We start from the raw sequence: 228,559 nt of genomic DNA on the forward strand, positions 1-228,559 counted from the left end.
CACCCTCTGTCTCTCTGTCTATCTATCTATTACCATCATATCCCATCTCTCTGTCTGTCTATTCCCGTTTGCGCCCTCTGCCTGCCTGTCTGTTGGTCTATTCCCATTCTCACCCTCTGCCTGTCTGTCTGTCTATTGTGTTCGCTCCCTCTGCCTCTCTTGTCTGTGTTTCTATCCCATTCGCACCCTCTGCCTGTCTGTCTGTCTATTCCCACACGCACTCTCTGTCTGTCTATTCCCGTTCGCACCCTCTGCCTGTCTCTGTCTGTCTATTCCCGTTCATATCCTGTCTCTCTGCCTATTTCCACACGCACTCTCTGTCTGTCTATTCCCGTTCACACGCTCTGTCTGTCTGTCTCTGTCTATCTATCTATTCCCGTTCATATCCCGTCTCTCTGCCTGTCTCTCTGTCTATTCCCACACGCACTCTCTGTCTGTCCATTCCCGTTCGCACCCTCTGCCTGTCTGTCTGTCCGTCTATTCCCGTTCGCACCCTCTGCCTATCTTGTCTGTCTGTCTATTCCTGTTTGCACCCACTGCCTGTCTGTCTGTCTCTATCTGTCTATTCCCATTCATATCCCGTCTCTCTGTCAGTTCATTCCCGTTTGCACCCTCTGTCTGTCTGTTTCTGTCTATCTATTCCCGTTCATATCCCGTCTCTCTGCCGTCTCTCTGTCTATTCCCACACGCACTCCCTGTCTGTCTATTCCCATTCGCACCCTCTGCCTGCTTGTCTGTCTGTCTGTCTATTCCCGTTCGCACCCTCTGTCTGTCTCCCTATCTATTCCCATTGCACCATCTCTCTATCACTCTATTTCCATACGCTCCCCCCTTTCTCTCAGCGAGGGGGGAATATTCACTGGGGGGTTCATATTGCTAGTCTGGGGGGCACCTGGGGCTGGATCACTGCTGGTGACCCCAAGAGAGGAAAGTTCCCATATCCCGTTCCCCACCCCCCTGAGCCAGCTAGTCCCAACCCTGGAGCAGGATGGGAGCTGGCTCCCCCAGAGGGGACAGGCCCCCTGCTCCATTCCCTGCCACCCACCCCCCGCTCTGCCTTTCTCAGTGCATTTTTGCCTGGTGTCTCTCTCCCCCCAAGTCCCTGTCACTGCTTCACCCTGCCAAGGGCCCTGGATGTGAGGGGGGTGGGGGGGCTGCCTCTGTTCCCAGCTGATCTAAGCCAGCCCAAGCTGCAGCCGAAATCCAGGCGTTTGCCACCCCCCTCCCCCAGCACCAGAGGGCTGCATGTGGAATGGGGGGGGGCTCTGAAGCCTCATTAGATCCATCGTGCAGGGGACAGACTCTGCCCTGGGGGGAGCGGTGGGGGGGCCGCGCCGCCTGCTGTCAGATCGTTCACATAACGGCCTCACACAACATGGCTAGTGGCAGAAGTAGCTGCAGAAGCTGCAGTAGGGGTGGGGGCCCGTGGATGGGCAGCTCGTGGGGGTAGGGTGGAGGGTTTCCCTCAAGGGGGTGCTGGTTAGGATCGGGCCCCAGGTCGGGGATGGGGGGGGGAGTGACTTGCACCAGAACCCAGGTATCCTGGCTCCCGCCCCAAACCACCAGTCCCCACTCCCCTCCCAGAGCTGGGGAGAGAACCCAGGTGTCCTGGCTCCCAGCCCCCCCACTCTAACCCACCAGCCCCCACTCCCCTCCCAGAGCCGGGGCGAGAACCCAGGAGTCCTGGCACTTAGCTCTCCCTGTTCTAAACCACACGTTTCCCACCCGGGGGCGCTGAGCGGGGGGTGGGGTGCAGCTAACGAGGGATGGGACGGGCTATTAGCTCAGTGAGCACCAGATCTGCACTGCCAGCCGGGGGTCGCCTGGGGTCAGTCCCCAATTAGGTCATGTTTTTCTCCTGCCGAGGAAAGCGGCCTGTAGGCACCGTCCCCGTCCCCCCCCACATCGCCCTGCCAGAGAGCCAGAACTCCTGGGTTCTCTCCCTGGCCTCGGAAGGGAGTGGGGTCTAGTGGTTGCATGCAGGGGCAAGTCCCATCTCTTTGTGCCTCAGTTTCCCATCTAATTGTCTATCCGGCCTGTGAGTGCATGGTGGGCAAGGATGGTCTCTCTCAGGGGCCTCTGGGGCAGGCCCCGCCTGAGGAGGCCCCTGGACATGGGGAGGGGCCTGGGTGGAAGTTCAGATGGCCACATCCGCTCCTGTCTCTTTAAATCTCTCCCCTCCCCTCCCCCAGGCCTGGTGGGGCTGGGAAAGGACTTGGGGGTCAGAGAGCAGCCAGCCACTCAGCCAGGGCTCAGAGCTGGGGGGGGGTGCTCAGGACACCTGGATTCCAGCCCCAGCTTTGGGAGGGCTGCCCTGGGCCAGGAGAGAGGACCCATGTGCGGGGTGAGAAGTAGCCAGCCCCATAGACACCGATCTAAGGGGGTGCACCCCATCTAGCTATCGATCCTCCGCATCCACCCTTGTGTGTGTATAGCAGTCGCCCCTCCGTCTAGCCCCATCCACCCCCTTCTGTCCCCAGACACCCCATATCTATCTATCCCTCCCTGTACTCCCCCCATCTACCCCCAGACTCCCCCATCTACCCCCAGACACCCCGTATCTATCTATCTATCTATCTATCTATCTCTCTAGGCTTTCCTCCCATCCCCCCACTCTGTTCCCCTCCCCCCCACTGCAGGGCCCCCCTGACTGACGGGGTCTCTTCACTGTGACGGGAGGCAGCTGCTGTGGGGCCGAGTGGGCTCAAAGGCCCCCCATCAATCACAGCCCCCTTCCCCTCCCCCCCCACTCTCAGCAGCTGGTCTGGGCCAGGCCGGCTATTCTTCCGGGGGAGCAGAGCCTGGCTCCCCCCCCCCCGCCCCCCGAGCCCGGGAGAGTCTGGGGCAGGCGCACCCTGCATGTCCCCCCCCCCACCACAGCCCCCCAGCAGGGCCCGGCCCAGCCTCACCCACGGCCCCTTTGCACAAGTGTGTGGGGAGGGCCGGAGTCCTAGGGAAACGCTGCCCCCTAGTGGGACACCTGGAAGCTGCATGTGAAGCCACTGCCCAGCTGTAGGGGTCACAGTGACCTGCCCTGATGGGGGGCTGGGAGCCAGGACTCCTGGGTTCTCTCGCTGGCTCTGGGAGGGGAGTCGGGGTTGGTGGTCAGAGCAGGGGGGCTGGGAGCCAGGACTCCTGGGTTCCTGTCCCACCCCAGGGAGCATGGCAGGGGAAGTGGGGTGTAGCTGTGGGGTACAGAGCGAGTGGCAGGGTGGGGGCTCGGGCAATGTGGGAAGCAGAGCACGGGAGGGGTGTTTGGGGGCAGGGTCCAGACAGACCCAGGCCAGGGAGTGACTGGGCCATGGGGAGCCCAGACTGTCCTCAGCCTAGGGCAGCCCCGGACCCCCCACCCCAGAGGGGCTGGTGATGAGGCCGGCTGACTTGGCTACAGTAACCGTGGCAACCCGGCGACGGGCAACACACGAAAATGCTGAGGAAGGTGCCCTGGGCCCTGGGGTTGGGGGGCAGCAACTTCCCTTCCCCATGGCCCCATGGGAGCCAGGACTCCTGGGTTTTCTCCCCGGCTCTGGGAGGGCAGTGGGGGCTGGTGGGTTAGAGCAGTGGGGGCTGGGAGCCAGGACTCCTGGGTTCTCTCCCCGGCTCTGGGAGGGCAGTGGGGGCTGGTGGGTTAGAGCAGGACTCTCCCCACCTCAGGGAAGGGTGTGGGGGGCAGGTCTGGGGCTTCCCTGGGGCTGCCGGGGGACAGCGCCCCCCACTGGAGCTCCCTAGTGATTGGCTGGACGCTGGGCAAGGGTCTGGGCCTGCTGTGGGGCTGGGGACGGTTATGCCTCAGGGCTCAGGGGGCTGCAGCGGGGGCGGGAGCGAGCTGTGATCTCCCACGGGCCCTGGGGGGGCACCCAGGTGGGAGCAGCAGCCGATCTCCTCGGTGTGGCCTGGGGGACTTGAACTCACGAAGTCGGCGGTGGGGCCTTGGCTGCTCCAGGCCGGGCTGGGGGACGAGGGACTCACACTGGGGATGGGGGGAAGCAGGGGGTCCAGGCCGGGATCAGGGGTTCGGGGTATGGTTGGGGTTTGGGGAGGGGCAGGGATCAGGGTTAGAGGTGATGGGTTAGGGGGCAGGGGACAGGCTTAGCGGTTACAGGTTAGGGGTTGTGGGTCAGAGGTTATGGTCAGGGTCAGGGTTAGAGACTGGGGTCAGGTTATGGCCGAGGTTAAAGATTAGAGATCGGGATCAGATGTTAGGGTTGGAGGTTGGGGTTAGAGGTTGGGGTCACAGGTTATGGCTGGGGTCAGAGGTTCGGGGTTAGAGATTGGGGGTTGGGTTATGGCTGGGGTTAAAGATTCGGGGTTAGGGTCAGAGGTTATGGTCAGAGGTTAAGAGTTGGGGTTAGGGATAGGGGTCAGAGGTTAGGGGTCGGAGTCAGAGGTTATGGTTAAAGGTTAGGGGTCAGAGGTTAGGGTTCGGGGTCCGAGGTTAAGGACCGGGGTCAGAGGTTAGGGATCAGGTTCTGAGGTTAGGGTTAGACATTGGGGTTGGGGGTTAGGGGTCGGGGTCAGAGGTTAAAGTTCGGGGTTGGGGATCGGGGTCAGAGGTTAGGGGTTGGAGTCAGAAATTATGGTTAGAGGTTAGGGGTCAGGGTCAGAGATTAAAGTTTGGCGTTAGGGGTCGGGTCAGAGGTTAGGGATCGGGGTCAGAGGTTATGGTTAGAGGTTAGGGGTCGGAGTCCTAAGTTAGGGACCGGGGGTCAGGGGTTAGGGGTTGGGTCAGAGGTTAAAGTTTGGGGTTAGGGATCGGGGTCAGAGGTTATGGTTAGAGGTTAGGGGTCGGAGTCAGAGGTTAGGGACCGGGGGTCAGAGGTTAGGGGCTGGGTTCTGAGGTTAGGGTTAGGGGTCGGAGTCAGAGGTTAGGGGTCGGACTCAGGGGTTGTGGTTAGCAGTTAAAGTTTGGGGCTAGGGGTCGGGCCCAGAGGTTAGGGGTCGGGTTATGGGCCGGGCAGCGTTGCGGGAGGGAGGCCGGAGGCCTTGGCAGAGGCTCTGGGGCCGGTTAGCGCTAAGAGGTGCAGGGAGACTCAGGGGTCTCAGGGTTTGGGGGGCTGGCGCAACGCCAGGGTTGGGGTGGGGGGCTGGGCTCTCGGCGGGGAAGGGGGTCGGGTCCCGGCTCGCGGCTGCCCCATCCCTCGGAGGCAGGTGCGTCTCTGGGCGTTGGTGCCTCTCGCTCCCACCCGGCATCAGGACCCGGGGGGGCACCTCCCTGCGCCCGGCCCCCCCCCGCAGCCATGAGCGCCCCACACCCCTCCCACACCCCTGCAGCGAGCTCCCCCTCTGCCCCCCACAACCTACTGCCCCCCAACCCTGGCGATCTCCTACCCCCAATGCCCCCCAAACCCTGCCAGCAGCTCACTTTTGGGGATAGGACCCGGCGCCCCCTAGAGGGGACAGGGACCTGCCCCATTCCCCCCCCAGCAGCCAGTCCTGGGGCCGGGTGGGAGCCGGCGCCCCCTAGAGGGGATGGGCCCTATGTAGTCTCTGTCAGTCCCAGCTGCAGCCGGCCCGAGTGTGCAGGGAGGCGGCTCCCCCCGGCTGAGAGCTGGGTGGGGGGGCACTAGCCCCAGCTGTGTGCTCAGCAAACAGGGGGAGAGAAGCCAGGCCCGGCACTGTCAGGCTGGGAGAGGGGGGGAGTGCGGGGCGGCAGGGGCGGGTGGGATTCCCTAGAAACAGACATTTAATAGAGGAGAGAAAATATCGAGTTTTAATTTAAAATCCCCATCAATCACACGCCGGGGGGGGCTGTCTGCAAATGTCCCCGGCTTCCCACACTCCTGGGCCAGCCCGGCTCCAGGGCGGGGGGCTGGGAGAGACGGGGATGAGGATAGGAGGGGCCTGCGGGTCAGGAGTGAGGGGCAGCGCTGAGGGGGGGCTGGGCTGGGCTGGCAGGGGGCTGCGGGTCAGGAGTGAGGTGCACCGGCAGAGCTGGGGGGGCAGGGCTGGGGTGAAAGGGGCTGCGGGGCAGGAGTGAGGGGCACCGGCAGAGCTGGGGGGCCCAGGGCTGGGCTGGCAGGGGCTGCGGGGTGCGAGTGAGGGGCACCGGCAGGCTGGGGGGATCCCAGAGCGTAATGGGGAGGTGACTGCGCGGGGAGGGGGACAGTGGGAAGGCTGCTGAAAAGGCAAGGCGTGGGGGGCATGGGGGGAGCAGGGGGTGGGGGGAGGGAGCAGGTGGAGGTGGGGGACCGGGGTGGGGGTGTCTCTGAAGGTGTCAGGAGAGGTGTCACAAAGCGATGCAGAACCCAGCGAGTGTGAACAAGACGCAGCCGGAGGGGCCTGGGGGGCTGGCGGAGGAGGGGGAGGTTGGAGGGGGTTGTGGGGGAAGGGGGGGTGTCTCTCCTTGACAGGCCCCCCCCCCATCGTGGTGAGATCCCAGGCGACAGCCGCGTGCGGTTGGAATCCGGCTTCATTAAAATGGGGATAAATCAAATGGAAACCAGAGACCGGCCCAACCCGCCCCCGCCACTGGGCCTGCCTGCGCTGGCAGCCAGGACTCCTGGGTTCCCTCCCTGCCACTGGGAAGGGAGTGGGACCAGCGACCCCCGCAAACCGCCCTGCAGACAGGCCCCCTCCTGTGAGCCAGCCGGTTCCAGCCACCCCCACAGGTCCCGGCCGATCCTGAGCTGAACGGTGGGGGACAGACAGAGCCATTCGGGGAGCCCAGGGGTCGGCTAGCAGGGGCTGCGGGGCGGGAGGGAGGGGCACCGGTAGAGCTGGGGGGCAGGTCTGGGCCAGCAGGGGCTGCGGATCGGGAGGGAGGGGCACCGGTAGAGCTGGGGGGCAGGTCTGGGCTAGCAGGGGCTGGGGGGCGGGAGTGAGGGGCACCGGCAGGGCTGGGAGGCAGGTCTGGGCTAGCAGGGGCTGCGGATCGGGAGTGAGGGGCACCGGTAGAGCTGGGGGGCAGGTCTGGGCTAGCAGGGGCTGGGGGGCGGGAGTGAGGGGCACCGGCAGGGCTGGGGGACAGGTCTGGGCTAGCAGGGGCTGCGGATCGGGAGTGAGGGGCACCGGTAGAGCTGGGGGGCAGGTCTGGGCTAGCAGGGGCTGCGGGGCGGGAGTGAGGGGCACCAGCAGGGCTGGGGGGCAGGGCTGGGCTAGCAGGGGCTCGGGGGGCGGGAGGGAGGGGCACCGGCAGACATTGGCACTGACCCCAGTGTTCAGTCTAACAAAAGATGGGGGGGATTCATGTCTTTGCCCGAGCCCCCCGTGGCCTGGCACATCCCGCCCCCCCAGCACCCCGAGGAGGCGGGGGGCTGGGGAGGGCCCGGCGTAGTAGTTAAACATTGATGGCTGGCAGAGGCCAGGTCCCTGCGGGCGCGGCTCCCAGGGCCGCCCCATGGCGCGGAGCTGGGGGGGCGGAGGGGGGCGGCTCGTAGCTGGGCAGGGCGGCCCTGGCATCTGCCCCCCCAGAAACCTGACCTTTCCCAGGCGCCAATGTTTAACTTCTGCGCTGGGCCCTTCCCAGCTCCCCCGCTCGGTGAGATCCATTCTCACCCCCCCCCACGGCAGCCCCCCACCGGTCCGGGTTGTCATAGTTACGGTGCCGCAGTAGAGGGGGGTGTGGGGCTGGGGAAGGGGAAACCCCAAAGATTTCTGGCAGGCTTTGCGTGGGAAGGAGGGGGGCATGGGGGAGAGAGGGAGGGGATGGGTGGGGGATGGGGGCGTGTGGGGAGAGGTGGGGGACGGGCTGGTCTGGGCGGGGGGGCAGCAAATGGGATCTGGAGCCTTTCCCACTTCCAGTCTAAATACCAGGCGCCCCCATGGGGCCAGCCCTGCCTGCCAGGGGAGAGCGCCCCCTGCTGAACCCCCCCACCCCGTTCCCTGCCCCACCGTGCCCCCTAGTGCCACCTTGGGGCCAGCCCTGCGGAGGCCAGGAGAGATTCATGGGGGCTCGGGGCTCCATCTGGATCCCCGCCCCCGCATACACACCTTCCCCAAGACAGGGGTGTCACCTGCCCCCCACACTTAGCTGCCCCACGCGCTGGCAGCCGGCTCGGGGCTGGGGGGCGGGGCTGGGCCTAGGTACAGGGAAGGGAAGTGTCATTAGCGCTGTTTTAAATGGAAATGCAATCAAGGGCACTTCTGCCTGGGCTTAATTACAGCCCCTGGAGATTCTGCTCAGCCTCCCCCCGCCCGCCCCCGCCCCCTCAACACCCCAGGGGTAATTGCAGGTCAAGGGGAAGTGCCCCCTCCCAATCTGGATAGAACGTGGGGTGGGCTGGGAGCCAGGACTCCTGGGTTCTCTCCCTGGCTCGGGGAGGGGAGTGGGGGCTAGTGGTTAGAGCAGGGGGGTGCTGTGAGCCAGGACTCCTGGGTTCTCTCCCTGGCTCGGGGAGGGGAGTAGGGGCCAGTGGTTAGAGATGTGGGGGCTGGGAGCCAGGACTCCTGGGTTATATACCTGGCCCTGTCTAGTACCCTTGCTATGCCTCAGTTTCCCCATCTCTAACATGGAGCTGATTCTGCCCTATGTGCAGGGGTGGGGCGGACCAGCCGTGCTGGCAGATGCGACGGGGGAGGGGGCTGGCTCGCTAGCTTGGGAGTCGCCGGCCACCGCTTTGGATGGTGAAGCTCGGGCCCAGGCCACTGGGCCTGCGGGGGATGCCCGCGGGGGGATCCTGGCCCAGTGGCATGGCCGGGGTTGGTGGCATCCTGCGCTGCCGGCAGGCGATTGGAGCAGGGCCAGCCCGGCTGGTGGGGGCTGCGGGGAGGCCGAGTGGAGTCACTGGGTCTGGAAATTGGAGTGAGAACCAGGTCCCTCACTGTCAGTGCAGGGACCTGGTTCTCACTCCAATTTCCAGACCCAGTGAGGGAGGGAGCCCCCTACACCCAATGCAGCACTCGGGGGCGCTGTGCTCAGGGGTGCTCTCCCCTGGCAGGCAGGGCTGGCCCCAGGGCTGGCCCTAGGGGGCGCTGTGGGGCAGGGAGCAGGGCGGGGGACTCAGGAGGGGGCGCTCTCCCCTGGCAGGTAGGGCTGGCCCCAGGGCGGGGCATTGGGGCTCTGCAGACCGCCTGCCTCACAAATAATGGGGTTCGGGGCCCCAGGTTCCAGACAGTGCTTTGGTCAGGCTTGTCTGGGCAGCGCCTGGTGCAACAGGGCCCCCGGTTGGTGGGGTCTGGACAGCGCCTGGTGCAACGGGGGCCCCGATCTTGGTCAGGGGGGTCTGGGCAGCACCCAGCACAACGGGGCCCCCGGTCGGTGGGGTCTGGGCAGCGCCTGGTGCAACGGGGCCCCGATCTTGGTCAGGGGAGTCTGGGCAGCACCCAGCACAACGGGGCCCCCGGTTGGTGGGGTCTGGGCAGCGCCCAGCGCGACAGGGCCCCGATCTCGGTCAGGGGGGTCTGGGCAGCGCCCAGCGTGACGCGGGTGCAAAAACTGACGACGGAGTCTGTGTAACGGGGTGAGAAGCTGTTTATTGGGGTGCCAACAGGCGGATCGGGGCAGGGGCTGGAGGGCCGGCGGGGACCCGTTTCCATGTGGCCGCGGGGCAGCGGCCTGTCCCTCGACAGCGGCTCACTCCAGGGCGTCGGGTTCCAGGTCCCAGTTGGGGTTCTCCGCCCGGACCTTGGGCCCCCCGCTCTTCTTGGCTACCAGGATGTGGCTGACGCCCAGCAGGGTGGTGGCTGTGTGGACGGCCAGGCGGATGGCCCTCTCCTTGACCAGCAAGGAGTCCAGCACCCCCTCCCGGGCCGCGTCCATGGTGGGAGCCCCCCCCTCGCCCAGCCGGACGCCGGCCGTGGCCGTGCCCAGCTGGTGCAGGGCCTCCAGTGCCGCCATGGTCTTGTTGACTGGCAGCCCAGCGTTCTCGGCCAGTGCCGCTGGCAGGGTCTTCAAGGCCTGGGCGAACTCCAGGATAGCGTACTGCTCCGGGCTGGGGATGTAGGTGCCCAGCGTGGCCAGCCGCACGGCCAGGGCCATCTCCACGGCCCCCGCCCCGGGCAGCAGCCGGCGGTCGCCCACCAGGGCCTTGTAGGTGTTCAGCCCGTCCGTCACCGCCTCCTCCAGGCTGCAGAGCAGCTCGGTGGTGGCGCCCCGCAGCAGGACAGTGGCCACGGGGCAGGATCCGCCGTCCTGGCGGAAAACCACCACGGCCGTGCTCCCGATCTCGGTCAGGTAGACGTGCCGGCAGTGCCCCAGGGCGCCGGGCGGCGGGGGCGCCAGGCTGGCCAGCGGGACGGCGCCCACGGCCCGGCAGAGGCGTTGCAGCTCCAGCCGGGAGTTGAGCCGCACCACCATCAGCCCCAGCTGGTCGGCGTACTGCAGGGCCAGCGGGTCCACCCGCCCGCCCACCACCACCACGCCGGCCCCCTCCTCGGCAATGGCCCGGACGCGCCGCCCGAGCAGCTCCTCCTCGCTGTACGCCCGCATCTCTGCCGGCCCCTGGAACAGCACCGTGCCCTTGGTCTCGGTGTGGGCCAGGCCGAAGGGGCAGCAGTAGACGGCGATCCGGGCCTGGTGTGCCTGGTGCGCCCGGCTCTCGGCCTCGGTGCAGAAGACCATGCCCTCCAGCAGGCAGGAGTCGGTGACGCCACCCCCCGGCACCTGGCAGAGGCGCACGTTATCGGGCTCGAAGGTGCCTTCCGGGCTCAGCGCGGCCACGCAGCACCGGGCCACCAGTCCGGCGAGGAAATCCTGGTAGCCGAAGAGCTTGCTGCCCACGGCGGTGCGCAGGGCCCAGGCCACCCTGTCCGGGTCCCGGAGATCCGCCAGCGTGTGGCAGGCCAGGCCGGGCAGCAGCCGCACGGCCTCCTTGCAGGCCACCTCGTAGCCGTCCCGCACGGCGGCCACGGGCAGCCCGGCACGCACCAGCTTCTCGGCGTTGTCCAGCAGCGCCCCGGCCAGCAGCACCACGGCATTGGCTCCGTCGCCCGTCTCCTCCTCCTGGGCCTGGCTGGCCGCGCCCAGCATCCGGGCCACTGGGTTCTCCAGCTCCAGCTCCCGCAGGATGGTGCCGGCGTGGGCCGTGAACAGGGGCTTGCCCAGGTGGGTGATCACCAGTTTGCTGCGCCCCAGCGGCCCGTAGGAGGTGCGGAGGCACAGGGCCAGGGCCCGGCAGGCCGTGATGTGGCTGAAGAGCGACTCCTGCAGGCCGGAGAAGTACCTGGTGCCGGCTTTGAGCAGCTGGGGCAGGCCAGGGGGCAGGGGCACGTGGGCAGCCATGGCCTGAGGGGAGAGAGACAACCAATGGCCACGTTACGACTGGCTGGGGCGGGGAATGGGGCACGGGGCCGGTCCCCTCTAGGGGGCGCCGGCTCCCCTCCGGCCCCAGGGCGGGGACTGGCTGGCTCAGGGGGGGCGGGGAATGGGGCACGGGGCCGGTCCCCTCTAGGGGGCGCCGGCTCCCCTCCGGCCCCAGGGCAGGGACTGGCTGGCTCAGGGGGGGCGGGGAATGGGGCACGGGGCCTGTCCCCTCTAGGGGGCGCTGGATCTGGGGTGGTTTCCCCGCCTGACAGCCCCTATCGCCAGGGTTACCCACCGCCAGGGGCGACCCCGTCCCCGGACACGCCGCCCGGCTCTGCTCACGGTGCGAGCGGGAGGCAGGGACTCGGACACCGGGGTCCTCTCGCCGGCACCGGGGGGGCCGGTAACCAACTGCTGCAAACCGTAAGTAAACGGTCGATGTCACCGTGGCGCCTTCCACGCGGGAGCTGTCCTGCCACTCCATTGGCTGGAATGGCAGTGAGGTCAGCACTGGGTGGGGCAGCGGGGGGGGACAAGGGTGGGAGCAGAATCACAGGAGTTGGGAGGGGGAAGGAGCCAGGAGAGTCCAGGATCCCCCCCTCTCCCGCACCTCAGGGCTGCCTCCTCCAGCAACCTGAAACCCGCCTGTCCATCATCTCAGGACTCCGCCTCCCTTGGGGTGCTAGTTCCACCCCAGAGCTGGCTGCATTTCCACAGCACTGGGCAGAGCTACCCTGCACCTGTCCATCCATCCACCCCCAGACCTGAGACTCTGCCTCCCCTCTGGTGCTGGGTGCCAGTTAGCTTCTGCCCATACCCTGGATAGCTAGATAGAGGGGGTGGATGGGGATAGATAGATAGATAGATAGATAGATAGATAGATAGATAGATAGATAGCGGGGGTGGATGGGGATAGGTAGATAGATGGAGGGAGTGGATGGAGATAGATAGAGAGATAGATAGCATAGAATCATAGAATATCAGGGTTGGAAGGGACCTCAGGAGGTCATCTAGTCCAACCCCCTGCTCAAAGCAGGACCAATCCCCAATTAAATCATCCCAGCCAGGGCTTTGTCAAGCCTGACCTTGAAAACTTCTAAGGAAGGAGATTCTACCACCTCCCTAGGTAACGCATTCCAGTGTTTCACCACCCTCTTAGTGAAAAAGTTTTTCCTAATATCCAACCTAAACCTCCCCCACTGCAACTTGAGACCATTACTCCTTGTCCTGTCCTCTTCTACCACTGAGAATAGTCTAGAACCATCCTCTCTGGAACCACCTCTCAGGTAGTTGAAAGCAGCTATCAAATCCCCCCTCATTCTTCTCTTCTGCAGACTAAACAATCCCAGGTCCCTCAGCCTCTCCTCATAAGTCATGTGTTCCAGTCCCCTAATCATTTTTGTTGCCCTTCGCTGGACTCTCTCCAATTTTTCCACATCCTTCTTGTAGTGTGGGGCCCAAAACTGGACACAGTACTCCAGATGAGGCCTCACCAATGTCGAATAGAGGGGAACGATCACATCCCTCGATCTGCTCGCTATGCCCCTACTTATACATCCCAAAGTGCCATTGGCCTTCTTGGCAACAAGGGCACACTGCTGACTCATATCCAGCTTCTCTTCCACTGTCACCCCTAGGTCCTTTTCCGCAGAACTGCTGCCGAGCCATTCGGTCCCTAGTCTGTAGCGGTGCATTGGGTTCTTCCGTCCTAAGTGCAGGACCCTGCACTTATCCTTATTGAACGTCATCCGATTTCTTTTGGCCCAATCCTTCAATTTGTCTAGGTCCCTCTGTATCCTATCCCTGCCCTCCAGCTTATCTACCACTCCTCCTAGTTTAGTATCATCCGCAAATTTGCTGAGAGTGCAATCCACACCATCCTCCAGATCATTTATGATGATCATTTATCATTTATTATGTTGGCAACAAGAAGAAAGCCAAGGAAAGCGTGGGCCCCTTAATGAATGAGGGAGGCAACCTAGTGACAGAGGATGTGGAAAAAGCTAATGTACTCAATACTTTTTTTGCCTCTGTCTTCACGAACAAGGACAGCTCCCAGACTGCTGCGCTGGGCATCACAACAGGGGTGTTGCCGGCACCCAGTGCCGAGAGGCTCAACAACAGCTTGAGTTGGTTCGTTACCCGGTGTGCTACACCCAATAATCACAACGGGGTGGAGAAGCAGAAAAGTTTATTTGCAGCTTCAAATAGGTACAGGGAGATTTGAATCTCAAATCTTGTACCCAGAGCAGGAAGTTACACAGGCTTTTTAGACATCCTTTTTCCCAGCATACTTATCCAATAGCAAGCTGCCCCAAGTATCCATATAGCTAGCCAATCCAGTTCCCAGCTAGTTCCCTGGTTCTCTGTATCATTTGTTAAACTATACATAAAGCTGCTTTATTCAGCATTGTTCTTCCATATCTCCCCTGTTTGGCCTTGCTTAGTTTCAGGCAGTCTGACTCTGCAACATATTGTTGCAGATTCTCAGTATAACTGCTGTGTGTGCCTCCAGGCGGCGGGGAGGGGGGGGAGGCAAGGACACTTGGGCCTAGTACGCAGAGCTGCTGTGAGTGCCTCCAGGCGGGAGGGGGGCCAAGGACACCGGGGCCTAGTGCGAGGGGGCTTCATCGACACTCGTGGTCTTCCATCCCCTCGAGTTACCTAGTGGCCATGCCCAGTGTCCCCAACAGGGGGAATAGATGGCCAGCCCTCTGTGGAGAAAGAAGTGGTTCGGGACTATTTAGAAAAGCTGGACGTGCACAAGTCCATGGGGCCGGATGAGTTGCATCCGAGAGTGCTAAAGGAATTGGCAGCTGTGATTGCAGAGCCATTGGCCATTATCTTTGAAAACTCGTGGAGAACGGGGGAAGTCCCGGATGACTGGAAAAAGACTAATGTAGTGCCAATCTTTAAAAAAGGGAAGAAGGAGGATCCTGGGAACTACAGGCCAGTCAGCCTCACCTCAGTCCCCGGAAAAATCATGGAGCATGTATAAGGATGGATGGATAGATAGCTGTGTATGGGGATGGAGGGGTGGATAGATGGCGTGTGTGGGGATGGCTGGACGGATGGATGAATGGATGGATGGATGGATAGATGGTGTGTACGGGGATGGATGGATAGCTGTGTATGGGGATGGATGGATGGTTGGTTGGATGGCTGTGTATGGGGATGGATGAATGGCTAGATGGCGTGTACGGGGTTGGATGGGTGGATAGATGGCGTATATGGGGATGGATGGATGGATGGCTAGATGGCGTGTACAGGGATGGATGGTGTGTATGGGGATGGATGGATGGATGGATGGATGGATGGCTAAATGGCGTGTACAGGGATGGATAGCTGGATGGATGGCATGTATGGGAATGGATGGATAGATGGCATGTACGGGGATGGATGGGTGGATAGATGGCATGTGTGGGGATGGATGGGTGGATAGATGGCATGTGTGGGGATGGATTTATGGCTGGGTGGCGTATACGGGGATGGATGGATGGATAGATGGCATGTATGGGAATGGATGGGGGGATGGAAGGGAGGATAGATGGCGTGTATGGGGATGGATGGGGGGATAGAAGGGGGGATAGATGGCGTGTATGGGGATGGATGGGGGGATGGAAGGGGGGGATAGATGGTGGGTATGGGGATGGATGGATGGATATCCATGTGTAGAGCAGCTGGCAATGGATGGAATAGATCCTCACGGGCAGCATGGTGTTGGGGAAGACGGAGCAATCACTCACGTGCTGCATTCCCAATCCCTAGCTGTGTCTGGTCCCTAATCGTCAGAGTAAGACGCTCTTTGTGCCAGGAGCTAGCTGGGTGACTGGGGTGGCTGCTGCCTTCCATGGGGCAGCGGGACAGCCGGCTTGGTTTGCTCTCCCCACCCTCCTCCCGAACGGATGGCGAACCATCCTAAGGGGATGGTGCTTGGTGAAGGCTGATGGGCTCCCCTAAGTAACAATAGCCAGCACCGGCTTGGCCTATGAGAGGTCACCTTCTTCAGCCTTGGAGCAGCGGCCGATGGCACCTTTCCCCGCACGCTGATCGTCTGCTGCTCTCTGGTCAGCCTGGGGAGCCCTCGGCGGTCCCAGATGATCGGCCTGTTCCCGACAAGCCTTGGTATGAAACCCCAGCCTCTCCCCTGGCTGCTGACGGCACCTGCTCATGCTGTGGGTGCCTGATTGATGGGAGTGGGCGAGGAAAAGTCCCACGATAGCAAAGAGCCAGGAGGATGGGGGAATAAAGGGCCTTTGCCCCCTGTGAGGGGGCTAGGTCCAATCAGGGGAAATGGCTGGCTCCAGGTTCTCGACAAAGAGTACATAAAGCATTCCCCTTCCTTGGGCCTGCGGCTCGTAGTGTGTGTAGCAATGCATTCTGGGACCTCCGCCCCGGGCCTGCGGCTCATCGTGTGTGTAGCAATGCATTCTGGGACCTCCGCCCCGGGCCTGTGGCTCATCGTGTGTGTAGCAATGCATTCTGGGACCTCCGCCCCGGGCCTGCGGCTCATTGTGCGTGTAGCAATGCATTCTGGGACCTCCGCCCCGGGCCTGCGGCTCATTGTGTGTGTAGCAATGCATTCTGGGACCTCCGCCCCGGGCCTGCGGCTCGTAGTGTGTGTAGCAATGCATTCTGGGACCTCCGCCCCGGGCCTGCGGCTCATCGTGTGTGTAGCAATGCATTCTGGGAGCTCTGCTCCAGGCCTGCAGCTCGTAGTGTGTGTAGCAATGCATTCTGGGACCTCCGCCCCGGGCCTGCGGCTCATTGTGTGTGTAGCAATGCATTCTGGGAGCTCTGCTCCAGGCCTGCGGCTCATTGTGTGTGTAGCAATGCATTCTGGGACCTCCGCCCCGGGCCTGCGGCTCATCGTGTGTGTAGCAATGCATTCTGGGACCTCCGCCCCGGGCCTGCGGCTCATCGTGTGTGTAGCAATGCATTCTGGGAGCCCTGCTCCAGGCCTGTGGCTCATCGTGTGTGTAGCAATGCATTCTGGGACCTCCGCCCCGGGCCTGCGGCTCGTAGTGTGTGTAGCAATGCATTCTGGGAGCCCTGCTCCAGGCCTGTGGCTCATCGTGTGTGTGTAGCAATGCATTCTGGGACCTCCGCCCCGGGCCTGCGGCTCATCGTGTGTGTAGCAATGCATTCTGGGAGCTCTGCTCCAGGCCTGCAGCTCGTAGTGTGTGTAGCAATGCATTCTGGGACCTCCACCCCGGGCCTGCGGCTCATTGTGTGTGTAGCAATGCATTCTGGGACCTCCGCCCCGGGCCTGCGGCTCATTGTGTGTGTAGCAATGCATTCTGGGACCTCCGCCCTGGGCCTGCAGCTCGTAGTGTGTGTAGCAATGCATTCTGGGACCTCCGCCCCGCGCCTGCGGCTCGTAGTGTGTGTAGCAATGCATTCTGGGACCTCCGCCCCGGGCCTGCGGCTCATCGTGTGTGTAGCAATGCATTCTGGGACCACCGCCCCGGGCCTGCAGCTCGTAGTGTGTGTAGCAATGCATTCTGGGACCTCCGCCCCGGGCCTGCGGCTCGTAGTGTGTGTAGCAATGCATTCTGGGAGCTCTGCTCCAGGCCTGCGGCTCGTAGTGTGTGTAGCAATGCATTCTGGGACCTCCGCCCCGGGCCTGTGGCTCGTAGTGTGTGTAGCAATGCATTCTGGGACCTCCGCCCCGGGCCTGCGGCTCATCGTGTGTGTAGCAATGCATTCTGGGACCACCGCCCCGGGCCTGCGGCTCGTCGTGTGTGTAGCAATGCATTCTGGGACCACCGCCCCGGGCCTGCGGCTCATCGTGTGTGTAGCAATGCATTCTGGGACCACCGCCCCGCGCCTGCGGCTCATTGTGTGTGTAGCAATGCATTCTGGGACCTCCGCCCCGCGCCTGCGGCTCGTAGTGTGTGTAGCAATGCATTCTGGGACCTCCGCCCCGCGCCTGCGGCTCATTGTGTGTGTAGCAATGCATTCTGGGACCTCCGCCCCGGGCCTGCGGCTCATCGTGTGTGTAGCAATGCATTCTGGGAGCTCTGCTCCAGGCCTGCGGCTCGTAGTGTGTGTAGCAATGCATTCTGGGAGCTCTGCTCCAGGCCTGCGGCTCATTGTGTGTGTAGCAATGCATTCTGGGACCTCCGCCCCGCGCCTGCGGCTCATTGTGTGTGTAGCAATGCATTCTGGGACCACCGCCCCGGGCCTGCGGCTCATTGTGTGTGTAGCAATGCATTCTGGGACCTCCGCCCCGGGCCTGCGGCTCGTAGTGTGTGTAGCAATGCATTCTGGGACCACCGCCCCGGGCCTGCGGCTCGTCGTGTGTGTAGCAATGCATTCTGGGACCTCCGCCCCGCGCCTGCGGCTCATTGTGTGTGTAGCAATGCATTCTGGGACCACCGCCCCGGGCCTGCGGCTCATTGTGTGTGTAGCAATGCATTCTGGGACCTCCGCCCCGGGCCTGCGGCTCATTGTGTGTGTAGCAATGCATTCTGGGACCGCCGCCCCGGGCCTGCGGCTCATTGTGTGTGTAGCAATGCATTCTGGGACCTCCGCCCCGCGCCTGCGGCTCATTGTGTGTGTAGCAATGCATTCTGGGACCACCGCCCCGGGCCTGCGGCTCATTGTGTGTGTAGCAATGCATTCTGGGACCTCCGCCCCGGGCCTGCGGCTCATCGTGTGTGTAGCAATGCATTCTGGGACCTCCGCCCTGGGCCTGCGGCTCATCGTGTGTGTAGCAATGCATTCTGGGACCTCCGCCCCGGGCCTGCGGCTCATTGTGTGTGTAGCAATGCATTCTGGGACCTCCGCTCACACTGGGGTACAGCAATGCACTGGGGGAGCTCTATTCTTGTTCTGTTGGTGCAATGCATTCTGGGACTGATGCTAAGCTCTGATAAGCAACCCCTTCTGCTGCATGATGGGAGTTGTCAACCAGACCTTTCGGGGCGGGGCGGGGGGGGGGTCCCTCAGGGAATTTGAGGAGACCCTCTCCTTCTTCCTACCCTTTTCCCCCCAGCTCTCCAATCAGCTGCCTCTCTGGCCAAGATTGACAGTTTTTCCTAGGCCCACCCATCCCTTCTGCTCCCGCCGCTCTCCTCCTGATTCTCCAATCAGGCCCCTCTCTTGGTAGGATTGACAGGGCTGCTTCCCATCCCAGTCGCTCCTCCTCACCAACTGTCACTCAAGCGGCGCGCGCTCCCCGCCCCTCCCACCAACCGCCACTCAAGCGGCGCGCGCTCCTTCGCTCGGCCCTCTCGTGATTGGTTCCCTCCCAGGCTCGCGCTCCTCCCCGCAGCTTCCGTTGCCCGGTTGCCCGGGGAGACGCTGGGGGTGGGCGGGGCTCGAGGGGCGAGTTGGAGCGGAGCGTGCAGGACAGGGGTGAGGTGGGGTAGGAGTGAGGTGTGGGGGAGGGGCACATATGAAGGGGAGGGGGCAAGTGGGAAGTGGGAGGGGCAGGTTGAAGGAGGGGGTAGCTGTGGGGGGAGGGGGCAGGTGGGAGGGGTAGCTGTGGGGGAGGGGGCAGGTGAGAAGGGGAGGGGCAGGTTGAAGGAGGGGGCATGGGGGGAGGGGCACATATGAAGGGGAGGGGGCAGGTGGGAAGTGGGAGGGGCAGGTTGAAGGAGGGGGAAGCAGTGGGAGAGGGGCAGCTGTGGGGGAAGGGGCAGGGGCACATTGAAGGAGGGGGTAGCTGTGTGGGGAGGGGGCAGGTGCGGGGAAGGGCAGGTGGGAGGGGTAGCTGTGGGAGCAGGGGTAGGTGAGGAGTGAGGCAGGTGGGAGGGGTAGCTGGGGGGAGGGGGCAGGTGGGAAGTGGGAGGGGCAGGTTGAAGGAGGGGGAAGCAGTGGGAGAGGGGCAGCTGTGGGGGAAGGGGCAGGTGGGAAGGGGGAGGGGCATGTTGAAGGAGGGGGTAGCTGTGTGGGGAGGGGGCAGGTGGGAGGGGTAGCTGTGGGAGCAGGGGTAGGTGAGGAGTGGGGCAGGTGGGAGGGGTAGCTGGGGGGAGGGGGCAGGTGGGAAGTGGGAGGGGTAGGTATGGGGGAGAGGGGAGGGAAGGAGCAGGTTGAAGGAGGGGGTAGCTGGAGGGAGTGGGCAGGTGAGGGGAGGGGCAGATGTGAAGGGGAGGGGGCAGGTTGAAGGAGGGGGTAGCTGGAGGGGAGGGGGCAGGTGGGAGGGGTAGCTGTGGGAGCAGGGGCAGGTGGGAAGTGGGAGGGATGGGTGTGGAGGTGAGGTGAGGTGAGGGGCATGTTGCAGAGGGAGGGGTAGGTGTGGGGGAGGGGGCAAGTGAGGGCAGGGGGTAGGTTGCAGAGGGAGGGAGTAGATGAGGGAAGGGGCAGGTGGAAAGGGTAGCTGTGGGGGAGGTGGGCAGGTGAGGGGAGGGGCCAGATATGAAGGGGAGGGGGAAGTGTCTGAGGGGAGGGGCAGGTTGAAGGAGGGGGCAGGTGGGAAGGGTAGCTGTGGGGGGGCAGTTGTGAAGTGGAGGAGAAGGGATGGGAGGGGAGCTGTGGGAGCAGGGGCAAATGGGAAGAGGGAAGGGGTGTGTGGGGAATGGGGACAGTTGTGAGTGGAAGGGGATGGGTGTGAGGGGAGGGGAGAGGGTGAGTGGGGGAGAGGAAGGAGGGAGGGGAGGGGAGGGGGTGTCAGGTGCAGGAGAGAGGGGGAGGCAGGAGTTAGGTGGCAAGTAAACGAGTGTAGGACCCACATGTGGTAGGGGAGGGGGCAGGTAGGAGTTGGAGGACGGGTCGGAAAGGGGGCAAGTGAGCCGCTGGGGTGGGGAGGAAGGGGACAAGTGTGAGGTGGGGAAGGTGGGTGCGGGGGCAGGTGGATTGGGGAGGGGGCAGGTGAAAACAGGTAACAGCCATTAAGGGGAGGGAACATTTTACCGGGAAGAGGCCAATGGCTTGGAGGAGGAGGAGGAAGAGGGACCGAATGTAGGCGCAGATGGGTGGCCCAGAGACAGGAAGTGACGTTCCCAAAGGCCCGGCTCCTTCGTGGAGGGGCAGGAACAGAACTCCTGTTCTCCATGGCTCTGGGCCGGGTGCCATCATTTACCCCAGAGCAAGGGGTGTAAAAGCCACCCGAAGAGCATGGTAGCAGGGGAACAGAGTCTCCTGCTCTAATCCCCTAGACCCCACTCCCCTCCTAGAATCAGGGATAGAACCCAGGAGTCCTGACTCCCAGCCCCCCCCCCCCCCCCCCGCCCCGCTCTAACCCCCTCAATCCCACTCCCCTCCCAGAGCTGGGAATAGGACCCTGACCCTCTGTCCCACCTGCTCTGTTCGACTGTTTTTCCTTCCAGTGATGCCGTCGGTTTCCTAAATACAGGTTTGTTTTTTTCACAGAGCCTTTGGTGAACAATGAGTGCTCGCCGCCGCGGCACGCCTGGCGACAAAAAGCAGCGCAAAAGTGCTGTGCGGAGACCCACCTTGGTATCGGATAGTGAATTGGGTCTGCCGGCCCCCACCCCGGAGGAGACTGGTATTTCCCCAAACCCTTTACTAGCGCTGCCTGCTGCGCAGATGATCCAACTCTCTGAGTGCCCCCTAGCTCCCTGGGCTTCCTGGGAGTCACAAGTGCTCAGCACCTCTGCAAATCCTGCCACTAGCTCTGTATACCCTAATTTGTACCAAACCTGGCTGCAAAGGTCATATCAAATAACTAGTGATTTCATCAGACTGCAGCCCCTTGGGCCTTGTCTACGCTACTCTCTTAGGGCCTGGTTTTCAAGTGCTGAGCTGAAGTCAGTGAGAGCTGCAGGCCCTTAAATTCCCCGCCATTGTTTTGACGGGTGCAGCTCCACCACTGGACGTAGGAGTGACAAGGTCCTCCTGGGTCATGGAGTCTGGTCCCCTGCTGTCCCAGGTCAACCTGTCATATCCCGTTTAAACTTATCACGCTCCAGCTTCAAACTAGTTAGGTTGTTTGCCCCCATGATTCCTACTGGGGGGCTGTTCCAGAACCTCTCTCTAAACCTTCTGGTACCGTGAGAACCTCAGACGTGGGTTGTGCTAAGCCCAGGCACCAAGACCCCACTAGGAGATAGATCTTTCAAAATCCGGCCCACTCCAGATGAGTAAACCACAGGAGGAAGGCCGGAAGGTTGGGTTAGAGTTAGAAACCTTCTAATTTCCAGCCTAGATTTATTCCTGGCCAGTTTATCCCCTTTTATTCTTGTGTCAACATTGTCCTGGACAGGATTTGGACATTTTAGTCACCATAAAATTCACCTGACCCGGTGGTTTTCAACGTGTGGTCCGCAGACCATGTCTAAGGGGTCTGCGAAAGGTTGTCGTTCCCATAGAATAACGGTTTTCAACCTGTGGTCCATGGGGGGTCTGCAGACGGTCTATCATTTCCGAAGGGGGCTGCACCTCCATTCCAAAATTTTCATTGGCCCGCAAATGAGAAAAGGTTGCAGACCGCTGATCTAACTTGCTCTCAGCAAGTCTGTTATGATGACCGTAGCACTGGAGTGCTGCATCGTACAAACACCCACTGAGGGATAGTCCCTGTCGCAGAGCTAACAATCTCGCTAGACAAAGGGTGAGAATGAAACAGAGGCCCGGGAACTTGCTCACGGCTATACAGCAGATCTTGGGCAGAGCCAGGAATAGAAGCCAGGTCTGTTGGGTCCTAGTGCAGTGGTGTAACTACAGGTCCACATGAGATGCTGGTTAAAATCCAGGCAGCAGCTGGTTAAAATCTGGGTCCTTTCTGCACACTGCTGGAGCTGTGAGGGTGGGAAGTTACACCAGACATAAAAATGTCCAGTGTCGGCCTCACCTTGTGAAATCAAACCCAGTGTTACCTTCATGGCCTCCTGGTATAGGGAGTGAAGTGCAGCCCGAGCCTTCACCCTATTAAAGATACAGGCAAGTTGAAGACATCTGCTAGTCTTTGTGGCACCTAAGAGGCTAACAAATTTATTAGAGCATAAGCTTTCGTGGGCTACAGCTCACTTCTTCGGATGCATAGAATGGAACATATAGATAGATAGATACACACAGATACAGATAAGTTGGAAGTTACCATACAAACTGTGAGAGGCTAATTAGTTAAGATGAGCTATTATCAGCAGGAGAAAAAAACTTTTGTAGTGATAATCAAGATGGCCCATTTAGACAGTTGGCAAGAAGGTGTGAGGATACTTAACTTAAGGAAATAGATTCAGTATGTGTAATGACCCAGCCACTCCCAGTCTACTCTGAAATCTGCTAGTCTTGTTCATTATAGGCACCCTTGAGCCCCAGCTGCTGTTACAATAGTTTTAATATATGGGGGGGTTTTTTTGTAAAAAAGCCATCCACCTGGAGCTGGATTAGAACTGCCATTGTAGCTGAGGCTCTCCATCCCACTCCCTAAACTAACCAGTCATCTCTGACATGGTGCCAGATGCAGCCACTGCTCTAGAGGTGAAAGGTCCTGTGTCCCATTCCCTGCCTCCCAACAGCCAGCCAGTGCTCCCCATGTGGGGTGAGTCAAAACCAGTGTCCTCGAGGTGAAAGGCCCTATATCCTATCCCTTGCCCCCCATAAGCCAACTTGTCCCCCATGTGAGAGACAATACTGGAAAGCTTATGCTCAAATAAATTGGTTAGTCTCTAAGGTGCCACAGGTCCTCCTTTTCTTTTTGCGAATACTGGAACTGATGCTCTAGAAGGGAAAAGCTCTGTCTCGGACCCCCGATCTATGCTGTCTTTTCAATCATTCCTTTCTTCAGACTTATCACTTAAAACTCCTAGCTGTAGATGTTTATCTTAATCAGGTCTGTGAGCCCCCCTCCCCCTCAAATTGTTTCCCTTCAGCGTGTTACCACAGTAACCCACCCTGATTTCCAGCAGCAGCTCTTCAGAGCTACACTAGCTCTTCCGTTCCAGTGATCATCGCTGCCTAATGTAATGTGCACGAAGCCAGCTCCGCTCAGAGCTTCTGCTCCAATCCAGAACGCTGCGACAGTCAGTGAAATGACATCCCCTGTCAGGCAGCTGAACGCTGGCTGAATTGGGAAGCACTTCTACGGGCGTGCTCCCTGGGAGATGAAGCCACAGGAGGGTTTTATTCAGCAAGTGCAGAGGGTTTGATTCGGGACAAGGGAGCATGAAACAAGACAAAATGAAAGGGAGCAAAGATTAGGTCTGTAATATCAGCACCCAGGCCTGGCCTGACCGCCTGCTGGTCCCCCTTGACATACGCTGAGTCATCAGGGCCAGATGTAGACCTCCCCTGTTGGCAGCTGTCTCCCCTGGCCCGTCTGTCTCTCTGGCCGTTGTTGTGTGCAGAGTTGTTATAGCCGTGTCTGTCCCAGGTCGCTCCCACCATCAGAAGTTGGTCAAATATTGCCTCACCCACCTTGTCTGGCTAGCCATTCACGGTAACAAATCCCTTTAGAGCCGGCCACTCTGTTTTTTGGGTTCTTATATTGGGACACCCTGGGCCTGATTTTCTGAGCTTCAGAGAACCCACGACTCCCACGGGCGCCATTAGGAGCTGGGGCTGCTCGGCACCTCTGAAGATCGGGGTCCGAATTTCTAAAATGGGGCCACAAGTATTAGAGGTGCCTTCGTTTGAACATGTGATGGCTAGTGCCCGCCAGGAGGTCCTGCGCTGTGCACAGTGGTGGCTCAGAGCCGCCCAGCAGAGGCAGAGCTAGAACTTGGGATGTGTGCGCACAGCAGTCAGGAGGGGCGATGGCGGCATGTGTCGGCATATCCAAGCTGGCTTCAGTTGAGTTGGCTTGCTAAGACTAGCAGTGTAGTTGCAGCAGCGTGGGCTAGCTGGCTGAGGACAGTCCCGCCCTGGCCCCTAGGCGCAGATGCAGGCAGCTAGCCCCATGCTGCTGGCCATGCTGCAGCAGTTACACTGCTATTTGTAGCAATCTAGTTCCATCCAAGCTAGCTTGGGTATGCCTATGTGTGTTGTCCCAATTGCAGGGAAGACGTACCCAGAGTTTCTCCTGCTGCAGAAGCTCAGGCCCTAGCACTTGGGCGAAAGGAGACTCTCCCTCGGCTCCTAGCAGCGCAGGGGCTAAGAAGCATGTGTGAATCGTTCCAGTCCATCCAGTGGCACACTCAGCAGTTCATTATAGAATCCAGGGCGGCCTGTCCTCCTGCAAGCCCCGCCCCATTGCATGTGCTGGCTCCGTCCCTTCATTATCCACTAATAAGCTGTGCTGTTTCTAAAGCAGCAGCAGCAGGAGAAGAGGTGAGGGGGAGAGAAGTGGGGAGCTGCTGGTCAGGTGGCATTGCCACCACTCAGCAATGAGCTGGCCATTGGGTGGCAGCGGAGCAGGCGGAAGAGAGATGCTGGGCAGAGGGTAGATCACCAAACTGTGCTTTTTTCAATTCAGTAGGGCTTTATTGGCATGACAAGCTATATACAGAGTATTGCCAAAGTGTAAAAGGGAACGAATGGCTGTCAAGTCTGTCTCCGAGGCAGATACCAGCTACCCAGGAGGGGGCATCACACCGGGTTAGGGCTTTTATCCTGTGTCCGTTTGCCACTGCAGTTCAGTCCTGGGCTAGTGGAAAGCTGCTCCAGCTTTGGGATGAAAAGTCTTGTGTGATTCCTGATAGTTTGAGGAAATTTCTCTGGTACAGACACCGCAGTAGGAAGTCTTTCTCTCTCAGTCTCTCCTTCTGTGTCACGTTGGCTGCACTGTCACTTCTCTCTAGCTTTGAAGCGTGTCTCCCGGTTTCCATATCTGGTTTATGGTTACTGATTCTGAATTTGTTGAAATCAGATTCAGCTTTGCACATGTTGCTCTAGTGAAGTATCTGCTAGTGTGATAGTCCTGTAGCAGCCTAACTCATTGTTTTGGATCTCTCCAGTGGTGTTCAAATTGAGAGAAATTCCAAAGCAACTTTTAAACATGATCGCAAAATGCAAAAGCATGGGGACTGGCTGGCTCATGGTGGGGGCGGGATGGAGATTGGACTCTTCCACCTCTGGGTCATGGGTGTAGAACTGGCGTGGGTCAATGGTTGGAATTCATACCTACCTGATGCCATTCGATTGCCCACTTGTGAAATGAATTCAGGCCAGTTCCACATTACGATTATCACCACCATCTGCTCTGGTGCTGGCAGCCTTGGCAGAGGCCAAATGGGCTATAGGCACTGACTTTAAATCAATGTGAGTTAGGCGCCCAAATACCTTTAAAATCTAGCCCATGTAGACTAAACTCTTGTCAACCCCTACAAGGAATTCCCCTAACTGAGGCACACTGATGTGGACAGTGTACGAACTGGGGGGGAAAGTTTACTCCGCTGCTGCCCAGTGATAAGTGAAGGACTCCATGTCTGGGGAACGCCAAGCTGGCACCTTTCACCAACCCATAAATTCGCTTGTTAACAGTTTCACATTAAAGAAAAGTATTCATGGCCAATCAGAAGGTGACAGTTCTTCATTCCCTCGCTATGAGCAGAGGGTGCCTCATTCTGGATGCTGGTGTAATTGAAATACAAATGATGACTCGCTATGGGCAGTGGCATGTCCCACTGTGTTTGATTTGAGGAGGTGGGGGTGGGGGACAGTTAATTTAAAGAGTTGATATTGGAGAGTTTCTGTTTCAGCTGGATGGTTAATTTGTCATGCTTCATGACAACATTGTAAGTGTCCCCAAGGTTCCTCTCTGCTGGGTGTCGCATTCGTAGTGCCGACGTTCAGGAACAGAAACATTTAGCTGTATGTCACGCTTCCGTAATCGAATATGTTAGAAAGTCCCTTGTCACTCGGATCGCGGGAGGCTCACGGTGCTTTAGGAACCCTCGTTACAAAGTGCTCCAAAATCCATGAGCCTTCATCTCTTCTTACAGCCCGGTTTCCTTTTCCTCATCTCCCTTTCCATGTGCAGCGACAATGGAATAGTCTGTACTAATGAAGCTGTTTTGTTGTGCTCAGGGTTTACTGTTAGCTCAAAGGTTTGGGGAATGGGATAACGGGGACTTTCATATCTAGGGCACCAGTGCCAGTTTGCCTTCAGGTCGGTGGGGACTGGCTGGCTGGCTCAGGGAATGGGACACTGGGCCTTTTGTATCTAGAGCACTGGTTCCAATTTGGCCTCAGGTCAGGGTGGATGGGTTGCTTCACAAGGTCGGGGAATAGGATACAGAGGCTTTCAGCTCGAAGGCACCACTTCCAAGGTGGCTCAGTAGCGACGGATTGCTCCCATCTGGCAGCCCTTCTGGGGCCCCTGTGTGAAATTATGTAGGAGTCTGAGTCCAGTTCCTAGTGCCGGCCACACGGGTAAAACCTCATCACAAATAGCACTAATAGACATCCTCATTGGCACCTTAACAGGGAGGGCAGGGTAAAGCTCTTTGGAGAGGGGACATAAGCTTTCTTTGCCTCCAGCTCTGGGGATACACAGAGAGAATATCCTTCTTGGACTGGGTAAAAAGCCTTGTGGATGGGAGTGGCGGGAGCAGTAGATGTGATACATCTTGGCTTTCGTAAGATTTTTGATTCTCATGACTTTGTCATAAGCAAACTAGGGAAATATAGCCTAGCTGAACCTACTGCAAGGTGGGAAAACCGTACTCAGAGAGTAGTTATCAATGGTTCACAGTCAAGCTGGCCGGGGAAATCAAGTGGGATGGATCTGTCCTCTGTCTTCTGTTCAATATCTTTATAAGTGATTTGGGAATGGCACAGAGTACACTTATAAGGTTTGTAGATGATACCCAGCTGGGAGGGGTTGCAAACACTTTGGAGGACAGAATTAGAATTCAAAATGATCTTGACAAGCTAGAGAAATGGTCTGAAATAAATAGGAAGAAATTCAGTAAGGACAAATGCAAGTACTGTACTTAGGAAGGAATAATCAATTGCACAAATACAAAATGGGAAATGACTGCCTAGGAAGGAGTACTGCGGAAAAGGATCTACGGTTATAGGGGATCACAAGCTAAATATGAGTTAGCAAGGTAGCACTGTTGCAAAAAAAAAAAAAAAAGCAAACCTCACTCTGGGGTGTATTAGCAGGAGTATTGTAAGCAAGGTGTGAGAAGTAATTCTTCCACTATAGTCAGCACTGATAAGGCCTCAGCTGCAGTTCTGGGCACCAAACTTTGGGAAAGATGTGGACAAACTGGAGAGCGTTCAGAGGAGAGCAACAAAAATGATGAAAGGTCTAGAAAACATGACCTCTGAGGGGAAATGAAAAAAAAACAGGTTTGTTTAGTCTGGAGCAGAGAAGACTGAGAGGGGGCTTCATCTACATCAAGGGTGGTTATAAAGAGGAGGGTGATAAATGGTTCTCCTTATCCACTGAGGACAGGAGAAGAAGCAATGGGCTTAAACTGTAGCAAGGGAAATTACCCTTCCAGTTAGGAAATTTTTCCTAGTTAAGCACTGAAGCAAATTACCGAGGGAATTTGTGGAATCTCTGTCATTGGAGGTTTTTAAGAACAGATTAGACAACCGCCTGGAATAGGTGGTCTGGAATAATACTTAGTCCTGCCTCAATGCAGAGGACTGGACTTAGATGACCTGATGAGGTCTCTTCCAGTCCTACATTTCTATGATTCATTCTCCAGGGGCTGTCTAGCTGACCCCTTCCACTCGTGCTAAACTCACTAGTCATTAAAGGAGGGGGAAAGTGTTAAGGCTCAGAGAAGAGCCCCTTATTTTTTGTGTCTTTACATTTTGTCTTCTCCAAGGAGTCAGTGCTCTCGGATCTTGTGATGGTGGGGGAGAAGGTGAGGCAGACGTGGGTGCAGTCATCATCCCAGAGGAAAAAGAGGTGGATCTGGTAGGTCAAAGGTCCCCAATGTCCTTTGTGGGCCATTGTGTCACCCATGCTGTGCTTGGGTAGCTGTGCAAGTTTGACATTCCCTTTCCGTAATATCACAAAGGATGATGCAGCCTCCATGATGGGGCTGGGGTGAGAAAGGAAGGCCGTCAAATACAAGACTTTCCTATACATGGAACTACTAATATGTTATCTTGATGTCCTGGCCAGCTTCCAGCTCAGGTGATCCCATTTTACCTCTCAAAATTCCCTGCTGCCATTGCAGTTGGATGTGGAATCCACCTTAATTTTCTGTTTTAAACTCCCTGTGGAACGGTGAAATGGCTGCCTCGTCCCCCTTCTGAGTGTTGCATTTCACGCTGCAAAGCTCTTACAGATTCGATGGCACCATAAGTGATTCTGATGATGATTACTGGCAAGGAACATTAATCCATCCTCCCCTCTCAGAACAGTCACACAGAGGGGAGGGGATGCCTTTTCTGAACTGTGTTCCAGTTTTTACCTGCCATCCGGCACCTCCCAGCCCTGATGGCTCTTCACTCAGAGCCCAGAAACAGAAAGGACAGAAGGGAGGAGGGTGCTTGCATGGCACTGAGTAGCGTTTTGTCACATTAATGCAGGTAACATCTGGCTCTAAACTTTCATGCCAGATGTTACCTTAATTTGATCCTAATTTCCAAGTTTTCTTTAGATGCTCCTGGGAATGAGAAATGGAGACAAGGCTTAATGCTTGTTCTAAAAAAACCCTTCCAAACCCAAACAGCTGCTCTGCCCAGCTCCAAATTTGCTTCTTTCATTCCTTACATTTCGGCTCTTTATTGTTTCTTACCTTCTCCTCCTCAACAGGGATCAGGTTGCCTAACAGCCTAGCCCAGAAAGCTATGGAAGCTTTGTTTGTCTTTCAACTACATTGACAAATTAGCCTCTCCTATACATTCCTGAGGGGCCTCAGGGGACAGCGATTGGCTAACGAGGATTTGTAATGAGATCAGGAGGCTTTCACTTTCTGGTATCCAATCCCAGTTCAGTGCAGGTTGGTGCAGAGGAGAATCCACTCCCATCTGATGGCCATTCTCAGGCCCCCTGTGTGAAATGGGTTGGGAAGGCAGTGTCTGTATGTTTCAGTCCCGTTCTGAGAGGAGCAGGTGTTCACCTCACAGAAACCACTGTCCCATCTCTCCTCGGCTTTGCTAAAGCTGTTGCTGTCCTGTCCTCTTTCCCCAGAAACCCTGCATCCGCAGCCGGGTGGTCCTGAGTGGCCTAAGGGATGACATGTGGACAGAGGAGCATGCTGCAACCCTGGATCTCTTTCTGAAGGATGTCAGTAAGCAATTGCTCGTCGTCTACATAGATGAGTTTGCTGGACTGAAGGTTGAGCAGACCATGCCATATCAGGTTTGTTTGACACTGTGCTGCCTAGATCCTACAAGAGTTCCCGTGGAGGGGCTGCAGTCATACCAGTTTGTGCTGTCATCCTATTGGCCTCATGAGCTAACCAGGTTTGGGACTAGTTGGTGCTTGGGGACATTCTCCCCTATGAGTTATTGCTGATCCTAATGCCCCAGCACTAGGGGGCGCTGTGCTGCAGGGGATGTTGAGGGGGAAGGGACCCTGGTGGTTCAGCATGGTGCCTTCAATGGCATGCTCATCACATTCGTAAAATTAAGCGTACACATAAATGTTTGCAGGCTTCGGGCTTTAGTTTCCTTAAAAGCCTTTTGGGAAGGATTTTGCCTGAAGCTTTTTGAAATACTAAATAAATGATGTCAGCCAATTCTCCTTTATTCACTCTTTGGCTGAAATGCTCAGGGAATTCTAACAGGTAAGAGAGGTGCACTTTTCCTTTACAGAAGCCAGGCCAGCTTATCCCTGTCATATCTTGTTCATGACTGTAATTTCCTTGCTTTGATTATGCTTCAAACCTACGGCCCATTGCTTTAACTCCACGTGTTGGGTGTGGGAACAACACACATTGCCCATAGATACAGTGAGGGGGCAAAGCCTGCTGCTAATTAACCTCACCCTGTCATTGGCTGCCCCTTGCAGGAGCAGAAACAACTTACCTATTTCATCCGCCATGAGAATGCAGAGATCACCGCAGAGAATTTCCAGAAGACAGTGCAATTTGGCACCGTCCGGAGACCCTACATTGATTCCCTCATGCGAATTCTCAATAGTGTCTTCCTCCCCCGCCTCTTCCGCAACACCAATTGGCCCGAGAGCATCAAGAACGAATTCTTCTCGGAAATATACCACTTCATGACCTCTCTCACAGGTAGAGTGAATAACACCTCTCCCCCTGAGCTGCCTCGCAGTGCTGCCCTCTGGTTCTTTCCACCAGGACGTCGGTACCTGGCCAGTTTCTTGTTACACAAGTTCTTGTTGGGTTGCTCTGTGCTCTCCTTTCCGGAGACTCCGTGACGTCCACAGTACAAAATGGGGTGCTCGGGTGGATTTTGCACAGCGCTATTAATGATTTCCGGCCTTCAGAGGAGAATGACTTTGGCACCACTGTTGTTTGCAGTGTTGTAGCTGTGTTGGTCCCGGCATATGAGAGACACAAGGTGGGTGAAGTAATGTCTTTTGTTGGACCAAACAACAGGTCTTTCTGATGGGGAAAGAGACAAGCTTTTGAGCTCCCCAGAGCCAAAGGTACTACCTCACCCGCTTTATCTTTGTCACCACTGACCGAGGGGCAGGGTGGAATTGGTCCTTAGTGGTGAAAGGCTTCGTATCCCATTCACTGACCCTCCTTGAGCCAGCCAGTGTTCCCTGACCTGGGCCCTGACTGGAGCTGGTCCCGAGAGGTGAAAGGCCCCATGTGCCATTCTCCGACTCCTCTGCGAAAATAAAATCAGAGAAAAAAGACTTCTCTTTCCCAACCCCTCCAGCCCCAAACCCAGTGCAGGAGAGAGGATTTGACTGTGTACTAGCAGCTCCATCTGTCTCTCCCTTCTCCAGATACACGTTCAAAAATGAAGGGCCGCACGGTTCTCTACATCCCTATTGAAGCCCTGACCATGAAGCCTGAAGTGGTCGTGAAGGACAAAGCACTGGTTCAGAGACTGGAAAGTGAGTAACTCCCCAGCCTGGCTCTTTGGGGGCCATAATGCCACATGGCCTGGGAGAGTGGAGCAATAACCAGATCAGTGTAATGGGAAAGTGGCTGGTCGGGGGGATAAACTTGACAGAGGAGCTGGGGAGAATCGCAGTGCGCAGAGTCTAAGTGAATTAACCTCCAGCAGCATATGAGCTGCATCCATCATTCCCAATCTCTGAGAGGCTTGTTGGGGCCTGAGGAGCACGGAGAATCCTTTTGCAGGGTTATTGCTTTCAGTTCAGATATTCTTCAAGGAGCTGGCAACCACCAGGCAGTAAAAACTTTAAGCAGAGGTAAGACCAGCCGGGGCGGCTCAGTGGCGGGACTCTGCATTCCCCAGAAACTGGGGTCGCACTCGCTGCACTGTCCTCAGGTACCTCTCTGGGGAATCAGGGCATAAAGAGGGCCTTGATTTCATGACCTTGGAGGATGTGAGGCTGATCGGGGTCAGTCCAGGCCCTGCCATGTGGGCGAGACTGGGAGGGGAAAGTGCTGTGTTTATTCATGACCTGTGCTGTTAAAATATCTTTTCTGGGTTTGACTTGTGGCAAAGGGATGCCTGACTGGTCCCCAGCCAGAACGGTGTGGGGGGAAGGGTTGGTAAAGCTAGAAAAATTGGGGAGCACTCGAAAAAGATCACCCAAAGAGAGCAGGAGATCAAATGCCTTTAATCTCCATCAGCGGTCCACCTTCCGGGCCCCCATAGGCCTCGCTCTCTCCACACAGGTTAGCCATAGGCGCACGCCAACTGTCCGGTCCTCCGAGCATCCCTCTGGAGTGCCCAGCACCCGTTCACTGAACGCTCACAGAGCTCTCAGGTTTGCTACTCCTAAAGGAATCGCTCACACCAGCCTGGAATAGTCAACGCGGGACCTCCAGTCTGCTTCACACACACCACTTAGATATGTTTATCGTGAAAGCTGGCTAGATTGTCGGGCTCAACGGGTAGTGATCAATGGCTCCATGTCTAGTTGGCAGCCGGTGTCAAGTGGAGTGCCCCAGGGGTCGGTCCTGGGGCCGGTTTTGTTCAATATCTTCATAAATGATCTGGAGGATGGTGTGGATTGCACTCTCAGCAAATTTGCGGACGATACTAAACTGGGAGGAGTGGTAGATACGCTGGAGGGGAGGGATAGGATACAGAAGGACCTAGACAAATTGGAGGATTGGGCCAAAAGAAATCTGATGAGGTTCAATAAGGATAAGTGCAGGGTCCTGCACTTAGGACGGAAGAATCCAATGCACCGCTACAGACTAGGGACCGAATGGCTAGGCAGCAGTTCTGCGGAAAAGGACCTAGGGGTGACAGTGGACGAGAAGCTGGATATGAGTCAGCAGTGTGCCCTTGTTGCCAAGAAGGCCAATGGCATTTTGGGATGTATACGTAGGGGCATAGCGAGCAGATCGAGGGACGTGATCGTCCCCCTCTATTCGACATTGGTGAGGCCTCATCTGGAGTACTGTGTCCAGTTTTGGGCCCCACACTACAAGAAGGATGTGGATAAATTGGAGAGAGTCCAGCGAAGGGCAACAAAAATGATTAGGGGTCTAGAACACATGACTTATGAGGAGAGGCTGAGGGAGCTGGGATTGTTTAGCCTGCAGAAGAGAAGAATGAGGGGGGATTTGATAGCTGCTTTCAACTACCTGAAAGGGGGTTCCAAAGAGGATGGCTCTAGACTGTTCTCAATGGTAGCAAATGACAGAACGAGGAGTAATGGCTTCAAGTTGCAGTGGGGGAGGTTTAGATTGGATATTAGGAAAAACTTTTTCACTAAGAGGGTGGTGAAACACTGGAATGCGTTGCCTAGGGAGGTGGTGGAATCTCCTTCCTTGGAAGTTTTTAAGGTCAGGCTTGACAAAGCCCTGGCTGGGATGATTTAACTGGGAATTGGTCCTGCTTCGAGCAGGGGGTTGGACTAGATGACCTTCGGGGGTCCCTTCCAACCCTGATATTCTATGATTCTATGATTCTATGAAATCAAGAATAAGTTTATGATCGAAGAACAGAGATGGAAATGAGAGAAAGTAGGAATACTGGAAATTAATGGTTACATATAAAACCATAACACAGCTTTCAGTGCACACATTTAACTTCTGAGATATTCCCCTGTTTCCTGGAGGGTAGCTTACCCCAAGCCCTCTTCCTAGAATTTTTAGCCAAGCCTCCAACCCACTGTTAGTTTACTTCTTCAGTTGTACTAAACCAGACTTTTTGATCTTCACTTGAAGAACAGGGTGTCTCCCCCACACTGTTTACATCTGCCTGTTACTTTCCTTCTCAAGTCTCCACTGGCTCTTCATTAGCATTTGACCCAGTATGCTAATCGACTTCACTTGTTGGTTTCATACACAATGCTCCCTGCCCCACTAGGAGATAAGTGTCTCCTACCTGCTGGGGGAAATGTGTCTCCAGGCAGGCTACCTTTGGGTGACCTGCCTTTAACTCACAAGACCTAGAGAACATAATTTTCAAGCATATGTACATAACTCCTCACAGATTTGCCATGCATACCTCTCCCAGTGGTCATGCCAGCCAGTGCAACACAGGCTTTCATTAGAGACCTTCCCTGACATTCTGTGGGGAAGCCAGGGGATCTCTGTACCCCTATGGACCCCTCTGCCAGTTGGCATCAAGAGATCCTTGGGTCATGATGGTTATTTATTAAGCACCAGAACTGCACTTGCAATTGGATCAGGTTACCATTATGCCTAGGGTGACCAGATGTCCCGTTTTTAAAGGGACAGTCCCGTTTCTGGGGACTTTTTCTTATATAGGCTCCTATTACCCCCCTGTCCCGTTTTTTCACAGTTGCTATTTGTCACCCTAATTATGCCCATGTGGCATCCCAGTAAAATGAATGGGGCTCCACCCGAGCGCAGAGGTCTCTCTGCACGGATCAGATTGCTGGCTCAGGGCCCTAGAGGAAAGCCAGGAAACGACAATCTAAGCCCCCAGTCCATGTGTGTTCAGTTTTACACGCGTCACTTCATTCACACGAGTAGTCCATTTATTTCGTTCGGATATTTACTCACATGTGAAGATTTGCTGGCTCAAGTGCTACCCCCGACACACAGAAAAATACAGCAGCTAGAACAATGGCACTGAGATTCCCCAGTGGGGGCCTGTAGGCACTACTCTGATTGAAATAATTAATAATAATTAATAACGTCCAGTTAATTATAAGGGTGCAGCTGCTATATAAAGAGAGCACGTACACCCTCTGTCCCCCACAAAAACCGTTCTCTTCCAGCACTGGCTGTTAGACTGCGTATCCCCCCAGTCTAAACTGTAAAAAGCAAGAAAAAAGCAGTTAAGTGATTCCGCTCCGCCTCTGCATGGCTCTCGTCAGCTCCCCTTCTCACCCTGATCTTCCTCCCTCCCACAGCCCGTGTACCTCCACCCTTATCCCGAGCAACCCGCAGGCGGCCGTAACGCCAGCCAGGCTCATTTATTATATATCTCCGTGGGTTTTGATGATCAATCTAGGATGGGCGTAGCTTTCCTCACGTACATTGTATGTAGTGCTTTACCTGGCTCTGTATCAGGGCCTGTCTACAGTATCTGTCGTGTCACGGCAACGGCACAGCAGTTGCGCTGTTGTAGTGTAGACGCTGCCTATGCTGAGGGAAAAGACATCCAGTGAAAATGAGCAGTAACCTATTGGGCACTGTACGTACACAACGTGTAATTCAACTGTGGAACTCACTGCCACAGTAGCTCATTGGGTCCATTATGTTTTGCTGAATTTAAAAAGGATTTGACATTTCTATGGCTAACGAGAACCTCTACAGTTACATTAAAAAGCATAAAAAATATACAAGAGCTACACAATCTCAGGTTTCAGGACACAGAAACTTCCTCTATGGGGAGATTTTTGCATCTTAGAATCATAGAATCATAGAATATCAGGGTTGGAAGGGACCCCTGAAGGTCATCTAGTCCAACCCCCTGCTCGAAGCAGGGTCATCTAGTCCAACCCCCTGCTCGAAGCAGGGTCATCTAGTCCAACCCCCTGCTCTTCCTCTGTAGCATCCGATATTGGCCTGTCAGAGACAGGATAATGAGCTTGAGGGGCTTGGTTTGATTCTTCTGTTAGTGTATACGCAAATTCAATGGAATGGATCACTCAGGATGAGTAAAAAGCTGTAGATTGAATTATTGAGGTCCCTTCCAACCCTGATATTCTATGATTCTATGATTTATGCAATAGTTCTTGATTACAAGTAATAAAGCGAAAACTATGCTAGGACTTGGCTCGTCCGTGGCTAAATTCTGCTATTGTTCCTAATGCAAGTGGTGCCAGGGAAGTGAACAGGACTTCTTGTCTGGTCAAGGTGGGCCCCATTTGCAGATATGTGCGTCCCGAGATACCCTGCATCTTTCTTTTAGTCAAAAGAATTGAGTTCGGGTAGAGGGGGCTGATTTCTCATTGATTCCATCTCAATGCTAATGTTATAAAAATCAAGAAAACGTTTAATCTGAGGTTTCACAGAACCTTTTTTCCTTTTACAAAAGTTAAATATGTCCCTGAAAAGTGTCCCCTTCCCAGGTTTCTTTTGAACCATGAACAACCTCCCATTGCTCAGGAGTGGACATGAATGGCCCATAATGAACAGGCTGTGTGTTCCACAAAACCCAGCATTGTCCCCACTAAAATCCTAGCAGGACCAGCTATTATGCATGACAATATGTGTCTGGGTGAAACATCCAATCGGACACCTTGGGGTAGTCTCCATTAAGGCTACTTCTCAGCTGTTATCAAGTCCTTAGCTATTCTAATGGCTGGGCTGCATGATCATCTTACACCTATAATTTGGTGCCGAGATTGCTGCTCTCATGCTGTGCTCCTAACTCTTAGATTGTTGCATTGTGACTATTAGCATCTTCCATTCTGTGGAGCAGGGGGGAAGCCACAAGCTTAGTTAATTGAGTTCAGATAAACTTTTTCCTTCTGCTGCCATCCGGTCAGTTGCTTGGGTTACTTCCTAGTTCAGTGCACTAATGTATCTGGCAACTTTCGGATCTCTGCCTGGGGTGCAGAGAATCTCCTCTGGGATTCACCCATGTAGGTCCCCCCATCTTTGCGATATCCCAGAACACTCTTTGATGCGATGTACTCAGGAACTAACAGACACAGGTAACAACATTGTTAAAGGTTTCAGAGGGGTAGCCCTGTTAGTCTGTATCAGCAAAAAGAATGAGGAGGACTTGTGGCACCTAGAGACTAAGAAATTTATTTGGGCATAAGCTTTTGTGGGCTGGAAACAGCAGCCAAAGTCTCCTCTTAAAGAGCAGGGATGGCAAGTCATTCGGGAAGCCAACAGAGCAGCACCTTACAGAGGGGAACTTTGGGACCAACATGGGCCACAGGAATTCAAACCACTCTGCTCAGCTTTCCGCAGCTGCACCTGGGGTGTAGAGGAGCTGGTTAAGGCAGTTTCTATCTATTTTACAGTCTGGTTTTGATCACAACAGTGATACTAGAATATCACTCCCCCCCAGCTTTGCTCCCTGGGCATTTATGAATCATATTGGATCCACATTCTTGACACTAATGAAAAATTTAGCTTCACAACCTGCCTCTGAATTAGGGAAATATCATTGCCTGCAATTTGCAGAGAGGGAAACAGAAGGCCAGAGAGCTAACGTGGATTAGAACGCAGGAGTCTTGAATTTTAGTCCCTGTTTCTAATCACCGGGTTGCGTTCCCCTCCCAGAGCTGCAAACAGAAGCCCGGAGTCCAGACTCCCCATTCCTTTGCTCTAACCACATTCCACCGGGGCCGTTACTCAGCACCACATGCTCTGCGGTGGAATGTACCTATCATGCCGGTGCGGAGAAACTGAGAGAGGAAAATCCTCAACCAGTAACCTTGACTGCTCCTCGCACCCTGTCAGGCAGGACTGGACACTAAAGCCCAGAGCCTGAAAGCTATTTGGCACCCATTAAAATCAGCGATGTCTAAACCCCTAACTCCTTTGGCCTTGTCTGACTTTTTGTTCCAGCTTCCATGATCCACTGGACTCGCCAGATCAAGGAGGTGCTGAGAGCGCAGGAGGCGGTGGAGAGCAGGGAGAGCACGGGGCCACTGGAGGAGATTGAGTTCTGGAGGAACCGCTGCACTGACCTGTCCGAGATCAGCAAACAGCTCTGCAGGCAGGGAGTGACGCACATCGAGTCCATCCTGGTGCTCTCCAAGTCCTCCTATGTGGCACCCTTCCAAAGGCTTGCCAGACAGATACAGGTAGGGGTGGAGACAGGGCAAGGCTGAGCAGGGAGCCCTGGGAGAAGTGGGTCCCCCTTTGGCCACCCTGTTGTAAAAACTTGTGCCGAATGTTGGCTTGCAGGGCTCATGAAAGGGAGGGGATCCCTACAGTAACCCCAATCTGTACATGCAGTGCTACTGTTCCAGTCCGGGGCTCTGCCGATGCCCCTCGAGCATTCCCGGTAAGGGAATGCAGTTTTACTTTGGTGCAGGAACCGAAAAGGCCTTGAGAGTCTAACCTGGGCCTTGGAGCCCTGCAGGCCGAGCGTCCTGCTTTCAGAGGGAGCCTAATAGACTCTGAGTCACCTTGTTCCTCAGGATTAGACTGCCTGCTAGAAACCCGGATGAGATGAGCCCTTGGATTTTCACTTTGGGGTCTGAGTTTCTTCTCTCCCCCTGGTGATTGCTTTGCAGGATGGGTCTGAGCAAGCGCAATCGAACCTCCGATTCCTTTCCATCCTGAAAGAGCCGTTCCAGGAGCTGTCCACACTGCAGCCCAAAGACATCCCTGACAAGCTTCCCCACCTCATCAGCCTGGTCCGCATCATATGGGTCAACTCCCCATACTACAATACCAGAGAGAGAATCACAGCCCTCTTCCGAAAGGTGGGGGGCTAGTGGGTTAGAGCAAGGGGGGCCTTAAGCCAGGACTCCTGGGTTCTCTCCCCGGCTCTGGGAGGGGAGTTGGGTTTAGTGGTTAGATCAGTGGACTGGGAGTCAGGACTCCTGGGTTCTATTTCCAGCTCTGGGAGGAGAGTGGGGTCTACTTGGTTAGAGCTGGGATGCGATAAAGCCCACTGAGGGACTATTCTGGCCTTGAACTTTACCAAGCTCTCTGCCTCAGTTATGTCTGGTGGCGGCAAGTTCCTCAGGTTAATTATCCTCTGCCCAAAATAATTTCTTCCTATCACTCTGATGTGTGTTGCCATTGAACTTCATGGAGAGCTAGACTCTATTGCTAAGAATTGTTGCCCAGGAACAGTCTTTGTTTACTTTAAGAGGCCAAGGCAGAGCTGTGCTGACCCTTGAGTCTTTTCTCCTTAGATGAGCAGTAAAATTATCCAAATGTGTTGCCAAGACATTTCCCTGGACCGGATTTTTGAGGGTTACGTGGTATCCAGCAGACAGGCTCTCCACGACTGTATCTCGTGTATGAACGCATGGAAGGATTGTTACCTGTACGCAGCTCAGATGCACAACAGGTGGGCAGTGGGGCAGCTCAGCGTCCGTGCCCTGCAGAACCAGCGGGAGCATGTAAAGGGAATGCAGCAGCTGGTGAAAGAGCCCAGATTAGCCACTCCTCTGTATAGCCCCAAAATGGGGACGACCTGGCTATTGGCAGGATGGTCTTCCCCCTCCCTGCTTCAGCCCTGCTGTCAGACCTCTCTGGGGAGGAGGAAGGAGTTCGGTCTGTGTGCCCTGTTCAGTTCTTGGTACCTTTGCCCAGACTGCCAAACGGTGGGCCAGAGACATCCAGCCCACTAGGGACAAACTGGAACATGCTCGGTGGCTGGGAGATGGGAATGAGTGGAACCAGTGAGCCGAATGGGAAAGGCCCTGTGTCCCAGTCCCCTAAACCAGCCAGTCCCTTCTGCCTGGCTCCAGCCTGATTCCCTTCCCTGATTCTCCTGAGCTGTAAAAACCATAATCTATCATTATGATTAGGGATGTCAGGTTTAAGTGGGTGCCTGGTCCTTGACAATTAAGTCTAAGTGTTACTTGTCTGCTTCAGATTCAGATTTGTAGAGCTGGATCAATATTTTATAAGACAAAGACATTAATGGGCTAGCCAGGCAAATACAGCTGAGTGGGGATTATGTACTTGAGCTTTGCTCTCAGGGTCTGTGATCTCCCCAGAGCTCCTGGATAGGATAATCCCCCCCCCCCCCCCGCCCCGTGTCTTCCTACAGCCCTGTCTCCCTGTCAGTGGGAAGAGATTCTGGGGCATCTCAAAGGCTGTGAGCTCTTCCAGCCTTTCCTGGGGCTCTCTTGGGAGAGGGAGCAGAGAGAGGGTCTGCAGGCTTGATGTGCCCTTTGGGGGCTGATCCTCAATTCAAATAACGTGCATTTGTGAAATCCTGTCCTGGGATTCATGTCCGAGACCCCAGAACCTGAGGTCTGTGAGCAAGGAATCTCTGGGTGACGTTCCTATCCCTTGTGCCAGCAGGGCACTCCCTTCTGTCCCCAGAGCGGTGCTCTACCTTTTCTGCAAGGCCTGGACGATAAACATGCGGCTGACTCTGCGAAGCAACGGAGCTAACATGCCCACCTAGGAGAGTCTACTCGCCCTCTCAGTGCCTGCCTCTGAGGCGGCCGTTGGGCACGACAAACATTTTCTCCTTCCGCACTTCTAACAGGCTCTCCGGGAAAGGCTGGGTCCTGGACCAGACTAGCATCTTTGCCCAAGTGGATGCCTTTGTTCAGCGCTGCAAAGACCTCCTGGAGGTACGTGGAAGTGGCACGTGATTCCCCCTTCGCAGTGACAGGACTAGGACATGGCCTGGCATTGCCCTGCGGGATGATACTCTCACTGCAGCATTGGCACCCTGGCATCGTTGTGAGAGGAGGCTGCATCTCAGCCTCACAATTATTGGTGTTCATTTACTTCGAGCCAACGGCTGCTCTCAGGTGCACCAGGACAAATCCATCTGTTTCCACGACAGAGCAGTTTGGTGCTCAGCGTTTTGTACCGTGCCTGAGACAAGTAGCAGGTGCTGTGTAGTGATCGTTAACAGCTCAGTGCCTGGCATCAGACACTCCCCACACCGAAAGCACAGTAGCGTTCAGCCCAGTGTGCTGTGGGGAGCTGCGCGGGCGGTACATAGCCCTATGTGACAGTGGGGAGCCCCACCAAGGAGGTAGACAGCCCTGGGTGGAGGTGGGAACGCAGCCTTCTTCATCAGCTGGAGTTTTCAGAGTGTCTGATCGTCCCTGCCGCTCCAGGTAGATTTCGTTACAGTGCCCCATTCTGGCGGCGATGTGTGGAGAACTGGCAGATGCTCCTTCCCCGCAATGCGTGCAACGTTGTCACATCATGCCATGCTGCCCTGTGTGCAGTCAGGGCTCCGGCACTGTTCTGCAGACCCAGGCTGCTGGGGTGCAGGCAGCCCCAGGTCAGCTGTGCGCTTGTCTACACGTCAAACTCAGCAGGTGTGCTACCTACGCTGATGGGAGGGCTTCTCCAGTGGGTGCAGGCACGCCCCCTCACGGAGAGCTGGTAGCTAGGTGGAAGGGAGAATTCTGTCTACACTGGGCTCAGGTCGGTTTAATTCTGGTGCTCAGAGGTGTGGTTTTTCACACCTCTGAGTGACCTATTCACCTAATTTCCTAGTGAAGACCAGGCCTGTGACTCTCCACTGTAAGATCTTTGGGACAGGGACTGTCTTTTTTTTGTTCTGTGGCTGCACAGCACCTAAGCACAATGGGGTCCTAGGACGTGCCCGGGGCTCCTAGGTGCTAGGGCAGGACCAGTAAATGAGTAGCTAAAAGCCCGTGCTGTCACCTGGGTGTGGCAGTTGGGCCAAGTAATCCACCATGTGTCTCAATACAGCCAATTAAATTGTTGCATGCAAATCAGCTGTAAAGTAAGGATGGTGGTTGAATCGTAGAATTGTAGGACTGGAAGGGACTTGGAGAGGTCCTCTAGGCCGGTCCCCTGCACTCAAGGCGGGAGTATGTAATAACTAGACCTTCCCTGACAGATGTTTGGTTGAGTTACCTCTGATACCATGGACTCTTGGCATGGCGTAGATACATGCCTTGCTTTGTGTGGGTGTAATTCGTAAAGTCAGAATAGCTGGGACCTTAAAAATTGGGCGGTAACAGATGGCAAAACCCAGTGATGACTGAACCTGGTGATATTCTGACCAGAAAGAGCCCCCAAGCATGCTTGTAGGTGTTTGCATCCCTCCTCACTGACTCAACACACAGACGGGTGACAGCCCTGGGGTCTTATTATACAGATAACAATAACAACCTCAGGGTGGGTGGCTGCCCTGCCAAGATGGGGCGGGGTTGAACTACATCTCCCAGCGGCCACTAAGTGCTCCCACAGCCTAGAAATGTGTCCGCTGAGGCAGCCAGTCAATGGGGTTGAGGGTGGAATTCACGCAGAGCAATGGGAAGACAAACCCAATAACGTTGCGGTGCACCGGCCAATAGGTTTGCGACTGCCAGCAGCACTTTGCCCGTTGGGAGGATGGGAAGCAGACCCCACTGCCCTGTTTCTTTGGGCACCGGGGTCCCCAGATGACCCGGAACCTGCTGGAGATAGAGGAGACCTTTCAGAAGCACCTGCACACCCTGCGGAACATGAAGGGTGGGATCCTGGACGTGAAGAACACATTCTGGCATGAGGATTTTAACCGGTGAGAAGGGCCCTCTGCTTGCAGGGCCTGGTGGCAGAGTCTTCCCCCGCTGACAGCTGGGCATAGGTGTCAGCCCAGTGTGCTCCCTTCCTCTGCTGAGACTGCTAAGGATGGTGCCAGCTGCATGGGTCAGGCCTGGACTATGAGCATTGGCAGGGACCTGAGCTGGCAGTGATGGATTGGCCCCCATTTCCTACCCCCGGTGCCAGCAGTGGAAGAAAGGGGCTGTGCAATCAGCTCTGTGTCACAGAGGTACTCCCTCCGTATTGTCACGTAGAGAGGGCAGGAGGTTACAGATGGATCTGCTGTCACAGAGCAAGGGATGGTGAATGAGAGTGGAGAGAGTCAACTCCTGGGTGGGGGTGGTATGTTGCAGGGGGTGACTGTCCCTCTTGTTCCCTGCTGTCAGCTTCCAGGAAGAGGGGAGACTGTGTGAGTGGTAGGCATGGTTGGAAACGTGGAGACGTGGCCTGTTGAGGGGTGTGTGGGGGGGATACAAGAGCTGTCACTAAGTCCTGGCCAATTGGGGCTCCCTGCTCCTAGCCAGTAGTGTTGTCCCAGCAAGGTGGTGGCGAGTTTGTGCCTCTGTTTGCTGTCCCACAACACCTCTTCCCTTCTCGCTGCAAACCCCCACCACCCTGTGACACAGTTTCCGCTCTGGTGTCAAAGACCTGGAGGTGATGACCCAAAACCTGATCACCTCAGCCTTCGAGACTGTAAGGGATGTGGAGCGTGGCGTGGAGATCCAGGACATCTTCCATCACCTGTCCACACGAGAGGTACGGGGCTGGTGCCAGGGCAGCGGGGCAGGACCCTGTCAGAGCAGCGTGTCCCGAAGACCATTAACCTTTCCAGACATAGATGCCAAACTCCTAGCCAGCTATTGTCTGGATAGCTGGGAAATTTGGAAGCTCCTGGAATGGGGGAGCAAGGGGCAGCTCCAAGATTGGGGTGTCAGCGGGGAACAGCCTCTGGACCAGGTGGTTCTGAGTGGGGGCAGTTCTCAGACATGGCAGTCAGGGGGTACACGCTCCTAGACTGGCTTGTTGTGAGCTGTGGGAGGGCTGCTCCCAGACTGGTTAGCTGGGCAGTACGGGGGTGTTGACAGCCCCCAGGTTATGCCAACGAGTGCATCCCCCAGATGAAGTGGGGAGACCAGCCCCTGGATGGGCAGTGGGTTGCTGGTGCAGCTGCCGCATTGCATGGGCTCAGCTGGCCTCTTTCCTCCCCTAGGCCATCAAGCGCACCTTTGACAAGAAAGCCGTGGATGTCTACATGCTGTTCAACAGAGAGCTCGCCCTGGTCAACAAAGAGCTGAGCAAGAAGCTGCCATTCCTGCCGGCACACATGTGCCATTATGCGGGCCTGGCGCACTGGCTGCGGGCTCTGCACCGGCGCATCGACAGACCCCTAAAGGTGAGTATCCCACATCCATGGCAAGACACTGTTCCAGCACCCATCTCTCCCTGTCTCATGCCGCCATGTCAGGGGCCCTTTCTATCTCTGTCGAATGGGACAGAGCTCTCCTTGGGGGCCTGTTAGCACTGCCCCACAGTCAGCTGCAGAGTGGCTCTTGGAGAGACATAAGAAAGCTCCTTCACCCCAAAGTCTGCCTGTCAGAGAGAGAGGGCAGGACTGACAACCCAGCCGACTCCTGGGCACTAGTTAGACCAATGTACCCATCTCGCCCAGTAGCCCTGCCTTCCTGATGCATCGGGTCAGATCACTGGTCCGTGTAGTGTGCTATCCCTGCCTTCACACAGCACCGACCCAGACAAATGGTTCATCTCGTCGGATATCCCTGCCTCCGACAGGGGCCAACACCTACTGCTTCCAGGAGTAACATGCCACCCTGTTTCAGGCCAGCACTATCCTGTGTTGCTTGGGGGAGTGCGTGCGTGGGCGCGGACACATGTATGTTTGAAGCCATCCTGACGCTCCGCCGGGGACCCCCTTCCTCCCGGTATCTTGAAGACTTGGAACTTCTGCCCAAGCAATTGTCGTGGCAGATGTTGTTTTTATTCATCTAACTACCTCATCTGTTTTTGACTCTTTGCCTCAATAACATTCTCTGTCAGTGAGTTCCTTTGACAGGTTTAATTCTACGTTGTGTAACAACAAAACAGCATTTCCAGCATCAATCACAAAACTTCCAGTATGTGCAGGCTTGCAACTGCCAAATCTAGGTCTGAAAATCACCTTTGCCTTTCCTACCTGCCCAGCCCAGGGCTCGGCATTCTGGGGCTCACCTCTCTTCTGTCTGGCAAACACCTCATGGCTCATGTCTCTCTGCCCTGCATTAGGGGTTAGTCATACAATCACGGGCTGCACCAGCCCCAGCACGTCGCTCTGGTGGGTACACAGGAACTGATTGTAGAAATACCTCCTGTTCCTATTTCTCATTTTGAAGGATCTCAAAGCACTTTACAAGCTATAGACTTGCAATGATCGCTTAACACACCATGGAAAGGCAGTTTCCCTTGGGGTGGAGCATTGCAGGAGTTTGCCAGCCACACACCAGTGTTGCACAGGGGTAGCTAACCCAGCACTGACATGCAGCTGCCCCTGGCGTGGGACACAACCGCTGTTCAACAGTATTGCTGCTCAGCAGTTTAAAACAGGACGCAAAGGAGAGAAGCCCTGATGTGACGCAGCAGGGAGGGGGGAGTGTTGACCTGGGAATGTGCCCTGGGGATGGGAGACCTGAGAGCCTGTAACCTGAGCCAGGAGGGGGAGGAGGAGGTAACACCTCTGCCCAGGAATGTGAAGACAGGCTGCAGGTGAGAGCCTGCTTGAGGTGCGGGGGGGGGGTTAGTTTCAGTTTGGGGCTGGGTGGAGGAACACAGGGAACCCCAGGGCTGGGGTCTAAGCTCCCTGCTCCCCCAGAAGGACTTGACTGAGGGGTCCTGGGTGTACCCACAAGCTCTGTTTTGGACTGTGTTCCTGTTGTCCAATAAACCTTCTGTTTTACTGGCTGGCTGAGAGTCTCAGTGAATCACTGGAAGAGGGGTGCAGGGCCTGGACTCCCCCACACTCCGTGACACCTTGGCCGGCTGAAATTACAGTAGGAGTCACCGAGGATGGCATTTGGCCAGGACATCACTTTTCTACCCAGTGCCCTCTACATATTCCCGCTTCTGTGCTGGGCTCTGCACAGCGTTGGAACTCCCTAGCGAGTAGAGACGGCTAGGGCCTCAAGAACACTTCCTTGGGGCATCCCAATTGGGGCTGTAGTTATATAGAGGTCATGCAGCCTCCACCTTCCTCAGTTTCTTCTGTTACCCCTTGAGAGTCCAGTGAGGAAGAGGGGAACAAGCAGGGCGAGACGGGGTGGGCGGGGAGCTTGAGTAGGGAGATCTCCAGGGTCACAACTCTCATTTTGCATCTCCTCTGAAAGAGGGCACCTCCAAGCACAGCTCTGACTCAGCCCTGCCGCTCACTCGTCAATTGCTTTTGGTTGCCCTAACGCTGTTTGTTTTATTGGATGAATGAACGGCTCCATGTGTGCGTGCGTTGGTTTCTTTATCGTGCTGGTCTGAAAGAGCTGAATGTCCAGTGAGAATTTTATCTTCGGATTTCACTTGTTCACCAAGCAGTCAGCTAATGACCTAGCCGTGTTTGGGGAGTGCAGGGCTGGGACAGCAAGGGGCTGTGAGTGGGGACTGAGGGGCATCAGCAGAGGTAGGTGTTTGTGTCTGTGTGTGTTGTCCAGAGTTGCAGTAGCAGGGGGGTGGGGGCAGTGAGTGTCAGGAATGAGGGACATCAGCGGAGCTGAGTGGATTTCAGGACTGGAATAGCAGTGGGAAGGAGTAAGGCTGCTAGTCAGGATTGCGGTGCAGTATCTGCCCCCATTAACCCTCTTCCTAGCTAATGTCCTCTGTCCCTCCTATGCAAAATGTGCTCCCCCCAGTTCCTCCCCAGTGCAAGTAAAAACACTGGCTGGAGTTCTCCGTCTGCCTTGCAGTGTCTTTCCAATGCCCACTTCATGCCCCACATTGGGACCGGGGAAGAGAGCTTTCAGGCCTATCAGCTGCTTGTCCAGGCCATGGACGAGATTGAGAGGAAGACCTTCCAGGAGTGGACGCAAACCCTGGACAAAGACAGCCTGAAACGCCTGGACACCCCCCTCCTGATTCTCAGCACTGAGAAGAGTGGCATGCTGGACATTAATTTTGACAAGTAAGCGGGACTGGCCTGCCACTCTCTTCTGCGCAGGGCAGCCTCCGCGGCTGCTGCAGGCTGGTGCTGGGTGAGACAGACCTTTCACAACAGCTGGCTTTCCTGTGCTTCCTTTTGCAGGGACTTGCTGAAATTATTTGTGGAAATCCATTACTGGGAGAGGCTGCTCTTTGAGATACCCCACTACGTCGTGGAAGTTTATGACAGGAAGGAGGATCTGCGAAACCTCCGTGAGAATCTGCTCCTGGTTGCCCGGGACTATAACAGGTTTGCCATCCCTGCCCCTCCATTGCTGGTTCTCAGCAGGCTCCAGGTCAGATCCTTCTCAGCTTTCCTAGACAGGGCCTAAGCTCTGTATGGCATCATGTATGTATCCGCAGACGATTGGGAGTGGGACACAGAGCCTGTCACCTACCTGTTGTTCTAGGCATCGGTGAGCAGGACCCCATTGATTTGGGGGAAAATCAGATTTCACTCAAATCCCCATTTCGTTACTCAGGATACAAGGGTGAGGCAGTGACCTCACAGAGGCCTGGGGAGGGGAGCAGAGTCATTCTGGAAACAGGAATGAGGCAGGGACCTCAGGGTGAGGGTTAGTGGGCTGTTCACCCCACTCCGGCTAGCCCTTCCTCAGCCGGGCCCCTCGCCCCTCCGTGCTGGCCAGCCTTCTCATCCCCACAGCTCCAGCCAGGCCCCAACTCTGTTCAGAATTTCGCTGGTTTTGGTGAGAATTGGAAAACCAGAGAAGCCTGATTTCCTCTAATATCTGTTCAAAGGGCCCAGCCACAGTGGGGACCAGGGCCCAGCTAGGTGGGTAGCTCGGCCCACTTAAGCAGTCAAGTGTATAACCCTTTCAGTCACTGCTGAAATATAGAGACTAAAGTCATTTCCATGTGTGGCCCATTTGGGGCTTCCCGTGTAAATGAATTGAAGGGGGATGGGATCTGAATCCAGTTCTTAGCAGAACAGATGTCCCCATCACAAAACCCACTCGGATAATTGACGCTGATTGGCCCCCGTGTTGGCAGCCGGAACTCCCTCTCCCTGCGAGAGCAGGTCCCTCCAGAGAAGAGCCGAGGCCCATCGGTTGGGGGAGTGTGTGTGTTTTGGGGGGAGGTTGCGTGGGGGACGCACAGTGAGTCAGTCTTCACTACTACCGGTCTGGTACCACCATCAGTTGAAGAAATGCTAGGGAACGAGTGAGCTGTCTCATGACTAAACTGGTGGGGGTGGGGGAGGGTTTCTCTTTGCTTTGCTCCGGTATTTTTAAAAGTGTGACGTGGGGGTGTTTTTCTGCAGAGAAAGTGTTGCTTGAAACAGGGGTTCGTTTTGGCAAGTGTATTTTTAACATGACCGAAGAGGGAGAGTGTTTGTGTCATGCTGGCTTGTGGCACTCAGGACTCAGCTGGGTTGGAACAGATGTAACTGGGTGATCCGCATCTTCCCGGGCTGGGACAGGGGCAGAATTCCACCCCCGCAAAACCGTCCTGGTCCGACTGGGGTCTGGTCTCAGCCTGGCCCAGTCTGTCTTTCCAAGCACTTCCCAGACCGTGCCAGCTGCATCTTTGAGCTTGTAACTTCTTGGCCTGTCCCTAGTGACTGAGGAGAGTGGCGGCCTCCTTTGGAACATCCTTTCAGCTGATCTGTAATAATATTAATCCCTAGCTCTTTTCATCAGTACCTCTCAAAGTGCTTTACAAAGGAGGTCAGTCCCATTTTACAGATGGGAAAATAGAGGCCCGGGGAGGGGAAGTGACTTGCTCAAGGTCACCCAGCAGTAGAGCTGGAAATAAAACCCAGGTCTCCTGAATCCAAGTCCAGTGGTCGGTCCCTGAGGATGCACTGCTGCACGTACCTATCAAGGGCCCGATCTATGGAGCCAGACTGATCGCACCAGCATGTGCCACAGCCATCCCTTTTACAGACCGAGCATGGCCACGCCTCTGCGCTTGCTTTGTCGACCTGTTTTCCCAGCCTTGTATCCTTTTTGGGTACTCACCGTTGACCTGTCTGGAGACAGGCCCATTCTGTGGGTTGGTGGGAGGAATGCACTGCATAGATCTGAATTGCTGACGAGGCTGGAAGCCTTACTCGTCTCGCCCTCCGTGCCCCCTTAGGATCATTTCTATGCTGTCGCCAGAGGAGAGGGCCTTGTTCAAGGAGCGGATCCGATACCTGGACAGGAAGATCCAGCCCGGCTTGAAGAAGCTGCACTGGTCTCTGAAAGGGGCCAGTGCTGCCTTCATCAGTGAGTGCCGACTGCACGCGAGCAAGGTGAGCTTTCCTCTGACCTCCGTGGCCCCCACGCCCGACTAGCCGGCCCCAAGGCTCCATCCTTCCTCCACAGAGATCTCAATTAGCAGATGGTTAAGGGGTCTCCAGCTGCCGGCATCCCATTGATCTGTACTCTGCTCAGTCTGCTTAGGCTTAGGTGTAGTGGGAGAAAGTCCGAACATGGGTGTTCTCTGCTTAATACGCATCTCTGGAGGTAGGGAGCAGAGAATCCAGCCTGGCAGACAACACCCCCCGGTTAGGGAGTGAGGAAGAGATATAGACAGGGAACCCTCTCTGCCCCCAGGATCCAGGTGGGGAGCAAAGGGAGAGCCTCCCACCCCTCAGCCTCATGCCTGCCTCGCCCAGGTGGAGCCGTAGCTGGTCAGTTTCATCTCGGTCAAACCCTGGGGCCCTAAGGTGCCTGATCAGAGTGCTCCCTGCCCTGAGCCTGCCTTGCGGCCACTGGCCCTCAGGTGCAGACCATTGTGAACGAATACAAGGCAGCCACCCTGGCCATCGCTCGCAGTGCCCAGCAGATCAGCGAGGCACTGCTGGTGCGGATCACCGGCAAGCGGGTCTACAACGACTTGGAGTTTGAGGAGGACCAGAAGGAGCACCGTGCCTGGGTGCAGCAGAAGCTGATGGATATCCACGAGGAGGTCACCAGCATCATGCGGCAAACCCATGAAGTCTTCAAACACGATAGCGCCGAGGTAAGGCCAGGGCCGGGCCAGGCAGCTCCCAGCAGGCCGTGCTCTGTCCGCCTCCTGGAGCAGGTCCCAGCATGCAGTGCTTGGTTTTGATTCTGTCAGGAGACCTGTGTGTAAGGACCTGTGTTCTCAGAGACCTTCTTCTGCCACCTGCAACTTCTCCTTCTTCTCCAACAGCTGACCCTGCCCACCCACCTATCTACCTGACTCCATTCACTTGCCTCCCTCCCTCACCACCGCCTCCCCAGCAGCACTGAAGGGTCAGGGCCCAGGTCATAGAGGTATTCTGGGTTCTTTTTCTGCCTTTGAAGCGTCAGAGCTCGGCCACAGCCAGAGATGGGACACAGGGCCGGTGCTCTCTGGTGGTCCAGAGAATCCTCTCTCTAGCTGCCTGGCCAGTGGGTCTAACTCACCTGCTCAGTGCCCCACCAATCACCAGATTTGGGGTCAGGAAGGAATTCCCCCCCCCCACGTCAGATTGGCAAGGACCTTGGCGTTTTTAGCATCCTCTGTAGGTTGGGGCATGGATTGCCTGCTGAGATCATCTGGACATGCCTCACCTAGTCAGTTCCTAGTCGTCGCAGGGGCTTTGGACATGGCTGGCTCGTCGGTCTTGCCCGTTTTCTCCCTGTAAGGCCCAACAATTTAGTCTTACGAAGACCGAGGTACTTTAGTCTAACTCGGTATAAGGGCACTGGGTGAAATGTAGTGATCTGTGATATACAGCAGGCCCTTAGGGCTTAAGTTCTGTGGCCCTCAGTTTCTTTCTGCAGCAAGTTGTGGGCATACGGCCCCTCTAGGCATGGCATGAGGTGACATTAGATTAGGGAGGAGGAGGTTGAGTTGCCCCCAGCAAATCATGCCAGCATCTATCTGCTCTATTTTACCCTGGCCCAGTGCCCCAGCATCTGGCACTACTTCCGACAACAGAGTAGGACATTCCCTGGTTGCTTCTACCCAAATGAGTGGCAGTGAAATAGTTAAATCTGGACAGACCGAGGAGCTACTTGGGTCACAAAGCGAAGGTCACCTTTGCAGCCAGAAGGGCCAGTGGCCAGAGCCAGGAGCACAGTTCTGCAGCATTCACTGTCTTTTATCCTGGCTGCCCCTCGCTCTGGTGGCTCCTCCTTGTCTACGCTGCCTTTCTCAGCTGGCTTGTCTCTCCCCTCAGGTGCAGCAGTACTGGATGGCCTACACCATCAAGATGAACAGAATGATGGAAGAGGCCTTCAGGCTCAATGTCAAATGGTCCCTACTGGAACTTTCCAAGGCCATCAATGGAGATGGCAAGACTATGCCTAACCCCCTGTTCAGGGTCAAGGTGATCCTGCAGGACAACTACCCGGCGCCATCTGCACAGGTGAGCCCTTCCACTACAGCTTCCAGTCCACTGCAGCCCTCAGACACCCAGCTGAGCCCTGCCCCAAGGTCCCAGCCAGGAATTAGCAGCATGTCGGGGAGGGGTTAAGGCAGGAATTGAAAATGGTTCTAGGTCTGGGGCTTGCTGTGGTCAGTCCTGAATTCGTGTCCCCGCCAAAGCACAGCTCGACCCAGGACCGGGGAGAGAGTTCAGAGCCAATATTACGCATGCCATCAGGGTCAGAAATGAATGCTGGGAGGCTGGGATTCCCAGTTGCTCAGTCGTGCCAGGATAAATTATTCACTTCAAGCCTTGTCCAGGACAAGATATTTGACCTTAAAATCACGGCTGTCTGATTACCTTCTTGCTTTTCTTTCTCCCTCAACGGGCAGCTGCGTGGGCTAATCCCACCCCCCCAGGACCCTGGGTAAATCCACAGGTGACAGCTGCCTGCGCTGTCATAGCTTCCCTGCTGTTGTTACCCGAGCTAGCTGGAGCGATCAAAGTTAGCTCGGGTCTGTCTACACGTGCTGCAGTCAGACCTTTCCACTGCAGTGTAGACAGACCCTCAGAGCCGGGCAAGCTGACCTTAGTGCCAGAGCAGCACCAAGCAGCTGCAGAAGGGCTTGTGCTGCATGGGGGGTGGCCAGGGGAGAAGGGAGCATGGCTCGATCATCCCTGTGGCCTGTCCTAGCTCTTCCTGGCTGGCAGCACGGGCCTGTGGTGCCTTTGACCACTACTGTGGCTTTGTTGAGTCTTGTGTTGGAAATACGAGCCAGTGCAAATCAGCCCCAGGAACGAGAGGCCCGTAAAGGTGGCTTTAAGCCACCTTTGCCCTGGTCTTGCCCCAAGCAGAGCTGTTGGACTGGGGGATTTGGCCTGTAACCTCTAACTGCTGTGTGTGGGAGCGAGGTGAGGAAGGGGGTAGCAAGATGGAAATCGGAATGGTGGGATTTTCAGGTCCAGTATCTTGCAGCCTGCCACTGCAAGGGCTTTTGCAGATGTGGGAATGGAATAGATTTTCCAGCGCTCACCCCGTGGATCGGTTTGTGTTCACTGAGTAGTTGTTGCCTCTCTTCTGGGTTGGGTTCCTCTCTCTACTGGACCCGCTGTTTTGTGTTTCCAGGTGGAGTTTTCCCCAACTCTGGCCCAGCTCGCAAATATGGTCAATGACATCAGCAGCCACCTCATCACCAGCATCTCTGTCTTCCGCCACCTGCCGGAGATCCTGACCAAACGCAGATTCCTCCGCGATCCCATCTCGGTTCTCGTGGGTAAGGAGACCTCATCTGCACTCACATGCTCTCTGTGGGGGACCTGCAGCTCAGTCTAAAGGAGTCTGCAGCTGCCTTGCCGAGTTGTGCATCCACACTGTCTTGTTCCCTGCAGCCCCACGTTCAGGCACTTCCTGGGTAGACCCGGGCTCTGAGTCTCGCCGCTGTGGGATTGAAAACCCAGTGTAGTGATACCCTCTGTGTTCAGACCACAACGAACTGGCTGCGGTAACTTGGCTGGATCCTTTCTCCCACCCTATCCCTGGAGGAGACGATTCCCCAGCCTGGTATTCAGCTGTCATTCCCCCTTAGCTCAGTTTCCTTGCCACTAACACTGTGGCACTTGGTAGCTGGCTTAGCAGCTACTGTGAGTCACATGTTGAGTCTAGACAGACACTGCCTGAGTATAGCCTACATCTGTCATGGAACGAGTTCCTGCCTGTGTACACCCAACCCCTAGAAGTCATTTCCCCTTTCTGTGCCTCAGTTTCCTCCCCTTCTAACATAGGGACAATATTTCCCAGGGGACTGGTGAGGCTTTGCAAAACCAGCACGGAAGAGAAGCAAGGGGTTCTGATGGACTAGGACTGGCTGTTTGGGCATCGAAAAGCTGATCACCATTCTGTTTGTCCTCCCTCCACACTCAGAGCGTGATGAAGATATCAAGAAAATCCAGGCACTGATCAGTGGTGGCATGCAAGCAAACGCCATGCACCTCCAGGCATACCTGAAGACCTGGGATGTGTACCGTGAGATCTGGGAGGTCAACAAGGACTCCTTCATTAACCGCTACCGGCACCTCAACCCACTCGTGTCTTCCTTCGATGCGGACACTGCTCGGTAAGGGAGGACCTGTGTCCATGGATGCTTGAATCCTGAAATGCCCTTCATTGAACAGACGGGTCTCTTGTACCAGTAAGGATGAGGGCCAAGACCCTTCAGATTCAGGGAAGTCTGCCCTCTTACCCTTCTGAAATGGACAGAGTTCACAAGCTAAGTCGGGCCCGGCCTGTTTAATATTAAATGTGAGACCCCAAGGAAAATCAGAGTCCTGCTGAGCAGGGTGGGTGGGCTGGTAGGGGGCCCCTTGAGGTGCCAGGGAGCAGTGTGGGTGGGTGGGTAGGTAGGGGGCGCTCTCCCCATAGACAGCACTGATCCCTGTGAGGTGCCAGGGGTGCGGTGTTGCAGGGAGCAGTGTGGGCCTTTCCCCTACAAATCAGCACTGACCCCAATCCCCCGCAGCATAGTGCTAGGGACACGCCGTGCGGGAGGCGAGATTTCAGCTCCAATATAAAGCTAAAGCTCTGACGGCTTGTGGTCATTAAAGATTTCCTGGTACCTTTCCCAAGAGTTAGGGCATTAACCTCAGTGTGCTGGCCTGTTCCCAACTCCAGCGGTTCCATTCTGCCTCCCTAAATCTCCCCTGCTGTTTCAACCGCAGAGGTATTGCCTGCACTTCCTGTTGGAAAGTGTTATGGCACACCGCTGTGTGTGCTGGTAAACCGGTGCCGTGCCTCTCCCTGGAGGTGGCTAGCTTTCAGCTCTGTGTGAACGGGAGAGGAAGCAGCAGGAGCAGCTGAATTCTTAAGAAAGCAAAATTCTGTTTACATGCAAATGTCGCAAGCAATTTTATTTTTTTTTAAGAGTCAGAGAAACACAGACAATCAGATCCTTTTTATAGCTTCCCTGCAGGCATCGCGTTGAGAGCTCTGTAAGCTACAAGTGGCTGGCTTAGGGGATTTGGTAAATGGGCTCGGAAGCGTTTCTTCTGTGGTGCATGGGGCACCGGGATTGGGACTCACAAGACCTGGGTTCTTTTCCCAGCTCTGTTACTAGCCTTCTAGGTGCCCTCAGGCAAGTCAGGTCACCTCTCTGCCTCGGTTTCCCCATCTGGAAAATGGGGATAAAGATGCTGCCCTCCTTTGTAAAGCGCTTTGGGATGGAGGAAAAGCACTAAAGGCTTGAGGGTGGATAGAGGTTCCAGCCGTGAGATCGGGCACTCACGCAGTTAAGGCCTGTATGTGGGTTGACAGTTCTGGTTTGCTTTCCTCAGTCTCCGAAGGAAGATAACAAATGATTAGCAATGGAATCGTGCTGTAAGCAGGTCAGGAGAGAGCCGTGCTGTGAGCAGAGCCCTGGAGTCAGCTGTTATTACAGTATAACCGCTCCCTAAACCAATTGCATTTTTGCCTGTGGAATACTTTAGTTTACAAGGCTGCTTATGGGCTTTCTACTCTCCACTTCCTCAAATGTGTTTCAACAGTGCATAGAAAAATTTACCATTAAAGCCCCGAAAGCCTTTTGAGGGCTGTTTATAGCAGCACCAGAAAGAGAGATTCCACAGCGTGATCCATGCCCCCCACCTTGGCACGGCCCAGTTGTGAGCCAGAAGGTGGAACAAAGACCCAGAACGAGGCACACTTGAAAACCAGCTGCTCAAAGGAGTGATGCAGGATTAATTTCTTTAGCACAAGCTGCATTTTTCCGTCCCGTGTGCTATGCTGACTCAGCATTTGACACACAATTTTCAGGCTCAGTGCAGGACGGAGGTAAATTTGGATCCAAAACTAGAGAACGGTGGGAGGGACGCTGCCTCCCCATCCATCTCTGCCTGTTCTCTGGAGCCGGGTGCCCCTCTCTGCCTCTGCCCCTCATCTGGCTCTTCTGGGGCCATTTTTGGTTTCCTTGTTTAATAAAGTTTGGCTTCGTGTTTCCAGTGACCTGTAGACAGGGAATTAATTAATGGAACAATCAGGAAGATTTAGTAAGATCCCTCGGGGCTGGAACTGTCCTCCACCTGCTGGCCTCGCTTGGATGAGTCAGGAGCAAAGAAATAAAAACGTTTCAATTAACAAATCGTTTGGAGGGAGCGAATTTCTCCTTCCTAATAGCGGCTGCTCCTCTTGCATCGCAATGAAACATTCCCTGCTCCTTTATTAAATGCTTCTTTTGCCTGAGGCAACTTCAGTATCTCACACTGAGTCCCAGGGGGCCGCTCTTGGTTGCAATTAGGCTTTCTCTATCCAAGTGTTCTGTCTACTACATTGGATCGAATCCGGATGCTGGATGAGATTATATTCCACGAATCTCTGATCAAATCTAAAATCTAATCTCGTTGATAAAATGTACTAAATCTATTTCCTCTAGATTCAGTTGTGTCCCTTTTGGAATCTAGCCCTGGTTGATAGGTTAATCTAGAGCCTAACTCAACTCAATAGATTTACGCCACGTAGATTACACGACAGCACCTGTGAGTTAGGGAAGAAATTTAAGGAATGACACTAGTGATCAGTTCTGATCAGGGCATCAACTGGTCACTGCAGGGTTCAGGAAGGATTGGGATAGCATTGCACAATTGGTCAGATGCATTATGGGTCATCACCTTCCCCGGGAATCATCAGGTTGCTAGGACACCAGACTGGCACGAGGGTTAAAGCACAAAGGGCTAGGGATGGCTTGGAAGTAGTAAATGCTGCCATCTAGGCATATTGACCAACATTTTCAGAGTCATTTCAAGGAGATTTGAGATGGCAGCCAGGACAAATTTGAGTGAATGGTCTTGTGACCTGGCACAGGGCCGCAGCTCCACTCGAGTTTGGCCAGGCCATAAAGGGGTCGGGTGCCCATAGCTCTGCGGCCTATGCTGGTGCACATGTGTGGCTGATGCATGCAATCCTGGGTAATGTAGTTGAATTTTGAATTTGGCATCAATGGATGCTGTTTCATGCGGGAGATGACATTAATTCATGAGTCGGGAGGTTTTTGGTTGTAAACAGGAGGCCCCTTGGCATAGCAGGAGACTTGGACAGTTTGCAGCTAGGCATGGAGCTGTGCTGGTGAACCCGCACATGGCAGCCGTAAACCTCACTGTGGTCCCCCGGTCTCCAAACCTGTGGCCTGGCTCCACCCTGCTCACTCGGGAGCTACAAATGCTGTTGATTTCCCAATAAGCCCAGGTGGTCTTTAATGAGCATGAGGGTGCACGGCCTCTGTATCATGGCTCATACAACAAACGACATCTCCTAGCACCAGGCAGGAGTTTGGGGGGGCCGTACTGGGTGAAAACGGAGAACTCGGCTACTGGGTTAACTCCACTGCGCCCTGCAGCACAGTGCCCCCTAGTGCCATGTTGGGGCACTGGCGTCAGCCCTGACTGCAAGGAGAGCTTCCTGCAGCACAGCGCCCCCTGGTGCCATGCTGGGGCACTGGTGTCAGCCTTGCCTCTGAGGGAACAGCACCCCCTAGGGGCCCATTCAACCTGCTTCCTCCAGCACAGCGCCCCCTAGTGTTATGCTGGGGCACTGGCATCAGCACTGACTGCGAGGAGAGAGCGAGCTCCCTGCAGCACCGCGCCCCCTAGTGCCATACTGGTTTTCCACAAGGCACCTCCAGCTCAGGTGGGAAAGATCTGGCGAGCTCTCTCCTCTGATCCATTCTGTGTGAATTCAAGTGTCTCCAGTGAAGGAACTAATCCCAACTAGTCATCTCCATGCAGAGAGTCCCCCGGGGTTCTTCTCCGTTGCGCCGGAGAGCTCAGCCCTCCTGCTCTGCACTGAGCAGTTGTCTGTGTATGTGCATGGCAGGTACATGGAGGTGGCCAACAATGTGCAGAAGGAGGAGACGGTGCTGAGCATCCAGTTTGTGTTGCTCGACTGCTCCCACCTCAAGTTCTCCGTGGTCCAGCACTGCAACGAGTGGCAGAACAAGCTCACCAACCTGCTGAACGAGATGGCCAGTACCCGGCTGCAGGAGCTGTACACCTACCTCCAGGAGAATGCTGAGAAGTGAGGCCTTCCCTGGACAGGCAGAGATCATGTTGCCCCCTCCTTCCTGCCCCATTACCTGTACCCCACGCCCCAGCTGGTTGGGGCAGAGACAGCCCAGGGCCATGCCTTTCTCCCTGGGCAGGTTCTCCTCTGGCCTTCCCTTCTCCCCACTGATGCGAGTTCTCCTGTTACAGACTGGCCCAGTTACCCACTATACAGTCACCATCTCTGGGTCCCACGTGCTTCCATGCCAGCTGGGTCTGGGTAGAGTCTAGTCACTGTTTCTAGCTCTGGGATTCTCGGGCCCTGTCTGATGCTCTTTCTTGGGACATGGGATGCCGTTGTCCAGCCAAGCCCTCCCGTCCTGCAAAGCCCCATCTAGGGGGCATTCTGGGCTTCTAGTTTAACCCCTTCAGAGAGAAACGTGGCAGGAAAGCGAGGAACACGGGCTCAGCAGAGGAACTTCTTAACCACAGTGATTTTACTCTTAAAGCACTTGAGAGTAACAGAGCTGGGAAAATAGCAAAACCCCAGAGACATCCCCTCTCCGGGCCTGATCTCACCCCTTCTGTGGTTCCGAGGTTCGTCAGCTTACGTGTGGAGTGGTCAGCTGGCCCCTGCCCAGAGCAGAACCTTGCTGTTAAATAGGGCCCCCACCGTGGCTTGGACTGGACCCCTTGCTGGCGCCCATGGAGAGGACCAGTGTTCCACAGGGTTAGGCCCTGGCCTCAATGGCTCGCAGTGTCAGTCCTGCCACGGGGTGTCAAACATCTTTCCCCGAGCAGAGCAGCTGTGGAGAGCGTGGCATAACAGGCTGCCCTGGGTCTTCCAGCGCAGGCACAAGAGAGCCCTCGTCATTTGACCCAGTCCTGTCTCACTCGGTCTCTTCCCCGCTCTGGCCCACAGAGTCAGCCGGCCTCCGCAGACGCTGGAGGAACTGGGCCAAAGCCTGCAGCTCCTGGACACCCTGCAGCACGAGCTGCCGAAGCTAGAGGGGCAGATCCCGCCCATCCACGAGCAGTTTGCCATCCTGGAGAAATACGAAGTGGCCGTGGACGAGGGGGTAAGTATGGACGCGGACCCTGAGTGGCCCCTGCCATGCTGACCCAGACCCCAAAGGGTTTTAGGCACCTAACTTCTGTGGGAATTAGGAGCATATATCCCTTTGAGGATCTGAGCCCTTCTCTCCATCCAGGCAAAGGAGGTCATGTAGCCTCCATCCCTGCAGATCCCTGCTGTGAATTCCCAGATGTCCAGCTCTACTTTCTCCTCTCCCCCATCATCTCCCACCTGCTCCCTCCGGGATCTCATTCCCATTCCCTTCCTCTGCTCAGCCTCTTTGGCCCGTCTACCCCTGTGATCTCCCTCCCTCCAACCCCCTGCTCCATTTGCCCGCCCCTCCCTTTTCTCTGCCCATTCTGTGCCCCAGCTCATGCCACACCCCCAGCGTCACTGGCTCCCTACCCCTTCTCCAAAGACAGCTCCAGCCACCCCCTCTTCTTTGCTGCCTGTCCCCAGGGAGTTTGTGGCCAGTGTGCCACCGCTGTGCTGCACCGGCTGTGTGGTTAATAATCTTTAATCCCCTCCTGGTCAAATCTTCATAGAAAGTCCGCTTTATAATCTGGTTGGTGCGGGGTCTGCAGGCTCCCTACCTGGCTCTCCGCAAGTGACGACCTGTCCCGGCTGCTCCTAGGCGGAGGTGCGGCAGACGGCTCTGTACTGCTCCCATCCTGCCCTGAACGCTGGCTCCACAGCTCCCATTGGCCAGGAACTGCGGCCAAGAGGAGCTGCGGGCGCAGTGCCTTTGGGTGGAGACAGCACGCAGAGCCGCCTGCCGCGCCGCCGCCTAGGAGCAGCTGAGACAGGTCATTGCTTGCGGGAGCTGCCCGTGGTGAGCGCCCCCTGGATTTGCACCCCAAAACTCCTCCTGCACCCAACTCCCTGTCCCAAGCCCCCTCCTGACACAAACTCCTTCCCTAAGCCCCTCTCGCACTCAAAGTCCCTCCCAGAGCCTGTGCCCTGCACCCCATCCCACACCCAAACTCCCTCCCACTTAGTTCATCGGAATTTTTCACTTACCGGCACCCCTCGTTCCCCCAACATGCTGGATAAAAAAGCTTTTACCGTAACTGGCAGAGATTTCGATGAATGAGGACTTGTAGAAATTACCTGAGTCCTGCCCAGCTCCAGGGAAATTGATGAGATCCCTGTGCCGTAGGAGGGGAGGAGGTTCCTATTTATCCTAGCCACATTTCTGGACCTCACCATGCCCAGCCTTCTCCTTGAAGCCGTGATAATCTTGGAGGGATAACACAACTTTCATCTTTCTCCCTCTCCCTTGTCCCAGGTGCTGCAGACGCTGGGAGTTCTCAGCTCTGAGCAGCTGTCCTTCCAGCAGTGCATTCAGGAGAGCGATGTCATGCTAAAGAAACACAAGGAGAAATTCAAGACGGGCCTGATCCACTCTGCGGATGACTTCAAGAAAAAGGCCCAGGTCCTTCTGCAGGATTTTGGCACCAAAGGTGCGTGGTGGTGCCATGCACGGAACAGAGGCCTCAGTCAACTTGAAAATTGGTCGTGCTAGAAGCACCATATTTGACTTGTTTTCTAGATCTCAGTGAGACCTAGAGAACAAGCCAGGTTTTAAGAAACTGATGCAGTAGATTGAGCTATTTACAGTTAGTGAGTTTGAATCTAATGTCCCTCCCTTCTAGTAAGTCCCTTAATTTTTCTAGTCCTCTTGTAAATCATGGTCCTGTACCTCCTCACCCCACCTCACTGAACAACCCTTCAGGAACCTGAGCACTGCTGGACTTTCACCATGCTCTGTAGGGTTCCAGAAATTCTGACTCCCAGCCCCATCTGTTCAAACCCTCTAGACCCCACTTTTGTTCCAGACCGGGAAATAGAACCCAGGAGTCCTGCCCCCCTAGTCCTATCTGTTCTAACCACCGGACTTCCCTCCCCACCCACAGATGGGGATAGAACCCAGGACTCTTTACCCCCCCCCCCCCGCCCCTGGTGCAACCCACTAGATGCTGCTACCTTCCCAGAGCTGGGAATAGAACCCAGGCATTCTGCCTTCCAGCTCCATCTGCTCTGACCACTGGACCCCACTCCTCTCCCAGACCCAGGATCAGAATCCATCAGTCCTGACTCACAGCCCCCCCTGCTCTAACCCATCAGACCCCGGTCCGCTCCCAGAGCCACTGACAGAACCCAGGAGTCCTGGTTCCCAACCCTCCCCCACTCTAACCACTAGACCCCACTTCCCTCCCAGAGCCAGGCTCCCACTTCCATGCTCTAATCGCTTCATCGTTCAGCCGCCCTTGATGTCTCCCAAGCGCAGGAAAAGGGTCCCTGGCCGATGGCCCAGCCAGCCAGAAATGGCGCAGCATGGGCAGAAGCCGCTGAGCTCTTTGTTGCGCAGGTCCATTCACCAGCGCTGTGAACTGCGAGACAGCCCTGGAGCAGATCGCGGCGATGCGGCAGCTGCTGGCCGCCATGAAGGATGAGGAGAGCACCTTGCGCTCCAACCTGGGCATCTTCAAAATCGAACAGCCTGCTTCCAAAGACCTGCAGAAGCTCGAGAAGGTGGGAACCCCTCCACGGCATGGCAGCCTCCAAGGCCCGAGCTCCCCTCTCCTCCCTGGGGGGCAGTGATGAGGCTCAGTCCGGGGGTAGGTTGGAGGGATCATGCTTGCACTGCTGCTGCCTGAGAGCAAATCCACATCCAGCCCCCAGAGTCGGCGCACTACCCCGCGCTTGGGAAGTGGGGGGCGTAGCCAGCTGAAGGGGGTCCCCTGCTGGACTGGCAGGAAAGTGGGTCCGAGTGTCTTTCCAGCTGTGGCTAGGCTCTCTCTGTGCGGTGCCCTGCAGGAGCTGGACTACCTGCAGCAGGTGTGGGAGATCACCAAAGAGTGGGAAGACCACTGGAACGAGTGGAAGACAGGAAGCTTCAAGACCCTGCAAACGGAGGTGATGGAGACCACGGCTTATGGGCTCTTCCGGAAGCTCAACAAGCTGAGCCGGGAGCTCAAGGTAAGAGAGAGGCTCCCCAGGCCCGGCACTGCCTGCTGGTCCCCTTGTGGTGTATGGGAAGGGCTCTTTGGAGGGCGACAGTTGGGGAACCGGGGCACTTGGGGGACAGCAGAGAAGGGGGCCTTTCCTAGTGCTCTGCACCCTGCTCCTGCAGACCTTAGCTGGAGGTCATTGGAGGGGCACTGTGGGATTGTGCTGGGAGGACCAATAGGACCGGTGCGGCTGCAGGGCCCCCACTTCCTGTCCTCATTAGAAGTGGTGCAGAGGCTCACCCAGAGCAGCCCATTGGGGTTGTGATCACTTGTGCAAGAAGTTCTGGGGGGTGGGTGTGATGCACGGCAAAGGTGTGTCAAGGGGCCGTCGAAATGAGTATTCCCTCATCCCTGCTGAGCCCCCGCCCCAAACCTGGCGTTGCTTCCTTTCCAACCAAAGGATCGGGACTGGGAAATTATCGAGACTTCCAAGGTGAAGGTCGAGCAGTTTAAGAGGACGATGCCCCTCATCTCAGACCTCAGGAACCCGGCCTTGCGGGAGAGGTAGGTACGGCTCATCCTAGGGCATCTTCTGCACGCGCTTTGCTGGCCCAAGCTTCTGGGCCATTGGAGAAGCTCTGCTGCCCTCTGGAGAGTGGCTGAAAGCTGCTCCTCCATGGAGTAATATACGGGATACTGCGCCCCTGGATCTGTCTGTGATGCGGCAGGATCCCACTGCGGGAATCATAGAATCATAGAATATCAGGGTTGGAAGGGACCCCTGAAGGTCATCTAGTCCAACCCCCTGCTCGAAGCAGGACCAATTCCCAGTTAAATGATCCCAGCCAGGGCTTTGTCAAGCCTGACCTTAAAAACCTCTAAGGAAGGAGATTCTACCACCTCCCTAGGTAACGCATTCCAGTGTTTCACCACCCTCTTAGTGAAAAAGTTTTTCCTAATATCCAATCTAAACCTCCCCCACTGCAACTTGAATCATCCTCTGCCTTTCCTTAGCTCCTGTCATCTGAGGAGCTCGCACACCTTAGCACACATTTAAGAAAGGAGTTTCCCAACCCCTCTGTGACATGGGAAATTTGCTGTTCCCTTGAGGCACAGAGAAGAGAAAGGATGTACCCAAGATCACAGAGAGTGAGTGGTAGGGCTGGGAATTGAACCCCGGAGTCCTGAGAGCATCCTCCCCCCTCAAGACTACACTTCCCTTCACCATTAGGAAAGAGAACCCAGGAGTCCTAACGTCCTGCTTTAACCACCAGACCCCACTCGTCTCCCACAGCTGGGGAATAGAACCCTGGAGTCCTGGCTCCCAGCCCCCCCTGCTCTAACCCACCAGCCCCCACTCCCCTCCCAGAGCCAGGGAGAGAACCCAGATGTCCTGACTCCCAGCCCCCTGATCTAACCACCAGACCCCACTCCCCTCCCCGAGTGGGATTAGAACCCTGGAGCTCTAGCTGCTAGATTGCGATTGACTGTTCCTGGTGTCCTAGCCATGTGCTCAGCTCTGCGTGTTGTGTGGCTCACACATGAAGTCTGTTTCCTTGGAGGACTGAGCCAGCAAAGCTGGTTTGTTACCATGTGGTTATTGCACCTCCCTGGGGAGTTAAAGCAAAGGGGCTGGACTCTGACCTCGTTTGTCAGCCCCACACGAACATATGCTCATTAGCTAGCTGGCGAGGGAGAATTCCTCTCCTGCCTAACACAGGTGATTCACTGCACGACACCACGCCTGCACCCAGTGGGAGGTGTGTGTACGTGGGGCGGTGGGAAAGAGGCCGCAATTGGTTGGGAAGGAGGAAGAGCTTATTTCTCCAGTGTCCTGCCGTGCGGCCCCCTTCAAACAAGCCCACACATGAGCGCTGGTTAATAACCCATTGGCCGCTAAGGCTGCAGTATCGCCTTCATCCCAGCTCTCGGAGCTGTGCTCCAATCAGTCCTTAGGTGCCTGCAAGCAGTCCAGCCTGCTGCATTCTCTTTTGGTCCACAGAGATAGCCCCGTCCCTCCGAGCCTCGCTCCCCAGGACTGGTTCCGTTGTTCCGCTTTGAATTTCCTCTCGTTGTCTTTATCTTTGTGCTGCTGAAGTACCTAGAAATGTATGCAGCCTCCCTAGAGCCACTTAGTGAGGATCTGTCCCCTCTATCTCCTCACTTTGCTTGTGGGAGTGCACGGGCCAGAGCTGGGCCCTGGGTACCGGCCGGGGTGGGGGCTGTTCCCTGCATGCTCTGGGAACAGAGATCTCGGGGGTTGAAGGGCATAGAACTCTTCTCCTTCCTTCTTACCACTTCCCTGTTCAGGGTTGGCAACATTTATAGCCTTCTTCCAAAGTTGGTGATCCCATATCAGTGCAGATTGATCTTTTGAGGTCTGCTGATATCCGGGCCATGCACTGAGGCTTCGCTCTCCCCCTTAGTTTTCTTCCATCCACAGTCACTAAAGTCGTCCAAGTGATATAACTCCCCGGTCTCTGCTGAATATGCCCATATCAGCGTAGCCTCGACTCCCTCAACTTCTCTCCAGTTGGAGCAATCCACATTAGGCTCCTTCCAACTCGTCTCATTTCCGATCCCGGAGCGTCCAACCATTTGACCATGTCAACATCTCCATTTCCGTGGTGGAGAGCGATCTGATTTCCTTTCTTGGGGCTGGCCAAGTCTCTGTATTGAAGGGGATAGAACTGATCCTGGTGTATCAGCAGAGAGGGCTTGTCCATTCCCTGGTTTAATGCTGTTGGTGGCTTCCCTGCAGGCATTGGGATCAGGTGAAGGACTTGGTCCTCAGGACGTTTGACCAGGATGCTGAAGATTTCAGGCTGGAGAATATTGTGGAGCTCGGCTTGGATCAACACGTGGAGAAAATCAGTGAGATCTCTGCGTCGGCCTCCAAAGAGCTGTCTATCGAGCTGGTAGAGTCTGTCTGTCCATCCTTCTTTCCTCATTCATTTCCCCGGCTCTTTTTCAGCACCTGTTGAATGTCTCTGCCCAGATCTTAGCAGGACAGTCCACACCGCTATCCCACTATCATATTTGGTCCTGGTTGCCAACGATCATCTAGCCAGGAATCGTGACTCCCACTCACTATTCGATGTGTTCCTGCTCGGAGCTTGGAGTAGAACCCAGGGGTCTCAGCTCCCCTCCTCCTTTCTAGCCTCCCGTCTCAGATCTGGGAATGGAACCTGGGAATCATGACCCCCTCCCCGCCCGGAACCAGGAATAGATCCCAGGCCCCCTGACTCCCAGCTCAGTTCTGACACTAGACACATGGCTTCTGCTTTCTGGCCTTAGCCCCAGCCACTGTGTTAAGATTTCCCTGTGTATTTCATGCTGCCCATCCCTGTCTTTCGCCCAGGCCCTACAAGCCATCGCCAAGACCTGGGATGTCGTGCTGCTAGATATCGTGCCGTACAAGGACAAAGGACACCACCGACTCAGGTAGGGCTTCCAAAGGTCTGCCGTGCAGCACTGGCCGCAGAGATGTGGTGGGCAGAGATGTGGATAGACAAGCAGCTGAGCATGGCAGGGTGACTTCTGCTCGTTAACAAGGCGCCATGGTTAGCCAGGGGTTTATTTAATTGTTTCTCTTTCTGTCTGAGTACAGCTAGATAGACCCTCCCTTGAACACCTTCTTCCCTTCCCAAAGCTGAGACTAGGACCTCGGGGTCCTGACTTCCAGCTCCCATTCTAACCACCAGACCACGCTCCCCTGGTCCTCATAGAGCCCAAGTGTCCTCCTCCCACTCCTCTTGCTCTGACTGCTGGTCTCCACTCCCCTTCCGCAGCCAGGAATAGAACCCAGGAGTCCTGGCTCCCAGCCACCTTGCTCTGACTGCTAGATGTCAGTCCTCTTCCACAGCCAGAACCCAGCAGTCCTGAGTCACAGCATTATCCACTAAGCATGGTTTCCTTTCATTCCAGAAGATCAGAACAGCAGGGCAGGCCATGGCCTTTAGATTTCCCATCCGTCTTTCTCACTAACCCAGTTTTATTAGCAGGGAGCGAGTTTGCTGAGGACGTCCTGACCTCTGAAGTTGCTGGCTGCAGCAGGGGTGTCCCTCAGTGATTCAGTTCGTACCTGGGAGCTGCAGGGCTTGCACATGGCTGTCTGTAGTGCGGAAGCAAAGAGCTTGCTCAGCTCTGTGATGAAAATGTGTTTATGCCTGAAGGGAGAGAGAGAGAAACTGGTGTTAGTCTAGGGGGACTAGGAACAAGGGACAGCCAGGGAGTGATCTGGATTATTGGCAGACAGTGAGTGTTTTAACACAGTCAAATGTCAACTCGTACATCTAGGAGAAAAGAACGCAGGCCAGACTTCCAGGCTGGGGGACTCTCCTGGGAAGCAGGGACTCTGTAAAAGAGATGCGGGTCGTGGTGCGTAAGCTCCCAGTGTGACTGTGGGGCCAAAAGGGCTAACGTATAAACAGAGGAATCTCATGTAGGAGTCGGGAGGTTCTGGTCCATCTGGATGTGGCACTGGTGAGTCCACTGCTGGGATACTGAGTCCTCCAGCTCTGGTGTCCACAGCTCCGAAGGATGTTGATGAGTTGTAGAGGGGTCAGCGAAGAGTCAGGAGAAGGATTAAGGGATTGGAAAACATGCCCTAGTGAGAGACTCGAGGAGCGCGATCTGCTTAGCTTCACACAGAGAAGTGAAGGGGTGACTTGGTCCCAGCCCCTCAGTAATTACGTGGGGAAATAATACTTGCTAGAGGGGTCCTCAGTCTCCTCGATAAAGGTCTAACACGATCCAGTGGCTGGAAGCTGAAGCTAGACAAACTGGGACTGGAAATAAGGTGGACGTTCTGAACAGCCTGGGGAACTAACCATTGGTGTTGTGGATTCTACATCGCCTGGCAGTTTTTCCATGAGATGGGCAGGATCTGCTCTGGGTCACACAGGAGTTGTTTTGGGGAAGTCCTGTGGCCCGTGCAATACAGGAGGGCAGACGGGGTCACAATGGGCACTTCTGACCTAGGAATATCTGACTCTGAGTCTGTGTGGCTCGAGGGCATACTGATCCCTGACTTATTACCAGTTCGAGATGGCAGCTGGTCTCCCCGCCCAACAATCCATTCCCCGGCCTCAGCGTTGTACAGTGCCCCTCCCTTGGCATTCACACTCTTCTCAAGGCTTGTCTTCAGGAGGCTTCCTGGCAGCCAAGTGGAGGGGTGAAACCTAACCCCCACCTCCCCAAGGGGATGGATTTAGGTGACCCCAAAGTGGGTTCCATCCAGCTGTCATCAGCCAGGGATGTGGGGCAGGAGGTAGCTTAAGAGGTCAGGGAATGAGATATGGGGCCTTTCACATCTATGGGTCACCAATTCCAATCCAGTCTCAGGGGACTGGCTGGCTCAAGGAATGGGATATGGGGGCTTTCCTGTCTAGGGGCCCCAACTCTGGATCCAGCCCCAAGGTGGGGGCTCAGAGGGTCAGGAAATGAAATGCATGTTCTTTCCTCTCTGGAGGGCACTGGCTTCCATCCGGCTCCAGGGCAGGGACTGGCTGGCTCATGGGGGCAGGGAATGGGACACGGGGCCTGTCCCCTCTAGGGAACTAACTTCAATCCAGCCCCAGCTCATTGGTGAGTGAAAGGTTTTCCTCTCTGTGGTGTCTTTTGTGGCCCTGACATGAGATGAGTTTGGGGCGTCATATGAGGACAGGTGCCCACAGCACAGAACTGCCATCCTAATGGGCCCCATTGTGGGCAGCCTTTGCAGAGAGGCCTTGGGCAGAATGGGCCACGGGCGGTGTGCCCCCAAAGGCACATTGTAGCCGCTCTGCTTGTTGTATGCCCAGGCCTTTCAGCCTCCCACTGACCTCTGCCTGGCTCCTGCAGGGGGACGGACGAGGTGTTCCAGGCACTGGAGGATAACCAGGTCTCCCTCTCCACCATGAAGGCCTCGCGCTTCGTCAAACCCTTTGAGAAGGAGGTGGACCGCTGGGAGCGCTGCCTCTCGCTCATCCTGGAGGTTATCGAGATGGTGCTGACCGTGCAGAGGCAGTGGATGTACCTGGAGGTGAGGAGCCTCCCTGCTCAGTGTCCCTCTGCTTCGCTGACGGGCCCACATGCAGGGCCAGGCTTCCCCGCTGGTGATGGGCAGGGCCTGGGCGCAGCGTGGATGTGCTGCCTTCACTCCCCCTCTCTCCCTCCTGGCCATGGCCCAGCCCTGCCCACCAGTCAGCTTTGCAGAGTTTTCACAGGAGGGCCAGCGCCTGGTTCTTTGTCCCCTGGACCTGGCGGGGGTCAGATCAGAGCATTGGTCAGGGATCGGGCTCTTCTGGCGGTAGGTTGCTGGGCTGCAGTGGCCCGTGGCTCAGGGTTCAGCGGCCCGGCCCGTGGTGGTCTCTGGGCTGGGGAGCAGCCTGCCTGGCAGAATGCTCCTGAGCCATTCTCTCTCTCTCCGCTGCCAATCCCCCCCACAGAACATCTTCCTGGGAGAAGACATCCGGAAGCAGCTGCCCCGGGAGTCGGCCTCCTTTGATCAGATCAACGCCAGCTGGAAGACCATCATGGACAGACTGAACAAGGATAACAACGCGCTGCGTGGGACGCATTACCCAGGTAGCTGCTGCTTCCACTCCCTCCGGACCCCAGCCACAAGCCAGCTGCCTCTTCCCGCTCTACGCTCCGGACCCAGTCTAGGCCCTGTTTCCTGCCACTGGGCCTCCTCCGAGAGCTGTGATCTCCTCTCGTCTCTAGTTCCTGAGGGGAGTCTGCTCAATAGTAGTAGGACTAAAGGTGGATAGAAAGCCGGGTAGATCGTCGGGCTTAACAAGTAGTGATCAATGGCTCGATGCCTAGTTGGCAGCCGGTATCAAGTGGAGTGCCCCAGGGGTTGGTCCTTGGGCCGTTTTTGTTCATAATCTGCATTAATGAGCTGGATAATGGGATTAATTGCACCCTCAGCAAGTTCGCAAATGACACTAAGCTGTGGGGAAAGGTAGATTCGCTGGAGAGTAGGGATAGGGTCCAGAGTGACCTAGACAAATTAGAGGATTGGGCCAAAAGAAATCGGATGAGGTTCAGCAAGGACAAGTGCAGAGTCCTGCTCTTAGGATGGAAGAATCCACGGCACCGCTACAGGCTGGGGACCGACTGGCTAGGCAGCAGTTCTGCAGAAAAGGACCTAGGGGTGACAGTGGAGGAGAAGCTGGCTAGGAGTCAGCAGTGTGCCCTTGTTGCCAAGAAGGCCAACGGCATATTGGGCTGTATTAGTAGGAGCATGGCCAGCAGATGGAGGGAAGTGATTATTCCCCTCTACTCATCACTGGTTAGGCCACATCTGGAGTATTGCGTCCAGTTTTGGGCCCCCCACTACAGAAGGGACGTGGACACATTGGAGAGAGTCCAGCGGAGGGCAACGAAAATGATCAGGGGCTGGGGCACATGACTTACGCGGAGAGGCTGAGGGAACTGGGGTTGTTTAGTCTGCAGAAGAGAAGAGTGAGGGAGGATTTGATCACAGCCTTCAACTACCTGAAGGGGGGTTCCAAAGAGGAGGGAGCTCGGCTGGTCTCAGCGGTGGCAGATGACAGAACAAGGAGAAATGGTCTCACGTTGCAGTGGGGGAGGTCTAGGTTGGATATTAGGAAACACTATTTCACTAGGAGGGTGGTGAAGCACTGGAATGGGTTTCCCAGGGAGGTGGTGGAATCTCCTTCCTTAGAAGTTTTTAAGGTCAGGCTTGACAAAGCCCTGGCTGGGATGATTCATTTGAGGTTGGTCCTTCTTTGAGCAGGGAGTTGGACTAGAAACCTCCTGAGGTCCCTTCCAACCTAAATCTTCCATGAGTCTGTGAGTAACTGGCTCGGAGGCCCCCAAAGGAGATTCAGTGCTGCATGGTGGTGGCTCCGTAGGGGGCGCTCCCTTCTCAATCAGCGCTGACCTCAGCACAGTGCTAGGGCTCTAAGCCCTGGGGAGAGAGACTGGAGGTTCAGTCTGGGGCACTAGGGGCCTCTGCTGCAGGGAGCGGGGTGGGGGCTGAGGGGGGTCATTCTCCTCTGAGTCAGTGCTGAGCCCGGGTCCCTAGCATGTGCTGCAGGGAGCGGGGTGCGGGGCTCAAGAGGGGCCGTTGCTGGTTAAACAGAAGAGCATTTGGCACAAGCAGCGCCCTTTAAAAGGCTCGATCTTGCTCCTGGCCCCTTTCTCGTTAAAATGGAAAGCGAGGCCATTGTTTGCAAGATGAAAGATTGCAGCACCTTGAGGTCTGGGGCTGAGACTGATCAAACTCATTGCACCTAGGGCTGATGCCAGGAGACAACAGGGCTCCTACCCTGAAGATCTGCCAGGGTGACTCAGAGCCGCATGGGGGTGGGGAGTGGTGATCAGGAATGGAAGGGAGTGGGTTCAGGGGAGCGGGAGGCTGTTCCATGCTTGGGGTGGGAAGCAAACCAGGGCAGCATTCGGCAGGCTTGGAGAGGGAGGGCCAGGCCTTGACCTTGCTGCTGAGGGCCGGGGAGGGAAGACCATGTGACCTGGCTGGGGTGGGGCCAGCAGGAGTCAGAGGGACCGTGGCGCTTTCCCCCCAGGCCTCCTGGACAAGCTGGTGGAGATGAACGGTGCCCTGGAGGAGATCCAGAAATCCCTGGACATGTACCTGGAGACCAAGCGCCACATCTTCCCCCGCTTCTACTTCCTATCCAACGACGATCTGCTGGAGATCTTGGGCCAGTCGCGCAACCCCGAGGCCGTCCAGCCCCACCTCAAGAAGTGCTTTGACAACATCAAGTCCCTCAAAATCCAGAAGGTCCGGAGCCAGCCCCAGGCCCAGCCTCCTCCTGCTTTGTGCAGAGCCCCTGGTCCTTCTCCCCATTCAACCCCGCGGTCTTGGCTAAATCCCAACCTGGGTGGTGCCATTTGGCTCCCACAAAGCCCCCGGACCTTTCATCCAGAGGGGGGGATTCTCCTTCGCTTCTGTTTAACAATGCTGGGGATCCCTGTATAAACAGCTGATGCATCCCAGTCCAGAGGTGGCTGCATCTCAGTGCCGGATGAGGGAACCCATCTAAATAGATTCTGGATGGGGAGCGTGATCGTATGGTGCAGCAGAAGGGGACAGCTTCTGCCCTGGTACGGCCAGCTGTCAGCCCCTCTGAGTTTGAGCCCCCAAGCCCCTTCCCCCCCTTTGGCCCGCCCTCGGGCCCTGATCTTGATGCCCACCTCACCCGGAGCGTGGGAATCCGTGAGGCACCTGGAGATGGTCTGGGGATGGACGGAGCATCAGTATTCTCTTCATTCCTCAGGTGGGAATGGGCAACAAGTCTGAAGCCGTGGGCATGTACTCCTTGGACGGGGAGTACGTGGAGTTCGTCCACTCGGTGCTGCTGGAAGGGCCCGTGGAGGTGAGGGCTCTTTGGGCCAGCTCTGGACGGTGGGAGCTGGGGCTTTGGGTAGCCCGTCCTGGGCCCAATCCTGGTTCCTCTGAGTCAGCAGTGGGTGCACTACAGCCGTGGGGTGCTGTTTCAGGCTCATGGGGGCATGGTGAGAGGGGGGAGACGAGGGAGGGGAAATGGGGGCTGAGGTGCAGCGGGAAGCGTGGGTGGGGCGGGTGGGAAAGGCACCGTGGGGGAGCATCGGCCGGCTTCTACGGCGCCTCTCCCAGCGGAGTGTCTTCCCCTTATGCCCCGCATGCACCAGCCCATCCTCGGGCACCTCCGCTGGCTTCCAGCCCTGGTACGATCCAATTCAAAATCACTCCCGCTCCGGGGTCTGCGGCAGCCTTCCGGCTGCGGGTGCCAGCCCCTCTCCCCTTCCAGCCTTGCGCTGTGAAATCCCCTCTGCCCCCAGGCTCCAGGCCCTGGGTCAGCATCTTCCGCTTTGAGAGGGAGATGACGTTGGCACGAAGGAATCGGGTTGCCTTGTCCCGCAGAGGGTGCTGCCGGGAAAACCCCCTATTCCCCTTCCAGCTCCATCACTCCCCTCAGAGCAAAGAGCCTAGGATAGCTCCCAGCCCCGTCCCAAACCCTGTCTACACGGCAGTCAGAGGGGTGACTAGCTAGCCGGATTGACACCCAAGCAGCTAGCCTGTGCCAGAGCCCTGCTGGCAGGGCTACGCTGGTGCTGTTACTGAAGCTAGCCTGCAGTGTAGATGTCCCCTCAGCCCCTCGTCTGCCTGCCTCCCAGGAGTGGCTGTGTGACGTGGAGCGGGCCATGCGCTGGACCCTGAAGGAGCTGCTGAGAAACTGCCGCCTGGCCCTGAAGAAGATGCTGACGAAAAGGGACAAGTGGGTGAAGGAGTGGGCCGGACAGGTAACAGATGGGGCAGCGGCTCAGGGTGGCCTCTGGGCTGATCCAGCTCCACTGAAGTCAGCGGGAGTCTTTCTATTGACGTGGGTTGGATCAGGCCTTTGGTACGCTGCACGGGCGAAGGTCATCCGTGAAATGAATTTGGTGAGCCTCTGCCCAGCCACTCAGTTGAACACAGGGAGGAGGGTTCAGAATTTTAGAGCAGAGGCTTGAGTGTCAGGACTCCTGGGTTCTCATCCCGGCTCTGGGAGGGGAGTGGAGCTAGTGGTTAGAGGAGGGGGTGCTGGGAGCCAGGACTCCTGGGTTCTATCCCCAGCTCTGAGGAGGGGTTAGAGCAGGCACTAGGGAATTAGAACTGCTGGGCTCCATATCCTGGATTTCATTCTGCCAGAGCTGGGAAAATCACTTTCCCTGCGTGGGCCTCAGTGTTCCCCTGCGTAAAAGGGATCCAGTGACCCTGACCCCCCTGGGTAAAGTGCTCAGAGCCCCTAGGCTGGGGGGAAGGCACACTAAGTGCAGAAGTGATCAGGCTGAGCGGAGGAGGAGGGACGTGCGGCCCAGGATGAATGGTCATTCCTAGGTTTAGGGTGTTGGAGGTCTGTGGGCAGGCGGCTCCCCAGAACTGACAGCTTGGGGGGGCTGGGGAAGAGGGGATTTGCCAGTGCCCCTCCCTCCACCACCCCACCCCTTGTCTCTTGCAGATGGTGATCACTGCCAGCCAGATCCAGTGGACGACGGACGTCACCAAGTGCCTGGCCAACTGCAAGGAGCGAGGGGACAAGAAATTCCTCAAGGTCATGAAGAAGAAGCAGGTGAAGGGGAGAGCGTGGCACAGCCATGCACGCATTCGCACGCAGTCACTGGCCCTCCAGGGCACGCTCGCGTACTCGCATGTTGCTCACTACTACACGCCCTCACGTACATTGGCTCACGCTTGCAGAGGACCTTGTCATGTTCCTGTGCATATACACCTGTGTCACACCTGTTCACAGTCGTACCCAGTTCATACAGTCACTCAAACACTTTCTCCCTCTCCCCAGTCGGTGTGTTCAGATGGGGAATCTTCCCCTGCCCTGTCGCTGGCAGCAGGGCTTCCCCATGGCGCTCTTCTCACCCCCTTGGTGCGCACTGGGCGGGTACAGCGGGCTCCCCGACCACTGGCCGTTTCCTCACTAGGTGTCGCTGCTGAATAAATACTCGGAGGCCATCCGGGGCAACCTGACCAAGATCATGCGCCTGAAGATCGTTGCTCTGGTGACGGTGGAAATCCACGCGCGGGACGTCATAGAGAAGCTCTACAAGACCAGCTTGATGGACGTGACGTCCTTCGAATGGCTGAGCCAGCTCCGCCTGTACTGGGACAAGGTGAGGCCTACGCTGCGCCCTGCTGGCTAGATTTCCGCCTGCTGGGGAGAGTGTGTACATGGGGCTAGTTCTGCCGCCCCTGCGTCCGCATCGCTGCCCCCTGCTGTTCAGCCTCCGCAGCCGGGCTGAGCAGAGGAGACGTTGCCTCCAACGTACCTGTAATTCCCTGTGGTTTGCCGTCCTGCTTGAGCCATTAGCCTCCTCGTTCTCGCTAGCTGCCTCAGCCACCCGGCTCTGCGTCACCCCCTCCCTTCCCCTTTGGGCTGCCCCCCGGGGTCCATTGCCAGGGACAGCATCCAATATAGAATCACAGAAGATCAGGGTTGGAAGGGACCTCAGGAGGTGTCTAGTCCAACCCCCTGCTCAAAGCAGGACCAACGCCAACTAAATCATCCCAGCCAGGGCTTTGTCAAGTCGGGCCTTGAAAACCTCTAAGGAAGGAGATTCCACCACCTCCCTAGGGAACCCATTCCACTGCTTCACCACCCTCCTTGTGAAACAGTGTTTCCTAATATCCAACCTAGACCTCCCCACTGCAACATGAGATCATTACTCCTCGTTCTGTCATCTGCCACCACTGAGAGCAGCCGAGCTCCATCCTCTTTGGAACCCCCTTCAGGCAGCTGAAGGCTGCAACCAAATCCCCCCTCACTCTTCTCTTCTGCAGACTAAACAACCCCAGTTCCCTCAGTCTCTCCTCGTAAGTGATGTGCCCCAGTCCCCTAATCATTTTCTTTGCCCTCCGCTGGACTCTCTCCAATTTGTCCACATCCCTTCTGGCCAGATGTGGCCTCACCAGTGCCGAGTAGAGGGGAATAATCACTTCCCTCGATCTGCTGGCGATGCTCCTACTAATACAGCCCAATATGCCGTTGGCCTTGGCAACAAGGGCACACTGCTGACTCGTATCCAGCTTCTCATCCACTGTAACCCCTAGGTCCTTTTCTGCAGAACTGCTTCCGAGCCATTTGGTCCGTAGTCTGTAGCGGTACCTGGGATTCTTCCATCCTAAGTGCAGGACTCTGCACTTGTCTTTGTTGAACCTCATCACATTTCTTTTGGCCCAATCCTCCAATTTGTCTAGGTCACTCTGGACCCTATCCCTACCCTCCAGCGTATCTACCTCTCCTCCCAGATAAGTGTCATCTGCAAACTTGCTGAGGGTGCAATCCACACCATCCTCCAGATCATTAATGAAGATGTTGAACAAAAACGGCCCAAGGACCGACTGCGGGGGCACTCTGCTTGATACTGGCTGCCAACTAGACATGGAGCCGTTGATCACTACCCTTTGAGCCTGATGATCTAGCCAGCTTTCTATCCACCTTATAGTCCGTTCATCCAGCCCAGACTTCTTTAACTTGCTGGCAAGAATACTGTGGGAGACTGTATCAGAAGCTTTGCTAAAGTCAAGATATATCACATCCATCGCTTTCCCCATATCCACAGAGCCAGTTATCTCATCATAGAAGGCAATCCGGTTGGTCAGACATGACTTGCCCTTGGTGAATCCATGTTGACTGTTCCTGATCACTTTCCTCTCCTCCAACTGCTTCAAAATGGATTCCCTGAGGTCCTGCTCCATGATTTTTCCAGGGACTGAAGTGAGATTGACTGCTCTGTAGTTCCCCGGATTCTCTTTCTTCCCTTTTTTAAAGATTTAATTGGGTATGGGTCCTGCTTTTGAGCAGGGGGTTGGACTAGATGACCTCCTGAGGTCCCTTCCAACCCTGATATTCTATGATTCTATGGTCACTGTATTTGCCTTTTTCCAATCATCAGGTCCAGCACCTCCCCCAATTGCCATGAGTTTTCAAAGATAATGGCCAATGGCTTTGCAATCACATCAGCCAACTCCCTCAGCGCCCTCGGATGCAGCGCATCCGGCCCCATGGACTTGTGCACGTCCAGCTTTTCTAAATAGTCTTTAACCTGTTCTTTCGCCACTTGAGGGCTGCTCACCCCCTCCCCATACTGTGCTGCCCAGTGCAGCAGTCTGGGAGCTGACCTTGTCTGTGAAGACCAAGGCAAAAAAAGCATTGAGTACATTAGCTTTTTCCACATCCTCTGTCACTAGGTTGCCTCTCCCATTCAGTAAGGGTCCCACACTTTCCTGACCTTCTTCCTGTTGCTAACATACCTGTAGAAACCCTTCTTGTTACTCTTAACGTCCCTTGCTAGCTGCAACTCCAGTTGCGCTTTGGCCTTCCTGATCACACCTCTGCATGCTCGAGCAATATTTTTATACTGCTCCCAAGTCAGCTGTCCAAGTTTCCACTTCTTGTAAGCTTCCTTTTTGCGTTTAAGCTCACCAAAGATTTCTCTGTTAAGTCAAGCTGGTCGCCTGCCATATTTGCTATTTTTTCTGCACATCGGGATGGTTTGTTCCTGTGCCCTCAATAGGGCTTCTTTAAAATACAGCCAACTCTCCTGGACTCCTTTCCCCCTCATATTAGCCTCCCGGGGAGCCTGCCCATCAGTTCCTGGAGGGAGTCCAAGTCTGCTTTCTAAAGTTCAGGGTCCGTATTTTGCTACTGTCCTTCCTTCCTTTTGTGAGGATCCTGAACTCGACCATCTCATGGTCACTGTTCCCTAGGTTGCAGAGTAGCAGCCGTGTTAGTCTGTGTTTGCAAAAAGAAAAGGAGGACTTGTGGCACCTTAGAGACTAACAAATTTATTTGAGCATAAGCTTTCGTGAGCTACAGCTCACTTCATCGGATGCATTCCCTAGGTTGCCACCCACTTCTACTTCCCCCACCAATTCTTCCCTGTTTGTGAGCAGCCCATCAAGAGGAGCAGGGCCCCTAGTTGGTTCCTCCAGCACTTGCCCCAGGAAGTTGTCCCCAACACTCCCCAAAAACTTCCTGGATTGTCCGTGCACCGCTGTATTGCTCTCCCAGCAGATGTCAGGGGGATTGAAGTCCCCCATGAGAACCAGGGCCTGTGATCTGGAAACTTCTGTTAGTTGTCCAAAGAAAGCCTCGTCCACCTCATCCTCCTGGTCCGGTGGTCTATAGCAGTCGCCCACCACGACATCGCCCTGGTTGCTCTCGCCTCTAAACTTAACCCAAAGACTCTCAACGGGCTTTTCTCCAGTTTCATACTGGAGCTCTGAGCAATCCTACAGTGCAACTCCTCCACCTTTCCTCCCCTGCCTGTTCTTCCTGAACAGTTTCTACCCGTCCATGACGGTGCTCCAGTCATGTGAGCTACCCCACCAAGTCTGTTATTCCAAGAGTTCCTTGACTGTGCCAGGACTTCCAATTCTTCCCGCTTGTTTCCCAGGCTCCTTGCGTTTGTGTACAGGCACCTAAGATAACTATCTGATTGCCCTGCTTCCTCAGTATGAATCAGGAGGCCTCCCTTGTTGCACCCTCCTCCTTGTGTTTCCTCCCAGTATCCCACTTCCCCACTTACCTCCGGGCTTAGGTCACCATCCCCCAGTGAACCTAGTTTAGAGCCCTCCTCACTAGGTTAACAAGCCTGCCTGCGAAGATGCTCTTCCCTCTCTTTGTTAGGTGGATCCCATCTCTTCCTAGCAATCCTTCTTCCTGGAACAACATCCCATGGTCGAAGAATCCAAACCCTCTCTCCAACACCATCATGAATTTACCTCCACAATTCAGTGGTCCCTACCCGGGCCTTTTTCTTCACCAGGGAGTACCTGTTGGGAGCCCCATTGCTTGAGACAGCGCCCCCGGGACTAGATTGTAGGGGACAATACTGCCCTGGGGAGCTGGAGGAGCCAGGCCTGCTCTGGGTCTCAATGTTTGGGGTCCCTGCGGAGCTCTCCACCATGTCCCGTGCTCCCTGCTGGGAACTGTGCAGCTCCGCCCCTTTCCCATCTGTGCCTCCTTTTCTCCACAGCGATATGACCCACCTCCCCTGGTGGGGGTGGTGAGGGGGGCGGGTTTGTGTCTGCAGAGTGCCTGGGTACTGTGGGCAGTGCTCGGTAAATGGCAGGAGAGGGCATGAACCTGACCTCATGGGCTGCCAGATGGATTCCCCCGGGACCTGCACAGCCGTCCTCTCCGCAGTCTGAGGAGTCTCTCCCCTGGTGCCTACTTGCCTTCTGTCACGGGAGCCCCATGAGCAGGTGGGGGAGTCCAAAGGCCTGACTGTATTTCCCCCACATTTCCCTCGGCAGGATCTGGACGACTGTGTCATCAGGCAAACCAACACCCAGTTCCCCTACGGCTATGAGTACCTGGGGAACTCCGGACGCTTGGTCATCACACCGCTCACCGACAGGTACAGGCACGGTGTGCCCAGCCCCTGCTGCTCCAGGTGTAGTCGGCAGCCCCCCCGGGGCATGCTGGGAGTTCAGGGGGATCACGAGAGGCACTTCGAGCTCGTTGGCTCAGTTAAGGTGATCACTTGATCCCTGACAGTGAAACTGACGAGGCCGCATGCTTTGAGATCGCCTGAGGAAAGTGCCACAGGAGAGCTAGGGACTAACTGCTGAGCTACCGACAGTGCACGTAGATGGCTCCAGCTTAGGTCTGTTTCCAGAGGGGCTGGATGGGCAGGAGAAGAGCAGGGTGGACATCAGTGGGGTGGAGAGAGGAGATCCCAGTGGCGGCTGGCCTGGGGGCAGGGTGGGGATAGCAGGGAGATTGATGCGTGGTCTCCCCTCTCTCTTTCCAGGTGCTACATAACTCTGACCACAGCCCTCCACCTCCACCGGGGAGGATCTCCCAAAGGCCCTGCCGGCACAGGGAAAACGGAGACTGTGAAAGACCTGGGCAAGGCCCTGGGCATGTATGTGATTGTCGTGAACTGCTCCGAAGGCCTGGACTATAAATCCATGGGGCGCATGTACTCGGGCCTGGCCCAGGTAAGGGGTCAGAGATGCAGGACAGGCCACTGCACTGGCTCCAGAGCACATGGGCACTTCCCAGGGCTGGGACTCCCAGACCCACTCCCCTCCTAGAACTGGGGACAGAACCCAGGAGCCCTGGCTGCTGGCCCCCCTGCTCTAACCACTAGATCCCACTCCCTCTCCGGAGCAGGGTGAGATGGATGGGCATGGGGCAGTGTGTGAATGGGAGGAATCGGTCTGTTGCAGCCCTCGGCCCCCCCCCCCCCAACCTTTCTGCTCTCGTCCTGCAGACAGGAGCCTGGGGCTGCTTTGACGAGTTCAACCGCATCAACATCGAGGTGCTGTCTGTGGTGGCCCAGCAGATCCTCTCCATTCTCTCTGCCTTGGCCGCCAACATGACCTCCTTCATCTTTGAGGGCCATAAGATCAAGCTGGTGTGGTCCTGTGGCATCTTCATCACCATGAACCCAGGTGGGAGACACGGCCGTGCCCTCTGGCTGGCGGAGTCGCTGGCTCGGGTGTGGCAGGCCCCTCCCAGTTCAGAGTTCTGATGGGCACCACATGGCCTCTAGGGAAGAACCCAGGTCTGGCCCGTCCCTATGCAGGGGCCTCGGCTCAGCCTCCCGGGCCTGGGGTTGGGGTAAAGGGAGCGGGGCGGAGATGGCAGGTGGCCAGGGCTAATGTGCTGCTGGGTGCCACGGGGCAGGTTACGCCGGACGGACAGAGCTGCCCGACAACCTCAAGTCCATGTTCCGCCCCATCTCCATGGTGGTGCCAGACTCCACGCTCATCGCAGAGATCATCCTCTTCGGAGAAGGGTTCAGCAACTGTAAGGTACTCGCAGGCCTGGGGCCGCGGGGGCTCAGAGAGTCGCCCTTGCTGGGAACGCTGATGGCCTGGTCAGTGGGTCGGGCTCAGAGAATGGGACACAGGGCCTTTCCCGTCCAGGAGCGTGGGCTCCCTTCCGGCCCCAGACTGGGGGGACCGGCTGGCTCAGAGAATGGGACATGGGGCTTTTCCCGTCTGGGTGGCATTGGCTCCCATCCGGCCCCAGAATGGTGGGACTGGCCGGCTCAGAAAATGGGACACGGCACCTTTCCCGTCCAGGGGCACGGGCTCCCATCCGGCCCCAGACTGGGGGGACCAGCCGGCTCAGAGAATGGGACACGGGGCCTTTCCCGTCCAGGAGCATGGGCTCCCATCTGGCCCCAGACTGGGGGGACCAGCCGGCTCAGAGAATGGGACACGGGGTCTTTCCCATCTGGGTGGCATGGGCTCCCATCCGACCCCAAGATGGGGGGACCGGCTGGCTCAGGGGGTGGAGAATGGGACATGGAGCCTTTCCTGTCTGGGTGGCATGGGCTCCCATCCGGCCAGGGTGAGGGGGTTTCTGCTCTTGGGGGTGCTGGCTCTGGTATGGCCCCAGGTTGGAGCAATGGGGGTCAGGGGACAGGAGGCAGGGCCTTTCCCAGCTGGCGCACGGCAGCCTGGGGTGAGTTGGGGGTTCCCAGGGCTCGTAGCGAGATGCCCGCTCCGAAGCCTGGTTCCCTGGCTGCCTCGCCCCCCGCTGATGGGCTCCGCTCTGTCCCAGCTCCTGGCGAAGAAGGTCTACACCCTGTATTCGCTGGCAGTGCAGCAGCTGTCCAAGCAGGACCACTACGACTTTGGCCTGCGGGCGCTGACGTCGCTGCTCCGCTACGCCGGGAAGAAGCGCAGGGTGCACCCTGACCTCACCGACGAAGAGGTGAGGTGCCCCCGGCATCCTGCACTTGGGGAGGGCCAGGGGCTGTGCCAGGCAGTGTCGGGATGGCACGGGCAGCGCTGGAGGGGAGTTTCGCCAGCTGTTCGGCTGTGCAGTCAGTGTGCCAGCTGGATCCCCGGCACCCGAGGGTGCCTGGCTCACCTGGCTCTCCTGGTGGCTTTCAGATCCTCCTGATGGCCATGAAGGACATGAACATCGCCAAGCTCGCCTCAGTCGACGTGCCCCTCTTCAACGGCATCATCCAGGACCTCTTCCCGGGCATTGAGTCTCCTGTCATTGACTACGGGAAGGTCAGCTAGCCGGCCCGGGTCTCTCAGCTGGGCTCCTTCCCACAGGGCTGGAGCCAAGTGAGACGGAGTCCAGTGCCCTCTAGTGCCGAGAGGCTGTACTTTGAGGCAATTCCTTCCAGGGAGCAGGGGCCATGGAGCTGGGATTCCTTGGTTTTGCTCCCAGCTCATGGAGGGGAGTGAGGTGCAGTGGTTAGAGCAGGGGGGCTGGAGCCAGGACTCCTGGGTTCTCTCCTGGTTCTGGGAGGGGAGCGGAGTCTAGGGGTTAGAGCAGGGGGGCTGGGAGCCAGGACTTCTTGGTTCTTTCCTGGTTCTGGGAGGGGAGCAGGGTCTAGGGGTTAGAGCAGGATTGTGTTTTCTCTCTCTCTCTCTCTCACTTGCCATCTGACCTCTCTGAACCTCAGTTTCTCCCATGTGTGGAATGGGGATAGTTCTACTCGGCTGTGGGTGGTGGGGCCTCATTACTGAATGTGTGTAACGTGGCGGGAGGGCCAGGGAAGGCCGTGCTTTGTAGCCTGCCCCCTTGGGTGCATGAGCTCAGTCCAGGCGTGCCTGTTGCTGCTGGAGGGGGCCACTCCAGGCTCTGGCCCTTCCAGGGTTGCCTTGGGCCATGCGCCGTCCCTGGGCTCCCTGCTCTGTGGCTGGGACCAGTCACCCCAGGACAGGCCCTGTCTCTGCAGCTGAAGGAAGCCATCGAGCAGGAGCTGAAGGGGATGGGGCTGCAGGTGACGCCCTTCACCATCACCAAGGTTATCCAGCTCTACGAGACCAAGAACTCCCGCCACTCCACCATGATCGTGGGCAACACGGGCAGCGGCAAGTCAGTCACCTGGCGCACGCTGCAGGCCACCATGTCCGCCCTGTGCCGGAGCGGGGACACCTCCTACAACCTCGTCAGGGTCAGTGGGCGCTGCCCGTTCCCAGGGCTGGGGACTGGTCACGTGTGAACCCCGAGGCTGCACCGTCCGTGGGTGGGGGACTGGGGCCATCTCCAGTGGGCATAGACTTGGGGGGCCGTCCTGCCCTGGCACCGGGGTGGCGGCAGGGGGCTTTTCCTGTCTCCACTGTCTGGGATTCCTGGCTGGGGCTGGGCAGGGGTCTCTGGCTTCCCGCCCCCTTCTGACTGTGCCCTGCCCCTGTGGTGTCCATGTGCTTCTCTCCCCTCCGGCTGGCGTCTGGGAACGGCAGGACTTCCCCCTGAACCCAAAGGCCGTGTCCCTGGGCGAGCTGTATGGAGAGTATGACCTCAGCACCAATGAGTGGACAGACGGCATTCTGTCCAGCGTCATGCGGACGGCCTGCTCAGGTACCTGCAGCCGGCCAATGGGGGCCAGGGCCAGGCGTGAGCGGCAGCCAAGAGAGGAGGGCAGGGCACGGCCGATAGGAGTGGGCAGACAGGGGGGCCGGGCCCGGGGGCAGGGTACGGCTGATAGGAGTGGGCAGAGAGGGGGGCCGGGCCCAGGGGCAGGGCACGGCTGATAGGAGTGGGCAGAGAGGGGGGCCGGGCCCAGGGGCAGGGCACGGCTGATAGGAGTGGGCAGAGAGGGGGGCCGGGCCCAGGGGCAGGGCACGGCTGATAGGAGTGGGCAGAGAGGGGGGCCGGGCCCAGAGGCAGGGCACGGCTGATAGGAGTGGGCAGAGAGGGGGGCCGGGCCCGGGGACAGGGTACGCCAATAGGAGGGGGCAGAGAGGGGGGCCGGGCCCGGGGGCAGGGCACGGCCGATAGGAGGAGGCAGACAGGGGGGCCGTGCCCGGGGACAGGGTACGCCCAATAGGAGTGGGCAGAGAGGGGGGCCGGGCCCGGGGGCAGGGCATGGCCGATAGGAGCGGGCAGAGAGGGGGGCTGGGCCCGGGGGCAGGGTACGCCCGATAGGAGCGGGCAGAGAGGGGGGCCGGGCCCGGGTGCAGGGCAAAGCTGATAGGAGCGGGCAGAGAGGGGGGCCGGGCCCGGGGGCAGGGCCCGGCCGATAGGAGTGGGCAGAGGCGGGGGCCGGGCCCGGGGGCAGGGTACACCCGATAGGAGCGGGCAGAGAGGGGGGCCGGGCCCGGGTGCAGGGCAAAGCTGATAGGAGCGGGCAGAGAGGGGGGCCGGGCCCGGGGGCAGGGCCCGGCCGATAGGAGTGGGCAGAGGCGAGGGCCGGGCCCGGGGGCAGGGTACACCCGATAGGAGCGGGCAGAGAGGGGGGCCGGGCCCGGGTGCAGGGCAAAGCTGATAGGAGCGGGCAGAGAGGGGGGCCGGGCCCGGGTGCAGGGCAAAGCTGATAGGAGCGGGCAGAGAGGGGGGCCGGGCCCGGGGGCAGGGCACGGCCGATAGGAGCGGGCAGAGAGGGGGGCCGGGCCTGGGGGCAGGGCACACCCGATAGGAGCGGGCAGAGAGGGGGGCCGGGCCTGGGGGCAGGGCACGCCCCATAGGAGCGGGCAGAGAGGGGGGCCGGGCCCGGGGGCAGGGCACGCCCCATAGGAGCGGGCAGAGAGGAGTGGGTTGGTAGCTTTTCCAAATCCCTGTGTGCTGCTTTCTGCTCCTCACTCTGGCTGGTCTGTGCCACTCTCTCCGCTGGCCTGCCCCTCTCTGGGAGACTGGCATGTGTCCAGGCGCTAGGTGCTGGGCTGCCCCTGGAGCGTGCTGTCCGGTGCCCCCGGCCCGGCATGCCATGCTGCGTGGGCACTGGATGCCAGGCTGTACCCACCGGCGCCGCATGGGGGTGCCCCTGCCATGTGCGGCAGCTCGGCGACCCACGGTCTTGTGGCTGGCTCTCCCCGTGGGGGCTGGGAGATCTGGTTTGCACGCCGGGGGGGTCGGGGGTGGCATGTGCGTGCCAGGCTGCGGTGGCATGTGAGAGTTCTGCCGTTACTAGGAGACGGGGGAGGGAGCGGGCCTCGGCCTGACCCCAGTATCGCTGGTAATTAAGGATGACGGAGAGGTGACAGGCGGCTGGAGTGCAGCCAGGGCAACTGGCTGGCTCAGCGCAGGGGAAGGGGGATGGGGCTGGTGCCCACCAGGGCCCTGGTTCCAGTTCACACCTGATGCCCGGGCAAGGTGCCATTGAGTCTCGCTTCGTATGGTAGTGTTAGCGTGTGGGTGTGCGAGCTGCTGCCCCTCACTCCCGACCTGCAGCCCCTGCCAGCCCAGCCCTGGCCTGCCCCCAGCCCTGCCGGTGCCCCTCACCCCCGACCCGCAGCGCCGTTCCATCGCTGGATGGCACATGCCCATCTCCATTTCATCTCATGTCCCAGCACCACCAGCTCAGCTCTGATCCCAGCTTCTGTTTGTGGCGCTGCTGTCGGAGGCCCGAGGGCACCTTGAGGGCAGTGGGAGCGGATCGGGGGGAGCAGCGTGGGCTGGAAGGCAGAGCTTTGGGGCAAGGGTGAGGAGCTCCCCGGGCTGCTCCTCCCTGAGCGCTAAGGGGGCTTCCCCTGCTCTCCCGGCCCCGCTAGATGAGAAGCCCGATGAGAAGTGGATCCTGTTTGATGGGCCGGTGGACACCCTGTGGATCGAGAGCATGAACTCGGTCATGGACGACAACAAAGTCTTGACCCTGATCAACGGGGAGCGGATCTCCATGCCCGAGCAGGCAAGTCCCCCCGGGGCTGCTCTGACCACCTGGGCCGGGACCAGGAAGGCAGCGGGCCACCCAGACTGATCCTGTCCCTTCTCTAGGTCTCGCTGCTCTTCGAGGTGGAGAACCTAGCGGTGGCCTCGCCCGCCACCGTCTCCCGCTGCGGGATGGTTTACACGGACTACAGCGACCTGGGCTGGAAACCCTACGTCCACTCCTGGATCGAGAAGCGCCCCAAGGTGCTCAGGAGTGCGGGGAGAATGAGGCAGGGACTCAGCAGGGGGCGCTGTCTTGGTTGTCAGTGCCCAATGCAGCACTAGGGGGCGCTGTACTGCAGGGAGTGGGGCTGGGGGCTTTTCCAGGGCAGTCGGTGCTGCAAGGAGGAGGGGCGGTGGATTTGGGCTGAGGGGCACTGGCAGAGCCGGGTGTGTGAGCCCAGTGCTGGAGCTGCAGGTTGGGAGTGAGGGGCACTGGCAGAGCTGGGGGGGGCCCAGGGCTTGAACTGGGGTAGGGGCTGCAGGTCGGGAGTGAGGGGCACCAGCTGAGCTGTGGTGGGGAGCCCAGGAGTGAAATAGCCCAAACCAGCCTGCGAGCCTCCGTGGATGTGGTGGGAGCCCGTGCGGGAGCTTTGCTCTGAGTCCCTCCCTCCTCAGGGGGAGGCGGAAGCTCTGCAGCGAATGTTTGACAAGTTCATCAACAAGATGCTGACCTTCAAGAAGGAGAACTGCGAGGAGCTGGTCCCCATCCCCGAGTACAGTGGGATCGTGTCGCTCTGCAAGCTCTTCTCTGCTCTGGCCACCCCAGAGAACGGGGTAAGTAGCAGACTGGAACCCACCCTCACGCTCCCAGTGGCTGCCTTTCCGCCTGTCGCTACCATCGCTCGGAGCAGGGGGCTTTCGTACGCTGGCTGGGCTCCTTTGCACCCACGGTACCCATGTGTCTGGGCATGGTAATCAGCACGAGCGCTACTCCTTGACTGTGATCCCACTGTTGTAAACCAGGAGTGACTCCTCTTAAGTCAACAGAGGGACCCTGCTGTGGGGAACTGGGAAGCCAACCCTTCAGAATCCAGAGCAGGAGTTTCTGTAGCAGAGTTTGGTTTAAGAATCGTCCCTAGTAGCTAGCGCTCTGGCACCCCCTTGTTTCTCAGCCTCTCCGTGTTCTCGTCACCCCTTACAGCCACGGCACCATTGGCCAGCAAAGCCTCCTGACCTTGGAGGATACACAAGTACCAAGTAGGGAGAGAAGAAATAAAGACTGATTCACTGGGTCCTGGTCATTTGAACTCAGAGTTTAAAGGTTCTGGGTGTGTCAACCTACAACTCACCCATCATGGCTCCTGATGTACAGGGTATGCCAACCTAGAACTCTCCCATTTTGCAGCCTGATGTTCTGAGTATATCAACATGGAATACTTAGAAGATTAGGGTTGGAAGAGACCTCAGGAGGTCATCTAATCCAACCCCATGCTCAAAGCAGGACCAACCCCAAATTCTTGCCGTGTCACCCTATGTTCCGTGTGTGTCAGTGCGTTTATGGGGAATGCTCTGGTAGCCTGCGGTAAGGTTAGAAAGCCAGCTCAGTGCCGGGTTCCCGTCTCTTGCTGTCCAGGTGAACCCAGCAGATGGAGACAACTACACCACGGTGGTGGAAATGTACTTCGTCTTCAGCATGATCTGGTCCGTGTGCGCGGCGGTGGACGAGGAGGGCAGGAAGAAGATTGACAGCTACCTGCGAGAGATGGAAGGCTCCTTCCCTAACAAGGTCCCTGGGCATGAGGGAGCCCAGAGGAACGGTGGTGCTGTGACCAGAGCAGAGCCAAGAGAGTGATGGGGGGGGTGTGGAATGGCCAATAGGGGAAGGGAAGAGGGACAGCGCTTGCCGGGGTGAGCAGCTCCAGTCATTTCCTCCCTTTCCTGCCCCACTTCCATCTCTCTTACCGGCATTGACACCTCAAGCCCCCCCGTAGTCCCCAGCTCTAAGGCGCTGCTGAGCCCAGAGCCTGATCCCCTTGGTGGCTGCGAGTTGGGCACTCCCAGGGCCAGGCCCCTCACGTGCTCTCCCTGCTCTCCGCAGGACACCGTTTACGAGTATTTTGTCGACCCCAAGAGGAAGAACTGGGCCTCGTTTGAGGACAAGCTGCCCAAAATGTGGAGGTACCCAGCCAAGTGAGTAACTGGTTGCTGGCGGCCGAGACGGGAGGCAGGGCTGGGCTCTCATCTCATGTTCCGGGGCCTCAGCTGGAGTCTGAGCAGGAGAAGTGGGGGTCCTAACCTTGTGGGGAGAAGTGCACACTCTGGGGATCTCCTACAAAAGATCGATTTTAAGTGATTCTAAGGGGTAGCAAACAGATCAAGGCAGATTACCTACCAAATAAACAAAACCTGCAAACTAAGCTTAATATACTACATAGATCGGATCTGAATAGCAGATCCTCACCCTCAGTGATGATACAAGCAGATCCTTAAGGGACAAGCCACACTTGCTTCCTGCTTGGAATCCCCAGGTGTTCCATTCACAGGCTAAAAATCCCTTTAGCCTGGGTCCAGCACTCCCCTCCGGTCAGTCTTTGCTCCGCAGGTGTTTCCAGGAGTCTTGGGTGGCGTGCGAAGAACCCCGGTTGATGTCACTCCCTTACGTAGCTTTTGCCTAGGGCAGGAGCCCTTTGTTTCAAAGCTTGGTTCCCAGACTGGTCTGTGGAAAATTACTGACATCCCAAGATGGAGTCTAGAGACATGTGGTCACATCACATGTCTTTGTAGAGTCATACCAGCCATCATAGAATCGTAGGGCTGGAAGGGACCTCGAGAGGTCCTCTAGTCCAGTCCCCTGCCCTCATGGCAGGACTAAGTATTATCTAGACCATCCCTGACGGGTTTGTCCAACCTGCTTTTAAAAACCTCCAACGATGGAGATCCCACAACCTCCCTGGGCAATTTATTCCTGTGCTTAATCATCGTAACAGGACATTTTTCCCAATGTCCAACCTAAACCGCCCTGGCTGCAATTTAAGCCCATTGCTTCTTGTCCTAGCCTCAGAGGTTAACGAGAACAATTTTTCTCCCTCCTCCTTGTAACAACCTTTTATGTACTCGAAAACTGTTATAATGTCCCCTCTCAGTCTTCTCTTCTCCAGACTAAACAAATCCAAGTTTTTCTGTCTTCCCTCAGAGGTCGTGTTTTCTAGACCTTTCATAATTTTTGTTGCTTTTCTCTGGACTTTCCAATTTGTCCACCTCTGTCCTGGAATGTGGCACCCAGAATTGGACGCAATACTCCAGCTGAGGCCATATCAGTGCGGAAGAGAGCGGAAGAATTACTTCTCGTGTCTGGCTTATGACGCTCCTGCTAATACAGCCCAGAATGATGTTCATTTTTTTTGCAACAGGGTTACTGTGTTGACTCATATTTAGCTTGTGGTCCACTCTGACCCCTAGATCCCTTTCCATAGTTCTCCTTCCTAGGCAGTCATTTCGCATTCTGTGTGTGTGTACCTGATTGTTCCTTCCTAAGTGGAGTATTTCGCATTTATCCTTATTGAATTTCATCCAACTGACTTCAGTCCATTTCTCCAGGTTGTCGAAATCATTTTGAATTTTAATCCTACCCTACAAAGCACTTGCAACCCCTCTCATCTTGATATCGTCCGCAAACTTTATAAGAAGAAAAGGAGGACTTGTGGCACCTTAGAGACTAACCAATTTATTTGAGCATAAGCTTCCAACCAGTTATGCACCCATCTTGTAGTAGCTCCATCTAGGTTGCATTTCCCTAATTTGTTTATGAGATAGACTTTTGATACTGTCTCACATGACTTTCTAAAGTCAAGATATACCACGTCTACTGCTTCCCCCCTGTCCACAGGCTGTTTGGAGCGTTCATAGAATCATAGAAGATTAGGGTTGGAAGAGACCTCAGGAGGTTTCTAGTCCAACCCCCTGCTCAAAGCAGGACCAAACCCAACTAAATCATCCCAGCCAGGGCTATGTCTAAGGATGGAGATTCCACCACCTCGCTGGGGAACCCATTCCAGTGCTTCACCACCCTCTTAGTGAAATAGTTTTTCCTAATATCCAACCTAGACCTCCCCCACTGCAACGTGAGATCATTGCTCCTTGTTCTGTCGTCTGCAACCACTGAGAACAGCTGAGCTCCATCCTCTTTGGGACCCCCCCTTCAGGTAGTTGAAGGCTGCTATCAAATCCCCCCTCCCTCTTCTCTTACTGTAGACTAAACATCCCAGTTCCCTCAGCCGCTTCTCGTCTAAGTCATGTGCCCCAGCCCCCTGATCACTTTAATTGCCCTCCGCTGGACTCTCTCCAATTTATCCACATCCCTTCTGTAGTGGGGACCCCAAAACTGGACACAGTACTCCAGATGTGGCCTCACCAGTGCTGAATAGAGGGGAATAATCACGTCCCTCCATCTGCTGGCCATGCTCCTACTTATACAGCCCAAAATGCCATTGGCCTTCTTGGCAACAAGGGCACACTGCTGACTCACAGCCAGCTTCTTGTCCACTGTAATCCCCATGTCCTTTTCTGCAGAACTGCTGCCGAGCCAGTCGGTGCCCAGCCTGTAGCGGTGCCTGGGATTCTTCTGTCCTAAGTGCAGGACTCTGCACTTGTCCTCGCTGAACCTCATCCGATTTCTTTTGGCCCAATCATCTAATTTGTCTAGGTCACTCTGTATCCTATCCCTACCCTCCAGCATATCTACCTCTCCCCCCAGCTTAGTGTCATCTGTGAACTTGCTGAGGGTGCAATTAATCCCATCATCCAGATCATTAATGAAGATGTTGAACAAAATTGGCTCCAGGACCGACCCCTGGGGCACTCCACTTGATACCGGCTGCCAACTAGACATGGAGCTGTTGATCATTACCCCTTGAGCTTGATGATCTAGCCAGCTTTCTATCCACTTTATAGTGTTCACAGGAAGAGTGTTAAGCTTCTCCTAAGGCCTATTGTTTTCCTAATGGCCCTTTCCCCACCCACTGTCTAGAGTGAAAGCATCTTGGCTAGTGTGCATTCCCCAGGTGTACCTACCCTGGAAATGCAGAGACATTGTCAATATTCATAACTTCAGATACGAAAATGCTACATGCCAGCAAATAGGATAATCCTATTCAGCAAATCATCTCCTTTCCAGTGACACCTCACATGACTTATTTTGCATGAAATACATCATAACTATGTAATCATATCACAGTGAAGAATACGGGGTGCAGTGTCACCACGGTGGGATACAGGGCTGGATGGGCCCATTGGCCTGATCCAGGGGACGGGATATGGGGCTGGATGGGCCCGTTGCTCTGATCCAGCACCATGATCCTCTCGGGCTGACCCCCATCTGTCCCCATCTTCCCAGCGCCCCCTTCTGTAAGATCATCGTCCCCACGGTGGACACGGTGCGCTACAACTATCTGGTGAATGCTCTGGTATCCAATCAGAACCCGGTGCTGCTCGTGGGCCCGGTTGGCACCGGGAAGACCTCCATTGCCCAGAGCGTGCTGCAGTCTCTGGACAACACCAAGTGGGCCGTGCTGACCGTCAACATGTCGGCGCAGGTAACGGGCCCCGGAGATCCCCCGGTGCCCCGGGCCAGGGGAGCGGGGCCCCGGAGATCCCCCGGTGCCCCGGGCCAGGGGAGCGGGGCCCCGGGAGATCCCCCGGTGCCCCGGGCCAGGGGAGCGGGGCCCCGGAGATCCCCCGGTGCCCCGGGCCAGGGGAGCGGGGCCCCGGAGATCCCCCGGTGCCCCGGGCCAAGGTGATAGAGCCATGCAGTGGCAATGCCCCCTTGAGGGAGGGAAGTATCCTCATCCCTTTATACGCAGGGGAATCAGTGACAAATGTGCGGGGGAAGGGACTTAGCTCTGGTCAAAGGTGAGTTAGAGCAAAGCCAGGGAGAGAACCTGGGAGTCCGGGCTCCCAGCCATAACCCACCAGCCCCCACTCCCCTCCCAGAGCTGGGGAGAGAACCCAGGAGTCCTGGCTGCCAGCCCCCCTGCTCTAACCGTAAACCGCACTCCCCTACCAGAGCGGATGGGTGTCAGGCAGTTGTTGGTGGGTGGGTGGGTGCCGGGCAGTCACTGGCTGGCAGGGGGAGGCTGGGAGGGTGCGGGGCAGTCGTTGGCAGCTGGGTGGGTGCCGGGTAGTCACTGGCTGGCAGGGGGAGGCTGGGCGGGTGCGGGGCAGTCGTTGGCGGCTGGGCAGACACTGGACAGTCACTAGCTGGCAGGTACCTCCGAGCTCAGTCCAGCGACGCGCCCATGCCCATGGCAGAGGGCTGACTCTTCGGTGGAGCTGCAAGCTCCCTGCCATCCCTGGACTCAGGTCCCTGCCCAACCTCACCCCGCCCCCCAACATCCCCAGACCACGTCCAACAACGTGCAGAACATCATTGAGAGCCGGGTGGAGAAGAGGACCAAGGGCGTCTACGTGCCCATGGGTGGCAAGAGCATGATCACCTTCATGGATGACCTCAACATGCCGGCCAAGGACACCTTCGGCTCCCAGCCCCCGCTGGAGCTGCTGCGCCTCTGGATCGACTACGGCTTCTGGTACGACCGCGAGAAGCAAACCATCAAATACATCAAGGTGCGGAGCTGGCTTTCCTGGCCCCCCCACCCCGGTCTTCATCGCTCCCTGCCTGGCTCCCACCGGGGCTTGGGCTCGGAGCCCCATGGCTTGCACCTGCTGTGTCTCGGGGGCTCTGGCTCGGGGGTGGCCGGCGGGACGGGCGAGCGCTCCCAGGGGCCGTTCTCCTGCCGCCAGGAGGCGCCAAGCGCTGCCCAGCTCCCAGAGGCGGGTGGCTGGCTCAGCCCATGGAAACACTTCTCCGAGGGGTTTCTGCACAGTCTCATGGGGGGGCGCCCCCGCTGCCACCGGCACTGGAAAAGCCTTCTGGAAAAGGAGTCCCATGGGGCAGCTGAGCCGTGCCAACCTCAGCCCCTTCAGTGCCCCCTCTCTGCTGGGAGCTGCGTGGCTCGCTGCCCGGGGAGGGGCACAGCTACCCTGCCAGCAGTTCCAGGCTGTCAGGGGGAGCTCAGCGGAGGTGGTGTGCTGGCAGGACGGGGGGAGCTGGCAGAGCCGGGGCCCAGGGCAGCGCTTTGCTCTTGTCTGGTTACTAGATGGATGGATTCCAAAGCCAGCCGGGCATTTTACAGCCCTCCCATCTCGGCAGGAAAAGCTGGCAGGGATGGTGGCCACGCCGCGGCCCCGGGGAGGCCGTTCCGACAGTTCATGCGGACAGGGCACCTGCAGCATCACCAGCAGAGGCAGGTGTCTGTGCCTGAAATCTGGTTGGCACGTGCCACAGCAGACATTAGTACCTGGCGCTTCCACTGGGGCGCCATTAGTATGCGGCAGCAGCCACCCCTCCCGCGCCACGGGTCCCTCTGGATCCTTCAAGCGCTTTTGGTTGGGGGGGAGAAGATAGGTCTTGGTCGCCTTTGGTGTGAGCAGCATCTGTCTCCCTGCAGGACATGTTCCTGATGGCAGCCATGGGCCCCCCGGGAGGAGGCCGAACCGTGATATCCGCCGGCTTCAGAGCAGATTCAATCTCATCAAACATGACCTTCCCCACGGTAAGGGCGGCTTAGACATGCGCCACGCGGCTGCTTCCCCCGGCTGGGCCTGGCAGAATCAGAGCCGGCCACGCCAGCCGGCCCCTCCCCCCTGGGGTCGATCCCTCCGCGAGGTGTCCCGGGCGCCGTCGGCCACGTTCCAGACGGCACAGGGGGGCTCGTGCCACAGGTTAAACCCGGCTGTGTGGCTGCGTGATCTGCCCGGCCCGTCGAGAGCAGCTGTGCGTAACTGCTGGGACTCGGGACCCCCTGGTGCCTGCTGCCGCGGGACGCCGGATTCTAGAGCGCCCTTCGCCCCCGGGATGCCCACAGCCCAGTCAGCAGCCGCAGGAGAGGGGCCGTGGAGGCTGCGTCCCCTTCCTCCTGCACCGGGACCGGGGGTGCCCGCAGGTAGGTGGGGTGGGCCCGCGTGGGGAGAGCGGCTGGCGCTAGGCGCTGCTCCGGCCTCCCCGCAGGAGCCGCAGATCCGGCGCATCTTCGGCACCATGCTCAACCAGAAGCTGCAGAACTTCGAGGAGGCAGTCAAGCCGCTCGGGAACATTGCCACTGAGGCCACGGTTGAGCTGTACCACGGCGTGGTGCAGAAATTCCTGCCCACGCCCGCCAAGATCCACTACCTCTTCAACCTGCGCGACATCTCCAAGGTACCTGCTGGTGCCCCGCCCACCCCTGGGTCAGAGTCGAGCCCCGGCGCCCAGCGTGGAGCCGTGGGGCCCCGTACGCAGTATCTGCTGTGCCCACACGCGGGGGCTGGGGGCGCAGAAGGTCCCTGGCATGAGTGGGGCTGGCGCAGGGAGGAATCCAGCAGAGGCTTGGGGTTGGTGCCCAGTGCCCTGCACGTTGGGTCTCCTTCCCTGCCAGTCACAGTAGCAGCCGCACGCAGCCATGTATCGAGGGATGGGATCCGGGCCGGGGGTTTGCAGGACTGGCTGGCTCAGGGGGGTGGGGGAATGGGGCACGGGGCCTGTCTCTGTTTGGGACCCCTTGGCCCAGGCGAGCAGCTGGGGGAGGAGTCATCAGTTTCTCACCAAGACACACAAGCCCCGCCCCCCCGTCAGTCACTGTCCTGTGGGGGGGGGTCCTACAGCCCTGGGCTCAGGCTCTGCCCCTCGCACAGGTGTTCCAGGGCATGCTGCGGGCGCACAAGGACTTCCACGATACCAAGCCCAGCCTCACCCGCCTGTGGATTCACGAGTGCTTCAGGTACAGCTGCACGGCTAGCGCAGCCCCCTGGGCACTGCCAGCCCTGCTGCCACGGCCGTCTTCCCTCCCCCCACGGCCGACCACGCTGCTCCTGACCTCCACCCCCTGGGCGCTGCCAGCCTGGTGCCACGGCCGTCTTCCCTCCCCCCACGGCCGGCCACGCTGCTCCTGACCTCCACCCCCTGGGCACTTCCCGCCCGGTGCCATGGCAGTCTTCCCTCCCCCCACGGCCGGCCACGCTGAGCTCCTGACCTCCACCCCCTGGGCACTGCCCGCCCGGTGCCACGGCCGTCTTCTCTCCCCCCACGGCCGGCCATGCTGCTCCTGACCTCCACCCCCTGGGCACTGCCCGCCCGGTGCCATGGGCGTCTTCCCTCCCCCCATGGCCGGCCATGCTGCGCCCCACCTCCAGCCCCTGTCCACTCAAGACACGACGCACCCCCCCTTTCCTCCCATGTGGAGCCCGACCCCTCCCTGCTCCTGGGGGTGGGGGGTGACCCCCGACGTGTGAGTCCAGCCGCCTCCCTCGGCAGGGTCTTCTCCGACCGCCTGGTGGACTTGGCCGACAAGGACGCCTTCATTGCCATCCTGAGCGAGAAGCTGGGCTCCTTCTTTGACCTGACCTTCCACAACATCTGTCCCAGCAAGTCCCAACCCATCTTCGGTGAGTGCCACGGGGTGCTGGGCCTGATGGGCAGGGGCTGGGCGCCACATGCTCTGACTGTCACTGCCGAGCCCCCACTCCTGGGTGGGGAGTGGGGGCTAGTGGTTAGAGCAGGTGGCCTGGGTGCCAGGACTCCTGGGTTCTCTCCCTGGCTCGGGAGGTCAGTGGGTGTAGTCGTTAGAGTGGGACTCAGGCCTGGCAGCCAGGACTCCTGAGGGCTAGGCTGGCCAGTGACCCAGGGGACACCGAGCCTTCCTCTTGCCCGCTGGCCAGGGGACTTCATGCGGGAGCCGCGGGTGTACGAGGACTTGGTGGACCTGTCGGCCCTGAAGCTGGAGATGGAGCGGGTGCTGGATGAGTACAACCAGACGCCCGGCGTGGTGCAGATGCATCTCGTGCTCTTCAGAGACGCCATCGAACACAGTGAGTGACGCGGGCCAGGGCGGGCAGCACCTCCCATACCGTGCCCTTGCCAGGCGCCTCCATGGCTCCCCCCGAAGCCCTGCCAGTGCCCCTCACTCCCAACACGCAGCCCCCTGCCAGCCCAGCTCTGGCACCTGACTCCAGATCAGAACCGACCCTGAGCCCCACAATATCAAGCAGGCCGCCAACGCTTCCCCTCTCTGGGGGGAGTTGCATCTTTCCCACTTCCCAAACTGGGGAAACGGAGGCACGCTGCTCAGGGCAGTGGTGGAACGGCGGATGGGACCCAGGAGTCCTGGCCCCTTGATCTTGAGATCTCTCTGAGTTAAATCTTTATCCCCCCCTTGGGTGCCATTGAGGGAGCTGACGGCAGCCTCCATTTTTGGTGGAGGAAAAATCCAGCATGCAATGCAAGCCTTTTGGTCTCCATGGGACTACTGGGGTGGCCAGTCGGCTGCCCACTCCGGCCCCGGGGTGCCCCCTTCTGACCAGTGGCTCCCCCCGCAGTTACCCGGATCGTGCGGGTGTGATCGGCCAGCCGCGCGGGAACATGCTGCTGGTGGGCATAGGGGGCAGTGGGCGCCAGAGCCTGGCACGCCTGGCCTCCTTCATCTGCGAGGACCAGATCTTCCAAATCGAGGTGACCAAGCACTACCCGCAAGCAGGAGTTCAGAGATGGTGAGTGCCCCCTTCACTCAGCCCCCCACGTGGCCAGCCCCCGGGAGCTGACGCTCTCCTGGCCTCTCCCCCCAGACATCAAGAAGCTGTGTACCGGCAGGCGGGGGTGGACCTGAAACCCACCACCTTCCTCTTCGTGGACACGCAGATCATGGACGACTCCTTCCTGGAGGACATCAACAACATCCTGAGCTCCGGGGAGGTGCCCAACCTCTACAAGGCCGACGAGTTCGAGGAGGTGCATGCGCGCACCAGCTCCGGGCTGGGGGGCACCACGGGCAAGGGGCTGGCAGGGCCGAGGGGAGCAGCAGGGGTCTCCCTGCGACAGCTGTCCCTGAAGGACCGCTCTGCAGGTGCCCCTCACTTCCAACCCGCTGCCCCCTGCTAGCCCAGCCCTGGGCTTCCCCCCCTTTTTCCCCAGAGAACCTGTCCCAGTCCACCCCCGGCAGAGCGGAGCTGCGTGGCCGCACGTGGGTGCTGATCACGGTGGCTGGAGGGGGTGGGTGGGCCCGGGCCCATTGTAGGGGGCAGGGCCTAGGACTCTGTGCCCAGCTGGAGACACTTCCCTTGTGTCTCAGATCCAGTCCGTGATCCTGGACGCGGCCCGAGCCGAGGGCATCCCCGAGACAGCTGACAGTCTCTTTGGCTACCTGATCGAGAGGGTGCGGAACAACCTGCACGTGGTGCTGTGCCTTAGCCCCATCGGGGACCCCTTCAGGTGAGGGGCCGGGAGCCACAGCGCCCGCTGGTGGGCAGCTCCAGAGTTGCCGGCAGCCAGGACTGAAAGGACGGGAGCGGGGAGCACAGCGAGGAGCCCACAGCTGTTTGAGGGCAGGAGCTGGGGAGAGAGAAGGGGGCTGGGGTGACGGTGGGGTGGGAGCGAGGTAGAGATGGGAGAGGGAGTGGGGCAGAGATAAGGGGTGGGGTGGGAGCGGGGCAGGGATGGGGACCGGATGGGAGCAGGGAAGAGATGGGGGGCCCGATGGGAGGGGGCAGGGATGGGGGGCCTGATGGGAGGGGGAAGAGGTGAGGGACGTGCTTAGCTTGGCACCCCCGCTCCCCGTCCCCTCAGGAACTGGATCCGTCAGTACCCGGCGCTGGTGAACTGCACCACCATCGACTGGTTCTCGGAGTGGCCGCGCCAGGCGCTGCTGGAGGTGGCAGAGAAGTACCTCGAGGGCGTGGACCTGGGGGGCCTGCCGGAGGTGAGAGCCGCAGCCTGGCCCCCCGGCCCCTGCCGGCCCAGCCAGAGCTGCCTGGCTGCACGCTGGGTGTGCTGGGGGGCAGGCCGGGGCGGGAGATCTGTCGGGGACCGTGCTGGGGGAGCCGGTGCTCAGAGTCAGTGCTGGGCACTACCTGGGGGAGACCCCCTGAGCTGTCGGCCTGGTGTGGAGTCAGGGCCCCGGCCGCATCCCAGCCCCGGGGTTCCCATTCTGCTTCCCAAACTCCCCTGGGCTTGGAACCAGATCCAGGATTCTCCGGCTGTGCGCCGGTTGCCGTGCCCCTCCCCGGAGCCAGCCGGCCGCTGCGCCCCTCCCCAGAGCCAGCTGCCGTACCCCTCTCCGGAGCCACCATCACCGGCCACACCCCTCCGCAGAGTCAGCCAGCCACCCTCGCTGGAGCCAGATGGCTGGACGCACCCCTCCCAGGTGCTGGCCGTGCACCTCCCCGGAACTGCCTGTGCCACTCCCCAGAGCCAGCTGCCTACCTGCACCCCTCCCCGGAACTGGCCACGCCCATCCACGCCCCTCCGTGGAGCCAGGCGGCCGCCGCCCCTCCCCGGAGCTGGCTGCCTGTTTGCGCCCCTCCCCGGAGCCACCCATGCCTCTCCCCAGAGGTGGCAGCATCTCTGTGCCCCATGCAGACACATTGGTTACTGCAAAGCTGGTCCCATCCCATCTTCTCCCCTCAAGTGGGGGAGCAGGGCTCCTGTTGGCACCCCCTCCGCCAACCTGTCCCCATCTGGGCACCCCCTCCCCACTGCTGACCCGGCCCCGTCTGCTCCCCCAGATCCACAAGAAAGTGGCCAGGATCTTTGTGACCATGCACTGGTCCGTGGCCTCCTACTCGCAGAAGATGCTCCTGGAGCTCAGACGCCATAACTACGTCACCCCCACTAACTACCTGGAGCTGGTCTCGGGCTACAAGAAGTGAGTCCCTGCCGCACGGTCCTGCGGTCCGGCCACCGGCAGACGGGCTGGGGACCGAGGGGCCAATCCTACCCTGGGAGCCGAGGGGACCTGGCTGGACGCGGAGGGGTCTCCCCGGGGGGCAGGATGGGAGGAGCCGAGGAGATCTGCCCAGACGTGGAGGGGTCTGTCTGGGGGTGGGGCGGCGGGAGCCTAGGGGATCTGGCCAGATGTGGAGGGGTCTCCCGGGGGTGGGGCAGGAGGAGCTGAGGGGATTTGGCCAGACATGGAGGGGTTCCTCCATGCTGGGGCCCAGAACTGGTGGGAAAAGGGGGGGCGAGTTTCCCATGGCAAATGTCATTTCAGCCCCAGATGGAAATATTTCCTCTCTGGGCACTGCGGTGGCTCATGGGAGTTGTAGTTCGGGAGCCCTGTGCTCCCATCCTCCTCTCTAGGCCAGGCACCCCGGCCAGACCACATCTCCCATGAGGCATTGCTTTGTCCCCTCTTGGAGGGAGGAAGGGATGCATCAGAGGAGTCCCAGGTGCATCGTGGGGGCTGTAGTCCGTCAGAGAGCCCCGCCCGGTGCTGCAGGGGTGGCTCAGGCGGGAGGGCCTCGGGGCCGTCTCCCCGCAGGCTCCTGACGGAGAAGCGCAAGGAGCTCTCGGACCAGGCCAACAAGCTGCGCAGCGGGCTCTCCAAGATCGACGAGACGCGCCACAAGGTGGAGGTCATGTCGCTGGAGCTGGAGGACGCCAAGAAGAAGGTGGCGGAGTTCCAGAAGCAGTGCGAGGAGTACCTGGTCATCATCGTGCAGCAGAAGAGAGAGGCCGACGAGCAGCAGAAGGTGAGGGGGGGCTGGGCTCGGATCCGGGCGTGGGCTGAGGGGCGCGGGGGGCCTGGATCCTGACGGACGAGGGGGGGTGGGACCCAGATCCGGACTCAGACTGACGGGCGCGTGGCGCCCAGGGCCGGATCCGGATGCAGGGTGAGGGCGCGGGGCAGGAGGGGAAAATCGGCAAAGCCCCCATCCCACGTCTGCCCTGCCTGGCCCCTCTCCCCAGATGGTGGGCGCGAACAGCGAGAAGATCGCAGTGGAGGAGATCAAGTGCAAGACGCTGGCTGACAATGCCCAGAAGGACCTGGAGGAGGCGCTGCCTGCACTGGAGGAGGCCATGAAGGTAACAGGCAGAGGGGCTGGGACCCCACTGCTCCGGCTCCGTGGCATGTCCTGCGGGTGGTGCCCCAGAGCCCCTGGCGGGGGGCCCCTTCCCCTCGGGTGCCTCCCCCACCTGCCTCCCTCCCCCCAGGCGCTGGAGTCGCTCAACAAGAAGGACATGACAGAGATCAAGTCCTACGGGCGCCCGCCCACGCTGGTGGAGACGGTGATGCAGGCCGTCATGATCCTGCGCGGCAACGAGCCAACCTGGGCCGAAGCCAAGAGGCAGCTGGGTGAGGAGTGGGGAGGGGCCGGGGCAGACAGGGGTTTGCGGGGGAGGGGGCAGAACTAAGGGGTGGAGGCTGTGAGCAAGAGGGCAGTGGGTGGCGGGGAGGAAGTGGTGCAATGGGAGCTGCCAGCCGGGCGCTGGCTGGGGGCGGAGGCAGGGGCTGGTGAGGAGGTGGGCAGTGGCTGGGGGCGGAGGAGGCAGCACAGGGGGTGCTGCGGGGCCGAGGAGGTGGGCAGTGGATAGGGTGGGCACTGTGGGGCGCCCTCCCCTGCTTCTCTGTCTGCAATGGCATCCCAGCAGCAGCCCGAAGGATCAGGCAGGCCCCTGCCCTGGCACCCAGAGGGGCTGGCCCTCGCAGGTCAGTGCCAGGCAGGCTGGGCCCAGGGTGTGCCAGTCCCTGGGCCTCGCCCCCCTGATCCTGGTGCCCTCCCAGGCGAGGCCACCTTCATCAAACAGCTGATCAACTTCGACAAGGACAACATCTCGGACAAGGTGCTGAAGAAGATCAGCGGGTACTGCTCCCAGCCCGACTTTCAGCCCGACATCATCGGGCGCGTCTCGCTCGCTGCCAAGTCCCTCTGTATGTGGGTGCGAGCCATGGAGGTGAGGGGGTGAGCGCCAGCCACGGGCAGGGGGAGGGAGCCATGGAGGGGAGGGGAGAAGCTGGGTACCAGCCACAGGCAGGGGGAGGGGACGGGCTGGGCACCAGCCACAGGTGAGGGAGAGATCTGGGGAGGGGAGGGGAGGGGCCAGGCACCAGCCACCGGCAGCGGGAGGGATCCGGGGAGGGGAGGGGAGGAGCCGGGTACCAGCCATGGGCCGGGGAGGAATCGGGTACCATCCACGGGCATGGGGAGGAAGCTGGGGAGGGGAGAGGAGGGGAGGGGCCGGGTGCCGGCCGGGGGAGGGGAGGGGCCAGGCGCCCGCCAGGGGGAGGTGGAGAGAGCTGTGGAGGGGAGGGGCCGTCCAGGGGCAGAGGGAGGGGGCCGGTCAGGGGAGGGGCCGGGCCAGGCCTGGGGAGGGATCTCAGTATTCTTGCCAGCAAGTTAAAGAAGTCTGGGCTGGATGAATGGACTGTACGGTGGGTAGAAAGCTGGCAAGATCGTCGGGCTCAGCGGGGAGTGATCAACGGCTCCATGTCTCGTTGGCAGCCGGTATCAAGCGGAGAGCCGCAAGGGTCAGTCCTGGGGCCGGTTTTGTTCTATATCATAGAATCCTAGAAGATCAGGGTTGAAAGGGACCTCAGGAGGTGTCTAGTCCAACCCCCTGCTCAAAGCAGGACCAACACCAACTAAACCATCCCAGCCAGGGCGTTGTCAAGCCAGCCCTTAAAAACTTCTAAGGAAGGAGATTCCACCACCTCCCTGGGGAACCCATTCCAGTGCTTCCCCACCCTCCTAGTGAAATAGTGTTTCCTAATATCCAACCTAAACCTCCCCCACTGCAACTTGAGACCACTCAGTCCCTAGTCTGTAGCAGTGCTTATCTTCATTAGTGATCTGGAGGATGGTGTGGATTGCACCCTCAGTAAGTTCACAGATGATACTAAGCTGCGGGGAGAGGTAGATACGCCGGAGGGTAGGGATAGGATACAGAGTGACCGAGAAAATTGGAGGATTGGGCCAAAAGAAATGTGATGAGGTTCAACAAGGACAAGTGCAGAGTCCTGCACTTAGGATGGAAGAATCCTAAGCACCGCTGCAGACTAGGGACAGAATAGCTCTGCAGCAGTTCTGCACAAAAGGACCTGGAGATTACAGTGGAGGAGAAGCTGTCTAGGAGTCAGCAGTGTGCCCTTGTTGCCAAGAAGGCCAATGGCATATTGGGCTGTATTAGTAGGAGCATGGCCAGCAGATCGAGGGAAGTGATTATTCCCCTCTATTCGGCACTGATGAGGCTACACCTGGAGTATTGCGTCCAGTTTTGGTCCCCCCACTACAGAAGGGATGTGGCAAATTGGAGAGAGTCCAGCGGAGGGCAACGAAAATGATTAGGGGGCTGGGGCACATGACTTATGAGGAGAGGCTGAGGGAACTGGGCTTGTTTAGTCTGCGGAAGAGAAGAGGGAGGGGGGATTAGATCGCAGCCTTCAACTGCCTGAAGGGGGGTCCCAAAGGGGATGGAGCTCGGCTGGTCTCAGTGGTGGCAGATGACAGAACAAGGAGCAATGGTCTGAAGTTGCAGTGGGGGAGGTCTAGGTTGGATATTCGGAAACACTATTTCACGAGGAGGATGGGGAAGCACTGGAATGGGTTCCCTAGGGAGGTGGTGGAATCTCCATCCTTAGAGGCTTTTAAGGCCTGGCTTGACAAAGCCCTGGCTGGGATGATTTAGTTGGGGTTGGTCCTGCTTTGAGCAGGGGGTTGGACTAGATACCTCCTGAGGTCTCTTCCAACCCTGATCTTCGATGAGTCTATGATCTGGGGAAGGGAGGGACCAGGTACCAGTCACGGGCAGGGGTAGGGAGCCGTGGAAGGGAGGGGGCTGGGTGGGCAAGCACCAGCCATGGGCAGAGGGAGGGAGCTGGGGAGGTGGCAGGAGAGGAGTGCGAGGCTGAGGGCAGACCGGTGGGTGGTGCCATGCTCGGGGAGAGGAGTGCCAGGCTGAGGGCAGACCGGTGGGTGGTGCCATGCTCGGGGAGAGGAGTGCCAGGCTGAGGCCAGACCGGTGGGTGGTGCCATAGAATCATAGAATCATCGAAGATCAGGGTTGGAAGGGACCTCAGGAGGTGTCTAGTCCAACCCCCTGCTCAAAGCAGGACCGATCCCCAACTAAATCATCCCAGCCAGGGCTTTGTCAAGCCTGACCTTAAAAATATCTAAGGAAGGAGATTCCACCACCTCCCTAGGGAACCCATTCCAGTATTTCACCACCCTCCTCGTGAAATAGTGTTTCCTAATATCCAACCTAAACCTCCCCCACTGCAACTTGAGACCATTACTCCTTGTTCTGTCATCTGCTACCACTGAGAACAGTCTAGAACCATCCTCTTTGGAACCCCCTTTCAGGTAGTTGAAAGCAGCTATCAAATCCCCCCTCATTCTTCTCTTCCGCAGACTAAACAATCCCAGTTCCCTCAGCCTCTCCTCATAAGTCATGTGTTCCAGACCCCTAATCATTTTTGTTGCCCTTCGCTGGACTCTTTCTAATTTTTCCACATCCTTCTTATAGTGTGGGGCCCAAAACTGGACACAGTACTCCAGATGAGGCCTCACCAATGTCGAATAGAGGGGAACGATCACATCACTTGATCTGCTGGCAATGCCCCTACATCCCAAAATGCCATTGGCCTTCTTGGTCGGGGGAGAGGAGTGCCAGGCTGGCAAGGGGTTGGCAGGACGATGGGTGTGAGTGAAAACTGTGAAGACAAAAAGGAGAAAGAGAAACAAATGTCAGGTTCTATCCCAGCTCTGGGAGGGGAGTGGGGGGGTGGTGGTTAGAGCAGGGGGGGCTGGGAGCCAGGACTCCTGGTTCTCAGCTCTGGGAGGGGAGTGAGGGCTGGTGGTTAGAGCTGGGAGGGGTGTAACGATGCTGGTTCTGGCAGGACCCAAACTGAGAGTACCAGCTCAGGACAAATTGCTTAAAGCGGGGCAGTTACAGCCCAAGGCTGAGGTCTCTGTGCACACCAAGGCAAACCAAACCAGCCAAACAGAGAAGACTTTGGTTTCACCCCACTGGCTTAACCACAAGTCACACAAGCAATTCCCTTAGACACTCCAATTTCCCAGTATCTCCACCAGTGCCACTCGTTATGGGGACAGATGGTCATGAAAACCAAGACCCCAGTAAAAGAAAAAAGGTTCCCTCGATCCCAAAGGACCAAGCCCCAGACCCAGGTCAATATACAAATCGGATCTTACCCACAAATCACGCCGTTGCCAACCCTTTAGAATCTAAAATCTAAAGGTTTATTCATAAAAGGAAAAGAGAGAGATGAGAGCTAGAGCTGGTTACATGGAATCAGTTCCATAGAGCAATGGCCAAGTTCTTGGTTCCGGCTTGTAGCAGGGAGGGAAGAAGCTGCAGGTTCAAATCCCGGCTCTGGAGACCATCCCCAGCTGGGATGGGGCTTTCAGGCCTTGGCTCGGAGCTCCGGTTTGTAGCCAAGTCCCTCCAGAGGCAGGAAGCAGGATTGAAGACAAGATGGAGGAGCTGCAGCCGTTTTTTATACTCTCTTGCCGTGTGGTCTTTCTTTCTTTAGAATCATAGAATCATAGAATATCAGGGTTGGAAGGGACCCCAGAAGGTCATCTAGTCCAACCCCCTGCTCGAAGCAGGACCAATTCCCAGTTAAATCATCCCAGCCAGGGCTTTGTCAAGCCTGACCTTAAAAACCTCTAAGGAAGGAGATTCTACCACCTCCCTAGGTAACGCATTCCAGTGTTTCACCACCCTCATAGTGAAAAAGTTTTTCCTAATATCCAACCTAAACCTCCCCCACTGCAACTTGAGACCATTACTCCTTGTTCTGTCATCTGCTACCACTGAGAACAGTCTAGAGCCATCCTCTTTGGAACCCCCTTTCAGGTAGTTGAAAGCAGCTATCAAATCCCCCCTCATTCTTCTCTTCTGCAGACTAAACAATCCCAGCTCCCTCAGCCTCTCCTCATAAGTCATGTGTTCCAGACCCCTAATCATTTTTGTTGCCCTTCGCTGGACTCTCTCCAATTTATCCACATCCTTCTTGTAGTGTGGGGCCCAAAACTGGACACAGTACTCCAGATGAGGCCTCACCAATCTCCCAAGGACAAGCTGTCCAGCCCATGGCCTGCAAAACCCTCAGCGTTCGGTCCACAGGCAGGTCCCTGCACACCTGGCTGAGTCCCCAGGCGTGTCTGCCTTCTCTCAGTGGGTCAGTCGTGTCGCTGATGGTCCTTCGTGGACCATCCAGCAGGCTGGGCAGAGCTGACCCCAGCTTGTCGGGGGCGTCCCCCAGAAGCAGAGCACACGTTTGAAATACAGACAGTGCAGAGCCAACACTTCCATCTTTAAATACAAAACTGACACATGCAAACAGACAATAAATACCAGAGAGGGAGAGGAATTATTTAAACTCAGTACCAATGTGGACACAAGAACAAATGGATATAAACTGGCCACTAGGAAATTTAGATTAGAAATTAGACGAAGGTTTCTAACCATCAGAGGAGTGAAGTTTTGGAATAGCCTTCCGAGGGAAGTAGTGGGGGCAAAAGATCTATCTTGCTTTAAGATTAAACTCGATAAGTTTATGGAGGAGATGGTATGATGGGATAACATGGTTTTGGTAATTAAATATTCATGGTAAATAGGCCCAATGGCCTGTGATGGGTTTTAGATGGGGTAAGATCCAAGTTACCTGGGAAAGAATTTTCTGTAGTATCTGGCTGATGAATCTTGCCCATATGCTCAGGGTTTAGCTGATCGCCATATTTGGGGTCGGGAAGGAATTTTCCTCCAGGGCAGATTGGAAGAGGCCCTGGAGGTTTTTCGCCTTCCTCTGTAGCATGGGGCACGGGTCACTTGCTGGAGGATTCTCTGCTCCTTGAGGTCTTTAAACTACAATTTGAGGACTTCAATAGCACAGATATAGGTGTGAGGTTTTTTTTGTAGGAGTGGTGGGTGAAATTCTGTGGCCTGCGTTGTGCAGGAGGTCAGACTAGATGATCATAATGGTCCCTTCTGACCTAAATATCTATGAATCTATGAATCTATGAACATCGTCATACCCAGCAAACCATCACCTCGCCTTAGACGCCTTATTTGACCCCCTTTATACACGATACGGTCCCAGATTATGTCAATAACATCACGGGGGGCAGGACTGCTGGGTTCTCTCTCTGGGGAGGGGAGGGGGGTCTGGTGGTTAGAGCAGGGGGGGCAGGACTGCTGGGTTCTCTCTCTGGGGAGGGGAGTGGGGTCTGGAGGTTAGAGCAGGGCGGGGGGCAGGACTCCTGGGTTCTCTCTCCGGGGAGGGGAGTGGGGTCTGGAGGTTAGTGCGGGGGTGGGGGGCAGGACTCCTGGGTTCTCTCTCCAGGGAAGGGAGTGGGGTCTGGAGGCTAGAGAGGGGGGTAGAACTCTGGGGTTCTCCTCTCCCGGGGCAGTACTGTGCAGAGGGCTCAGCGTTCGCCGTCCCCCCCCAGATGTACGGCCGGATTTACCGGGTGGTGGAGCCCAAGCGCGCCCGCATGAACGCCGCCATGGCCCAGCTGGCCGAGAAGCAGGCGTCCCAGGCCGAGGCACAGGAGAAGCTGCGTGAGGTCTGTCTGCCCGGGGGGCGGTCGGGGGGAGATGCGGGGCTTGCCACGGCTCGGTCCTGCCCCGGCGCAGCGCTGGGGGGCTCACGGCTCTGCCCCCCCAGGTGGCGGAGAAGCTGGAGCGGCTGAAGCAGGAGTACGAGGAGAAGCTGGCGCAGAAGGAGGACCTGCGCAAGCGCTCCGAGGAGATGGAGATCAAGCTGGACCGCGCCGACAAGCTGGTGTCGGGGCTGGCGGGGGAGAAGGCGCGCTGGGAGGAGACGGTGCAGGTGGGAGAGCTGCAGGAGGCTGGGGGGTGGCCAGGGAACCCAGTGGGGGGGATCTGGGGATGGGGACGGCGATGCCATAGCCAAGCTGGGGTGGGGGGAGGGATCTGGAGGTAGGGGCTCGGGCAGGGAGCAGCCAGGCCAGGGGGTGGGGATCTGGGAGGCGGGGATCCCAGGGTGGTGGGGGGGGTTACAGGAATCTCACCAGGGGGGATCTGGAAGGTAGGGATCCCAGTGGGGGGGGCTGCAGGGATCCCAGCAGGTGGGATCTGGGAGGTGAGGATCCTGGGGTGGGAGTGGAGGCAGGGATCCCAGTGGACGGGATCTGGGAGGTGGGGATCCCATGGGGGCAGTGGGGACAGGGATCCCGGCGGCTCGGGGGTCTCAGCCTGGCTCTCTCTGCAGGGGCTGGAGGAGGACCTGGGCTACGTGGTGGGCGACTGCCTGCTGGCCGCTGCCTTCCTGTCCTACATGGGGCCCTTCCTGTCCGGCTACCGCGACGAGATCGTCTCGGACATCTGGATGAAGCAGGTATCTGGCACCCACGGGCCCTGGGCATGGCACCCCTGAGCGCTCGGCCCTCGGAGCCCTGGCTGCCACCAGCCCCACCCAGCGCTCTCCCTGCGGGCGGCCCCACACGGCCCGAGGCTCCAGGGGGCGGGCGGGGTCACTGGCTCCGTGCACTTGCCCTTGTTAACCCAGCGCCAGAGGGCAGCCGGGGGGCGGGCAGCCCTGGTGACCCTGTGCTCTGTGCCCGCAGATCCGGGAGCTGCAGGTGCCCTGCTCGCCCCGGTTCACCTTCGACAGCTTCCTCTGCAACCCCACCATCGTGCGCACCTGGAACCTGCAGGGGCTGCCCTCCGACGCCTTCTCCACCGAGAACGGGCTCATCGTCACCCGCGGCAACCGGTGGGGGGCCGGGCCGGAGAGCGCCCCGCGGGCATGGGCTGCCTGGCCTGCGCCCCTCCAACCCCCCCGGCCTGCCTCCTGCGCCCCACGGGCCTGCCCCCTGTGCCCCTCCAACCCGACCCGCCCACCCTGCCTCCTGCATCCCGTGGGCCGACCCGCCTCCTGCATCCTGCGGGCCTGCCCCCCGCCCACCCGACCCTGCCTCCTGCGGGCCTGCCCCCCTCCCACCCGACCCGCCTCCTGCATCCCGTGGGCCTGCCCCCCTCCAACCCGCCCACCCTGCCTCCTGCATCCCGTGGGCCTGCCCCCCTCCAACCCGCCCACCCTGCCTCCTGCATCCCGTGGGCCTGCCCCTCTCCAACCCGCCCACCCTGCCTCCTGCATCCCGTGGGCCTGCCCCTCTCCAACCCGCCCACCCTGCCTCCTGCATCCCGTGGGCCTGCCCCTCTCCAACCCGCCCACCCTGCCTCCTGCATCCCGTGGGCCTGCCCCTCTCCAACCCGCCCACCCTGCCTCCTGCATCCCGTGGGCCTGCCCCCCTCCAACCCGCCCACCCTGCCTCCTGCATCCCGTGGGCCTGCCCCCTGCCCCCCTCCAACCTGGCCTGCCTCCTGCCACCCTGCAGGCCTCCAGCCTGGCCCTGCCTGACGCACTGCCCCCGGCAGGCACCCCTCGCCTGGCGCAGAGATGCAGCCACCTCTGGAGGGGATGGCTGGTTACACAAGGACCCCTCACCCAGTGCTGAGATGCGGCCACCTCTGGGGTGGGGCGGCTGGTTACCCAGGGACCCCTCGCCCAGCGCTGAGATGTGGCCACCTCTGGGGCGGGGCAGCTGGTTACCCAGGGACCCCTCGCCCAGCGCTGAGATGCGGCCACCTCTGGGGCGGGGTGGCTGGTTACACAGGGACCCCTCGCCTCGGGTGGGGCATGGCATCCATTTCCCAGGCGCGCTGGCGGGCAGTGGGGCAGGTGAGGCCGGGAAAGGGGGCGAACACTGGGTGCTGGCTGGCGCTGAGATCCCGGCAGGAGGCGGGCCGGCTCCAAGCCCCATTGACCCGCCCCTGTCCTTGTTGCCAGGTGGCCGCTGATGATCGACCCACAGTGCCAGGCCTCCAAGTGGATCAAGAACATGGAGGCGGCCAAGGTGAGCTGTGGAGCCCGGGGGCTGGGGTCCCCTCACCCCAAGGGGTGGAGCTGATTGGAGCCATGCCCCCTACTAGGCCCCACCCATTTACAGCTGGTTCCCTGCTATGTATCCTCTGTGCTCTCCCCTGTGTCCGGCTGCCTTCCCGGCTCCTTCTCTCCATCCCGTGCCCCCGGGGGCTGGCAGCTGGTGAGGGTTGGGGGGAGAGGGTCTGGGACGGGGGGCTTGCTGCTCACCCCGGCCTTGGCGCCCCCTGCAGGGCCTGAAGATCATCGACCTGCAGATGGGCGACTACCTGCGGGTGCTGGAGCGTGCCGTGCAGTTCGGCTCGCCCGTGCTGCTGCAGAACGTGCAGGAGGAGCTGGACCCCTCGCTCGCCCCCATCCTCAACAAGTCCGTCACCAGAGTGGGTGAGCCAGGACTCCTGGGTTCTCTCCCCGGCTCTGGGAGGGGAGTGGGGGCTGGTGGTTAGAGCCGGGTGGGTTGGGAGCCAGGACTCCTGGGTTCTCTCCCCGGCTCCGGGAGGGGACTGGGGGCTGGTGGGTTAGAGCACGGGGGGCTGGGAGCCAGGACTCCTGGGTTCTCTCCCCGGCTCTGGGAGGGGTGTGGGGGCTCGTGGTTAGAGCAGGGGGGCTGGGAGCCAGGACTCCTGGGTTCTCTCCCCGGCTCTGGGAGGGGACTGGGGTCTGGTGGGTTAGAGCAGGGGGGCTGGGAGCCAGGACTCCTGGGTTCTCTCCCCGGCTCTGGGAGGGGAGTGGGGTCTGGTGGGTGTGGGGGCTGGCCCGGGACCCCTGCTCATATCCCCAGGCAGGGCCCGGCTGCATTGGGGGGGGGCCCTGACTGCCCTGTGTGCGTGGCAGGCGGGCGTCTGCTGCTGCGGCTGGCGGACAAGGAGGTGGAGTACAGCCCCGAGTTCCGCTTCTACCTCACCACCAAGCTGTCGAACCCCCACTACACCCCGGAGACCTCCTCCCAGACCACCATCGTCAACTTCGCCGTCAAGGAGCAGGTGGGGCTGGGCCGGTTCCTGGGGGCATGGGCGCTGATCCCTCCAGGGCTGGGGGGTCACTGGGGACTGGAGATGGGGGGCACGTGGGGGCTGGCTTGCTCCGGAGGGATGGGGGACGGGTCGGGGCGCCCAGTCTGCAGCAGCCCGGGCAGGCCCTGACGCCCCTCGTCTCGGCAGGGCTTGGAGGCCCAGCTGCTGGGCACCGTCGTGCGGAAGGAGCGGCCCGAGCTGGAGGAGCAGAAGGACTCGCTCGTGCTTAACATCGCGGCCGGCAAGCGCAAGCTGAAGGAGCTGGAGGACGAGATTCTGAGGTGGGGCTGGGACGGGGCGGCTGGTTACCCTGGGACCCTTCGCCCGGCGCCAAGATGTGGCCATCTCTGGGGCTGGGCAGCTGGTATCCAGGGACCCCTCGTCCGGCCTGGAGATGCGGCCACCTCTGGGGCGGGATGGCTGGTTATTCAGGGACCCCTCGCCCGGCGCTGAGATGTGGCCACCTCTGGGGCAGGGTGGCTGGTTATCTAGGGACCCCTCACCCACTGCTGAGATTCGGCCCCATGCCGCATTCCCTGGTGAACAGAAGGGCGGTGTGTCTTACGGGGCACAGGGCAGGATTGGGGGCGTGGCTGCCCTGGCAGGGGGGACACTCCCTCGGCGGGAGCCTGCCAACCCTAGGCCACCGCTCGTCCCCGCAGGCTGCTGAACGAAGCCACCGGCTCGCTGCTGGACGACGTGCAGCTGGTGAACACCCTGCAGACCTCCAAGGTGACGGCCAGCGAGGTGACAGAGCAGTTGGAGACCAGCGAGACCACGGAGATCAAGATCGACACCGCCCGCGAGGTGAGGGGGGCTGGGGCAGCCTGGATGCACCCCACGGGCTTCAGCCTGGCTCCCTGGCAACGCCAACCGTGCCCACGGAATGGGGGCCTGGTCCAGGCCCAGCCCGGAATGGGGGCTGGCTCGGCAGGAGGGTCCGTCCGCACTGCGGTTAGACGCCTGCGGCTGGCCCCTGCCGGTGGCGACGTGCTGAGCCCCGGCAGGGCGTGTGGGTACGGTGTGGGTGCCCCCTGGGAGGCCCGCCCGGGGCTGACGGGCGCCGTGCTGCCCCCCAGGCCTACAGGCCCTGCGCCCAGAGAGCCTCCATCCTCTTCTTCGTGCTCAACGACATGGGCCGCATCGACCCCATGTACCAGTTCTCCCTGGACGCCTACATCGACCTCTTCAACATGAGCATCCACAAGAGCCACCGCAGCTCCAAGCTGGAGGAGCGGATCCGCTATCTGAACGAGTACCACACCTACGCCGTGTACAGGTACGGGGGGCCCCCCGCGCCGGGAACGGGTACCACACCTACGCCGTGTATGGGTACGGGGGCCCCCCGCGCCGGGAACGGGTACCACACCTACGCCGTGTACGGGTACGGGGGCCCCCCGCGCCGGGAACGGGTACCGCACCTACGCCGTGTACGGGTACGGGGGCCCCCCCGCGCCGGGAACGGGTACCGCACCTACGCCGTGTACGGGTACGGGGGGCCCCCCGCGCCGGGAACGGGTACCGCACCTACGCCGTGTACGGGTACGGGGGCCCCCCCGCGCCGGGAACGGGTACCGCACCTACGCCGTGTACGGGTACGGGGGCCCCCCCGCGCCGGGAACGGGTACCGCACCTACGCCGTGTACGGGTACGGGGGCCCCCCGCGCCGGGAACGGGTACCGCACCTACGCCGTGTACGGGTACGGGGGCCCCCCCGCGCCGGGAACGGGTACCGCACCTACGCCCTGTACGGGTTCGGCGGCCCCCCCGTGCTGGGTACGGGTACCGCACCTACGCCCTGTACGGGTTCGGCGGCCCCCCCGTGCTGGGTACGGGTACCACACCTACGCCGTGTACAGGTACGGGGGGCCCCCCGTGCCGGAACGGGTACCACACCTACGCCGTGTGCGGGTTCGGGGGCCCCCCGCGCTGGGTACGGGTACGGACCCTCCCGCGCACCGGGTATGAGTACCCCCCACACCAGGTACAGGTACGGGACCCCCCCATGCCGGGTACAGAGATCTCCTCCTACGCCGTGTACAGGTATGGCCCCCCCCCTGCACCGGGGACAGGTACGGGAACCCCCCACGCCGAGTACGGCTACAGGGAACCCCCCACGCCGAGTACCGCTACAGGGAACCCCCACACGCTGTGTACAGTTACAGGACCCCACGCCGGGGACAGAGACCTCCCACACCGGGTACAGGTTCAGCTCCCCACGCCATGTACAGGTTCAGCTCCCCCCCACCGCACCGGGTACAGTTACGGGACCCCTCGTTGGGGTTGGGGACTTCCCACGCCACGTACAGGTACAGGGACCCTGTACACACCATGTACAGATACGGGACCCTCCCGCCCCTGGCCGGGTACAGCTATGGGGACGTCCTCCTACGCCAGGGATGGGGACCAGCCCACAACGGGTTCAGGTACGGGGACCCCCCCACGCCAGGGACAGGGATCCCGCCGCCCTACACGATGTAGAAGTACAGGAACCGCCCCCTATGCTGCGTACAGGTACCAGGGCATGGGGATCTGCATCTCCATGCCCCCCCCAGGCATGCAGGGGAGGGGAGAATGGACCCCGGCCTGGCAGGTTTGCGGGGGCCCTGCAGCGTGTGCCCGAGGGGCATGGGGGAGGAGAGAACAGCCCCCAACTCTGTGGCACGTGCCCCGCAGGACCCCCAGGGATCCTTTCCCACTCCGTGGCTAGCGCCACCTGCTGTCTCCGCAGGTTCACCTGCCGCGGCCTGTTTGAGCCCCACAAGCTGCTCTTCAGCTTCCAGATGTGCGCCAAGATCCTGGAGACCTCGGGCAACCTCAAGATGGACGAGTACAACTTCTTCCTGCGGGGGGGCGTGGTGAGTGCAGGCAGCGAGCTGCCTCCCCACCGGGGGGCACCCTTCTCCCTGAAATGCAGCTGTTAGAGCGCCCCCAGCACAGCTGCCACCGGCGAAGGGAGGGCTGACCCCAACGCCCCACGGCGGCGCTAGGGGGCGCTGTGGGGCAGGGAGCGAGGCGGGGAGCTCAGCAGGGGGCGCTCTCCCCGGCAGGCAGGGCTGGCCCCAGGGCGGCGCTTGGGGGCGCTGTGGGGCAGGGAGTGGGGCGGGGGGCTCAGCAGGGGGCGCTCTCCCCGGCAGGCAGGGCTGGCCCCAGGGCGGCGCTAGGGGGCGCTGTGGGGCAGGGAGTGGGGCGGGGGGGCTCAGCAGGGGGCGCTCTCCCCCAGCAGGCAGGGCTGGCCCCAGGGCGGCGCTAGGGGGCGCTGTGGGGCAGGGAGTGGGGCGGGGGCTCAGCAGGGGGCGCTCACCCCCGGCAGGCAGGGCTGGCCCCAGGGCAGCGCTAGGGGATGCTGGGGGGCAGGGAGCGGGGCAGGGGCTCAGCAGGGGGCGCTCTCCCCCGGCAGGCAGGGCTGGCCCTACGGCGGCGCTAGGGGGCGCTGTGGGGCAGGGAGCGGGGCGGGGGCTCAGCAGGGGGCGCTCTCCCCCGGCAGGCAGGGCTGGCCCCAGGGCGGCACTAGGGGGCGCTGTGGGGCAGGGAGCGGGGCGGGGGGCTCAGCAGGGGGCGCTCTCCCCCGGCAGGCAGGGCTGGCCCCACGGCGGCGCTAGGGGGCACTGTGGGGCAGGGAGCGGGGCAGGGGCTCAGCAGAGGGCGCTCTCCCCGACAGGCAGGGCTGGCCCCAGGGCGGCACTAGGGGGCGCTGTGCTGCTGGAGGTGCCATTTTACAGTGAGCTCTAGCCCAGTGGTGCTGCCCCCCTTGTTGTCAGTCCCTTCACCAGGTGGGGCAGCAACCCTGGCATCCTGGCCGTATTTGCCTCCTAACCCCCTGGGGGCTGGGGCGCGGCGCTGGCAGACGTTGCCTGGCCTCTGGCCCCCGGCACCCCTCTGGGCGCGTTGGACGGCCATGGGGGGGTCTCGCTCCGCCTGGTGCCCGACTCAGTTTCCCCCCACAGGTGCTGGACCGAGAGGGGCAGATGGACAACCCCTGCAGCGGCTGGCTGGCCGACACCTACTGGGACAACGTCACCGAACTGGACAAGCTCACCAACTTCCACGGCATCATGAACTCCTTCGAGCAGTACCCACGGGACTGGCATCTCTGGTACACCAGCGCCAAGCCTGAGAAGGCCCTGCTGCCAGGTCAGCCGCGGGCAAAGGCGCTGGGACTCCTGGGTTCTCTCCCCGGCGCTGGGAGGGGAGTGGGGGCTGGTGGTTAGAGCCGGGGGGCTGGGAGCCAGGACTCCTGGGTTCTGTCCCCGGCTCTGGCCAGGTAAGTCCAGAACAGCGATAAGGAAACCAGGTGGTTTCCTCTCTGCCTCCTGCTGGCGCTCTGCATGGTGCCGCGTGCCCAGTGATGATGCCAGGCGGGGGCAGTGGGGGGGCTATGGCTATCTCCCCACTGCCTCCTGGCTCCCTCAGACTCCTTGGCGACCCCCCAACAGCGCGATGCCCTGGGCAGACCCCTGAGCATGGGTCTGCCCCACCAGCAACCCGCAATCAGCCTCGCCTTCCCTCCCCGTGTCGCCCCCTGCAGGCGAGTGGGAGAACTCCTGCAACCAGATGCAGAGGATGCTGGTGGTGCGGTCCCTGCGGCCGGACCGCGTGGCCTTCTGCGTCACCTACTTCATCGTCTCCAACCTGGGCTCCCAGTTCATCGAGCCGCCCGTGCTCAACATGAAGTCGGTGAGTGGGTGGGGAGGGGCGCTCTGCTCCCCCTCCCTGGGTGAAGGGATCGGCCGGCGGCAGACAGATGTGGGAGCCTGCGGAACTCCCTGCCACTGGTTGCCTTTACACGGGACCCCAGGGTCCCCTTTCAGATGGGTGCCGGGATCAGGGCAGTGAAATCATTGTCCTGGGCCCAAGAGGACCCCTCCCCTACCCACACCATGGCACAACAGGCCCCAGCTGTTCCGCAGGGATATCTGGTGCAGGCAAAAACTGGAGGCAGGATCCCAGTCTGCATGGACCCAAGGTCTGATCCAGGGGGGCAGGGAGGAGGCGGGACGCCGGGGTAGATGGACCCAAGGGTCTGATCCAAGGGGGCAGGGAGGAGGCGGGACGCGGGGGTAGATGGGCCTCTGTGGCCACACAAACTGGCCTTCCACCATGCCACCCCCCCTCACTTTCCCTGCCTTCCCCTGCCCCAGCACACGGGGCAGCCAGGATCACTGCCCCCGCTACGGAGCATACAGCTTCCCTCCTCCGGCTGCAGGTGGTGGAGGACTCCACGCCCCGGACCCCCCTGATCTTCGTGCTGTCCCCCGGCGTGGACCCCACCTCCTCGCTGCTGCAGCTGGCCGAGCAGTCGGGCATGGCCCAGCGCTTCCATGCTCTGTCGCTGGGGCAGGGCCAGGCCCCCATCGCCACCCACATGATCCAGGAGGGGGTCCGGGATGGTGAGTGTGCCATAGCCCCTCTACTGCCAGCAGCTCCAGGGGATCCTGGTGTTACAGGACAGCAGCGCCTCTCTGGGTGAATGGGGTGCCAGGCCACAGGAGCCTCTGCTGCCATCTGACACACAGACCCACACACACACAGTGCCCACCCCAGGACTGACACAGTCCCGGCCTGACACACACACACGCCCCCCACTGCCTCACACGCACAAATCCCCCGTCGCACGTGCTCCCCGCCACCCCCAGAGCCTCCCATGGCAGAGCTGGGGCTGGGGGCCCGGCCCGATGCCAGGGGTCGCTGCCGAAGGTGACTGACCAGGGGACCCCCTGCCCGAGGCTCTGTCAGGGCCTGATGGTCTGTCGTGTTCGCTGGCCCCTAATGCCACGTGGAACCCTGTGCCCCCAGGGCTGGGGCCGAGGGGCAGCGGACACAGAGATGGGGGCCCAGCCAGTGCATCCAAGCCAGAGCCCAGAGCAAGATTAACCCGCGAGGGTCTGTTCCGGATCCAGGAGGACCCTGCTGGACAGGAGGCCGTGTCTCCAGTACAGCTGGGGGTGGGATCCGGGGAGGCTCTGGGCCCAGCCAGCCGGGGGACCCGTGGGTGGGATCCGGGGAGGCTCTGGGCCCGGCTGGCCGGGGGACCCAGAGGTGGGATCCGGGGAGGCTCTGGGCCCGGCTATCTGGGGTACCCGTCGGTGCGATCCAGGGAGGCTCTGGGCCTGGCTGGCTGGGGGACCCAGGGGAGGGATCCGGGGAGGCTCTGGGCCTGGCTGTCTGGGGTACCCGTGGGTGGGATCCGGGGAGGCTCTGGGCCCGGCTGGCTGGGGGACCCAGGGGTGGGATCCGGGGAGGCTCTGGGCCCGGCTGGCTGGGGGACCCAGGGGTGGGATCCGGGGAGGCTCTGGGCCCTGCTGGCCGGGGGACCCAGGGGAGGGATCCGGGGAGGCTCTGGGCCTGGCTGGCTGGGGGACCCAGGGGAGGGATCCAGGGAGGCTCTGGGCCCTGCCGGCTGGGGGACCCAGGGGTGGGATCCGGGGAGGCTCTGGGCCTGGCTGGCCGGGGGACCCGTGGGTGGGATCCGGGGAGGCTCTGGGCCCTGCTGACCGGGGGACCCGTGGGTGGGATCCGGGGAGGCTCTGGGCCCAACCAGCCAGGGGACTCGTGGGTGGGATCTGGAGGTGGGATCCGGGGAGGCTCTGGGCCTGGCTGGCTGGGGGACCCAGAGGTGGGATCCGGGGAGGCTCTGGGCCCTGCTGGCCGGGGGACCCATGGGTGGGATCTGGGGAGGCTCTGGGCCTGGCTGGCTGGGGGACTCGTGGGTGGGATCTGGAGGTGGGATCCGGGGAGGCTCTGGGCCTGGCTGGCTGGGGGACTCGTGGGTGGGATCTGGAGGTGGGATCCGGGGAGGCTCTGGGCCCTGCCGGCTGGGGGACCCAGGGGTGGGATCTGGGGAGGCACTGGGCCCTGCCGGCTGGGGGACCCAGGGGTGGGATCCGGGGAGGCTCTGGGCCCTGTTGGCCAGGGGACCCATGGGTGGGATCTGGGGAGGCTCTGGGCCCTGCTGGCCGAGGGACCCAGGGGAGGGATCCGGGGAGGCTCTGGGCCTGGCTGGCCGGGGGAACCGTGGGTGGGATCCGGGGAGGCTCTGGGCCCTGCTGGCCGGGGGACCTGTGGGTGGGATCCGGGGAGGCTCTGGGCCCAACCAGCCAGGGGACTCGTGGGTGGGATCTGGAGGTGGGATCCGGGGAGGCTCTGGGCCTGGCTGGCTGGGGGACCCAGGGGAGGAATCCGGGGAGGCTCTGGGCCTGGCTGGCTGGGGGACCCAGGGGAGGAATCCGGGGAGGCTCTGGGCCTGGCTGGCTGGGGGACCCAGGGGTGGGATCCGGGGAGGCTCTGGGCCTGGCTGGCTGGGGGACCCAGGGGTGGGATCCGGGGAGGCTCTGGGCCCTGCTGGCCGGGGGACCCGTGGGTGGGATGTGGGGAGGCACTGGGCCCTGCTGGCCGAGGAACCCAGGGGAGGGATCCGGGGAGGCTCTGGGCCTGGCTGGCTGGGGGACCCAGGGGTGGGATCCGGGGAGGCTCTGGGCCTGGCTGGCCGGGGGACCCGTGGGTGGGATCCGGGGAGGCTCTGGGCCCTGCTGGCCGGGGGACCCGTGGGTGGGATCCGGAGAGGCTCTGGGCCCAACCAGCCAGGGGACTCGTGGGTGGGATCTGGAGGTGGGATCCGGGGAGGCTCTGGGCCTGGCTGGCTGGGGGACTCGTGGGTGGGATCTGGAGGTGGGATCCGGGGAGGCTCTGGGCCCTGCCGGCTGGGGGACCCAGGGGTGGGATCTGGGGAGGCACTGGGCCCTGCCGGCTGGGGGACCCAGGGGTGGGATCCGGGGAGGCTCTAGGCCCTGCTGGCCAGGGGACCCATGGGTGGGATCTGGGGAGGCTCTGGGCCCTGCTGGCCGAGGGACCCAGGGGAGGGATCCGGGGAGGCTCTGGGCCCGGCTGGCTGGGGGACCCAGGGGAGGGATCCGGGGAGGCTCTGGGCCCTGCCGGCTGGGGGACCCAGGGGTGGGATCCGGGGAGGCTCTGGGCCCTGCCGGCCGGGGGACCCAGGGGTGGGATCCGGGGAGGCACTGGGCCCTGCCGGCCGGGGGACCCAGGGGTGGGATCCGGGGAGGCACTGGGCCCTGCCGGCCGGGGGACCCAGGGGTGGGATCCGGGGAGGCTCTGGGCCCTGCCGGCCGGGGGACCCAGGGGTGGGATCCGGGGAGGCTCTGGGCCCTGCCGGCCGGGGGACCCAGGGGTGGGATCCGGGGAGGCTCTGGGCCCTGCCGGCCGGGGGACCCAGGGGTGGGATCCGGGGAGGCTCTGGGCCCTGCCGGCCGGGGGACCCAGGGGAGGGATCCGGGAGGCTCTGGGCCCGGCCGGCCGGGGGACCCAGGGGTGGGATCCGGGGAGGCTCTGGGCCCGGCCGGCCGGGGGACCCAGGGGAGGGATCCGGAGAGGCTCTGGGCCCGGCTGGCTGGGGGACCCGTGGGTGGGATCCGGGAGGCTCTGGCCCGGCCGGCCGGGGGACCCGTGGGTGGGATCCGGGAGGCTCTGGCCCGGCCGCCCGGGGGACCCAGGGGAGGGATCCGGGGAGGCTCTGGGCCCGGCTGGCTGGGGGACCCAGGGGTGGGATCTGGGGAGGCTCTGGGCCCTGCTGGCCGGGGGGACCCAGGGGAGGGATCCGGGGAGGCTCTGGGCCCGGCTGGCTGGGGGACCCAGGGGTGGGATCCGGGAGGCTCTGGGCCCTGCCGGCTGGGGGACCCAGGGGAGGGATCCGGGGAGGCTCTGGCCCGGCTGGCCGGGGGACCCAGGGGTGGGATCCGGGGAGGCTCTGGGCCCGGCTGGCTGGGGGGACCCGTGGGTGGGATCCGGGAGGCTCTGGCCCGGCCGGCCGGGGGACCCAGGGGAGGGATCCGGGAGTCTCTGGCCCGGCTGGCCGGGGGACCCAGGGGAGGGATCCGGGGAGGCTCTGGGCCCGGCTGGCTGGGGGACCCAGGGGAGGGATCCGGGGAGGCTCTGGGCCCAGCCGGCTGGGGCACCCGTGGGTGGGATCCGGGGAGGCTCTGGCCCGGCCGGCCGGGGGACCCAGGGGTGGGATCCGGGGAGGCTCTGGGCCCGGCCGGCTGGGGGACCCAGGGGAGGGATCCGGGAGGCTCTGGGCCCGGCCGGTGGGAACCCGGCGTCCGGGAGGCCCATTCGTCTCCCCTGTGCTCGCTGACAGGGAACTGGGTGTTCCTGGCCAACTGCCACCTCTCGCTCTCCTGGATGCCGCAGCTGGACAAGCTGGTGGAGCAGCTGCAGGTGGAGGAGCCGCACCCGGCCTTCCGCCTTTGGCTCAGCTCCAGCCCCCACCCCGACTTCCCCATCTCCGTCCTGCAGGCCGGCATCAAGATGAGCACGGAGCCCCCCGCGGTGAGAGGGGCAGCCGCCCTGCCCTGTGCCAGCCGTGCCCGTGCTGAGCCGCGTGCTCCGGCAGGGCAGGGGCAGCCTGGTGCCCGCGCTGAGCCCCTCCCCCTCTCCCTGGCAGGGTCTCAAGGCCAACATGAGGCGCCTGTACCAGCTGGTCACGGAGCCGCAGTTCGGGCGCTGCACCAAGCCAGCCAAGTACAAGAAGCTGCTGTTCGCCCTCTGCTTCTTCCACAGCGTCCTGCTGGAGCGCAAGAAATTCCTGCAGCTCGGCTGGAACGTGGTGTACGGCTTCAACGACTCCGACTTCGAGGTGCGGGGGCCGTGGCCAGACCCTACGGTAACAACGCCCCGCCACCGCCAGAGCCAAAGATAACCACCCCCCGGCACCCCCCGAGCCAACGGTAACAACCCCCGTCACCACCCCCAGAGCCAACAATAACAACGCCCCGCCACCGCCAGAGCCAAAGATAACCACCCCCCGAGCCAACGGTAACAACCCCCCGTCACCACCGCCAGAGCCAACAATAACAACGCCCCGCCACCGCCAGAGCCAAAGATAACCACCCCCCCGGCACCCCCCGAGCCAACGGTAACAACCCCAGTCACCACCGCCAGAGCCAACAATAACAACGCCCCGCCACCGCCAGAGCCAAAGATAACCACCCCCCGAGCCAACGGTAACAACCCCCCGTCACCACCGCCAGAGCCAACAATAACAACGCCCCGCCACCGCCAGAGCCAAAGATAACCACCCCCCGGCACCCCCCGAGCCAACGGTAACAACCCCCGTCACCACCCCCAGAGCCAACAATAACAACGCCCCGCCACCGCCAGAGCCAAAGATAACCACCCCCCGAGCCAACGGTAACAACCCCCCGTCACCACCGCCAGAGCCAACAATAACAACGCCCCGCCACCGCCAGAGCCAAAGATAACCACCCCCCGGCACCCCCCGAGCCAACGGTAACAACCCCAGTCACCACCGCCAGAGCCAACAATAACAACGCCCCGCCACCGCCAGAGCCAAAGATAACCACCCCCCGGCACCCCCCGAGCCAACGGTAACAACCCCAGTCACCACCGCCAGAGCCAACAATAACAACGCCCCGCCACCGCCAGAGCCAAAGATAACCACCCCCCGGCACCCCCCGAGCCAACGGTAACAACCCCAGTCACCACCGCCAGAGCCAACAATAACAACGCCCCGCCACCGCCACCGCCAAAGATAACCACCCCCCGAGCCAACGGTAACAACCCCCCGTCACCACCCCCAGAGCCAACAATAACAACGCCCCGCCAACGCCAGAGCCAAAGATAACCACCCCCCGGCACCCCCCGAGCCAATGGTAACTACCCCCCGTCACCACCGCCAGAGCCAACAATAACAACGCCCCGCCACCGCCAGAGCCAAAGATAACCACCCCCCGGCACCCCCCGAGCCAACGGTAACAACCCCCCGTCACCACCGCCAGAGCCAACAATAACAACGCCCCGCCACCGCCAGAGCCAAAGATAACCACCCCCCGGCACCCCCCGAGCCAACAGTAACAACCCCCTGTCACCACCCCCAGAGCCAACAATAACAACGCCCCGCCACCGCCAGAGCCAAAGATAACCACCCCCCGGCACCCCCCGAGCCAACGGTAACAACCCTCAGTCACCACCCCCAGAGCCAACAATAACAACGCCCCGCCACCGCCAGAGCCAAAGATAACCACCCCCCGGCACCCCCCGAGCCAACGGTAACAACCCCCCGTCACCACCGCCAGAGCCAACAATAACAACGCCCCGCCACCGCCAGAGTCAAAGATAACCACCCCCCGGCACCCCCCGAGCCAACGGTAACAACCCCCCGTCACCACCGCCAGAGCCAACAATAACAACGCCCCGCCACCGCCAGAGCCAAAGATAACCACCCCCCGGCACCCCCCGAGCCAATGGTAACAACCCCCAGTCACCACCCCCAGAGCCAACAGTAACAACGCCCCGCCACCGCCAGAGCCAAAGATAACCACCCCCCGGCACCCGCCGAGCCAACGGTAACAACCCCCCGTCACCACCGCCAGAGCCAACAGTAACAACCCCCCGGCACCGCCTGAGTCAACAATAACAACCCCCCGTCACCACCGCCAGAGCCAACGATAACAAACCCCCAGCACCCCCAGAGCCTACGGTAACAACCCCCTGCCACCGCCAATGGTAACAACCCCCCAGCACCGCTAGAGCCAACAGTAACAACACCCCGCCACCACCAGACCCTACGGTAACAACCCCCCGTCACTGCCACCGCCAGAGCCCACAATAACCACCCCCCGGCACCGCCAGAGCCAATGATAACCACCCCCCATCACTCCCCCATGCCAGTGATAACCACCCCCCGTCACCCCCAGAGCCAACGATAACAATCCTCCGCCACTACCACCCATGGACCCTACAACAACAAACCCCTGAACCTGGTAATAGTGGCCCCTGAAGCCCACCCGAGTGGACACTGTGGGCCCTGTACCATTGGCATGGTGCTGGCTGTGCCCCCCAGGTATCAGAGAACCTGCTGAGCCTGTACCTGGACGAGTATGAGGAGACGCCTTGGGACGCCCTCAAGTACCTGATCGCAGGCGTCAACTACGGGGGCCACGTGACGGACAACTGGGACCGGCGCCTGCTCACCACCTACATCAACGACTACTTCTGCGAGCAGAGCCTGGTCACGCCCTTCTACAAGTATGGGGGCGGGGCCTTCTCAGCGTCTACCTCCACCCCTCCTCTTGCGCGTAGTGTTGGTTCCTGTTCAGCCCACCCGTGGGCCCCCGATCCACCCTTGGTTCCTTCTCAACCACCTTTGGCCTGGCATCCCCACTTCCATCTGCCCCGAGACTCATTTACATGGGTGGTTTGGTGTAGCTTCAGTTGATACTGGTTTTCCCCTTTGTTTGTTCTGTCCCCATCTGAGGGTTGTTCTGGGCTTTTCATGATCCGGATCCCCCTTCTCCTTCCCGACTACCTCTAGATCCTAGTTGTGATGGGTTCGGTCACAGAGACCCCCTTGGGACTGTCACCTGACGTACTGGAATTACCTCTGAGCCCGTTTTCCCTGCCAGACTGGGATTCCAGAACCCTGCCTTGTTGAGCCAGACACGCCAGCCTGCTGCAACCCAGACCCAGGTCTGGTCCATGTCCCCCAAAGCTGCAGACTTTACCTAAAAACAGCTCAGCAGGTCTCCTATCACCAGCACCCAGACCCCCAGCTCCCAATGGGATCCAAACCCCAAATAAATCCATTTTACGCTGTATGAGGCTTATACAGGGTAAACTCATCAATTGTCCGCCCTCTATAACACTGATAGAGAGAGGTGCACAGCTGTCCCCCCCCCCCCCCCGGTATTAATACTTGCTCTGGGTTTGTTAATAAACAAAAGTGATTGTATTAAGTATAAAAAGTAGGATTTCAGTGGTTTCAAGTACTAACAGACAGAGCAAAGTAAGTTACCAAGCAAAAACAGGTAAATCTAAGCCCACTACATTAAGAAACTGAATACAGGTAAAATCTCACCCTCAGAGATGGTCCAATAAGCTTCTTTCACAAACTAGACTCCTTCCTAGTCTGGGCCCAATCCTTCCCCCGGTACTGTCCTTGTTAGTTTCAGCAGACAGCTCGGGTGGAAACTAGTTGTTTCCCCTTTGTTCTGTTCCACCCCCTTTTATAGCTTTGGCACAAGGCAGGAATCTTTTGTCTTGCTGGGTCCCCACCCCTCCTTCTAAATGGAAAAGCACCAGGTTTCAGATGGATTCCAGTATTAGGTGACATGTTCACATGTCCTGTTAGACCCCAGCCTCCATTCTTCCTGGGCGGGCTCACTTGGACACAGGAAGGCTTGCAGGTAGATAAACCATTTACAACCAATTGTCCTAGTCAATGGGAGCCATCAAGATTCTAAACCACCATTAATGGTCCACACTTTGCATAATTCCGATAGGAGCTCAGAGTTAGACTTCATATTTGTAGCTTCAGATACAAGAATGATACATGCATACAAATAGGAGGAACATATTCAGTAGATTATAAGCTTTATAATGATACTTTACAAGAGACCTTTTGCACAAAGCATATTCCAGTTACATCATATTCACACTCATAAGCATATTTCCATAAAACATATGGAGTGTAACGTCACACTGGTCACCAGATGCGCCCCTCAGACATCAGCTGGTACCGACAAGAGGAGCAGGCACGTTAGCTCTCATAAGAGGTCTCCATCACCAACCCCAAAGGCAGCTCCCGAAGCGTCAAGTGTCCATAGTGCTGACATGCTCCAGACGGGTACCTACTTCGGTTCTGAAGCCCTCTGCCTATGCACCGTTGGTACCGTGGGCGTCTAGGTATTTGATAGAACTTGTTGTGGCAAAGGAGACAGAGTCTCCATTGCTCACTGGTCCCGGACAGCTCTCCGTGCCAAGATCTTCTGTGTCACCAACTCTGCATTTTCATGGAGATCTTCGTCAACCATTCAGGGGGAACAGTTATCAACCTCCTGATGAGCCTTCTGATTGGCAGATTTCAGTTCCGGGTTCTCCCGTCTGTTCATATCCTGCCTGTTCTGAGAATGGAGGCTAGATGACCTCATCTCCCCTCTACATGGTATGACTGATGGTGGATGCCTTCTCCTTTGCCATCTGCCCCCCCCCCCCCCCGTGGCCATACTGGGAGCTCTGAGCCGTGTACTGCCAGCGATGGCGAAGGGTTCCGGGTCGTTCTCACAAGGAGCGGGAGAAATACTATTTTCCGGTGAGGACGCAGAGTTTTGATTTTCACACCCGACACTGAACTCCTGGTTGTGGAGACACTTGAGCGCGGTTGACAACATGATACCCTACTGCAAGGAGCAGAAATACCTCAATCTCTTCGGTCTCAAGTTACTTCTCTGCAAGGTTGCAATTCAGAAGAGCAAACTGCCCGGCGCTTATGGCAAAATCCGACCATCTGAAGTCCAATAAATTCAACACCTTGATTGAGCACGTCCCAGAGGAGCACCGGGTACAATGTAAAGCCATTGGAAGGGTAACTCTTAGCGAGAACATCATTACAGACCGCCTTAGATGCAGCTGATACTGGGTCTACGGATGACTCTCTTCACACCGTTTGGGTCCCTCGTGATCTGTACCCCTGCAAACAAAAGAAAACGTAGCATGTCTCTACCAGCCCAGAGATCTCACCCAGTTCACCTCTCTAGTTTCCGGAGGCCCTGTGGACCGCCTGCCAAGAGACCTAGATACTCCAAGAGAGAAGTCGGCAATGACTGCAGCTACTTCATCCCAGCCAGCCAGCCACTTCCAAACTCCAGTTTTGATGACTTGTTCGACAGTCATAAGATTAGGGTTGGAAGAGACCTCAGGAAGTATCTAGTTCAACCCCCTGCTCAAAGCAGGACCAACTCCAACAAAATCCTCTAAGGATGGAGATTCCACACACCCCCCCCCCCAGGGAGCCGATTCCAGTCCAGATTGTCCACTCCACAAGAATCTACAGCTACACTGTCCCATCCTCCTTCCGCTCTATGGATATCGTCTTTCCCATTTCCGACCTGCGCAGGAGAGAGTAATGTCTGACAAGTGAGTTTTGGAGGTCAGAACAGCCGTTTCACCTTCCCTTCCCCGTCTCTTTTCTCTACAATCTGCTGGGCTTCTGCCATCACCGGGCAATGATCTATTGGTGATAGCACCTGTTGGCACTCACGACACTGGATCGCGCGCAGGCTGGAGATGCCTTCAGAGAACTCGGGCACGTGCCAAAGAAGAACAGCCATGTGATCTTCTCGGAGCTCCTTCCTGTCTCATGAGCGAAGGAAGCAAGATGGCAGAAGGTTCTGGGAATGATCTGCTGGCGAGCCAAAGTGCTGTCGGGTTCTGATTGTGTGGAACTTTGGTCCACAGGCTGTGAGGCCAGGGCTGTATGACAGAGGGGGGACGAGTCTCCTCGGGGACAGGCGGCAGGAGTGAGTGTGCAAGTGAGATGTGTAAGTGAGATGGTGAGAACAAAATGAATCAAGGAATCAAAGGAGATGAAGAGATTCCTGAATTGCCTGGAGCCTGGGTGACAGGAGGAATTGGAATTGCTCATTCATGAGCATCGATTTGAGCTAGTTGGTGTTACTGGAACCTGGCAGGATGATTCCTGTGCCTGGAATGTTAATGGCATCGCCCTATTTGGGAAGGCTCGAGGGGGCAAAAATGGCATTGCCTGTTGCCGAGTCACAGACAAGTCGGAAGAAAATGCTCTCGAATGCGTATGGATCAATGTCCTACCAGATGAAGCACAAGATGGGGAGAGTCATTAGCTGGTGTCTGCTCCAGCCCACCAAACCACACTAGGGAACAGGTTGGCCGCCTCCTTGTGCACCTATCTATAATGTGTAGGGAGAAAAATCCCTGGTGAAAGTCCAGAGCAGGAATATATATATTGGGTGCTTTAATAGGCCAATTTCACAAAGCTGAAAACAATTATGAGCCACATCAGCTGGGAGGAAGAATTTCATCTGAAGAATGTGAATGATAATTGGGAATCGTTGCAGAAGAGACCCCAAAAGCTGACCTTGTTTAGAGGGGCAGTGAAGGCAGCTATGTATGTAACAAATGGAAGAAAGGGGAAATTGATATTCATAAGTATAAATCAAAAGTTGGGAATTGTAGAAAATTGATAAGGGAAACCGAGGAACACAAGGAGAAATCTATGGCCAGCAGAGTTAAAGACAATAAAATGGAGTTTTTTAAATATAGTAGGAACGAAAAGAAGCCTGACAATGGTATTGGTCCATTACTAGATGGAAATGATAGACTTATAAAGAATAATGCAGAAAGGCCGAAACGTTCAAGAAATATTTCGGTTCTGTATTTGGAGAAAAAACGTGATATAGTCTCATCATATGGTGATAACACTCATTCTGTTCCACTAGTGTCTCTGGAGGATGTTAAACAGAAGCTACTAAAGTCAGACATTTTAAAATTGGCAGGTCCAGATAACGTGCACACAAGAGTTAAAAGAGCTGGCCAAGGAGCTCTCTGGACGGTTAATGTTGATATTCACTCAGTCTTGTAGCACTGAGGAAGTTCCGGAAGACTGGAAGAAAGCTAATGTGCCAATTTTAAGAAAGGGTAAACAGAATGACACAGGTAATTATAGGCCTGTCAGCCTGACATGGATGATGGAGCAACTGATAAGGGACTGGATTAAAAAAGAATTAAAGGAGAGTAATGCAAATCAAGATGGAAAATAGATCCTGTCAAACGAACTTGATATTTTTTGAGGAGACGACAGGTTTGGTCAATAGATGTAATAATGCTGACTAATCAAATGAACAGGGCACCCATTCAATGGGTTAAAAACTGGCTGGCAGGGCTCAAAATGGAATAGTAAACGGGGAATTGTCACCCAACGAGTGTTTCCCGTGGGGTCCCGCAGGGGTCACCTCTTGGCCATACACTGATGAACATCCTTATCAGTGATCTGGAAGGAAACAGCAACTCTTCCCTGCTCGAGTCTGCAGAGGAGACGCAAACTGAGGGAGTGGGACGGGACAAGGCCAGGGCCTCTGCCCTGGGAAGCAGGGACGCTGAAATCGCCGGGGAGGGGGTCGTGGTGCACCACTGCAGAGGGACACCCAAGGGACCCAGCTCAAAGGAGACGGAGGGCAGTAAACTGTAGCACTTTGAGCTGTGCCCCCTTCATGGGTGCTCCCCTGCCTGCCCCTCTCCCTCTCTCCTTGGGGTCTCCTGTGAATGGCTTGCCCCATGCAGGCAAAAATAGCTTCAGTGGGGGATGGCAAAGGGTGGGAGAGGAGTGAATGGAGACAGCTGGGGCAGAGGACGGGGTGCTGGGGGGCTGTAGTGGAGGGCACATAGAAGAGGGGGCTGGGGATTCTTGGGGGCTGAGCAGTTGCGAGCCCTGACTCTTCCCATGCTCCCAGGCTGTCAGTGCTCGACACTTACTACATCCCCAAGGATGGGATCCTGGCCTCCTACCGGGAGTACATCAGCATGCTGCCCAGCATGGACCTGCCTGAGGCCTTCGGCCAGCACCCCAACGCCGACGTGGCCTCCCAGATCACCGAGGCCAGGACCCTCTTTGAGACCCTGCTGTCCCTGCAGCCCCAGATCACGCCCAGCGGGGCCGCCGGGCAGAGCCGCGAGGACAAGGTACCTGGCGGCAGGGAGACCCGGACTCCAGTGCCACCTGCACTTCAGAGGGGAGGGTCCTGGGTGCTGCCAGCTGGGCCCAGGGGTCTGCTCCTTAGATCCAGGGCAGCTGGTGAGGAGGGGCACCGGGGCAATCAGGCACCGCCACCGACTCTCCAGGCTGCCTGCAGACTCAAGAGAGCCGCCCGCAGTTCTGGGGCAGGGGGGCTCCATCCTGTGGGGACCTCCCCCAGGCCCCGCCCACCAGTGGCTCACACGCCCCTCGCCCGGCAGGTCCTGGAGCTGTCAGCCGACGTGCTGAGCAAGATCCCGCAGGAGCTGGACTACAGGGGCACCCAGAAGGTGCTGGCTGACGACCCATCACCCCTCAACGTGGTGCTGCTGCAGGAGATCCAGCGCTACAATGCCCTGCTGCAGGTCATCAGGTCAGCGCCACGGCCTGGGGGGCACGAGCCCCGGTCCAGCTTAGCTGTTATCCCCACCCAAGGGACTGCCTTTCCATGGGGCTGTGCAGTGCGGCAGGATGGGGCCCCGGTCTCGGTCAGGGGGGTCTGGGCAGCACCCGGCGTGACGGGGCCCCAATCTCAGTTGGGGGTCTGGGCAGCACCCGGTGCAACGGGGCCCCAATCTCGGCCGGGGGGTCTGGGCAGCACCCAGACTTCAGCAAACCCCTGCCCAGCCCTCCTGCAGATCAGAGAGCCGGGATACTCCAGCCCAGGGGGCCTGGAGCCAAACGTGGGATCCCAGTGCAGAGTTCCTCTGGGCCCAGGAGAGACCAGGGGCAGCGCTGGGGGCCGGGTGTGGGGCCTGCCAAGGGGGACCCTGCATAACCTGTGTCCTCCCCCCTAGATCCTCGCTGGTGGAGCTGGAGAAGGGCATCCAGGGGCTGGTGGTCATGTCTACCACCTTGGAAGAGATCTTCAACTGCATCTTCGACGCCCGTGTGCCCCCCATGTGGGAGAGGGTAAGGGCACCCCCGGCTGGGGGGAGTGCTGGAGTCGCTGCCCCATGGGAGAGCCCCCTACCCTTCCTGGGGGCCCAGGGACTCCCCAGTGCTGCCCTCCCGTGCGCTCCCAATGGAGCAGGCTGGGGGTACCAGGGGTGTCTGGTTTTGGGGCTACCGGTGGGTCGATTGGGAAGGTTCCTTCCACACACACCCCCCCATCAAATCTTCAACTGCTGTGGGTGGGGCTTGCAGGAGAACCACCCCCTTTATCCTCCCCCATGCCCACCCTCCGCTCCTGGGGGGTGGGCATGGGGGAGGATAAAGAGCCCCTGTGGAGAGGGCGGGGCAACGGAGCAAGGAATGAGGGCTCCTGGGTGATCTGTGCCTCAGTTTCCCTGTGTGTGAAAGGCTCCAAGCGCTGGGGGGCAAGCGATGCTGAGCTGTGCCGTGTGCCTGCCCCCCCTCCAGGCTTACCCCTCGCAGAAGCCGCTGGCCGCCTGGACCCGGGACCTGGGCCAGCGGGTGGAGCAGTTTGCCCGCTGGGCCGAGACGGCGCATCCCCCCGTGCTCTTCTGGCTCTCGGGCTTCACCTTCCCCACCGGGTTCCTGACGGCCGTGCTGCAGGCAGCCGCCCGCCAGAACAACGTGGGTACTGCTGGGGGGCAGGGAGCCAGGACGCCTGGGTTCTCTCCCTGGCGCTGGGAGGGGAGTGGGGGCTGGTGGGTTAGAGCAGGGGGACTGGGAGCTAGGACTCCTGGGTTCTCTCCCTGGTGCTGGGAGGGCAGTGGGGGCTGGTGGGTTAGAGCAGGGGGGCTGGGAGCTAGGACTCCTGGGTTCTCTCCCTGGTGCTGGGAGGGCAGTGGGGGCTAGTGGTTAGAGTGTGGGGGGGCAAGAGCTAAAAGGGCCATGGAGCCGGAGCCCCCCTCTGCCCTGGGGGCACGTGCAGGCACCTGGGGCAGTTCCCAGCCCTGCTGGAAAGGGGAACTCCTAGGATGGAGGGGCCAGGTCCATCCCACCCCCTCTCCCTGCCCCCCCTCCAGATCTCGGTGGACACCCTGTCGTGGGAGTTCATCGTCTCCACGGTGGATGACAACAACCTGGTGTATCCGCCCAAGGTGCGTGTCTGGGGCCAGCGCCCATGGGGGTCGGTGGGGTCACCCCTAACCCTCCCTGCCCCCCGGGACAGCGTGTGTGGGGGGGGCTGTACCTGGGGCGATGCTCCCTGCTCCCCAGGACGGTGTCTGAGTGTGGGGGGTGTACCAGGGGTGACGCTCCCATCCCTCCAGGATGGTGTCTGAGTGTGTGGGGGGGTGCTGTACCCGGGGTGACGCTCCCTGCCCCCCGGGACGGCGTGGGGGGGGGGGCCGCGCCCGGGGTGATGCTCCCTGCCCCCCGGGACGGCGTGGGGGGGGGGCCGCGCCCGGGGTGACGCTCCCTGCCCCCCGGGACGGCGTGGGGGGGGCCGCGCCCGGGGTGACGCTCCCTGCCCCCCGGGACGGCGTGGGGGGGGGGCCGCGCCCGGGGTGACGCTCCCTGCCCCCCAGGACGGTGTGTGGGTCCGGGGGCTGTACCTGGAGGGCGCGGGCTGGGACAAGAAGAACTCGTGTCTGGTGGAAGCGGAGCCGATGCAGCTCGTCTGCCCCCTGCCCACGGTGCACTTCAGACCCGGCGAGAGCAAGAAGAAGAGCAGCAAAGGTCTGGGGGGTCGGGGCGCACCGCCCGTGGGGGGGAGGGGTTGGGGGGCATGGGGCTGACAGGGGAGGGGTCTCGGGGGGGGGTGCTGATAGGGGAAGGGTCTGGGGTTGTGCTGACCACATTGGGGGGTGCTGCCCCTTTGGAGGAGGGGTTGGGGGGGTACTGGTCTGACAGGGAGGGGTGTGGGGGGTGCTGAGGGGGTGGGGCACTGACGGGTGATAGGTCTGGGGGGGCATGGGGCTGATGGGGCAGTGGGTGGGGGTGCTGTTCTGATGGGGGAGGGTTCTGGGGGTTCACTGGGCTGATGGGAGAGTCTGGGGTGGGGGCGTTGATGGGCGAGAGGTGGGGGGGTGCTGTTCTGATGGGGGAGGGTCTGGATGTGGGGGTGCTGATAGGCGAGAGGTGGGGGGTGCTGGGCTGATGGGGCAGGGCCTGGGGGGGGGGGCGTTGTTCTGATGGAGGCAGGTCTGGGGTGGGGGGCGCTGATGTGGGTGGGTCTGGGGGGGCGCTGGGCTGATGGGGGAGGCTCTGGGGTGGGGGCGCTGACGGGTGAGAGGGGGAGGGTCTGGGGGGCACTGGGCTGACGGAGTCTCTGGGCTCAACCCAGAGGCTCATGGTCTCCCAGGTGTGGGGCAGGGGGGTCTCCGGATGCTCTGGGGGGCAGCCTGGGCCCCACCCGCTGACCCGCTCTCTCTCGCAGGGACCTATGCCTGCCCCTGCTATTACTACCCAAACCGGGCCGGCTCCGCCGGGCGCCCCTCCTTCGTCATCGGGGTGGAGCTGCGGACCGGCGCCGTCCCCCCCGACCACTGGATCAAACGGGGGACCGCCCTGCTCATGAGCCTGGACAGCTGAGCCCCCCCCCCCCCCCACCGCCAGGACCCCCCCACACCCCCGGGATCCCCCATCGCTGCAATAAACCCACCTTTTCGCAGAGCGCCGTGGGGCCTGTGTGTCACCCCCACATCGGGGGGCTGGTGCGGAGCTGCCCTTAGGGGGTGTGCATGGTGGGGGTGGGCACCAGGCAGTGGGGGCATTGGTTTGCTCTGGGGGGAGAGGTTTCAATTTGAGTCTGGTCCCTGTGCCTCAGTTTCCCAGCCCCATTTCCCTGCAGCCTCTCTTTCTCCCGGGTCCCCACGTCATGCTGTTGAGGCCAGACGCGAACCCAGCTCTGCCCCCGAGGCCCCGGTGTTCCCCACTAGCCAGAATGGCTGCTCGCCATGTGGGGAAACCGAGGCACGGAGCACTCCCATGACTTGCCACCAGGGGGTCTGGGGGAGAATCTGCCCCAGGGGGCTCTGGATCCATGGGCAGAGCCAGGCTGGAGTGGGGCAAGAGGGATGTAACCATGGGGGCCTCTGCTATGCTGGGGAGGGTGAGATCCCCCAGGCACTGAAACATCCCCCCACAACCCTGAACCCCCATCAGTGCCCTGCCCCCCTCCCCAGCTGCAGCCTGGGCCCTTCCCCACCAGGCGTCTGGCTGCGGGGTGCGGGGGGGTCCCAGCCCATGGTGTTTGGGGGGGAACAGGTGAGATGAGTCTCCCCAGCAGGAGGCGCTGTGGTCCACACACACACGGGGCGGCGGGGTGAGAGGTGCGATGACACACACACACACACACACACACGGGGCGGCGGGGTGAGAGGTGCGATGACACACACACACACACACACACACGGGGCGGCGGGGTGAGAGGTGCGATCACACACACACACACACACACACGGGGCGGCGGGGTGAGAGGTGCGATCACACACACACACACACACACACGGGGCGGCGGGGTGAGAGGTGCGATGACACACACACACACGGGGCGGCGGGGTGAGAGGTGCGATCACACACACACACACACAGACACACGGGGCGGCGGGGTGAGAGGTGCGATGACACACACACACAGACACACACACACGGGGCGGCGGGGTGAGAGGTGCGATCACACACACACACACACACACACACGGGGCGGCGGGGTGAGAGGTGCGATCACACACACACACACACACACACACGGGGCGGCGGGGTGAGAGGTGCGATGACACACACACACACACACACACACACGGGGCGGCGGGGTGAGAGGTGCGATCACACACACACACACACACACGGGGCGGCGGGGTGAGAGGTGCGATCACACACACACACACAGACACACGGGGCGGCGGGGTGAGAGGTGCGATCACACACACACACACGGGGCGGCGGGGTGAGAGGTGCGATGACACACACACACACACACACACGGGGCGGCGGGGTGAGAGGTGCGATGACACACACACACACAGACACACGGGGCGGCGGGGTGAGAGGTGCGATGACACACACACACACACACACACGGGGCGGCGGGGTGAGAGGTGCGATCACACACACACACACACACACGCACGGGGCGGCGGGGTGAGAGGTGCGATCACACACACACACACACACACGGGGCGGCGGGGTGAGAGGTGCGATCACACACACACACACACACACACACGGGGCGGCGGGGTGAGAGGTGCGATGACACACACACACACACACACGGGGCGGCGGGGTGAGAGGTGCGATCACACACACACACACACACACGGGGCGGCGGGGTGAGAGGTGCGATGACACACACACACACACACGGGGCGGCGGGGTGAGAGGTGCGATGACACACACACACACACACACACGGGGCGGCGGGGTGAGAGGTGCGATGACACACACACACACACACAGACACGGGGCGGCGGGGTGAGAGGTGCGATGACACACACACACAGACACACGGGGCGGCGGGGTGAGAGGTGCGATGACACACACACACACACACACGGGGCGGCGGGGTGAGAGGTGCGATGACACACACACACACACACAGACACACGGGGCGGCGGGGTGAGAGGTGCGATGACACACACACACACACACACACGGGGCGGCGGGGTGAGAGGTGCGATGACACACACACACACACACACACGGGGCGGCGGGGTGAGAGGTTCGATGACACACACACACACACACGGGGCGGTGGGGTGAGAGGTGCGATGACACACACACACACACACACACGGGGCGGCGGGGTGAGAGGTGCGATCACACACACACACACACACACGGGGCGGCGGGGTGAGAGGTGCGATGACACACACACACACACACACGGGGCGGCGGGGTGAGAGGTGCGATCACGCGCACACACACACACACACACACACGGGGCGGCGGGGTGAGAGGTGCGATCACGCACACACACACACACACGGCGGCGGGGTGAGAGGTGCGATCACACACACACACACGGGGCGGCGGGGTGAGAGGTGCGATGACACACACACACACACACACGGGGCGGCGGGGTGAGAGGTGCGATCACGCGCACACACACACAGACACACGGGGCGGCGGGGTGAGAGGTGCGATGACACACACACACACGGGGCGGCGGGGTGAGAGGTGCGATGACACACACACACACACACACACACGGGGCGGCGGGGTGAGAGGTGCGATGACACACACACACGGGGCGGCGGGGTGAGAGGTGCGATGACACACACACACACACACACACACACGGGGCGGCGGGGTGAGAGGTGCGATGACACACACACACACGGGGCGGCGGGGTGAGAGGTGCGATCACACACACACACACACACACGGGGCGGCGGGGTGAGAGGTGCGATGACACACACACACACACACACACGGGGCGGCGGGGTGAGAGGTGCGATGACACACACACACACACACACACACGGGGCGGCGGGGTGAGAGGTGCGATGACACACACACACACACACGGGGCGGCGGGGTGAGAGGTGCGATCACACACACACACACACGGGGCGGCGGGGTGAGAGGTGCGATCACACACACACACACACGCACACACGGGGCGGCGGGGTGAGAGGTGCGATGACACACACACACAGACGCACACACGGGGCGGCGGGGTGAGAGGTGCGATGACACACACACACACACACACACGCACGGGGCGGCGGGGTGAGAGGTGCGATGACACACACACACGCACACACGGGGCGGCGGGGTGAGAGGTGCGATGACACACACACACACACACACGGGGCGGTGGGGTGAGAGGTGCGATGACACACACACACACACACACACACGGGGCGGCGGGGTGAGAGGTGCGATGACACACACACACACACACACGCACGGGGCGGCGGGGTGAGAGGTGCGATCACACACACACAGACACGGGGCGGCGGGGTGAGAGGTGCGATGACACACACACACACACACACGGGGCGGCGGGGTGAGAGGTGCGATCACACACACACACACACACACACGCACGGGGCGGCGGGGTGAGAGGTGCGATCACACACACACAGACACACGGGGCGGCGGGGGTGAGAGGTGCGATGACACACACACACACACACGCACACACGGGGCGGCGGGGTGAGAGGTGCGATCACACACACACACACACACACACACGGGGCGGCGGGGTGAGAGGTGCGATGACACACACACACACACACACGGGGCGGCGGGGTGAGAGGTGCGATCACACACACACACACACACGGGGCGGCGGGGTGAGAGGTGCGATCACACACACACACACGCACGGGGCGGCGGGGTGAGAGGTGCGATCACACACACACACACACACACACGGGGCGGCGGGGTGAGAGGTGCGATCACACACACACACACACACACAGACACACGGGGCGGCGGGGTGAGAGGTGCGATGACACACACACACGCACGGGGCGGCGGGGTGAGAGGTGCGATGACACACACACACACACACACGGGGCGGCGGGGTGAGAGGTGCGATCACACACACACACACACACACACGGGGCGGCGGGGTGAGAGGTGCGATCACACACACACAGACACAGGGGGCGGCGGGGTGAGAGGTGCGATCACACACACACACACACAGACACACGGGGCGGCGGGGTGAGAGGTGCGATCACACACACACACACGGGGGGGTGTAGCGACGTTGTGACCCCCCCCCTCACAGATGGGGGGTAGAGGCACTATGACCCTCCACACACGCGGGGGATGGGGGGGTTAGAAACGTTGTCACACACCCCCACACGGGGGGAGTAGAGAAAATGTGACCCCCCCCCACTGGGATGGGGGTAGAGGCGCTGTGACCCCCCCCCCCCACACGGGGGGGGTAGAGATGCTGTGACACCCCCTCTACACACACGGATAGGGACGCTGTGACTCCCCATCCGGCGGGGGAGGGGGTGCAGGGGGCGGGGCGGTTTGACTCCGGTTTGGCTCCGGAGGAAGAACCAGCCTGAGCCGCAAGGCGAAGCCCGGAGCCGGGGCCTGAACTGCGCCACGGCCCGGCCCCGCCCCGCCACCCGGAGATGGGGGGGCGCGGGCTGCGGGGCGGCCCGGCTGTCAATCACGGGGCGCCGGAGGGAGATGGGGGGCGCCCCCCCCCCCGGGCCAGCTGCCGGTGGAGGGACCCGCGCGCAGGTAAAAGGGGGGGGGGGGGCGGATGCAACTTTCGATGCGTCACATCGGGAGGGTGGTGGGGCAGAGCGTGGGGGGCGGGCGCGGGGGTAACCGTGCGGGGGGTGAGGCAGAGCCGGGGGGGGGATGGGGTGCAGGGGGCCCAGCTCCCCCATTGGTCCAGCCCGGATCCCCCGCCTGGGTCTGGCCCAGATTCCCCCCACAGGCTTCTGCCCCCCGGGCTCCAGATCCCCCACACCTGGCACCCGCCCCCTCCCGCTGAGCCCCGCATCCCTCCCGACCCCCCCCTCCCCATCTGGTCCTTCCCACAGGAACACCTGGAAACCCCCCCCCCGGCGATACAGATGTGTGAGTTTTCCAGCAATTTCTGATTGGGCAGCAAGCTCTCAATCTCCCCAGCGCTCAGCCAACCGCGCGGCAGGGAGCTTTGGGGGGCGGGGGCCTCTGACTCTCCATCCTGATTGGTTAGAACTCCAGTGCTGCCTCAGCCACGACCATGGGGCTGGCGCCCCCTAGAAGGGACAGGCCCCGGACCCCATTCCCTACTCCCGCGAGCCAGCCAGGCCCCGCCCCCTGAGCCAACAGGCCCCGCCCCCTGAGCCAGCCAGGCCCCGCCCTGGGAGCTATTCCGACATTTGCCCACTGGGGGGCGACAGGCGACCACACGAGAAGTGCCCGGAGCTCTGACCCGGCCAGCCCCTGCCCTGACACATGGGGGTCAATCCCCCCTCCCCCCATCCTGACCCGGCCAGCCCCTGCCCTGACCCATGGGGGTCAATCCCCCCTCCCCCCATCCTGACCCGGCCAGCCCCTGCCCTGACACATGGGGGTCAATCCCCCCCTCCCCCCCATCCTGACCCGGCCAGCCCCTGCCCTGACCCATGGGGGTCAATCCCCCCTCCCCCCATCCTGACCCGGCCAGCCCCTGCCCTGACACATGGGGGTCAATCCCCCCCTCCCCCATTCCTGACCCGGCCAGTCCCTGCCCTGACACATGGGGGTCAATCCCCCCCTCCCCCCATCCTGACCCGGCCAGCCCCTGCCCTGACCCATGGGGGTCAATCCCCCCCTCCCCCCCCATCCTGACCCGGCCAGCCCCTGCCCTGACACATGGGGGTCAATCCCCCCCTCCCCCATTCCTGACCCGGCCAGCCCCTGCCCTGACACATGGGGGTCAATCCCCCCCTCCCCCCATCCTGACCCGGCCAGCCCCTGCCCTGACACATGGGGGTCAATCCCCCCCTCCCCCCATCCTGACCCGGGCAGCCCCTGCCCTGACACATGGGGGTCAATCCCCCCTCCCCCCATCCTGACCCGGCCAGCCCCTGCCCTGACACATGGGGGTCAATCCCCCCCTCCCCCCCGCCCTGACCCGGCCAGCCCCTGCCCTGACACATGGGGGTCAATCTCCCCCTCCCCCCATCCTGACCTGGCCAGTCCCTGCCCTGACACATGGGGGTCAATCCCCCCCTCCCCCCATCCTGACCCAGCCAGCCCCTGCCCTGACACATGGGGGTCAATCCCCCCTCCCCCCATCCTGACCCGGCCAGCCCCTGCCCTGACACATGGGGGTCAATCCCCCCCTCCCCCCATCCTGACCCGGCCAGCCCCTGCCCTGACACATGGGGGTCAATCCCCCCCTCCCCCCATCCTGACCCGGCCAGCCCCTGCCCTGACACATGGGGTCAATCCCCCCCTCCCCCATCCTGACCTGGGCAGTCCCTGCCCTGACACATGGGGGTCAATCTCCCCCTCCGCCATTCCTGACCCGGCCAGCCCCTGCCCTGACACATGGGGGTCAATCCCCCCCTCCCCCCATCCTGACCCGGCCAGCCCCTGCCCTGACACATGGGGGTCAATCCCCCCCTCCCCCATTCCTGACCCGGCCAGCCCCTGCCCTGACCCATGGGGGTCAATCCCCCCTCCCCCCATCCTGACCCGGCCAGCCCCTGCCCTGACACATGGGGGTCAATCCCCCCCTCCCCCCATCCTGACCCGGCCAGCCCCTGCCCTGACACATGGGGGTCAATCCCCCCCTCTCCCCATCCTGACCCGGCCAGCCCCTGCCCTGACACATGGGGTCAATCCCCCCCTCCCCCATCCTGACCCGGGCAGTCCCTGCCCTGACACATGGGGGTCAATCTCCCCCTCCGCCATTCCTGACCCGGCCAGTCCCTGCCCTGACACATGGGGGTCAATCCCCCCTCCCCCCCATCCTGACCCGGCCAGTCCCTGCCCTGAACCATGGGGGTCAATCCCCCCCTCCCCCCAAATCCTGACCCGGCCAGTCCCTGCCCTGACACATGGGGGTCAATCCCCCCTCCCCCCCATCCTGACCCGGCCAGTCCCTGCCCTGAACCATGGGGGTCAATCCCCCCCTCCCCCCAAATCCTGACCCGGCCAGTCCCTGCCCTGACACATGGGGTTCAATCTCCCCCCTCCCCCCAAATCCTGACCCGGCCAGTCCCTGCCCTGACCCATGGGGGTCAATCCCCCCCTCCCCCCCATCCTGACCCGGCCAGCCCCTGCCCTGACACATGGGGGTCAATCCCCCCCTCCCCCCATCCTGACCCGGCCAGCCCCTGCCCTGACACATGGGGGTCAATCCCCCCCTCCCCCCCGCCCTGACCCGGCCAGCCCCTGCCCTGACACATGGGGGTCAATCTCCCCCTCCCCCCATCCTGACCTGGCCAGTCCCTGCCCTGACACATGGAGGTCAATCTCCCCCTCCCCCCCATCCTGACCCGGCCAGCCCCTGCCCTGACACATGGGGGTCAATCTCCCCCTCCCCCCCATCCTGACCTGGCCAGTCCCTGCCCTGACACATGGGGGTCAATCCCCCCTCCCCCATTCCTGACCCGGCCAGTCCCTGCCCTGACCCATGGGGGTCAATCTCCCCCCTCATCCTGACCCAGCCAGTCCCTGCCCTGACACATGGGGGTCAATCCCCCCCTCCCCCCCAATGCTGACCCGGCCAGTCCCTGCCCTGACACATGGGGGTCAATCCCCCCCTCCCCCCCATCCTGACCCGGCCAGCCCCTGCCCTGACACATGGGGGTCAATCCCCCCCTCCCCCCCATCCTGACCCGGCCAGTCCCTGCCCTGACCCATGGGGGTCAATCCCCCCCTCCCCCCCATCCTGACCTGGCCAGTCCCTGCCCTGACACATGGGGGTCAATCCCCCCCTCCCCATCCTGACCCGGCCAGTCCCTGCCCTGACCCATGGGGGTCAATCCCCCCCCTCCCCCCCATCCTGACCCGGCCAGTCCCTGCCCTGACACATGGGGGTCAATCCCCCCTCCCCCATTCCTGACCCGGCCAGTCCCTGCCCTGACACATGGGGGTCAATCTCCCCCCTCATCCTGACCCAGCCAGTCCCTGCCCTGACACATGGGGGTCAATCCCCCCCTCCCCCCATCCTGACCTGGCCAGTCCCTGCCCTGAAACATGGGGTCAATCCCCCCCTCCCCCCCATCCTGACCTGGCCAGTCCCTGCCCTGACACATGGGGGTCAATCCCCCCTCCCCCCCATCCTGACCCGGCCAGCCCCTGCCCTGACACATGGGGGTCAATCCCCCCCTCCCCCCCCATCCTGACCTGGCCAGTCCCTGCCCTGAAACATGGGGGTCAATCCCCCCCTCCCCCCCATCCTGACCTGGCCAGTCCCTGCCCTGACACATGGGGGTCAATCCCCCCCTCCCCCCCATCCTGACCCGACCAGTCCCTGCCCTGACACATGGGGGTCAATCCCCGCCCCGCTCTGACCCGGCCAGTCCCTGTCCTGACACATAGGGGTCAATCCCCCCCTTCCTGTCAGTCTGGGTGATTTTCTCGGCACCCCAGCCTCAGCCTGCTAAACTGTGATATCCAGTGACAGGGAGTTCCCGGGGCTAATTGCCCAGCGCCTCCGTCAATATCTTTAATTCCCTTTCCTTTCATGGCTAGTGGGACACCTGGCTCTGCGAGGGGCGTGGGGGCTGGTGGGTTAGAGCGGTTGGGGGCGGGGGGGCTGGGAGCCAGGACTCCTGGGTTCTCTCCCCAGCTCTGGGAGCTAGTGGTTAGAGTTGAGAGAGGGCTGGGAGCCAGGACTCCTGGGTTCTCTCCCCAGCTCTGGGAGGGGAGTGGGGGCTGGTGGGTTAGAGCAGGGGCGGCTGGGAGCCAGGACTCCTGGGTTCTCTCCCCAGCTCTGGGAGGGGAGTGGGGGCTGGTGGGTTAGAGCAGGGGCGGCTGGGAGCCAGGACTCCTGGGTTCTCTCCCCAGCTCTGGGAGGGGAGTGGGGGCTGGTGGGTTAGAGCAGGGGCGGCTGGGAGCCAGGACTCCTGGGTTCTCTCCCCAGCTCTGGGAGGGGAGTGGGGGCTGGTGGGTTAGAGCAGGGGCGGCTGGGAGCCAGGACTCCTGGGTTCTCTCCCCACTTCTGGGAGGGGAGTGGGGGCTAGTGGTTAGAGCCCGGGAGGGGTGGGGGTCGGGGGAGCTGGGAGTCAACCTCCTGGCTTGCCCAGGCCAGAGAATCTCCCCCTGGATGGGGGCTGGTAACTTGGGTTTGGCTAAAGTGCCTTCGAGACAGGCTTCCCGACCGGATCCAAGCCCCCAGCGCCACCCCCCCCCCGGCTGCTTGTTCCAAGGGCCCCTCGCTTCCCGCCGGCGGGTTGGGCCCTACCTTTCTCCGCTGGGCTGGAGCCCTTTGGGGCCCGGGATTTCCTCCCTGCGCAACCGTGGCCCCTCTGAGCCCCCCTCTCCCGCACCCCGCTAGAGCCAGGGTGATGGGTGTGCCAAGGGACGGGGGGCAGGCGTTCGCCAGTGGCTGGGGGGCAGATTTTCCACCCCAGCCTTCCTGTGGCCTTGCCCCGTTTCCCCTCCGGCTAGGGGATCTCCCTGTGCCCAGGTCACGCAGAGCTCAGAAAAACGGACGAGGCTGGCCGATTACTGCCAGCTTCCTCTGCGTCATGCCACCTGTTCCCCATCCTGCCAGGCGCTGCCCAGGCCCCCCCCAGCCAGGATCAGGGCCCCCGTCGCGCCGGGTGCTGCCCCACACCCCTTCCAGTCCAATTCAGCAAAGGCAGGAGGGGAAACTGAGTCACAGAGCTGGGCCGTAACTCTCCCACGCTCCCAGCACTGGGAATGGAACCCAGACATCCTGCGTCCCCCGGTCCCCGTCTTGGGCCCTTCTGCAAGTTCTGTTCGGCCCCTGCATGTGATCCCGCGGATCCCCATCTGGGGGGGTGGGGGCGGTGCCTTGTAGCCACAGCCACTGTTGTGGCCCCACCCCCATCCAGATGGGTGGCACCAGGGGCTCCATGTCTCTCTTCCCCCCACCTTGGGGGCAGTCCCCTGGGGTGATCCAGAGCTCTGAGGCCTGGAGTTAACACCCCATTGAAAGGCACAGGGCAGCTCCCCGCTCCCACAGTGACGGGCTCAGGCTCTCTGCAGACTCAGGCAATGTTACTGCATGGGGCACAAGCGCCCATTCTCCCAGCCATGGGGCCTGGCAGGTGAGTCCAGGAGCCGGTGCCCTGGGGGCAGGCTGACGGTGCCAACGCCCTAGGCCGCCCCCCGATGGCGGCGCTGAAGTCTCAGGCCAACCAGTTTCCCTGCTGCAGAAGCCAGGCTGGCCGGGCCCACCGGGCCCGTTCTCCGAGCGCGGCTGCCCTCACACGCCGCGCGGTGGGGCGAGCCAACATCTGCTCCGTCTCGGCTGCCCCGGCTTCCTCCCTGGCGGGGCTGGGCGCCCACAGCTGGACCCATCTGATCGAGGCCTTGGTTTTATTGTGTTAAAAGCTTTAGGTGTAATGTGCCGGGCGCCTCCCAGACCCCCCCGGACCGAGGTCGGGGTCCCGTCATGCTGGCTGCCACCCAGACCCCCCCGGACCGAGATGGGGGCCCGGGCGCCGTAAAGATTCACACAGTACTTGTGCCAAAGAGCTTGAAATCTATATAAACAGAGGCTGGCGGGTGGGGGGAAACTGAGGCACAGAGAGAGGAAGGAACATAGCCAGTGGCAGAGCTGGGGAAGGACCCCAGGCATCTTGGCTCCCAGCCCCACACCCCTCTCTCCTGCTCTAACCCACCAGTCCCCCCCCCAACTCCCAGAGCCAGGGATAGAACCCAGGCATCCTGCTCCTCAACCTGGTTCCTGCAGCCCCGTCCATCCCCTTTGGGCCCTGGGTAGCCAGACACCGGAGCTGCTCCCCACCTGTCCGGCCCCACCCACCCTGCACCCCCCCGGGTGTGGCTGGAACCGGATCGCCCCGAGGGAGGGCCCACCTGCTGGTGGGCTGCGGGGACAGGTGCGGCCCAGCTGGGGTGGGGGTGGGGAGCGGTAACCTGATCCGGGTGGGGGGGAGTAGGCACATCCCTGCCCCCCCATGTCGGGGGCAGAAATGAGATGCTGCTTGAAAAGGCAGAACAGGCTGGTAGGGGTAGGTAGGGGGTCTTCCTGCTTTGGGCAGTTCTATGCTAGGGTAGCAAATACAGACCCCTCCAGCCAGGATCAGGGCCCCCGTTGTGCCCCACTGCCCTCCCAGAGCCGGCGAGAGAACCCAGGAGTCCTGGCTCCCAGCCCCCCAGCTCTAACCCACTAGACCCCACTCCTCTCCCAGAGCCGGCGAGAGAACCCAGGAGTCCTGGCTCCCAGCCCCCCCACTCTAACCCACTAGACCCCACTCCTCTCCCAGAGCTGGCGAGAGAACCCAGGAGTCCTAGCTCCCAGCCCCCCCACTCTAACCCACTAGACCCCACTCCTCTCCCAGAGCCGCCGAGAGAACCCAGGAGTCCTGCTCAGACCCCGCCTGCCTTGGCACAGAGGTGGGGGTGGGTACGAGACAGGGAGTGGAGTCTGGGGGTTAGATGACGGTGAGTCCCTGTGCCTTTGCCTCAGTTTCCCTTCTCTGGACCGTGGCCGGAAAGACGCTGATTGGCCGGCAGGGCGTGCGGTGAAGGGTTGTTATTGTAGGGTTGGTCGCAGGCCCCCGCCCCTCCCCCACAGCTCCCTGAGCCCTGGGCAGGAGTTAATCAGTAACCCGGACTCTGCCCCCACCCGCCCCCGCAGAGACAGACAGGAGCCAGCCTGCCATGGGCCTGGGGTCCCCCCCACACCCTCTGCTAGCCCAGCCCTGGGCCCCCCCAGCCCTGCCGGTGCCCCTCACTCCCACCCCACAGCCCCCTGCCAGCCCAGCCCTGCCCCCCCAAGCCCTGCCGGTGCCCCTCATTCCCGACCCGCAGCCCCTGCCAGCCCAGCCCTGCCCCCCCAAGCCCTGCCGGTGCCCCTCACTCCCGACCCGCAGCCCCTGCCAGCCCAGCCCTGGGCCCCCCCAGCCCTGCCGGTGCCCCTCACTCCCACCCCCCAGCCCCCTGCCAGCCCAGCCCTGCCCCCCCAAGCCCTGCCGGTGCCCCTCACTCCCGACCCGCAGCCCCTGCCAGCCCAGCCCTGGGCCCCCCCAGCCCTGCCGGTGCCCCTCACTCCCGACCCGCAGCCCCTGCCAGCCCAGCCCTGGGCCCCCCCAGCCCTGCCGGTGCCCCTCACTTCCGACCCGCAGCCCCTGCCAGCCCAGCCCTGGGCCCCCCCAGCCCTGCCGGTGCCCCTCACTCCCGACCCACAGCCCCTGCCAGCCCAGCCCTGGGCCCCCCCAGCCCTGCCGGTGCCCCTCACTCCCGACCCGCAGCCCCTGCCAGCCCAGCCCTGCCCCCCCAGCCCTGCCGGTGCCCCTCACTCCCGACCCGCAGCCCCTGCCAGCCCAGCCCTGGGCCCCCCCAAGCCCTGCCGGTGCCCCTCACTCCCGACCCGCAGCCCCTGCCAGCCCAGCCCTGCCCCCCCAGCCCTGCCGGTGCCCCTCACTCCGAACCTGCAGCCCCTGCCAGCCCAGCCCTGCCCCCCCCCAGCCCTGCTGGTGCCCCTCACTCCTGACCCGCAGCCCCTGCCAGCCCAGCCCTGCCCCCCCCCAGCCCTGCCGGTGCCCCTCACTCCCGACCCGCAGCCCCTGCCAGCCCAGCCCTGCCCCCCCAAGCCCTGCCGGTGCCCCTCACTTCCGACCCGCAGCCCCTGCCAGCCCAGCCCTGGGCCCCCCCAGCCCTGCCGGTGCCCCTCACTCCCGACTCGCAGCCCCTGCCAGCCCAGCCCTGCCCCCCCAGCCCTGCCGGTGCCCCTCACTCCCGACCCGCAGCCCCCTGCCAGCCCAGCCCTGCCCCCCCAAGCCCTGCCGGTGCCCCTCACTTCCGACCCGCAGCCCCTGCCAGCCCAGCCCTGGGCCCCCCCAGCCCTGCCGGTGCCCCTCACTCCCGACTCGCAGCCCCTGCCAGCCCAGCCCTGCCCCCCCAGCCCTGCCGGTGCCCCTCACTCCCGACCCGCAGCCCCCTGCCAGCCCAGCCCTGCCCCCCCAAGCCCTGCCGGTGCCCCTCACTCCCACCCCACAACCCCCTGCCAGCCCAGCCCTGCCCCCCCAGCCCTGCCGGTGCCCCTCACTCCTGACCCACAGCCCCTGCCAGCCCAGCCCTGCCCCCCCAAGCCCTGCCGGTGCCCCTCACTCCCACCCCACAGCCCCCTGCCAGCCCAGCTCTGCCCCCCCAGCCCTGCCGGTGCCCCTCACTCCCGACCCACAGCCCCTGCCAGCCCAGCCCTGCCCCCCCCCAGCCCTGCCGGTGCCCCTCACTCCTGACCCGCAGCCCCTGCCAGCCCAGCTCTGCCCCCCCAGCCCTGCCGGTGCCCCTCACTCCCGACCCGCAGCCCCTGCCAGCCCAGCCCTGCCCCCCCCCAGCCCTGCCGGTGCCCCTCACTCCTGACCCGCAGCCCCTGCCAGCCCAGCCCTGCCCCCCCAGCCCTGCCGGTGCCCCTCACTCCCGACCCGCAGCCCCCTGCCAGCCCAGCCCCCCCAGCCCTGCCGGTGCCCCTCACTCCCGACCCGCAGCCCCTGCCAGCCCAGCCCCCCCAGCCCTGCCGGTGCCCCTCACTCCCGACCCGCAGCCCCCTGCCAGCCCAGCCCTGCCCCCCCCCAGCCCTGCCGGTGCCCCTCACTCCCGACCCGCAGCCCCTGCCAGCCCAGCCCTGCCCCCCCAGCCCTGCCGGTGCCCCTCACTCCTGACCTGCAGCCCCTGCCAGCCCAGCTCTGCCCCCCCAGCCCTGCCGGTGCCCCTCACTCCCGACCCGCAGCCCCTGCCAGCCCAGCCCTGGGCCCCCCCAGAAATGGGTGGCTCGGGGGGGGGGCAAGAAAGGGGGGAGCCTGTGGTCGGGGGTGGGGGGGATGGAGCCCATCGCTTTCTCTGTTGCTATGGTAACAGAGGCAGGCACGCTGACCTGGCTCCCTCCGCCCTATTAACTCTGCCTGGCCTGCTGATGTCATCGCCCCATCGGCCAATGGGGGCCTGGCTCGGCCTTGTTGCCCAGCGATGGGAGGGGAGCTGGGAAACAGCTGCTTGGAGACACACGTGGGGGGTCAGGATGTGGGGGCGGGCACATACACAGTAAACACGCCTGGACACGCCACGACATACACCGGACACGCTAACACGGCACCGCCAGCCAGCCGCCTGGACACGACACGACATACACCGGACACGTTACCCGGCACGGACAGCCACCCACCTGGACACGCCACAACATACACCGGACACGGTAACACGGCACCGCCAGCCAGCCACCTGGACACGCCACGACATACACCGGACACTCTAACACGCCACCGCCAGCCAGCCACCTGGACACGCCACGACATACACCGGACACTCTAACACGCCACCACCAGCCAGCCGCCTGGACACGACACGACATACACCGGACACGTTACCCGGCACGGACAGCCACCCACCTGGACACGCCACAACATACACCGGACACGCTAACACGGCACCGCCAGCCAGCCGCCTGGACACGACACGACATACACCGGACACGCTACCCGGCACGGACAGCCACCCACCTGGACACGCCACGACATACACCGGACACGGTAACACGGCACCGCCAGCCAGCCGCCTGGACACGCCACGACATACACCGGACACTCTAACACGCCACCGCCAGCCAGCCGCCTGGACACGCCACGACATACACCGGACACGCTAACACGGCACCACCAGCCAGCCGCCTGGACACGCCACGACATACACCGGATACGCTAACACGGCACCGCCAGCCACCCACCTGGACACGCCACGACATACACCGGACATGGTAACACGGCACCGCCAGCCAGCCGCCTGGACACGACACGACATACACCGGACACTCTAACACGCCACTGCCAGCCAGCCGCCTGGACACGCCACGACATACACCGGACACGCTAACACGGCACCACCAGCCAGCCGCCTGGACACGCCACGACATACACCGGATACGCTAACACGGCACCGCCAGCCAGCCGCCTGGACACGCCACGACATACACCGGACACGCTAACATGCCACCGCCAGCCAGCCGCCTGGACATGCCACGACATACACCGGACACACTACCCGGCACGGACAGCCACCCGCCTGGACACGCCACGACATACACCGGATACGCTAACACGGCACCGCCAGCCACCCGCCTGGACACGCCACGACATACACTGGACACGCTAACATGCCACCGCCAGCCAGCCGCCTGGACACACCACGACATACACCGGACACGCTACCCGGCACGGACAGCCACCCGCCTGGACATGCAATGACATACACTGGACACGCTAAGACGCCACCGCCAGCCAGCCCCCTGGACACACCACGACATACACCGGACACGGTAACACGGCACCGCCAGCGAGCCACCTGGACACGCCACGACATACACCGGACACGCTAACACGCCACCGCCAGCCAGCCGCCTGGACACGCCACGACATACACCGGATACGCTAACATGGCACCGCCAGCCAGCCGCCTGGACACGCCACGACATACACCGGACACGCTAACATGCCACCGCCAGCCAGCCGCCTGGACATGCCACGACATACACCGGACACGCTACCCGGCACGGACAGCCACCCGCCTGGACATGCCACGACATACACTGGACACGCTAAGACGCCACCGCCAGCCAGCCCCCTGGACACACCACGACATACACCGGACACGGTAACACGGCACCGCCAGCCAGCCGCCTGGACATGCCACGACATACACCGGACACGCTAACACGCCACCGCCAGCCAGCCACCTGGACACGCCACGACATACACCGGACATGCTACCCGGCACGGACAGCCACCCACCTGGACATGCCATACACCGGACATGCTAACACGGCACCGCCAGCCAGCCGCCTGGACACGCCACGACATACACCGGACACGCTAACACGGCACCGCCAGCCAGCCGCCTGGACACGCCACGACATACACCAGACACGTTACCCGGCACTGCCAGCCACCCGCCTGGACACGCCACGACATACACCGGACACGCTAACATGCCACCGCCAGCCAGCCGCCTGGACACGCCACGACATACACTGGACACGCTACCCGGCACGGACAGCCAGCCGCCTGGACATGCCATACACCGGACACGTTACCCGGCATGGACAGCCACCCACCTGGACACGCCACAACATACACCGGACACGCTAACACGGCACCGCCAGCCAGCCGCCTGGACACGACACGACATACACCGGACACGCTACCCGGCACGGACAGCCACCCACCTGGACACGCCACGACATACACCGGACACGGTAACACGGCACCGCCAGCCAGCCGCCTGGACACGCCACGACATACACCGGACACTCTAACACACCACCGCCAGCCAGCCGCCTGGACACGCCACGACATACACCGGATACGCTAACACGGCACCGCCAGCCACCCACCTGGACACGCCACGACATACACCGGACATGGTAACACGGCACCTCCAGCCAGCCGCCTGGACACGACACGACATACACTGGACACTCTAACACGCCACTGCCAGCCAGCCGCCTGGACACGCCACGACATACACCGGACACGCTAACACGGCACCACCAGCCAGCCGCCTGGACACGCCACGACATACACCGGATACGCTAACACAGCACCGCCAGCCAGCCGCCTGGACACGCCACGACATACACCGGACACACTACCCGGCACGGACAGCCACCCGCCTGGACACGCCACGACATACACCGGACACGCTAACACGGCACCGCCAGCCACCCGCCTGGACACGCCACGACATACACCGGACACGCTAACACGCCACCGCCAGCCAGCCGCCTGGACACACCACGACATACACCGGACACGCTACCCGGCACGGACAGCCACCCGCCTGGACATGCAATGACATACACTGGACACGCTAAGACGCCACCGCCAGCCAGCCCCCTGGACACACCACGACATACACCGGACACTCTAACACGCCACCACCAGCCAGCCGCCTGGACACGACACGACATACACCGGACACGTTACCCGGCACGGACAGCCACCCACCTGGACACGCCACAACATACACCGGACACGCTAACACGGCACCGCCAGCCAGCCGCCTGGACACGACACGACATACACCGGACACGCTACCCGGCACGGACAGCCACCCACCTGGACACGCCACGACATACACCGGACACGGTAACACGGCACCGCCAGCCAGCCGCCTGGACACGCCACGACATACACCGGACACTCTAACACGCCACCGCCAGCCAGCCGCCTGGACACGCCACGACATACACCGGACACGCTAACACGGCACCACCAGCCAGCCGCCTGGAAACGCCACGACATACACCGGATACGCTAACACGGCACCGCCAGCCACCCACCTGGACACGCCACGACATACACCGGACATGGTAACACGGCACCGCCAGCCACCCACCTGGACATGCCATACACCGGACATGCTAACACGGCACCGCCAGCCAGCCGCCTGGACACGCCACGACATACACCGGACACGCTAACACGGCACCGCCAGCCAGCCGCCTGGACACGCCACGACATACACCGGACACGTTACCCGGCACTGCCAGCCACCCGCCTGGACACGCCACGACATACACCGGACACGCTAACATGCCACCGCCAGCCAGCCGCCTGGACACGCCACGACATACACTGGACACGCTACCCGGCACGGACAGCCAGCCGCCTGGACATGCCATACACCGGACATGCTAACACGGCACCACCAGCCAGCCGCCTGGACACGCCACGACATACACCGGACACGCTAACACGCCACCGCCAGCCAGCCACCTGGACACGCCACGACATACACCGGAGACGCTACCCGGCACGGACAGCCAGCCGCCTGGAAATGCCATACACCGGACATGCTAACACGGCACCGCCAGCCAGCCGCCTGGACACGCCATGACATACACCGGACACGCTAACAGGGCACCGCCAGCCAGCCGCCTGGACATGCCACAACATACACCGGACACGCTACCCGGCACTGCCAGCCAGCCGCCTGGACACGCCATGACATACACCGGACACGCTAACACGCCACCGCCAGCCAGCCGCCTGGACATGCCACGACATACACTGGACACGCTAACACGGCACCGACAGCCACCTGCCTGGACACGCCGTGACACGGCCCGGCCATGTCAACACACACACCGGACATGCTAACCCAGCACGTACAGACCCACCCAGATCACTGCATACGCCGGACACGCTAACACATACCTTACCATGCAGGACACGCTTGCATTGACCAAACATGCCTCGACATGCCAAGACACAATACCTATGCCAGCCATGCCTATGCAGACACGCTAAGACACATGCCGGCTACAGTGACACATACATGGGCCACGTCGGTATGCGAGGGCAGCCACACGGTAATATTCTCTCAGGCACGAATCTGGATCCCAAACACGCCTCAACACGCTACTCCATGCACCGGCCCCGCTCCCCCCGGGGGGGCATCCGCACGCCGGGGTCATGCCTCCAAAGACCTGCCCAGAGCCACAGAGCGGGCGGGGACACACACACACACGCCTGCACACGCTAACGTCCCAAACACGCACACACGTGTCTCCCCCACCCCCAGCTCTGCAGACGCGGGGGGCCCACCCGCGGCTGCCAGCGCGGGGGCACATGGGGACAGGATATAAATAGCCACCCGGGCTGGGCACCCGGCCAAGCGCTGGGCAGGAAGGAACCAGAACACGCCGGAGGCCCCCCCGCCCCTCCCCCTTATGCACCCCCGCCCCTCCCCCCACTGCCTTTGCACCCCTCCCCCTCTGCACCCCCATGCCCTCCCGCCACTCCACCCCTCCCCCACTTCCTTTGCACCTCTCCCCCCCCCGCATCCCTCCCCCACCCCTGGCACCTGCCTGGCAGTTGCAGCAGTCACAGCTGCATCCTGTGTGACAGGCCCCCCCGCCCGCCCCCCGCCCGCAGGGACCCCGGCCCAGAGCTGTCAGCGGGGGTGGCTCGGCGGGGGGGGGGGGGAGCAGGGTGCGCTGTGCTGAGGGCCGGGGATCTGGGCAGGGGGGTTCATTTGGAGGACTAAAGCCCCCCCCGGGCACGGCGGGTGCAGGTGGCAGCCACGGGCTGGGCGGTTGGTTCCCCAGGTGACAAACCCCAAACAGGGGCCCGGGGGGGGGGGGGGGGCAGCTACCGGGGAACATGATCCTGGCAGCAGCTGGGCCCCAGGAACTGAACCTGCCTCTGGGGAGGGCAAAGGGCTGCGGGTCGGGAGTGGGGGGCACGGGCAGGGCTGGGGGGGCAGGGCTGGACTGGCAGGGGGCTGCGGGTCGGGAGTGGGGGGCACCGGCAGGGCTTGGGGGGGCAGGGCTGGGCTGGCAGGGGCTGCGGGTCAGGAGTGGGGGGCACCGGCAGGGCTGGGGGGGCAGGGCTGGGCTGGCAGGGGCTGCGGGTCGGGAGTGAGGGGCACCGGCAGGGCTGGGGGGGCAGGGCTCGGCTACCAGGGGGCTGCGCGTCGGGAGTGGGGGGCACCGGCAGGGCTGGGGGGGCAGGGCTCGGCTACCAGGGGGCTGCGCGTCGGGAGTGGGGGGCACGGGCAGGGCTGGCAGGGGGCTGCGGGTCGGGAGTGAGGGGCACCGGCAGGGCTGGGGGGGCAGGGGGCTGCGGGTCAGGAGTGGGGGGCACCGGCAGGGCTGGGGGGGCAGGGCTCGGCTACCAGGGGGCTGCGCGTCGGGAGTGGGGGGCACCGGCAGGGCTGGGGGGGCAGGGCTCGGCTACCAGGGGGCTGCGTGTCGGGAGTGGGGGGCACGGGCAGGGCTGGCAGGGGGCTGCGGGTCGGGAGTGGGGGGTCGGGAGTGGGGGGTACGGGCAGGGCTGGGGGGGCAGGGCTGGGCTGGCAGGGGGCTGCGGGTCGGGAGTGGGGGGCACCGGCAGGGCTGGGGGGGGCAGGGGCCTGTGGGTCAGGAGTGAGGGGCACCGGCAGGGCTGGGGGGGGCAGGTCTGGGGTAGCAGGGGGCTGCGGGTCGGGAGTGAGGGGCACCCTGGAGTGGGTGAGCCCCCCTTGAGCCCCCCCTCCCCCCTGGCCTGCACGTGCAGGGAAGGGGAGGGGCGGCTCTGAGGGGGGCAGGGTCACTCTCAGGCCCTCCCAGCCCAGCTGCTGTTATTGCTCCCCCCTCATTGGCTGTCCGTGGCTGTGTGCGTTGCCATTGGCTGGCGAGGTGGGGGGAGGGACATCAGCCATTGCGGACGTGCCTGCAGCCAGGGGCTGATGGGGTTTGGAAGCCCCCCCCCCCCCCCCCCCCCCACACACACACAGGGCAGGCAGCCGTGGGGGAAGGGTTAATAGAACCCAGGAGTCCTGGCTCCCAGCCCCACACTCTAACCACTAGCCCCCACTCCCCTCCCAGAGCCAGGGAGAGAACCCAGGAGTCCTGGCTCCCAGCCCCCCTGCTCTAACCACCAGCCCCCACTCCCCTCCCAGAGCCAGGGAGAGAACCCAGGAGTCCTGGCTCCCAGCCCCTCCCGCTGTAACCCACCCGCCCCCACTCCCCGCCTTTCTGCCAAAAGGGCGAATTCTCCTTCTCTTCCCCCCTTTCCTTGGGCCTGGGCCCAGGGTTTGGGTGGGGCTGGAGTGATCCCAGCTGGGGATGGGGGTGGGGATCGTCCTTCTGAGTCTGGGGGGGAAAGGGAGCTGCCTCCCCCCTCTCTCTCACACACACACCCGCTGGGCTCACACACACATTAAGCTGTTTACAGAGACAGAATAACCAAGCCGGGTGCACACCCGGAGAACACACACACCCTGCTGCCCGGTGCACACCTGGAGAATAAACACCCTGCCATCCGGCGCACACCCGGAGAACAGGCAGACCCTGCCGCCGGGCACACACCCAGAGAACGCGCACACCCTGCTGCCCGGTGCACACCCGAAGAACACACACACCCTGCTGCCCGGTGCACACCCTGCCACTGGGTACACACCCAGAGAAGACACACCCTGCTGCCAGGTGTACACCGGGAGAACACGCACACCCACCCTGCCACTGGGTACACACCCAGAGAAGACACACCCTGCTGCCAGGTGTACACCGGGAGAACACACACACACACCCTGCCACTGGGCACACACCATGAGAAGACACACCCTGCTGCCAGGTGTACACCAGGAGAACACGCACACCCTGCCACTGGGTGCACACCTGGAAAACACTCACACACTGCTGCCAGGCACACACCTAGAAAACACACACACACCCGGAGAACATGAACACCCTGCTGCTGGGTGCACACTGGATAAGACACACACCCTGCTGCCAGGCGTACACCAGGAGAACACACACACACACACCCTGCCACTGGGCGCACACCCGGAGAAGACACACCCTGCCGTCGGGCACACACCTGGAGAACATGCACGCCCTGCCACCCAAGTCCCCTTTACACACGCACACATCTCTTGCTGCGTTCACACACACAGAATACACAACCTGCATACACACTCCTGCTCCACCCTTCCCATTCACCACAAACCCTGCTTCACACCCACCCACATTACACACAGAAGAGTCCCCCTTCTGCCCACACCCCTATCCACTGCACATCCCCTACAACACCTTCCACCCTCCCCACCTGCCCCCCAAATCACCCGCGCCCCAGCCAAACATGGGCTACACGATACATAACCTGAGCTTGGACCTCTGTCAAATGCACACGTCACCTTCTGCACAACCCAACGCACACACAACGTGAGATGCGGAGCTCACCACACACCTTAACGAATACCCCCCATGCTCACTCGCTGCTGCCGCACTCAGCTCATGACACGACCCTTGCACACGCACCCCCCAAAAAGATACACACAACCTGACACAGCCGCACGACGCACAAAGTGTTCATCACACAACTGTCCTGTTCTTTGCACCTCCATGTAACTCCCCTGCCTCGGTCAGCACAGTGCCCCCCACCCTGCTCCCTGCCCCACAGCGCCCCCTAGCGCCGCCCTGGGGCCAGCCCCGCCTGCCAAGGCAGAGCGCCCCCTGCTGAGCCCCCCGCCCTGCTCCCTGCCCCACAGCGCCCCCTAGCGCCGCCCTGGGGCCAGCCCCGCCTGCCAAGGCAGAGCGCCCCCTGCTGAGCCCCCACCCCACTCCCTGCCCTACAGCACCCGTCCCCTCCCGTCCAACCATCGACCCATTCACCAATCCCCTTCCCCACCCGTCCAACCACCCATCCCCCTTCCCCACCCGTCCAACCATCGCTCCCCCCACCCATCCTCCCTCCCCACCTCTCCAACCATCGATCGTAGACTCATCGAAGATCAGGGTTGGAAGGGACCTCGGGAGGTATCTAGTCCAACCCCCTGCTCAAAGCAGGACCAACCCCAACTAAATCATCCCAGCCAGTCAAGCCGGGCCTTGAAAACCTCTGATTCCACCACCTCCCGAGGGAACCCATTCCGGTGCTTCACCACCCTCCTCATGAAAATGTTTTTCCTAATATCCAACCTAAACGTCCCCACTGCAACGTGAGATCATTATTCCTTGTTCTATCATCTGCCACCACTGAGAACAGTCTAGATTCATCCTCTTTGGAACCCACTTCAGTTAGTTGAAAGCAGCTATCAAATCCCCCCTCATTCTTCTCTTCTGCAGACTAAACAACCCCAGTTCCCTCAGCCTCTCCTCATAAGTCATGTATTCCAGACCCCTAATCATTTTTGTTGCCCTTCGCTGGACTCTTTCCAATTTTTCCACATCCTTCTTGTAGTGTGGGGCCCAAAACTGGACACAGTACTCCAGATGAGGCCTCACCGGTGTTGAATAGAGGGGGACGATCACGTCCCTCGATCTGCTGGCAATGCCCCTACTTATACATCCCAAAATGCCGTTGGCCTTCTTGGCACAAGGGCACACTGCTGACTCATATCCAGCTTCTCGTCCACTGTCACCCCTAGGTCCTTTTCCGCAGAACTGCTGCCTAGCCATTCGGTCCCTAGTCTGTAGCGGTGCCTGGGATGCTTCCATCCTAAGTGCAGGACTCTGCACTTGTCCTTGTTGAATCTCATCAGATTTCTTTTGGCTCAATCCTCCAATTTGTCTAGGTCCCTCTGTATCCTATCCCTCCCCTCCGGCGTATCTACCTCTCCTCCCAGTTTAGTGTTGTCTGCAAACTTGCTGAGGGTGCAATCCACACCATCCTCCAGATCATTAACGAAGATATTGAACAAAACCAGCCTGAGGACCGACCCTTGGGGCACTCTGCTTGATACCGGCTGCCAACTAGACATGGAGCCATTGATCACTACCCGTTGAGCCCGACAATCTAGCCAACTTTCTACCCACCTTATAGTGCATTCATCCAGCCCATACTTCTTTAACTTGCTGGCAAGAATACTGTGGGAGACAGTGTCAAAAGCTTTGCTAAAGTCAAGGAACAACACGTCCACCGCTTTCCCCTCATCCACAGAACCAGTTATCTTATCATAGAAGGCAATTAGATTAGTCAGGCATGAGTTGCCCTTGGTGAATCCATGCTGACTGTTCCTGATCACTTTCCTCTCCTCTAAGTGCTTCAGAATTGATTCCTTGAGGACCTGCTCCATGATTTTTCCGGGGACTGAGGTGAGGCTGACTGGCCTGTAGTTCCCAGGATCCTCCTTCTTCCCTTTTTTAAAGATGGGCACTACATTAGCCTTTTTCCAGTCGTCCAGGACTTCCCCCGATCGCCATGAGTTTTCAAAGATAATGGCCAATGGCTCTGCAATCACATCCGCCAACTCCTTTAGCACTCTCGGATGCAGCACATCCAGCCCCGTGGACTTGTGCTCGTCCAGCTTTTCTAAATAGTCCCGAACCACTTCTTTCTTCACAGAGGGCTGGTCACCTCCTCCCCATGCTGTGCTGCCCAGTGCAGCAGTCTGGGAGCTGAGCTTGTTAGTGAAGACAGAGGCAAAAAAGCATTGAGTACATTAGCTTTTTCCACATCCTCTGTCACTAGGTTGCCTCCCTCATTCAGTAAGGGGCCCACACTTCCCTTGACTTTCTTCTTGTTGCTAACATACCTGAAGAAACCCTTCTTGTTACTCTTAACGTCTCTTGCTAGCTGCAGCTCCAGGTGTGATTTGGCCTTCCTGATTTCACTCCTGCATCCCCGAGCAATATTTTATACTCTTCCCTGGTCATTTGTCCAATCTTCCCCTTCTTGTAAGCTTCTTTTTTGTGTTCAAGATCAGCAAGGATTTCACTGTTAAGCCAAGCTGGTCGCCTGCCATATTTACTATTCTTTCTACACATCGGGATGGTTTGTCCCTGTAATCTCAATAAGGATTCTTTCAAATACAGCCAGCTCTCCTGGACTCCTTTTCCCCCTCATATTAGCCTCCCAGGGGATCCTACCCATCCGTTCCCTGAGGGAGTCAAAGTCTGCTTTTCTGAAGTCCACGGTCCGTATTCACCCACCTATCCCCCTTCCCCACCCGTCCAACCATCCATCCACCCACCGAGCCCCTTCCCCACCCGTCCAACCATCCATCCACCCACCTATCCACCCGCCCATCCCCTTCCAACCACCGATCCCCCCACCCAGCCCCTCCCCACCCGTCCAACCATCGTTCCACTTGCCCATCCCCTTCCAACCATCGATCCACCCACCCAGCCCCTTCCCCACCCGTCCAACCCTCGATCCACCCACCCATCCACTTCCGCACCTGTCCAACCATCGATCCCCCCACCCATCCCCTTCCGCACCTGTCCAACCATCGATCCCCCCACCCATCCCCTTCCCCACCCGTCCGAGCATTGATCCCCACACCCAGCCCCTTCCCCACCCGTACAAGCTTCGATCCCCCAACCCAGCCCCTTCCCCATCCGTACAAGCTTCGATCCCCCAACCCAGCCCCTTCCCCACCCGTCCAACCATCGTTCCACCTGCCCATCCCCTTCCAACCATCGATCCACCCACCCAGCCCCTTTCCCACCCGTCCAATCATCCATCCACCCACCCAGCCCCTTCCCCACCCATCCAACCCTCGATCCACCCACCCATCCACTTCCCCAGCCGTCCAACCCTCGATCCACCCACCCATCCGCATTCCCACCCGTCCAACCCTCGATCCACCCACCCATCCACTTCCCCAGCCGTCCAACCCTCGATCCACCCACCCATCCACTTCCCCAGCCGTCCAACCCTCGATCCACCCACCCATCCACTTCCCCAGCCGTCCAACCCTCGATCCACCCACCCATCCGCATTCCCACCCGTCCAACCCTCGATCCACCCACCCATCCACTTCCCCAGCCGTCCAACCCTCGATCCACCCACCCATCCGCATTCCCACCCGTCCAACCCTCGATCCACCCACCCAGCCCCTTCCCCAGCCGTCCAACCCTCGATCCACCCACCCATCCACTTCCCCAGCCGTCCAACCCTCGATCCACCCACCCATCCACTTCCCCAGCCGTCCAACCCTCGATCCACCCACCCATCCACTTCCGCACCCGTCCAACCATTGATCCCCCCACCCATCCACTTCCCCACCCATCCAAGCATCGATCCCCCTGCCCATCCCCCTTCCCCACCCGTCCAAGCATCGATCCCCCCGCCCATCCCCCTTCCGCACCCGTCCAACCATCGATCCCCCCGCCCATCCCCCTTCCGCACCCGTCCAACTATCGATCCCCCTTCCCCACCCGTCCAACCATCCATCCACCCACCCATCCGCGTCCCCACCCGTCCAACCATCGATCCCCTCACCCATCCTCCTTCCCCATGCGTCCAACCATCAATCCCGCCACTGATGCCCATCCAACCATCAATCTATACCCATGTCCATGCCCCCCATCCCTCCACCCATCCCCACATATCCACTCACATGCATCCGAACATCGTCCAGATTTCAGACACACCTGCCGACCATAGTCATGGATCTGTGTTTATGCCACCATCCATCCTTCCCTTTCTCCAGTCGTCCATCCCCCCAGGCCATGCCTCCCCCCATGCTTCCCCACACCACCCCTCTAGCCACCTGTCCATTAGCCGGTGTACCACTGTAAATCCACGCACATGCCTACCACTCTGCTCACCCCTTCCTCCACCCTCACTCTGTGCCCCTCCATGCACCCCCCTTCATGCACCCCTCCCTCCACACCCACACCTGTGTCCCTCCGTACACCCCTCTCCCTCCACCCCACGCCTGCGCCTCCATGCACCCGCCCCTCCACCCTCACTCTGTGCTCCTCTGTGCACCCCCCTTCATGCACCCCTCCCTCCACCCCCACACGTGTCCCTCCGTACACCCCTCTCCCTCCACCCCCACGCCTGCCCCTCCATGCACCCCCACTCTGTGCCCCTCCATGCACCCACCCCGCCCTCCACCCCCACGGCTGCTCCTTCATGCACCCCCCTCCACCCTCACTCTGTGCCCCTCCGTGCACCCCCCTTCATGCACCCCCACGCCTGCCCCTCCATGCACCCCCCTCCACCCTCACTCTGTGCCACTCTGTGGACCCCCCCTCATGCACCCCCCCCTTCCACCCCCGCTGTTGGGTCTCCGCGCGTGGGGCGCTCCCGGCTGGTCCCGGCGGGCGGGGGGGCGGGGTGCCGGGAAGATGGAAGTGAGGCTGGCTGGGCCGGAAAGGGGGGGGCGGGGAGGGGGAGGGGCAGGGCTGTCTCGGCCGGGGGGTGGGGGCTGGGCTCCCAACACAACCCGCCTCGGCTCTTTGTTTGAGTGGCGAGAGGCTGGGGGGGAACGCGGCGGAGGCGAGGCAGGAGCGGCGCTCGCTGGCCGGGGAGTGGGGCCGGGCCGTGGGGCAGGGCCGGGCCGGGCCGGATTCCCCTCCCCCCCAGCCGGGACCCCCGGGAGCCGCAGGTAGGGGGGGGGGCTTTGTTCGGGGCCGGGATCGGGGCCGCCGCTTTGTTGGGGCAGCCGGCGGGCGGAGGCCTGGCCCGGCTTGGCTCGGCTCGGCCCAGCCCGGCCCGGCCCGCGGGACCTTTAAAGGGACGGTCGGGCCGGGCGGCGGAGCCGGAGCCGGAGCCGGGTGGAAATCGGGAGTCACTCCGCCGGAGTCACCGGGCCCGTTCCCCCCACTCCCCGGTGTAAACCGGGAGTCACTCCGCCGGAGTCACCGGGCCCGTTCCCCCCTCTCCCCGGTGTAAACCGGCAGTCACTCCGCCGGAGTCACCGGGCCCGTTCCCCCCACTCCCCGGTGTAAACCGGCAGGCACTCCGCCGGAGTCACCGGGCCCGTTCCCCCCACTCCCCGGTGTAAACCGGGAGTCACTCCGCCGGAGTCACCTGGTTCGTTCCCCGCTGGTGTAAATCGGGAGTCACCGGTCCCGTTTCTTTCCGTTCCCGGTATAAATCTGGAGTCACGCCACTGGAATCAGTGGTAGAATCCCTTCTGTTCCTGGTGTAAATTGGGAGTCACTCCATTGGAGATGGGCCAAATCCCCCGGTGTAAATCAGGAATCACTCGGCTGAGGTCATGGGGGTCTGCTCCTGGTAAATCAGGAGTCACTCTGCCAGAGTCACTGGGCTCTGATCCCAGTGTAAATCAGGAGTCACTCTGCCAGAGTCACTGGGCACTGTCCCGGTGTAAATCAGGAGTCACTCCGCTGAAGTCATGGGGCTCTGATCCCGGTGTAAATCAGGAGTCACTCTGCCAGAGTCACTGGGCTCTGCTTCCGGTGTAAATCAGGAGTCACTCCACTGAAGTCACGGGGCTGATTCAGACCTTGGCCCCAGTGCACATCAGGAGTACCCCCAGGGATCCCTGAGCCCGGTGTGATCCAAATCCAACCCAGCAGATAGTTTTGTCAAGGTGTGGGGGGTGTCCGCAGTGTGTGGGAGTCTCTGTGGGGGCGTAATTCGCGGGGGGGGGTCACAGTGTGTGGGTCTAGAAGGGGCCGGTCTCTGTGCATTGGGAGGGGGGCTGATTTATCGCCACTGTTTGGGGGCACACAAAAGGACTTGGCGGGGGGACGTGGGGGGGCTGCCAGGAGTGGCTGGCTAGGAGTTGGGGGCCCCCACCCAGCAGGCAGCTGCCCCATAACGCCCCAGATGGGGGTCTGCACTCAGCCCCACTGAAAGCCCTAAATACAGAGGGACTGTGTGTGTGTGGGGGGGTTCTGCTTTAAGGAGGAGCTGTGAAGGGGGGTCACTGGGACCCCCCCCAGTGGCTGGCAGGGGCGGAGTGGGTGGGGTGGGAACAGGTGCTGGCCCTTTAACAGCCCAGGTGGGTTGCCTGGTGCAGAGTGGGGCAGGCGGGCCCTGCTGGGTTCTGCGGCTCTGGGTCCACCTCAGGAGCGGGAGGGTGCAGACGGGGTGCCCTGCCCTCCCCCCCCAGTGGGACGCCCCAGAGGTCCCAGCATCATGGGAGGGCCCCGGGGCAAGGGGCTGTCCCCTCCAGGGGGCGCCGGCTCCCATCCGGCCCCAGGGACGCAAGCTAGACGAGTGGGGCTGTGGGGAGGTCCATTGGCCGGAGCCCCACTCCCGGGGGCCCAAGGAATTGACCACCCCAAGATTAACCCCCCCACACACACACACACACACCCCGGAGCTGGAGGATTCCTGCTTAGGATTCCCTGGGCTTTCCCTGTAGGAAACTGGGGGCATGGGTGGGGAGGAGCCACTGTGGTGCACACCCCCTGGGATCTCTCCCCGGCTCTGGGAAGGGGGTGGGGGCTGGTGGGCTAGAGCAGGGCGGGCTGGCAGCCAGGACTCCTGGGTTCTCTCCCCGGCACTAGGGGCCGTGTCGGGCTGGTGGGTTAAAGGTGTGTGTGGGGGGGGATTAGATTTCCTGGACTGGAGCAGGCAGCTGTTGCCCTCAGTCCCTAAGCTGCTGGGCCTGGAACAGAACTGGCTGCAAGCCCCTCACCCTGGCCTCGGGCCCCCCAGGGTTAGGGCAGCCTGGGGCCAGCCTGGTCTCTGGCAACCTCACCTGGCACCGTCCAAACGCCCGCAGCCAGGTACCCCTGTGTGAGTGGGGACAGCTGGGAATGGAGCGCCCCCAAGCCCTGGGCCCCCCAGCTCTGCCGATGCCCCTCACTCCCGCCCCGCAGCCCCTGCTAGCCCAGCCTTCGGCCCCCCCCCAGCCCTGCCGGTGCCCCTCACTCCCGCCCCGCAGCCCCTGCTAGCGCAGCCCTGGGCCCCATGCAACCCAGCAGATGGCCCCAGGTGTGAACTTTCTCTTTCCTGGGCCGGGTCTGTGTGGGGTGTAGAAGGTGGAGCAGGGTGTGGGGCTGGGGTGGGAGCAGTTCCCCTACACATTAACCCCCCACTCACCTCAGCCCAGCTACTTGGGAGTGGGGTTATGTTGCCCTGGGCGCGAGGGGTGGGGTGGGGGGAGGACATGGTCTGGCCCCTCTGAGCCCCCCACCCCCCATCCTGGGGGGCTGGTTAAACACTAGCTGACTTCCTTCCTGCCCACCAGATTGCTGAGGGATTGGGGGGGGGGGGGGGCGGCACAGACCAATCAGGTGTCTCGTCTCCCCCCCCCTCCGGAAACAGCCGGCAGACCCTGCCCAAGGGCCCCTGGAGAGAACACGCCTAAGTCTGTTCCCTCGCGCCCCCCCACCCCTACCCAGGCAGAGCTGGGGGCCCAGGGCTGGGGGGGCTGCAGGTCGGGAGTGAGGGGCACCAGCAGAGCTGGGGGGGGCAGGGAGAAGCCTGGGGAGGGGGGAGATACTAACAACCCCCCATGGCAGCAAACCCAGCAGCCCCAGGACCTGACACCCACAGATTTCCCCATCTCCGTACGCAAGGGCCCCCTGGACCCCAGCTGAGGCCTGGGGGCGCTTCTCTCATGGCGTGTGGGGGGGGCACCAAACTGGCGCCCCCTAGTGGGGACGGGGCCCCCGGCTCCCTGCCCTGCCCCCGCCCGGAGCTGGCTGGGCCTGTCTCTCCGGCTCACCCCACTCAGCCTCCCTGGGCAAAGGGCAGGGGGCCGCCCCTCCCCCCACGACCTTTGCACCCCCACCTGGGGGTGGGGCTGGCCCCGCCCGGGCGGGGGGATGGGGCCTCCCCGTGGGAATCAGAGGCCAGGCCTGGCATGGGGCCAGGGAAATCTCCCCACAGCCACATGGGGTGGGGCTAGGAAATACCCCCCCCCATTCTGTCCGGACCCAGGGTTTTCCCAGAGATCCCCAGGGTTTGGCAGCCTGCCAGCTCCCAGCTTGTTCCAGCCCTTTAAATGCCCCCCCCAGCTCTTTACAGGCGTGTTCCCCTCCCCCGGCCCTGCCGGTGCCCCTCACTCCCGACCCGCAGCCTCTGCCCCCCCAGCCCTGCCGGTGCCCCCCACTCCCGACCCGCAGCCTCTGCCCCCCCAGCCCTGCCGGTGCCCCCCACTCCCGACCCGCAGCCTCTGCCCCCCCAGCCCTGCCGGTGCCCCCCACTCCCGACCCGCAGCCTCTGCCCCCCCAGCCTTGCCGGTGCCCCCCACTCCCGACCCGCAGCCTCTGCCCCCCCAGCCCCTGCCGGTGCCCCCCCACTCCCGACCCGCAGCCTCTGCCCCCCCAGCCCTGCCGGTGCCCCCCACTCCCGACCCGCAGCCTCTGCCCCCCCAGCCCTGCCGGTGCCCCCCACTCCCGACCCGCAGCCTCTGCCCCCCCCAGCCCTGCCGGTGCCCCCCACTCCCGACCCGCAGCCTCTGCCCCCCCAGCCCAACAGTGCCCCTCACTCCCGACCCGCAGCCCGTGCCCCCCCAGCCCTGCCGGTGCCCCCCACTCCCGACCCGCAGCCTCTGTCCCCCCCAGCCCTGCCGGTGCCCCCCCACTCCCGACCCGCAGCCTCTGCCCCCCCAGCCCTGCCGGTGCCCCCCCACTCCCGACCCGCAGCCTCTGCCCCCCCAGCCCAACAGTGCCCCCCACTCCCGACCCGCAGCCCGTGCCCCCCCAGCCCTGCCGGTGCCCCCACTCCCGACCCGCAGCCTCTGCCCCCCCAGCCCTGCTGGTGCCCCCCACTCCCGACCCGCAGCCTCTGCCCCCCCAGCCCTGCCGGTGCCCCCCACTCCCGACCCGCAGCCTCTGCCCCCCCAGCCCAACAGTGCCCCTCACTCCCGACCCGCAGCCCGTGCCCCCCCAGCCCTGCCGGTGCCCCCCACTCCCGACCCGCAGCCTCTGCCCCCCCAGCCCTGCCGGTGCCCCCCCACTCCCGACCCGCAGCCTCTGCCCCCCCAGCCCTGCCGGTGCCCCTCACTCCCGACCCCGCAGCCTCTGCCCCCCAGCCCTGCCGGTGCCCCCCACTCCCGACCCGCAGCCTCTGTCCCCCCAGCCCTGCCGGTGCCCCCCACTCCTGACCCGCAGCCTCTGCCCCCCCCAGCCCTGCCGGTGCCCCTCACTCCCGACCCGCAGCCTCTGCCCCCCCAGCCCTGCCGGTGCCCCCCCACTCCCGACCCGCAGCCCTGCGTGTCCTCCGCTCCCTCGGCCCGCGTCAGGCCTGGGCTCCGGGGTGGATTCAGGCTCACTCAGAAATAGTTCTGGGGTCCCAGGGCTCCAGGCCCAGCTGCCCCTCCAGCCCCCCCCACCCCCCCCAGAGCTGTTACATCATCACCTGCCCCAGGTTACTGGGTCTTGCATCATCAGACAGCGCAGCAGCTGGTGGGGAGGTGGAGCCTCTGGCTAAAACTGCAGGTACTGGGAGGGGAGCGGGGGCTGGTGGTTAGAGCCGGGGGGACTGGGAGCCGGGACTCCTGGGTTCTCTCCCTGGCTGTGGGAGGGGAGTGGGGGCTGGTGGTTAGAGCCGGGGGGACTGGGAGCCGGGACTCCTGGGTTCTCTCCCTGGCTGTGGGAGGGGAGTGGGGGCTGGTGGTTAGAGCCGGGGGGACTGGGAGCCGGGACTCCTGGGTTCTCTCCCTGGCTGTGGGAGGGGAGTGGGAGCTGGTGGTTAGAGCCGGGGGGACTGGGAGCCGGGACTCCTGGGTTCTCTCCCTGGCTGTGGGAGGGGAGTGGGGGCTGGTGGTTAGAGCCGGGGGGACTGGGAGCCGGGACTCCTGGGTTCTCTCCCTGGCTGTGGGAGGGGAGTGGGGGCTGGTGGTTAGAGCAGGGGGGACTGGGAGCCAGGACTCCTGGGTTCTCTCCCTGGCTGTGGGAGGGGAGTGGGGGCTGGTGGGTTAGAGCAGGGGGGACTGGGAGCCGGGACTCCTGGGTTCTCTCCTGGCTGTGGGAGGGGAGTGGGGGCTGGTGGTTAGAGCAGGGGGGCTGGGAGCCAGGACTCCTGGGTTCTCTCCCCGGCTGTGGGAGGGGAGTGGGGGTTGGTGGTTAGAGCTGGGGGGACTGGGAGCCAGGACTCCTGGGTTCTCTCCCCAGCTCTGGGAGGGGAGTGGGGGCTGGTGGTTAGAGCAGGGGGGACTGGGAGCCAGGACTCCTGGGTTCTCTCGCCAGCTGTGGGAGGGGAGTGGGGGCTGGTGGTTAGAGCAGGGCGGGCTGGGAGCCAGGACTCCTGGGTTCTCTCCCCAGCTCTGGGAGGGGAGTGGGGGCTGGTGGGTCAGAGCAGGGGGGCTGGGAGCCAGGACTCCTGGGTTCTCTCCCCGGCTCAGGGCGGGGAGTGGGAGTTGGTGGGTTAGAGCAGGGGGCGGCTGGGAGCCAGGACTCAGCTCTGGGAGGCGAGTGGGGTCTAGTTGGACTCTGGGCCCTTGGGCACTTTGTCAGCCCCGCACGCCCCCACCCGCCCCCCAGGGCCATGGCTGTTCAGGGTGCTGACCCCCAGTGCAGGAGATACATGGGGTGGGCGGACTGGCACCTGCCCCCTCTCCTCTGCCAGCTGCAGCAGTGGGAGCTCCCCCCCCCCAGCCCTTGGCTCTGAAGGGCCCCTTGTCCCAGCTGGAGGGGCGCGGCTCCCCTCGCCCTCCGCATTGTCCGTGCACACTGGTTCATTATCCCCTGGGGCGGCCGGGGGGGGGTGTTGGGACTCCCCCCACCCCCCCGTACACACACCACACACAGGGGCTCTGTGCTGGCAGCTGGTAAGGGCCGGGACGCCCACCCCGAGCGGGGCAGGGGATGAATGCTGGCACTCGGGGGGGAGGGGATGCAGCACTCGGGGGGCGCGGTGAATGCTGGCAGTTAAGCCCCAAGGCGCGGGGGGCGTCTCTCTCGTCTGCGGCCCACCCGGCCCAGCCCCTATCTGGCTCCTGCCCGCTGGGTGTGCCGCCCGACGCAGGACCCCGCCCCGGCTAGCTGCCCCGAGAAACTGGACCTCTGGGGCACGGGCGGGAGGGTCCGTGGGGGGGCTGATCTCTGCCGGATCCGGTAGTGAGCCGAGGTACCAGCCGCGGGCAGCAAAACACAACATGGGGCTGCGGGTTGGGAATGAGGGGCACCGGCCAGGATGTGGGGGGCAGGGCTGGTTTTCCAGGGACCCCTCGCCCGGCACTGAGATGCGGCCACCTCTGGGGAAGAGCGCTGTGGGCCGGTGTGAACGGGGATCCCTGGCACTCCACCCTGTGCCAGTCTGACAGGACGCGGAGGGGATCCCGGCTCTGTCCCGGACTCCTGGGTTCCCACCATGCCCCGGCGGATGGGGGTTGCCCCGGGGTGGGGGAGGGGTAACTCGCAGGCTTTCGCCACGGCCCCCTCTCTAACCGTCTGTCTCACCCCCTGCAGGACCAGTGCGCCCCCCCACCGCAGTATGGCTGGGGCCTAGCCCCCCCCTCCCCAGCCCCACCTACTGGTCTGAGCCGAATGCACCCGGAGCGGGGCCCAGCCAATGAGAGAGTGGAGACGAGGCTCCTCCCACTGCGGTGAGTGATTGACGCCCCATATTGCCTGGCTTCCCCATAGACCTTCCCCCGCCACCCTTGGGATGGGATGTTGCTGGGGGGGCACTCAATGGGGGGTGCTGTGCTGCCGGGGGGGGGCTCTGGGGAGGTGCTGTGCTGCGGGGGGGGCTCTGGGGGGGACCCTGTGCTGTAGGGGGGGCTCAGGGGTGGCGCTGTCCCGTGTGGGGGACCTGGGCTGGGGGCTCCGTGCTGTTGGGGGGCATCACGTTTTGTCTCTTGTCCATGTCAATCATTACAAGGCCCAGGTCGCGTGGCCATGGGTCGGAGCCTGCCCCGGGGCACCCTCCTGACCCCCAGCTGGGCTGCCCCAGCCTGGCCCCCCAGCCTCTCCCCCCACCCCGCCGTGCCCTCCCTTCCTGTCCCGTGCCCGGTCCTGCCCGCTCTGCGCAAGCTCCTGCCTCTTGCGTCAGCCCGTCCTGCCTTGGGCAACCCCCGGGCGTAGCCGTGGGGCGGGGGGCCACTTCCACCCCAAACCCTCCTGTCGTCGCAAGCTCGGCCCCTGTGGGGGAGAGACGCAAAGGTAGGAGCGTGGGGACCACCCCACAGGAAATCCCCAGCCCCCCACTCGTCCCCCAGCTGCTAGTGTGCGGCTGTTCACTACCCCCACGTCACGCCCCAGAGTGGCCGCATCTCGGCGCCGGGCGAGGGGTCCCTGGGTCCCCGCCACCCCGCCCCAGAGGTGGCCGCATCTGGGCGCCGGGCGAGGGGTCCCTGGGTCACCCGCCGCCCCGACCCAGAGGTGGCCGCATCTCGGCACCGGGCGAGGGGTCCCTGGGTCACCCGCCGCCCCGCCCCAGAGGTGGCCGCATCTGGGCGCCGGGCGAGGGGTACCTGGGTCGCCCGCCGCCCCGCCCCAGAGGTGGCCGCATCTCGGCACCGGGCGAGGGGTCCCTGGGTCACCCGCCACCCCGCCCCAGAGGTGGCCGCATCTCGGCACCGGGCGAGGGGTCCCTGGGTCACCCGCCGCCCCGCCCCAGAGGTGGCTGCATCTCGGCGCCGGGCGAGGGGACCCTGGGTCGCCCGCCGCCCCGACCCAGAGGTGGCCGCATCTGGGCGCCGGGCGAGGGGTCCCTGGGTCGCCCGCCGCCCTGCCCCAGAGGTGGCCGCATCTCGGTGCCGGGCGAGGGGTCCCTGGGTCGCCCGCCGCCCCGCCCAAGAGGTGGCCGCATCTCGGCGCTGGGCGAGGGGTCCCTGGGTGGCCGGCCGCCCCACCACAGAGTTGGGTGCATCTCGGCGCCGGGCGAGGGGTCCCTGGTCCGCGCCGCCCCGCCCCGCCCCAGAGGTGGCCGCATCTGGGCGCCGAGCGAGGGGTCCCTGGGTCCCCGCCACCCCGCCCCAGAGGTGGCCGCATCTGGGCGCCGGGCGAGGGGTCCCTGGCTCGCCCGCCGCCCCGCCCCAGAGGTGGCCGCATCTGGGCGCCGGGCGAGGGGTCCCTGGCTCGCCCGCCGCCCCGCCCCAGAGGTGGCCGCATCTGGGCGCCGGGCGAGGGGTCCCTGGCTCGCCCGCCGCCCCGGAACCTCAGCTGCCCCGTGGCAGGACACGCCCCACGTCCCCCGCGCCGCCTGCCACCACCTCTCCCTGCATGGTGGCCGCTGACAGGCAGCATGGCCCACGCCCGGAGGTGCCCTCCCAGCACGGGCAGACTCGCACGGACATGCTCGTGGAAGCGCCGGGACGGACGCTCAGGCCCCCGCGCGCTCAGGGGTGGAGGTTCGGGCCCATGCCCAGGGGCAGCCGTGGTGCCCACGCCAGCGGGTCGCCGCCAAGATCACCCCGCCCGGCCCCGTGCCCCCTGCTGCCCCTTTGCCTGGGCGTCCGCACCCGTGAACTGTCTCTGTCTCTCGCACGCCCCCGTCTCTCGTGCACACGGGTGGGTACTTGTGGGCACGGCTCGGGACACACGCTAGTAACCCTCCCGCCCGTGCGCACGTCTCTCGTGTGTGGTCGCACACCGGGCACCGACGTGACACACAATCCCTGGCACTCTCACTTTCCCTGTCCCCCACCCCCAGCCCCGCCCCCCCCAGCAGCCGCCTGGCGTGGGGCCTGGCAGCTGGAAAGGCGTGGGGCCGGGGGGGGCGGGAGGTTCCTCTGCGTAATCGTTAACGGGGAGAACAAATGAATCACGCTCCCACGCCCACCCCCCCCGCCCCCAAAGACCGCAGGCCCCCCCCCCCCGCCCCGGCCACCATGACCTTAAAAGGCTCCACGCCGGAGTTAACCCCACGCTCCATCCAGCCACGCGCTCGGCCGGTGCCCCTCACTCCCGACCCACAGCCCCGCCCCCCCCGCAGCTCGGCCGGTGCCCCTCACTCCCGACCCACAGCCCCGCCCCCCCGCAGCTCGGCTGGTGCCCCTCACTCCCAACCTGCAGCCCCCCGCAGCTCAACCGGTGCCCCTCACTCTCGACCCGCAGGCCCCCCCGCCCCCCGCAGCTCAGCCAGTGCCCCTCACTCCCGACCCACAGCCCCTGCCCCCCAGCCCTGCCGGTGCCCCTCACTCCCGACCCGCAGCCCCCCCTCCGCAGCTCAGCCGGTGCCACTCACTCCTGACCCGCAGCCTCCCACCCCCCATACTCATCAGTCCAGAACCACAATCAAGCAATATTAACTCATCATTTGCCAGCATTTGAGTGAGTAGCTCAGTGCAGTTGTTTAGTGTCCCATGGGGCGCTAGGGGGCACTGTGGGGCAGGGAGCAGGGCAGGGGGCTCAGGGGGGCGCTCTTCCCCGGCAGGACAGGCTGTCCCCAGGGCGGCACTGGGGGGCAGGGAGTGGGGCAGGGGGCTCAGCAGGGGGCGCTCTCCCCTGGTAGGCAATGGGTTAAAGGGACGGTGGAGGTGCTGATTTCCCACACTGCCCTGTGGGGCTGAGGGAGGGGCTATGGGGCTTTGACTCAGCCACTCCCCCCCCAGCATCCCCCAAAACCAGCCCTGCCCCAAGCAGAGCCTGGACTGTGAAAAGGCCAGAACTGGGGGGGAGTGGCAGGGGGGTTACGCCCTGATTTCCCTGTGATGCTTGATGGGATGCGGGCGGTGCCCAGATACCGTGGTGATGGTCCCGGGGTGAAACCCTCACACCGCCGTTCAGTGATTCCCATTTGTGTGTGGTGGTGTTTGTGTTAGTGTGTTGCCCCTGTGTGTGTGCTTGTGCATGCAGTTGTGTGTCCTGTGTATGATATTCTCTCTGGGGTCGTGTCTCGTGTGTGGGGCTGTGACTCAGTGTGAGTGTGTGTGTGTTCGTGTTTCCTGTGTGAGTGATTGTGCAGGTGTGGGATTGTGTTTTTTGCATGTGTTGTTTGTGACATTAGGTGTGTCATTGTGTCTCACTGTGTGTGGGTCTCCGTAGTGTGTGCGTTGGTGATAATGTGTGTGTGCTGTGGCTCTGTGTGTGTGCATCTCCTGGCATGTGTGTCTGTGAAATTGTGGGTGTGTGGTTGTGTCTCCTGTGTGAGTGATTTTGTGTGTGGTTATGTCTATTGTGGCTGTGCTATTGTGCGTGGGGCTGTGACTCAGTGTGTGTGTGTGTTTGTGCATGTGTGGGATTGTGTCTCTTGTGTGAGTTGTCTGTGATATTGGGCGTGTGGTTGTGTCCGTCTGTGTGCAGCTCTCTCTGTGTGTGGGTCTCCCTAGTGTGTGTGTGTGTGTGTGTAATGTCTTCCCGGTGTGTATGTGATATTGTGTGTATGTGTGGTTGTGTCTCAAAGTGTGGCTCTGTGTCTGTGCGGCTCTCCCAGTGTGTGTGCCCGCCTCTTTCTCTAGGGCAAGAAGCAGGGAAGCGAGGGTGGGGGGCGGGATTCCCAGGGGGCGGGCTGGATTGGGTGGGAGCTGTGTGGGGCAGGGCCCCAGGATTCCCAGGGGGCAGCCTGGATCAGGTGGGAGCCATGTGGGGCAGGGCCGGGTGGGGGGGGCAGGCTAGGGCGGCTGGGAGCCTTGTGGGGCAAGGCCGGGAGGAAGAGGGGGGCGGGGAAGGGGGGATGATGTCACCCCGGCTCTTTAAACGGGACGGGGCGGGGGCAGCTGAGTCACGGTGTGTCCGTGGGGCTGGGCCCCCCCACAGCGGCGGGCGGGGGGGGGCCCCGGGCTGGGGGGGGGCGGGAGGAGGAGCCGGGCGGGCGCCGGAGCCAGTCGGGAGCCGGCAGCCGGGGAGTGCGGCACACGGAGCGTCTGCCTGTCCGTCCATCCGCAGCGACCCCCCCCAGGAGGGGCCTGGGACCCACACGCGCCCCCTGTCCCCCCCCACAGCCGGCTGGAAGGGGGCACCGGGCGCCTGCCCCACGGAGGCCAGGAGGTAAGGCCGGGCCGGGAACCCTCCCCACGCGTCGCCACGGGCGTGTGCGACTGTGTCTCCCTCGTGGGAGCACCGGGTGTGAGTCGAGTGCAGGTGATGGGACCCCCCCAGGCCTCCTGGGTCTGTGACTTTGCGGGGTGTGATTGTGTGGAGGGACTGAGGGAGTGTGTGTGTGTGTCTCAAAGGATGGTGTGTGTGTGTGTGGGGGGTGATTGTGTGTGTCTCAAAGGCCAGGGTGTGTGTGGGGGAGGGTGATTGTGTCTCAAAGGCCTGTGTGTGTGTGTCTTGACAGTGTGTGTGTGTTTGTGGGTGATTGTGTGCGTCTCGAAGGCCAGTGTGTATGTGTGTTTTGACAGTGTGAGTGTGTGTGTGTGACTCAAAAGACAGTGTGTGTGTCGACAGTGTGTCTGTCTAAGTACAGTGTGATTGTGTGTGTGTGTGTTTTGTGTTCGGGGGCGAGAGATGGTGTGCGCGTCTGTGACTGTGTGGCCTCCCACTGCCGGGCTGTGATTTTTGTCTCTCTCCAGTGTGTTATGTGTCATTGTGTTTCTCTTCGACTCGCATGTGACTCCTGTGTGTTGTGAGTTTGTCCGTCTCTAGTGTGTGATTTTTGTGTCCAATGAGACAGTACGGGGAAGGTGCATGTGTGACTTTCTCTTGCCGGTGTCTCCGGTGTGCGGTTGTGCGTCCCAAATGTGTGCGTCTCTCTCTGCCGTGTCCTTGTGTGTCCCCCAGCGTGTGCGTAGGGCGCAGAGTGGAGTGTTTTGTTGTGGGTAGCCGTTACAAGACGGTTGTACCCAGCATGTTAACATGGTGTTTGTGTGTGTGTGCGCGGGTTGGGGGGGCTGGAAATGTGCCATGTCCCCGCCCCCCCCACACACGTGAAGGAGGGAATCCCAGAGCTATTAACCCTTGGGGGGCCAGGGACTTCCCGACTGCTGCCCCCCCCCCCAGCCCCATGCTTCCCAGTGCTGGGCATGTGTGTCACTGTGTGATGGGGGGGTCTGCCCATGTGTGTGTGTGTCACTGTGGGGGGGGTCAGCTCGTGTGTGTCACTGTGTGTGTGTGTGTGTGTCACTGTGGCTGGGGTCAGCTCGTGTGTGTCACTGTGTGTGTGTCACTGTGGGGGGGGGGTCAGCTCGTGTGTGTCACTGTGTGTGTGTGTCACTGTGGGGGGGGTCTGTCTGTGTGTGTGTGTCCCTGTGTGGGTCCGCCGCTGTGTGTGGGTCTGCCCGTGTTTGTGACAGTGATTGTGTGTCACTGTGTTTGTGCGGATCTGCCCTTATGTGTCACTGTGTGTGCGGGTCTGCCCGTGTGTGTGTGTGACAGTAATTGTGTTTGTGTCTGTGTGTCACTGTGTGCGTGCGTCTGCCCATGTGTGTGACAGTGATTGTGTGTCACCGTGTTTGTGTCAGTGTGTGGGTCTGCCCATGTGTGCAGGTCAGCCCTTGTGTATGACAGTGATTGTGTGTGTATGTCACTGTGTGTGTGTGTGTGTGTGACTGTGGGAGGGGTCTGCCCGTGTGTCACTTTGCCCCATGTGTATGGCTCTGCCTACATATGGCTCACTCTGTGTGTGAGACAAAGTTTGTGTGTGTGGGTCACGGGGCGTGTGAATCTGCCTGTGTGTGTGTGTGTGTGTGTGAAATGCTCTGTCTGTGCCTGTCTGTGTCACTGTGTCTGTGTGTCACCATGTCGGGGGCCTGTCCTTGTGTGTGTGTAACAGTGTTTCTGTGGGGCTGCGGGGGGGTGTCTGTGTGTGTGACCCTGTGTGTGTCTAGGTCGCCGAGTGACACTATCCGTCACCGTGTGACACCTTCCGGTATTGTGTGCGGTGCTGTGTGTCTCTCTCTCTCATGGTGCCCGGTTACCGTGGGATGCTGCGTGTGTGTGATGCCGGGTGTGTGTCTCTCTCTGTCGCCAGTTGTGTGACGCCGGGGGTGGGGGGTGCGGGTCTGGGGCGGTTTTGCTCCCTGCGCACGTGGGTTTCCAGGCGGCTGACTCAGCGCGGACGTGACTCTGACCCCCGAGGGGGTGGGGGTTCCCCGCTGTCTGTCGTCAGTGAATCTTCCCCCGTTCCCCGGGGGGGTTCTCAGGCCCAGCCGGGCTGGATCCCCCCACCCCCGGGGGGCCAGGCTCGGCTTTCACTATTAAAGCCACGCAGCCGGATTCACGGCAGCCGTGCGAGGGGATGCACGGGGGAGGGAGGCTGGGTGCCCGGAGTGCAGGGGGGACAGCTCGGAGCATGCGGGGGGCGGGGGCAGGTTTGGATCGTGGGGCCCCCCTTGGGGATGCATGGGGAGGGGCTGGTCGGGGAGGGGGGTGTACACCCAGCTGTGTGCGTTCACAGGGGCGTTCCTTTCGGTGCACGCATGCGTGTCTGGCTCCATGCGTGCGAAGGTCTCCGTGCGGGGAGGGAACCCCCCACCCCAGCACTCCCCCACCTCTGACACATACAAGGAGGCGGAGCCAATACAGGCCCCTCCCCCTAGTGCTGCCAGGCCCCACTGCCCCGCCCCATGCGCGCACACGCGGATCAGCCCCTTGGGGTCCCCCTCCTCCTAGTGCCCCGTTTCCCCTTGCACGGCACTGCGGCCACACGCTCACCTTTGCCCACGTTCACTCCCCCTTCACTCACACTCGGCTGCGCGCACTCTCGCCGACACACGCAAGGCTCAGCACGTTTGCACACCCACACCGGGACAGATGTGCGGCCCCGCTGGCTTGTGCGTGGCTCTGCTTACGCCCCGGTGCACTGGCCACACACGCGCTTGGTCACTCACACCTACCGGTGCCCCTCATGTGCACGGGTGTGCACACGCGCCCTGACAGCTGCATTGGCCCCCCCAATAACTGACGTCTGCACCCATCACCTGGTCTCGCACACTTGGCAAGACCCACTGACACGCACAGTCAGTTGTCCATGCACATTTGCACATGCGTTCTTTCAGCTGCACCGACATACCCGTGCCACTGTCCTCCCATGCAGGGTCACTTTTGCACAGGGGTGCACGGTCACGGTGGCACGCTCATTTGCACGGCCCGTGCTGTCGGCAGCCGGTTTGCATCCATGTTTCGCTTTGGCACGCTCATGCCCGCGTGCGTGGCCTCAGCTGCCCGTTTGCGCATTCCACTCTCACAACCATCTGCTCTTGCACACTCATTTGTGCATGCTCTCGCATGCCAGTGTATCACTACGCCCCCTGCCCCCCACCTGGCCCGCGTGAGTCAGGGCGGCTGCTTCCCTTTTCTAGTAAAGGCAGAACCGAGACAGGAACCCGGGGCCGCTTCGGAGAATGTAGCCGTGAAGGGGAAGGAAGAGGGTCATTTCCCAGCCCCACCCCCGGGAACTCCCCCGGCAACTGGCAATGGGGCAGGGTGGGCACTGTCATCTCTAGGGGGCGCCCATCCGGCCCCATGGCTTGGGGGGGGGCAGGCAGTGGGGCACGGGGAGGTGCCGTCGTCCTTCCTGGCAGCCGCCGGCAGGCCCGGCTCGGCTTCCCGGCCTGCGTGGGCGGGGCGGAGATTCCCTCCGTCAGGCGCGGCGGGGAGGGGGCGGGGCGGCCCGGCTGACTCCGCCCACGCCCGGAGCCGCCGCCGCCAGGGCTCACAGGGAGCCCGGCCGGTCACTAGTGCCACGCCCCAGAGCGAGAGGGTGGGGGGTCCTGCTGCCACCTACTGTGTGTGTGTGTGTGTGTGTGTTCACGCAGCGCTGCCCCCTGCTGGTGTGTGTGTGTGTGTCCAGCTGTTTGCACAGAAAGTGGTTTCCTGTGGGCCCATCTCCCCCCCCCCCCCCCGCCGCTGCCTTGGCTCCCCCGTTCACACCCTCACCCCCCGTCGTGCCCCCCAGGTCTGGCAGCCCACGGCCGGCGGGACGGGATGTAAATAAACCGTCACGGGGGGGGAGCGAGAGCGTCTGACACGGGCGTCGTGCCGCACAATCCCCCTGCACACTTCCTCTCACACACGCGTCATGGGCCAGCCCCGAAATTCCCACAGCACAGGATGGGCCATGACGACAACAGGCCGGGGGTGGGGTGGGGTGGGAGCGCGTGTAAATGTGCCGAGTGCGTGTGCCCAGCTGGGCTCGGAGCGATCACATGTGTAAACAGGCAGCTCACACGCGTGCTGCCGTGCACAAGGAGCTCACGCATGTGCGTGTGAAAGTGAGAGGCAGAGTCGGGGGGCCTCGAGTGCATGGCGTGGCCCCGGCACACGTGTCACTGGCGTGTCTACGTGTCCTCAGCACTGGTTGGTGTGTCTGTGTTGTTGGCGTGTTGTTGGCGTGTCCACATGTGACAGGCAGGGCCGTGCATCATTGATACATGCGGTTGGCATGCTGGAGCGTGGTGGGTGCCTCTGTGTGCCATGGGTGTCGCATGTCACTGGCGTGTGCCGGGTGCCAGCTGATGCCCCAGGGCCTCCCCTGGGAGCGTACGTTGCCCCCCCCTTCCTGCCCCCCCCCAACCGTGTGCGTCACCCGCCACCAACATGCCCCACGTCTGTCACCCACCGCCCCCTTGCCCCACTCCGGTGGAACCAGACGGGGCCGGGGGGGGGGAAGGGGTCGTCTGGGCGGCATCCGTCTGGTGGGACAGGGCCGGGGTGAGTCACGGAGCCAGGGGAGGGGCAGAGCCGGGGCCGCAGCTCCCCCCCACCTCCCACCTGCTGCACGGGGGTGGGGCTAGGGGTGGCGCCCATGTATGGGTCGTTTGCTGCACTTGTCACCCTGTGACATCTCGTCCGCCCCGTGTGCCTGCCCCATGGCCCCCTGCTGCCCCTAGGCCCTGCCCACGGCCCTCCCCCCACTGCTCCTCAGTCCTGCCTCATGGCCCCCCGCTGCCCCTCAGCCCAGCCCCACGGCCCCCTGCTGCCTCTAGGCCCTGCCCACGGCCCTCACCCCACTGCTCCTCAGTCCCGCCCCATGGCTCCCACTGCTCCTCAGCCCGGCCCCATGGCCCCCTGCTGCCTCTAGGCCCTGCCCATGGCCCTCACCCCACTGCTCCTCAGTCCCGCCCCATGGCTCCCACTGCTCCTCAGCCCTACCCATGGCCCCCCCACTGCTCCTCAGCCTGACCCCACGGCCCCCCCACTGCCCTTCAGTCCCTCCCCACGGCCCCTGCTGCCCCTCAGTCCCACCACACAGCCCCCCCCACTGCCCCTCAGTCCTGCCCCACAGCCCCCCCACTGCTCCTCAGTCCCGCCCCAGGGCTCTCCCCAGCTGTTCCTCCTGGTTTGCCCCCCTGAAGCGCCCCCACCTTGGCATCTCAGCAGACTCACCTCATTGGTTGCGTCTTGCTCCGCCCCCGATTCCCATTGGCTCTCCTGGTCCTCGACCCCGCCCCACAGTGACTGTCTGGCGTCCCATTGGTCTCTTGCAGGCTGCGTTAGGGGACGGATGGGGACGATGATTGGCGGCCAGAGGAGGGGTGCCGCGTGATTGGCCGGATTCCTGGAGAGAGTCGCGCAAGAGGTGGGCGGTGGGGTGAGCGGTGGGGTGGAAGGGGTTAACCCCGGCCCTGGGGGCGGAGCCAGGAGCAAAGCTGCCCCTCCCCCACAGACATTGGGTCTCAGTTGGGCTGCCCTGACCCCCATTAACCCCATCCTGGCCTGGACCCCCCCCCATTAACCCCATCCTGGCAACCCTCTCCTGGACCCACTCCCCCCCATGAACCCCCATCCCAACCTGGACCCCCCCCATTAACCCTCTCCTGGACCCACTCCCCCGCCCCATGAACCCCATCCCGACCTGGACCCACCCATTAACCCATCCTGGCCTGGACCTCCCCATTAACCCTCTCCTGGACCCACTCCCCCCCATGAACCCCATCCCGACCTGGACCCCCCCCCATTAACCCTCTCCTGGACCCACTCTCCCCATGAACCCCATCCTAGCCTGGTCCCCCCCATTAACCCTCTCCTGGACCCACTCCCCCCCATGAACCCCACTCTGTCTGGACCCCCCCCATTAACCCTCTCCTGGACCCACTCCCCCCCATGAACCCCCACCCTGGTCTGGACCCCCCCATTAACCCTCTCCTGGACCCACTCCCCCCCATGAACCCCATCCCGACCTGGACCCCCCCATTAACCCTCTCCCTGGACCCACTCCCCCCATGAACCCCATCCCAGCCTGGTCCCCCCCATTAACCCTCTGCTGGACCCACTCCCCCCATGAACCGCATCCCACCCTGGACCCCCCCATTAACTCTCTCCTGGACCCACTCCTCCCCCTCCATTAACTCCATCCCAGCCTGGACCTCCCCCATTAACCCTCTCCTGGACCCACTCCTCCCCCCCCATTAACCCCATCCCAGCCTGGACCTCCCCCATTAACCCTCTCCTGGACCCACTCCCCCCCATGAACCCCATCCTGGTCTGGACCCCCCCCATTAACCCTCTCCTGGACCCACTCCCCCCCAATGAACACCATCCCGACCTGGACCCCCCCATTAACTCTCTCCTGGACCCACTCCCCCCCATTATTCACATCCTGGACTGGACTCCCCCCCATTAACCCTCTCCTGGACCCACTCCCTCCATGAACCCCATCCCAGCCTGGTCCCCCCCTATTAACCCTCTCCTGGACCCACTCGCCCCATGAACCCCATCCCAGCCTGGGACCCCCCCATTAACCCCTCTCCTGGACCCACTCCTCCCCCCCCCCTTAAACCCCATCCCAGCCTGGACCTCCCTCATTAACCCTCTCTGGACCCACTCCCCCCCCCATGAACCCCATTCTGGTCTGGACCCCCCCCACATGAACCCCATCCCAGTCTGGACCCCCCCATTAACCCTCTCCTGGCCTGGACCCCGCTCCCCTCCCCCACACACATTAACCCCAGCCTGGGCCTCGATCCACGCCATTCCCCGCAAGAGCAGTTTTGGGGAGGGGGCCCAAACCTTTAGCTCTGTAGTTGGGAGAGGAGTTGGGGCAGCAGGGGAGGGGTCTGTACAGGGGAGTCCTCTCAGGCAGTCCACCCCACCCCCCAAACACAGCCCCCCCCAAGCCATATCTGCCCCCCACCCCTTTCCCCCCAAGCTCATCCAACTCACTCCCCTCCCGCTGAGGTGATTCTACCCCCTCCCCCCTCCCCTTCCCCCTCCTCCCCCTCCTCTCCCCCTGAGGTGATTCTACCCCCTCCCCCTCCCCCTCCTCCTCCCCCTGAGGTGATTCTACCCCCTCCCCTTCCCCCCCCTCTCCCCCTGAGGTGATTCTACCCCCTCCCCTCCCCCTCCTCTCCCCCTGAGGTGATTCTACCCCCTCCCCTCCCCCTCCTCTCCCCCTGAGGTGATTCTACCCCCTCCCCTCCCCCTCCCCTCCCCCTGAGGTGATTCTACCCCCTCCCCTTCCCCCCCCTCTCACCCCTGAGGTGATTCTACCCCCTCCCCCTCCCCCTCCTCTCCCCCTGAGGTGATTCTACCCCCTCCCCCTCCCCCTCCTCTCCCCCTGAGGTGATTCTACCCCCCTCCCCTCCCCCTCCTCTCCCCCTGAGGTGATTCTACCCCCTCCCCTTCCCCCCCTCTCCCCCTGAGGTGATTCTACCCCCTCCCCTCCCCCCTCCTCTCCCCCTGAGGTGATTCTACCCCCTCCCCTCCCCCTCCTCTCCCCCTGAGGTGATTCTACCCCCTCCCCTCCCCCCTCCCCTCCCCCTGAGGTGATTCTACCCCCTCCCCTTCCCCCCCTCTCCCCCTGAGGTGATTCTACCCCCTCCCCCTCCCCCTCCTCTCCCCCCTGAGGTGATTCTACCCCCTCCCCCTCCCCTCCTCTCCCCCTGAGTGATTCTACCCCCTCCCCCTCCCCCTCCTCTCCCCCTGAGGTGATTCTACCCCCCCTCCCCTCACCCCTTCCCACCTCCCCCTCCCCCTCCTCTCCCCCTGAGGTGATTCTAACCCCCTCCCCCTCCCCCTCCTCTCCCCCCTGAGGTGATTCTACCCCCTCCCCCTCCCCCTCCTCTCCCCCTGAGGTGATTCTACCCCTCCCCCTCCCCTTCCCCCTCCCCCTCCTCTCCCACTGAGGTGATTCTACCCCCTCCCCTCCCCCTCCTCTCCCCCTTCCCTCTCCCCCTGAGGTGATTCTACCCCCTCCCCTCCTCTCCCCCTTCCCTCTCCCCCTGAGGTGATTCTACCCCCCTCCCCCCTGAGGTGATTCAACCCCCCTCCCCTCCCCCTTCCCTCTCCCCCTGAGGTGATTCTACCCCCCTCCTCCCCTCCCCTCCCCCTTCCCTCTCCCCCTGAGGTGATTCTACCCCCTCCCCTCCCCCTTCCCCCCTCCCCCCTGAGGTGATTCTACCCCCCTCCCCCCTCCCCCCATGAGGTGATTCTACCCCCTCCCCTCCCCCCCTCTCCCTGAGGTGATTCTACCCCCCTCCCCCTCCTCTCCCCCTGAGGTGATTCTACCCCCTCCCCTCCCCCCTCTCCCTGAGGTGATTCTACCCCCTCCCCGGAGCTGGCTCTGCCCCCATGGCTGACCCCCACTCTCCCCACAGTGGTGTATGAGGCTGTGAGGGACTCCCCCACGGCACCGGGGAGTCTCAGCCAGGAGGAGCCGCGGGGGCCCACCCGTCGCTCGCACCCCCGGGGGGGCGGAGGGGGGGACAGAGGCATCCAGCGCAGACAGAAGTGGTGAGGCCCAGGGAGGGGGAGGCAGGTGGGGGGAGGGGAAGTCGGAGGCAGGAGGGAGGAGGGACGGGGAGGGGAAGTCGGGGCAAGAGGGAGGAGGGACGGGGAGGGGAAGTCGGGGCAAGAGGGAGGAGGGACGGTCGGGGGAGGGGAAGTCGGGGCAAGAGGGAGGGAGGGACGGGGAGGGGAGGTCGGGGGAGGGGAAGTCGGGGCAAGAGGGAGGAGGGACGGGGAGGGGAGGTCGGGGGAGGGGAAGTCGGGGCAAGAGGGAGGAGGAACGGGGAGGGGAGGTCGGGGGAGGGGAAGTCGGGGCAAGAGGGAGGAGGGACGGGGAGGGGAGGTCGGGGGAGGGGGAAGTCGGGGCAAGAAGGAGGAGGGACGGGGAGGGGAGGTCGGGGAGGGGATGTCGGGGGCTGGCGGGAGGAGGGACGGAGGGGATGTCGGGGGAGGGGATTGTCGGGGCCGGAGGGATGGAGGGGGATGTCGGGGGAGGGGATGTCAGGGCCGGAGGGAGGAGGGACGGGGTGGGGATGTCGGGGGAGGGGATGTCGGGGGATGTGAGTGGGGCAGGTGGCAGGAGGCTTTGGGGAGGGGATATCGGGGATGGGGGAGGGACGGGGGGGATGGCGGTGGTTGGGGGGTCAGGGGGCACTGGACAAGTGCCCTGCCCCGTATGCCCCGCCCTGTCCCCCGTTGGGGGGGGTGGGCGGACCCTGGGGGGCACCGTCTAACCCGCCCCCCGTCTCCGGCAGGCTGGATGCATCGCACCGTGGAACAGCTGGGGGGCCGGGCCGGACGGGATCCCTTCGCTCTCAGCAGCCTGACCTGCAGCCGGGGCCTGGAACCCCTGCCACCCCCGCCCATGGCTCCCGGGCAGCAGGTGAGTCCGCGGGACACCCGCCCGCCCGCCCTGGGGGGCGCCCCGACCACCAGCGGGGCAGAGACCCAGCAAACTCATGGCATGGGGGGTGGCACTGAAGTGGCTGGAACTGGCGCCCCCTAGCGGGGACAGGCCCCTGCCCCATTCCCCGCCCCCCTGGGCCGGCCAGTCCCCGCCCTGGGGCCGGGTGGGAGCCTGCGCCCCCAAGAGGGGGCAGGCCCCGGGCCCCAAACCTCCGCCCTCCCCCTCGCTCTGTCTCACCGTCTCCTCCTTCCGTGTCCCCCAGGTGCTCTGCCAGCATCGGACAGTCCCAGCTGCCCCCACATCTCCCGTCACCTCATGGCACTAAACATCGTGCACCCCAACAAACCCTATTTCAACTCTGGGTAAGTGTTGCTGCTCCGGATCTCCGGACGTAGGGCGGGGGAAGCCCCGCCCGGAGCCGGGGAGAGAACCCAGGCGTCCTGGCTCCCCCGCCCGCCCCCGCTCTAACCACCAGCCCCCGCTCCCCTCCCAAAGCTGGGGAGAGAACCCAGGCGTCCTGGCTCCCAGCCCCCTCCTGCTCTAACCGCTAGACCCCGCTCCCCTCCCAGAGCTGGGGAGAGAACCCAGGCGTCCTGGCTCCCAGCCCCCTCCTGCTCTACCTGCCAGACCCCCGCTCCCCTCCCAGAGCTGGGAGAGAACCCAGGCGTCCTGGCTCCCAGCCCCCTCCTGCTCTAACCGCTAGACCCCGCTCCCTTCCCAGAGCCGGGAGAGAACCCAGGCGTCCTGGCTCCCAGCAGCCCCTGCTCCCCCTCCCACAGCCAGGGAGAGAACCCAGGTGTCCTGCCCCGCCCCCCGCACGCCTGACAGGGTCCCTGCCGCCCCCGCAGGAGCTCCACCCCGCGGCCCCTGCCATGGGAAGCTGGAGGCCATCCACGGCTGCGTCCAGGCCCTGCTGCGGGACCCGGTGCAGCCGCCGCTGTGGGAGCAGCTGGGGCAGATCTACGAGTCGGAGCAGGAGTGGGAGGAGGCCGTGCGGTGCTACCAGACCGCGGCCCGCTACCAGCGCGACTATGGCAACTACAGCGAGATCAGCGCCCGCTATCGGGCGGCTGCAGCAGGTGGGGCCAGCCCCGGGGGCCCCTCGCACGGGGCGCGGGCGGGGGGCGGGGCCCATTGCCCGGGGTCGGCCGTGGTGGTTCTGGGCTGCCGCCCTGGCGCGACTTTGTCACCAGATTTCGGGCGCCTGCGTGAGAAAAGGAGCGGGCCAGGGACGCCGTGCGAAACCCGGCCGCTTTCACCAGGGCGGCGAGAGAAATCCCCTTCCGTGTTCACCGACGCGTTCACCCGTGCTTCCGTCGCACGCCCAGCCCCTCGGCGGCGCCTGTCCTCAGGAAGGCACCGCGTTCCCCGGGGCCGCGGGGTGGGGGGCTGAGATCCCCGGAATCGGCCGGCGAGGGAAAGACGTTTGGGGGCGAGGGGGGCGAGCGGCCCGTCGGCTCTTTCTCTCCCCTCCGTAGGGGGAGGCGGAGGCCAGCCCGCGAGGGGCGCCCCACGGATGGGCGGCGGGGGGTGGGACGAGGCAGGGCCCGGTGCCCCAATGGGGCGGGGGGGCACCGGGCCGCCAGGGAGGCCAGCCCTCGCTCCGGGATCAGAAGTGGAGCTCGCTTGATTTCGGCTCCCCTTTACTCTGACCCCTGGGCTCGGCGGCTTTCAGAAATCACGCCCGGGAAGCTGGGGGGGGATTGGGAAGGGGTCCGGCTAGCGGATCTTTTTGGTTTTGAAATCTCCTGCAGTGCCGAGCTCAGGTCAGGCGCGCGCCCCGGCTCCGGGGCTCTGCCTTTTCCACCCCCAAAGCCAGCTGGCGAGCAAGGGGGGCTGGGCTGAAATTAACCGACCAGAAGAGCGCGGGCTGGATTTGATGAACACGCCGGAGCTGCTGGCGAAGGACCTGGGGGGGGGTCGGGGGGTCATTTTCTCTGGAAATGCCGTCCTGTGACACTGTTGGTTTCTTTGGGGAGCTGGCCCCGCGCGGCTTTGCAGGGTTTGTCGGGTGACTTCCTGCTGTGTGGAGTTGGGCAGCACCCGGGTGGGTCCGCTGGGCTGATCGGGGGAGGGGGGCTCTGGGCCAGACGGGCCCTGATTGCGGGGGATGGGTTCTGGGCCGGGCGGGCCCGTTGGCCTGATTGCGGGGGAGGGGGGGCTCTGGGCCGGACGGACCCGTTGGCCTGATTGCGGGGGATGGGCTCTGGGCCGGGCGGGCCCGTTGGCCTGATTGCGGGGGATGGGTTCTGGGCCGGGCGGGCCCCTTGGACTGATTGCGGGGGATGGGTTCTGGGCCGGGCGGGCCCATTGGACTGATTGCGGGGGATGGGTTCTGGGCCGGGCGGGCCCATTGGACTGATTGCGGGGGATGGGTTCTGGGCTGGCCCGGCCCATTGGACAGATGGGGGAGGGGGGTTCTGGGCTGGACCGGCCCATTGGACAGATGGGGGAGGGGGGTTCTGGGCTGGACCGGCCCATTGGACAGATGGGGGGGGATACCGGATATCGTTTGTTCTGGTGGGGGTTGTGGGTGGGGGTGAGTCTGTCGGGCTCCCTCCCCCCCCCCGACCCACGTCTCTCCTGCCCCCCCCCGCCAGGCTCAGCTGTGGAATTTCCACTCGGGCTCGTCCCATCACCGGAGCAAGGCCCTGCCCCCCCTGCAGCAGGTGTGGAACCTCCTGCACCTCGAGGTGAGCAGCTGGGGGGGTGCCCCTGGGGAGGGGACCTGCGGGGGGGGACTGGCGGGGAGGGGAGCCCCCGGGGGAGGGGGTCGTGCGGGGGGGGGACTGGTGGGGAGGGGAGCCCCTGGGGGCGGGGGGACCTGCGGGGGGGGACTGGCGGGGAGGGGAGCCCCTGGGGGTGGGGGGACCTGTGGGGGGGCTGGTGGGAGAGGAACCCCTGGGGGGCCCTGCGGGAGGGAGGTGAGGTGGTGACTGTTGGGGGGAGCTGGGGTTGGTTCAAGGGTGTCATTCTCACCCCATATCTTCTCCCGCCCCCACCCCAGAAGCGGAATTTCTCAGCCAAGCGCAGCCCCCAGCTGAAGCGGCTGGCGCCCCCCATGGAGCCCCCCGTGGTGCAGCCCATCCCCCCCGCCCCACGCCCGCCCCACCCCGGGCACAGCGAGGAGCTGCCCAGCCCCATGAAGAGGAGGAGGAGCGCCAGCCCCGAGCAGGTAGCTGGGGGGCAGGCCGGGGGGTGGGGGTGGGGGGGATCCCCGCGGTGCAGGGGTCTCCACTGAGCTGCCCAGGGCAGAGCCCGTCCCCGCTCACCCCCCCTTTCCCCCCCCAAGCAGAGCGGGAATGGGGCCGGACAGCACCCCCCGGGGGCCCCCCACTACCAGCTGCCCAAGGCCGGGCTGTGGAACCCCCTCCACGGCGACACGTGGGGGCCCGAGCGCAAGAACGTGGTGGCGCCGGAGAGACAGGTAACCCCCCGCGGCCCCCCCCCGCGGCCTCCCCCCAGCCAGCTCGCCCTCCCGGGCCCCCTAAGCCAGAGGGGGCAGCCTCCAGGGGAGGGGGGCCTCGGACTCACTGCCCTCTTCAACCCTGGGTCTCTGCTGGGGCTGCCCCGGGCCAGCCGGTCCCCCGCCCGCCCCCGCCCTCCCCTAGCGAGCCAGTCCTCTCCCCCCGCCCCGAGCCAGCCAGTCCCCACCCTCCACCCTCCCCACCCAAGCCAGCCGGTCCCTCCCCCCTCCACCTGGTCCCCTGCCCCCTCCCCGCCCCCGGACAGCCAGTCCCCTCCCCCTCTCCCACCCTCCCCGAGCCAGCCAGTCCTCTCCCCCTCCGCCCTCCCCCCAAAGCCAGCTGGTGCCTCCCCCCACCCCCCCCAGCCACCTGGTCCCCTCCCCCATTCCCGCCCCCCTGAGCCGGCCAGTCCCTGCCCTGGGGCCGGAGGGGAGCCGGCGCCCCCCAGAGGGGACAGGCCCCGTGCCCCGTCCGGAGCCAGCCCCGTCTCTCTCTAACTGTCTCTCTCCCTCCCACAGGAGCCGAGGAATTCGGTCGCCCACCCCTTCCCGTACCCGTCTCCCGCCTACGGCTCGCACCCGCCCCCCCACCGCCTGCCCCCCGGCCCCCGCCCCTCCGGAGAGAGCCATGGCTGCCAGGCCCGCCCCACTGGAAGTGACCTTAAAGCCAGCCGAGTTCCCCGGGGGCGGCCAGACCCCAGCACCTCACCAGCCAGCGTCACCTGCGTGCCTTACGCCCCGCGGCCCCCCCCGGCCGGCCCCCCCACCAGCAAGACCCCGCGGGGGGAGCCGGGCCCCAGCTTGGTGAGTGGATGCTGGGGGGGGACTGGGCTGGGGCAGAGGGGACTGGTCTGGCCTGGGGTGGGGGGGGATTCTGGCTAGGGTCCCGGCGTCTGGGGGGGCAGGGGGAGCTGCTGCAGCTTGGGGGGTCTGGAGGGTGGTCCTGGTGTCTGGGGGGGGGGCTGCTTTGCCCCAGCCCAGGCTGCACCCTGATTGGCTGCCGTCTCTCTGTCCCCCCCCTGCAGGCTCCTGACCGTTACCAAACCCCGGCACCGGCACCGTCCAGCCCGGCCCCGGAGAGCGTGGAGCGCCCGCCCCCCGGCCCCGCCCCCCACCCCTCCTCCAGCCGGCCCTGCGCTCCCCCGCCCCCCTCCTCCGCCAACCGGGGGCCCCCCGAGCCGGGCCCTCCCCCGCCCCTGCCCTGGCTGAAGGGCCCAGGCGTCCGGGACCAGGGGAGGGCGCGGCCGGCGGGGACCCCCTGGACGAGATCCTGTTCGGGTGCGGGGGGGAGCCCCAGCTGGGTCCCTGCGACTCGGCCGGGACCCGGGGGGGCTTCCAGGATTCCACCACCAGCAGCCAGGGGAGTAGGGGGGCCGGGGCACCCCGGGGGGAGGGTGAGCCCAGCCCCCCGCCACCTCCCACCCCCTCCCCGCCCCCTCCCACCTACCGCTGCGCCTTTGCCAAGCAGGAGCCCCCCGGCCTCCCCGAGTTCTGGCTGGAGACGCCCCCCCGCGAAGCCCGGCCGCCGGAGGGCGGGGAGGGGGTCCCCAAGGCCTCCCCCGGCCCCCCAAATACCTCAGGAAACTTCAGGCCCCAGCCGAGCCCTCCGCCGCCACCGCCCAGGGCCTCCTACCCAAAGACACTGCCTCCAGAGCCGGGCCCCCCCCCGGAAACCCCCACCGGGACGGCCCGGCGCCTCTTCGACTTCCCCGGGCCCCCCCTGGAGGACCAGTTCGAGGAGCCCCCCGAATTCTCCAAGATCCTGCCCGACGGGTTGGCCAACATCATGAAGATGCTGGACGAGTCGATCCGGCGGGAGGAGGAGGAGCGGGAGGCTGGGGCCCCCCCAAGCTTCCCGCCCCCGCCCACCCCGCTCCTGCCCGGCCCGCCCCCCCTGGCCAGACCAAAGCCGCCGCCGGCCCCCCCGTTCGAGTACCCCAAGCCGGAGCCGCCCCGGCTGTACCCCTTCGGCAAGCGGGAGGAGGCCGGGAAGTGCCCGCCGCCCAGCACGGCCAGTTTGCTGCGGTCGCTGGCCAGCGTGCTGGAGGGGCAGAAACACGCCTACCGGGCCAAGCCCCCCGCCGGGGCGAAGAAGCCCCCCGCCCCCCCGGCACCGCCGCCGGCTCCTTCCTCGCCGTTTTCTCTACCTCAAGCCAGGCCTGGGCTGGGGCAGGCCGGGGCGAGGAGCCGGCGGGGGCCTCGCCAGAGCCCCGGCCCCCCAAGACGGAGTCGGAGGTGCTGGAAGAGATCAGCCGGGCCTGCGAGACGCTGGTGGAACGGGCGGGGCGGGAGCCCAGCCCGGCCCCCCGGCCGCCCACCCCGCCGGCCACGCCGCCCCGCCGGCCGGAGAAGGAGCACCGCCGGCACCGGCGGGCGGGCAAGGACGGGCGGCGCCACCGGCGGGAGGGCAAAGCCCCCAAGGAGAAGAACCGGCAGGTGCTGGGCAACCTGGACCCCCAGCGCACCGACTGCCAGGCGCGGGAGAACGGCGCCCAGGGCGAGGCCGGCAAAGCCGGGAAGCCGCCCCCGCCGGCCGCCCCCCAGCCCGAGCGCCGCCCGCCCGCCCGGAGGGAGGAGGGCCCCGGCCCCGCCGGCGTGTGCCCGGCCGACCTGCTCAAGCTGCGCTCCTTCACCGAGGGGCCCCCCAAGGAGCTCAAGATCCGGCTCATCAAGGTGGAGAGCGGGGACAAGGAGACCTTCATCGCCTCCGAGGTGGAGGAGCGGCGCCTCCCGCTGGCCGAGGTCACCATCGGCCACAGCGCCGCCGAGGTGGTGCGGGCCAGCAAGTGAGTGCCCCCCGCCCCCCGCCACAGCTCCGCCAGCCCCCACCCCGCTCCTCCCCGCCTCTGCGGCCCCCCAGCGCCCCGCCAGCGCCCCCGTATCCGCCCCCGGCTCCCCCCCGTCTCTGCGGCCCCCCAGCGCCCCGCCAGCGCCCCCGTATCCACCCCCGGCTCCCCCCCGCCCGTGCGGCCCCCCAGCGCCCCGCCAGCGCCCCCGTATCCACCCCCTGGCTCCCCCCGTCTCTGCGGCCCCCCAGCGCCCCCGTATCCACCCCCTGGCTCCCCCCCGCCCGTGCGGCCCCCCATCGCCCCGCCAGCGCCCCCGTATCTGCCCCCCGGCTCCCTCCCACCCGTGCGGCCCCCCATCGCCCCGCCAGCGCCCCCGTATCCGCCCCCCGGCTCCCTCCCACCCGTGCGGCCCCCCATCCCCCCGCCAGCACCCCCGTATCCACCCCCGGCTCCCCCCCGCCTCTGCGGCCCCCCCATCCCCCCGCCAGCGCCCCTGTATCCACCCCCGGCTCCCCCCCGCCTCTGCAGCCCCCCCATCCCCCCGCCAGCACCCCCGTATCCGCCCCCTGGCTCCCCCCCGCCCGTGCGGCCCCCCATCGCCCCGCCAGCGCCCCCGTATCCGCCCCCTGGCTCCCCCCCGCCCGTGCGGCCCCCCATCCCCCCGCCAGCGCCCCCGTATCCGCCCCCCGGCTCCCCCCCGCCTCTGCGGCCCCCCCCATCCCCCGCCAGCACCCCCGTATCCGCCCCCGGCTCCCCCCCACCCGTGCAGCCCCCCATCGCCCCACCAGCGCCCCCGTATCCGCCCCTGGCTCCCCCCCGCCTCTGCGGCCCCCCATCGCCCCGCCAGCGCCCCCGTAGCCGCCCCCCGGCTCCCCCCCGCCTGTGTGGCCCCCCGTCGCCCCGCCAGCGCCCCTGTATCCATTCCCGGCTCCCCCCCGCCTCTGCGGCCCCCCCATCCCCCCGCCAGCACCCCCGTATCCGCCCCCGGCTCCCCCCCGCCCGTGCAGCCCCCCATCGCCCCACCAGCGCCCCCGTATCTGCCCCCCGGCTCCCCCCGCCCGTGCAGCCCCCCATCGCCCCACCAGCGCCCCCGTATCCGCCCCCTGGCTCCCCCCCGCCTCTGCGGCCCCCCATCGCCCCGCCAGCGCCCCCGTAGCCGCCCCCCGGCTCCCCCCCGCCTGTGTGGCCCCCCGTCGCCCCGCCAGCGCCCCTGTATCCATTCCCGGCTCCCCCCCGCCTCTGCGGCCCCCCCATCCCCCCGCCAGCACCCCCGTATCCGCCCCCGGCTCCCCCCCGCCCGTGCAGCCCCCCATCGCCCCACCAGCGCCCCCGTATCTGCCCCCCGGCTCCCCCCGCCCGTGCGGCCCCCCGTCGCCCCGCCAGCGCCCCTGTATCCATCCCCGGCTCCCCCCCGCCTCTGCGGCCCCCCCATCCCCCCGCCAGCACCCCCGTATCCGCCCCCGGCTCCCCCCCGCCCGTGCAGCCCCCCATCGCCCCACCAGCGCCCCCGTATCCGCCCCCTGGCTCCCCCCCGCCTCTGCGGCCCCCCATCGCCCCGCCAGCGCCCCCGTAGCCGCCCCCCGGCTCCCCCCCGCCTCTGCGGCTCCCCCATCCCCCCGCCAGCACCCCCGTATCCACCCCCGGCTCCCCCCCGCCTCTGCAGCCCCCCCATCCCCCCGCCAGCACCCCCGTATCCACCCCCGGCTCCCCCCCGCCTCTGCAGCCCCCCCATCCCCCCGCCAGCACCCCCGTATCCGCCCCCTGGCTCCCCCCCGCCCGTGCGGCCCCCCATCGCCCCGCCAGCGCCCCCGTATCTGCCCCCTGGCTCCCCCCCGCCCGTGCAGCCCCCCGTCGCCCCGCCAGCGCCCCTGTATCCACCCCCGGCTCCCCCCGCCTCTGCGGCCCCCCGTCGCCCTGCCAGCGCCCCTGTAGCCGCCCCCTGGCTGCCCCCCATCCGTGCGGCCCCCCCCGTCCCCCCGCCAGCACCCCCGTATCCGCCCCCTGGCTCCCCCCCACCCGTGCGGCCCCCCGTCGCCCCGCCAGCGCCCCTGTATCCACCCCCGGCTCCCCCCCGCCTCTGCGGCCCCCCCGTCGCCCCGCCAGCACCCCCCATATCCGCCCCCCGGCTCTCCCCCGCCTCTGCGGCCCCCCGTCGCCCCGCCAGCACCCCCATATCCGCCCACCGGCTCCCCCGGCTCCCCCCCGCCCGTGCAGCCCCCTCCATCACCCCGCCAGCGCCCCCATATCCGCCCCCGGCTCCCCCCCCCACCCGTGCTGCCCCCCTATCCCCCCGCCAGCGCCCCCGTATCTGCTCACCGGCCCCCCCATCCCCCCGCCTGTGCGGCCCCCCAGTACTCCCTGCTGGCACCCCTGCTCTTCTTGCCTGCTCACCCCAAATTCCCCTCTGCCACAGCACCGAATTCCCCCCCACCCACACCTCCTCCAGCATCCCCAGATCCCTCCCGGTGGTACCCCGTCTCCCTCCTGCCCCCACCCCTGAACTCCAGCCCCCCCCAACGCTCTCATGTACCCCCTCTTGGCACTCCCAGAGCCCCACTCAAACCCACCCCCCTCATGGACCCGACACCTCCACATGTCTCCCGGGCCCCCTGGTGCCAGCCGTGTGCCGTAACAGGCGGGGGCGCCCTGGGCCCTGCACCCCAACAGCCTGGGGACAGAGTGGGGTTCAGTGATGGGCAAGGGAGACTCCTAGTGGCCAGTGGGGCTCACTACACCCCCTTCACTGCGGTGATCCTCAGACCCCAGCCCGGGACTCCCACTGCCCCATAACCCCACACTCCAGCCCCTGGGACACTCTCTGCCCCATAGCCCACCCACCCCAGCTCCTGGGATGCCCCCTGCCCCATAGCCCTCCCCCCCCCCGCCCCAGCCCCTGGGATGCTCTCTGCCCCATAGCCCACCCACTCCAGGCCCAGGGATGCCCCCTGCCCCATAACTCCCCCACCCCAGCCCCTGGGACACTCTCTGCCCCATAGCCCTGCACCCCAGCCCCTGGGATGCCTTCTGTCCCATAGCTCTCCCACCCCAGCCCCTGGGACGCCCCCGGTCCCATAACCCCCCAGCCCCAGGATGTGCCCCGCCCCCAACGGGCTCCGTTGTCCCCCCAGGCACGCCAAGGTGAAGGGGAAGTTCAAGGAGTCGTATCTGTCAGCCGCCCAGTCCGTCAAACCCCTCATCAACGCCGAGGAGAAGCTGCCGCGGGACAAAGTCAACCCCCCCACGCCCAGCATCTACGTGAGTGACGCCTCCGGGGGTGGCCCAGGCTGGGCAGCCCAGGGATCTGATTCGGGGGGGTGGGGTACCGGCTTGGGGGTCTGGGCTGGGGGCGGACGGGGATACCGGAGAGGCCTGGGGGCTGGGGATACCGGAGGGGGCTGGGAGAAGACGGGGGTACAGCGGGGGGCAGGCACACTGGAGAGGCCCAGGCGTCAGGGACGGGGATACTGGAGGGGGCTGGGCGGCTGGGAATACCAGAGGGGGCTGGGAGCAGACGGGGATACCGAAGGGGTCCGGGGGTCAGGGCCAGGGGGGATGGGGTTACTGGGAGGAATGGGGATACCAGAGGGACCCGGGGAGGGGGGTGGGGGAGGATACCGGAGGAACCTGGGGGCAGTGGGGGGGATACCAGACGTTTGCTGTTCTCATTCTCTCTCCCCCCGGCAGCTGGAGAGCAAACGCGACGCCTTTTCGCCCGTCCTGCTGCAGTTCTGCACCGACCCCAAGAACCCCATCACGGTCATCCGGGGGCTGGCCGGCTCCCTGCGCCTCAGTGAGTGCCTGGCCGGGGGCTGCAGGGGGGAGCTATGGGGAGGGGAGTGCAGGGAGGCCGGGGCCCGGCCCGCGACTCTCTCCCGCGACCGATGTGGATGGGGGGCTCTGGGGGGCTGGGAGCCCGGCCCGTGACTCTCCCGCAGCCGATGCGGCTGGGGGGCTCTGGGGAGCCAGGGCCCGGCCCGTGACTCTCTCCCGCGGCCGATGCGGGCGGGGGGTTCTGGGGAGCCGGGGTCCCGCGACCGATGTGGATGGGGGCTCTGGGGGGCTGGGGGCCCGGCCCGTGACTCTCTCCCGCGGCCGATGCGGGCGGGGGGCTCTGGGGAGCCGGGGCCCGGCCTGTGACTCTCTCCCGCGGCCGATGCGGGCGGGGGGTTCTGGGGAGCCGGGGTCCCGCGACCGATGTGGATGGGGGCTCTGGGGGGCTGGGGGCCCGGCCCGTGACTCTCTCCCGCGGCCGATGCGGGCGGGGGGCTCTGGGGAGCCGGGGCCCGGCCTGTGACTCTCTCCCGCGGCCGATGCGGGCGGGGGGTTCTGGGGAGCCGGGGCCCCGCGACCGATGTGGATGGGGGCTCTGAGGGGCTGGGGGCCCGGCCCGTGACTCTCTCCCGCGGCCGATGCGGGCGGGGGGCTCTGGGGAGCCGGGGCCCGGCCCGTGACTCTCTCCCGCGGCCGATGCGGGCGGGCGGCTCTGGGGAGCCGGGGCCCGGCCCGTGACTCTCTCCCGCGGCCGATGCGGGCGGGCGGCTCTGGGGAGCCGGGGCCCGGCCCGTGACTCTCTCCCGCGGCCGATGCGGGCGGGGGGTTCTGGGGAGCCGGGGCCCCGCGACCGATGTGGATGGGGGTTCGGGGGGCTGGGGGCCCGGCCCGTGACTCTCTCCCGCGGCCGATGCGGGCGGGGGGCTCTGGGGAGCCAGGGCCCAGCCCGTGACTCTCTCCCGCGGCCGATGCGGGCGGGGGGTTCTGGGGAGCCGGGGCCCCGCGACCGATGTGGATGGGGGCTGGGGGCCCGGCCCGTGACTCTCTCCCGCGGCCGATGCGGGCGGGGGGCTCTGGGGAGCCGGGGCCCGGCCCGTGACTCTCTCCCGCGGCCGTGTCCCCCCCCCAGACCTGGGCCTGTTTAGCACGAAGACGCTGGTGGAGGCCAGCGGGGAGCACGCCGTGGAGGTCCGCACCCAGGTGCAGCAGCCGTCGGACGAGAACTGGGACCTGTCGGGCACCCGCCAGGTGTGGCCGTGCGAAAGCAGCCGCTCGCACACCACCATCGCCAAGTACGCCCAGTACCAGGCCTCCTCCTTCCAGGAGTCGCTGCAGGTCAGTGCGGGGAATGGGGGGCCCGGACCCCGAGCGGGGACGTGTCGGGGGGGGGCGTATCCCTCCAGGGGCGCTCGGCACGTCCAGGGGGGGCCGTATCCCTCTGGGGATGCATCTGTGGGGGCCGTATCCCTCCAGGGACGCATCTGGGGGGCCGTATCCCTCCGGGGGCACTCGGCAGGTCTGGGGGAGCCCCATCTCCAGGGGGGTGCCCATGGCAGAGCCTCTGTTTGTGCTGATGGGGGTCTGCATGGGGAGGGGCCTGGTTTGTGCTGACTGTGGTCTGCGTGGGAGGGGGGGTCCAGTTTGTGCAGATGGGGGCTGCAGGGGGATCCGGTTTGTGCTGAAGGGGGGTTGCGGGGGGAGGGGGGGTCCGGTCTGTGCAGACAGGGGGCTGCGGGGGGGGTCCGGTTTGTGCCAGCGGGGGGCTGCAGGGGAGGGGGCCCCAGTTTGTGCTGACAGGGGCTGCGTGGGGGGGGGGTTCGGTTTGTGCCAACGGGGGGGCTGCGTGGGGGAACCCCGGTTTGACGCACTCTCTCTGGGGCAGGAGGAGAAAGAAAGCGACGAGGAGGATGCGGACGAACCGGACAGCACCACAGAGACGCCCCCCAGGTACGATGGAAGCATGCGGGGGGGAGGGAATTGGGGTGCCCCCCTGCACACCCTCCCCTGCCTGCTCCTTTATCATCTGGCCGGGAGGTGGGCCAGTGTTGGGGGAACTGCGGGGGACTGCAACCCCAATATTGCGGGGGTTATGACCCCAGTATTGTCAGGGTGGGGGTGCTGTGACCCCCAATATTTAAGGGGGGCTGCGGTCCTGTGCTTGGGGGAGGCTGTGGGGAGATGTGACCCAACATTTGCCAGGCGTTTGAGGGGATTGCAGCTGTGGGGGCCTCACCCCCAGTTTTGGGGCGCTCCAGGGAAGCTGGGGGCGGCGGGGACACGATCCATTATTCGGGGCCAGTTGTGACCTCATTCTGTGTGGGGATCGCTCCACGCTCGTTGTGGGAGGGACACGGGGCTTCGGGGGGCAATCCCTGAGCAGAGGAAGAGAGGTAGGGGAGAGCTGGGGGACCCTGCACCCCCATAAACCCTCTCTCTCCCCAGCAGCAACGCGGACCAGAAATCTCACCAGATCATCAAATTCGGGACCAACATCGACCTGTCCGACGCCAAGCGGTGAGGGGGCGGGGTGGGGGGCATGGGGCAAACCGGGCGGGGAGGGAGGGGGAAGATCTGAACCCCCCCACACGCCTGTCCAGCTCCTTTGGGGGCACGGGATGGGTGTGTTTGCAGCACCCCCCTCTGACGGGTGGCCCCCGAGGAAGAGAGGAGGACTAGGCCAGGTAGGGGGGGAACCATGGGGAGAGGGAACTCAGTGCGGGGGGTGAGGACGCCGTCTGACGCTTCCCCCCCCCCGACTCGCCGCCAGGTGGAAACCACAGCTGCAGGAGCTGCTGAAGCTACCAGCCTTCATGCGGGTCACCTCGACGGGCAACATGCTGAGCCACGTGGGTCATACCATCCTGGGCATGAACACGGTGCAGCTGTACATGAAAGTGCCAGGCAGCCGGACGCCGGGTGAGCAGGGGGCAGGGGGCGGAGGCCGGGCCGTGTCGGAGTGTCCTGGAGGTGGGGGTGGGGTCCAGCACCGCTCCATCCCCTTAACTCCCCCCTCCATCCTCTTAACTCTCCCCTTCCGTCCCCTTAATCATAGAATCATAGAATATCAGGGTTGGAAGGGACCTCAGGAGGTCATCTAGTCCAACCGCCTGCTCAAAGCAGGACCAATCCCCAACTAAATCATCCCAGCCTTTGTCAAGCCTGACCTTAAAAACTTCTAAGGATGGAGATTCCACCACCTCCCTAGGGAACGCATTCCAGTGTTTCACCACCCTCCTAGTGAAAAAGTTTTTCCTAATATCCAACCTAAACCTCCCCCACTGCAACTTGAGACCATTGCTCCTTGTCCTGTCCTCTTCTACCACTGAGAACAGTCTAGATCCATCCTATCTGGAACCACCTCTCAGGTAGTTGAAAGCAGCTATCAAATCCCCCCCTCATTCTTCTCTTCTGCAGACTAAACAATCCCAGGTCCCTCAGCCTCTCCTCATAAGTCATGTGTTCCAGACCCCTAATCATTTTTGTTGCCCTTCGCTGGACTCTCTCCAATTTTTCCACATCCTTCTTGTAGTGTGGGGCCCAAAACTGGACACAGTACTCCAGATGAGGCCTCACCAATGTCAAATAGAGGGGGATGATCACGTCCCTCGATCTGCTCGCTGTGCCCCTACTTATACATCCCAAAATGCCATTGGCCTTCTTGGCAGCAAGGGCACACTGCTGACTCATATCCAGCTTCTCGTCCACTGTCACCCCTAGGTCCTTTTCCGCAGAACTGCTGCCGAGCCATTCGGCCCCTAGTCTGTAGCGGTGCATTGGGTTCTTCCGTCCTAAGTGCAGGACCCTGCACTTATCCTTATTGAACCTCATCAGATTTCTTTTGGCCCAATCGTTCAATTTGTCTAGGTCCCTCTGTATCCTATCCCTGCCCTGCAGCATATCTACCACTCCTCCCAATTTAGTATCATCCGCAAATTTGCTGAGAGTGCAATCCACACCATCCTCCAGATCATTTATGAAGATACTGAACAAAACCGTCCCCAGGACCGACCCCTGGGGCACTCCACTTGACACCGGCTGCCAACTAGACATGGAGCCATTGATCACTACCTGTTGAGCCCGACAATCTAGCCAACTTTCTACCCACCTTATAGTGCATTCATCCAGCCCGTACTTCTTTAAATTGCTGACAAGTTAATGCCCCTCTCCATCTCCTTAACGCCCCCCTCCATCCCCTTAACTCTCCCCTTCCATCCCCTTAAGGCCCCTCTCCGTCTCCTTAACTCTCCCCGTCTATCCCCTTAACGCCCCCTCTTGCCTCACATTGCGCGTTGCTCCCCCCCCCCGCAGGCCACCAGGAGAACAACAACTTCTGCTCCGTGAACATCAACATCGGGCCAGGCGACTGCGAGTGGTTCGCGGTGCACGAGCATTACTGGGAGACCATCAGCGCCTTCTGTGACAGGTCGGGGTGGGGCCAGGGCCTTGAGGGCAGGGTCCGAGCCACAGGGGCGGGGCCATGGCCATGGGGGCGGGGCCTTACTGGGAGACCAACAGCACCTTCTGCGCTGGGTGCTGGGGCTATGGGGGCAGGGCTACAGCTGTGGGGGCGGAGCCATGGGGCTGTATAGGTGACCCCTCCCCTTCTGAGTCTCACCTCCCCCCCTTACCCCTCCCCCGGCAGGCACGGCGTGGACTACCTGACGGGCTCCTGGTGGCCCATCCTGGAGGACCTGTACAAGTCGAATATCCCCGTTTACCGATTCATCCAGCGCCCCGGGGACCTGGTGTGGATCAATGCAGGCACCGTGCACTGGGTGCAGGCCACGGGCTGGTGCAACAACATCGCCTGGAATGTCGGGCCCCTCACAGGTGCGGGCAGAGGGGCCGGGGGGGGGCCCTCGGAGGGCGGGACATCAGTGGCTAGGGGGCTGGGCAGCCCAGGAGGAGGGTAGCAGAGGGGGCTGGGGTTCACACTGAGGGACAGTGGGGCAGGGAATCTGGAGCTTGGGCAGGAACCCCTGTCAAGAGCTCCCTGCCTCAAACCATCTGACAGGTGCAGAGACATCCCTTAGGGGAGGATCTAGGACGAGAGGATGGGAAATGATCAAATACAGGCTGGGTCTGATCGGAAACAGTCAAAGAGAAAAGCGTCCGTTCCATTCCATCGTGTAACGGCAGACAGCTGAAAGGAGACACGTTTTTAAAGCCAATGCTAGGAGGCTAAATAACAAGATGGGTGAAGGAGAGTGCCTCGTGTTCAATGAGGAGGTTGATCTCACAGAAGCCTGGTGGAATGAGGATAATCAATGGGACACAGTAATACCAGGGAACCAAATCTATCGGAAGGACAGAACAGGTCGTGCGGGTGGGGGAATGGCAATAGAGGTGAAAGAAAGCGTAGAATCCAATGAAGTAAAAATCTTAAGTGGACCAAACTGTACCATAGAATCGCTCTGGATAGTAATTCCGTGCTCGAGTAATGAGAATATAGCGGTAGGGACATGTCACCGACCACCTGGCCAGGATGGTGCGAGTGATTGAAATGCTCAGAGAGATTAGAGAGGCTATTAAAATAAAAAACTCAATAATAATAATGGGGGATTTCAGTTATCTCCGTATTGACAGGGTACCTGTCACCTCAGGATGGGATGCAGAGATAAAGTTTCTTGACACCTTAAATGACTGCTTCTTGGAGCAGCTGGTCCTGGAACCCACCAGAGGAGAGACAATTCTTGATTTAGTCCTAAGTGGAGCACAGGATCTGGTGCAAGAGGTGAATATAGCTGGACCGCTTGGTAATAGTGACCATAATATAATTAAATTTAATATCCCTGTAGCAGGAAAAACACCGTAGAGGCCCAACACTGTAGCATTTAATTTCAGAAAGGGGGACGACACAAAACGAGAAGGTTAGTGAAACAGAAATTAAAGGGTACGGTGCCAAAAGTGAAATCCCTGCAAGCTGCATGGACACTTTTTAAAGACCCCATCATAGAGGCTCAACTTCAACATACACCCCAAATTAAAAAAATATAGTAAAAGAACCAAAAAAGAGCCACCGTGGCTAAACAACCACGTAAAAGAAGCAGTGAGAGGAAAAAAGGCATCCTTTAAAAAGTGGAAGTGAAATCCTAGTGAGGAAAACAGAAAGGAGCATAAACTCTGGCAAGTGAAGTGTACAAATATAATTAGGAAGGCCAAAAAAGAATTTGAAGAACAGCTTGACAAAGCCTCAAAAAGTAATAGTAAAAATTTTTTGAAGTACATCAGAAGCAGGAAGCCTGCTAAACAACCCGTGGGGCCACTGAACGATCGAGGTGCTAAAGGAGCACTCCAGGACGATAAGGCCATTGCGGAGAAACTAAATGAATTCTTTGGATCTGTCTTCACAGCTGAGGATGTGAGGGAGAGTCCCAACCCTGAGCCATTCTTTTTAGGTGACAGATCTGAGGAACTGTCCCAGATTGAGGTGTCATTAGAGGAGGTTTTGGAACAAATTGATAAATTAAACAGTAAACAAGTCACCAGGACCAGATGGTTTTCAGCCAAGAGTTCTGAAGGACTCAAATGTGAAATTGCAGAAAAACTAATTGTAGTCTGTGACCTGTCATTTAAATCAGCTTCTGGACCAAATGACTGGAGGGTAGCTAATGTGACCCCAATTTTTAAAAAGGGCTCCAGAGGTGATCCCGGCAATTACAGGCTGGTAAGCCTGACATCAGTACCGGGCCAACTGGTTGAAACTCTAGTAAAAGAATAAAATTGTCAGACACAGATGAACATAATTTGTTGAGGAAGAGTCAACATGGTTTTAGTAAAGGGAAATCACGCCTCACCAATCTGCTAGAATTCTTTGAGGGGATCAACAAGCTTGTGGACCAAGGGGATCCAGTGGATATAGTGTGCTTAAATTATCAGAAAACCTTTGACAAGGTTCCTCACAAAAGGCCCTTACGCAAAGTAAGCTGTCGTGGGATCAGAGGGAAGGTCCTCTCATGGATCGGTAACTGATAAAAAGATACAAAACAAAGGGTAATATAAATGGTCAGTTTTCAGAGCGAAGAGAGGTAAGTAGTGGTGTCCCCCAGGGGTCTGTTCTGGGACTGGTCCTATTCAACATATTCATAAATGATCTGGGAAAAGGTGGCCACAGTGAGGTGACAATATTTGCAGATGCTACAAAATTACTCAAGATAGTTAAGTCCCAGGCAGACTGCGAAGAGCTACAAAGGGATCTCTCAAAACTGGGTGACTGGGCAACAAAATGGCAGATGAAGTTTAATGTTGATAAATGCAAAGTAATGCACATGGGAAAACATAATCCCAGCTATACAGATAAAATGATGGGGTCTAAATTGGCTGTTCCCACTCAAGAAAGAGATCTTGGAGTCACGGTGGATAGTTCTCTGAAAACATCCACTCAATGTGCAGCAGCAGTCAAGAAACCAACCGAACGTTGGGAATCATTAGGAAAGGGATAGATAATAAGACAGAAAATATCCTGTTGCCTCTATATAAATCCATGGGATGCCCACACCTTGAACACTGCGTGCAGATGTGGTCGCCCCACCTCAAGAAAGATCTATTGGAACTGGAAAAGATTCAGAAAAGGGCAACAAAAATGATTTGGGGTATGGAACGGCTTCTGTATAAGGAGAGTTTAATAAGACTGGGACTTTTCAGTTTGGAAAAGAGACAGCTAAGGGGAGATATGATTGAGGTCTATAAAATCATGACTGGTGTGGAGAAAGTGAATAACAAAGTGTTGTTTACTCCTTCTCATAACACAAGAACTAGGGGTCCCCCAATGAAATTAACAGGCAGCAGGTTTAAAACACACAAAAGGAAGTATTTCTTCACACAACGCAAAGTCGATCTGGGGAACTCCTCGCCAGAGGATGTTGTGAAGGCCAAGACTAGAACAGGGCTCAAAAAAGAACTAGATACATTCATGGAGGACAGGTCCATCAATGGCTATTAGCCAGGATGGGCAGGGATAGTGTCCCTAGCGTCTGCTTGCCAGAAGCTGGGAATGGGCAACAGGGGATGGATCACCTGGTAGTGGCCGCGGTCGGCAGACAGGACACTGGGCTAGATGGACCTTTGGTCTGACCCAGTCTGGCTGAACTTATGTCTTATGTTCATCTCTCTTGGATTGGGCTCCACCAAGTGGCAGAAATGTGTACTGCAGCCTCGGGAGGGCACTGGTGGGTTATGGGGGGCAGGGAATGGGGCACGGGGCCTGTCCCCTCTAGGGCTGCGGCTGTGTCTGGGGTGGGGTTTTGCTGGCTGCTGCCTCACCCTCTCCCCCTCCTGCAGCCTATCAATACCAGCTGGCCCTGGAGCGCTACGAGTGGAACGAGGTGAAGAACGTGAAGTCCATCGTGCCCATGATCCACGTCTCGTGGAACGTCGCCCGGACGGTCAAGATCAGCGACCCCGACCTCTACAAGATGATCAAGTGAGCGGTGCCCCTGTGACTCCTCCCCACCCCAGCCCTACCTCCTGCCCTGTGAGCCTGGCTGGTGGGCTTGGCGAGGTCCCCCTAGCAATGGGAGTGGGAGTTACCACCCCATTGAGATGCATGGCGCAGCTCCCCCCGTCTCCGAGCAATGGGCTCAGGCTCTCGGCAGACTCGGGCAGTGTCGGTGACACTTAGGGCAGCTCCCCCACTCTGAGCGCTTGCCCACGTCTCGCTCCCTCTCCTTCCCATTCACTCGCTCCCCGTCTTCTCTCCCTGCCAGGTATTGCCTCATGCAGTCCATCAAGCACTGCCAGGTGCTGCGGGAGACCTTGGTGCGTTCGGGGAAGAAGATCGCCTACCAGGGCCGGGTGAAGGATGAGCCGGCCTACTATTGCAACGAGTGTGACGTGAGTGCCGGGACTGCGAGTGGGGGTCCCGCTGCAGCCGCTAGGTACCAGCCAGCTACTCTAGCACCCGCAGGGCACTAGAGGTCGCTGTGTTGCCAGATTTCCCGTCCTTTGGCTGAGACAGCCTCAGCCTCGAGGGCTGGTGACCCGGCCCAACCGGCACCTGCTTCCAAATCTTCAACCTGCCGCTTCAGTCGGAGGTGGGATCCGCCGTCCCTGAGCGGTTGGGCAGAGTTGCCCTCTGTCTGCGCCTCCCCTCGGAGGTGGCTGCAGCCGAGACCCAACCGAACCACCCTTCTTTGCTTCACAGTCTCCCCGCTTGGATTCCGTTGTGACAGGGTGTATGGTTAATAAAACCCATGGTTAAGGAAAGACACCTCTGTGGGCAGCAGGGAATACCACGTCCCAGTTCGAACCCTGTGCATGAGATTTGCTTTACTCTGTAAAATGCCTCCTGTCCCACATCCAGTTTGGGATTCCTTTGCGGCATCAGCCTCGTCCGCACTAAGAGACGGGTCCGTAATGGGCTAAAAGCCAGAAACAGTGAGTATGAAACGCGGTTTGTTTAAAAGAGAGAGAAAAGGGCAGCTCGCGATTATTGGAAAAGTGGCCGGAAACTTTGAAAAAGGAAGAGACGGATCGTAAGCGTGGGAGAAGATGGAGGAACGGCTCAGACGGATGTGGAGAAAACGGAGCAACGACAAAACACGGCGCAAACCGACGAACGACTCAACAAAATGCAGAGGATGAACATGAAGAGAGGGACTCGGCGAAATGGGGCAAAACCGGATTAGCTACTCGGCTAAAATCGGTGGAAACAGATTAGTGAGCAGGACCTGGAATACTGTATGTAGTTCTGGTCTCCCATGTTTAAGAAGGATGAATTCAAACTGGAACAGGTACAGAAAAGGGCTACGAGGATGATCCGAGGAATGGAAAACTTGTCTTATGAAAGGAGACTCAAGGAGCTTGGCTTGTTTAGCCTAACTAAAAGAAGGCTGAGGGGAGATACGATTGCTCTCTATAAATATATCAGAGGAGAGGGAGAGGAATTATTTAAGCTCAGTACCAATGTGGACACAAGAACAAATGGATATATACTGGCTATCGGGAAGTTTAGACTTGAAATTAGATGAAGGTTTCTAACCATCAGAGGAGTGAAGTTCTGGAACAGCCTTCCAAGGGGAGCAGTGGGGGCAAAAGACCTATCTGGCTTCAAGATTAGACTCGATAAGTTTATGGAGGAGATGGTATGATGGGATAACATGATTTTGGCAATTAATTGATCTTTACATATTCATGGTAAATAGGCCCAATGGCCTGTGATGGGATGTTAGATGGGGTGGGATCTGAGTTACTACAGAGAATTCTTTCCTGGGTGTCTGGCTGGTGAATCTTGCCCACATGCTCAGGGTTCAGCTGATCGCCATATTTGGGGTCGGGAAGGAATTTTCCTCCAGGGCAGATTGGAAGAGGCCCTGGAGGTTTTTCGCCTTCCTCTGTAGCATGGAGCACGGGTCACTTGCTGGAGGATTCTCTGCTCCTTGAAGTCTTTAAACCATGGTTTGAGGACTTCAGTAGCTCAGACATAGGTGAGGGGTTTGTCGCAGGAGTGGGTGGGTGAGATTCTGTGGCCTGCATTGTGCAGGAGGTCAGACTAGACGATCATAACGATCCCTTCTGACCTTAATATCTATGAATCTATGAATCTGTGTAAATGGGAAGAAAATGAATTACTGACTCATCGTAAGGAGGAGAAAATGGAGCAGAGATTTGGCTGGATGTGGTGTGAAAGAATTAGCCATCACTCTAAATATGGATAAACAACTCAGCCAAACGGCACAAACAGGGTGCAGAGGGATCTGCGCCTCATCGGAATGGAGGGCAGAGTGGTTAGCGACTTGATTAACGTAGGTGGATTAGCAACGCGGCTAAATGGGCTGAAAATGGATTCGTCCTTCAGCTAAACAGGACCAGCATGGATCGGCCAAGTGCCTACACCTGGCGAATCTGTTCAGCGTGGCATAAAGTGACGGTGACTCGTTCACCGGGCGCAGGCAGCTTCGCGAGAGATTGGTGACCCGGCTGAACGAGGTTTAAACGGAGACTCGGTGAAATGCTATGCAGACCAATTAGCGACCCGGTCAGACATGGCATAAACGGTTTAGCAACTTGGCGAAATGAACTGCCGGTGGATTAGCCACTCAGGGCAAAGCCTCGCAGGTGGATTCGCGACTTGGCTAAACATGGCAGAAATAGATGCACAGACAATCCAAGAAGTTTTTGGAAAGGGTAGGGGACAATTTCCTGGTGCAAGTGCTGGAGGAACCAACTAGGGGCAGAGGTTTTCTTGACCTGCTGCTCACAAACTGGGAAGAATTAGTAGGGGAAGCAAAAGTGGATGGGAACCTGGGAGGCAGTGACCATGAGATGGTTGAGTTCAGGATCCTGACACGGAAGAAAGGAGGGCAGCAGAATACAGACCCTGGACTTCAGAAAAGCAGACTTTGACTCCCTCCGGGAACTGATGGGCAGGATCCCCTGGGAGAATAACATGAGGGGGAAAGGAGTCCAGGAGAGCTGGCTGTATTTTAAAGAATCCTTATTGAGGTTACAGGAATAAACCATCCCAATGTGTAGAAAGAATAGTAAATATGGCAGGCGACCAGCTTGGTTTAAAAGTGAAATCCTTGCTGATCTTGAACACAAAAAAGAGGCTTACAAGAAGTGGAAGATTGGACAAATGACCAGGGAAGAGTATAAAAATATTGCTCGGGCCTGCAGGAATGAAAACAGGAAGGCCAAATCACACCTGGAGTTGCAGCTAGCAAGAGATGTTAAGAGTAACCAGAAAGGTTTCTACAGATATGTTAGCAATAAGAAGAAAGTCAAGGAAAGTGTGGGCCCCTTACTGAATGAGGGAGGCAAGCTAACGACAGAGGATGTGGAAAAAGCTAATGTACTCAGTGCTTTTTTTGCCTCTGTCTTCACGAACAAGCTCAGCTCCCAGACTGCTGCACTGGGCAGCACAGCATGGGGAGGAGGTGACCAGCCCTCTGTGGAGAAGGAAGTGGTTTGGGACTATTTAGAAAAGCTGGATGAGCACAAGTCCATGCAGCCGGATGCGCTGCATCCGAGAGAGCTAAAGGAATTGGTGGATGTGATTGCAGAGCCATTGGCCATTATCTTTGAAAACTCACGGCGATCGGGGGAAGTCCCGGACGACTGGAGAAAGGCTAATGTAGTGCCCATCTTTAAAAAAGGGAAGAAGGAGGATCCTGGGAACTACAGGCCAGTCAGCCTCACCTCAGTCCCCGGAAAAATCATGGAGCAGGTCCTCAAGGAATCAATCCTGAAGCACTTAGATGAGAGGAAAGTGATCAGGAACAGTCAGCATGGATTCACCAAGGGCAAGTCATGCCTGACTAATCTAATTGCCTTCTATGATAAGATAACTGGTTCTGTGGATGAGGGGAAAGCGGTGGACGTGTTCCTTGACTTTAGCAAAGCTTTTGACACGGTCTCCCACAGTATTCTTGTCAGCAAGTTAAAGAAGTATGGGCTGGATGAATGCACTACAAGGTGGGTAGAAAGCTGGCTAGATTATCGGGCTCAACGGGTAGTGATCAATGGCTCCATGTCTAGTTGGCAGCCAGTGTCAAGCAGAGTGCCCCAAGGGTCGGTCCTGGGGCTGGTTTCGTTCAATATCTTCATAAATGGTCTGGAGGATGGTGTGGATTGCACCCTCAGCAAGTTTGCAGATGACTCTAAACTGGGAGGAGAGGTAGATATGCTGGAGGGTAGGGATAGGATACAGAGGGCCCTAGACAAATTAGAGGATTGGGCCAAAAGAAATCTGATGAGATTCAACAAGGACAAGTGCAGAGTCCTGCACTTAGGACGGAAGAATCCCATGCACTGCTGCAGACTAGGGACCGAATGGCTCGGCAGCAGTTCTGCAGAGAAGGACCTAGGGGTGACAGTGGACGAGAAGCTGGAGATGAGTTAATAGTGTGCCCTTGTTGCCAAGAAGGCCAATGGTGTTTTGGGATGTATAAGTAGGGGCATAGCGAGCAGATCGAGGGACGTGATCGTTCCCCTCTGTTCGACATTGGTGAGGCCTCATCTGGAGTACTGTGTCCAGTTTTGGGCCCCACACTACAAGAAGGATGTGGATAAATTGGAGAGAGTCCAGCGAAGGGCAACAAAAATGATTAGGGGACTGGAACACATGACTTACGAGGAGAGGCTGAGGGACCTGGGATTGTTTAGTCTGCGGAAGAGAAGAATGAGGGGGGATTTGATAGCTGCTTTCAACTACCTGAAAGGGGGTCCCAAAGAGGATGGCTCTAGACTGTTCTCAGTGGTAGCTGATGACAGAACAAAGAGTAATGGTCTCACGTTGCAGGGGGGAGGTTTAGGTTGGATAGTAGTAAAAACTTTTTCACTAGGAGGGTGGTGAAACACTGGAATGCGTTCCCTAGGGAGGTGGTAGAATCTCCATCCTTAGAGGTTTTTAAGGTCAGGCTTGACAAAGCCCTGGCTGGGATGATTTAATTGGGGATTGGTCCTGCTTCGAGCAGGGGGTTGGACTAGATGACCTCCTGAGGTCCCTTCCAACCCTGATATTCTGTGATTCTATGAGCGACTGGGAGAAACGTGGTGCAAATGAATTGGCGACTGGTGAAGAGGGATGAACTGAGAGAGCAGGAGGAGGACCAGGTGCTTGGTGTCCAGAGAGGGGGATGCCAGAGCCCCGGATGGGATCGGAGAAAGCTGTCAGCAGGCAGGGCCGGCCACAGAGTCTCAGGGTAACCTAACACGCACCGAGGGCAGATTGGGTGTACCTCCGGATCAGCGGGAAGAAGCGGCTGGCCGGCTCTTAAGCGCAGCCCAGCTTATGTGACGTGGCTCACCCTGCCAGGGATCCCAGGGGACCCTCCGGAGGGGACGACGTTTGGGGCAGCCAGGGCTCGGCATCGAGGGAGAGTCCCTGGCTCCAGAGACCTGACCCTGGCAGAGCACGGATTAGTGTGCGAACCATCTGGCACTGTGCGGCCGCAGGGCCTCATGTGCCTCTTAAAGCACCAGGGCGGGAGCCAGGACTCCTGGGTTCTCTCCCGGCTCTGGGAGGAGCGTGGGGGCTGGTGGGTCAGAGCAGTGGGGACTGGGAGCCAGGACTCCTGGATTCCGCTCCTGGCTCAGGGAGGGCCCGTATCTGTAACCGTGGTAGCTGTGAACGTGCCTTTGCAAAGCGTGCAAATAAACCTTCCCCCCCGACGCCGCGCCGGCTGCTTCTCTCGTTGGTGCCCCGATCGCCGCCATGATCCAGGCCACCCAGCCTGGGCCCCATGGCCTCTGATGGGGTCAGGGAGGTGGGGGGCTGCGCACTGGAAGGAATGGGTTTTGTGGACTGGCTGTAGTACGTTCGTTAACACGGTAAAGGACGTGGGGGGGCTGGCAGTCAGGACTTCTGGGTTCTCTGGGAGGGGAGTGGGACTGGTGCGTTACAGCAGGGGGCTGGGAGCCAGGACACCTGGGTTCCATTTCTTGCTCTACCCTGCCCCCAGTTTCCTTTAGGGCTGTGGCCTGGTGCCGTGCCACCCTCCTCTCTGGCAGGCGTGGTGTAGCCAGCAGGGGGAGCTCACATCATACGTCCCGCCCCTGCAGGTGGAGGTGTTCAATATCCTGTTTGTGACGAGCGAGAATGGCAGCAAGAACTCGTACCTGGTGCACTGCGAGGACTGCGCCCGCCAGCGCAGCACTGCCCTGCACGGCGTGGTGGTGCTGGAACAGTACAAGACGGAGGAGCTGATGCAGATCTATGACAGCTTCACCCTGGTGAGGGCCTGGGGGCGCAGTGGGGCAGGGAGCGGGGCGGGGGGCTCAGCAGGGGGCTCTCTCCTCTGGCAGGCAGGGCAGCACTAGGGGGCACTGTCCTGTAGGGAGCACATTCTCCCACTTGGGGTCCCTTTTTCCCTGGTGACTCACTGGAACGTGTGCTCCCGGGGGGAATTCTGCACCAAAAAATTAAAAATTCTGCGGTCAATATTTTAAACTTCTGCATATTTTATTTGTGAAAATCACAGAATCTAATCACGCCGGTTTCAATTATAATAGTCATTTATTTCAAAATACTTGTCAGCGAGTACATCTGAATGATAGACAACAGAAACAATTCAGGTGTGTCCCTGCATCCCTCCCCCACCCCCAAGTGACTCTGCACCCCCTTCCCTGTCTCCATGTGTACTTGCATCCCCACTCAGATACCCCTCCCCCATCCCCATGTGTCCCTGTGCCCCCGCTTAGCGATCCCCCTCCCTCCATCCCTATGTATCCTTCCACTTGCCTCCCCCTGTGCCCATGTGTCTCCGCACCCTTACGCCCATTCAGTTCCTGCCCCAGTCCATCCCCCCTATTAGCCCTTCTGAACCCCCGTCTGTGACCCCAGTGCCCCATGTTGTCCATTCCTCCATGTCACCTGTCTCCTGACCTGGCCCAGGGGCAGGGCACTGTGCAGAAGGCAGCCTCTTTGTCTTCCCTGTCCGCAGCTGGGGATGCTCCTGCCTGGGAGCCGCTGCTCTCTGTTCTGGTGACACAGCGACCCCTGGTGGGCAAAAGGAGTAACTGCAGCACCTTTCTGGCAGACATGTATTTGCTGCGGTTGGGTGGAGCAGGGAGGAATTGAGCGTGACACATGAATTCTGCGCGTGCGCAGTGGTGCAGAATTCCCCCCAGGAGTAAACGTAAAGGGAAGGTATTGGGGGGAGGGAGTGCCCTGCTGCCATGCACAGGACTCCTGGGTCCCATTAACCCTTTCTTTTCCTTCCCACCCCGCAGGCTGGATCCCCCCAGCTCCAGATGAGCCAGACCCTCGCCCAGGTACTTCCTGGGCAGAGACAGGAATCAGCTCCCCCCTTCCCCCTGTGCCCCCCCTGCCCCGCTGGGGGAAGGAGGGGGACATCTTGGCACTGCCCGTCCCAGTGGCCAATAGCAGACAAGCTCTTGTTTACTCCGGAACCGCTCCGGCCCAATCAGCTTTGCTGTTGAAACGAGGGGGGGGGGAGCCCCAGAAGCAGCCAATCTTCTGCGTGATACCAAGAGCCAATCCGCAAGCAGCCTGTGAATACAGAAACTCACACAAATGAACTTTTTAATTTATTCTTGACAATGACCTTGGGGGGGAGACGGGGAAACTTTTTAAAAGAAATATTTTTTTTTTTTAATTTTATTTTGGAAAATAATAAAAACCACACACACACACCCCCGCCCACGAGACGGGAAAAGGAAAAACGTGGACGCTGGGCGGCTCAGAGGGGCCGGCGGAGCCCTCCGGGCGGTTCCCTGACAGACACACGCCGGCCTTCAACCGGGGACAGGAGATCAGCCACACGCAGGAGAACACGGACTCTGGAACTCCGCCACAATCTCTCTTCGTCGACGGAGCATTAACTCGTTCGGTTTGCAGGGGCGGGGGGTGGGGCGGCGGGGGGAGACCCCGGCAGCAGCAGCGGGGAAAGGGGGTTGGGTTGTTTTTTCTTTTTGTCGTCTTTTTACATTTTTCTTGTCAGCAAATTAAGCAAAAAAAAAACAAAACAAAACAAAAAAAAACCAACCAACAACAAAAAATACGGGTTTTTTACGCAGGAATTTCCCTTTGTTTCCTCTTTGTGCGTTTGTGGCAGTGGGAGATTGTACATTGGTTTATATATATATTGGCGCGGGGCGGGCGGTTTGTGTGAGCGTGCGTGGTTTGATTCTCACTCTTTGCTTTCTTAAATCCTGGCTGCTTTGCTTTGGGGGTCTTTTGATTCGATGTATTCCTGGCTTGGTTTTTTTTTTTCTTCTGAACTCATGTGAAGGAGCCAATTCCCGCCGGCTTGGGTCCCTGATTGTGCGAACGATGGTGCAAAGGGGGAGCGAGGAACCCTGCTCGGATTCCAGCCCCGTGCTCAGGGCTTCGCGGGAACCCTGCCCCCGGGAGCTGCCTTCCCCTGGGTTAAGCGTTTCGCACAATCGCGGCCGTGTTTTACACTTCTCTCAGGTCATCCACAGAAACTGAGCCAGGACGGCAGGACAGATATCTGCCTTAACTCCCCCGCCGGCCAGGTTTCGCCTCTCCACTTCTCACTTGTTTTCAAACGAGAAACATGTCGGGTGCTTTTTTCTTTTCTTTTTTTTTTTTTTTTACCTCCAGGTCTCAGAGTTTTGCAATTTGTAAATTGTCCTCTTGTTGTCGTTGTGTATTTTTTTTTTTTATTTATACATCATTTTTGTAATGATTTCTCTATTTATTGGTTGCTATTGGGGGGTTGATTTGAGTGTTCGGGGGTTGTTTTTTTTAAATCTCTTTTTTTTTTAAATCATGTGTATTTGTCTGTTTCTCGCCGGAATTTTTTGGGGGGGGTTTTAATGTTAAGGCTCAGCCCGTCCCCGGCATCGTGAGACGGGGGTTTTTGTTCAGTCTTTTGCCTCTTTTCATGGTGCTGAATTCCACACTCACTGTGCGATCGGGACTTCTGTTCATTTCCTTTTGAGGAATCTTGTCCCTTTCCCCCTCCCCTTGTAGAACCCCCCCCCCCCCCCCCCACTCCTATCCCAGCATCTCGCCAACACACTGAATGAAACAAGCGGAAGTCTGGGTCCTCCTGGATTATACTGTACTGTAAGGCGACAAAGGAAAAAAAAAATCTTATTTTGTAAATGTAAAAAAGATTAAATTAACTCACAGAGATACAGAAAGGGCCTCGTTGCTTTTTGTTCTGAACGGGACGGTGAGTTTCTTCGTCGACGCTCCAAAGCCCAGGAGCTGGGCAATGAGTCCCTTGGCCGATCTGGGCTGAGACGTGGTGAGAGGTGATTCTTGGTGGCGTCAAATCAAAAATTTCCCGGAAGATGCTTTGGCCAAACTCTACCAATGAATCTTCACGATTGAGAGCGGCGCTGGGCCCAGTGCCGTGGGCCACGTGTTACCATGGAGAAAAGGGCTGATGGGGCAGAAAGAAAGAAGCCACAGAAAGGAGCTCCGTCTCTGGATCATCTCCAGGAGGGGCCGCGGTTACGTGGGGAGGAAATCCCAGGCGGTCAGAGGGCATGATGAAATGGATTTTCTGACCTGAAACTACCCCAACATCGTTAAAGCAATAACTTCCCCCTGCCCACAACTGCCATAAGAACATAAGTTCAGCCACACTGGCAAACAGAGGCCAGGGACACCATCCCTGCCCATCCTGGCTAATAGCCACTGATGGACCCATCCTCCAGGAACGTATCTAGTTCTTTTTTGAACCCTGTTATAGTCTTGGCCTTCACAACATCCCCTGGCGAGGAGTTCCACAGGTTGACTGCGTGTTGTGTGAAGAAATACTTCCTGTTGTTTGTTTTAAACCTGCCGCCTATTGATTTCATCTGGTGACCCCTAGTTCTTGTGTTATGAGACTGAGTAAACAACACTTCCTTATCAACTTTCTCCACACCCGTCATGATTTTATAGACCTCTATCATATTCCCCCCTTAGTCGTCTCTTTTCCAGGCTGAAAAGTCCCCGTCTTATTCGTCTCTCCTTGTACGGAAGCCGGTCCAGACCCCTCATCGTTTTTGTTGCCCTTTTCTGAACCTTTCCCAGTCCCAACAGATCTTTTTTTGAGCTGGGGCGACCACACCCGCTCGCAGTGTTCGAGACGTGGGCGTCCCACGGATTTATATAGAGGCGACAGGATATTTTCTGTCCTATTCTCTTTCCCTTTCTTCATGATTCCCAGCGGTCGGTTCCTTTTTCCGACGCTGCGGCACGTCGAGTGGATGTTTCCAGAGAACTCTCCACCGTGAGGCCGTGATCCCTCTCTGGGGCGGGAGCGGCTCGATGCCAGACTGAGCCTTCGGGGGCCAAGCGGTTTTCCTGCGTGGGTCCTTCCCCGTGGGCCCAGTCATCCACCACAAAATAACTTTTTATTTTTAGTTAGTACAGGGGGTGGGCTAGGAGGGGGCTGTGTTGCGGGAGTGAGGGGCACCGGCAGAGCTGGGGGGGGCCAGGGCTGGGGGGTGGGAGTGAGGGGCACCGGCAGAGCTGGGGGGGGCCAGGGCTGGGGCTGGGGGGTGGGAGTGAGGGGCACTGGCAGAGATGGGTGGGGATAGGGCTGGGGCTGCGGGTCGGGAGTGAGGGGCACCAGCAGAGCTGGGGGGGGCCAGGGCTGGAGCTGGGGGGCGGGAGTGAGGGGCACCGGCAGAGCTGGGGGGGGGGTAGGGCTGGGGCTGCAGGTCGGGAGTGAGGGGCACCGGCAGAGCTGAGGGGGGCCAGGGCTGGAGCTGGGGGGCGGGAGTGAGGGGCACCGGCAGAGCTGGGGGGAGGGGTGACAGGCGGTGGATCACTTCAAGCATCCCTGGAATCTGAGCAGGCCAAATTCCTGGCCCCCCCCTTTGCACATGGAGGGCGGGGGAGGGGGGAATGAGCCGGGCAGCAGAGCCAGGAAACCCCCCCCCGCATCTTGTCCTAGGACTCGCCTCCCTCCCAACGCCTCCCCTGCTGCCCCTGGACTGGGGGGGCAGGACGAGGTAAGGGGCGGGGCCCGGGCCGCCCGCGGGCGCTATAAGGCGCAGCGCGCAGGGGCCGCGCAGGGAGCCCCTCGGGCAGCCGGACCCCCCGCCCCGGCCATGTCCGGCTCCCCGGCGGCGAGCGGGCGGCAGGATCCCGGCGGGGCGGAGCGGGGCAGCCCGGTGCCGCCGCCCCCGTACGGCGCGGGGGACCCGGGCCCGGGGCCCCCGCTGGAGCTGCGCGGGGCGCTGGACTGCCTGGCCTGCGCCGTCCTGCTGAGCGCGCACAACCTGCTGGCCGCGGCGCTCTGCGCCCTGCTCTGCGCGCTGCTCTGCGCGGCCGCGCTGCTGCCCGCGGGCACCGCGCTGGGGCTCGGCTTCCTCTGCCACTCCAAGGTGAGCCCCCCGCCCCCCCCGGCCCCCTGACCCCCCCCGAGACACCCCCGGGGCTTCCTCCGCCACTCCAAGGTGAGCCCCCCGGCCCCCTGACCCCCCCCCGAGACACCCCCGGGGCTTCCCCTGCCACTCCAAGGTGACCCCCCCCGGCCCCCTGACCCCCCCCCGAGACACCCCCGGGGCTTCCTCCGCCACTCCAAGGTGAGCCCCCCCGCCCCCCCCCGGCCCCCTGACCCCCCCACGAGACACCCCCGGGTCTTCCTCCGCCACTCCAAGGTGAGCCCCCCCGGCCCCCTGACCCCCCCCCGAGACACCCCCGGGGCTTCCCCTGCCACTCCAAGGTGACCCCCCCGGCCCCCTGACCCCCCCCGAGACACCCCCGGGGCTTCCCCTGCCACTCCAAGGTGAGCCCCCTGACCCCCCCCCCAGACACCCCCGGGGCTTCCCCTGCCACTCCAAGGTGAGCCCCCTGACCCCCCCCCCCAGACACCCCCGGGGCTTCCCCTGCCACTCCAAGGTGAGCCCCCTGACCCCCCCCCCCCAGACACCCCCGCGGCTTCCCCTGCCACTCCAAGGTGAGCCCCCTGACCCCCCCCCGAGACACCCCCGGGGCTTCCCCTGCCACTCCAAGGTGAGCCCCCTGACCCCCCCCCCGAGACACCCCCGGGGCTTCCCCTGCCACTCCAAGGTGACCCCCCCGGCCTCCCTGACCCCCCCCCCGAGACACCCCCGGGGCTTCCCCTGCCACTCCAAGGTGAGCCCCCCCGGACCCCCGCCCCTCTGACACCCCCCCCTCGGCTCCCCCGAGACACCCCGGGGCTTCCCCTGCCACTCCAAGGTGAGCCCCCCGGCCCCCTGACCCCCTCCGAGACACCCCCGGGGCTTCCCCTGCCACTCCAAGGTGAGCCCCCTGACCCCCCCCCCAGACACCCCCGGGGCTTCCCCTGCCACTCCAAGGTGAGCCCCCCCTCGGCTCCCCCGAGACACCCTGGGTTTTCCCCTGCCACTCCAAGGTGAGCCCCCTGGCCCCTCCCCGGCCCCCTGACCCCCCCCGAGACACCCCCGGGGCTTCCCCTGCCACTCCAAGGTGAGCCCCCCGCCCCCCTGAACCCCCCCGAGACACCCCCGGGGCTTCCCCTGCCGCTCCAAGGTGAGCCCCCCCGGACCCCCGCCCCTCTGACCCCCCCCTCGGCTCCCCCGAGACACCCTGGGGCTTCCCCTGCCACTCCAAGGTGAGCCCCCCGGCCCCCTGACCCCCCCCCGAGACACCCCCGGGGCTTCCCCTGCCACTCCAAGGTGAGCCCCCCGGCCCCCCCGGGTCCCCCCCCGAGACACCCCCGGGGCTTCCCCTGCCACTCCAAGGTGAGCGCCCCGGACCCTCACCCCTCTGACCCGCCCCAGAGACCCGCTCCCCTCTGACCCCCCGGATCCCCCCCGACCCCTCCAGAGACACCCCCGGGGCTTCCCCTGCCACTCCAAGGTGAGCCCCCCCGGACCCCCGCCCCTCTGACCCCCCCGGGCCCTCCCGAGACACCCCGGGGCTTCTTCTGCTACTCCAAGGTGAGCCCCCCGGTCCCCCCCGGCCCTCTGACCCCCCGGGTCTCCCCCGAGACACCCCCGGGGCTTCCTCTGCCACTCCAAGGTGAGCCCCCCCTCGGGACCCCCCCTCCCCTCTGACCCCCTGGAGCTGCGCAGAACAGAGCTGGCAGGGTGGGGCTGGCTGGGGGCTTCAGGTCGGGAGTGAGGGGCACCGGCAGGGCTGGGGGAGGGGCGATATCTCTGCCCTTGGATTCCTGGGGGGGTTGGACCCCCCCCCACCCCATGGAGCTGCGGGATGCTCTGGGTGGTCCCAGCCCAGCAGGGACGTTAAATTCCCAGCAGCCCCAGGAATGGGGCGGGTGGGGGGTTGAGACAAGCAACATGAACCCAGGAGTCCTGGCTCCCAGGCCCCCACCCCCCCACTGCCAGAGCCAGGGAGAGAACCCAGGAGTCCTGCCCTTCCCCTCCCCCACCCCGCCTGACAGCTGACGAAGTGCAGACCTGGGGGGTCTGGTTGTGGCCGATAACCCCATGGGGCCGGGGCAGCCCGTCCCGGCGCCGCTCCCGCCCCCCCCCATCACTCCTGACAAATGCGGGGGGGCGTTGTCCATTCAGGCCAGGGGAGCTTAGATGGTGGGGCTGGGTGTGTTTGCACGCGGGCCCCCGTCCTTGCACGCCGTTTGCACACCTGAGGGGGGCGCCCCCAGGCTTCGGGCTCGGCTGCGGCGTGCGGCCAGTGCCCGTGAGCGTGCGAGCCGGCGCCGCTCTTTGCACACGCGTGTGTACGTACCCTCCCAAGGTCGCCCGCCCGCTGACCCTCTCCCCTCCCCCCCGCAGTTCCTGCACGCCCGCGTGCCCCCGTGCGAGGCCCATCTTCACGACGCCGGGGCCACGGCCCTGCTGGTGCTCGGCTTCACCCTGCTGCTGCCACTCCTGGTGCTGGGCCTGGCGGCCTTCGTCCGGCTGGCACGGCACCTGCAGCTGGGCTACTGCCTCCTGCCCTACAGCCTGGCCGTCTACCGCAACCTGCCCGCCGGGCACTACCGCCAGGCCGCCTGGTGCTGCCCCCGCGCCCGCCCGCCCGCCCCGCGGGACAAGGTCTGGGTGTGAGGGGGCCCGGGGCGCCCCTGCCGGCCCCCCCCCATGGCCGCTCCCCCCAGCGAACGAGGAGCAGCCCGCGTGGGGCCGACACCCCAAAGAGACTGGGGGGGGAGGGGAATTGCTGCTGGTTTGGGGTGCGCGACACCTGCTTGTTCTGCCTCTAGCTGCTTCGGGGGGGCAGCGTTTGTGCCTGGGGTTGGGGTGAGCTGTTGGGGCAATCTAGGGAAGGCTGTGGGTTGGGGGGGACCCCCTCTGAATTGAGGGGCTGTAATTTAGGGGCAGGCTGGGTCTGAGCTGGGTGAGGTAGGGAGCTCTGGGCCTTGGGGGGCTGAGGGTGAGGGGCAGGCTAGGGTGGGGGCGGGGGGTCCTTCAAAGGAAGCAGACGTGTGTGGGGGGGTCATTTTATTATCAATAAAAGTCCTTTTCTATCAAGCACATTGATTCCTTTTTCTTACACCCCCGCTCAACATTTGTGTGTCACTCAGGGGTGGGGAAGGCCCCAGGGTAGACCGACATGCTAAGGGAAGGGCTGGGGGCCTCCCCCACATCTGCTGTGAGATCCCATCCTGCCCCACCAGGGGGGCAGGCAGGCTGGGGCTGCAGCACACACTGCTGTGGCAGGGCTGGGGCTGCGGAACTCCCTGCTGCAGGATTTCTGCCACCACTTTCCCCCCCTATTCCTCAGGGCCCGGCGCTGCCCCGACCCTCTACTGGAGGCAGGTCCCCGTTTTGCCGGGCGCTGCCACGACCCTTCACTGCTGGCCTCGCCCCCACCCCGCAAAGGGCCGTTCTCTGACCCCTGCCTGCCCTTCCGCTCCAGGGCTGGCCTGGCTCCACAGCAAACAGCCGCCGGGGAAACACGCTCAAGTTTTCCATGGCCGGAGGGATCGGAAGCAGGGCCCAGGCCCTGGGAACCCCCCAGAGGTCCAGCCCTGCCCCCTCACATCGCTCCCCCGATAGGTGGGCAGGGGTCAGGCATGGGGACGGGGAACCTCAGCAGAGGCAACAAGGGCATGGGGTGGGATGGGGCCAGGAGCGAGGGTTACCCCTGTCCTATGCAGGGAAAGGGAGGCAGATGGAGCCCCAGGCAACAGGAAATCAGTGACAGAGCCGGGGACAGAACCCAGGAGTCCTGGCTCCCAGCCCCCGTCCCAGACTCAGGGAGAGAACCCAGGAGTCCTGGCTCCCAGCCCCCGTCCCAGACTCAGGGAGAGAACCCAGGAGTCCTGGCTCCCAGCCCCCTCTACTCTAACCCACCAGCCTCCCTCCCAGAGCCAGGGAGAGAACCCAGGAGTCCTGGCTCCCAGCCCCCCCTGCTCGGGCATGCTTTCGGGCTGGCGCGGGTTTAAGGCAGGCGCGGGGGGTCCAGTGCCCCCCACAGGCAGGGCCATGGGGCAGCCAGGGGCCCAGGGTTGGCGTCAGCAGCTGGGAACAGGGGAAGCAGCCTGGGCTAAGATAAGCGGCTCCCCCGGGTCGCAGCCTGCGGCAGGGGAAGGGCAGGACGGGGCGGGGGGACAGAGCAGCCCATTGTTCGGAGCTGATGGGAACAGCAGGCGCTGGGCTGGGGGCCAGGCTCGGCCCAAGGCCACGGAGCAGGGCTGGGCTAGCAGGGGGCTGTGGGTCAGGAGTGAGGGGCACCGGCAGACCTAGGGGGGCAGGGCAGGGCTAGCAGGGGGCTGTGGGTCAGGAGTGAAGGGCACCGGCAGGGCTGGGGGGGCAGGGCTGGGCTAGCAGGGGCTGTGGGTCAGGAGTGAAGGGCACCGGCAGGGCTGGGGGGGCAGGGCTGGGCTAGCAGGGGCTGTGGGTCAGGAGTGAAGGGCACCGGCAGGGCTGGGGGGGCAGGGCTGGGCTAGCAGGGGGCTGTGGGTCAGGAGTGAGGGGCACCGGCAGACCTAGGGGGGCAGGGCAGGGCTAGCAGGGGGCTGTGGGTCAGGAGTGAAGGGCACCGGCAGACCTAGGGGGGCAGGGCAGGGCTAGCAGGGGGCTGAGGGTCAGGAGTGAGGGGCACCGGCAGGGCTGGGGGGGCAGGGCTGGGCTAGCAGGGGCTGTGGGTCGGGAGCGAGGGGATTAGTTTGGGTGTGGGGAGAAGAGCGGGAAGCAGTTGGCACTAACCCTGGCTCGGCTACTGGTGCCCAGACGCCAGGTGAGGGGCAGGGCCCAAGGGCGAGAACAAGGCCCGGTCACCCATGGGGGGGAGCGAAGGAACCGGCTTGTTTCCGGCCAGGGACGCCGAGACCCGTGCGGCACAAACGAGGCCCGGCGGCTGCTCTGGGCTCCCCACAGGCTTTACTGGGCAGAGCGCCCCCCCGGCCGCCAGCCCCGGTGCCCGGCAGTGCCCCGCGGGCAGGTCCTCGGGCAGGTCTCTCCGCCGGGCGCCTCTCACAGGTACTGGGGGCTGCCCAGGTTCTCCAGCTCCACCTCGATGGAGACGACGTGGTTGCCCGGGCACCATGGCCAGGCCCAGCACGCGGGGCTCGCTGGCCGCAAAGGAGTCTGGGGACGAGAGGGGGGGTCAGAGAGTCGCTCCGTGCGCCAGCCGCTCCCCTCCCCGGGCCCCGCTCTAACCACCAGCCCCCCTCCCCTCCCAGCGCTGGGGAGAGAACCCCGGAGTCCTGGCTGCCAGCCCCCCCTGCTCTAACCACCAGCCCCCCTCCCCTCCCAGCGCTGGGGAGAGAACCCCGGAGTCCTGGCTGCCAGCCCCCCCTGCTCTAACCACCAGCCCCCCTCCCCTCCCAGCGCTGGGGAGAGAACCCAGGAGTCCTGGCTGCCAGCCCCCCCCCCTGCTCTGACCCACCAGCCCCCCTCCCCTCCCAGCGCTGGGGAGAGAACCCCGGAGTCCTGGCTGCCAGCCCCCCCTGCTCTAATCACCAGCCCCCCTCCCCTCCCAGCGCTGGGGAGAGAACCCAGGAGTCCTGGCTGCCAGCCCCCCGTGCTCTGACCCACCAGCCCCCCCTCCCCTCCCAGCGCTGGGGAGAGAACCCAGGAGTCCTGGCTGCCAGCCCCCGGTGCTCTAACCACCAGCCCCCGTCCCCTCCCAGCGCTGGGGAGAGAACCCAGGAGTCCTGGCTGCCAGCCTCCTCCTGCTCTGATCCACCAGCCCCCACTCCCCTCCCAGAGTTGGGAAGAGAACCCAGGAGTCCTGTCTCCCAGAACCCCCTGCTCTGACCCCCCAGCCCCCCACTCCCCTCCCAGCACCGGGGAGGGAACCCAGGAGTCCTGGCTGCCAGCGCCCCCCCCCCCTGCTCTGACCCACCAGCCCCCACTCCCCTCCCAGAGTTGGGAAGAGAACCCAGGAGTCCTGTCTCCCAGAACCCCCTGCTCTGACCCCCCCAGCGCCGGGGAGGGAACCCAGGAGTCCTGTCTCCCAGAACCCCCTGCTCTGACCCCCCCAGCGCCGGGGAGGGAACCCCGGCGTCCTGGCCCCCAGCAGCCCCCAGGCGGGGAACCCCGGCGTGGCGCACCGCTGGCTTTGAGGAACTCCTGCGCCGAGCCCAGGATGACGTTGCAGTCGCGGTCGGTGCAGAGGAAGCAGCCGACGAGCGTCCGCCCGTCCGTCATGCGGATCCGCAGGCTGCGGTTCAGCAGCGCCTCCAGCTGGCGGCGGGCGCGGGCGCGGGGCGAGTCGGGCGCCTCCGCCTCCGGGTCCTGCGGGGAGAGCGGGGCTCAGGCCGGGGGAGAGCGGGGAGCCCCCGAAACCGCCGCGGGGACCCGCCCCCGGGCCCCCTGCTCCCCACAGCCGCGCCCCCACCCCGCCGCTGCCCCCCCGGCCCCCGCCCCCCCTGCTCCCCCACAGCCGCCCCCCCGCTGCTGCCCCCCCGGCCCCCTGCTCCCCACAGCCGCGCCCCCCCGCTGCTGCCCCCCCGGCCCCCTGCTCCCCACAGCCGCGCCCCCCCGCCGCTGCCCCCCCGGCCCCCGCCCCCCCTGCTCCCCACAGCCGCCCCCCCGCTGCTGTCCCCCCGCCCCCGGGCCCCCTGCTCCCCACAGCCGCCCCCCCGCTGCTGTCCCCCCGCCCCCGGGCCCCCTGCTCCCCACAGCCGCCCCCCCCCGCTGCTGCCCCCCCGGCCCCCTGCTCCCCACAGCCGCGCCCCCCCGCTGCTGCCCCCCCGGCCCCCGGGCCCCCTGCTCCCCACAGCCGCCCCCCCGCTGCTGCCCCCCGGGCCCCCTGCTCCCCACAGCCGCGCCCCCCCGCTGCTGCCCCCCCCGGCCCCCTGCTCCCCACAGCCGCGCCCCCCCGCTGCTGCCCCCCCGGCCCCCTGCTCCCCACAGCCGCGCCCCCCCCGCTGCTGCCCCCCCGGCCCCTGCTCCCCACAGCCGCGCCCCCACCCCGCCGCTGCCCCCCCGGCCCCCGCCCCCCCTGCTCCCCACAGCCGCCCCCCCACCCCGCCGCTGCCCCCCCACCCCCCCTAGCCGGCCCTCCCCCCGCTGCTGCCCCCCCCGGCCCCCTGCTCCCCACAGCCGCGCCCCCACCCCGCCGCTGCCCCCCCGGCCCCCGCCCCCCCTGCTCCCCACAGCCGCCCCCCCACCCCGCCGCTGCCCCCCCGTCCCCCCCTAGCCGGCCCTCCCCCCGCTGCTGCCCCCCCCGGCCCCCTGCTCCCCACAGCCACTCCCCCGCCCCGCCGCTGCCCCTGCTCCCCACCGCTGCCCCCCCTGCCGCTGCCCCCCCGCCCCCCGCCCCCCCTACTCCCCACAGCCGCCCCCCCACCCCGCCGCTGCCCCCGCGCCCCCTCCCCGCCGCTGCCCCCCCTGCTCCCCACAGCCGCCCCCCCGCCCCGCCCCGCTGCTGCCCCTGCCCCCCACAGCCGCCCCCCCCGCCGCCCCTCCCCCGGCCCCACCCCGCTACTGCTGCCCCACAACCGCCCCCCCGCCGCCCCCCCGGCTCCACCCCGCTGCTGCCGCTCCGCCCCTGCTCCCCACAGCCGCCCCCCCGCCGCTGCCCCCCAGGGCCCTCGCCGACACCCCTTCCCCCAACCTCTCCCTCCGCTACCCCCCCCCGGCCAGGGACCTGCCCCCCGCCCCCTCTCACCGCGGGGCTCCCCCCGCGGCCGCAGCACCCGTTCTCCTCGCGCTGCCCGGCCGGCGCCGCCATCCCGCCCCTCCCCGCCCCCCGGCGGCGGCTCCTCCTCCTCTCGCGAGCGCAGCGCGGGACCGGCGGCCCGTGCGCGGGGGGGGGGGGGCGGAGTCTCCCGGCGGGCCGAGCGCGCGCGGTGGCTGCTGGGAGGGGGAGGGGGCGGCCGGCGGTTGCCATGGCAGCGCGGGCGGCGCGATGGAGACGTTCCCGTCCCGCTACTTCACCCCGCGCGAGGTGGCGGCGCACGCGCGGCCCGGGGACCTCTGGGTGTCGTTCCTGGGCCGCGTCTCCGACCTCAGCCCGCTGGTCCGGCAGCACGAGGGTCTGCGCCCACAATGCCCCGCGCCGCCCCCCCCGCCCACACCCCTCACCGTGCCCGCGGCGCCGCCCCCCCGCCGAGCCCCCCGGGACCTCCCACCCGCGCCCCCCCGCCGAGCCCTGCGGCACTGCCCCCCACCAGCGCCCCCCCCGCCGAGCCCTGCGGCGCTCCCCCCGCCAACCCCTCCCACAATGCCCCACGCTGCCCCCCCGCCAAACCCCCCTCAATGCCCCCCCACAATGCTCCGCGCTGCCCCCCCAGCCCTCCCCCCAATGTACCGTGGCATCCCTGAGCACCCCCCCACACACAATGCACTGCGGTGCCACAACCCCCAGCACCCCCACAATACACTGCGGCTCCCTCCTGGACTCCCCCCAGAGTCCATCGCTGCACCCCCATACACCCCCTCACATCGCACTCTGGTCAAGACCCCCCCAGTTGACTGGGGCACCCTCCATAGGCCCTCCCCCACACACAATGCTCACTCCACCCTTCATAGAGTCCCCCCCAAGCCCCCACGTGCACCCTGGCACTCTTCCCCACAGGGCACCCCCCCATCGGGACCCCCACACACCATCCTAGCCCCAGAGCCTGACCTGAACCTACTGGCCCTATAGCACAAAGGTAACCGGCATCCTTCCATTCACTGGGGGACCCCACACCCACTGCACCCCCTGCACACACCCACTGGTGGGCCAGCCCTCCCCCCCCCCAACGCCCTGTGGCACTCCTCCCTAGTCCCCTCCACTGAACCCGCACCCACCCACGTGACCCTGGCCCTACCGGCCTGGGGGCACACGGATGCATGTCCCCCACCCCGCCACATCACCGCACGTGTCGTCTGACTCCCGGCTCTGTCTCCCGCAGGGGACGTCTTGCTGAGGCCCATCTTGGAAGCGGCGGGAAAGGACATTAGTCACTGGTTCAACCCCAAGACCAGAGACGTGAGCACTGGCACAGCGGGGGGTCGTTACAGGGGGCCGGTGCTTGCCCAGATCCCCAAACGCCACCCCTGCAGTTTGACATGGGCACAGGGTTCTCCTTCCCTTCCTGTCCGAAACCGTTGTGAAGTGGTTAAACAGCTGCTGGGCCCTGCCCCAGAGGTGGCTGCATCTCAGTGCCAGGCGAGGGATCCCTGGATAACCAGCCGCCCTGCCCACCCTAGAGGTGGCTGCATAGTGGGAATAGAACGTTTTCCTTCCTTCCTTGTCTCCAGGGGTCTTTAGAGGAATTCCCCAGCTGGGCGCAGAACTCCCCCCCCACCCCCCGATGGAAACCTTCCCTCCCAGCCACATCACCCTCTCCAGCTCTGCCCTTTCCTGTCTCACAGGGTGGGACTGGCTTGTTCGCTAAGCAGCTGACTACAAGTTCGCTGACTTGCCGACGGGGTCCTGATCCACAGCCATTGGGGCTTCAGGGTCTGATGCCTCTGTCCCCTTCCCCCATGAACCCCACACTCAGGTTCCTGTTTGTGGTTCTTCTTGAGGGAGTGGGAGGCTGGGATCCATCCTCCGCTGTCAGTGGGGTCTGGGACCAGTTGATCTGGTGGAATCCTGGGGCTGCCCCCTTCACCCAAGCTGTGAGCCGATATTCAGGGTTGTTCCCATTGGATGCTGCGAGTCAGGGATTTCGGTAGTGCAAGCAAAGACCGTACTGCAATCCTGTTTTCTGGGATCAAACACCAGGCAGTTTCCTTGCTCAGAAATCCCCAAGCCTGCCTCTCCAGCCAGTCCTGTGCCCCAAAGAGCTCTGCCTCCTTGCTGACTCTCTCAGCACGGCTTCCCTAGCTTTCTTCCTCGCCCCTGTACAGACACAACTGCAACCAATCCATATCCCAGTTGCAGGGAAACCTTTTGGCTCTCTGGCCTTGGGCGGTGGCTTCTTCGTCAGCTCATGATGCAAAGGGGGTATTTAATTGCTCCTTCCATTTATGATGCTTAGCAGGCCCATCAGCTTTAAGCAAGTCTGTGATTCTTGTCTGCCTGTAACACATTTATTGACCTAGGAGGCAGTGGCCGGGGGAGTGCAGTCGGATTCCCCCTTAACCCTGGTAATGGAATCACCTGCCTTTCAGATCCAGACCCACGTGGACCCGCTGACGGGCTGCGTCAAGTACTACACCCCCCAGGGCCGCTTCATCCACATCCCACCCCAGCTGCCCCGCTCCGACTGGGCAAACGACTTCGGGCTGCCATGGTGGAAGGACAGCAAGTATGAAGTGGGGATCCTGGCTTCCAAGACCCGGCACATCCGCATCGTCAACACCCTGACCTCGCAGGAGCACATGCTGGAGGTGAGCTGGGCCTCACACGGGGCAGGGAGCTTGAGTGGCAACGCCGGGCAAACTGCCACCCCCACGCACTATTCAGGGGGGCCTTGAGTTACCAGGACATGCGGACAGGCGCTAAGTGGGGTCTCCAATCAATCTAGAGCCCGCTCCTGTCCTGAAATACACATGATGCGGTAGCATGCCGGTCCTTTAAGGCTGGTCATGACCCCATTTCCCCCGGATGCAGGGGGATTCTGGGAGTTGTAGTCCCTGAGGTGGAGGGCTTGGTAGCAAGGCATGCTGGGAAGGAGGGATATAAGAAGCAGGGCAGGGTGGGACATGGAGCGGGGTGGAGGGGAGTTGGTGGTCTGAGCCAGCAGCTGCTTTACACAAGGCTGGTGCTGCTGGGTTAGGGAGGCAGTGAACTCCCCTGTGAGCAGCAGGGGGCGCCGGGGAGAGATGGTGCTTTTGTTTCCCTGGGAGCTGAGGTTGGAGGTTTGGGGGAAGAAATATTTGCTCGAGGGCTGGTCAGTCCAGCAGGCCCCAAGTCTCTCACGCCGTCCCCCAGGTGTGCGCGGAGGAGTCCATGTGGGAGATCCTGCGGCGCTACCTGCCCCACAACGCCCACGCCGCCAGCTATACCTGGAAGTACGAGGGCGTCAACCTGGACATGGACAAGACGCTGGAGCAGAACAAGATCCCGGACGAGGACGTGGAGTTCTACCAGCTCAACCTGGACTCCGACCTGTACACGCCGGGCATCTTGCTGTACTTCAACGACGACCTCACCGAGTTCTAGGTAGCGGGGGCGGGGCCACCCATTGGGCCCTTTCCTTGGGGAGATTTCTGCCCCAGGTGGGAAACGGCTCTCAATTCTCCTCCTGAATTCTCCACCTGCAGCAGTGCTGGGTGCGTCACTCTGTCTGCAGGCCTCGAACCCGGGACCTTGCAGCTCTCGAAGCTGAGCTAAAGAAAACCCGGTTCCCGGAGCTCAAAGCGCCGCGGAGTGTTAGTGTTCCCTGCTTCATCCCGTCCTGCCCCCTTTGTCTCACCCCCAGCATTGCCAACTCTCACTCAAATCACAAGCCAAACCGGATTGGACCATAGGCCCATCAAGCCGGTATCCTGTCTGTGGCAGGGACCAATTGCTTCAGAATAAGGTGTGTGACACCCCCTAGTGGACATTTGTGGCATAGCCTGCCCAGGGGAGATGTTCCCCTGAGCTTAGGGTTTACAAGTCCGTCCCGAGCGCCTTTGGTAATTCAGGATGTGCTCATTTATCCATATTGACCCTTTTGCTGAATCTTCTCTAAGCTCGGTATCTTGTGGCAGAGAGTCCCCCAGGACAGCTTCGTTCTCTACCCAGGTATTCCCTTCGATTGCTCTTGACGACCTCTCAGTTGTCCATGAGTGAGGCGTCATGGTCTCCGTGTTCTTTCTGTCCTAGGCGCAGGGAAGGATTGGCCCCGGTTCGGGAGTTGAAACGGTCGCTCCCATTCCACGTCGGATGCAGGGTTCCTGTTTCCGGCCTGTCTCTGTGGTGCTGGTACCGTGGGGCTGTTTTGTACCAACTTGTCATGTTCATAATGGAAATAAAATCTTTGTTACGACACTAACGTTATGATCGTCTCTTGTGGGATGGGGGGTAGGAATTGTCACCATACATCAGGACCCATCAATAACCCACCCCTTCCCTGCCACCTTAAATCAGACCTGTGGGCCCATCTAGCCTGGTATCCTGGCCCCTCTCTGCTGCCCTGGATCATACCTGTGGGCCCATCTAGCCTGTTATCCCAGCCCCTCTCTGCTGCCCTGGATGAGATGCATGGGCCTATCTAGACCGGTATCTCCCCCATGGATTTGTTTACTGGCCTGACCTATAGATCCTGGATGCGTGCTGTGATCCCAGGGCCCTGCGCACTTCCACAGGCCTCACCCCCTGTGCCAGGTAATGAGCTGCTCTGGCCACTAGATGGCAGCAGCTGAGCATCCATCTCCCAGCCCTCAGCTGCCTTGCCAGAGATCCCTGACCCCCAGCTCCCCTCCCTCTCCCCCAGCTATCACAGTCGACAGCTGGGACTGGATCTGACACCTGGGGGGTGCGGACTTCATAGCTTCTGACGGCCGAGCTCCGTGCACACCCTCCTGGCATCCTTTGTCTGCCCCACTAACTCCCTGTGCACCCCCCCTCCCTTCCTCCTCTGTTGCAAGGACCCCCTGCCATTCCCCCAGTCCTTCCTCTGTGCCAGAGACTCTGTCTACCACCCCCTGCCAGGGGCTCAGTGTGCCCCATTTCCTCTCCCCCCCCGCCCAACACACACACCAGGGTCCCCTTGCTCCCCTCAGCTATGGGGTGGGATCCTGCAATCCAGCTGCTCTCAGAGCTGCTCTCCAGGTTACACCCTGCCGGTCTCCAGCCATGTTCCTTTGCCCCCGGGGCGGTAACAGTACACAGTGCCCCAGAAGCTGGTTCTCTAGAGCAAAGCATGGTTTATTTTGCCCCAAGGAACACACCGCTCAGAGAAGTGGATTTAAAATAACTGAGACCTACACACTCCGCATTCCCCTCCATTCTTCTTTGAGTGAGTGGGTGCTCCACTCCCGGTTACTTTAAGTGCGCACGTGTCCCCATACGCCTTGGATTTTTGGTGTCAGTGTTTGTTTGACCTACACATGCGCCCCATACCTCCTTGCGCCCTGTACTGAGGACATATAGGGCTGTGTGGGCGAACGCCCTTCAGTTCCACCTTTGTCCTGAGATGGAGTGTCGAGCGTGCTCGGTTAGTATAGTTTGCTAGTTTGGTTTAGTTGTTAGTTGGGGCGGTTGTTATCCTTTGGTTCCTTTTTTTCTCCAGTTGAGAGGTTTCTCTGGCCTTTTCTGTTCTGTGCTATGCCAGGCTATAAGCGGTGTCCTTCCTCCCGGAAAGTACAGTAGTACAGAGAGCGTCATGTTCTAAGTCTCTGGGTATTGACAAGAAAAGTAAAAGTGCTAGAGGTCCTTCTAAGAAGTCTTGGTCACCGAGTGAGAAAAATGTTCCAGAGACCGCAGGTCCGAGATGGAGTTCCAAGTGGGTTCAGCACCGTGAGGATATCTAAGGCTTCCTCTAAGAGCCTTAGTATTACAAAACAGGATTGGGTACCAAAGACATCTTCAGCTTCGGGTGGTAGTATCCATACTAGTAGAAGGTCTACATCAAAAAAGTCTGTGCCTTTGTACGCTTCTGCATACCTGTACCTATACCATCATCCTATACGTACCACCAGAGTCTGACTCTGAACTCATAGCAAGTGTTTGGGGCCCGTAGCACTGATGCTCTCAAGATTGGTACCTGCCTTGGTACGGAAGCTGGCCTCCTCATGTAACTACCTCCTAAGTACCATTGGTACTGCAGGAGTTTAGATACTCAAAGGACGTTCTTGGGTCAAATAAGCCAGAGTCCTCATTATTTACCGCAACCAGACAGCTGTCCGTATCAAGATCTTCTGGGTCACTGACTCCACATTTTTTCATCAAAACCTCCTTATACAGGACTTCGACCCTCTAGGGTGAACAATTATCACCTCTCCTGAAATATGTTGACGATGACTCTTTCAGCCACCAGATTTTATGTCGGGGTTCTCCTGTTTATTCTGCAAGAGGCAATGCTTCTACCAATTCTGGCATGATCAATGGTGGATGCCTCTTCTTATGCCCTATGGGGACCCCCAGTGGCCTTATTGAGACCCCTGGGCCCTATATCATCAACAGCCATAAGTGCCCTGAGTCACTCTTGTAAGGAGCAGAGACAGAGCCTTCTCCTCAGCCTTCACTCCAACCTTGTCAACCTGAACCATTAGAGGAGACTTTTGAGGAGCAGAAGGCAAGGGTTGGCAAGAATGTGGCAGGCTACATAAATATTTTGTCATTCCCAGATGAGGTTATAATGACTCCACCACCTTCCATGGCAGATTACTTCAGACAATTCCAGGAGCTGATAAAGCATGTCACTGGTACACTTCAAAACCCTTAAGAAGAGGTCCAGGATTCTCATCATAAACTCCTGGACATCAGCTTCTGCATGTGTGGCCCTTCTTTGCTAGAACCTGCTAGGACCATCTGGCAGACTCCAGCAATGGCCCCTCCTACTTGTAAATGTGCCAACAACAAATATGTTCCAGCAAAGGACTCAAGAGTTTTAATTTTTACACCCAACACCAAATTCTCTGGTTATTGACGCAGCTAATGAAAATGGTAGACCACATCTGGGATCACGCACCATCCAGGGCAAATGGTCTCCCCAAAAGTGTCTTCTGTACATCCACATTCTGAAGTTGAGAGCAGTCAGGAAGGCTTGCTGCCACTGATCAGAACCAAATCTGTCAAGATCACGACAGAAAATACGGCCTGCATGTTCTACATCGGTCATCAGGGCAGGGCACACTTCCTTTCACTCTGTGCTGAACCAATAAAACTATGGTATTGGTGTGTACCTAACCAGGTAGTCATCTCAGCTTATTACCTCCTGGGTATACAGAACTCCATGGTTGACAGCCTGAGCAGGCACTTCTTCCAGAATTAAGAATGGGAGTAGGATTCACGAGTCCTAAACAGCATGTTTCTCACCTGGGGGTTTCCAGGAGTGAGCCTCTTTGCCACTGCCCACAAAGTGCAAAAAATGTTGCTCGATCCTCAATCAATAGGAAAGACCTTCCTTATTTCATGGGCAAGGGGGTTTCTTGCTCTTGAAAGTTCTCAACAAGATCAAGTAGGACAAGAACAAGGTCATTTTGATGGCATTGACTTGGCTAAGACAGGGTGTGGTATCCTTGCCTGATTTGGTCTTGCTTGACATCCAAACTGGATGCTTCCAATCAGTTGCTGCTTGTTGTCTCGGGAGAACACTTCATCCCAAATTGGAAGTTCTGTAACTCCAGGCTTCTGAATGGTTCTCAGGGGTGGAGACTTGCTGCTCAAAAGAGGTACAACTCTTATTAGTAAACAGCAGAAGGACACCGATGAGAAATACTTCCCTTCAGAAATGGAAAAAAATTCACCACTGGTGTAGCCACTGACATCTCTCTCCAGTTCACTCTCCTCTTTCCACCATCGTGGACTACCTGTTGGGATTAAAAAGATGAGGTTTCCGTATGGGTTCCGTTAAGGTACACTATTGCAGCCTTTCATTTATCTATGGGAGGTTTTTCAATTTTTGGTCATCCTCCAAATTAAAGATTCCTCATAGAACTGATTAAACTTTCCCCCCAGATTAGAGAACCTACTCCAATATGGGACTTGATCCTTGTCCTTAATTGCCTCATGAAACATCCATTTGAGCAAATTCGCTACGTATTCATTGCTTCACCTGTTTCATGAAAACAGCTTTTTTGGTGGCCGTCACTTCTGCCCAGAGGATCAGCGAACTGGGAGTTTTAATGGCAGACTATCTCTTTACCTTGTTTTTCAAGGAAAAGGCAATGCTATCACCACATGCTGAGATTCTACCTACGGTGTCTTCGGACTTTCATATTAATGTGACCATTCATCTTCTGTTTTTTTCCTCAAAACCACATCAGACTAGGCAAGAAGCTTCTTGCCGTATTTTGGATGTCAGAAGGATGTTAGCCTTCTCTCTTGGCAGAACCAAACCTTTGTGAAAGTCTCGCCAACTGTTTCTTTTCAGTTGCAGACAGATCCAAGAAATCCATAATCTCCACCCAGAGATTCTTGAAATGGAGTATTATTTAATGTTATGACTCCTATCAACATTCAGCTCCCTTCTAGGGTGTTAGCATGTTCTACAAGGTCATCATCTACTTCCATGACATTACTCAAGGATGTTCCAACTGCTGAAATTTGTAGAGCTGCAACCTAGACTTCAGTGCATACTTTCCTCAACCGCTGTGCTTTAGTTCATGCGTCTAGAGCAGATGCTGCAGTTGGCAATGCAGTGCTGTCTTCGGTAGTAGACTCTTGTCCAAAGCTCCCTCTTCTCTGTGGGGATGTTGCTTGACAGTCATGGGAGTGCCCTCAAAGACGCTACTCAAAGAAGAAGGAGAGGTTACTCACCTTGTCCCGTAGCTGGAGTTCTTTGAAATGTGTCCCCCTATGGGTGCACCACTCCCCGTCGTCCTTGCTGTCTGCTCTGGAACTTTCTCTGCGAGACTCTGTGGTAGAGAAGAAACTGAGGGTGGTTTGCCCACGCAGCTCTCTCTAGCCTCACAACAGTGTACGAGGACGAGTAGGGCGTGTCTTCAGATCGAACAAGCACTGCTACTGAAAATCTCTGATCGAAGGTGCATGGGAGCACATGCAGAAGCAGCAGAAGATACCTAAAAGTGGATAGTCCGCCAGCGCCCAAACCGTGGCCCTGCTCCGGCACTGCCCCTTCTCCCCGAGGCCCCGCCCCCACACCACCTCTAAACCCCCAAATCTCCCCGCCATTCGCTCCTCTCCTACCCCCATCACTCTCCCTTACAGACAATAAAAAGTGGGGGCGGGGGCATGGGTCTCTGGCCCACCATGTTCCGCCACCCCGGACGCATGCACCCAAGGGGGGAACACATCTCAAAGAACTCCAGTTACTGTGCAAGGGGAGTAAGCTCTGCGCAAGGGGAGTAAGTTCCCCTCCCCCTGGACACCAACTTGCCTGCTGCAGACTCAGCCTTTGCCAACAACCCTTTCAACAGAATCATAGAATATCAGGCTTGGAAGGGACCTCAGGAGGTATCTAGTCCAACTCCCTGCACAAAGCAGGACCTAATCCCCAGTTAAATCACCAGCCAGGGATTTGTCAAGCCTGACCTTAAAAACCTCTAAGGAAGAAGATTCCACCACCTCCCTAGGTAATGCATTCCAGTGCTTCACCACCCTCCTCGTGAAAAAGTTTTCCTAATAGCCAACCTAGATCTCCCCCACTGCAACTTGAGATAATTGCTCCTTCTTTTGTCATCTAGTACCACTGAGAACAGTCTAGATTCATCCTCTTTGGAACCCCCTTTCAGGTAGTTGAAAGCAGCTATCAAATCCCCCCTCATTCTTCTCTTCCACAGACTAAATAATCCCAGTTCCCTCAGCCTCTCCTCATAAGTCATGTGCTCCAGCCCCCTAATAGTTTTTCTTGCCCTCTGATGGACATTTTCCAATTTTTCCACATCCTTCTTGTAGTGGGGGGCCCAAAACCGAACACACTACTCCAGATGAGGCCTCACCAGTGCCGAGTAGTGGGGAATGATCACGTCCCTTTATCTGCTGGCAATGCCCCTACTTATACCGCCCAAAATGCCATTGGCCTTCTTGGCAACAAGGGCACAGTGTTGACTCATATCCAGCTTCTTGTCCACCGTAACCCCTAGGGCCCTTTTCTGCAGAGCTGCTGCTTAGCCAGTCGGTCCCTAGTCTGTAGCAGTGCATGGGATTCTTCCATCCTAAGTGCAGGACTCTGCACATGTCCTTGTTGAACCTCATCAGATTTCTTTTGGCCCAATCCTCTAATTTGTCTAGGTCCCTCTGTATCCTATCCCTACCCTCCAGCGTATCTACCACTCCTCCCAGATAAGTGTCATCTGCAAACTTGCTGAGGGTGCAATCCACACCATCCTCCAGATCATTAATTAAGATATTGAACAAAACAGGCTCCAGGACCGACCCTTGGGACACTCTGCTTGATACCAGCTGCCAACTAGACATGGAGCCATTGATCACTACCCGTTGAGCCCGACAATCTAGCCAACTTTCTATCCACCTTATAGTCCATTCATCCAGCCCAGACTTCTTTAACTTGCTGGCAAGAATACTGTGGGAGACCGTGTCAAAAGCTTTGCTAAAGTCAAGGAACAACACATCTACTACTTTCCCCTCATCCACAGAGCCAGTTATCTCGTCCTAGAAGGCAATTAGATTAGTCAGGCATGACTTGCCCTTGGTGAATCCATGCTGACTGTTCCTGATCACTTTCCTCTCCTCTAAGTGCTTCAGAATTGATTCCTTGAGGACCTGCTCCATGATTTTTCCGGGGACTGAGGTGAGGCTGACTGGCCTGTAGTTCCCAGGATCCTCCTCCTTCCCTTTTTCAAAGATGGACACTACATTACCCTTTTTCCAGTCGTCCGGGACTTCCCCGGATTGCCATGAGTTTTCAAAGATAATGGCCAATGGCTCTGCAATCACATCCGCCAACTCCTTTAGCACTCTCGGATGCAGCGCATCCAGCCCCGTGTACTTGTGCTCGTCCAGCTTTTCTAAATAGTCTCGAACCACTTCTTTCTCCACAGAGGGCTGGTCACCTCCTCCCCATGCTGTGCTGCCCCGTGCAGTAGTCTGGGAGCTGACCTTGTTCGTGAAGACAGAGGCAAAAAAAGCATTGAGCTTTTTCCACATCCTGTCACTAGGGGACAACGCTTTCCCTGACCTCCTTCTTGTTGCTAATATACCTTTAGAAACCCTTCTTGTTACTCTTAATGTCCCTTGCTAGCTGTAACTCCAAGTGTGATTTGACCTTCCTGATTTCACTCCTGCATGCCTAAGCAATATTTTTATACTCCTCCCTGGTCATTTGTCCAAGGTTTCACTTCTTGTAAGCTTCTTTTTTGTGTTTAAGATCAGCAAGGATTTCACTGTTAAGCCAAGCTGGTCACCTGCCATATTTACGATTCTTTCTACAGAGCTGGGGCCAAGCCCTTCCTGGCTATATACATTTGAGGGGATGCTCTTTAACTATCCTGCCCTGGTTTCTGCTAACAGCTCCTTTAGTGCTAACTCTATGCTAGCTGTTTTCAAACTGTGGGTTGCGACCCAGTACTGTCGCAAAATGACAGGTTTCAGAGTAACAGCCGTGTTAGTCTGTATTTGCAAACAGAGATAACACGCATCCGATTAAGTGAGCTGTAGCTCACGAAAGCTTATGCTCAAATAAATTGGTTAGTCTCTAAGGTGTCGCAAAGTGTAAGTCACTGGGTCTCAGCGGCTCTGGTCAGCCCTGCTGACTGGGCCATTAAAAGTCCCGTCGGCGGTGCTGCCCAGCTAAGGCAGGCGAGTCCATACCTGTTCTGACACCACGCTGCGCCCCGGAAGCAGCCAGCAATAGGTCCGGCTCCTAGGCTGGGGGGCCATGGGGCTCCGCGCGCTGCCCCCACCCCAAGCACTGGCTCTGCGCTGGCCAATGGGAGCCTGGGGGGGCGGTGCCTGCGGGAGAGAGCCACATGCAGTTGCTTGCGTGCCTCCGCCTAGGAGCCGGACCTGATGCTGGCTGCTTCTGGGGCGCAATGCGGTCCGTGGTGCCAGGACAGGCAGGAAGCCTGCCTTAGCACCCGCACTGCGCTGCTGTCAGGGAGCTGCGGGAGGTAAGCCTGTGCCCCAATCACCTGCCCCAGCCCTGAGCCCCCCCAAACCCAGAGCCCCTTCTTGCACCCCAAATCCATCATCCCTGGACCCACCCCAGAGTCTGCACCCCAAGCCCAGAGCCCTGACCCCTTCCCACACCCCAACACGCAGCCCTGAGCCCCCCCAACCCAGAGCTCCCTCCTGCACCCCAAACCCCTCATCCCTGGCCCCACCCCAGAGCCTACACCCCCAGCCCAGAGCCCTGATCCATTCCCGCACCCCAACCCCCTGCCCCAGCCCAGAGCCCCCTCCCACACCCTGAACCTCTCATTCCCGGCCCCACCCTGCAGCCCTCACCCCCGCATCCCAACCCTCTGCCCCATCCCTGAGCCCCTCCCACACCCCGAGCCCCTCATCCCCAGCTCCGTTGGGTCGTGGGCATCAACAATTTTTTTCAACTGGGTCGCCAGAAAAAAAAAGTTTGAAAACCAGTGCTCTCTGCACTCAGGCAGGACAATATCCCACCTATCCACTGAGGTGCATATGGTATTTATTAAGAAATAATATATTTCCCAGTTCTCCACAGGAGTAGGAACACGAACCAAAGGAGGGGCAGGATCTCACTCACACCAGCGTTGATCTGGACACCGATGGGCGAAGTTACTACAAATTGATGCTGGCGTATCGGGGTCGGATGAGCTGTGAGTGGAGCAGAAAGCACTATCGGTGATGCTTTGTGGTTTCGGATGAGGGCCGGTAGGTGTCACAGCAATGGGACAGAAAGGGATCAGGGATGCATGGTCACGGATTTGCAGGGTGAGTCCCAATCGCTCTGGTAGAGACTTTGCCCCCTTAGGGAGCGATGGAACCAGAGACCCAGGGCAGCTGTTGCAAAGGGGCCTTTCGGTTAGTCTGGGAAAGCCAAGTTTTGCTCAGAGTCCGCGTTCATAGAATAACAGGGTTGGAAGGGACCTCAGGAGGTATCTGGTCCAACCCCCTGCTCAAAGCAGGACCAACCCCAACTAAATCATCCCAGCCAGGGCTTTGTCAAGCCAGGCCTTAAAAACCTCTAAGGATGGAGATTCCACCACCTCCCTAGGGAACCCATTCCACTGCTTCACCACCCTCCCAGTGAAAAAGTTTTTCCTAATATCCAACCTAAACCTCCCCCACTGCAATTTGAGACCACTTCCCCTTGTTCTGTCATCTGCTACCACTAGATCCATCCTCTTTGGAACCCCCTTTCAGAGGTAGCTGAAGGCAACTATCAAATCTCCCCTCACTCTTCTCTTCTGCAGACTAAACAACCCCAGTTCCCTCAGCCTCTCCTCATAAGTCATGTGTTCCAGTCCCCTAATCATTTTTGTTGCCCTCCGCTGGACGCTTTTCAATTTATCCACATCCTTCTTGTAGTGTGGGGCCCAAAACTGGACACAGTACTCCAGATGAGGCCTCACCAATGTCGAATAGAGGGGAACAATCACATCCCTCGATCTGCCGAATCACCTTGCGTTCTTTTCCAAAGTGTCCTGGAGCTCATCTTCAGTTCCTGAGACTTCATTCGTACCAGCCCATCCCTTACCCCTGTGTCCCAAAGGAGACATTAAATGCTTCACACCCAGCAAGTGGGGAAACCGAGTCATGCATAGCGTTCCTAAATATATTACAGAAATGCCCATATTCTCCACACACAATCCTCTCTGATCCGCGTGACTCACGCGGAGAAGTCAGCTGGGCAGCACTCAGTCTTGGGGTATTTCTACACCAGAGCCAGAGGTGAAATTACTCTGAGCTAAAAACAGAGGTGTAGTTGCAGCAGTGGCTAACCACTCCAAGTACAACCCTGTCTGAAACCTCTGGAACATACTTGGGCACCATCGTGGCTACACACCTATTTTTAGCCCTCTAACTCAATTACAGCTAGTGCAGGTATGTCTACCTGAGTTGGGAATTACACTTCCGGCTCCAGTGTAGACGTGCCCGTAAAGACACAGTGTCACCAAGCCAAGCATTCAAAGATTCTGCATCCGACCCCTGAAAACCACAATATTGGCTTAAAATCCATGAGCTTGTTAAAAAACAATAAATCTGGGATTCTTCGTATATTTCCTTCTGGTTTTTGACCTTCTTAGGGATCGAAACCCTTTCAGTACCATGCCCTATGTATGTGTTTTTGTCATGGTCCAAATTTCTTGGTCAAGGTCCAGACTCCCGAGAAAATAATAATAATAAAAAATAATAAGAATCATAAGGAAATAGAAAGATTTCAGGGTCTGTTCAAAAGCATCTGGTGATCCAAATTTGGCCCACGGTCTGCCTATTGACCACCTCTGCTCCAAGAGGCCGATCTGTTACATTCAACAAAGAGGAGATGAAGGGATGACGTGATCCTGGTCTCTAAGTACCTACACGGGGAACAGAAATGTGACGATAGAGGGCTCTTCAAGCTAAGGTCGAACAAAAGCTAGAAGTGGAAGCCAGACAAATTCAGAGTGGAAATAAGGTGTCAATTTTTTTTAGCAGGGAGGGGAATTAACCATGGCAACAATTTACCACGGGTCATTGTGGATTCTCCATGACTGGCAATTTTTCAATCAAGGTCTCTGGATGTTTTTCCGCAAGACCTGCTGTAGTTCAACCAGGGATGAATTCAGGGTAGCTCCATGGCCTCTGTTATAGAAGGTATAGATGATCACAATTGTCCTTTCTGCCCTTAGAATCTAGGAAATGATGAAAAATTTCCAAATTTTCTCCACCAACATGAAGCGTAGAAATTTCATTTTAAAAAGAGAAATCATGTGACTTCGGGAGCCGGAGCCTTACGTGAAAAAAACCACCAACAGGGCGAGACTCGTTGGCTGAGCAACGTTCAGTCCTACATTCGATAGCGCTTCTCTGTTTGGCTGCTTGTAATGCAGTCGTTTTTGAAAACTGCATCCGATCAATTCCAAAGTGTCAGGGCCTGTTCGAGGCGTCCATTGGCAGAACGCCCTTTTGATGTCGGTGAAAATCATCAGACTGGAAAACCTGGATGTCTACTCAAATCAGGTCCTCAAAGAGCTCGCTTGGGGCTGCATGCAAAGGAAAACCTCCCACCCTCCCTATTGCCTATACAGACCACAGGCAATGAGAAGAAGGAGAAGTAAGTCTCTAGTTGGGATGGTTGTGAAACAATCCTTCAAAATGTGACCCAACTGTTACCAATGCAGGGAGACTGCCTGAGTCTGCAGAGAGCCTGAGCCCATTGCTCGGTGGGGGAGCTGTCCTGAGTGTAACCGACACAGCAACTCTGCCTGAGTCTGCAGAGAGCCTGAGCCCATCTCTCTGAGAATGGGGTAACGGCCCTGAAAATAATTGACACAGCAAGTCCTGCTTGAGTCTGCAGAGAACCTGAGCCCCATCCCCTGCCATGGGGCTCAGTGATCAGCAGGAGAGAAAGCAGCAGGCTTGACTCACTCTGCCACCCAAACAGATACCCTCTGGTGAGGAGAAGGGACCTCCACTGTGCCCAGGAGGAAAGAGCGTGCCGCTTATGTTCCTGGGGTGAGGTAGCAGGCTCATGCCTCTTTGGGAGGTGAACTGCCACTGTAAATGGGGTGGATCATGACCACTCTGGAGCCCCAGATCACCTTCATTAAGCCCTGCAGGGAAAGGACGAAGTGGGTAGCGATTGCTTCTGAAAATGTCTGAACAGCTGAGCCAGAGCTCGGCAAGCAGAAGTCGGAGCTGCAGGGAAGGATCAATTATGAGGAGCGTGATTGCTCATCATCTCCTGTAGGGAGCAAGAGTGGAGGAAGTCAACGGATCCGGGGGGGCAATGAAACCCACCGTCTGGGATCTCCCAAGCTGGCGATCACACCAATAGACCTTGTGGGCCCTGCGGGAGGGAGGGCAGGCTACCCACACAGGGACATCTGCTCCACAGAGACACTTGCAAAGAATAACCAGGCCCAGAGCGTGGGAGAGAAACATCTGTTCAGCACTCTGGGGACCACCCGGAGAAAGGGGAGGAGGGGGAGGTTAGACAGGAGCCAGGCGAGGCCGCCGGTGGCAGGGCTCTGAGCAGTGTAACCTCTGTGATGACTGGGCTCATGCGATAATTGCTCAGTGGGTGTTTCTGTCTCAATGAACGGCAGCCGGGCTCCCTGCCCACTGACCTGTGTCTGTCTGTAAAGAGACAGCTCTGTGAAGGGGAGAAAAAAAAAACTCCCTCGCTGTTCAAAATGTGGCGAGGAGCCCTTACATCTCCCAGGCATGCGTCTGTCTGGCTCACTCTCTCTCTATCTGCTTCCCCCTGGCCATCTTTCTACCACCTTTCCAGGTTTTATTGCCACAAGGCAGCATCTGGCAGGGGACGTTTTTTCTCCGACGTGCAAGACAAGTGATGTATGTAAGATCCAAGCCCCCAGCCGAGATGAGAATATGTTTTCTGCCTGGGTGTGATGAGGAATCAACCCACTTTCTTTTCAGCCCCGGTCATCCGAATATCACAAGTCGGGCCCTCAAAATCATGTGATTGGCTTGAAAAAATCACGAGACTTTGAAAAATAATACATTTGGGGTCTTCTGATGGGCCTTGTGAGTTTTGAGCCATTGTGTGTGTG

At 61.2% G+C, this 228,559-nt stretch overlaps 5 protein-coding genes, 1 long non-coding RNA gene and 1 pseudogene across 6 annotated transcripts; 5 read left to right on the plus strand and 2 right to left on the minus strand.

The window, feature by feature from the left end:
- Window positions 1-9,511: 9,511 nt before the first annotated feature.
- On the minus strand, window positions 9,512-11,663 carry LOC144258204 (T-complex protein 1 subunit theta pseudogene; annotated as a pseudogene).
- Window positions 11,664-20,512: 8,849 nt separating this feature from the next.
- DNAH2 (dynein axonemal heavy chain 2) lies at window positions 20,513-127,013 on the plus strand. Its single transcript, XM_077806634.1, is given in 90 exon segments — window positions 20,513-20,633; window positions 27,814-27,905; window positions 29,130-29,300; window positions 29,952-30,180; window positions 30,867-30,977; window positions 37,015-37,253; window positions 37,689-37,880; window positions 38,319-38,476; window positions 39,632-39,719; window positions 41,436-41,641; window positions 42,291-42,420; window positions 42,875-43,057; window positions 45,606-45,820; window positions 45,941-46,087; window positions 47,938-48,094; window positions 48,568-48,807; window positions 49,976-50,164; window positions 51,291-51,438; window positions 52,086-52,278; window positions 56,022-56,222; window positions 57,111-57,267; window positions 58,552-58,726; window positions 59,635-59,798; window positions 60,084-60,245; window positions 60,678-60,781; window positions 62,979-63,135; window positions 63,579-63,661; window positions 66,062-66,242; window positions 66,649-66,787; window positions 68,755-68,972; window positions 69,469-69,567; window positions 70,349-70,474; window positions 71,173-71,283; window positions 71,648-71,836; window positions 75,984-76,087; window positions 76,484-76,673; window positions 76,949-77,129; window positions 77,365-77,492; window positions 78,250-78,402; window positions 78,585-78,710; window positions 79,388-79,606; window positions 79,896-80,013; window positions 82,143-82,279; window positions 82,366-82,503; window positions 82,918-83,076; window positions 83,876-84,028; window positions 84,341-84,432; window positions 87,635-87,833; window positions 88,639-88,863; window positions 89,748-89,852; window positions 90,308-90,496; window positions 90,970-91,055; window positions 91,589-91,719; window positions 91,993-92,142; window positions 92,650-92,666; window positions 92,669-92,797; window positions 92,799-92,820; window positions 92,896-92,909; window positions 92,912-93,058; window positions 93,399-93,538; window positions 93,893-94,025; window positions 94,831-94,970; window positions 95,586-95,796; window positions 96,014-96,130; window positions 96,260-96,401; window positions 96,831-97,000; window positions 102,520-102,636; window positions 102,738-102,902; window positions 103,305-103,430; window positions 103,660-103,808; window positions 104,886-104,952; window positions 105,212-105,362; window positions 105,813-105,961; window positions 106,139-106,272; window positions 106,654-106,798; window positions 107,071-107,270; window positions 108,723-108,849; window positions 109,939-110,125; window positions 110,520-110,668; window positions 111,198-111,381; window positions 115,143-115,333; window positions 115,449-115,640; window positions 117,867-118,051; window positions 123,289-123,517; window positions 123,791-123,942; window positions 124,367-124,481; window positions 124,932-125,108; window positions 125,504-125,578; window positions 126,008-126,158; window positions 126,859-127,013. Coding segments are annotated over 90 exon segments (13,512 nt in total).
- A 4,450-nt stretch (window positions 127,014-131,463) lies between these two features.
- On the plus strand, window positions 131,464-173,560 carry LOC144258191 (uncharacterized). The gene is made up of 4 exons (XR_013344647.1): window positions 131,464-131,636; window positions 160,588-160,724; window positions 170,433-170,524; window positions 173,541-173,560. It is a non-coding gene; the product is annotated as an uncharacterized LOC144258191 (long non-coding RNA).
- A 643-nt stretch (window positions 173,561-174,203) lies between these two features.
- KDM6B (lysine demethylase 6B) lies at window positions 174,204-200,123 on the plus strand. Its single transcript, XM_077806611.1, is given in 25 exon segments — window positions 174,204-174,243; window positions 174,505-174,553; window positions 174,840-174,900; window positions 174,902-174,939; window positions 175,406-175,637; window positions 175,639-175,656; window positions 177,178-177,270; window positions 177,585-177,752; window positions 177,873-178,004; window positions 178,563-178,847; window positions 179,069-179,144; window positions 179,255-179,883; window positions 179,946-180,829; window positions 183,961-184,087; window positions 184,517-184,622; window positions 185,733-185,938; window positions 186,486-186,550; window positions 187,046-187,117; window positions 187,371-187,519; window positions 188,912-189,026; window positions 189,246-189,433; window positions 192,884-193,025; window positions 193,309-193,435; window positions 199,106-199,295; window positions 199,987-200,123. Coding segments are annotated over 25 exon segments (4,329 nt in total).
- Window positions 200,124-204,085: 3,962 nt separating this feature from the next.
- TMEM88 (transmembrane protein 88) lies at window positions 204,086-207,010 on the plus strand. Its single transcript, XM_077806631.1, has 2 exons — window positions 204,086-204,361; window positions 206,738-207,010. Exons 1-2 carry the CDS (start codon window positions 204,086-204,088, stop codon window positions 207,008-207,010), a joined length of 549 nt encoding a protein of 182 aa, XP_077662757.1.
- A 2,260-nt stretch (window positions 207,011-209,270) lies between these two features.
- NAA38 (N-alpha-acetyltransferase 38, NatC auxiliary subunit) lies at window positions 209,271-212,101 on the minus strand. Its single transcript, XM_077806633.1, is given in 4 exon segments — window positions 209,271-209,446; window positions 209,448-209,494; window positions 210,463-210,646; window positions 212,025-212,101. Coding segments are annotated over 4 exon segments (360 nt in total). The 5' UTR covers window positions 212,088-212,101; the 3' UTR covers window positions 209,271-209,380.
- Window positions 212,102-212,224: 123 nt separating this feature from the next.
- CYB5D1 (cytochrome b5 domain containing 1) lies at window positions 212,225-216,269 on the plus strand. The gene is made up of 5 exons (XM_077806629.1): window positions 212,225-212,391; window positions 213,256-213,332; window positions 214,463-214,681; window positions 215,226-215,456; window positions 216,105-216,269. Exons 1-4 carry the CDS (start codon window positions 212,265-212,267, stop codon window positions 215,454-215,456), a joined length of 654 nt encoding a protein of 217 aa, XP_077662755.1. The 5' UTR covers window positions 212,225-212,264; the 3' UTR covers window positions 216,105-216,269.
- The last annotated feature ends 12,290 nt before the right edge of the window (window positions 216,270-228,559 follow it).

Source organism: Eretmochelys imbricata, chromosome 28 (assembly GCF_965152235.1).
Source record: "Eretmochelys imbricata isolate rEreImb1 chromosome 28, rEreImb1.hap1, whole genome shotgun sequence".
NCBI lineage: Eukaryota > Metazoa > Chordata > Testudines > Cheloniidae > Eretmochelys > Eretmochelys imbricata.

Excerpts from the sequence above, each read along its gene's own strand:
- TMEM88 (XM_077806631.1), top strand. The coding sequence starts at position 204,086 with ATGTCCGGCTCCCCGGCGGCGAGCGGGCGGCAGGATCCCGGCGGGGCG. Across the intron at positions 204,362-206,737 it reads GCTTCCTCTGCCACTCCAAG|TTCCTGCACGCCCGCGTGCC; the intron begins GTGAGCCCCCCG and ends TCCCCCCCGCAG.
- CYB5D1 (XM_077806629.1), top strand. The coding sequence starts at position 212,265 with ATGGAGACGTTCCCGTCCCGCTACTTCACCCCGCGCGAGGTGGCGGCG. Across the intron at positions 212,392-213,255 it reads GCTGGTCCGGCAGCACGAGG|GGGACGTCTTGCTGAGGCCC; the intron begins GTCTGCGCCCAC and ends TGTCTCCCGCAG. Across the intron at positions 214,682-215,225 it reads CGCAGGAGCACATGCTGGAG|GTGTGCGCGGAGGAGTCCAT; the intron begins GTGAGCTGGGCC and ends GCCGTCCCCCAG.